Raw genomic sequence first — 288358 nt, 5'->3', positions numbered from 1 at the left:
CTCGGTACACCACTTTGACAAGTGGACTAAACCAGGTGAATGTAGCCAGTGTCTTCACACTCCGGTGCGGTAAGGACACGCTTGTCCGAGCATGTGAAGTTAGCTCCAACGGACTGGGTGGATGAGATCTAATGGCCAAGAAATAATGTCTGTTTCTCACTAATGCAACCTCCATAGTTGAATCTTATTAGTTCTTATCAAGATGAGGACAGTCCACTTGCGTGATCAGAACTAGGTTGGAGGCAGGTTAGATTGATTTTAGGAATTGGCCTTGCAACTGAGGGTCAACGATGAAGAGTGCTCAGTCAGAATTTGCTTTGATTTTACCACATAATTGATTAGTGAAAGGACTATGTTCTTACATTATTCATCTATTTAGTAATTTAACATAATTTGTCTTTGCTCCCTCCTAAAATTCTGCTGTATTTTCACAGAATAGCTGAAATTACGAAGAAACTAAATCTGAATCAGAGTCAGGATTATTATCATTGACAGTTGGCGTGAAGCTTGTTGTTTTGCGGCAACAGTACAAGTCCACAAGAAAAATGAAGAGCATTCCTTCTCACACTGTTTTTTTGGTGTAGGTTTATCTTTTCAATTTTACTAGGAAATACCTGGAGTTTACCTGTCAATGGGGTAGTGGAGGTATAATTTGTCCATCAGTGCTGATCACCCCATCCTTGACCAAGCTGTTCCACCGTGAACACGATCTGTTATGAGTCAACATGATGCTTTCAGATCAGGTCATGGATAGCACATACCTTGTCCGCACTGCTGAGGTGTGTTTCTGCTGAGCCGCAGTGAACCATCTGATTGGCCTATCAGAGTTCTCTTTGGGAACCAGTTGACTTGATCAGCATTTCTGATCTGGCTATTGTTCACGATTGCACTTAATAAAAAATAATGTAAATCTCGAAGTGAGTCATGCCTGGGTCAGCCAGGCAAATTGACTTTGCAGCAGGAAATTTCGATTAGGTTAACTTAGTCAACCCACAATTAGGATGTTTATAACCTATTGAGTGAATCAACCGGTTGTTGCAGAATACCCAAAAGACTTCATCTGTTCATACCATGAATCTAATTAAGCAGAGCTTCCCAAAATGTTTGCTCACACCACAATACAGAGATGTTTTTTTTCACTCTTGATAGCACTGAATACTTTATAACTGTGGCCCACTCCTGCCTTTATCACGCACTGAGAGAGTGGCATAGTTTGCCCATCCTCTCCACCTTAACACTTCTGCCTTACAAAATAACAATTTGGGAACAAAGAGAGAGGACAAATAATTCGAAAGATCTACATCTAATCAAGCTGACTGAAAAGTATATAAAGGCCATGCATTCGGAGGACACACCACAATCAAAAGCACACTGATGATATTTCCTCATATGGTGATGAAACTTTTGCAAGTACATTTCAATGATCAGAGAACGACTCAACCCAACCAGAGGGAACAAACGTTTAATGATTAGTGCTGTAAAATATTTCCCCACAGTCTCTGTAGCAAATCATAAATGCATACAACTTGTTAAAGGCATTCACTGTTTCATTATTAGTCAAAATTATCTGACACAGAGTATTAGACCAGTAATTTGGTTCTGAGAGTAGTATAAATGTTTTTTTTTGAAGAATTAAAACCCTAGGTAGATGGTATGGTAACAGTTTTGATAGTCAGCTTATGGATTAATATCATCAGGACAGTGGTGGTTAGCAGTAGTTATCCAACAGGTATTCGTGAGTGAAAGGACTGACTAAGTTTTCGTTCCATCCATACATGTATAGCAGGTACCTCCTAGAGAATAGAATCAATGAACCACCTTTCGGGCTTTGGGTTAGCTGATCTAAATTTGCTGAAGACACCACTGTCGTTGACCAAATCAAAGTTGATGATGTATCAGCATATAAGGGGGATATTAAAAATCTAGCTGAGTGGTGTCACAACAACAATCTCTCACACAATGTCAGCAAGACCAAGGAGATGATTATTGCCTTCAGGAGGTGGAACCCAGAGGTCTATGTGCCAGAGGAGGAGAGGATCAGCAACTTTAAATTCCTTGACGTTAGCATTTCAGAGGATCTGTTCTGTGTCCAGAATATAAGTGCCAATACAAAGTAAGCATGACACGCCGCAATTTTCTTAGAAGTTTGCGATGATTTGGTGTGTAATTTAAAACTTTGACAAACTTCTATAAATGAGTGGTGGAGAGTATATGGACTGGTTGCATCACAGCCTGGTATGGGAAACACCAATGCACTTGTATGGAAAAGCCTACAAAAAGTAGTGGATACAGCCCAGTCCATCACGGGGAAAGCCCTCCTCGCCTTTGAGCACATTCACAAAAAGCGTTGTTGCAGGAAAGAAGCCTCCATCATCAGGGACCCCAACCATCCAGAGCGTTTTGTCTCCTATGGAAACGAGTACAGTTAGTGTTTTAGTCTGAGATCCTTCAGCAGTCGAAGCCCAAAACGTCAACTGTACTCTTTTCCGTAGATGCTGCCTGGCCTGCTGAGTTCCTCCAGCATTGTGTGTGTGTGTCTGTGTGTGTGTGTTGCTTGGATCTCCAGCATCTGCTGATTTGCTCTAGTTCATGCTCTCTTCTCACTGCTGCCATCAGGAAGAAAGTACAAGAGAGTCAGGACCCACACCACCAGGCTTACGAATAGTTATTACCCCTCAACCATCAAGCTCTTGAACCAGAGAGGATTACTTCACTCACCCCATCACAGACTGTTCCCACAACCTATGGGCACATTTTGAAGGACTCTTCATCTCATGTTCTCAATATTTATTGTTTATTTATTTATTGATATATTTTTATTTTTTTCTCAGCTGTTCTTGTTCCATAGTCTTTCAATTTCCCCCTTTAACTCATCATATTACTGGTGTTTTTTCATGTATTGATTATGTGTTTGGAATGGCTATATCTATTAATTAAGTTGTTCTTGCTTGTTTATTTTGTAATATTACATCTGGATAGTTATTATGGATTGGTTGTAACATAATTTGTGGTACTCGGACTCTAAAACCGGATCAGGCTTATATTTATAGTAAGTGTGGTGTCTTTTATGAGTCTGCATTTTAAGGCAAGATTTTGGTGACTGATGTTTGTCTGTAGAAGATGTCAGATTGAGTTAAACAGCTACAGGATCCTGTAATGAGTTAGATTGTTTCTGGTTTCTCTTTGCATTTCTGTATGTATCACCTTGAATTTGTTGGTTTTATATCATGATAACTTTTTGTATTACCTGGTCCTGCACTGTCACAAGGAACCCATCTGTTTCTGGGAAAATGTCTTCAACTTTGAGCTAGGCATTCGAAGCTTCCTTCTCAACATCTAGTCTGGTCAGATCGTGGTGATGTCTTCCATGGAGGGGCATGCTCTTCCATTGGTTAATCGTTTCTTCTATAGTGATAATATCTTCATTTTTCTGGGTTGTGCCTAATCTTGACTCCATTCATTGTGATTTTGCGCAAAAATAGACAAATGAACTAAGAATGCAAGAACGTTGTACATCTATGCTACTGTAATGCTATCTTTTGGATTCCCATATCTGTCTTGCTCGCAGTCTTTCTCGACTGATTAATTCTGGGCACTCAATCTAAGATGTGATTGTCCTGGTAATCTTTCTCCTCTTGTTTTGTGATCTAAAGGTTAAGAATGTCTGACTCTAGATCATCAACTCTGAGCTGAAGTTTTTTGAGCCTCAGGTACTTTCTACAGATGTGTTTGCCAGTGCTTTCAAAGCACTCACACATATTTCAGCTGCAACACATCACAGTTCCTGTTTTGTTGTTGTTCAGTCGAGCCCGACTTGACATGACCTCGTAGACCATAGGGTCCTTGTGGCAAGATACGGAAGTTGATTGCCAGGCCTCTCTGCCCAGGTTGGGACCTGGCTGGGTTTGAACTCAGGACCATTTGCCCAGAAGTCCAGTGCTGATGCCACTACACCACCAGCCAGCCCCCTGTCCTGCTACATCTGTTTTAAAGCATTTATTTCATTTAATAAATGTGTTTGATTCAAAGCTCAAAGTAAATTTATTCTCAAAGTACATATATGTCACCCTGAGATTCATCTTCTTGAAGGCATACTCAGTAAATCCATAAGAGAATCAATGAAAGACCGCACCAAGCTGGGTGTTCAACCAGCATGCAAAAGACAAGGAACTGTGCAAATACAAAAACAAAAAAACTCCAAATAAATAAATAAGCAAGCAAGCAAGCAATAAATATAGAGAACATGAGATGAAGAGTCCTTGAAAGTGCGTCCATTGGTTGTGGTAATATTTCAATGATGGACAAATGAAGTTGAGTGAAGTTATCCCCTTTGGTTCAAGAGCCTAGTGGTTAAGGGGTAGTAACTGTTTCTGAACCTGGTGGTGTGAGTTCTGAGGCTCCTGTATGTAATTCCTGATGGCAGCAATGAGAAGAGAGCGTTCCTGGGTGGTGGGGAGTCCCTGATGTTGGATGCTGCTTTCCTGTGACTGCGTTTCATGTGGATGTGCTCAAACGTGGGCAACCAGTGATGGACTGGGCCATATCCTCTACTTTTTGTAGGACTTTAGTCTCCAAGTACCCTGAAACCCCATCCTTAATAATAGACTCCGACACATTCCCAAGCACTGGTATTAAGCTAACTGGCCTATAATTTCCTTTCTTTTGCCTTCCTCCCTTCTTAAAGAGTGGAGTGATATTTGAAATCTTCCAGTCCTTCAAGACTATGCCAGAATCAAGCCATTCTTAAAAATCATGACCATTACATCCATTATCTCTTCAGCAACTTCTCTCAGGACCTTGGGATGTAGTCCATCTGGCCCAGGTGACTTATCCACCTGGTAGGTCAAAGTCAGAATGGTTTCTGGAAAGGGAAATCTTGCCTGACAAATCTCTTAGAGTTCTTCAAGGAAGTAACAAGGAAGTGGGACATAGGAGAGGCAGTGGATGTCATTTACTTGGACTTTTAGAAGACATTTGATAAGGTGCTACACATGAGGCTGCTTCACAAGATTCAATCCAATGGCATTACAAGAAAGATACTGGCATGGATAGAGGAATGGCTGACAGGCAGAAAGCAATGAGTGGGGATAAAAAGGGGCCTTTTCTGGTTGGCTGCCAGTGACTAGTGGTGTTCCTCAGGGGTCAGTATTAGGACCGCTACTTTTCACATTGTTTGTCAATGATCTGGATAATGGAATTGATGGCCTGGTGGCAAAGTTTGCAGATAGTACAAGGATAGGTGGAGGGGTAGGTAGTGCTGAGGAAGTAATGCGATTGCAGCAGGACTTAGACAAATTGGAAGAATGGGCAAAAAAGTGGTAGATGGAATACAGTGTTGGGAAATGTATGATAATGCATTTTGGTAAAAAGGACAAAAGTATAGACTATTATCTAAATAAAGAGAAGGTTCAAACATCAGAGGTGCAGAGGGACTTAGGAGTCCTTGTGCAAGACTCCCAGGAGGTTAATTTACAGGTTGAGTCTGTGGTAAAGAAGGCAAATGCAATGTTGGCATTTATTTTAAGGAGAATAGAATATAAAAGCAAGGCGATATTGTTGAGCCTTTATAAGACACTAGTCAGGCCACACTTGCAGTATTGTCAGCAGTTTTGGGCCCCATATCTCAAAGAAGGTGTGTTGTCACTGGAGAGAGTCCAGAGGAGATTCACGATGATGATTCAAGGAATGAGGGTGTTAACATATGCAGACATCCCACCCTGCAAAAACCACCACCATTTCAGAGAGGTTGCACCCCTGCCACCCGCAACCCCATATTCCCCCACCCTCGTCGACCTCCGAGGGTGTATGTAATACTTTGTTTAGTGATTTTGTCTAATCTGTAAACCAAGTTGGGTATATGCAGAAAATGTGGCATTAAAATATGTACTTATATTATATTATCATGTTTATTCTATTACAACTTTAAGCAAGTCTACAGGGAATTTGGCCTCATCACGTAGGACATCAATAGCGTAGTTCCTTAGCAGCCAGCCAGCTAGTTTAAATAACGTTAGCTATGCTAATGAACGAATGACACCTGTTAAACTCACCTCAAATTTGCTGGTGAACGCAGCAGGCCAGGCAGCATCTCTAGGAAGAGGTACAGTTGATGTTTCGGGCCGAGACCCTTCGTCAGGTCTAACTGAAAGAAGAGCTAGTAAGAGATTTGAAAGTGGGAGGGGGAGGGGGAGATCCAAAATGATAGGAGAAGACAGGAGGGGGAGGGATGGAGCCAAGAGCTGGACAGGTGATTGGCAAAAGGGATACGAGGGGATCATGGAACAGGAGGCCTAGGGAGAAAGAAAAGGGGGAGGGGGAAGCCCAGAGGATGGGCAAGGGGTATAGTGAGAGGGACAGAGGGAGAAAAAGGAGAGAGAGAAAAAGAAAGTGTGTATATATATAAATAAATAAATAACAGATGGGGTATGAGGGGGAGGTGGGGCATTAACGGAAGTTTGAGAAGTCAATATTCATGCCATCAGGTTGGAGGCTACCCAGATGGAATATGAGGTGTTGTTCCTCCAACCCCCTTGTACCGCATTTGTTATTTATTTATTTATATACACACTTTCTTTTTCTCTCTCTCCTTTTTCTCCCTCTGTCCCTCTCACTATACCCCCTGCCCATCCTCTGGGCTTCCCCCCCTCCCCCTTTTCTTTCTCCCTAGGCCTCCTGTCCCATGATCCTCTCATATCCCTTTTGCCAATCACCTGTCCAGCTCTTGGCTCCATCCCTCCCTCTCCTGTCTTCTCCTATCATTTTGGATCTCCCCCTCCCCCTCCCACTTTCAAATCTCTTACTAGCTCTTCTTTCAGTTAGACCTGACAAAGGGTCTCGGCCTGAAACGTCGACTGTACCTCTTCCTAGAGATGCTGCCTGGCCTGCCGTGTTCACCAGCAACTTTGATGTGTGTTGCTTGAAATTCCAGCATCTGCAGATCTCCTCGTGTTTGCGTTTTTAAACTCACCTCAACATGTCTTTTACATTTTAACCCACCATGGGCAATAGAAAAGTCACTGTTGCAAACAGTGCAGCGAGCAACACTGTCATTATTTTTGAGGTCGACTGTGAAGCCCGCCCACAGAGAAAACTGATAGGTCTACTTAGCAAGGGTCCCCAACATTTTTTGCACCGCGGTCTGGTTTAATATTGATGATATTCTTGTGGACCGGCCGACCGGGGGCGGGGCTGTTAATCACAACCGGAATATTGGTGATAAGTCAACTATAAGTCAATAGCATTATAATATTTTAAGTAACATTTGGATATTAAACACACAGCACATATCTTCCCTGTATGAACATATAAAATCATCGCAACACACCAATATCGCTGAATCAGTGGGAGTCCTGGGCTTGTTTCCCTGCAACAACATGGTGCCATCGAGGGGTGATGGGAGACAGCGATACTTGAAGGGGGTTCCTTATGTCCAGTCTATTCCGCAATTTAGTTTTCGTTGCATTCATTGCAGAAAACTCCGCTTTGCAGCGATATGATGTTGGAAATGGAAGCAACGTTTTCAGTGCTTTCGTGGCTATCTCAGGATATTCAGCCTTGACTTTGATCCAGAATGCCGGCAGAGATGTTATGTCAGACATACTTTTCAGCCCGTCGTCATTTACAAGCTCGAGGAGTTGATCTCCTTCCCCTGTTGACATGGATGACATGTGTGTAATGACCTTGCGTGCATTCAAAATCAACAGTAGACGTGACAGGGAATGAGGAAAGGTGCAGCTGACTCATATCGTTTCATATCGCCAAATCATATCGTTTCCTCGCGGCCCGGTGGTTGGGGACCACTCTTAGCACGAAGAGAGACCAATCAGGCTGCTCGCTCTCCCTCTCAAAAAAATCTATTTCTGGGATATTTTATATAATTTCCGGACATCAGGAAGCCACTATCGATATGCAGGAGACTCCCGGAACTTCCGGGAGAGGTGGGATGTCTGCATATGAGGAGTGTTTGGCAGCTTTGGGCCTGTACTCACTGGAATTTAGAAGAATTCATGGGGATCTCAATGAAACCTAACAGATGTTGAAAGGAATAGATAGGGTGGATGTGGAGAGGATGTTTCCTCTGGTGGAGGTATCCAGAACTAAAGGGCACAGTCTCAAAATTGAGGGGCAACTTTTTAGAACAGTGGTAAGGAGAAAGTTTTTAGCCGGAGAGTAGTGAGTCTGTGGAATGCTCTATCACAGACTGCGGTGGAGGCCGAGTCCACGCGTACATTTAAGGCAGAAGTTGATCGTTTCCTGATCGGTCAGGGCATCAAAGCATGTGGTGAGAAGACAGATATATGGGGTTGAGTGGGATCCAGGATCAGCCATGATGGAATGGTGGAGAGGACTGGATAAGCTGAATGGCCTAATTCTGCTCCTGTGTCTCATGGAGAGATACAGACATTGTGTAGGTGGGAGGGATTAGTGTTTGGGTGTTTTTGATTTTCTTTTCAGCTGGTTCAGCACAATATTGTGGCAGGAGGGCCTGTACTGTTCTATGTTCTGTTTTCTATGAATGTGGAACATTTTTAATTGTTGGCATGTCATACGTTTACGAAAGCAGAAATAAATGAGAATTACCCTTCCATCACATTGTTGAGTCAAAGACGGCCTGTATTGTTGCATTCCATCACCGTGGAGCGTTCAATGAATGTAGTGCTGTATATTTGCCTGCAGAGTGCACTCTCAGTTCACTTGCCAACTGCTGTATGAGAGGTCGGTGTTAGCTAACCCCTTGTTACTGCCAGAAGGTAACCTGTCATTTTGCAGGTGTATTCCATCCACTTGCTGTTTAACCCCTCGAGCACAGGACTGGTTCAGATGTGCAGCACAGTGAGTTGTACTAATGGTTTTATTTACCTGGGGGAGCCAGGGCTGTAACTCGAAACTCCCTCAAATCCATTTGAGTCACCAAGTTCCCAATTGCAAGGCTCCAGCCATTTCAGAAAGAACATAGCAGGAATGTAAAAAGGTTTTGGATTGCTACTTCATACCATGTTTATGACTGCAGAAACAGAAATAGTGATTGCTGTCTGCATTATTTTGCAATTACAACTTTAATTGACTGATCTTTCCCATCACAACATCCAACTGCCTCCTAAAAATTATTTGGCTTTTACCTCTAACTTTCCTGGAAGTTCATTAAGAGTTATTAATTAATCTTTGTGTAAAGAACTAAAGTTAATTGTAAATTTAATTTCAGCATTTTGTGCCCATGCCAACTTGTCCTTCTCTCATTTTGTCTTTGAACTTGGGGTCCTGGCTTACACTACCATATGAGTCAGGGTCACTTTAAAGTTCCCTAACTCTCCTGATTTAAATCTAAGGACTTGCCTTTATGCACACCCAGAAATATAAATGAGTCTTAGAACTCCTTTTGTTCTGAGCTTGAATGTGCCTGAGGATCTACATACTCACATAGAAGTCCTAAAGACATACAGTGTGGAGTCAGGCCCTTTGGCCCATCTTGTCCATACTGACCAAGATGCCTTTCCAGGTTATGCCCATTCTCCTGCATTTAGCCCATATCCCTCTAATCCAGGAGTTCCCAGCTGGTTAATGGCAAGGCTCCATGGCATAAAGAAGGTTGGGAACCCCTGCTCTAAACCTTACTGATTGACGGACCTGTCCAAGTGCCTTTTAAATGTGCTTCAACCATTTCCTCTTGCAGTAAATCCCATATTCTTCACACTCTCTGTATAAGATGTTGTCCTTCGGGTAACTATTAAGTCTCTCCATCTCTAGCTCCTGATTCCTCACAGGACCCACTGGATTCATTCTTGTCTGAGATAAGAAACCTATGGATTCATAAACACATTAATAAAAAAATTCTCACCTTGAATTTCCTGTCAATGTGAGAGAGAAGTCCATCAATAATCCATGGGGTTACAGCTCTATGGCGTGATGATGTTTCCCATTCGGTGCAGAATGTCATGGTCCTGACTGAATAGCTGCAGGCGTCCAAGTTTTAGCACTCCAGTTCCCCAACGTGTTGTTAGCTACCGCTGTCCCTTTAAGACTCAGACTGCCAATTATTGCCTGCCACTGGAAGAACTGTACTTAAAGGCCTTGTGCTGAGCACTCAGTGCTCAATCATAGGAGTTCCATTTCTAGTACTACTGCTTGTGATTGTGCTTTTGGATCTTGTTTGTGTCATTTTAAGTATACGACGGCTTGGCCTCCACAGCCATCTTGTGGCAATGAATTCCACAGAATCAGCACCTTCTGGCTCAAGCTGAGCCCGAGTGTATTCTGGACCTTACTCTACACTTGGGCTCACCACCATCCATGGCGCTTTCATCACACAGAAGGGTTTCAGCATGCCATAGGTACTATTTTGAGCAAGCGTACATCAAAGAATCATATCCTTTCTAGAGGCACGGCCTGTGGCCAGAGAAATCACTGCCCTCCCAAACTGGAGCAAAGGATATCCATAGTTTCAGTCAATTCAGGTTCTGTAAATGTCTCACTTCCACCCCCTTTCAGTTTCTAGATGCTCTGTTGACTTCAGCTACCACATCCCCCTTCACCCTGCTTCATGTCCACGACTGGAGGTGCTGATGGCTAATTCCTCAAGGATACATGTCATTGGCACTGGTTTATTGTTATCACATGCACTGAGATGCAATGAAAAAGTTAGTTTTGCGTGCCATCAAGAGAGATCATTTCAAAACGTAAGTGCAAGGGAAAAGTAATAGCCAATTGCAGCTACGGAGATGGAGCAGTGCAGGCAAACATTAATTTGCGAGGGGCACGATAAGGTGGTCTGTGGGATCAAGAGTTCATCTTTAACGTGTAAGAGGTTGATTCAAGAGTCTTGAAACAGCAGGGTAGAAGCTGTGTCAGACATAGGACAAAGGAACAGAATTAGGCTGTTCAGCACATCAGGCCTTCTCTGCCTTTCCATCAAAGCTGATCTGTTGTCCCTCTTGGCCGCATTCTCCTGCCTTCTATAGATTTCCAAAGATTCACTACCCTCTAGCTAAATAAATCTCTCCTCATTTCTGTTCTAAATGGACAACCCACTATACTGGTCTTAGACTCCACAATGATACAAAACATCCTCTCTACGCAGGCCTTTCAATATTTGATAGGTTTCAATGAGATCGCCCCTCATTCTTCTAAACTCCAGCAAGTATAGGCCCAGAGCATCAAATGCTCTTCATAAATTAACCCTTTCATTCCCTGAATTATTTGTGTGAACTTCCTCTGGACCCTCTCCAATGTCAGCATATCTTTTCTGAGATAAAGGGTCCAGAACTGCTCACGTTACTTGAAGCGCAGTCTGACAAATGCCTTAGCATTACATCCTTGCTCTTACATTCTAGTCCTCTCGAAATGAATGCCAACATTGCATTTGCCTCCTTTACCACGGACTAGTGGTAAAGTTAACCTTTAGGGAATTCTGCACAGGGACTTCCAAGTCCCTTTACACCTCTGATTTTTGAATTTTCACTCCATTTAAAAAATAGTGCATGCCTTTATTTCGTCTATCAAAGTGCCTGACGGTACATGTTCCCAAAATCGACCCTTGCAGAACACTACTAGTCACCAGCAGCCAACCAGGATAGGCACCCATTATTCTCACTCTTTGCATCCTGTCAGTCAGCTAATCTTCTATCCATGCTAGTGTAACACCCTGGGAAAGGTTTCACTACTAAAGTTAAGATTCATAAATATAATTCCTTTAATTATATGCAGTGTGCTGTCTGTTGTTTCCTAACACTAACTTGTAACGGGCTAGCAAATTACCACACAAACCGGGATTTGGGGTTGGAGAGCTGTCGTAATCTCATGGGTTTGGTGGGACTGGAGTGTGTATTCCCTAGATTTACGCAGCCAAGGAAACCAGTGGGGTTTCACTAGGATCTTTCCTGAAATACCATGGACTCTTACCTGTTAAGCAGCTTCATGCATGGCACCTCGTCAAAGGCCTTCTGAAAATCCAAGTGCACAATATCCATGAGTTCTCCTTTGTCTAGCCTGACTGTTATTTCCTCAAAGAATTCCAAAGGATGGTCTGGCAAGATTTCTCCTTCAGGAAGCCAAGGTGACTTTTGCTTACTATGTCATGTCCCTCCAAGTACCCTGAAAACTCATCCTTAATAATAGACTCCAACATCTTCACAACCACTGAATTCAGGCTAACTGGCCTATAATTTCCTTTCTTTTGACTCACTCTCTTTTTAAAGAGTGGAGTGACATTTGCAGTTTTACAGTCCTACGGAACCATTTCAGGATCTATTAATTCTTGAAAGATCATTACTAATGCCTGCACAATCATTTCAGCTACCTCTTTTAGAACCCTGGGGTGTAGTCCAGCTGGTCCAGGTGATATATCTACCTTTCAGCTTTCCAAGCCCCTTCTCCTTAGTAACAACAACTACACTCACTTCTGCCCCCTGACTCTCTTGAATTTCTGTCATACTGCTAGTGTTTTCCACAGTTAATTGTTTTGCTCCCCATTTCTTTGACTCCATTACAATCTCTCCAGTGGTCCAATATCCACTGTTCCTTCTCTTTTACTCATTATATATCTGAGAAAACTTTTGGTATCCTCTTTTATATTCTTAGCTAGCTTATCTTCATATTTCATCTTTTCTCTCCTTATGTCTTTTTTAGTTGCCTTCTGCTGGTTTATAAGAGCTTCCCATTAGTTTTAGTTATATTTTATCCCCTTGCTTTTGCTTTTGTCTTTGACTTCCCTTGTCAGCTACAGTTGCCTCATCCTCCCTTTAGAATACCTACTCATGTTTCAGATGTATCTATCCTGCACCTTCTGAACTGCCCCCAGGAACTCAGCTATTGCTGTTTTAGCATTATCCCTGAGAGTGTCCTCTTCCAATAAACTTTGGCCAGCTCCTCTTTCATACCTCTGTAATTCCCTTTACTGCAATACTAATGCATCTGACTTTATCTTTTCCCTCTCAAACCTTGGGGTGAATTCTATCACATTATGATCACTCCTAAGGGTTCCTTTACCTTAAGCTCCCTAATCAAATCTAGTTAATTACGCATTACCCAATCCAAAATTGTATAATTTAACCACAAGTTGCTCTAAAAAGCCATCTCATAGATATTCTCGAAACTTCCTCTCTTGAGATCCTGCACCTACCTGATTTTCCCAATTTACCCCCATATTGAAATCACTCATGATTATCGTAACATTGTTTTTATTAAATGCCTTTTCTGTCTCCCACTGTAATTTATATCCCACATCCTGGCAACTATTTGGAGGTCTGTGCGTAACTCCCATCAGTTTCTTTTTACCCTTGCAGTTTCTTAACTCTATGCACAAGGACTCTATATCTTCCAGTCCCATGTCCCTACTTTCTAAGGATTTGATTTCATATTTTATCAACAGAATGACCCCATCCCTCTGCCTACTTGCCTGTTCTTTCAATACAAAGAGCATCCTTGGATGTTAAGCTCCCAATTATATTCTTCTTTCAGCCATGACTCAGTGATGTCCACAGCATCATAACTACGAATCTCTATCTATGCTACCAAATTACCTACCTTATACTGTATACTACGTGCATTAAAATATAACACCTTCAGTCCTGTACTCATCACCCTTTTTGATCTTTCCCCCATGTTACACATCAACTCATCCCATTAACTGCAATTTTGCCCTATCATCTGCCTGGCCTTCCTCACAGTCTCTCTACACAATGCATTGCCTTGTATAACAACTGCCCCATCCTCCTGCCAAATTAGTTTAAGCCCTTCCTAACAGCTCTAGCAAACCTGCCCACAAGGATATTCGTCCCCCTTGGGTTCAGATATAACCCAGCCCTTTTGTACAGGTCATACCTTCCCCAGAAGGGATCCCAATGATCCAGAAGTCTGAATCCCTGCCCCCTGCACCAAGACCCTCAACTTGAACCTGTTGGCACATGCTTTTGTATCTTTCACCCAATGTAAGTGGGAAGAAGGGAGAATATAGAGGGGTCTCTGATTGGGCTGGCCTCTTTTCTCAGGCAGTGAGAAGCGTAGACAGAGCCCAAGGAGGGGAGGCTGGTTTTGATGATGTGCTGAGCTGTGTCCATAACTCTAGCTCTCCGTCGTTTCTTGCAGTCTTGGGCAGAGTAAGTGACATACTAAGATGTGATGCATCCGGATGAGTTCTATATTATTTTTAGGTCTCCTCAGGCATGTTGTGTGTTAAGAGTGAGATCACACAGTTCCTGGATATTGGCCCATCAACTTTTTTCCTCTGTAGAAATGTCCCTCGTGAAGCCAGCTGACAAGCTCACTGAGGTTGGGGTGAATGGTGACAGTGAAGATGCTGTGAGTGGTCTCTTCAAACAATGGATCAGTTGTCAGAAGAGTAAATACCATGGCTATTATTCACGTAGTTCAATTTAGCTACCCAGCATGCAGCAAGAAGAGCAGCAGGGCAGCTCAGAGTTTAGCGTGACACTATTATAGTTCAGATCCGCCACTCTCTGTAAGGAGTTTGTCCATTCAGGAGTTTGTGATCATGTATGTTTCCTCTGGGTGCTATGGTTTCCTCCCACATTCCAAACATACATGGATTAGTAGATCAATTGCTCACTTTGTACAAAGTACAAGTAAATTTTATTATCAAAGTACCACGTACAACCCTGAGATTCATTTTCCTGTGGGCTTACTCAGCAAATCTATAACAGGATCAACAAAAGATCAACCAGAGTACAGAAGACAACAAACTATGCAAAAACCAGTACAAACAAATAGAAGTAAATAAAGAGAACAAATAACAAGATAAAGAGTCCTTGAAGTGAGATCATTGGTTGTGGGAACATCTCAATGGATGGGCAAGAGAGTGTAACAATCTCATTTTGTTCAAGAGCCCGGTGGTTGAGGGGTAGTAACGGTTCTTGAACCTGGTGGTGTGAGTCCCGAGGCTCCTGTATCTTCTTCCTGATGGCAGCAGTGAGAAAAGAGCATGGCCTGGGTGGTGGGGATTTCTGATGATAGATGCTTCTTTCCTACTATAGCATTTCTTTTAAATGTGCTCAATGGTTTGGATGACTTTACCCATGATGTACTGGGTTGAATCCACTACCTTTTGTGGGATTTTCCATTCAAAGGCATTGGCGTTTCCAAACCAGGCCATGATGCAGCCAGTCCATACACTCTCTACTACACACCTACAGGAGTTTGTCAAAGTTTTTGACAAACATAACTGTAATTGGGTGACGCTGGCCTGTTACTATGCTGTATCTCTAAGTAAAATTTAAAGAAAAGGGCCCAAAGATGTAAGATTAAGCAATGGATGAGTCAAATAAATGTAAAAATAGATCAACAGGAAAACTCTGGCCTCTAAGTCAATAGAAAGTGAAGTTCCAGAGTCTAATCCCGTCCAGACTTAATAACAGAGTATAGATCCATCTGAGATATTAGATTAGATTAGATTCAACTTTATTATCATTGTGCCAAGTACAGTTACGAAGCCAATGAAATGCATTTAACATCTGACCAGAAATGCAAAGAATAGTGTTATTTACAAAATAACTGCGAATAAAAAAGTGCTACAGCACACAAATATAAAAATACTGAGACAGTACAATATGGGTGCAATACTGCTTAGCGCTGTGATGAGAGGTTCAGCAGTGTCACAGCCTCAGGGAAGAAGCTCTTCCTGTGCCTGCTGGTGCGGGAGTGGAGGTTCCTGTAGCACCTACCGGATGGGAGGAGAGTAAAAAGTCCATGGTTAGGGTGAGACGCATTCCTGATAATGCTTTTCGCCCTGACTAGGCAGAGTTTATGGTAGATGTTCTCAATGGTGGGCAATTGAGTAGATCTTAAACCTGTTCCCATCTCTGCAAGACATCAAGGCATTTTGAAAGGGGAATTTCGTAGTTCTCCCCCAGAGTTTTGGCTGATATTTATGCAGCAAACAAGCATCACCAAAGCAAATTATCCTGTGGTTTCTTTCTCTATGTTTGAAAAAATGTGTTGAAACAACAATAATGACATTTCAAGAGCAACTCATTTTTAAGAATGAAGGTCAGTATTGATCCAGAGGATATTTTGGGTATGGCAAAGGCGCTCGTAGCCATGCCAATCTTGCAAAATTGTCACCTCAGTTCATTGTGAAAGCTGTCCCACATTCACACGGTGAGTGCATGGAATGGGCTGCCAGCAACAGTGGTGGAGGCGGAAATAATAGGGTCTTTTAAGAGACTTTTAGATAGGTACATGGAGCTTAGTAAAATAGAGGGTTATAGGTAAACCTAGTAATTTCTAAGGTAGGGACATGTTCAGCACATATCTGTGGGCCGAAGAGCCTGTATTGTGCTGTAGGTTTTCTATGTTTCTATGTTCTCTTCTAGTATACAGTCTGGTCTACTCACAGGATCATACCTTACAAACCACAGCCAGGTCCCTGCATCACATGTGTGTCAGTCACGGCAAGACAGGATAGACTGGGGCAGTTGTAGTCGAGCAGGGTCTTTGAAGTGAGACTGCCTGAGGCACCTTGGCTTTCTACAGATGAGATACACAAGGACGACTGTGACAGTGTGAACTCAAACCAGAAGAGTGAGGCCTCTGTAGTGAGACTTTTCCAGAATGATCTTCCTAAAACATGTCACCTCTTTACACAATAGAGGTGCCAAAGACAGACGAGGTAACAAAAGAATGTGAAACACACCCAACAACGAAGGCTCTAGTGTCTTTACTAACTTCAAAATATCATCAGTTTTCTGCTCAGAGTTTCAATTGACTTTTAACACCTCTATTTTGAATGGTGATTGCAAGCAAGGAATTCAAACATATTCACTTTACAGTAATGAATACCTGTAACTGATAAGCCAATTCTGTATAAAAGTAGCAGTTTTCTATTTAGAGTTCAGAATGGTGTGGGTGACGGGGGGCCATGCTGGTCTCCTTATGCACAAGTAAAATAAAAAGAATCCTTGAGTCGTAGGAGTGTATGTTCTGGGCCCAGTTATTTTATTGTTGGTGACAACAGTTATCCTCGATACAAATCCTTGATACACTCTGCCCACCAGCAAGATGGCAGTATGGTGACATACAGACAGCAGTGAGCAGACCTGGGAATCCACACCATTAGGTTCAGGTCCCATGAAGACTCATGACTTCAGGTTACACATGATGAAGGAAACCTCCTCACCATCATCACCCAGCTGATGCATCAGGGCATCTCCATATTGACCAGCATTGGGAGTGCTGAAGACAGCAAGACAACAGAAAGTACTCGATGTAAAACACAACCACGTCTAAAACAAACATTAACCAATCTGGCCAAGTTCTGTGGGGAAAATTGCCAAACTGGGTCTGCAGCAGCACAGGAGATAAACTAATAAACTATAATTATGCCTTAGGACAGATGGGTGTTGTATATTTAATATTCCAGTAATATTTGAGTAATCTCATAAATATGTCAGTGGTGAGGCATTCTTTGTTCGTTTAAATAATTCATTACGGGTTATATGTATAAATACGTGAATTGCATATGTCATCACGCTACCACATGATACGTGCATAGCTCATTTAAAGTAAACACAAAGTTAGACCTGCATCTTCGGACTCCCCTGTCTTCCTTTGAATTAGTTCAATGTTTTGAAATTACAAAACATAACATTGGAGATGGGGTATTTTTAAAACTAACTGGAGATGTCTGTTAACCTGCTGAAGTGCAATGAGATGTTCAATCTAAATTAAACACAGCCCAGCACGTGCAGAGGTGGTTGAGTTTTTTTAAAAATGGCAGCGCAGCATTTGTTCTTCGGAAGGAAAGACACGATAGAGTATTTTTTTAAAGTCAGAAATGGAACAATTCACAGGTTCATAAAGAGTGTGTACCAGGTAATAATAACACTGGACAACAGAGATTTTGCTTCCTGAATACTTTTGGGTGTATCTTATGGATTTTGGGGCTGCTGATTATGAAAATCACCATGAAATTTCCCTATTACGCACCGCCTTTTTTAAAAAAAAATCACCTATATTCGTTATTTCAATTAACAATTCAAGTCAGAATAACTGATGCTAAGATGAAGGAAGGCATTTTGGTTGATCTACAAATCAAACAGGTCATCAATGACAGGCAATTTGAAGAACTTCAAGTGGGACCATAAAAATCGCATGGAAGTTATTCAAGGATGTTGTTGAAAATTCTTTTGGCAACGTTACGAACCCACAGGTTTCATTTACTGTGGACTGTCACTTTGAGGCGGGACTATGATGTTGTTCACTGACTGACTTGCAGCTTGTTTAACTTTAAAACAAGGACACGGAAAGTCACAGTCGGAAGACGGTTGAGAGAGAGAGACTGGGGAAGCCAGTAGCTTCAGCTGGTCGCAGCTGAGGCTTGGAACTCTCTTACACCCACAAGGGTGGGTTAAACATCGTTACATGGAGCACAACGAATGTGTGTCTGTCACTTCGTATAATCCAAAGGAGTGGGTTTTGTTTGGGATATCCTGTGGAGACCACTTATGTGTTAACCCTTGCCTGGGTATGTTGTGTGGTAACCCCTTGAAGATGATAACCCTGTGACAGATCACTTTCGGTGATAACTCGTATGTGGATTTGGAACGATACGACGGACAAGATCTTCGGCGACGATACTTTGGTTTACCTGTGAAATTCGACATTTTCTCTACATTTCACCCCGGATTACAAATATCTCTCTCCTATCACTTATTCTGTGGATGACTGAACTTTCCCTACTTTATCATCTCAAGACTTTAAGCTTTATTTCCCCAAGCTTAACTTAGTTTGGGAGCTATATATTACACACATATATACACATAACATTGTTAACATTTATTTATCTTGGTTAAGTTACGATATTATAACTAGATACTAATAAAGATAGTAGTTTTAACATTAAAACCCAACTCTGTGAAATTTCTTGCTGCTGGTTTACTTCTAAAACATTACAGTTCATAACAGGGAACTACAGAGCACCAATCTACATGCATCTGGTTGACAACATGCTTCAAGCATACAAACTATGAAGTGGAATGTCACTAAAGATTCATTTTCTGCATTCCCATTTAGACTTCTTCCCTGCAAATTTTGGCGCTGTCAGTGACGAGCATGGTGGAAGGTTTCACCAGGTCATTACAGTCATGGGGAAACAGTATTAGGGCAACTAGAATCCATCAATGCTGGCTGATTATTTTATGGATACTTAAGTGAGAAGCCTCAGACACTAAGTACAAATAAAAAGATCAACAAAAGATATTTAGTTTAGTTGAACTATTGCGAAACATCAACACCATTGTGCAATATAATCAAAAAAGTTAATTTCTTGTTTCTCTAAATTCTTATGTGATACAAGTAGTCTGAAATTATATTTGTGTTCAACTTCAAGTGGTCCATCAAAAACAAGAAACATTTCTGAGGAACCAACACTTTGAAAACATTTGCTACCAGTGTAATCATAATAAAAGAGCAGAAACAGTGGGCTATGTCAGAAATTTTGATGCTTTTGATTACACGTATCACTGAATTGAAATGATTGTCTGAGCCTGGTTAGACAGAAACCAGCCTGGCCAAGGAAATTGTGTTACTGTTGTGACAGGGTCTCACATACACCAGACCATTGCAGGTTTAAAGGCAAAACTTGCAGAAAAGGCAACAAAGTAGGACACATACAAAGAGCATATCAGGCAGATGAAAATAAATGGACTGCACAGAGAAGGGACAAATATAAAAAAAAGTCAAGTATGATTTCAAAAGAAGCACTAATCTGCAAACTGTTGATGAAAAAATCTGATAATGATGAGAGTGTAGGACTATGTAGCCTTGAGACTTTCAGTGTGAAAATTAAACAGAAGTGAACGCCAAATTAATTAAAGTGGAATTAGACACTGGATCATCTGTTTCAGTCACTCCACAAAATGAGTTTGAGAGGCATTTCAAAGATACTGGACTGAAGCCTGCAGATTTTCAACTAAGAAATTATACTGGAGAAAAATTAACACCAGTGGGAATGACATTCATAACAGTGAAATACAACAACCAACAAGCCACATTGAGCTTGTATGGGGTAAAAACAGAAGGACCAGCATTGTGGGAGCGTAACTGGCTGAGGCAACCACAACTTGATCGGAGATCCATCCACCAAGAAGCCATATAAAAGGGAATTAAGAAAGATACTGGATGATGCCAAACATGTTCAAAGATGGCACTGGAAAACTCAAACATATCAGGGGTAAAATAGTGTGAAATGAAAATTCCACATCCAAAGATGCAAAGCCAGTCCAGTTCCTTATGCCATCCATGATGAAGTTGCCGGTGAGCTGGATCGCATGGAGGCTGAGGGAATTCTTTCCCAGGTTATGTGGAGCCCATCGGCAACACCAGTGATTCCAGTAGCCAAGAAGAAAGGGTCTGTCAGGATCTGTGGTGATCTTAACATCACCATCAACCTGGTACTGAAAGTAGATCTATACCCTCTGCCCAGATAGAAGAAATCTCTCCTAGAGGAAAACACTTCAGCGAAGTGGACTTAGCTTGCAGATGGAAATGGAGGAAGAGCCCAGAGTGTTCCTCACCGTAAACACTCAGAAAGGGCTTTATCACTATAATAGGCTTATTTTTGGAGTAGCATCTGCACCTGCTCTCTGACAGAGAGCTATGGACCAGGTGTGGTAAGGCCTCCCAGGCGCTCAGTGTTACCCGGATGACATCAGAGTTACCAGCGAGGACGACAAGGAAGATCTCCAAAACCTCAAGACAGTGTTAAAAAGATTAGAAGCTCAGAGCACGATGTGACAAGTGTGAATTCTTTAAACTAAGCATCATTCACTGTGATCACACAGCATTGATGCACAAGAATTTCCACAAGTGTGCTGAGGAAATACATGTAGCGGTGGGTATCCCAAGGCTAAAGGACGTGTCATAATTGTGGTCCTTTTTAGGATTTGTCAATTACTATAACAGGTTCCTGCCAAACCTGGCTACTGTGCTCCACCCTTGAACTCGTTGCTGCAGACAGTGAGGGAATAACAATGGAGAAAGCAGTGTGAGGTGGCTTTCAAAAAGGTAAAGGAAATGGTGATGTCAGACATTGTACTCACGCTTTGTAATCCACACTACCTAGTAATGTTTGCCTGAGATGCCTCACCTTATGGCATAGGAGCAGTCATGTCCCATGTTATGAATGAAAGAAATGAAAGCCCCATAGCCTTGGCATCACATTCCCTTACCACTGCAGAGAATTATGCACAGATTGACAGAGAGGCCTCGAGTCTGCTTTGAGGTGTAAAACATTACAACTAGTACTCGTATGGGACCGAGTTCACCTTCATTACTGATCATTAACCACTGGTGTCCGTTTTCAATCCACGGAAGGGTGTTCCACGACAGCAGCAGCACGAATGCAGAGATGAGCTCTGTTTATTGGAGGTCACAATTACAAGATTGAGTTCAAGAGGACAACTAATCATGGAAATGCTGATGGGTTCCATTTACCGCTGGAAAAGGAAATACTTGAACAATTTACTAAATTTAGGTAAAAAAGGCACTTCTCGTGGCTTATTCTGCCCAACACAAATCGAAAGTCTCCCTATTACTTCGGAGGTGATCCAAAGGAAAACCAGAAAAGACCCCACACTGTCTCAGGTCTACATGGCCATTATAAAATGGCTGGAACGTGCAACAGAAATTCCAGTTTCTCCATTTTTACCAGCAATGAGATGAACTTGCCCTTGATGGAGGTTGCCCTATGTGGGGATTGAGAGTTGTTGTACCACCCAAGCTGAGAGCTGTTATAGGGATCTACCCCTTAGTAATAATGATTAGTGGGGCATTGAGGGAATCTGCATTTACCAACAAGTAACCTTTACTGTCTCATCTAAAAGCACTTGGGTTCGCGAACTAACTACCTGTGTGCACACCCACTAGAATTCCCTGATCCTCCATGGACAGTCAATGAAGAGAAAAGGTATTACCTGGGAAAAGAGTCTGCGCTAGCCAGGTGTTCCTCATGGTCCCAATCTCCGGATGTCTGTGGGATTTCCCTTATCCATGATGGTTGTTCTCTGGTTGCTGAAGAGTGATCGCTGTTATTTATTTGGAGCTCCTGACTCTTATAGTGTTCCTCATCAGTTGAACTGATGGATCCCTTTGACTCAAAGTCACCTGACCTACCTGGATCACCTTCTTACTGGCTCTAGTCCAGGGCTACAGCCAACATTGTCTTGTGGTCTCTGCCCTCAACATTGTGCCTTTGTTCCTTTCAACTCTGACTGTTTCAGACCAGTTAACCTAGGTTACCCAGACACTTTACAGACTGCTTCTCCTGCAAACCTGCCATCTTACATAATAAATTGCTACTCATTTGACAATGGTGTCAGGTTTAGCAGGTCATTATCTGAAGCTCCTTGTGTCCACATCCAATTGCTCTGATTGGATTACCCCAGAGCAAGAATCAGTTCAGAATTCACAAAATGGGGGGAAACAAGGACAATTGGTTTGTCTGCTTCCCCTGTCCTTGAGTCATCTGAATCCACAGTAGTTCTTTCTTGCCAACAGAGCTAGAGTGTTGGAGGAGCTGCATGCTGTACATATAGGCATGGTTAAAATGAAAGCATTTGCCCAAACTTTGTCTGGTGGCCTGGAATAGATCAGCAGATCAAGCAGCTTGCAATGCACTGTACGAAATGCCATCATGTCCAGAAGATGCCAAGAGCAGTGCCTCTCCATCCTACGGAATGTCTGCATTGCCCTGGCAGAGGATTCCTGTGGATTTTGCCGGGCTTTTCATGCACACAAATTTCTTGGTAGTAGTGGATGCAACTGCAAAGTGGCCAGAAGTGTTCCCAATAGCTCCACCAGAGCCTCGCACACTGTTGATGTATCGAGAAGTTCCTTTGCAAGGACCAGTGTTCCACAACATCTAGTTTGTGACAATGGACCACAACTGCCCGATGCCGGCCCCCTAGGCCTGAGTCGACGTAGTAGTAGCCCATAGTTGGCAGAACAGTTTGTCATTCCTAAAAATGAATGGAATAAGACCTATTACATCTGCACTGTACCATCCAGCTACAAATGGCTTGGGGGAAAGCTTTGTCCAGAGTCTAAAGGGCGGAGGAGGAGAAGATGGTGCACGACGGCAGTGTGCGTGGCCCCTCCAGTGATGAATATCTGTTATCTGTCAAGTAGGGGACCGTGCACAATTCTGATTTGATGGAGATGGACGTAAGAGTACGGAGGAACATCTGGAAAACTTCTGAAATGCCTGCTTCGCTGCCGCTGCTACTGTGTGGTAACCGGAATCTCCTGAGCAGAAGGCCCCGAAATCCTCAGCTTTGCTTGTTTCAGCGGCCAGGGCGAGGTCGAAAGCGCTTGGCAGAGGATGGTGCTCGGGAGGCTGTATCGGAGGGGCTGGTCGGAAGCTCGAAGTTTTCAGACGGATGGACTTAGTGTCGGTTGTGGTCGGCTGCTTCCAAGGCATCGGCAAGTTGATGGTGCCTGGAGGTTTATGGCAGGGAGTTTCTCCCTTTTGCTGCCTGCTGTCAGGGACTTGGGAGTCGATCGACTCGGTGACTTTTGAGACTATTTTTACCATGCCCATGGCTTGGTCTTCATCAAATTATGGTATTGCTTTGCACTGCTGTAAATATATGTTATAATTATGTGGTTCTGTCAGTGTTAGTCTTTGGTTTGTCCTGTTTTCTGTGATATCACTCCGGAGAAACATGGTATCATTCCTTAATGCATGTATGCATTTCTAAATGACAATAAAAGAGGACTGAGTGTTCTCATAATCTAAAGCTATCAGCAAAAGACACTACACTAGCACTGAACCAGAAGCTGACCGATTTCCTCCTTGAATATTGTAATGCGGCACAGTCCACAACCAGCAACTCACAGCTATGCTGTTACTGGGCTGTCCCTTGTGCTCACACTTGAATCTCCTCAAACCTAGTCTCAGAATGAGTATGCAAGAGAAACAGATAAGAGAAATTGAAGGCTCCTCAAACAAGGAGGTTTGATGTTTCATTCCTGGACAAGCAGTCCTGATGAGGGACTACAGAGGTGATCAAAAGTGAGTACTCGGAAAGATTAAGGACAGAAGTGGACCACTCTCCCACACAGTGGAGATTGCGTCTGATATAATCTGAAGACATCACATCGACCAGCTGAGGAGAGCAGAGTCAATTGTTAGAGAAGAAAGTTGACTACCACTATCAGAACCACTTCCTTCAGTCTCAGAGTCAACTTCTACAATCATTACAGAGGAGGCCCCAGAACCCGAGATTGTTTCACGGCCACAAGTCTCGCCTGCCAAACAGAGTGTCCCCCTCGTCAGGAAGGATGTTATCCCGCAAGAGTAAGAAATCCCCCACAGGTGTAAATATCACCAACAACTTGTCCTTGTTCAGTCAAGTGGAGGCTATAGACGAAGAAGCACACCAACACCTCCGCTTCATCAGAAGGCTAAAGAACGTGGGCATGTGGTCATATATGCACCATTGAAAAATTTTATCTAGATGCATCACAGGTGTGGTAACGACTCTGCCCAAGACCACCAGAAATTGCAGAGTTGTGAACACAGTCCCATCCATCATGCAAACCATCCTCCCCTCCGTTCCCTCCACCCAAACTTCCTGCTTACTTGGGAGTGCAGCCAACATAATCAAAGACCCCAGTCTTCACCGCTTCTTCCATAGGGCAGAAGATACAAAAGTCTGAGTGCAAAACCCACCAGGCTCAAGGAGCAGCTTCTATCCTGCTGTTGTTGAACTTCTAAGTAGACCTCTCATACTTTAAGAGATGAATTCTTGGTCTCCCAATCTAACTTGTTGTGGCCCTGCACTTTATTTGTTTCTCTCTGCTGCACTTTCTCTGTAACTGTAACACGACATTCTACATTCTTATTTCTTTATTGCACCCTCAGTGTAATTATGTATGGTGTAATGTGTTGCAGTGGCACATAAAGCAAAAAAAGGAAACCATGCATCTCTGTACATGCGACAACAATAAACCAATACCAATAAGAACACAAGTTTCAGGTAGAGCATTGTGCATCATTCACCAAGTTGATGCCTGCCTTGATATTCAGGTCTAGAAACATCTCACAGATTAGAGAGTCCTCCTGTTCAGGACAAGCCCTATCAAGGACCCTTGCATCCTTTTACAGACCTTCATGGCAAATGCACGGTCCACAAAGTGTTGGACAATCATCTCATCCTCCTCGCATCTATCCCGAGGACAGTGTGCCTTGGGAGTGAGATGTTGACAGTGCAGGAAAGGCAGTTCCGACCATGGGAGAGAAGAATTTCCTCCTCACCTCCGCTTAATAAGTTCACAACACTGGTTAATCAAGCTCACCTACATCTTTTGTCGATTTTCCCCAGCATTTCATCCTGCCTGAGTACCCCCAAAAGCAGTCATTTACACAACTCAGAAGAATAATTCACGGAGTAATTGAGAGTCATTTGCAAAGACAGGCTGGAGCCAACCACGTCAGATGTGATGGGTGGTAATAGGAGTGGCAGATATAGTTCTCTTTCATGCAAGTTCATCTCCTTTGCATCATTTCCATTCTAAAGAGAAGAGAGAATAGTACAACACAGTATGGGCCACTTGGCCCATGGAGTTGTGCCAACCTAAATAAATAATACTCCTTGATCAACCTAACACTTCCCTCCATGGTTCTTACACCCATATGCCAGCTTATGAGTCTTTTAGATGTCCATACTGTATCAGCCTCTGCCACCACCCTGGGCAGTATATTCCAGGCACCTACCACTCCCTGGGTAAAAGGTCTGTCTCAGACATCTCTACACTTTCCTCTGCTCATCATAAGTGGATGCCTTCTCATATTGGCCACTGCCACCAAAGGAAAGGAGGTTCTGGCTGTCCATCTTCTCTATCTGCAATGTCAACTGTTTGGAACCCATGTGCCCTACCTTCTGGGCCATTTTGTCACGTAGGTCCTTTTCAAAGGCCTGGAATACCGTATCCATTGCGTGCCTTCGTCGTTTTTATAGTAACCTCCTCAAAGTACTCAGTCAGGTTTGTGAGGTGGAAGTCCAATGCACTCTCCTAATCACTTCCTGTCTTTCCAAGTGATTGTAAATCCTCCCCCTAAGAATAACTTCTATTAGTTTCCCTACTGCCCACTAGCCTGTTGTTTACTGGATTATTCCAACAGCCTTTCGTGAGTATGGGAACATTAGCAACCCTCCAATCTGTGACTATGGCAAAAGGTGATGCAAAAATCTCTGTCAGGGCCATGGCAATCTCCTTCCTTGCTTCCATGAATATGTATCCTGAATTTTTTTTGGATATTCTAAGGAAATGAAAAACAATCAATTAAAACACACACATTTTCCTTAATTTTCCTTTGTCGACATTGTAAACAAGTACAAAAGAAATCGGAAAAGGAGTTGGCCCATAAGTTAAATCTCTGGACCTGCTAATTCTCATGTCATGTTAAAAACGTCATCAATAGAAAGCTTAATGCCACTTAAGGTTATATGACAGAGGTATTTAAAATTATAAGGGGGATAGAGTTGACGTGGATAAACTTTTTCCATTGAGAGTGGGGGAGATTCAAACAAGAGGATATGAGTTGAGAGTTAAAGGGCAAAAGTTTAGGGGTAACATGAGGGGGAACTTCTTTGCTCAGGGAGTGGTGGCTGTGTGGAACAAGCTTCCAGCAGAAGTGGCTGAGACAGACTCGATGTTGTCATTTAAAGCTAAGTTGGACAGCTATATGGACAGAGAAGTAATGGAGGGTTATGGGTTGAGTGCAGGTCGGTGGGCTAGGTGAGAGTAAGAGTACGGCACGGACTAGAAGGGCCGAGATGGCCTGTTTCCGTGCTGTAATTGTTATATGGTTATATGGTTAACTGGATAAGGTATTATAGACATCATTGTAAACAGTGTGAGATTTGCTTTACTGTTTAGAGACAGTAGGAATTCTACAATTTTTTTCAAATTATGTTTTGTCAGTTAACACGATCCAAGATGAATATTATTTGGGAATTATCACCTTGTATGAGCACAGATTTATCTTTTCCAGCAGGCCTTTCTTGAACGTCTCCCGTAATGTTGCTGCCCTTCAGCAAGTGCAGAAAAATTTACTTGCTCTAAACATGCAAAGTAGTGAAAAACTCTTACAAAGATCATTAATAATATCCTTCATGCAACCTTTGACATAAATGGCCATCACTTCTTCTCTGCCTCACCACCATCATCCACCAGTGCAAAAATCATACATGTTCAATGACAATTTTATTCATCCAGTACTGGCTAGAGAAGGGGTTCCAACCTGAGATCTTGCTTAATGGTATTGGACCATGGGGGAAAAAAAATGGTTTTGGGAACCTCTGGACTGGAGGATTACTAGCAATGGCTTCTTTCTTACTTTCAATCCAAGCCTTGCTGTTGTTGGTAAAAAAAAATGAGAAGTTTTAGCTTAAATATGAGAAATACCGCAGATGCTGGAAATCCAAAGTAACACACACAAAATTGCTGGAGGAACTCAACAGGTCAGGCAGCATCTATGGAGGGAAATAAACAGTTGACATTTCGGGCCGAGACCCTTCTGCAGGACAGTCCTGAAATAGGGTTTCAGTTTGAAATGTCTACTGTTTATTTATTTCCATAGATGACTAGCCGAGTTCCTTCAGAATTTTGTGTATGTTGCTTGAGATGTTTTAGCAATTGCAAAAGTCTTCAGTGGGAAGAGAGTGAGCACTTTAAGTTCTTTTGTTCCACAAAAGATGTAAATAAGGAATTTTTGAAGCCTTGATTCTCAGAAACATTTTGAGCAAGCATTACAAAATGAAGTTTATGCTTCAATTGCAAATCAACAGAACATTGTGCTCACTCAGAAGACAGCGTATGCTTCTGCCAGTCCATCTTTCCCCATTAAACCCGTGTTTCCTCTGTAAAAGCTGTCTTTGCTAATTAAGGCCCTGCTCCTATAATTTATCTGTCACTGTCAATCCTGTGTACTTGGTAAATCAGTGTTCTTTATGTAGTCTTTTATGTTCTAGTCCAAAATACTCTGCACATATTGAAGGACAATGGAGATTTGATGTTGCTGTGTAAAATAATAACATTTTCATCAATTTTGCTTTATTCTTATATTGTTCTGTCTTAAAGCATTTCACGTAACTAATTTGATTTGGATTTGCAGAGTTTTTGCAAAGGTGATCATCAGGTTATGGCGGGTGAGTCTGATCAATTGGGGTTAGTTAATAAATTAACAGGTTACACTCCAAGTTCTGGCTAATGAAATGGGTGCAGCTGGATACCTGATGGTTGACTTGGACATGATTGGCTGAGGGGCCTGTATCTGTGCTCTATGATGCTCATTATCATGATCGTTATGTGCCGTGTCGTTTGACGTGGGTGATCATGGTCTTCTACCTCCTTCTCCCATGGCTTCACATGATCCTGATCGGGGGGGCTAAGCAGGTGCTACTCCTTGCCCAAGAGTGACCTACAGGCTAACGGAGGGATGGAGCACTTTACACCTACTTTGGTAGAGACGTATCTCCACCCTGCCACACAATCTATGATGCTGACAAAATATTCCAAGGAGAATGGAGAGGAGAGAAGATCAAAGGGATAATAAAGTTGAACATAAAGTGGATAATGCAGTTGCTGATACTCCAAGTGATCCTGCAGATCTCCCATGGGGGAGCTGTTTTCCACAGTTTACATTGCAATAAAATGGAGGTTAAGAAAGTAATTTCCCCTGTTGTAACGTGCATCAACCTGAGCTGGAACATACATCACTAGATGTGAATGACTCTGTGACAACTTGTGCTGATGGGAAGAATTATATTTTTTTCTGTTGAAACCAGAGGAGTGTCTGTGCCCGACTTTTCTTTTTTTAAGCTGCAGATGCTAGAAATCTGAGATTAAAAAAAAGCAGGCGGCATCTGTGGAAATTCAAATAATTAATGGTTCAGACTGAAGACCCTTCACCAGAACTAAGAAGGAGAGAGGGATACACAAGAGACATCGCTTATGTCAGGACTGTTCAAGGACATCTTCACCCTCACAATACTGCAACAGAACTGGGTCAAAAGAGCATTAATTGTACCAGTATCAGAGAAGAGCAGGATGAACTACCTCAATGACTATCGCCTGGTAGCACTCACTTCGACTGTGATGAAGTGCTTTGAGAGGTTAGTCATGGCTAGAATTAACTCCTGCTTGAGCAAGAACCTGGCTCCACTACAATTTCCCTACCACTACTACAAGTCTACAGCAGATGCAATCTCACTGGCTCTCCATTCAGCCTTGGAACACCTGGACAACAGCAACACCTACGGCAGGCTGCTGTTTATTGAGCGCAGCTCAACGCTCAACACCATCATCCCCTCAGCACTAATCAACAAGCTTCTGGTGCCTCCTTTTTTGCAACTGGGATCCTTGACTTTGTCATCAGGAGACAGCAGTCAGTATAGATTGGAAATAACTTCTCCTTCACAATGACAATCAACATCAACATTGGCACACCTCAAGGATGCATGCTTAGCCCACTGCTCTACTGTCTCTACATTGATGGCGCATCTTTGGCAGAATCTCAGGTGATGATGTGGAGGTGTACAGGAGTGAGACAGATCAGCTGGTTGAGGGGTGTTGCAACAGCAACCTTGCACTCAAAGTCAGTGTTGAGACAGACTAATACTGAGCCACGTGGAAGATGTACCTGGAAAATATAATAGTCTCTATTCACACAGCAAACCTTCAGGAGAGGGCGTACAGGTGTATCCAAGAGAATCTCTCTCTCCTAGCACAATATTTTACATTCCTTCAGGACAGATAACAATAAACAATTAACAACAGATTTAACCTCTACATTCACTTACTTAACTTCAACATTTTGAATATACTCAGGTAAATTTACAGTTACTTCCTTACAATGATAGCTCATCTCAACTAGCAGAACCCCTTTGATATTCGGTATGGGTGCCTGTTCCAAAAGCCTCTGGGTACTAACTCCAGACACTCAAGATATACCCCTTTTGTTACAGTGTTGAAGGATCAGAATCAGAATCAGGTTTATTATCACCGGCAGGTGTCATGAAATTTGTTAACTTAGCAACACAGTTCAATGCAATACATAATATAGAAGGGAAAAAGTAATAATAAAGAAATAAGTAAATCAATTACAGTATACATATATTGAATAGATTAAAAATCATGTAAAAATAGAAATAATATATTGAAAAAGTGAGGTAGTGTTCACGGGATCAATGTCCATTTAGGAATCGGATGACAGAGGGGAAGAAGCTGTTCCTGAATCACTGAGTGTGTGCCTTCAGGCTTCTGTACCTCCTACCTGATGGTAACAGTGAGAAAAGGGCATGCCCTGGGTGCTGGAAGTCCTTAATAATGGACGCTGCCTTTCTTGAAGATGTCCTGGGTACTTTGTAGACTAATACCCAAGATGGAGCGGACTAAATTCACAACGCTCTGCAGTTTCTTCCGGTCCTGTGCAGTAGCCGCCCCCCCCCCCACCCCCCATACCAGACAGTGATGCAGCCTGTCAGAATGCTCTCCATGGTACATCTATAGAAGTTTTTGAGTGTATTTGTTGACATACCAAATCTCTTCAAACTCCTAATTAAGTATAGTCGCTGTCTTGCCTTCTTTATAAGTGCATCGATATGTTAGGATGGCTTCATGAATATTGACCAAACGTGAAGGTTAAGTGATAGATTTCTGAATGGTCCATGAAACTGTGAACACTACCTCACTATTTTGCTTTCTTTTTGCACTATTTATATTTTATATACTTCTTATTGTAACATATAGTAATCTTTTAATGTACTGCCCCCATGAAACAACAATTTTCAGAATCAGAATCAGGTTTGTTAACACTGGCACATGTGAAATTTGTTGTTTTGTGGCAGCAGTGCATTGCATTACATAATAATAAAGGAAAGGTACGTCACATCTGGTGTTTCTCCGGTTAGTGGACGATTTCCCTCCACGCCTCTCTGACGTAGTGGGGAACCGCGTGCGAGGAAAGTTACAGCAGTGGTTTGCCATTGCCTTCTGCCTGGTGAGTTTCCAAAGGGATCACCAGCTTGTAACCCAGCACGGATGGAAAGCGTGCAGGGGAGCCGGCTGGATTCGAACTCAGGACCTTTTGTCCCAAAGTCCGACACTGATGCCACTACACCACCAGCCGGTTCATAACAATAAACATTTTAAATTACAATAAGAGGTATATTTATATTAAAAAGTTAAATTAGATGAAGTAGTTCAAAACGAGAAAAGGAAGTGGAAAGGAAGTGTTCAAGGGTTCAATGTCCATTTAGAAACCTGATGGCAGAGGGGAAGAAGCTATTCCTGAATCGTTGAGTATGTGCCTTCAGGCTCTGTATCCCCCACCCCCCCACCACCCTGATGGTAGTACTGAGAAGAGTGATGGGGGGGGGTCCTCAATGATGGATGCCCCCTTTTGAGACATCGCTGCCTGAAGACGTTGTGGATGCTGGGGAGGCTTGTGGTGGAGCTGACTGTGTTCACAACTTTCTGCAACTTATTTCAGTCCTGTGCAGTGGCCCCCACGTATGAGACACTGATGAAGCTGGTTAGAAGGCTCTCCGCGGTACATCTGTAGAGATCTCATGACGTACTGTGTGTCGGTGATAATTAAACTGATCCCGACACGGCAGGCACAAAAAGCTGGAGGGACTTGGCGGGTCAGGCAGCATCTATGTAGGGAAGTAAACAGCTGACGTTCCGGGTCCAGACCTCTTATCAAGACTGAAATATAGAAGGTCCATTTCCCTCCATAGAATGATCAAATGTGTTCCCCCAGCTTTCTGTGAGAAAAGGAGAAAACAAATTAGTTTGGGTATTGGAGAAGATGGGGAGGGCGATAAGAGGAGCAAATGAAATGTCTACAATATGGTATAGGTATTAAAATAGGCTGGTTAAGCTTTTTTGAACTGGGTCATGTCCATATCTTTTCTCTTTCCAGGGATCAGATTTGAATCAGGTTTAACAGAAAAAGCTGTGAATTACAGTGAGTGTATATATATAATAGTTAAGTTAAAATAAATTAAATTAGTATTAAAAAAAGAAGTAAGTCAAGTAGTGTGGTACCGTTCGTGGGTTCAATGTCCATTCAGAAATCGGATGGCAGAGGGGAAGAAGCATTGAGTGCATGCCTTCAGGTTTCTGTATCTCCTTCCTGAGGAGATGCCTCCTGACCCGCTGATATAACGTTTTCCATCTGATTTCAGATATCTATCCCTAATTACATGCCCAGCGCATGTGCTGCCTGACCATCGCCTTAGGTTATTTGTAGCCAGAAGTAAATGCTGAAGTTCTAAGTTCTTAATGCTGGGAAAGAGGTCACCATTTAATTGTGTGCTCCTCCCACCTTCGCCCCCTGCACAGAGAGATCGTCCTGATGCCATTTGGGATATTAAACCAGCCATGTTTCAAAAAGATGAAAATTTACTTTCCTGAGAAATGAAGTGGTACATGGCCTTTATATTGATAATTCATGTCTGCATTTTTCCTGAATCTTAGGCCATTCAACAATCAGAGATTATATTTTAATTTGTATTTAGGGTGTTGGCCTTAATGGCAAGGGCATATTTATTGCTTGAGAACTTGGGGTGCAGGAAATAAGTATGTGAGCATGACTGCTTCGAACCCAACTGTTTTATAATGGTAGAACTATTCCCTTTAGGTAGAATAAAACCATACTTCCATTATGAGGTTAAAGTTCAGTTTAAATTATACTAGGAAAATAATTAGTTTACTGTATAAATATATGATTGAAATTGGGCTATTCGGCCCTTCATGCCTGTTCTATAATTTTTTGGATCGTGGCTGACTTGTATCTCAACGTCATTCACTTTGCTTCAGTAATCTCAATATATTTACTTAACATAATTCACTTTTCTGAAATAGTCAGCTGACATCTTCAACAGCTTTGTGTGTGGAGATAATTACAGATTTAGAATCATGGAAGAGGTATTATAGCATGGAGGCAGAGCATTCATCCAACTGAATGTCTGTCTACACAGCCAAGAGCTTACCTCCAGAACTTGTCCACTAACTTTTCTTTTCAACCCAGCAGGTTGGGCAGCATCTATGAATGGTCGGTGCGTTGGGCTGAGACCCTTCATCAGAACTTTCGAAAACAGAGTTCTGATGAAGGGCCTTGGGCCAACATCCCGACCATTTATTCCCTAGCATAGATGCTGCCTGACCTGCCAAGTTCCTCCAGCATTTCATGTTTGTTACTCGGGATTTCCGGCATCCACAGAATCTCATGTTTTCTTTTCAACTTTCATTTTTATTTATGGTTGAATTCAAGATCATGGCTATTCATAATGTGAAAAGGTCATTATTCATGTCCCTGTTGATCATGTCCTCTGATCCATCTGCAGGTTCTAAAGACTCATTAGTTTGTTCCTGCATGGAAACATATCAGTTCTGCTACCCTTCATGTGAAGTGATGCCCTCTAAACCACAGAAGAAAACAAATAATAATATGAATAATAAACTGTTGTTGCCAATCCAAGCTGACTGGGGTTTGCAAGTGAGGATATTGAAGATCTGGTTGTACAGGGAATTCAAGTTCAAGTTTAATTGTCGTTTAACATTACATGAATATACTTGTATACAGTCCAACAAAACAGCATTACACCAGGACCAAGGTGCAAAACACAATACCAACAGTCATACACAGCACAAAGTACACATAGCACATTTCAGACAGCAGTAAACATACAGTCATACAAATATATTGAACTCCAAAACCTAAACACAAAAACACGTTAAAGTTCCTTCTGTAACAACGTCATCATAAGGGAAACCCCAGCTCAATGTTGGTGATCGTGAATTATGTACGTTTCTCCCAGTTACATTACCCCAAACAGCACCCCCTCCAAACCAGCATTGTGAGCCTGTCTGGAGCTCAGATGAGTCACTCTGCTTGGGTCCTGTCTCCCATGGGTGGAGGAACCGCAGGTGCCTCTGACTCGTCCACAGCTGTGTTGACACGCTCATGGTCATGTTGTGATGTCGGAGGCATGGTAGTGGAATACTCCAAATCTTGATGGGCTGGTTTAAGGTGATTTTCTGAAATGCGTTCAGGTTTACCCCCTTATCTATGATAAAAGTCTTTTCTCCCCGTTCTAAAACATGGAACAGGCCATCATAAGGGGGCCTAAGGGGATGTTGGTGTGCGTAATGGCAGACAGAAACAGAGGAGGAGGAATGTGGGTCAACAGGAACCCAAGAGTGCTCTGCACCATGATGGGAGGTAGGAATAGGTGAAAAAGGATTGAATTTACTGAGGAGGGCGGAACACTATTGAGAGGCTGACAGGGCGGTCGTGGCATCAGGAATGAAACCACCTGGCACTCGTAATGGCTGCCCGTATACCAACTCGGCCGCGGATGACTGTAGGTCTGCTTTTGGAGCCGCAGCAGGACCCATGAGAGACAATGGGTCATGCCAACACTCATTAGTCAGGGAAGCCCTCAGAGCAGCCTTTAAGGAACGATGAAACCGCTCGCATAATTGGACTGCGGGAGATACGCTGTGGTGTGATGTAGCCTAATGTCTAGATTCTGAGCCACAGCAGCCCAGAGATCTGATATGAAATGGGGACCACAGTCAGGGGAAATATCAGATGGGGTGCCAAACCAAGCATCCTAGGTGCTGATGAACACCCAAGCCACGTCTGCAGCCGTTGTTGATGGTAGAACGACAACCTCTGGCCACCTGGCAGTATGGTCCACCATGGTAAGGAGGTGCGTGAAATTGCGGGGGAGGGGGGGAAGGACCAACAAGGCCCACATTGACATGGTCAGACCGTCGCTCAGGGACCTGAAAAGGCACCAATGGTGCCTGAACGTGACGGTTAACTTTTGTCCGCTGGCACTCCACAGAGTTTGCAGTCCAATCGCGCACGTCTTTCTGAGGCTGTGCCAAAGAAACTTCAGCGCAACCAATTTCTGTGAGGCCTTCAGGCCTGATGCCAAAGGCAAGGTATGGAGTCAAAAGCAGTCGGTCTCCAGTTTGCAGGGACAATGGGGCGAGGGAGACTGGTTGGGATATCACACAGCAGAGAAACCCCAGCTTCCCCAAACTTAATGTTAGCCAACTGTAGGCCTATGACTGCTGTTCAGTAAACCTGGGCCCCTGGGTCAGTAGCTTGGTCAGTTGCCATGCCGGCATATGTGTATGGCCTCAATAGTTGGACATGAGAGACAATCAGCCACGGCATTATTTTTCCCCTTGACATGTTGGACATCCATTGTAAACTTGAATATGTAGGCCAGGTGGAGTTGCTACTACACAGACCAAGAGTCTGATATTTTGGCCATCGCGAGCCCAAGTGGTTTGTGGTCAATAAATGCTGTGAAATGGCGACCCTGTAGAAGAAAATGAAGATGGCGGATAGAGACCGAGAAGCTCACGGTGTACTCCCTTTCCGGGGAATGGAGCTGCCAATGGAAGAAGGCGAGCTGCTGCTACACGCCTCCAACTAACTGTTTGTGCACAGCACCCACAGCACAGTCTGAAACATGAGTAGTACTGGCTATGGGTGCACTGGGGAATGGATGCATCAGTAGGGTCGTGTTAGAAAGAGCTTGTTTGGTATCATCAAATGGCCTGGTCATGTCCGCTGACCAGTCAAGCATTTGATTAGGCATATTGCCTTTAAGTGCACTATACGGGGGGAACACAAGTTCAGCAGCTTGCGGATTGAAGCGGTAATAGAAACTTACCATACAGTGCCTATAAAAAGTATTCACCCTTCCCCCCCGCCAGAAGTTTCATTGTTTTGCAACATTGATTAACAGTGATTTAATTTGTCCTTTTTGACACTGATCAACAGAAAAAGACTGTCAAAGTGAAAACACATCTCTACAAAGTGATCTAAATTAATTACAAATATAAAACACAAAAGAATTGATTGCATAAGCATTAAGCCCCCTTTAAAATGACACACCAAATTTTCACTGGTGCAGCCAATTGGTTTTAGAAGCCACATAATTAGTTAAATGGAGATCACCTGTGTGCTGTTAAAGTGTTTCAATAGATTGTAGTAAAAATACACCTGTATCTGGGAGGTCCAACTGCCGGTGAGTCAGTATCCCAGCAAAAACTACACCGTGAAGACAAAAGAACACCCCAAGCAACTCTGCAAAAAGGTTATTGAAAAGCACAAGTCAGGAGATGGATGCAAGAAAATTTCCAAGTCACTGAATATCCCTTGGAGTACAGTTAAGTCAAATATCAAGAAATTGAAAGAATATGACACTGTTGTAAATCTGCCTAAAGCAGGCCATCCTCAAAAACTGAGTGACTGTGCAAGAAGGGGCAAGTGAGGGAGGCCACCAGGAGACCTATGACAACTCTAAAGGAGCTACAAGCTTCAGTGGCTGAGATGGGAGAGACTACACAAACAACAACTGTTGCCTGGGTGCTTCACCAGTTGCAGCTTTAAGGGAGAGAGGCAAAGAGAAAGCCACTGTTGAAAAAAAAATCACATGAAATCTCAGCTAGAGTTTGCCAGAAGGCATGTGGGAGATTTTGAAGTCAGCTGGAAGAAGGTTCTATGGTCTGGTGAAACTAAAATTGAGCTTTTTGGCCATCAGACCAAAGTCTATGTTTGGTGTAAGCTAAACTCAGCACTTCATCAAAAACATACCATCCCTACCATGAGGCATAGTGGTGGCTGCATCATGCTGTGGGGATACTTCACTGCAGCAGGCCCTGGAAGGCTTGTGAAGGTGGAGGGTAAAATGAATGCAGCAAAATACAGGGAAATCCTGGAGGAAAACCTGATGCAGTCTGCAAGAGAACTGCGATTTGGGAGAAGATTTGTTTTCCAGTAATATATTGACCCCAAGCATAAAGCCAAACTACACAGGAACGGCTTAAAGACAACAAAGTTAATGTCCTGGAGTAGCTAGGTCAGAGTTCAGAGCTCAGTCCAATGGAGAATATGAGGCTGGACTTGAAAAGGTCTGTTCTCTCATGATCCCCTTGCAATCTAACAGAGCTTGTGCAGTTTTGTAAGGAAGAATGGGAAAGAATCACAGTGTGCAGATATGCAAAGCTGATAGAGACCTATCCACGCAGACTCAAGGCTGTCATTGCTGCCAAAGGTGCATCTACTAAATACTGACTTGAAGGGGGTGAATACTTAGGCAATCAATTATTTTGTGTTTTATATTTGTAATTAATTTAGATCACTTTGTAGAGATCTGTTTTCACTTTGACACGAAAGAGTCTTTTTCTATTGATCAGTTTCAAGAAAAAAAAATTAAATCCACTGTGATTCAATGTTCTAAAGCAATAAAACATGAAAACTTCTGGGGGGGCGCGGTGAATACCTTTTATAGGCACTGTACCTAAAAACTCCTGTAGTCTTTTTTCGTAGTAAGGGATGGTGGGAAATCCATAATAGTGACTACTTTTGATGGGAGGGGCTTTGCACCTTCTGCGGGGGTGTGATGGCTGAGAAGATCAATGGTTGACAACCCAAACTGGCATTTTGCAGGGTTAATAATCAACCTGTGTTGACTTAAGTGCTCGAAGTGTGCAGAGATGAGTTTGTGTTCAGATTTGGATACAGCGGCGACAAGTATGCCATCTAGGTAAACTAAAAGAAAATCTAAATCTTTTAATACAGAAATCATCAGCCATTGGAAAGTCTGTGCTGCACATTTTTCAGTCCAAATGGCATGTGCAGAAACTGAAAAAGGCCAAATGGCATTATCACAGCTGTTTGGGGAATGTCCTTCAGGCACACAGGCACCTGATGTAGCCCTTAACTACGTTTGTAGATTGACTTTGGAAAAAATTAAATTTCCTGACTAACATGCCGAAAAGTCTTGGATGTGTGGGACCGAGTAACAATGGGGGGTGGTGGCCTCATTAAGGCATCTGTAATCATCACATAGGCGGCAACCACCATTGGACTTGGGGACCATATGGAGAGGCAAAGCCCAGGGGCTATTTGAGTGCCATACAATGCCAAGTCTTTCCATGTTGGCATACCTAGCCTTCGCAGTTGCCAGCTTTTTTGGATCTAGTCTACGCGCATGGGCCAGTGAGCCAGCTATGGGAATGTGGTGCTTGACCCCATATTTTGCGACTGTAGTTGAGAATGTGGACTTGGCGAGGTTTGGGAATCCACCCAGCGGTCGAGTAAACTCCCATGCGGTGGTGCATGTGCTTGACAGAGTCGTTGTGGGCAACTTACTGGGAGAGCAGGGTAATGACCCAAAGTCCTTGACATCTAAAAGCCAGAATTCTGAAGATCAACTAACAGTCCTTGGGCACACAGGAAATCTGTACTGAGCGGAGGTCTAGCTACTTTAGCCAGGACCGAGCCCCATGTGTAATGTCACTCACTGAAGCAGAGCGTCACCCATCACATCCCATAAGTCTGGATCCCTCTCATCAATAGACGATGCTGGCAGCACACGCTCACGTGAGCATCCGTGTCACACAGGAAGCGTCGCCCTGAAAGGGTGTCTGTAGTGAACAGAGGACGACCCTGGCAGCTGGAACCTACAGAGTTCACAGACCTCCAATGTTCTGATGTGCTAGCACTGTTGAAGCTGCAAGGCAGTCGGCACTTTCTAGCATTTGTGCCAAAGTGCACTTAGTAAAAGCACAGGCCTGGCATCGGCTGTTTCATGGCCGTGGGTGTCCTTATGCTGAGGGCCTTGCTGACCGGGCTAGTTGAGGTAGAGAAAGGAGGAGGAATGATGCATCGCTGTCCGGCTTAATGTAGGCTATCAACCATCTTAGCAAGCTCCCTATAGTCCATCATGTGTGCATTAGCGAGGGCTATGTGAACTTGATGAGGTATTTGCTGTATGAAGAGTTCTTTAAAAATAAAACAAGTATGGTGATTTCCCAGGAGAGACAGCATGTGGTCCATTCGCTCCAAAGGTTTAGCATCGCCGAGGCCGGGCAAGGAGAGCAACTGTTTGGCACGCTCGGACTCCGACAGCCCAAACATCTATAAAAGTTGAGTTTTCAGGAATTTGTATTTATCATGTTTAGGTGGGTGTTTAAGCAGACTCACCACTCTTGCCACCGTGGAATTGCTGAGCGACATTACCACGTAGTAGAATTTGGTGTTGGTGCTGGAGATTTCTCGCAGTGCAAATTGAGCCTCAGCTTGTACAAACCAAGCGACGGTAACTTGCTGATAGGTTAGACCTGTGGTACTTGAAGTTCGTGATATCCAGCAGTGTCTTGTGATCATAAAAATGAGACTTAAAAAAGACAGCATCACCTTTGGTTGCCTCATAGAGGCTACTGTGTCTGGGTGTGCCGCCATCTTACTGGAAAATGGGAGGTATCGTGGCCTAGGTCTTGGAGTTTATTTATTAGTTTTGAGGGGATGACAGTGTTGAATGCTGAGCTGTAGTCAACAAAGAGCATCCTGATATATGCATCTTCACTGTCCTGTCGTTCCAGGGTTGAGCGAAGAGCTAATGAAATGGCCTCTGCTGCTGATCTGCTGTGACGGTAGGCAAACTGGAGTGGATCCAAGTCACTTCTCAGACAGGAATGGAAATGTTTCATGACCAACCTCTCAAAGCACCTCATCACACTGGACGATAGTCTTTGAGGTAGGTTACCACATACTTCTTGGCCACCGGTATGATTGAAGCCTGCTCGGGTGCAGGTGGGTGCCTCAGACTGCTGACGTGAGAGATTAAAGATGTCGGTAAATACTCCAGCCAGTTGATTAGCATAGGTCTTCAGCACTCAGCCAGGTGCACTATCTGGGCCAGATGCTTTCCATCTGTTCACCCTGCTGAAGGATGTGCTCATGTTGGGCTCAGACCACAAATAAGGCCAGGGATTGTTATTAAAGTATTTCCCTAATGATCATCAAATTTCAAGCAAAGAGCTTGGGAGGAAAAGTGGAGCAGTTGACCTATCACATCTGAAGTCTCAGTCAGGTGGCTGTGAAGCAGAAAAGGGAAATCATGCCCTGGTCTCTGGGAACCTGGGAGGTAACTGTATCCTCTACCATTGGGTGGTGTTGATCAAAAGTTGTCAAATTATTTTAGTTTCTGCTTAAAATCAAAAATACCACAGGCACTTGCACATCGAGATTGTAGAAAAGGTCTAAAAGTAAACATCATTTTTAAAAAAATTTCTGTTTGCCAGTTAGATATAGCTTCTCAATTTGTAGATCTTCATGGTTCAAAGTTTCAAAGGTTAATTTATTATTGAAGTATTCAACACTGAAATTCTTCAATTCTCTGGGTAGCCATGAAACCAAGAAAGAAAAGAAAGGCAACACGATCATCGACCCCCAAATCCCCCCTCCTGCACAAAAATTGCACAAAATGGTCAGGCATATCAACCCTCAAATCCGTCCTCCCAGACAAAAAAAACGAACAAAAATGGAACAACTGCATGGACCCCCAAGTCCCCCTCCCTGCACAAACAAAACACAAGAAGATTGGGTGAAAAAAACACAGAATATAAAAACTATAGGACTGAAAAATAGGGTCTATGTTCCAATGTCCACATCCAAAATACAGAAAAAAGGCTGGGCAACACTTTCTGGGCACTGTGGCAGTCTCCCCCCTCTCCGGTTACAGAGCAACTGATCACGGGCTGTCTCGTTCATTAGGTAGGAAGCTGGCTTGGCCTGAGCTGTGAGCACAGGACAAAGCACTGATACAATGAACTGAAGGAGAGAAGTCGTTCCCTCCTTCACCGGTTGCTGCCTTGTCCCCCTTCTTTCCCCCCATGGCTACAAACTTGTACTGGGGCCCAACATGTCAAATTGGTTCCACGATGAAATTTGCTCCGCAAATCAAAAAGTTTTTTTTTAATTAAAAGTTTGGGAAGCTTTTAATTATTTAATGAGTGTCATTTATAGAAAGTCAGAGGTTGGGGTTTTTATTCAATAATTCATCTCGTTTCCAAATTCTTCACATCACAGACTAACAGTAAGTCTTCAATTAGAGGAGTGAATTAGTTACTGGCATGAATAGGTAAAATCATCAATATGCACAGAATATGCTTAATGCCTGTAAAAATATTCAAAAGCAATTATGCCTAGTAATTTAACCTTCAAATCTTGCAAAGTGCTGGAGTTTGTAATATTTTCAATCAGTTTATTTATTATTTGAAATCACAGCAAAATACACAAGTGGAGTTTGAACGAATGTAAATGTTAAACTTAATAAAGGACCTACCTATCTATTTGCTTGCTGTGCTCAGGGATGCAGTTCCACATACTATCAAGTACAGTAAACACCATCCGTGGAAACAAAAGGGACATTTCCAATCATTAACACATTCAGGCTATGAAGCACAATAATTTCATGAAAAAGTTTTAATGTTTAACATTTTTAGGTCATTAGTGACTATCCAAATTTAATGAAGTGCAGTCTTCAATTATAAGATTTCCCTTCAAATGTATCAGGTTTTCAGTTGCTCCTGATAATGTGTTGTCAAATTTGAAAACAATTAAATTGGTTTAATTTTAATCTAAAACATATCAGCTCCATAGAGCTCGTCTTTTAGACACTGCAATGTGCGAGTCCACTTCAGCCTTTGCAGAAAATGTGGCAAGGGGCCCCTGGCAGCCAGCTCTCCAGGATATGCCTTGGAGGCTCCAGGAATTGAAGATAGACTCTTTGATATCACTACAAGCAGCCCTGCAGAAAATTAACAGGAGCTGAAAAAAATTGTGGTGTTTAAATAGGTTTTAGGAACACTTATGTTGGTCGTAAAGCTGTTGGAGAGCAAAAAGAAGCTGTTTGCCAAGCAGACCACTAGTGGTGACAGGATGTTCTCTCTAGGAATATTCTAACAGAACTTCTTCACTCAGAGGGTGGTGAGAGCGCGGAACGCATTGCCAGCACTGGTGGTGGATGCGGATGCGATTTCGATGTCAACATTTAAGGGAAATTTGGATGGATAGGAGGGGTATAGATGGCTATAGTCTGGATGCAGGTCAATGGGACTTGGCAGATTAATGCTTCAGCATAGACTAGGTGAGCCATAGGACCAGCTCCTGTGCTGTAGTGTTCTATGACTAAAAAATCAGGGAAATTCAGTGACCAATATTGAATCTCAATCTACATAAGTGTTAACATAAATCAGGTTATATATCTAATTGTTACTTTTTGGACCTTGCTCTGTGCAAATTGGTTGCTGCATTCCCTATATTATAACTCATTCCTTTCTGACAAGACCATAAAACACAGGAGCACAAATGGGATATTTGTTCCATTGAGTCTGATCCACCAATCCATCATGGCTGATTTATTATCCCTTTCGACCCCCTTTTCCTGCTTTCTCTCCATAACTTTTGATGCCCTTACTAATTACTAACTTATTAACCTCTGTTTTTTGAATACAAGATCATCAGGCATAGAAGCCTAAGTAGGCCATTTGGCCCATCGATTACGTTGTTGTTCTTTATGGCTTCACTTTCAGTCTATGAAGTTAATGCTTCTTTTCTTCTCCTGTCACTGTAATGGAGCAAACTAGATCTGCACCAATCCCTGGGAGGTATTTTCTAGTGATGGGGGTTCAGTGACAAATTCTAAAAGGTGAAGTGATGTTTTGGCGTGAATTGGTTCCAAAAGGCTGTTCACATGGTTAAGTTGCTGCTGACCGGTGATAAGGTGCAAAAGATGATTTGACATTTACCATTTGCAGTTGGAGTGGGAGATTGATGGTTGCTGATGTTCTTGATCAGGGTGCATTGGATTTGGGAGCATTTACATTTTTCCGGCCATTAGGGAAGAAATCCATTAATGGAGAAAACAAAAACCATGCGTGGAGAGGGAGGGTTGAATATTGACGTGGGTGTATCAAATAGATCACACTGTAGCACTTCTGAATTCCATTTCAAGTTAATGGCACTTGGTTCAGCACTTTCAGATGAGAAACAGATGTGATTAAGCTTAGGTATCCAAAAGCTGCTACATACATTGTATAATAAAAGGAGTCAAGGTGCTGTTTGTCTCATGACCCAAACAGGACAAAATGAACCTCTATTCACTTCCTCTGGTTTTAAGGCGATTTCAAAGATACCTTTCTTTTTAACCCTCTCTATGCTTCCTCTCCCACTCTCAGTTTGGGGGCCTGGGTTGACATTGAGTGGCTGGATTCACCCTCCTGAATCCATACAGTGTTAATTTCATGATGATTCGATTTGATTGGTTAGGATGATCTATTTCATCTTAAGCATTTTTAAGCATTTAAGGCTAATTTGCGTACACTCCAGTTCTGTGAATTCCAATGTGGGAATGTAAGACCAGAGTCAAGGATGGGCAGGACAGATGTGCTGGAATGAGTGAGTGAGTGTATGGGTAGTCGAATTTCCGCCTGTTCTTGCTGAACAATTTAAACAGCGGGCCAGATGGACTGAAAAGGCAAGATGTCAGGACCCTGTATTCCCACTCTTTGCCTTCCTGCCAATCAGCCACTGTTTTATACATGCTACAAGCTTCCTTGTAATACTGTGGGCTCATAGCATGCTAAGCAGCCTCATGTGTGGCACCTTGACAGAGGCCTTCTGAAAATCCAAGAACACAACATCAACCGATCCTCCTTTGTCCATCCTGTTTGTTGCTTCTTCAAGGAAGTCCAAAAGATTTGTCAGGCAAGACTTTCCCTTGAGGAAACCATGCTTATGGCCTATTTTATCATGTGCCTCCAAGTACCCTGAGACCTCTTCCTTAATAATTGACTCCAACATCTTCCCAACCACTGAGGTCAGACTGGTAGTTTCCTTTCTCCTGCCTCTCTCACTTCTTGTGGAGTGACAAATGTAGCTTTCCAGTCTTCTGGAACCATTCCAGAATCTAGTAAGTATTGAAAGATCATTACTAATGCCTCCACGATCTCTTCAGCCACCTCTTTCAGAACTCTGGAGTGTACATCATCTGATCCAGGTGACTTACCTACCTTCAGAACTTTAAGTTTCCCAAGAACCTTCTCTCTAGTTATGGTAACCTCACACACTTCATGCCCCCGACACCTGAGACTTCCACCATACTGTTAGTGTCTTCTGCAGTGAAGACCGTTGCAAAATAATTATTCAGTTTGTCTGCCATTTCCTTGCCCCTCATTACTCTCCAGCATCATTTTCAAGCAGTCTGTTATCCACTCTCACCTCTCTTTAACACTTTGTGTCTGAAGAAACATTTGATATCCTCTTTAATATTATTGGCTACATTCTTAATGACTTTTTTGGTTACTTTCTGTTAGTTTTTACAATCTTCCCAATCCTCTAACTTCCCACTAATCTTTGCTCTATTATATGCCCTCTCTTTGTCTTTTATCTTGGCTTTGACTTCTCGTTAGCCATATTTGTGTCATCTTTCCTTTAGAATACTTCTTCCTCTTTGAGATGTACATCTACTGTGCCTTCCGAATTGCCTCCAGAAATTCCAGCCATTGCTGCTCTGCCATCATCCCTGCCGGTGTTCTTTTCCAATCAATTATGGCCAGCTCCTCTCTCATGCCTATGTAATTCCCTTTACCCCACTGTAATAGGGTGAATTTGATCATGTTATGATCACTTGCTCCTAAGTGTTCTTTTATCTTAAGCTCCCTAATCAATTCAGGTTCATTGCACAACACCCAATCCAAAATAGCTGATCCTCTAATGAGCTCAACCACGAGCTGCTCTAAAGAGCCATCTCATAGGCACACTAGAAACTTCCCCTCCTAGAATCCAGCACCAACCTACCGGCATATTGAAGTCCCCTATGACTATTGTAAATTTGCCCTTTTGACATACATTTTCTATCTCCTGTTGTAACTTGTAGGCCCCATCCTTATTACTGTTTGGGGTCTGTATACAACTCCCAGCAGGGTCTGTTTACCCTTGCAGTTCCTTAGCTCTATCCACAATAATTCAACACCTTCTGACCCTATGACATCTCTTTTTAATGATTTGATTTAAGTTTTTACCAAAAGAGCAATGCCGCCCCCTTTGCCTTCCTGCTTATCCTTTCGATACAATGTGTATCCTTGGACATTAATCTCTCAGCTTCAATTCAGCCATGATTCCGCAATGCTTACAATGACATACCTGCCAATCTGCAATTGTGCTACAAGTTCATCTACCATATTCTATATACTGAGAGCATTCAGATACAACACCTTCAGTCCCGTAATCACCCTTTTTGATTTTGTCACACTATGCTCAACCTTTTGATTCCTAATTTTGTCTGAGGTCTTACCAACATCGGCCTCCACAACCCGTCCACTAACTGTCCTGGCACTCTGGTTCCCATCACCCCACAACTCTAGTTTAAAACTCACTGTGCAGCATTAACAAATCTTCCTGCTTGGATTTTAGTGCCCCTACAGTTCAAGTGCAAACTGTCCCTTCTGTACAGGACCTACCTTCCCTGGAAGAGAGCCCTATGACCCAAAAATCTTGTGATCTCCTTCCTACACCAACTCCTTAGCCACGTATTAAACTGTATCATCTTCCTACTTCTGGCCTCAGTTGCACATGGCCAGGGTAGCAATCCTGAGGTCACAACCCTGGAGATCCTGCCCTTTAACTTAGCATCTGACTCCCTGAACTCCCTATGAGACTCTCATCACTCATCCCAGCCATGTCATTGGTACCTATGTGGACCACGACTTCTGACTGTTCACCCTCCCAGGACTCGATCCGAGACATCCTGGACCCTGGCACCCGGGTGGCAACATACCATCTAGTAATCTCATTCTCACCCACAGAACCTCCCGTCCGTTCCCCTAATGAATCCCTTATCACCACAGTGTGTCTCTCTTCCCTCTTCCCTTCTGAGTCACAGAGGCAGAGTCAGTGCCAGAGACCCAACCACTGTGACTTTCCTCTGTTTGGTCATTCTCCCCCCCCCCCAACAGTATCCAAAGTAATATACCTGTTGTTGAGGGGGGTGGCTATAGGAACACTCTGCACTGGCTCTTTAACCCCTTTCTCCTTCTTGTCACCCAGTTTCCTGTGTCCTGCACCTTGAGTGTAGCTACCTCTCTATATGTCCTGTCTATCACCCTGTCGGCCTCTTGAATGAATTGGCATTCATCTAGTTCCAGCTCCAACTCCTTAATGCGGTTTGTTAGAAGCTGCAGCGGGATGTACTTTTCGCAGTTGTGGTCTGGGACACTGCCTTTCCACATCCCCCAAGAGAAACATTGCACTACCCTGCCTGTCATCTCTACCTAGCTGAACAGATATGAAGAGGAGAAGGAAAAAGAGTTTAAAGGGAGACGGATATTTCTTCAGCGGTTTGATCGGTGCATGAATACGCAAGCGCATGAACATCAGCCGGTGAGAACAGCGAGAAGGGTTTAAAAGGAGACTGTTATTTCATCAGCGGTTTGATCCTGGGGCACGACTGTGCAAGCGCATGGACGTCAGCCAGAGAGAACAGCGAGAAGAGTTTAAAAGGAGACAGCTTTATAGAGTGGGCAATGAGGAGCGGATGACAGAGTAGGAAGGCTTTGGCTCAACGGGGCTTCAGTGATAACAGGTCGAGGCAAGGTAGGTTACTTGTGTGGATTACAGACAGGAAGTATGTGTGTGAGGATGGTGTTCTGTGCTCTGTGTCAGATGTGGGAAGTCCGGGAGACTCCCAGCCTCCCAGATGGCCACATCTGCGCTGGGTGCATCGAGCTGCAGCTCCTTAGGGACTGCGGTAGGGAACTGGAGATGCAGCTTGATGACCTTCGTCTGGTCAGGGAGAGTGAGGAGGTGATAGAGAGGAGCTAGAGGCAGGTAGTCACTCCGGGGCCTGGGGAGACAGATAAGTGGGTAACAGTCAGGAGAGAGAAGGGCAAGAAGCAGATGCTAGAGAGTACCCCAGTGGCTGTCCCCCTTAACAATAAGTACTCCTGTTTGAGTACTGTTGGGGGAGACAGCCTACCTGGGGAAGCAACAGTGGCTGCGTCTCTGGCACAGAGTCTGGCCCTGTGGCTCAGAAGGGTAGGGAAAGGAAGAGTATGGCAGCAATGATAGAGGACTCTATAGTTAGGGGGTCAGATAGTCGATTCTGTGGACGCAGGAAAGAAGCACGGATGGTAGTTTGCCTCCCAGGTGCCAGGGTCTGGGATGTTTCTGATTGCATCCATGATATCCTGAAGAGGGAAGGAGAACAGCCAGAGGTTGTGGTACATATTGGTACCAACTACATAGGTAGGAAAAGGGATGAGGTCCTGAAAGCAGACTACAGGGAATTAGGAAGGAAGTTGAGAAGCAGGACCACAAAGGTAGTCATCTCGGGATTACTGCCTGTGCCACGTGACAGTGAGTATAGGAATAGAGTGAGGTGGAGGATAAATGTGTGGCTGAGGGATTGGAGCAGGGGGCAGGGATTCAGATTTCTGAATCAGTGGGACCTCTTTTGGGGGAAGGTGGGACCTGTACAAAAAGGACGAGTTGCACTTGAATCCCAGGGAGACCAATATCCTGGTGGGGAGATTTGCCCTATTGGGGAGACTTTAAATTAGGATTGCTGGGGGGTGGGAACTGAACTGAAGTGACGGAGGAAGAGGTGGTTGGCTCACAAATAGAGACAGCTTGGAGACGATGCGAAAGGGAGGATAGGCAGGTGATAGAGAAGGGACGCGCTCAGACCAATGGTTTGAGATGTGTCTATTTTAATGCAAGGAGTATTGTGAACAAAGCGGATGAGCTTAGAGCGTGGATCAGTACTTGGAGATGTGATGTCATGGCCATTACAGAGACTTGAATGGCTCAGGGACAGGAATAGCTACTTCGAGTGCCAGGCTTTAGATGTTTCAGAAAGGACAGGGACGGAGGCAAAAGAGGTGAGGGCATGGCACTGTTGATCAGAGATGGTGTCACGGCTGCAGAAAAGGAGGAAGACATGAAGGGATTGTCTACGGGGTCTGTGTGGGTGGAGGTTAGGAACAGGAAGGGGTCAATAACTCTACTGGGTGTTTTTTATAGACCATCCAATAGTAACAGGGACATCAAGGAGCAGATAGGGAGACAGATTCTGGAAAGATGTAATAATAACAGGGTTGTCATGGTGGGAGATTTTAATATGCCAATTATCGTTTGGCATCTCCCTAGAGCAAGGGGTTTAGATGGGATGGAGTTTGTTAGGTGTGTTCAAGAAGGTTTCTTAACAAGATATGTAGATAAGCCTACAAGGGGAGTGGCTGTACTTGATCTGGTATTGGGAAATGAACCTGGTCAGGTGTCAGATCTCTCAGTGGGAGAGCATTTTGGAGATAGTGATCACAATTCTATCTCCTTTACCATTGCATTGAAGAGGATAGGAACAGAGAAGTTAGGAAAGCATTTAATTGGTGTGAGGGGAAATATGAGGCTATCAGGCAGGAACTTGGAAGCATAAATTGGGAATAGATGTTCTCAGGGAAAAGTATGGAAGAAATGTGGCAAATGTTCAGGGGATACATATTTGCATGGAGTTCTGCATAGGAATGTTCCAATGAGACAGGGAAAGGATGGTAGGGTACAGGAATCGTGGTGTACAGAGGCTGTTGTAAACCTAATCAAGAAGAAAAGAAGAGCTTACGAAAGATTTTTAAAAAACTAGGTAATGATAGAGATCTAGAAGATTATAAGGCAAGCAGGAAGGAGCTTAAGAAAGAAATTAGGAGAGCCAGAAGGGGCCATGAGAAGGCCTTGGTGGACAGGATTCAGGAAAACCCCAAGGCATTCTACAAGTATGTGAAGAGCAAGAGGATAAGATGTGAGAGAATAGGACCAATCAAGTGTGACAGTGGAAAAGTGTGTATGGAACTGGTGGAGATAGCAGAGGTACTTAATGAATATTTTGCTTCAGTATTCACTACGATAAAGGATCTTGGTGATTGTAGGGATGACTCACAGTGGACTAAAAAGCTAGAGCATGTAGATATTAAGAAAAAGGATGTGCTGGAGCTTTTGGAAAGCATCAAGTTGGATAAGTCACCAGAACTGGACGAGATGTACCCCAGGCTACTGTCGGAGGCGAGGGAGGAGATTGCTGAGCCTCTGGCAATGATCTTTGCATCTTCAATGGGGATGGGAGAGGTTTCAGAGGATTGGAGGGTTGCAGAAGTTGTTCCATTATTCAAGAAAGGGAGTAGAGATAGCCCAGGAAATTATAGACCAGTGAGTCTTACTTCAGTGATTGGTAAGTTGATGGAGAAGATCCTGAGAGGCAGGAATTATGAACATTTGGAGAGGCATAATATGATTAGGAATAGTCAGCATGGCTTTGTCAAGGGTAGGTCATGCCTTATGAACCTGATTGAATTTTTTGTGTATGTGACTGAACACATTGATGAAGGTAGAGCAGTAGATGTAGTGTATATGGATTTCAGCAAGCCATTTGATAAGATACCCCATGCAAGGCTTATTGAGGAAGTAAGGGGGCATGGGATCCAAGGGGACATTTCTTTGTGGATCCAGACCTGGCTTGCCCACAGAAGGCAAAGAATGGTTGTAGACATCAGTCACCAGTGGTGTGCCTCAGGATCTGTTCTGGGACCCCTGCTCTTCGTGATTTTTATAAGTGACCTGGATGAAGAATTGGAGGGATGAGATGGTAAATTTGCTGATGACACAAATGTTGGGGGTGTTGTGGATAGTGTGGAGGGCTGTCAGAGGTTGCAGTGAGACATTGATAAGATGCAAAACTGGGTTGAGAAGTGGCAGATGGAGTTCAACCCAGATAAGTATGAGGTGGTTCATTGTGTTAGGTCAAATATGATGGCAGAATATACATTTGTAGTATTAATGGTAAGACTCTTGGCAGTCTGGAGGATCAGAGGGATCTTGGGGTCCGAGTCCATAAGACAAAGTTGCTGCGCAGGTTGACTCTGTGGTTAAGAAGGCATATGGAGCATTGGCCTTCATTAATCATGGGATTGTCTTTAGGAGCTGAGAGGTAATGTTGCAGCTATATAGGACCCTGGTCAAACCCCACTTGGAGTACTGTGCTCAGTTCTGGTCGCCTTACTATAGTCATACTTTATTGATCCCGGGGGACATTGGTTTTCGTTACAGTTGCACCATAAATAATTAAATAGTAATAAAACCATAAATAGTTAAATAGTAATATGTAAATTATGCCAGGAAATAAGTCCAGGATCAGCCTATTGGCTCAGGGTGTCTGACCCTCCAAGGGAGGAATTGTAAAGTTAAAACTTTAGGAGGGGAGGGGAGGGAACGTTGACTCAGACCATGAGAGGCCTGCATCGGGCATTTTCATGCCTTACAAGGTGCAGATTGGAAGTCTGTGTGGGGTGCCACTCCTCGTACAGACACTAGAGCAATGTGTTGTTAAGTGCCTTGCTCAAGGACACGAACACGCTGCCACACTATAGGAAGGTTGTGGAAACCATAGAGGATGTTGCCTGGATTGGGGAGCATGCCTTATGAGAATAGGTTGAGCGAACTCGGCCTTTTCTTCTTGGAGTGACGGAGGATGAGAGGTGACCTCACTGAGGTGTATAAGATGATGAGAGGCATTGATCATGTGGATAGAAACCATAGAAACTACAGCACAGAAACAGGCCTTTTGGCCCTTCTTGGCTGTGCCGAACCATTTTCTGCCTAGTCCCACTGACCTACACACGGACCATATCCCTCCATACACCTCCCATCCATGTATCTGTCCAATTTATTCTTAAATGTTAAAAAAACAACCCGCATTTACCACCTCATCTGGCAGCTCGTTCCATACTCCCACCACTCTCTGTGTGAAGAAGCCCCCACTAATGTTCCCTTTAAACTTTTCCCCCCTCACCCTTAACCCATGTCCTCTGGTTTTTTTCTCCCCTTGCCTCAGTGGAAAAAGCCTGTTTGCATTCACTCTATCTATATATCCATCATAATTTTATATACCTCTATCAAATCTCCCCTCATTCTTCTACGCTCCAGGGAATAAAGTCCTAACCTATTCAACCTTTCTCTGTAACTGAGTTTCTCAAGTCCTGGCAACATCCTTGTAAACCTTCTCTGCACTCTTTCAACCTTATTAATATCCTTCCTGTAATTTGGTGACCAAAACTGAACACAATACTCCAGATTCGGCCTCACCAATGCCTTATACAACCTCATCATAACATTCCAGCTCTTATACTCAATACTTTGACTAATAAAGGCTAATGTACCAAAAGCTCTCTTTACGAACCTATCTACCTGTGACGCCACTTTTAGGGAATTTTGTATCTGTATTCCCAGATCCCTCTGTTCCACTGCACTCTTCAGTGCCTTACCATTAACCCTGTATGTCAGAGGCTTTTTCCCAGGGCTGAAATGCGCAACACGAGAGGGCACAGTTTTAAGGTGCTTGGAAGTAGGAACAGAGGAGACGTCAGGGGTAAGATTTTTTATGCAGAGAGTGGTGAGTGCGTGGAATGGGCTGCCGGCGACAGTGGTGGAGGTGGATATGATAGGGTCTTTTAAAAGACTCCTAGACAGGTACATGGAGCTCAGAAAAATAAAGGGCTATGGGTAACCCTAGGTAATTTCTGAGGTAAGGACATGTTCAGCAGAGCTTTATGGGCCAATGGGCCTGTATTGTATGTAGGTTTTCTATGTTTCTTTAAAAAAAACTTGAGCTTTTCTTTCCTTTGCTTTCTCTGAGTGAAGCCTCTCTTCCTAGAAGCCTCAAGATCACCACTCTTAATTTTACGTCCACTCATATGATGGCCTCTGCCCTTGTCCCTGCCTTCCTTCAATTTGCTCTTGCTACTTAATCCCAAGCACTGATTGGCTGCTATTACCTCGGTGGAATAAACACACTCGGATTTAGGGAGCAGATTTTTGGACCCAGGAAGTAAGTGGGTGAGAGAAATCCTCTTGCAGTGATTTTCCTTCTAGTTACTGAAGCATAATCAGAATTCCCTCCTTTCTTGAAGATTGGTCATAGTTATGGCACCTCTGAGCTCTTCTGGCCGGTGCTTCACTTCTCAGATGTTCCTCTTTATATTTTAGTACTTCAGGAGAAGTAATCCCAAGGCCTGTTGTTTTTTCAGTTGGCATGCAACCTTTTCAGGAACTCAGGACCTCTCAGTTTCAGTCATTAGCTGCAGTGCACAGACATTTGTACAGACACTCTGCTCTCTGCTCTGCTGACAAGCTTCCTATCATCCATTGATACCAATGAGGAAATGGGCCCAAAGGCCAACACCTGCAATTCAGAGATCCTTTACCAACCCTCCTCACAGTTGAATACAACCAACAATAAAGTTTCATGATTGGACAATGGAAAAATTAAACCACTCAGCACATGGCTGGATGCCTGTGACTAGTGGTATTCCATGGGGATCCATACTTGCTTGTCTCCTGCTTGGGATTTATATAATGACCTGGATTTAGACATAAATGGGTGGGTTACTAAGTTTGCAAATGACATGAAGATTGGTGGTGTTGTGCACATAGTGAAGAAGACTAGCAAAGGCTACCGTGGGATACAGTTGCAGATAAGACGTGAAAAATGGTAGATGGAGATTAAACCAGGGAAATGTGAAGTGTTGCACCTTGAGAGATCAAATGTAAAGAGAACAGTGCACTGTTAATGGCAAGATCTTTAACAAAGATGATAACAGTTCACAATGGGAGAGGTTTATTTTGGGTGGCACCGGGAATCTCAGGTCTATTCCTCAGGAGTACAAAAGAGCCAAGGAAAAGTGGCAGAAGGGGTGTACTGCTTCCCCCACCAGTCGTATACAGCTATGGTAGAGTCCGCTGGTTCCACATTGGGCTCATCAGCTGCCTCCTGAACCATGGAACTTCTGCAGAACAAAGACATCCTTGTACCCACCTGTCTGCCTAAGAAAACAATGAACGGCTGAAATGCTTCATTAACTGCTGTTTTACTGTGTGAACCTTTGGAAGCTCTCTTGAGAAACATGGATTAATAAGAAGAATGGCATGGCAGCTGGTCTTCAGTCACATGCAATAAATAAACATGGTCATTCCTTCATATTGATCTCCATTTCTAAACGTTAATTCCATTAATGTTAGTAACAGTGAGTACCCCAACCAGACACTGCTGTATTGCACATTTTACACCAAGGACCAAACATTCCTCTGTGTTTTACATAAGTTTACTAGATTGTAGATAGAGAGCAGTTTTTACAAATGGAAATAACTAAAAGTTCTTGAAGTATAGCCTGGAATTCTTGCAAGATAAATCAGTAAGAATATTCTATTGCTTTTCACTCTCTTCTAGAGTGGAAACTTTCCCACTGCTGCAGCTCAACTTGTAAAATAATTTTAATTATGATGTTTCCCAGCAGGAAGAAGATTAAGTCATTCTACCTCTGGAGTTAATCTGTATATCAAATCCATTCTATCACCGAGTAACTGGTGAAAAGTCTACTCTTCTGCAAAACCAATTTCAATATTATATTGAAAATGCATTGCCTTTCATAAAAAAAATCCATGAGATGGCATGAGTGACATTTTATTGTATAGAAAGACATTTTGGCGCCTGGATTGTTCAGCCATACTTTCAATATTTATTTTTATTTAACTGTTAGAGGAAAGTCTTTAAGAGCTTTCATTTCACTGGTACTATTAAAATGCTAACTGTAATCCTCAACTAGTAAGCATGGATCAGAAAGGTGGGAGAAGCCGACAAAGGAGAACAGAATAAGGAAGCTGGAATTTCTGTCCAGTAGAAGAAACCGCAATGGATTTTTGTCACAAAAGCCTTCATGGTTCAACCTTTGTTCGGGCTAAAATTGGAAAACAGTATTTCCACTTCACTGAAGTTCCTCAGAGCAACTGGCCAAATTGCATATCCTAGGAATTTACACGCAGCCCTTGCTTTGCATAGTGATCATGATCATAGTGATATAAACACTTATGAGCACAAAACTTTATTGATATGAAACATGACATAGTTATCTGTTTCTAGGGTGGTAGGAGGGATGCCTTGGATGTAGAGGGTGTAGCTTAGGAAGAACAATTACTCAGACAGATTGCATTTTTCAAATTAAACCTAAAAAAGGAATCCCTTTGTAAATCAACACATCTCAGAAACGATTGCCTGCAGTCAGAATGAGGCTGTACAACAAAGAAGATACCTGACAGACAAATCGTACCATTGGGGAAAAGTACTTCACTGACATTATATTTATTGAAAACTATTTTCATTGTATCTACTGAAATCAACATAAAGACGTTTATAAACAACACGAGTACTGTACAATAATGTGATGCATTGCTTTTTTTTGTGAAGAATTTGGAGAATGTAAACATACTAATTATTTGAGTGAACCTTGTAATAATATCTGCTTGCTGTGTTAGCTGTCTTCAGATTAAAATTGGACTGTAATTACACCACAGAAGGAAGAAAGGTAGCTTAGACCCAATCCAGACCATTTATGTAAACTCAGCCTTCTTGTCAACGTTGATCTCAGGTTGCATGAATGCAAACCACAAAAATCATCTCTATGAACAAAATAGAGACAGTGTCAATTTACAGACGTGATATTCCATATACTGCGACTGTCATTTTTGCTTCATTGTTCAAGACTTTTCCAAGTCCTAAGGTTAAAAAGAAACTTATTTTTGCCTCAGCGGGAATATGACGAATATGAAGTGAATGAGAATAGCTTTCTGGAATGATAAAAGTACATTTTATATTTTAAGAAGAGACACAAGAAAAGGAGCTTTTATTTTAAGCATTTCATTATAAAATCATCCTTCTACCTTTGGTTAGAGCCATCAACAGCAAAGGCAACTTCAAGGGATATAAATCAGACATAAACTTTAACAAATTATGTATTTACTAATTTTAAACAAATTATTGATTGACTGTTGCAGCTTTAAGTGTAGTATCTGTGGTATCAAATTGGACCTTCCCAAGAAATAGGAAAACCCCAAAAGATCATTAGCCGTAATAAAATCTAGCAAAAAATAAAAATAATCAAATCTTGATTATATGTGTGCAAAATGTAATATTCTGCACAGGTTTTCAGTGACGCTTTTAAATCAAACTAACATCTTTTCTCACAAGTCACTACTGGGAATTTAAACAGCAATATTTTTGCACAATCTTGGATGAAGTCTTTATACTAAAAATTGGCCTATGGGTGATAAATTAGACTATACTCTGACATGGCAGGTCTATCAGGCAGGTTATGAAGTGTTTCTTGCAACACCTGCAGTCTCATTACCCCCGTCCTCCAAGTGTAGGAAAAAAACCACAGGCCACCACAGTGGCGCCATTCATGGTTGTGCCCAATCAATACAGCCTTATTTCCTGTCCATTTGCTGAGGTCACAGCAGCAAAACTCATTAATTATTTCTGCCCTTGCTGCTTCTACTATGCTTCTGGCATGACAAGGGAAAGCTGTTTGACCTTTCTGTAAATTTCTGCAATTTTTTTTGCAGAGTGAGTTGAGGATAAGGAAAATGCCACGTTAACTTGCTTCATTACACTGTGATTAAAAGAATATATCTCTATCCATCACAGTGCACAGTTTCAATCAGAACTAACTAATATCACAATTTATTTTTCAAAGAAAAATTAAGTAGCAGGTTCCATTGACATCCTATCTGCATGGGTTTATGACAGTTTGACTTTCCACTGCAGTTCACTATTTAGAATTTGGCTACAGCATAAATTATGTTTTCCAAAGTTGATCTTGCTTCCGAAGTAGGAAAGCATCTTAGGGCTTCCAGCGCTTGGTTTCCATGATAATGGCATAATTCAAAAGATGAACTCACACCTTTTCCAGCCTTGATTATTTGACGTAACTACAGAAAGTAAAAAAAAAACACAAAATATGAGAAAAGTACATACTTCATCTATTGCATATATATATATATATATTCCTTTTTTAACAAGTTTAAGAAAAATAAATGTATTCATTGGTTCAATCAATAGGTTTGAAAGTTCACATTCACAAAGCTAAGCTTTTACAAACAATTGTCAAGATGCATTATTATGAACTTTCAGGGAGGCTGCTGTTAGTAAACTTATTTGGCATGAGATGTGCAGAAAGAATATTCTAGGAAATCTGAAGTTCTCTATTAAGTTTTTACAAAAAAACTTCATTGAAAAATTAAAATTAGATCAAGAAAAAATTCAAAAGACTATTAGTTAAACCTATTAGAAGGAACAGGGCTTACAATAACATTATTTTAAAGAGGTTCTTTGGTTTTGAGAGTAAATTACGTGAGGTAAGTCAATTTTAATACTCTCATCAGTATTTCACATATATCATGGACAAGAAAGAAATAATTCTGAAGGTTAAGTGCGGTCTAGTTTATGGTGATTATTGTAAAGACGGTTCTGACCCTCAACAAAGTATAGACAAATACGTTTTTAATATCACAAAGACTGTCTTGGGTAATAATGTTTGGTTCTGTCTCTACTTTGCCTGTTTTTTGTTATGTTCAGCATTTTCATGTTAACTTCATACACCTCACATAGATGCAGAATCAGTGACAGGAACATAGATGCAGTTTGCATGTCACCTTTGATGCATAATGGATCTATTTGCACTTCTGTATGAGCTAAAGCATTGGTGGGGCGGTGGGAGTTGAAGAAATAGCCTAACTTACAGAAAGCAAAGCCACAATACCAACATAGTGTATCTGTAGTGTCTACTCTGTATTACAAAAAGAAAAGTAAATATAATTGAAACTGTGGTTGGTTGGCATCTGTCTGTCTCGAAGGACAGTGGGTGATGATCATCATCACAAGCCTGGGCAGAAGGTATGGAGATCCTGAGATGCCTAGTCGTCAAGATGCCCCTCTCGGCTTCACCAGTGTAGTCCAAAGGAGAGCTTGTGAAGCAATACGCTTGGCACCAGCTTGGCTGCAGGAGCTGCCAGAAGGACGTTCAATGACGTCCAGCTGCCTTGTTCATATGGATCAGTTCATTACACAGTGCTTTGAGGTTGTGCAGTGCAAAACAATAACATGATGCAGAATAAAGTGCAATGACTACAGAGAAAGTGCAGTGCTGGCAGACAGTACGGTATAAGATCATAAGGAGGTAGATTGTGAGTTCAAGAGTCCATCTTATTGCACACGGGAACCATTCAATAATTTTGTAACAGAGGGGTGGAATTTGTTCTTGAGCCTGGTGCTATGTGCGTAACAGAGACATAGACATACACTATGGAATCGGGACCATGGGTTAACTGGTCTTCACTTTCTGCAGCATCCCCTCTGTAATTCTTAGTTGCCCAGAACACTCCTAGTCTGTCCCCTCCATGTCCAGTACCCAATCCAAACGTCTCTTAAATGTGAATGAATGAATGAATGAAATTTATTTCGGTCAGTACAAACGTAACAAAAAGCATCATTTTCAACGATGATTTCATAGGACAAAATTACAACAAAAAGCATAGATATTCTTTAAAACAGACTGAAAGGGTGTAGGCTGAAGCTACAGCTTGTTACGCCTATCCCTCTTACTTATACAACATATTTGGTGTCAATCATCACATCAAAACAAAAAATTTCATAATCTTTTAACACAAAATCCAATTCCAAGTATCATTTATTTACATTACTCCCATTCATTTTACATCATGTATTTTATATTTGTTCATTAAATTATTTTAAAATAATTTTTTAAACTTGTTAAGTGTGGTGCATGTTTTTAAATTCAAACTACAACTGTTCCATAGGTTCACCCCTCTGACTGAAATACAATAATTTTTTACATTTGTTCTTATTCTTTGTTTTTGAAATATACATGTTCCTCTCAAATCATGTTGACTTTCTCTCATTTTAAACAACCTTTGGATACTTTGTGGTAGCTGTCCATCTTTTACTTTATACATAATTTGTATTATTTTAAAATCTATGAAAGCTCTGAATTTTAAAGTGTTTAGTTGAATAAAATAGTGGATTGGTTGGCTCATAATAACTTGTCTTATTTACAACTCGTATGACTTTCTTTTGCTGCAATTTACCTGCTTCAACCACTTCCCCTGACAACTCATTCCACGTACTCACTACCCTCTGTGTGAAGAAGTCACCTCAGGTCTCTCTTAAATCTCTCCCCTCTTTACTTGTACCTGTGCCCTCCAGTTTTGGACTCCCCAACCCTGGAGACATGACTATGAACATCCGCCTTATTCATAACCCTCATCTGCTTTCAGGCTTTTGTACTTCTGCCCAGTGGGAGGGGTGAGAAGAGAGAAAACATCCAGGGTGGGTGGATTACGTTGGCTGCTTTACTGAGGCAGTGAGAAGCACAGACATAGTCCATGGACGTGAGGCGGGTTTCTGTGATGTGCTGAGCTGTGTCCACCATATTCTGCGGTTTCTTGCAGTCGTGGGCAGAGCAGTTGTCATACCGAGCCATGACACACATATTCAATGCTGCTAGCTCTCTGCCCATGTTTGCAATGCATGCCGCACTGCATGTCCTGCTCTTTTTGAGGTCTTGATGGTTGTGGCATTAACAATCCAAACTTGGCTTGTTGAAGAATGGATTTTCATTTAAAAAAGACAATCAGAAGGAGGTTTGGTGACTGTTGATTTTTGAGTGGATTACTCAAATAGAACTTGAAACACGGGAAAAGGGAGCTACTGAGGTGCTTGGCAAGATGGAAATGTGGCTAGGGATGTAACAAGTAGAACAGCAAGAAAGTAGAAAATGCAGAAGTGGGAAGACAACGATGGACTAGAAAAGTGACCGTGACTGGTGTAGTGTGTCTTTAAACATTACTAAAGAATTCAAAACACAAGAGATTGTGCAGATGCTAGAAATCCAGTGCATCACACACAAAATGCTGGTGGAACTTAGCAGGTCAGACAGCATCCACGGACAGGAATAAAGAGTTGACGTTTTTGGTGGAGGGCCTTCATCAGGACTAAAGATATCAATGAGTAGTTTTGTAGAATACCCTTAGTGAAGATAAAACCTATTTTTTTAGGAAGTGGAGTGAATTGTAAATCTGACCATCCAAACAAATTGTTGTGTACATCTTTGACGAAGTCCCAAAGCAAATTACATCCTTAATGTGCATTCACTGAAGGGAGGGTGTAAGAACTGAATATCAAGCTTCCACAGGCAGTTGCCACTGTGACTCTAGCAAAGGAATTTACAATGTATAAAAACGGGGGTAAAAGGTGCAAGATCAAAATACATATTAATCTCATGCCCAGGCCCAATTACTCTGCATTCACAAGAAATCTATTTTTGGACTCCATCTGTATAATGTCATGCCAATTAAATACAAAACTCCATAAGGTCAGGTCTCGGAGAGCATTTATGAGGAGAAATGTTTTCAAACGTTTTCAGTTACCCATCATAACTCAGGTGCTTAAATCTTGCCCTCAGTGCTTCATCTTGCTCTCTGTTGTACGCAGCAAAATGAACTGGTATTGGTTTATAATGTCACATGTACCATGAATGTGTTACACTGGAAAGTTGAGTTTTGCAAGCCACTCATCATTTCAAAACACAAGTACTTTGAAGTAGTACAGGGGAAAAGTAATAACAGAATGCAGCATACTGTGTTACAGCTACAGCTACAGGGAATGGTGCAGTGCAGATAGACAGTAAGGCGCAAGGGCCTTAGTAAACACAAAATACTCTGCCGACGCTGGGATCAAAGCAACACTCACAACACGCTGGAGGAACTCAAGAGGTCGGGCAGCATCCGTGGAAACGATCAGTCAATATTTCGGGCTGGAACCCTTCATCAGGACTCAACTGATGAAGGGTTCCGGCCCGAAAAGTTGACTGATCGTTTCCACGGATGCTGCCTGACCTGCTGAGTTCCTCCAGCGTGTTGTAAGAACCTTAATAATAAACTGGTAGTAGACCTGGTAGACTGTGAGGTTAAGAAGTCATCTTGACCTTCAAGAGGTCCATTCCAAATTTTCCTAACAGCAGGACAGGAGCTCTCCCTGAGTACAGTGGTGTGCATTTTCAAGCTTCTTACCTTCTGATGATGGAAAGGGAAGAAGAGAAAATGTATAGATGGAAGGGGTCTTTGATTAAATTCGCTGCTTTTCTGAGGCAATGGTAAGTGTAAACAGGTGAACACAGTGCTATACGATATCAATACTGGATACAGTCTTGGAGCACTATATATTTTCATTATGACTTCCTTTGACATGTATGCTATTGCTTTAGCTGTAAAGGTCAACATTCAATTGGATTTATTGATTGCTGATCTTTGTTGGTTGGATATGCTGAACCACAAATCTTAGAAGGCACGTTCAGTCCACTACTCATAGATCTCTTTTAACTTCATCGCTGTTTTAATATTTTTTCATGAGGTTGCCCAACTTTCTCATAGACTTTTAAATTCCTGCTGCCCTAATCCCTATATAGTTACTCAAGCAAATAATGGAACTGCTAATCTGTCTGCCATAGTTTAGCATTGCCTGCAAATTTTATTAATTTACAATAGGTTTCTGAATTCAATTCTATTTACGCTCAATTATTATCGTCAACATTGATCCCTGGTATGCTCAAAGTTCAAAGTAAATTTATTTACCAAAGTATATATGTCACCATATACTATCTGAGATTCATTTTCTTGCAGCGGACATTCACAGTAAATATAAAGAAATACAATAGAAGCAATGAAAAAACACACACAACAAGATGGATTAACAGCCAATGTGCAAACAGGCAGACAGCATCTGCAGAAAGAGTAAAACAGTCCATATATCAGGTCAATGACTTCTCATCAGAACTGGCCCAGTGATTCTCTTTCTAAAGATGCTGTCTGGTTTGGTTGGTATTTCCAACATTGTTTGCTTTATTTTAAAACCAGAGAAGATCTGTTATTAAGAATTTCAGCAAATTTGAAATGTCTCTGCAATTATATACAGATAAAGCAAAAGGAAATATTTTTCAACATTTCAACAAAAGGAAATGTAATTTACAGTCTACAATACTAATCTCTTGCTCTCTTATTCCTTTCTTCTCTCCACCTACTCAAATTATTTAACATTAGCATAACCTTTGCTATAATCATATACTCTGGGGTGCACTACACAGTCACACAAAAAAACTTATAATTAATTATCAATATAGCTGTTGTATTCAATCCCACAATCATTGAAATTGATACCTCTGTCACAACCCTTCATAATTTAAAATATCAAATTGTTCTCGATTTACTGTTGGAAACAATGACAGAGTTTGAACACCATACTATAATAATGGATAAAATAGAGGTTATTCATGTAACCAAAGACCCACTCTCACAAGTAGCTTATGCAATAAGCTTCACCCTTTCATATTTTCACCATTTGTCTCTTCTGTACAATTGTCACTAACACGTGATCTCGAAGTTCAGGGTGACTTAAAACTTCAACACTTCAGTGTACTCCCCACACTTCAACCACTTACTTACAGAGCATTAAATATAATGAACTCCCACCTACACTGTCAAAGTCCAGTTCTGTTCTGACTAAAAAAACATTGTACCAAGAAGCCTTACTATAACTCCTTCCTGAAGGGGGATTGAACAAGCTTGGTTTCTTTCCAAGCTTTCTGCTATGAGGGCTTCTTGAAGATATTTTCGTTTTAAATAATTTAGAGTTTGAAAAACCAGCAAGGACACAGAAAAGTCAATCACATAGAACTAAGTAGGACAAATGATGTCAAAATTACCATGCTAAATGCAATACAAGCAAGAAAAAGTAAATGTAACAGATCTATAACAACAACAGCATTTATAGACTGTCTTTAATGTAAAAGATGTTCAAAGCATTTCACTCATGGAAATGGAATGAAGCAAAAAGATTGATAGTGGGACAAAAGCAGGGCTTTTACAGTCAGGGAACCAAATGATTCTGGGGTTCCAGAGGAAGAAGTGATAGTGAACAGGGAAGAACTAGAAGGATGTGTCAATGAACTTGCTTTGGTGAGCAGGTTACTCCAGTAAGCAAGATTTTGGAGTGAAGGAGGATGAGAGGTGACTCGACAGAGGTATATAACATGATAAGAGGCAAAATCACTAAGCAATTACCATCACTTGCAATCAGAGGAAACAACACACTGGACCACTGTCACACCACCAGCAAGAATGCCTAACGTGCTATTCCACTCCCTCACTTCGGGAAGTCTGATCACTTGGCTGTACTCCTACTCCCTGAGTATAGGCAGAGGCAGAAGACTGCAGCACCAGTAGTGAGGACCAAGAAGGTTTGGACAAGGGAAGCACAGGAGTGCCCACAGGACTGCTTTGAATCAGTGGGCTGGACTGTATTCAGTGATTCATCTTCGAATCTGGATGAGTATGCTGCAATTGTTACCGACTTCATTAAAACCTGTGTGGATGAGTGTGTGCCTACAAAGACTTACTGTACATTCCCAAACCAAAAGTCGTGGATGAACCAGGAGGTATGTCGTCTGCAGAAGGCAAGATCTGTGGCATCCAAGTTTGGTGACCCAGGTCTGTACCAGAAAACCAGGTATGACTTGCAGAGGGCTATTTCAAGGGTGAACAGACAATTTCGAACGAGGTTGGAGGTGACATCGGATGTACGACAACTCTGGCAGGGTTTGCAAGACATTACTTCCTACAAAGCGAAACCCAATAGCATGAATGGCAGTGATGCTTCACTAACAGATGAACAACGCCTTCTATGCACGCTTTGAAAGGGAGAGTATAACTATAGGTGTGAAGATCCCTGTGATCTCTGTCTCAGAGGCTGATGTTAGGCTGTCTTTAAAGAAAATGAACGCTTGCAAGGCGGAAGGTCCCGATGGAGTACCTGGTAAGGCTCTGAAAACCTGTGTCAACTAACTGGCAGGAGTATTCAAGGACATTTTCAACCTCTCACTGCTACGGGCAAAAGTTCCCACTTGCTTCAAAAAGGCAGCAATTATACCAGTGCCTAAGAACAATAATGTGAGCTGCCTTAATGATTATCACTCGGTAGCATTCACATCTACAGGGATGAAATGATTTGAGAGGTTGGTCATGACTAGACTGAACTCCTGCCTCAGCAAGGACCTGGACCCATTGCAACTTGCCTATCACCACCAATAGGTCAATGGCAGATGCAATCTCAATGGCTCCTCATACGGCCTTAGACCACCTGGACAACACAAACACCTATGTCAGGATGCTGTTTATTGACTATAGCTCAGCATTTAATACCATCATTCCCACAATCCTGCTTGAGAAGTTACAGAACCTGGGCCTCTGTAACTCCCTCTGCAATTGGATCGGTGCAGATTAGTGATAACATCTTCTCCTCCTTGATGATCAATACTGGTGCACCTCAGGGGTGTGTGCTTAGCCCACTGCTCTACTCTCTCTTTACCCATGACTATGTGGCTAGGCATAACTCAAATACCATCTATAAAGTTGCTGATGATACAACCATTGTTGGTAGAATCTCAGGTGGTGACAAGAGGGCGTACAGGAGTAAGACATGCCAACTAGTGGAGTGGTGTCGCAGCAGCAATCTTGCACTCAACGTCAGTTAGACGAAAGAGCTGATTGTGGGCTTCAGGAAGGGTAAGACAAAGAAACACACACCAATCCTCATAGAGGGATCAAAAGTGGAGAGAGTGAGCAGTTTCAAGTTCCTGGGTGTCAAGATCTCTGAGGACCTAACGTGGTCCCAACATATCAATACGGTTATAAAGAAGGCAAGACAGCAACTATACTTCATTAGGAGTTTGAAGAGATTTGGTATGTCAACAAATACACTCAAAAACTTGAATAGATGTACCGTGGACAGCACTCTGACAGGCTACATCACTGTCTGGTATGGAGGGGGGAGGGGCTACTGCACAGGACCGAAATAAGCTAAAGAGGGTTGTAAATTTAGTCGGCTCCATCTTGGGTACTAGCTTACAAAGTACCCAGGACATCTTCAAGGAGCGGTGTCTCAAAAAGGCAGTGTCCATTATTAAGGACCTCCAGCACCCATCACTGCTACCATCAGGTAGGAGGTACAGAAGCCTGAAGACACACACTCAGCAATTCAGGAACAGCTTCTTCCCCTCTGCCATCCGATTCCCGAATGGACATTGAGCCCATGAACAGTACCTCACTTTTTAAATATATATTATTTCTGTTTTTTGCATAACTTTTAATATTTTCAATATACGTATACTGTAATTTCTTTCTTTCTTTCTTCTTCTTCTATATTATGTAATGCCTTGAACTGCTGCTGCTAAGTTAACAAATTTCACGACACAGGCCGGTGATAACAAACCTGATTCTGATTCTGATAAGAGTGGACAACCAGTGGCTTTTTCTCACTGCAAGAATAGCCAATATGAAGGGGCATTATTTTAAGGTGGGTGTTATGTGTATGGAATGCACTGTCAGGGTCAGAGACAGATACATTAGAGACATTTAACAGAATCTTAGGCACATGGATGAAAGAAAATTGGAGGGCTATGTTGGAGGGAAGGTTAGATTGATCTTGGAGTAGGTTAAAAGGTCCGGACAACAAGGTGGGTCGAAGGACCTGTAGTGTACTATACTGTTCTGGGACTGACACTGAGGTAATGAGGAAATGGAACACAGCATAAGGAACCATATTTTGGTTAGGTTACAGTTAGTGAAAGGTGGAAGATGGGAGACCAGAGAAGGGAAGTTTGCTCTAGAGTTGACAAAAGCTTGAGTATAGGTGGGCATTGCTAGACAGAAAAAGCCCTCTTTCACAGAGGTGAGAATGCACAGTGAAAGTTCAGTTTGACTTGTTCAAGTTCTTGATTAGTACAGTTTAGACAAACAGTAGTATCCAATCTACTTCTGCTCCTGTAGTGCAAGAATAGATTAGAAAGTCAGTCTGTTATTATCAGTCTGCACTATAGCACCATACACAAACACAAGTGTATTATAGCAGGTGCTTGACCTCTTCAAAAACAAAATAATTTTATTCACAAAATTCACACTGTACTCTGAAGTATATCACCTTTCCTTCAATTCTGAATCAGTATACTGGAACTCCCTACCTAATAGAATTCTTGGAATCCCTTCCCCAAGGGGAATGCATCCGTCTGAAGCAGCTCACTCCCATCTTCCTTCTCAGTGACATAGCACAATGGGAAAACCTTGCTGACTGGAGTCAGCAGATTCAATTAGGATGATCATGTTCCAGCTTCAGACGGTTTCAGACTTCCATCCATATGCTGTTGAATGTGGAATTCTGAAACACTCAGAAGTAACAGATAGCCCGGCATCAACCACTTAGCTCTGTCTGCTGTTGGATTCCACTTGGAGTTCAGCAGCACAACTCAGTCCTGCTGAGATTTCCAGGCATTAACCTGGGGAATCCTTTCCAATGCTATCTGGGGATCCATAACTGACAGATTAGGAAGCAAAGGCAAGTAAACTTTTGTTTTAAGAATGTGTTTTTACTTTTGTTCATTGTTGTAGATTTATTTTCAAAGATTTTTTTTACTTTCTCAATTATTTACTTCAATTTTAATAGTTTTTTAAAAAATCCTGAATGCCAGAGATACTTACAAGTTCACAATCTCTAATAGAAAATAAAGTTCCACCTCAGCATTGTCATCTGTTAAAGCCAATTAGCACAAAGCCAACCTGCCACTAAAGGCCCCATCACCTTCATGAAGGTTGGGAAAGTCAGTGAAGTTAATCCTCCACACACGGTCCAGGTGTGTTTGGGCAGTTAGGAACCTTAGGTGACCACTCCAGGAACTAAACATTGCAATCTGTTGCAATGTTTTTTATTCTTAAAGCTGATGAAAGCCACATTGATGAAAGTATTGTTATTAGTTGAAGACTTTCAACACCATGAATAATAAACAGTAATACAATTTACGTGATATAACGTGAACAATATATTTTGCTAGTCCATACTCATGATACAGCTACTGTCCATTGTTTGTTAGCATTTATTAACAATTTTTAAGCCTCTGTTCTCTACTTCATTTATAATTCAACATTGGATGGCTGGAAGTTTGATCAATGTTAAGCTTTAGTATACACAGAAACATAGAAAACCTACAGCACATATACTTTGTACCCAGGGGAGAAAAAATTGCTTTTTACCTCTCTAATTCTATTTGGTTTATATTTTAGAGATTATTGGCTCCCCTGAGCAAATTATTCTTGTCAGCAAAAGTGATTTTTATTATAAATCTACAAAACTTCCAAGTCCGCACACAAAAAAAATTACTGTCTCTCAAACTGCCTTTACCTTGTTGAAGCTGGAGTGGGGAGGTAATTCCTTTAAAATTCTGTACTCCCAACTTTCATTGAGATATGCATTTTAAAAATGCACCTCTTTAAGGATCAAAAATCTGACAGGAAAAATGGTTCATGGCAAACAAGAGAATTTAAAGGTAATATTAAATCAAAGTAAGTCTTATGATGCAAGCCTCAGGATTCAGAAGACTTCAGAATTCAGAAAATGAGCATCAAGACATGAATAAGGAAAGGTAAAGTTGAGTATGAAAGCAGTCTAGTGAGAAACAAGAACATTAAAAAATCTACCATCAATATGTAAAAGTGTAAAGATTAGCAAGAGTCAGCATTGGTACCTTACAGACTCTTTGGGCAATAAGAAAATGGCAATTGAATTAAACAAATATTTAATATTTCAGAGAATACACAGAAATACTGGAGAACTACTGGTTTAGAGTGAATGAGAAGCTCAAAATAATTAGCATTAGTGCAACCTTTGGTCCTTGAGATACAGGACTGCAATAAAGGTTTACCAGATAGACTCCTGTATTGTAAGGGGTTGTCCTGTAATGAGAAAATAAACAGAGTGGACACATACTTTCTTGAGTTTATGAGAACAAGAGTAAAATTCTTGAAGAGATTTTAGTTTCAAGAATGACTTTTCTTTCTGGGGTGGCTGAGGTGTCTAGAATCAGGGATTAAGAGAAGAAGAAATTTATTCAAGAATAGTATAATGAAGCTTTAGAAATATAAAATTTAACAGCCAGTGGCCACTTTATTAGGTACACTTTACACCTGCTCGTTAATGCAAATATCTAGTCAGCCAATCACAAGGCAACAACTCAATACATAAAAGCATTCAGACATGGTCCAGAGGTTCAGTTATTGTTTAGACTGAACATCAGAATGGAGAAGTAATGTGATCTAAGTGATTTTGACTGTAGAATGATTGTTGGTGCCAGACGGGATGGTTTGAGCATCTCAGAAACTGATCTCCTGGGATTTGCATGCATAACCATTTCTAGAGCAGGGGCTTCCAACCTGGGGCCCACGGACCCTTCAGTTAATGGTAGGGGTCCATGGCATAAAGAACAGTTGGGAGCCCCTCCTCTATAGTTCTGTGCATGAAAATACCTTGTCAATTAGAGAGGTCACAGGAGGATAGCCAGATTGGTTCAAGTTGACAGGAAGGTGACAGTAACTCAAATAACCATGCATCACAGCAGTGATGTGCAGAAGAGCATCTCTAAATGCACAACACGTCGAATCTTGAAGTGGATGGGCTACAGCAGCAGAAGACCATGAACATACACTCAGTGGCCAATTTATTAGGTACAGGTGGTGCCCACTAACGTGGACCCCTGAGTGTATATGCTGTGTTCTAAAAATTTAATAATTTTAATAACAAATTTACATTCAAATCACAATCCCTGTTAATGTAACTTTTAACTCTCTCTACATCACTTGTTACATTCTCGTTTCTTCAGAGAAAGCAGACTGTCTTGTATTGAATTTCAACCACTACAGACTTTCCACTTACAAACATTAACAACTCCTTTTATAGGCTCCTGCCTCCTTTGACAATTGTAGCTTTTCAGTTAACAAACCTCAGGATTGATAAGGTTGTTTTGGTCGTCTATATGACAATTGGCAAAGGCATATCTGAGGAATCCAGCCTGTCTCACATGATGCATAGGCAATCCTTCTAGGCAGCCAGCAAGAATTAGGCATGAGAATCCGTAGGGTAGTCCAAACACCGTAAGTGCCTGGTAATGTGGTCACGCAGATATGCAAGCTCTCAACCTCACGATTACAAGAGATTCCACCACAGATGCTGGAAATCTAGAGTAAGGCACATAAAATGCTGGAGGAACTCAGAAAGTCAGGCAGCATTTATGGAAGGGAATATACACAGTCGACATTTCAGGCTGAGACCCTTCATCACAACAGGGTGAGAGTTTAACAGCAAATAAGAGACAGAAGGACTGGTTTCATAAGAGGTAACTGTCGGCAGCATTCAAAAGGTATAACCCATGTGAATAGCAAACAATTTGGTAATTCTTAGAATACACCGTTAGCAACTCGAGTTAGCATCTTAAATTTTAATGAAGTTTAGGCATCTGAAGTGGGCACAGACACAAGGAAATCTGCAGATGCTGGAAATTCAAGCAGTACACACACACAATGCTGGTGAACGCAGCAGGCCAGGCAGCATCTATAGGAAGAGGTACAGTCAACGTTTCGGGCCGGAACCCTTCGTCAGGACTAACTGAAAGAAGAGATAGAAGTGGGCACAGGCATCTTTCAGACATCTCCTTTGTCCTATTCCTGAAGCCAGTGCCTGTTGCTTTCTTTTTTTGACCACTTTCCTTATCCACACTCTGACTTTTATCTTAAATTTCACTTTTCAGCTTTCCTGATTGAAGACTGAAAATTCAACAGACTTTGGGCAGTCCATTTGGAGCATGACCACTTTGAACATAGAATAGTACAGCACAGTACAGGACCTTTGACCCACAATGTTGTGCCAACCCTCAAACCCTGCCTCCCATATAAGCCCCCATCCAGGTCATTAATAAAAATTACGAAAAGTAGAGGCCCCAGAACAGATCCTTGTGGGACACCACTAGTCACAATCCTCCAATCTGAATGTACTCCCTCCACCACGACCCTCTCCCTTCTGCAGGCAAGCCAATTCTGAATCCACCCGGCCAAACTTCCCTGGATCCCATGCCTTCTCACTTTCTGAATAAGCCTACCATGTGGAACCTTGTCAAATGCCTTACTAAAATCCATGTAGTTCACATCCACTGCACTACCCTCATCTATATGCCTGGTCACCTCCTCAAAGAACTCTATCAGGCTTGTTAGACACGATCTGCCCTTCACAAAGCCATGCTGACTGTCCCTAATCAGACCATGATTCTCTAAATGCCCAGAGATCCTATCTCTAAGAATCGTTTCCAACAGCTTTCCCACCAGAGACATAAGGCTCACTGGTCTATAATTATCCGGACTATCCCATCTACCTTTTTTGAACAAGGGGACAACATTCGCTTCCCTCCAATCCTCAAAGATCAAACTACTTTGAACATAGAACATCAAAGATCAGGTTAGATTTGGAGTTTAGGAGGATGAGGGATGATATTATTGAAACTCAAAAAAATCATAGTGCTCAAGACAGACCAGAAGTCATAGATATTTCCACTAGTGGCAGAATCACATGGTTACAGCTTTAGGGGTGGTCATTTAAAATTCCAGTGTTTAGGACTCCATGCTGAGAGTAGTGAATCTCTGGCATTGTCTACACTAGAAAACTGTGGATGCTAGATCACTGGAAGGATTAAAAAGATATATTTTTGAATGATCAGGAGATTGAGGGCTATGGGCTTTGGTGCAGGAGAAAACAAAGCCAGGTGCGAATCAGCTATGATCATACTGAATGACAGAGCAGACTTGATGTGGCCTACTTCTACTCTCTTTTTCTTACATTCTCATGATTGTCCCCTTTCATCCACATTATGGCTCTTATGTTAAATTCTCATTCTCACACATTTTGAAAATGCTATCACATCCTATTCATTTATCAGATGTCAGAGGTGAGAAGCATGATGCCTTTCCTCCTTAAACCCCATCTCAATCACAATAGTAGGGAAAAAATCCTACAAGAGGTAGTGGATACGGCCCAGTCCGTCATGGGTAATGCCTTCCCAACCATTGAGCACATCTACATGAAACATTGTCACAGAAAAGCAGCATTTATCTTCAGGGACCCCCACCATCCAGGACACACTCTCTTCTCTCTGCTGTCTTCAGGAAGAAGGTATAGAAGCCTCAGGACTCACACCACCAGGTTCAGGAACAGTTACTACCCCTCAACCATCAGACTCTTGAACCAAAAGGGGATAACTTCACTTGCTCCATCATTGAAATATTCCCACAACCAATGGACTCAGTATCAAGGACTCTTCATCTCATGTTCTTGATAACCATTGCTTATTTATTTATTATTATTTCTTCTTCTTTTTGTATTTGCACAGTTTGTCTTCTGCACTCTGGTTGAATGTCCTGGTTGGGCAGTCTTTCATTGATTCTGCTATGGTTATTATTCCATATATCTATCCAGAATGTCCACAAGAAAATGAATCGCAGGGTTGTATCAGGTGACATACATGCATTTTGATAATAAATGTACTTTGAACTGAAACCCTAATTGCCAGTGCAGATTTCAATTGCGCTGTTTTTTCTTCCCCTCCACCTCAACACCATGATTGAAATAATCAGCACAACAAACAAAATGACCACCTTTCCTGTCTGTGTAGTGCAAGAATAAAGAACAAATTCAATCTGCAACTTTATCACTTTGTTTTGCCACCTTTCTTTCCATTGTTCTGCAGCAAATTTTTAACAGAGAGCAAAATGTCAAAGCTAATGCTTTCTTGAGAGAAAGATGAGTTAATAGTGAATTCATCCTATCATTCGTGAGGGAAATTCTTGGCAAGATAGAAGTGGAGAGAGTAGACAGAGCTCTGATTGAACAATGGAATGTGAACTCTTCTTTACTTACAAATTAATCAGAACTAAGACTACAATCAAAATATTAACGTTAAATAAAATGTTAGAACTGCAGGGAAAAATACATAATGCATTTTAAATATAGCATGCAAAAATAAAGACATTTTCAGCACAGCTAATTTTATTTCTCTAACATGTTAATTAATACATTTTAAATAAAATTATATATAAAGAATTGATGGACATACCTTGGCATAATCAGGCTGTTTTCCATTTACTTTGGTCTAAAAAAAGATAAGGAATGATAAATGGTAAGCAAATTGCATGAGTGATTTGGGTACAATTTATTTAATAAACTGATTTTACTTAATTTGATCATTATTGATAAACGCTTCGGTTTAGCAAAGATCCTGCACACTAGGTTTCCAAATTATAAAACTGAGAACAGCCCATTTATTTTGAATGGCTTTCTTTAGGTATTCTGATAGAAAACTTAGACCTAAGTGCTGCGGCGAAGTTTCTAATAATTGATTCATAACCAGATTCACTTTCTACAACTTGCATTCTTGTGTGTCAAGAGCTAATTTCACACAGGCTCTGCTGCCAAAATGGTCATGGGGTCAAGGACATCCAGAAGTAGTACACTGAAAGAAAAAAACAAATATTGCTGATGCTGGAAATCGAAGCAGACCATTTATTTTTGATAAAAACACCTCCAAGTTTTGTTATCAAGTTAATTAATTTCAATAGTTCTATTCTGAATACACTGTGATCATTGACTAAATCAGTCTTTTGACATCCTAAGCCAAAAATAACTGGCTGGAGGAAGTCAATAATCTGTGGAGCATCTGTGGAGGCAAAGCAATGGTCAATATTTCGGGCTGAGAGGCTGCATCGTGACTGAGAGCCAGCAGGGGAGATAGCCAGTGGGTCTGGTGGGTGAAGGGTGGAATCAGATGAGGGGGCAAAGATGGACAGATGAAGATTGGTGGGAGTGGAGGAAGGAGAAGTATTGAGACTGAGGTGGGTTGGTGATTGGTGGAACCACATAAGGAGGGATGATGGGTCGATGGAACCAAACGAGAAGGCTGATGATTCTGAGTAACGGGTGGGATGGAAACTAGAAAATTCAAAGTTGACATTGTTGAACTTCCAATGTTGAAAATTCTTAGGCTACTTGGCTGAAATACAAGGTGCTGTTCCTCTAGTTTGTGATTGGCTTCACCCTGGCAGTGAAGGCGGCCAAGGACAGACAGGTTGTTGTTGTGGGGGGAGGGGGGTGGAGAGAGCTAAAATGACTTATAACTGGAATCTCAAGATGGCCATTATAGACAGAGCAAACTAAGAAAAGTAATCATCTATAGTCTCTCAGTTTTCGTGACTGCACAGCAGGTCACATTGTGAGCAAGGAATGCAGGATATGATATTGGAGGAGCTGCATGTGAATCCTTGCTTCATCTGAATGGGCTCTTTAAGTACCATGATTGTGGTGAGAGTAGAGGCAAGTGTTGTATCTTCGACGGTTGCAGAAGAAGTGTAAGGTGATGGGCAGAACTGGTTGGAAAGAATGAGTGGATCACAGAATCAAAGAAATCAGAAAGCAGGGAGAAGAGAAGGTATGGCTTTTCACCTACCAGACTCACTGTCTATCTTCCCCACAGGCTCTCATCGTCATGATGCAGCATCTCAACCTGAAATATTGACCATTCCTTTGCCTCCACAGATGCTACTTACCTTAATGATTTCCTCCAGCAGGTTACATGGACGCACTGGAGCTGCTTAAGTGGCAGAAGGTGATAAGTGGATGTGACAGCTATCCGAGTGGAAGGTGAAGACCACGGGAACGATCTCTGTCTCATCTGGGGGGAAGGAATGAGAGCAGAGGTACAGGAAATGGAGATAGTATCGCTGTCTAGTCTGGGGGGAGGGAATGAGAGCAAATGGACAGGAAATGGAGATACTGCTTACCTGCTGAGTTCCTTTAGTAGGTTTTTTTGATCTGGATTCCAGACTCTACATATTATATTTCTCCTTTGCATCCTTCTTGCCTGTGGCTCACTGCTGGTAACAGGAGCTTCTTCTGGTTTCTACATTGTGCTGAAGGCTTGCTTTATAAAACCTCCAACCTTCCCTCTTCCTTTAAAACCTTCACCGCACTTTTGGTTGCCTCATCCTAATCATTCCTCCTGGTGGATTACTTGTGAACTGCTTTGCAATGATCATCATCTAAATTTGTTCTATCCAAATATGTCACTGTTTTATTTAAATTTCATTTGGTTCTGAATCTGTTTTGAATAGAATAACAAGAGATTTCCTATATAAAACTAGCAGACCAAAAATCATCAACTTCAATTGAATATAAACACGTAGATTTTGATGTGCAAGATATTCTTTTCTAAATATATATATATATATTTAGTTTCACTGTGTCCCCACTGCTGATGTTTATCACCTTCAATCAAGACTGAGCTGCTGCTGACTACTGTATAGCAGCTGTCAGTGTGCACACTGGTGCGGTCTTCCATTGATTCTATTATGATTATTATTCTATTACAGATTTATTGAGTATGCCTTCAAGAAAATGAATCTCAGGGTTGTATATGGTGACATATATATACTTTGATAATAAATTTACTTCAAACTTTAAAGCAGGTGGTTCCCTTCTGCAAGGTTGAATTGTTTTGCTCAACCTTCTTTTCCCCCAGCCACCAAAAGAGTTGAAACTTTCATCCACTACAATGTAGCTGATGATCATTAAATCCCAAGTTCTTAGCATTTATTTCACTGGGAATGAATTTGAGGCTTCACGATGGTAAACTGCTGAGTGATAATGGTAATATTAAAATGTATGAACTGTCTACAAGGCTGCCTGTGCAATTCACTTCACCACCACCCAGCTGTCATAAATATCTGATATGTTGAAACAAAGTCCTGATCAGTGAAAATATATATTCCAATAGGGGTCCCATATTAAATACATTTAGGAAACCTTAACCCTGCCCCACTCATAGCTCATCAAGAGACAACATCCTAGATTACAATTGCCTGAGTAGAATGGGAAAAAGCACTTTATATTGTTAAAAGAATTGATTTATATTATTCTGTGACCGTTAATACTATTTGAAATGTCTTCTACGTTTAGGCGTTATCATGCCTTGCCTTAAGGGGATGGAAATGCCAAAGAACAAAAGTGAAGCAACACACACAAAATGCTGGAGGAACTTATCAAGTCAGGCAGCATCTACAAAGGGGAATAAACAGTCAATGTTTTTGGCTGTGATGCTTCAACAGGACTGGAAAGGAAGGAGGCAGAAACCAGAATAAGAAGGTGGGGTAAGTACAAGCTGACAGGTGATCGGTGAGATCAGATAAGGGGGAAGCTCACCCGCTCCTTTCTCCACTCACTATTCTGGTTACCCTCTCACCCCTTTTCTTCCTGTCCATCACCTGCTTCCCCTCCTCCTTCCCTTTCTTCCATGGTGCATAGCCTTCTCCTATTAGATTCCTCCTTTTTCAGCCCTTTATCTCTTCCACCTATCACCTTCCAACTTCTTACTTCATGCACCCCCCCCCCCGCCATACCCTCCCACCTTCACTTGGTTAGGCTGCATCTGGAGTAATGCATTCAGTTCTAGTGACCCAAACATTAATAAAGTTGGAGGCAGTGGAGGTAGGTGATGGAAGTAAGCAAGCTGTGTTGAAAAGTATGTGTTGGGTGGTAGTTGATAGGGTTACAAATGGAGATTGCTGGAGGACTTGACATAATCTTCAAGATACAAAGAAGGTACAAGAGGACTACAAAATGGTAAATATAACATGGTTATTACAAAAGGATTGTGAGAACTATCACAGATTAGCAAACTTAATCTTAGAAGTAAGGAAGCAATAATTACAGAAAACCTGAAAGGCACTTCGACAAGTTTGAGGTAATAAAGGATATAGCATCAATTTGTTAAAGATAATTTGGGCTCTGCCACTTAATTCAATTTATTCAAAAGGTACAATGATTTAAAAATTCATTGCTTCACTGGTAAGTAGTTCTGTGACTCAAATTGTGAGATTTCTCATTACATGTTTGGGAGAACTTGGTTCCAGCACAAGGGAACGGTAAAAGATATGTTGTGCAGCCAGTATTGCATGTTGTATGAATACTTCCATACAATAAAAATCCAGCTCAAATTTGTAAAAGAACAGCATGACATTTCAGGATAATTAGTTTGATGATATGTACCTAGAGCACCAGTTTAATTACATGCTCAGAATTGCAACTTAATTCTGTGTATACTTATTAAGTCAATGTGTTACAGCAATTTGTTCAGTGTTGTGTTTTCACTGCATGCTAATAAGCAGCAAGGTAAATGAGAGATATTTTGTTTTAATGAATTCCAAGCTATGGTCTGAGTGCGGACTGATGGTACTAGGCAGATAAATGGTTTGGCATGGACTAGATGGGCCAAAGGGCCTGTTTCTGTGTGTCGTGTTCTATGATTCCATAACTATTACTGTTGTACCATTTTCACGATCCTTTCAGATGTCCGAAATGATTTTGCTCTCAGAAGTATGTTTTACTGCATAGATATCACAGAGAAAACAAAAAAGAATAATCTTGCATTATCAACTCAAATACTGCTTGTCGTACATCAGAGAAAATAGAACACTTATTCACCTTCCATCTTCAGCCTATAATCAAGAGAGGCTTTGGTTTAATGATAAGGTAACACTGTTCTGTACCTCAATGGTAGGTTTAAACCAAATTCATTCCTCTGTTAAGGAGGCTGTGGAAAATCCTCCAGTACCCATTGAATAGGAGTGAAGCAATATTCTCAATGCGATTGGTAACATTTATTCCTTAACGAACACCATCAGAAATCATAGAACATAGAGAAGTCCAGCACAGGAATAGACCCATCGGCCATGATGTTGTGCCAATATCTGACAATTAGATGCCTAATTGAACTAATTCACCATTAATCCTATGCATTTTAAGCTTATGGATGTGCTTCCCATGAGGGACCTTGTGAAGTGCCTTACTAAAATCCACGTAGACAACATCCACAGCTCCACCTTCATCAATCACCTTTGTCACCTGCTCAAATTAGTAAGAGATGACTTGCCCTGCACAAAGCCATGCTGACTGTGACAAATTGGTCTAGGGTTTTCCAAATGTCATAATCCTGTCCCTAAAAATTCTCCAGGAACTTCCCTACCACTGGCCTAACACTCACCAATCTATGATTTCCAGGATTATCCCATTTCCCTTTTGAATAAAGAAACAATAGTAGCTACTCACCAGTCCTTTGCAACCTTGCCTCTGGCTAGAGAGGACATCAAGATATTGGTCAAGGCTGCAGCAATATCATCCCAGGTACACATTAACCTGGGGTCCATTCCATCAGGTCCTGGATCCCATCCACCTTAATGTTCTTTAAGAGACTCAGCACTACCTCCTTTATCTCAAACTGCTTTGACATATTGGCATGCTCAACACTCATCTCCCTATCCTCCATGTCATTCTCCTTGATAAATATTGGTGCAAAGTACTGATTACAACCTTATTCACAATTTCACCTCCAAGCACATATTCCCTCCTTTATCCTTAAATGGTCCTATTTGCTCCCTAGTTATCCTTTTGCTCAACGTATGGAATTACTTGGGATTCTCTTTAATCCTACTCATGGCCCCTCCTGGCTTTCCTAATTTTCTTCTTAAATTTCATTTCAGGCATCTTTATAATCATCAAAGGTTCTGTTTGATTTTAGCTTCCTAAACCTTTCATATAATTCCTTCTACCTCTTGACAAAATTCATCAGCTCTTTCAACATCCAAGGTTCCCTCTCCTTGTCATCCTTACTGGAGCATACCTACCCTGTACTATTGCCATCCTTACTGGAACATATCCATCCTATACTCTGTGCTTACATCCTGCCTGTTGTGCTGCTGGCATTTAGAGCAGCAATGAAGGTCCTTCATCTGTCTGTCCTTGGCCACCCAGGCATAGACAGATTCTTCATTGATGTTTCCGTAACAATCTTGTTCTATCAGTCAGGGTTGTTAGCCCTGAGCTGAACACCCGAACCTGGAGGACCGGTGGACCACTCTTAGTCTGGCATATACTCAAGTCAAGTCACTTTTTATTGTCGTTTCGACCATAACTGCTGTTTCAGTACACAGTAAAAACGAGACAACGTTTTTCAGGACCATGGTGCTACATGAAAAATACAAAAACTACACTGTATTACGTCAAAAAAAACACAAAACTACACTAGACTACAGACCTACTTTGACTCTTTGACCTGCTTGGCATGGGTGACCCTACACATAGTTTCAACTCCAGCCAACATAACTCTCTGGGTCATTGAGACTTTTTTAGTTTATTTTTCCAGTGTTCACTCCCTGGATTGTCTTCATCTGTGGCTGACCCAACACAAGAGAAGCTGATTTGCCTTCATCTGCAGCTGATGCAGTACAGGACATGGAGGTTTGCTTTCATCTGCAACTGACCCAGCATGAGATAAGGAACTGCTCCATGCATGTTCTTGCAGAAACATGGTTCCAGGACAACATCCCATGCACCATCAATCTTCAGGCCCTGCCACTCAGGCATTTGTGCCAGTATTATTTTTGTAACTGTATGTGCTATCGGAACTATATGTGCTGTGTTTTGCACCTTGGTCCCAGAGGAACACTGTTTCATTTAACTGTATACATGTATATGGTTGAATGACAATTGAGGCTGAAATTTAACTAACCATTCCTGAACTTGGTGTTGCGGGACCTAAGGCTTCTGAACCTCCTGCCCAATAGTAGTAGTGAGAAGAGGGCATGGTGGCGGTGTTTATGATGATGGATGCTGCTTTCTTTGTGGCAACGCTCCCTGTAAATGTACTCAATGGTGGAGAGGCTTTGCCTGCGATGGACTGGGCAGAATCCATCACTTTCTGTAGTCTTTTCTATTCCTAGGCATTAGTGTTTCCCTACAGGCCATTATGCAACCAGTTAGGATCCTCTGCATTGTGCATCTATAGAAGTTTGTGAAAGTTTTTGGTGACATGCCAAATCTACACCAACTTCTAAGAAAGTAGAGGTGCTGCCGTGCCTTCTTTGTGGTGACATTTACATGCCAGTCCCAGTCCATATCTTTTGATATGTTAACAGCAAGGAATTTAAAGTGACTTACCCTGTCCCACCTCCATTCCCCTCATGCGGACTGACTCATGGACCTTTCATTTCTTTTTCCTATGGTCAAAAACAAAGCTGTTTGGTTTTGCTGATGTTTAGCAAGAAGTTGATGTTGTGGCACCACTCAACCAGATTTTCCAACTCCCTTCTGTGTGCCAAATTCGTCACCACCTAACGGCATGCTCCTATTTCTTATGGTCACCTTTGACTCAGTCAACACCAGTGGTGTTATCAGCAAACTTAAATACGGCACTGGAGCTGTATTATAGGTATAGAGTGAGTGGAGGAGGAGACTAAGCACTCAGCCCTGTAGTGCACTTGTGCTGGCGATGAGTGTGGAGATGTTGTTGCCAATCTGTACTAAGATTGTTCAATATTTGTGCCACAATTGGTGTTGGCAACAGTCGGGTGTTGATGATAAATCAAGATGCTCACTGCAGCCAACTACAATTGTTGGAATCCACCAATACACTGAAAGCACATTCTGATAATGTTTTACAGACATCAGAGAAAATGAAAAGCCAAATGTTGCATATGTAACAGGGATTATGACCACACATTATTGAAGAAAACTAATGAAAGCCAGTGAACACAAAGGTAACTCAGGGTTCAAGATTTTAACAAAACTGCACACATTTGTGGAAGAAGGTCAACCAGCGACATGCATGAACCACTCTAATCTAATGATTTATAATGTTATCTTCAGGAATCAAGTCTTCTTTTCGCAAAGAGTTGATCACTGCTTGTACAACTAAGAAGATCTGTTGATTGCCCCAAGCACAAAAAACAAAATCTTCTAATCCTGGAGGAAGTGCGCAGGAGATTCTGTGGGCATGATGTGAAGGCGAAGCAAAGCCAATGAATGTTTGAAAATAAGCATTAGTGTACTTTGGTTTGAAGGTTTATTATAAGGAGAATATCTCCAGTGAAGGAAAATGCAGAGCCCAATAATAAAAAGCTTAATCCTGAAAATGCAAAGATGGTTTAATATTATGAATGGTTCTTTCCAGAAGATCTTGTGACAGTGCTCAGATCTAGATGAAATGTTGAAAAACTATGTGAAATAGATGTGGTTCTGAATGGAGGGTAATGTGGAATATCTGTTTTGTAGTTCAAATTCTTTCTTTCTTTTCTAATCTTTTTACTGATTTTCAAATTCATAAGCATAGTAACAGTACTAATACAAAGTGATTGGGATTACATTATCGGTAATTGACATATGCAAGTAAAAACTACAGATAATACAAGTATAGTAGACCTCCCAAACTCTTAATATAATTAACCATGATAAAAAGAAAAATGAAAAAATATCAAGGGAAAAAAAACCCCAAAGTAAAAAAAAACTAAAAAAACACTAAACTAAACTGAACCAAGAACTGATCTAAACAAAACAGAACAAGGCTGCACTAATATATTACATCAAATACAATCATTAATGTCATTAACTCTGCTCCTCTATCCATTTATTCTAGATTAATAAAAAGGATTCGGAAAAGGTCAAGCTACATCATATGAAAGTGTTGAATAAATAGCCTCCAAGTCTCTTCGAATTTAACCAAAGGATCAAAAGTGACACTTCTGATTTTTTCTAAATTTAAACATGATTATAGTTTGGAAAAACCATTGAAATACAGTAGGGGGATTGGTTTCTTTCCAATTCAATAAAATGGATCTTCTAGCCATTAATGTAACAAATGCAATCATCCGACAGGCTGAAGAGGATAAAGAGCTATGTTCCAACATTGGCAAACCAAAAATTGCAGTAATAGGATGAGGTTGTAAATCAATACGCAAAACTGTTGAAATAATATCAAAGATATCTTTCCAAAATTTTTTCAAAAGAGGGCAAGACCAGAACATATGAGTCAAAGAAGCTACCTCAGAATGGCATCTGTCACAAACAGGATTTATATGAGAGTAAACACGGGCTAGTTTACCACCTTAAATCGTATCAGCGTATGTTTAGCACATATAGAGGAAAAGTTAACTAATTGACAAATTTTCTCCCATTTCTCTATAGGTAAGTGAAGTTGAATTTCCCTTTCCCATTCATTCTTAATTTTATCAGATATACCTGGCTGTATTTTCATAATTATATCATGAGTAGTTGCTATTAAACCCTTCTGATAAGGATTTAAAACTAAAATTTTTTCCATGATATCAGTTGGATATGAAGTTGGAAAGGTAGGTAGCGTAGTACTTAAAAAGTTTCTTATTTGTAAATATCTAAAAAAAAATGGGATCTGGGCATCAAATTCAAGTTCATTGTCATCTGACTGTACATATATACAACCAAACGGATCAATATTGTCGCAAAGCGACAATGTTGTACACAGCATGAAGGTACAATTACAATGCTTAAATGGCATTTAGACTGATACATGGCCAGGAAAGGTTTAGAAAGAAAAAGGATAAACACAGACCAGTTTGACCAGCTTGATTGGCATGGATGATATGAGGGCCTGTTTCCATGCCATGTAACTCCATAACTCTGAAAATGTAAACGATAAAGTTGCCTACACCTCCACTAATCACACAGTGCATTTTTATAAACATTAAATCAGGGCTTCTCTATAATCATTATCATCAAATGCCTGTTATGCCGCTGCCCTTTAGGGCAACAATGAAGGTTTTCCATGTCTGTTTTGACCTTGGCCATCTTCTCTATTGTGCCCCAGGTGTGGTTCAGGGTCCTCATTTCGGTCTCTACGGTATGGCGCCAAATTGTCTTTGGTCTCCTGTATTTGCTTTGCCCTTCAGAGGTCCAATAAAGTGCCGTCTTAATGATGGAGTTGGCTTCTCTTCTCATCATGTGTTCAAACCATCTCCAACATTTCCTCATGATGATTGTGGCCATGTCCTCTTGGTGATACTGAAGTAGAAGAGCGTGGTTAGAGATCTTTGTGGGCCAGAAAACATGGAGGATCTTCCAGAGGCTGATGATGTGGAATGACGACAGCTTGGCAAGGCCGATCTCTGTCATGCACCAGCATTCTGACTTTTACAAGAGTGTGGACAGAATACGGCTCTGATACAGCTTCACCTTCGAGTAGACACTGTTGAGCTCCTTTCTATAATACGGAATGTAAGTGGATGCCATTTGGCCTTATGCACCTGTGCCAGATCTTTGAATGAGATATTTTCCCTGTTTGCTCTGTCATTCCTCGCGCCTTCCAATCTTATTTATTTATTAAATAATATTTATTCCATTATTTCTTGCAAGATAGTCCACACCATCATAACCTTAGGCATGAAGTACTTAAGCATGAACCCCATTTACCAAAGAATGAATGTAAATATTTCTTAATTACATTAGATCCTTGACAATATTAAATATTTCTATCATTATTACTCCTAACCTTACCAGTTCTGAAATTAGAGCCAAGTGTCTGTAATGTTTTCTTGTAGCTGAAGCCTCTCACCACGGCCACCATCTCTCATGGGCCATCTTATTATGCCCTTGACTGCCCCCCCCCAACCACTTGCTGAACCAACTCAGCCAGAACTAGGCAAATACTTGATCTGTGGCCTAGCTAATGATGTATACACGTTGAGATCCTCCTTTTGGATTAGATCTTAGAAAGAGTTGGAAATATTCAGCAGATTCATAGAGAAGGAAAACAAAGGTAAATGTTTCAAGTTAATGAAGTGTTAACTTTCCCTTTCTCAAGAAGTGCTGGCTGCGGTGGTGAGCACTTTCAGCAATTTTGTGTATGTTTTGTGGTAACTGGCACTATGCTAACAAACTGGTTTATCCTACAGCAAAGGTTGGTTAACCATTGAGTAGTTTGCAATTTCCCAATTCTGTGAGATTTGTTCCTCACTCCATGCACTCAAAATCAATCCTACATCTAGCTGCCCTAATTAAAAATTTAATGCTCAGGAAGAACTTCCAGTTGTAAAACTTAGTTGAAATATGGACAAACAATAAACAAATGGGTAAACAGATACTTCACAGGAAATATAAATACAAAGGTTAACTGATTAAGCAGTTCTGACATTATACACAATAATTGCATGTTCTTTGCACCTGGTGACTTCAGCACATGAATCTAGGCTGACATTTCAGTGTATGAGTAAAAGAATACTGAAATCTTGGAGATACCATCATTTGGACAAGGTGGTAAATCAGATGAGCATAAAAGTTCTCATGGCATTACTTTGAAGAAAGACAGAGGACTTGGTCTGTTTTTTTCTCTGTCAATATTTACCATTCACTCAACATGACATAAAACTCACCAAACAAGGTATTTACAATCTCAACATTTTCACATCTGCTGGTATCAACTTGCTTACAAAGTTGTCTCAATCTAAACTGGTGAGGTCTTGTATATCAATGAGACTTATGCAGCATAATGACAGCCCAAAACAACCCTGCACACAAAACAGCTTCAAATAAACTGATAGCTGAATACAGAAGCATTCAAATACAATTAAAGATCAGTGATTTAATTCAATCATTAAAAACTTCAAATAAATAAAAAAGTAAGTAAAATAAGTAAAAAGTTAGATAAACATAATTTGCCTTTAACTATCTAAAAGCAGACCCTTCCAGATCACAGCATACTGCCTAATTATATTTCTCTTCATCAGCATCTGGTTCTTTTGATAATTATTTTATAACTCTGTTCACTGGCTATTCACCCAACTAAAATACTCTGCTCATATCTGAATCAGCACAGAATCAAATATTTTCCTTTCTTCTTTTTACTATTCAGTAATTGACTCTATAATTGGATAACATGAATAAAATTCAGGTAGCTTTTTAACTACTATACAATGGCTTACTTTACACTGTGCAAGTTTGAAGTCAACCTTAATAGCTCAGAGCTGAACAGTCCATCACCTTTCACTGTCCAATTCATCTTGTGAAGAATGGCTACTCTGGCTAAGCATCAGTCGCTCATGTTATCGTACAGGTAATGGAAAGAAAAGAACTCAAAAGGGTAAGGTAAACTTAATTGAAAAGAACTGATATCTATATAAAATAATAAGGAAGCTTGATTATTGTAACATTGAATAATCAGTCTTCAACTTGTATTTCAGGAGTTCTGATACAAGATTATTCACTTGAGTAGTTAACACTATTTCTCTCAGATGCTTACTGAGTGCTAACAGCATTTTCTGTTCTATTCTTAACCAGAATATCAAGCATCAACAGGACTTCAAACCCCTGTCTGATACTCCATAGGTTGTAATTGTTCATAATGATGTTCTGTTACAAACCAATGACGTAACCTGTAAATACCCTGCAAAACCTACCTGCTTGAGTTGATTCATCCACGTGTCCCGACCTGAGGTCTCCTGATGTAATATTACGGGAGCAGAGTTCAGGCTAAAAGGCACAGTATCACAGAAGGTTTCCTCAATAAACGGCTGAAGGTCTGAATTAATCTGCAAAATATTATTACTGAAAAATGAATAGCAATAGGAAATAAAGATTACATTTATTAATGAGGAATATAATAAAATGAGCCAAAATTTCAACCTCACGACTAAATTGAGGACTTGGTGAAGCAATTCAGCTTGCCTTATTAATTTGCAAAAATCCGTGAGCAAGTATGGCACAACAAAGAAGCAGGATGAAAAGGAACAAGCACTATAAAAGATTAAAAGGCACTATCATAACAGTGCAAAACACTAAAATGCAGCGATGATTTATTCAAACTAGCAGCCTATCAGAGGGAAGGGGCGCCTTACATCTCCTTGGTAGAAATGCATCTTCGCCCCACCACCCAAATCCATCCTTAACTTATAACCAAAGAATAAACTATGAGAGACCTGCTAAAAGCCCATACAACTATTCTTTGTGCAAGTGAATGCAGTGTCAAATATTGATGAGTCTACATAATGAGATCAGAAATTTTCAGACCCACCTAACTATAGAATCAAACTGATCAACTGTATTGCAGTGCCAGAGCGTTGACTGTATTTTTCTTCATTTTAAATAAGCCCAGAGCCATTCCAGTAGCATAATTTTGATAATTATTTTTAATCACCAAATGTGTCACATTCCTGCAAAATTACTGCCTGCAGCATACGGTTGCAATGACCATTTCTCAACCTTTAGAAGTTAAATCTGTCAGAACACAGAGCCATCTAATAAATCATAAAGAAAATTTAACCTAAATCCCAAATGACAGAGTTTTCATGCATCATACTGCACCTCAGGTACAAACTGGGTCTCTGGCGCTGCAGCTCAGAAGGGAAATGGGGAGAAGAGGACTGCAATAGTGATAGGGATTTCATGGTTAGAAAAGTAGACACAAGATTCTGTGGACATGATAGAGACACCCAAATGGCATGTTGCCTTCCAGGTGCCAGAGTCAGGGACATCTCGGACCTGGACCGCAGCATTCTAAAGATGGAGGGTGAGAAGTCTTGATACATATTTGCACCAATCATATAGGCAGGAAAAGGGAGGAAGTCCTGAAAAGTGAATTTAGGAAACTATGTAGAAAGCTGAAAAGCAGATTATTTCCAGGGTAGTAATCTCTGGATTGCTGCCTGTTCCACATGCCAGTGAGGGTAAGAATAGGATGATCTGACAGATTAATGTGTGGCTGAGAGCAGGGTTTCAGATTTTTGGATCATTGGGATCTCTTCCGGGAAAGGTATGATCTGTACAAAAAGGATGGGTTACATCTGAACTCAAAGGGGAACCAATATCCTTGCAGAAAAGTTTGCTCGAACTGTTGGGCAGAGTTTAAACTAACTTGGCAGGGGGATGGGAAACTGAGTGTGGGGCTGAGGGTGAGGCAGTTGGTATGCCAACAGAAGCAGTGTGCAGTGAGACTGTGAGGATGGACAAGCAGATGATAGGGCAACATTGTAGTCAGTGGGATCAGTTGCAGTGTAACGGGGACAAAGTCAAAAAGGGTGATGAATACAGGACTGAAAGTGTTAGATTTGAATGCATGCAGTTATCAGAATAAGGTAAGATCTTGTTGCACAGTTAGATATTGGCAGATATGATGTTGTGGGCATCATTGAATCGTGGCTGAAAGAAGATCATAGGAGCTTAACATTCAAGGATACATATTATATCACAAGGACAGGCACAGAGCAGAAGGGATGCATAGCTCTGCTGGTAAAAAATGAAATCAAATCCTTAAAAGGAGGTGACATAGTAAGGTGTAGAATCATTGTACATAGAGTTAAGGAAATGCAAGGGTAAAAAGGCCCTAAGTTATATACAGGTTTCTGAACAGCAACCTGGATGTGGGCTACAAATTACAATGGAAGAGAGAAAATGCATGTCAAAAGGGCAACATTACTGTGGGAAAATCAGGTTGGTGCTGATTTTGTATCAGAAATGATAATTAGAATGCCTACGACATGGCTTTTTAGAGCAGCTTGTGGTTGAGCCCGCTAGGGGATCAGCTATTTTGGATTGGGTGTTGTGTAATGAACTGGATTTAATTAGGAAGCGTAAAGTACAGAAACCGTTCAAAGGCAGTGATCATAACGTGATAGAGTTCACCCTGCAGTTTAAGAGAGGGAAGTCAAAATCAGATGTATCAGTATTACAGTTGAATAAAGAGAAATACAGAGGCATGGGGGGGAGCTGGCCAAAGTTGATTGGAAGGGGTCACTAGCAGGAATGATGGCAGAGCAGCAATGGCTGCAGTTTCTTGGAGCAATTCAGAAGGCAACAGAATACATACATCCCAAAGAAGTAGTATTCTAAAGGAAGGACGACACAGCCATGGCTGACAAGGGAAGTCAAAACCACCATAAAAGCAAAAAAGACAAAAAAGAGCAAAGATTAGTAGGAAGCTAGAGGAATGGGAAGCTTTTAAAAACTAACGCAGGACAACTAATAAAAGCGTAAGGAGGGAAAGGATGAAATATGAAGGTAAGCGAGCCAAAAATATCAAAGATATCAGTTTTTTGCAGATATAAAAAGAGTAAATGAGAGATGAGAGTGGATAGCGGACCACTGGAAAATGGTGCAGGAGAGGTAGTAATTGAGGGACAAGGAAATGGCAGATGAACTATATTTTATGTCAGTCTTCACTGTGCAAGACACTAGCAATTTGCCAGATATTTGAGAGTGTCAGGGGGCAGAAGTGATGCAGTTGCTGTTAATAGGGAGAAGGTCTTAAGGTAGACAAGTCACCTGGACCAGATGGACTATACCCCATGGTTCTGAAAGAGGTAGCTGAAGAGATTGTGGAGGCATTAGTAATAGTCTTTTAAGAATCACTAAATTCTGGCGTGGTTACAGAGGACTGGAAAATTACAAATGTCGCTCCACTCTTCAAGAAAGGAGGGAGGCAGAAGAAAGGAAATTACAGGTCAGTTAGCCTGACCTCAGTAGTTTGGAAGATATTGAAGGAGCACATGGAATACCATGTGGGAAGTGCATGGTCATGCACTTTGGTAGCAAGAACAAAAGTGTACAATATTTTCTAAACGGACAGAAAATTCTAAGATCTGATGTGCAAAGAGGCCTCATGCAGGATTTCCTAAAAGGTTAACTTGCAGGTTGAGGCAGTGGTGGGTGGGAAAGGCAAAGGCAATGATATCATTTAATTCAAGGGGACTAGAATATAAAAACAAGGATGCAATTCTGAGTCGTTATAAGGCACTGGTGAAGCCTTAATTGGAGTATTGAGAGTAGATTTTGGGCCCTTTATCAAAGAAAGGACTTGCTGACATTGGACAGGGTGCACAGCAGGTTCACAAAAATGATTCCAGGATTGAAAGACTTATCTTACGAGGTGTGCTTGATGGCTCTGGGCCTGTACTTGCTAGAATTTAGAAGAATGAGGGGGAATCTGATTGAACACTTTATTTATTGAGATACAGTGCCCTTCTGGCCCTTCGAACTGTGCCACCCAACAATATCCTGATTTAATCCTGGCCTACCCACAGGATAATTTACAATGACCAATTAAGCAACAAACCGGTATGTCTTTGGACTGTGGGAAGAAACCAGAGCACCCAAAGGAAACCCTCACAGTCAAAGTCAAAGTACATTTATTATCAAAGTATGTATACTTTATACAACCTTGAGATTCATCTTCTTACAGGTAGCTACAAAGCAAAGAAACCCAATAGAACCCATTAAAAAAAAAGACCATGAAACATTCAACGTGCAGAGAAAAAAGAAGAAAAAACATACAAACAGTAAAAGTAAGCAAGGAGCATTCAGAACTGTGAAGTGGGTTCACACGGTGATACCTGCAGGCCACAGCCACAGTTCAGGAAGAACGTACAGACTCCTGACAGGCAGCTGTAGGAATTGAACCCAGGTTGCCTGAACTCTGAAGTGTTGTGCTAACCACTACGCTACCATGCTGCCCAAAATAAGGAGGAATTCCTTTAGCCAGAGGGTGATGGATCTATGAAATTTGTTGCCACAGGTGGCTGTGGCCATTAGGTGTATTTAAGGCAGGAGCTGACAAGATTCTTGATAAGTCAGGGCACGAAGAGTTACGCAGAAATGGCAGCAGGTTGGGGCTGAGGGGGAATCTGATCAGCCTTGATAAAATGGTGGTGCAGATCTGCTGGGCCAAATGGCCTAATTCTGCTCCTGTGTATTAAGGTCTTATGGACTACCTCCTTGAGTCAATCTCACAACAAGACAACATCACTCCTGAATATGCTAGTCTACCTCCATCTGAAAAAGACATGCCCATGTACAGCAAAACAATAATGACTTTGGTTTCCCTAACCTCTGCTGATATTTTGGAACACACACCTGGTGTCTCCTAATTTAAAATTTCTAACTGTTTGCTGGCTTTGGAGCATTTTAAAATAAATTCAGGTGCCTCAAAAAAAAAGGATGCTGAAATGTCCATCTTTCTTATCTAATAGTCTCCAACATTTACTTTTGTGAGAACTTCGGTTACAAGATGAGTACCATGGCTTTCTGAAAGGCAGCAGGTTCAATAATGCACTCAAACAGTCTGGTAAATTATCTGTTACTTCCTGCTGCTGCAGGTGATTAAAATCCAGGATCACAGCTTTCACTACTAATAAATGATTATATTAAGGAATGCTCACTGATAGCCTAGAAAAGTTCTACAATCCTTAAAGGAATGATATGAAAAAATGTGCAAAACAATCTAATGCATTGAAATTCTAAATCCACTTAATTTGAAATATTTGTAATTTCATTGTTTTTCAACAAAGTTGCACCTCATTTACTTGCTTGCTTAAGAAACGGAGTAACATTTTTTAATGATCGAAGAATGACACTGAATACACAGGCAAGAGAGGCTGGAAATCAAAGCAACACACATAAAATGCTGGAGGAACTCAGCAGACCAGGCAATATCTGTGGAAAAGAGTATACAGTTGATGTTTCGGACTGAGATTCTTCATCGGGACTGGAAATAAAGATGAGAAGTCAGAGTAAAAAGGTGGGGAAGGGGAGGAAGAAGTACAAGGTAGTAGGTGATAGGTAAAACCGGGAGAGGGGGAAGGAGTGAAGTAGATAGCTGAGAAGTTGCTTGGTGATAGAGATACAGGGCTGGAGAAGGGGGAATCTGATAGGAGAGGGTAGAAGACCATGGAAGAAAGGGAAGGGGAGGAGCACGTGAGAGAGGTGACGGGCAGGTAAGTAGATGAGAGTGGCATGGTATTGTAGTGATTATCGCAACACTTCACCGTAACAGAGACCTGGGTTCAATTCCCGCTGATGCCTGTAAAGTATTTGTACGTTTTCTCTCCATGGCCACGTAAGTTTCCTCCGGGTGCTCCACATTTCTCTCGTGCTCAAAAGGCATACTGGTTGGTAGATTAATTGGTCATTGTAAATTGTCTCAGGGTTAGGCTAGGATTAAATTGAGGGAGTTCTGGGCAGCATGGCTGAAAGAGCCAGAATGGCCTATTCCGCATAGTATGTCAATAATAATACTAAGGTGGGAGAGGGAATTATACCAGAGTGGAATTTTGGGCAAAGTCTTTCCAATTTCTCAAACTTGCATTCAGTGTCTTTAGGTAGATGAGAAATCAGTAAGGGAAGCAAAGAGGAAGAACAATTTTTAAAAACTATTGTTCTGGATGGGAACACCACCTTAAAATGGCTAAGACAAAGGCCAGTGACATTGTTAAAAATAAATATTCTTTCTTAACAACAAAAACCATGAATGAACTATCACTAGTTGATTTGTTCCATTTCTTTCAAGCCAATTATCTCTAGCTAACAAGCAACAAAAAATAAGATATATTTTCAGAGAGATTAATAAGATAAACCTTTTGCTCAACGTTCCGTTAATAAAGCCATTCAATTATTAGTAGTAAGGCATAATGAGTTCTTAAAGAAAATAACCAATGTTTCCCTGAACAGCCATTCTATTGTTTACTCATTGCTGATCCTCCTTAATACCTCTAGTAAAAGCAAACATTCTAATGTTAGACCATCACTGGTTATCCAATTAAAAATTTTAATGAATCAGCTTGTGTGGTTCCTGACATCACCAATATTAATTTGAAAGTTCTCCAATGGTTTGCAGTCAGCTCAGCATTAAGAAATATACAGTTAATTAAATGTTGCATGGTTAGGACTCAAATTAATTTTGCTGACAATCAAGATGATCTTTCTTCTAAATGTAACAAAACAAGGAAATTGCATTTGTGTGGCCAGTTGTTAATTAATTACGTTAACAGTATTAGACTTGGTTTAACTGCTTGCTTCTTACCCCAATTATCTAAATCAATGGTCAACAGAAAGTTTTAAAAATAGAGCTTTTCTACTAAAGCATTACAAACAATAACACTATTTTCTGTGCTATTCCTATCTAATGATAGGAATTGTGTTTAATCACAAGTACCATTTAGAAAGTCTGTCTGGAAAAAGTGTTGCTGGAGTCAGTGCACATCTTTTCAGCTGCTACTCAGCATTAACAGCAAACTGTTCTTAAACTCTGTGCAACTTGCCTGAAAACCTTTGAGGGAGACACAAATAGAATTCCCGTTTATATAAACATTGGAATAAGTTGTATCAATAACGGGAGAAACACAAGTTCATATGGTGCTATGGCCCAGAGCGTGCACATATATGCTGTGCAGATTTATGACAGTAAATACACAGATCACAAAAGAAGTTATGTAATTATGGGAATGGTTTGTTCATCAATACAGTTAATGAAAAGAGTGGACATTTCTCATTCTTTAACCTGATTTCTAGTTTACCTTGAAACATTTGGCAAGTAGAAAGACTGCAAAATAAATAAAAGCGAAGCTATTACAACATGAGTTGTTGTATAAGAATATAATAGATGTGCTGAAATAAATTACATTGAAAATAATGGGATGAAATGAATTGTTAATCTGACATCACAAGGCAAACAGAAAAGCAAAGAGGGTATTGGAAATCAACCGTTTTTTTGTATTAATTAAGGAAGTTTAGCCAGTATTTGTCGATACAGATAAAATTAATGAAAAAATTCAGGTAATAGGAGAGATTGCCTGAAGACTCATCATTTGGCACAGCTCCCTCAAAAGCTGCTTATAAGTAAGAGACTGACACTGAAAAGCAAATGCCAAAGTCAGCTATCTTAAATTACAGCAAAATTATCCTGCAGTTGCGACAGAGCAACAGAATAACAAATAAACTGAACTAACCTTTATCATTAAGCTCTTCAGTTACAATACACAAGACCAAAATGGCAATATGGCAAAATATCGGTGGCAAGCCCCAAATTTTGAACACAATCTGCTTCATGCAGTTTTACTCATTATTTTAGATTAGTTTTATTAGCTTTGATTCCTGGTTTCTCTGCAATGAGACTCAAAGTTAATTCACCATATCATCTGTCAAGAACTCTTACTTCTTTGGAGACTAAATTCTGCCTAGCCAGAATCAAATTTCTCAAAAACAGGATAGGAAAAATACAGGAAGGGAGTAGGAAATACAGGACTGTTGCAATCCTACTCCTGATTGGGTCAACCTGGGACCAATATCAGTGCAAACATCAGAAAAATCTACTAGTTCAGACACTTTCCATGTTACAACAGATACTGTACAACACTTCAAAAACACTGCATGAACACAAACTGCATTGAAGGGGGTACGAAAAGCAATATAAAAATACCTAGTCATTTTAAGTTAAACTAAATATTTATGATGATTGCACAAACAATAATAACCCCACAAAAGTAATTGTATTCAAAATAAAATTAACTGGTTATTTTGTTTTTTTTAATCTGAGAGTTAGATCTCCAATAATAGGAGGTTATTTTTTGTACAGAAGGAGAGGAATAGTGAATTAAAATGACCACGTGCTTCTTCATTCTCAGGGGCAAGGAAGGGTGGAGTGGTGTGTGGGAAAAGGAATGTTAAAAACAATTAACTGTCATAGATACACAGAGAGAGATTTTATCTACTTCTGCTTTTACTGTCAACCTTGCACTTTAACTAATCTTTTGAATACAATTCCCTCTCCAAGTACTATTGGCTGCCTAGCTTTCTATTGGGAGAGTTGAACATTTGTGGAAATTTAAACAGCAGCGGCAATGCATTTATAGATCAGACTTAAGACATTATTAAAATAAATCAGATCTACACTTAAAACAATTAGACATCCAGACCTTCAACTATGATACACATTTGAGACTGTTGTAGCCGTGAATTTCCTATATTTGTGAATAGAATTGACTAATTCAGTTACTTTACACAGTAAAAAGCTGCTTACCTTGTGGGCTAAAGACATGTGCTTGCCATACTGAAATGCCATCTCTTGAATTTCAGTGTCATGCTTTGCGAGCTGCATTGCTCCTTGACAACACTTTGCCAGCAAAGCTCCATGGGATAGAAAAACTTGTTTTTCCCAGTTAGTTATCGGTATGTCTTCAGTTAGGATCTCCTAAGAGGGAATACATCAATCATCACTTTCAGAATGCTGAACATGATCCTACAATTACAGCTGTATATTCTGGAGCAAAATTTGCATTTAGTGGCCTGGGCCTAGCATTAGTGACATGATATTAAAGCTAACTATTACAAGTTAAAGTGCAAGCACATAAATCCTCCATGTGAAGGATTATATTCAATGATGATTTTCCCAAGCATTGTTTTCAATGTTGACCAATAGTCTAATTTCTGCACTATTTCAATACGAAAGAGAAAGCCTACATACAGATCTACATTCTCTGGTAGCGTCCACATGGTAAAGGCTTCAATTAATGCTGATTGAATTGATTCATATATAGGAAATTATACAACATCTGTAATTGTTGTTCATTTCCACGCCCTGCAGCGCATTGGGCAGCAACCTCGCCATTTCTTTAGCTTTTTTTTGTCTGTTTTTATGAGGCCGAGTTGCTAACTTGACGCTCAACGCAGCACAGATGGAAAGCGTGCAAGGAGCCAGCCGGATTTAAACCCCGAACCACTTGCCTTGAAGTCTGATGCGGATGCCACTTCACTACTGGCCAGCTTAATTACTACTCCTTTACTACTCTTCTCAGTGGATAGGTATTGAAGGACTTAAAAAATCTTACAAGTTGTTGCGGCAGCAATTAACTGCTACTCACTGGAAGACCTTTCAGAGAGAGCTTGCAGCACATCACCATATAATAGAACAAGTGGCCTGGAATGAACAATAGATCCAAACCCCAGCATCAGTTTGAAAAGTTTTTAGCAGTGGGACCACATTAGGGTTCATTTGCAATCTAAGTAATCACCTTCTCAGCCTAACAAGGTAAGGAAATTCCTTTCAGATGGGCCAGTTACTTTCATCTAAGAAATTAGCATAAGTATGATTGCCAGCGATTCACTTGCAAATGGACAGATCAATTTTCATAAAAGCATTGATGAAAGCAAGTTCAACCTTTACTTCTATGCAGAATCAAAATAACGATGGGGCAGTCAGTATGCAAGTAGATGCGGTGTGTACTGAGACCGAGGAAGGACCGGCAGGTGATGAGGCAAAAGAGCAGTCAGTTGGATGAGTTGGTGCAACATGGAGACAAAATCAAAAAAGGTGATGAACACAGGACTGAAGGTGTTATTTTGAATGCACACGGTATACAGAGTAAAGCAGATGACCTTGCAGTACAGTCTTAGATTGGCAGGTATGAAGTTGTGGGCATCACTGAGTTGTGGCTGAAAGATCATAGTTGGGAGCTGAACGTTCAATGATACAGGCAGAGGGGGTGAGGGGTCTCTGTTGGTAAAAAATGAATTCATATCCTTAGAAAGAGATGACATAGGATCGGAAGATGTAGAATCCTTGTGAGTAGAGTTAAGAAACTGCAGGGGTAAAAAGACTCTGATGGGAGTTATATAAGGGCCTCTGAATAGTAGCCAGGATGTGGGAAATATATTACAATGGGGAACAGAAAAGTCATGGAAGAAGGACATTGCTACAATAGTCATGGAAGATTTCAATATGCAGGTAGACTGGGAAAATCACATTGGTACTGAATCACAAGAGAAAGAATTTGCAGATCTTCTTTAAGATAGCTTGTGTTTGAGCCCTCGAGAGGAAAAGTAATTCTGGATTGGGTGTATGAAATGAACTGGATTTGATTAGGGAGCTAAAGATAAAGGAGGCTTTAAGAAGCAGCAATCATATCATGATAGAATTTACACTGCAGTTTGAGAAGGAGAAGATAAAATGAACTGGCCCAAGTTGATTGGAAGGGGACACGAGCAGGGATGATGGCAGATTAGCAATGGCTGAAGTTTCTGAGGGTAATTTGGAAGGCGCAGGATAGATGCATCACAAAGATGAAGACGTATTCTAAAGTGAGGATGAGGCAACTATGACTGACAAGGAAATCGAAGATAGCATAAAAGGAAAAGAGAGGGCATATAATATAGCAAATATTATTGGGAAGCTTTTAAAAACCAACAGAAGGTAACTAAAAAGCCATAGAGAGAAAAGATGTAATATGAAAGTAAGCTAGCCAATAATCTACAAGAGGATACCAAAATGATTTTAAGATATATAAAGATTAAAAGATAAAGTGGATATTGGACTGCTGGAAAATGATGCAGGAGAGGTAGTAATGAAGTACAAATAAATGGCAGTTGAACAATAAGTATTTTGTGTCAGTCTTCACTGTGGAAGACATTAGCAGAATGCCAGAAATTTGAGTGTGTTTGGGGGCAGAAGTGAATACAGTTGCTATTAAGGAGAAGGTGCTTAGGAAACTAAAATGTTCTGAAGGCATTACAGATAGGTCACCTGGACCAGATGGATTTCACCCCAGGGTTCTGATAGAGGTAGCTGAAGAGATTGCAGAGTCATTAGTAATGGTCTTTGAAGAATCACTAGATTCTGGAATTGTTCTGGAGGACTGTAAAATTTAAATGGCACTTCAGTCTTTAGGAAGGCAGGGAGACAGGAGAAAGGAAATTATAGGCTAGTTATCCTAACTTCAATGGTTGGGAAGTTGTTGGAGTCCGTTATTAAGGATGAAGTTTCAGGTTACTTGGAGGCACCTGATAAAATTGGCCGAAGTCAGCATGGTTTCCTTAAGGGAAAATCTAGCCAGACACATCTATTGAGATTCTTTGAGGAAATAATAGGCAGGATAGATAAAGGAGAGTCAGTGGATGTTGTGTACTTGAATTTTCAGAACGCCTTTGACGTGAGCACATGAGGCTGCTTAACAAGAGAAGAGCCCTTGGTATTGCAGGAAAGATACCATCATGGACGGAAGATTGGCTGATTGACAGGAAGTAAAGAGTAGGAATACAATGGCCTTTTCTGGTTGGCTTACAGTGACTAGTGGTGTTCCGTAAGGGTCGGTATAGGGACTTGATCTTTTTGCATTATATGCCAATGATTTGGATGATAGAATTGATAGCTTGTGGCCAGATTTGTAGATGATATGAATAGTGGTAGAGGGGCAAGGCACTGCTGAGAAAGCAGGCAGTCAACAGAAGGACTTGGATAGATTGGAAGAATGGACAAAGAAGTGGCAGATGTACTATAGTGCAGGAAACTGCATGGCCAGGCACTTTGGTAGCCCAAATAAAGCCATAAACTATTTTCCAATCAGGGAGAAAATTCAAAACTCAGAGGTGCAAAAGGACTTTGGAGTCATTGTGTAGGATTCCCGAAAGGTTAACTTGCAGGTTGTGTTCGATGGTAAAGAAGGCAAATGCAATGTTAGCATTCCTTTTGAGTGGGCTAGAATATAAATGAAAGATGTAATAAGACATTGGTCAAACCACACTTGGAGTATTGTGAGCAGTTTTGGGTCCCTTATCTAAGAAAAGATGCACTGGCATCAGAGAGGATCCAGAGGACGTTCATGAGAATGATTCCAGGAGTACAAGGGTTCATCTATGCAGAGTATTCGATAACTCTACTCCGGTACTTGCTAGAGTTTAGAAGAATGGGTGGGGGAGGGGGTTAGGGGTAATCTCATTGAAACCTATAGAATATTAACAGGCCTATATAGAGTTGATGTGGAGAGGATGTCTCCTACAGTGGGAGAGTCGAGGACCAGAGGGCACAGCCTCAGAATAGACGGACATCCATTTAGAACTGAGATAGGAGGAATTTCTATATGAGAGCTTGGTGATTCTGTGGAATTTGTTTCCACAGATGGCTGCGGATGCCAAGTTATTGAGTATATTTAAAGCGGAGGTTGATAGGTTCTTGATCCGTCAGGATGTCAAAGGTTACGAGGAGGCGGCAGGAGAATGGGGGTTGAGAAGGGTAATAAAATAGCCAGGATGGAATGGTGGAGCAGAATCATTGAACTAATTCTGCAAACATTCAGGTGGTTAGGTAGTAGCTATGTAGCATTAAATCTGGCTAACACTTTCTACTGGAAATTCAGCAAAGTCTTTTGGGAAGATTTGAACAGCAAGTACAGCACTGAACGTCTTTCAAATCAGATGGATGCAAGACCATGAATTATGCAGGTTCACTCAGTGTCTTGAAGAACAAATGAACAAATGATGGGCTGTTTGCTCACAAAGATTTAAATGTCATATTTAGTTTTAATTGTTGTGTTCAATAGTTCATCACAGGTAAAGCCTGCCCCACCATTGAGCACATCAACATGAAACACTGTCGCAGGCAAGCAGCATCCATCATCAGGGATCCCACCACCTGGATAATGCTCTCTTTTCGCTGCTGCCATCAGGAAGAAAGCACAGGAGCCTCAGGTCTCACACCACTAGGTTCGGGTACAGTTATTACCCCTCAACCACCTTGAACCAAAGGGTTCAACTTTACTTGTCCAGTCTTTGAAATGTTCCCACAACCTATGGACTTACTTTCAAGGACTCTTCATCTCATGTTCTTGATATTTTTTGCTTATTTATTATTACTTCTTTCTTTTTGTATTTACAGTTTGTCTTTTACACACTGAACGCCTAAGTTGGTGTAGTCTTTCATTGATTCTATTATGGGTTTATTGAGTATGGCCACAAGAAAATGACTCTCAGGGTTGTATGTGGTGACATATATGTACTTTGATAATAAAGTCACTTTGAACTTTGATAATTTGCCAAGATCTGTGGGAAGGTGAGTACAACTTCAACTCTATCAACACCTTTTTTTCCAAGGACTTGTCAAGCCATTATATTATACTTATCTTGGTAACCAATATTTTTTGCATGACACTCCCTTTTCCACTGTAGTTCATTGCTCCAATGTAGGCATAAGACGAGGATTGATTAAGAGGGAGGCCAAAGATCCTGGAAGAAATTAATATACAAGCCAAAGACCCCAGGCACAGCTAAGATAAAGGCTAGAGACTGGGTGTGGTGGGGCAACAAAGTAATCTATTGGTGAAGATTCCTGATGTTGCAGCCTAATTGATTGAATTACCTCACAGCTTGTATCAAAGGGTAAAATCAACCCCTAAGTTGTTTACTCAAACATGAGGAAATCTGCAGATGCTGGAAATTCAAACAACACACACAAAATGCTGGTGGAGCGTAGCAGGCTAGGCAGCATCTATAGGAAGAGGTACAGTCGACGTTTCGGGCCAAGACCCTTCGTCGACTGTACCTCTTCCTATAGATGCTGCCTGGCCTGCTGCGTTCCACCAGCATTTTGTGTGTGTTCCCTAAATTGTTTAACCTCTTAAGCCTATCATGTGAGTCTGTGCTTTTTCTAAGGTCTGAGGCATTAACCTGAATGAAGGACTCTGAAGATTGACCAAAGCTTTGCAACTATTTTTTTCACCTTTGACGCACACGCTCCTTGATATATTAGTCCATTAGTATTGTTCTCACTTTTAAAATACAGTACAAAATATTTTGCAGACAAAGGGATTGGAGGTGCTGGAATCTGGAGTGAAACGCTGAAGAAAGAACTCAGTGGTTAAGGCAGCATCTATTGAGCCAAAGGAATAATAAGTGATTCAGGTTGAGACCCTGTATCAGGACAGGCAGCGCGGACTATAGATAGCCAATGTATAGATGTGAAACAGAGATGTTAGGCAGAGCATAGGTAGAAGCAGGATGCAGGCAGATGGAGTTAGGCTGGGGAGGGAATGGGGGAAGGTTGAGACAGAGGCTGGTAGGTGAGGCGAAACCAGATGGTGGGCAGATAGATCTTGGTAGGGGACGGGATAGGAAAGTTAAACCAAGAGAGAAGAAATCCAAGTGGATAGGTATGTCAACAATGGGCAGGTGAAACCATGTGGGAATTGACCAGTGCAAAAGTCCAGAGAAACACAAAGGCATAGGCAATATTTAATTTGATTATGCATATACAATATTTTGCTTTCTCTGTGGCTAGACTTCTCAGTTTTGATTAGTTTATGGGTTAATAACAACCAAATTAAAAATTACAAACCTCTACACCCAAGGCTGCAAGATCAGCTTTCCGATGAACTTGTATACATTGTAATATAACTACATCAGCCTGATTCTATCTTTTATTTTTGTTTTTCCATACATTATAATTTATTGGAGTCATCCATAAATTATAAACTAAATTCTCAATTGGCACAATGATGTGAAATACAAGTCAAGGAATATACACTGCATAAGCAAGTTATTTATTTCCATCACCCCTACTCTGATTTGAAAACAGACCAAATTAATAAGATAAAAACATTCTCTGGCAATTGGCTGCATGAATTCTGACATCCCATAAATCTGGGTCATTTGATCCTAAGTATGTAGCTGGGCTATGGCATAACTGAATTTAATTGGAAAATTACTTATCCTACTTACAGACATTATAAAGATGGGAAGTATGGAGAAATTTTCACACTAGTGCTCAAAAGCCGGGAGATTTTGGTGTAATTTTGGGGCAACACAGCACAGATACTCAAATAGATCTAGAAAACCTTGATTGTGATATTCAAGGTGAAAGATGCAGTGGGAAAACAAGGATTTCTGTTGATACTATTCATTGCAAATGTATCCTTCTTGTTTGTATACTCGGGATGCACATTTTTTCCAAATATTTCTTCTCTCTTCCCCTACTCATCCAACAGACCATGTGGTTAAACACAGAAATGTAGGAATTATGAGAACGATCTCGTTAGATTCCTGTCACCCTGGCAGCGCTTAGTACAGCAAAAGTGGGAATGATTAGTTGAAGCTCAACAACTACATCTAGGAGAAAGGGGAGAACATCAGCATGAGAAGATGCTGCATGCCCATCTTTGTCCTTCAGTGTTGTTAATAATTGCTCCAAGGTCAGGCATAGTAGATGAGAGCAAATGTACCATTCCTAAGGCCACTGTCAGATCAACACTTCCAGCTGTATCAGTATGTTATTATCTTTTCTCATACCAGCCATCCTAAAAATGCAACTTTTCCCCACAAATTAATATACCTGCACTGACCTAAAAATGATAATGATCTTTCCAGCTTACATTGCACTGACTCTCCTCACCATATTTTGTCCCAACAAGCATAACAGGGGTGATATTCCAAAAAGAACCTTCTTAAATGTTATACCCCTAAATATACTTCCACCATTTACATTGATTTTACTCTGATCACATAGTAATATCTTATTGCTAGGTCTATCAAAATGATGGACAGTTCTAATTAAAGGTCATAAACCTGTACCATCAGCTCCAGTTTTCCCTCTTCAGAGATGGTGCCTGTTCTGCTGATTATTTTGAGCATTCCCTTCTATTTCAGCAAGTTTTCTCTCTTTTGTCTTCACTCATCCCTTTCTATTTGCATTGCTTCCAGATCTATCAACTGCAATCAACAAACCTTCAACACCTTCCCTAAACAGGCATCTCTTTGCCATTTCTCCCTACCTCAGACATTCCTATTATTCTGAAATAAAAACAGAAATGTTGGCCAGGCAACATCTATAGAAAGAGAAACAGAGTTAAGGTTTTAGGTTTCTTTATCAAAATATTATATAAAGATCGTGGACCTGAAATTTAACTCTCTGCTTCCACAGATGCTGCCTGACCTGTTGAATGTTTCCAGTATTTCTAGCTTAGTTTTCAGATTTCCAGCATAATTTTCTGATTTTCATTCCTATTGTTCTCTCCACTTCTCCACTATCTTTACAATTTAAAAATATGCTTGTTCTGATGAAAGGTCATTGACTGGAAAATTAACTGTTTCTATCTCTACAAACATTGCCTAATCTGCTGAGTATTTCCAACAATTTATTTTATTTTAGATTTCCAGTATCAGTAGTCCTTTGCTTTTTAATTAATATATTTTCTGTCTTTTACTCTTTGTTCACATAACATGTGAACATTTAGTTTGAATATTCTACCCATACACAGCATTCCTCAAATAGTTCATGGCTTTGCAAAAGAAATACTAAAAATATTACCTCATCAATTCCAGAGTTTTCGTAATATACACCTTGAACTAAGTCTCCGATTGCACTTGATACAAGCTCCACAACCTGCAGAAAGAAATAAGGATACCATTCAGGATTAGAAAGACTGTCTCTTTCACCCACTGAAATTCTATATAGAGTCATTTATTTGTACATGACAGCAAAATCCACTGGACTAACACCACTTATACCAGCAATCATTTCTTACACTGTTTCCATTCAAAAAGAGTGGTAGTTAAGTTTCCTAAGCCACATTGTTTGAAAGATTAACAATTGCTATTTCAATGAAAATTTGATAATAGCACTTTAGACAGACTGAAATTATTAGTTAAAATTGCTGAGTGATATGATCAATTTTATTCCTTCCTTAATTTCATCAGTGTACAACTGAAACTGGGGTGTAGAAGCGTGCGTACTGATTGAATTAATACCACATATCTTAAGAAAATATTGTCGGTTGAATAATCATGAAAAAATGACTTCAACTATCTTTGTCAATATAGATTTTAAGCAGTTTAATTTGGGTCATTTCAATCCTGAATCAATTAGAATTTTGAACTAATTGTGTTTATATTTACATATTTCGCCGTTTGACTCACCTAGTGGATTTTCATCGGGAAAGCAATTTGGTGTGAGCACTCATGTGACAGTATATGAAAAAAACTTTAGCTCATTTGTCCTCTTACATATAAAAAAGTTCCTGTATTTCTGCAAATAATGCCACACGTCCTCTACCAGAAACATTGCCTATCCAGTAATAAAATGTATCATGCACTGCAAGTGTTATAATTGAAAGCAGAAATATTAATTATGCAACAAATTCACATCAACCAACACCATTCTTAGCAATTCTGCACTGTTATATTATATTTTTTTTTAAAAAACTCTCTTTCTCTCTTGAATCCAGAAGGTTTAAGTTTGGAGTCCAGAGTAAACATGGTTCTTAATCAGTCATGTTGCCCTTTGAGTAACTAGATCCTTGAGGAAATATTGTAGCAATATGAGCTGCTGCAGTAACCCAAGGACAATGCTCCTACAGTGTTACCAGATGTGTTGTGTTATTTAACATGGGAATAGAGAAAATGAAGGTTTTTTTGGAAAGTATCAGATAAGCTCCATTCCCAAATCCGAACAGATTGAGTATCGCCAACAGGTCTATGAAGAAATGTAACCAAACTCCTCGTAAAGGATTGTGTTACAGTTCATACAAGCTACATCCCAAGATTCTTCTGATGGCTGAGACACATAATACAAATCAATCACTCACAAAAATGTTATGGTTTGTGAAACGGTCTGTGCCTAGAGACTGGCAGATCAACAGCCACTGGTAATACGAAGAGGAATTCATGAAGACACCAAGTCCTGTTCTAAATGTCAAACTGATAGCATGAACTCCTAACAATACACTGAGCTGTGGATAACTAGCTATTTTCTGCCTTCACCGTAACTTTAGACACCATACAATGCAAGCTGAGACTTTGTCCTCTTTCAGCACTGATCCTGACCAGCATTAGAGGAGCCAACTTTTTTTTAAAGCAAAGAACAAGGGAATGAAATTAAACAAAATCAAGATGACAAAAGTAAAATTCTAGATTTTATCAGTTAGTTTGTAATTGCCAGAATTTGCTCAGTGACATAACAAATATAGGATATATGGCATAATTAAGAACTCACTTAACAATACTTTCCAAATACAGGGAGGAATAAAGCATACATACCACTTCTACCAACTGCTTAAAACCCTAACGGTATATTATTGTCAGTGCAAGGCTCTGTTTAAAGCATTTATTATTAATATTATTACAGGAAATATTACAAAATTTTGAACAAAACTTGACTGAAACCCGATAAAATATGAAGACACTGTGTTATATTTCAAAGTTTGCAGCCCAAAAGTTAGTACTGGCAATACTTCCCCAGCACTGAATGGAATAGTTTAGGATTACTAGCATTGACTTATTTTGAAAGAACGATTGCAGGTGTCAGCACTTACATGACTAATCCTGAGAGAGTTTCCTTTGCACTTAACAGAGCACACATTTTTCACAACTTCATATTATCAATGCATAAATGACAGTCTATGAATTAATGTCACAACAAAGGAAAGGATCAAAGAACTCAAAATTATTCAATAACAAAAATGGTTACATAATAGTATTACTCATTTTCTATTTAATTGGCTTCAATTTCGGCTCCTAGAACACTGCCGATATTCTACCAACCATTAGATACCAGGTAAAATTAGAGTGAGTCGACACAACCTACGTTTCTTGGTCATTTTGATGTTATTGCAGTCAATAAAGGAAAGGGAAGCAACCAGACTAATTCACAGTTCGCAGAGACAGTCTAAAGACATAATTTAATTCAGTGAGCCTGCATATTCAACAATGTACGTGGAGCTGGAAATATGACATTTGGTCTCCTCAGGAAAATTGTGGACAGAGATCATGAATTGTTAGATCCATGAACAATGTGTTACCCCACCAGCCACTACTTGCCAATCTGAAGACAAAAACATTCCTATGAATTGTTTTCTGTCTGGTAATCAATTCTCCACCCATGTTAGTCAGCTATCCACGTCTTCGCTGCTCTTCCTTTCACATACGATTTCTCGTTGAGCAACTTCCTGTATTGAACTTTGGCAAAAGCTGTCTAACATACCACATCCATTTGTTCCACGTTTCATATTCTACTAGTTATACCTTCAATGATGTCAAATATGAGTCGAACACAACGTGAATCCATGCAAATTCTTCTCAGTCACATTACTCTTTATAAGGTGTTCTGTTGTTACATCTTTCATATTAGATTTCAGCAGTTCCCTTACCAATGATGTTAGGCTAACAGGTCAGTAGACACCCCTTTTCCCGTTCTCTCCTCAAAATTGCTAACTTCCTATCTACAGGACTAATTCCGGAATCTGAAAAATCCTGGAAATTACAACCAATGCATCCAGTATCTCTAACATTACCTACTTCGAAACTCAGAGATGGAAATCATCCAGACTTGGGATTTGTCTGCTTTCCTAGCACTATTTTTTTGAATAATTGTTAGTTCTTCAATTCCTCATTATCATGAGACCTTTGATTTTCTAATATATCCAACTGGCTTTGCAGATTTTCATCTTTGAAGACAGGCACAAAGTAATTAATTCCTGTCATTTCCTCCTTTTCGTTTTTCTGTCTATGAGGGGGTGATATTTATCCTGTCTTTTTTTTCTTTCATGCAATAATAAAAGCTCTAATTTAGATTTCTCATCACCCCTCTGCTTATTTTCCATCTCTCCTTTCCCTAGTGAAGTAATTCCCATATTCTTCCCAACAGGAACACACTTTTCACGCCATATTTAAAATGCTGGAAATGGACAACAAGCAAGACAATTATGTAGAGAGAGAGAAAAACAAATTTAAAAATTCAGGTTGACAATTTCTTCAGAACAGGGAAAACTTACAGAGGAGAGGAGGAGATAGGGTGGAGACCAAAAGATGTCAAATAGCCCAGCTAGGTTTTGACTAGAGGATACTGAAGATTTGTTAATACCACCGATCTGTCTGGAGAATATATAAATAGTGAGAGAACCAAGGAGAGAAGAAAATCCTGCTGGAATTGTGATGCAGAATATAATACTTGATGGAAATCAGCAATAACATAGAATGCTGGAAAGACACAGCAAATCAGGCCACAACTGTGAAGAGAGAAAGTTAAGTTACTTCAGACTGGCCAGAATGTGACAAGCAAAGAAAAACTGCAGATGCTGAAAAGGTGAAACAGAAAATGTTGAAAACACACCACAGGTATCTCATCACAAACAAGGGAAAATCTGCAAAAGCTAGAAACTCAAACAACACAGACAAAATGCTGGAGGAACACTGCAGGTCAGGCGGTATCTGTGGAAACGAATACAGTCGACATTTTGGTCGAGATCCTTCAGCAGGACTCTTTTCCATAGATGCTGCCTGGCCTGCTGAGTTTCTCCAGCATTTTGTGTGTGTTGACAGGTATCTCACTGCAAGTGGCAAGTGTGATCATTGCCACACAATTTCTGATATCCAGCATCTGCATTTTTTTTCACTCCTTACTTCTCATGTTCCACTTGCACCCCTGACCCCTGCCCCCACAGTCCAAGGCAAGAGAGCATATTTCTCACTCATTCCTGGTCCTCTGTTCCCTTGATAGCTGCTTTAATTTTTGCCTCCAGCTTGCACCACCCAATAGTAGTGCAGGTCTTTTGGTTGCCCCAGTGCTCTTCCCTGGAAACTGCCAAAAATTCAAATTCAGTCTCACCTTTCATTGCATCTCAAAACTTGAAAGGCCTTCCTATTAAATCCCTTTTCAATGCTTGTTTCCTATTTCCCTTTGGAAAGTTAGTTGGAACACACATTATCACTTCTCAATAAAACATTCTTCAGCATAAACATTTAGAAATTAGAGAATGGGGGGGGGGGAGATCTTTCTAAATACTGTGTAAACCAAAGAGATGAAAAAACCAAGATAATTAACCTGAAAAGATTTATTTAGAATTTAATCAGTCAGGAAGAGTCAAGATAAAATTGAAAAAGATGGCATTTTAAGTGGTGTTAAACAATTTCTGCACAGATTAATTAAATTACAGGATATGAGCAATCATGGAAATTCTGAGGTATAGAGTTAATTATAATAGACAAGCTTGTAAATAATTTTGATCTAATTTCAGCAAATGCCCTGGCCCATTTGCCACCAAAGAGTCTTGCATATTTCTGGTGGAGAGCATTAAGACTGCTTGCATCACAGCCTGGTATGGAACCTCCAGTACACTGGATCACAAGGGGCTACCGAGGTTTGTAGAACACCAGTTCTATCACAGACACAATCCTCCCCGCCATCAAGATAATCCTCAAGAGTCAGTGCCTCAAGAAGGCAACATCCATCATTAATGATCCTCACCATCTGGGACATGTCCTCTTCACATTTCTACCATCAGAGAAGAGGTACCAGAGCCTGAAAACCCACATTCAACTGTTTAGGAACAGCTTTTTCCCCTTAGCCATCAGATTTCTAGGAGGTCCATTTGATATCCCCCTTTTACACTATTTATTTTTGTACTTATAGCAACTTTTTTTTGTGTATTACACAGCATTGCTGTTGCAAACTAACAAATTTCATGACATACTGTATGTCAGTGATAATAAACCTAATTCTGATTTGGACACAGTCCCTCATGAAAAAGCTCAAAAACAATAAGGCATAGTCTTAGAACATGACAGCCCAAGAGAGAACACGATGAAGGGCAATGTGCCAAAAGCTTTCTTTATGACCCTATCCACCTGTGACGTCACAGTCAAGGAATTATGGATCTGTATTTCCAGGTCCTTCTGTTCAACCACACTCCTCAGCGCCCTACAGCTCACTGTGTAAGACCTACACTGTACCGTCCTCCCAAAGTGTCACACCTCACACTTGTCTGCATTAAATTGTATCTGCTATTTTCAGCCCATTTGCCCAGCCACTTGGATCCCGCTGCAAGATTGATAGTCTTCCTCGCTGTCCACTACACCAGCAGTCCTGGCGCCATCTCCTAATTTGCTGATCCAGTTTAACAGATTGTTGATATAGATGACAAACAACAATGTACCCAGCACCAATCACTGCAGCCCACCAACAAGTCACAGACCTCCAGTTGGAGCAGCAACCAACAACTACAACTCTCTAGCTTCCCCTGTGAAGCCAATGTCCTCATCTTGAACACCAAGCGACTGAATATTCTTGACCAACCTCCCATGTGGGACCTTTTCAAAGACCTTGCTAAAGTCCATGCAGACAGCATCCACTGCCTTCATCAACTTTCCTGGTAACTGATTTGAAAAATTCTAGTTAGACATGACCTACTACGCACAAAACCATGCTGACTATCCCTTATCGGTCCCTGTCTATCCGAATACTTATATATCCAGGTCCCTTAGAACACCTTCCAATAATTTTCCTACTACTGATGTCAGGCTCACAGGCCTATAATTTCCTGGCTTATTCTTAGAGCCTTTCTTAAATAACGGAACAACATTAGCTATCCTCCAATACTCCAGCACATCACTAAGGGTGTTTCTGCACTAGCCTCCCATAGGGTCTCAGGGGACACCTTGTCAGGATCTGGGGATTTATCTCAATTTACCTCAAGATAGCTAACATCTCCTCCTCTGTAATATGTATAGTGTCTATGACCCTTCTGTTGCTTTGCCTCACATCTGTAGACTGTCCGTTTCTTGAGTACATACAGATGTAAACAAAATCCATTTCTCTCCCATCTCTTTTGGCTCCATGCATAGATTATCACTCTAATCTTCCACAGGACCAACGTTGCTGTTTGCTACCCTTTTGTTCTCAATATATCTGTAGAAACCATTATGACTCTCTTTCACCCTGTCTGCTCAAGCAACCTCATGCCTTCTTTTAGCCCTCCTGATTTCCTTATGTATTCACTTGCATTTCTTATACTCAAGTACCCATTTGTTCCTATCTCTCTACACCTGCTATACACCCCTTCCTTTTTCTTAACCAGGGTCTTAATAGCTCTCAAAAATCAAGGTGGAGGAGCAGAGGGATCTGGGAGGACATGTCCACAGATCCCTGAAAGTTGCCTCACAGGTAGATAGGGTTGTTAAGAAAGCTTATGGGGTGTTAGCTTTCATAAGTCGAGGGACAGAGTTTAAGAGTTGCGGGGTAATGATGCAGCTCTATAAAGCTCTAGTTAGGCCACACTTGGAGTACTGTGTCCAGTTCTGGTTGCCTCACTATAGGATAGTGAAGAACGCATTCAGCATGTTTGCTTTCATAGGTTGAGATCGAGTACAACAATTGCTATAACATGATGCAACTGTACAATATATTGGTCAACTGTATAATACATTGTACAGTTCTGATCACTATACAGGAAAGATGTGGTAGCATTAAAATGAGTGCAGAAGAGATTCATCAGGATGTTGCCTGGAATGGAGGGCTGTAGTTAGAAAGAGAGAAGGATAGGATGGGTTGTTTTCACTAGAACGTTGGAAATTGAAGGATGACCTTGCACAAGTTTATGAGTGGTATTCATAGGCTCGATAGTTAGAACCATTTTCCTGAGGGAGGGAAATAAGAAAAGTGGAGGACATAGATTAAGATAAGAAGGGAGAAATTTAGGAAAATCTGAGGGGCAGGTTTTTACACATCAGGATAGTGGTTTCATGGTATAGGCTTCCAGAGGAAATTGTGACAGCAGATACATTACAGCACATGAAAGGCATTTGGACAGGAAAGAAGGAGAGAGACATGGGTTTAGTGTGAACAAATGGGATGAGTGGAGATAGGCAATGTGGTTTGCATGGACGACTTGGATTGAAGGGCCTATTTCAGTGCTGCACAACCTTAAGACTCCATTAAAAGAAAATATAAAGTGAGCAGGGAAGATATGAAGATGCTTTGACTAGTGGGAGAATCATGAATGAGGGGTTACATTTGCAAGATTAGGGACTGGTTACTTAAACCTGAGGTACATTGGAACAACTTGCAGAGGGTAGCCAGTCTCTGGAATTCTCTTTCCCATATGGCTGTAGAAAATATATCAAAGGAGACATTTAAAGGGGATTTAGATAGATTGATTGATAATTAAGAGGTATGGGAATTGGAGATGAGACCTGGGGCAGATCTGCCTTGACTATTGTGAATGGCAGGACATAATTCAGCCCAAATGTCCTATTCTGGCTCCTATATTCTGATGCTTTTGTCTTCCTTCACACCACAGCTGAAAATATTTCCAGTTATTTGAGTTCCCCAAAATTATCTGTGTCCTCTATAACACTGCCCTTGATTTGAAAGAAGTGCAGCACAGATTCATGAAAAATTGTACCACATACACCATGCCAATGAATAAAGAAAATAATATTGTGACAGGCTTGCATCATACAGCGGGGTGCTCTCTTCAGTTACCTGATGAGGTAACCGTAGCCTTTGGCCAGGGGTAGATGTCGTCAGGTGGTTCCCAACCTTCATGGTGTTTCAACCCTTAACCACTACACTCTCCAGTTGGCGGGTCAGCAGTGGTGGCCTAGTCACGGCCCATCTGCTCCTGACTTCCAGCTCAACTCCTCTCACCTGCTCCATATCCAGCAAGAGGATCTTTCTGCTTCCTACCCCATCCTGCGAGCTGCTTGGTTCTTGCTCTTTTCATCAAGGCCCAGCTCAGACTCAACCTCCATGCTGACCTTGCCGGGAACCCTCTACAGCCAATCTCTAAGGGGACTAGCCACGACTGCCATCCTTTGTTCCTGCACACCTGGGCTAAGGCCTGGTACTTCATTGCCTTCCTCTCCTAAGCCTCCTCACATCCTTCCTCCCATGGTACTGTGAGCTCCACCAGGATGATTTCCTTGTCCTTGGTAGACCACAGTATGATGCCTGGTCAAAGTGTGGTTTTCACCACCTCCGGGAACTGCAGTTTCCTCATCTCCCATGACTTAACAGTTTGCATCAGATTGGATTTAGGCCTCTTTGATAGGACTAGCATGGCCTTCTCTTTGATGAAAATAACTGCCCTGTTTGCCCCTCTGCCAGCTGGTCTCTTTTTACACCTCTCCTGCTCCAGTGTGGCAGCAACGGACAGCGGGGCCTTCACAGAGCGCCACCTATACTTTCCTTGTGTTAAAGCTGTTTTACATCCTGACCACAAAGTTGGCAGCTAGGGTATTCTCTCAGCCCCCATGCGTGCAGCTGGGATGGTGTAGGGAGAGCATCATACATGGACCGTAAGAAGTAAGAAATGTGGAAGGGCTCCAGTCTCTAAAGCTCTGCCCAAGTAATCCTGTGCTTGGGAAGATCCCATTTCGTCCAGGCGTCCTAGGACCCCAACTCCACCGTCTTTGATAACTGTCTTTCATCCTCGTGGTTCCATGCCACACCTATACCTTGCACTTGCCCTTGCCCTCCCCTATCATGGGAAGTACGCAGAGTCAAGGCCTCGCCATCCCTGCTGATGACGTTTCTCAATTACATGGAGCTCACTGTCTGGTCTATGACTCCTGCTTGGTTTATTAGCTTGTCATCGGAGCCCCTCAGTGGACTGCCAACTATCTCCACTGCTCTGATAGACTTCTCGTGGAGTCTGCAGGGCAACCAACAATCTTCTGGAGAATTCAGTAGGTCAAGCAGCATCTTTGGGGAGGAAAATAATTATCACCGTTTCAGTCCTGACCCAGGTTTTCAAGCCAAAACTGCAGAGAGATCTCATTGTTGAATGAGTATTATGTTCAAAAGACTGAAGGGCATGAATAATAGTGACCATGGACTGTTAGTGGGCCTGCGGCAGTCTTCAGCAGCTGTCAAACTCATTCTACGAGTGCTGAGGCAGCTCCTGCACTGCACTCAAACACTCTGAACTGCTGAAGACCAAACTCCCAGGTGAGAGGCTGCACCAAGGGCCAAGTAGAAACAAAAAGTGCTATCCAGCACCATGGTGCTTATAACTTCAATGGAATAAAAGATCTCCCCATAAACCATGACCACATGGCAAAAGCAACAGCAGTCAGAGGGACTTAGATCCAAAGCTCCAGCTTTGTTAGGTGTCATTTCAGATCACTTAACTCAGGGAAGGGTTTTGTTATTTAGTGTTACAATTTTCCACTTTTCAGGAATTCATTCCTTTGTTATCTATGATAAATACAGACTGGATGAGCAAGGGGAGAGGTCAATCAAAATCTCCCTTCAAAAACAACCAACAGCAAAAATGATCTTGGAATTCGCATTTAATTTCATCTTTTATGAGCAAATTGCACATTTTTACTTTGATTGCAATGTGAATTTTAATTTACAGAGATATTTTCTCCACACCATTCAAAGTTAGTATCTTTTACTGTTTAACAATATTTTTAAGTTATCCATTTTGTAATAACCTTCATATTTAGAGTTGCAGTAGTTACTGCTGGAGACCTGGTAAAGTTGAAAATTTTATGTGAATTAAGAGGTTTGCTGGCTGTGTTATTGATAAAAGCAAGGAAATGACAGCTCTAATGTCTTTTATTACATTAAAGCCCTTCTGTTTGGACTAATGTTAAAGTATAGGAGAATATTTGCATGGTGTAAAAGCTGCTTCAGCTTCTAGAATGCGTTGTTGCTTGGGGTACACCAGCAGATGCATCTGTATGTTTCTAAAAGGATGACAGGAAGTCATTAACAGCATTTGGTGAAAATAATACAAGGTTAGTGTTCTTACTCTGACATATGAGCACCTCTATTATAATTCAATTTCCTGCCTCTGTAACAATAAGGCACAATTCAATTTAAAAAAAATAAAGCCAGTGTTGATACTTTGACACAGTAAAGCACTTACATATATTTTGATGAAATAAAATATAGTAAAAGTGAAACTTTGCTGTATTAGTGGTATAAGATTCTGTTAAAATAATTTGTAGTCAACTAAATTAATTTTTTATGTTGCAGAATGCAATAGTTCAACCAGAGAAAATGATAGAATCCATCTATTTTCACATTCATCTTCAGGAATTCGGAAACATAATTACTGTACTACATATTCCATATACTAAAAGCTGAAAGTTCAGTGACAAAAGGAACAAGTACTAGTCAGTACTTCATAGGGCAAAGGCAAAGGAAAAGGACTATTTCTTGACTGGAGCTGATCTATAACAGGATTTCCAATTATGTATTAAATTTACACTCAGTTTAGACAACATAACGTTGGATTTGGGGACAAGCACCATTATAGAATTGGTTCACTTTCAAAATAACAGAGGAAATGCAGCACATTCTCACAGAGATCCGCCAATGATGCTGCATCGTTCCTCTAAAACTGCCTCTGTGAAACTAACTAGTACCTTATTTCTCAGCACATCAGAAAAGCATGATTGACAGTTGAGTCTTAAATGATTCTCCTTTCATATCAGAAGCAAAATATTAATTGTTCTCCTGAGAGTTGTGGCAAAAAATTTTCGGCAAGGAAAAGAGGAGATACTGAAGAACAGAGTAGGAAAATATGCCTTTATTTCTTGCACATCCACACTCCAACTTCAGGCTGTCAATCCTGATTAGACTAGCAGTGGGTAACTACATAAAAGTTAAGCATTCAAAATCATCCTGCAAAGAAAAGTTAGTGCTGTTAATTGTTAAATTCACCATTTGATCCGATCAAAATGTTATAACCACGAGGTGAACATCAGCATAATTAATCTCGAACAGGGGGTCCCAACCTTTTTATGCCCTGGACAAATACCATTAAGCAGGTACCCAGATTGCGAACCGCTGATCTAGAACATATAAACCCTACAATCAACTCCAACCCTCTCTCCCCCCCTCCCCTCGCCGGACTCTACCACTCACATACATACCAAGGGCAACTAACGGGGGTAGTTCACACTGGCCAACTTACTTATCAATCTAGATGTCCTTGAATGTTAGAAAGCCTACACCATCATAAAGAGAACAGGCCAACTATAGACATACAACCCCCAAGGTCAGAATTGAACCCAATCCACTGGATACAAGAAGCAGCAGCTCTACCAACAGCACTACTGTGCCAGTCTACATTATGTCCACAAAAAAAGGTGACTATAATTCAAAAGTGATTCACTGGTTTTGTTTTTTTCTACAACATCCTCAACAGAATTTAGTAAGTCTGCAAATTTAGTAGCAAACTAGTTTCTACTTCTCTTAAAATTTCTTATTGAGAATGTTAAGAGAACTTCTCAATGCATCTACCAGCAACCTGAATCTTTCCTCTTAAAATAAAACTAATTATTCCAAACATTCAAGATAATAGGCACCTTACAATCAACTTCACGGTTTGCCTGGTAACTTAGTGATAAATTGTCAACAAATCGTGTTCATCTTTGCCCTTTGGCAGCACTTGTATGTGATCACGGATGACATTTCCACTCAGGTTTCTTGGATTTTATGAGTAATAAGGTCAATGTGGGAACTGCAGACTTTTCCACAGATGGGGCTGATGTGAAGGATGTAAAGTGGATGACCCCTTCTGCTTCTTATGTAGGGCTTCCAGATGTTCCCAATGTGTGACCTCAATACTATTCTGAATGCTTTTTCCCTCTCCCACTTTGAGGGGTCATGGGCCGCAGATTACCTAGAGCTGGTGGGATACTGCATTCCTACAAGGAGGCTTTGAGCTCTTTCTGGATTTTCTTTCTTTGTCCACCTGTCTTCCTATGACAAATAGAACATCTGTTTAGGGAGTCTGGTTTCAGGCATGTGAATAATGTGGCTTTCACTACCAGGGTTTCAACATTGGGGATGCTTGCTTAGGAAAAAGACTGGCATTCGTTTGTTCAGCCTTCTGATGAATTCCAAAAACACTGCAGGCACAGCATAGATGCTATTTTCACAGTACCTTGAGATACCTGTTGGAGGTGGTTCTAGTCTCAGAAGCACACAAGGGGGCGTGGATCATTGCTAGCTGACAGATCAGCAGTTTTGTAACAAGTCTGAGGATCTGATCTTCAAATAACCTTTTCCTCAATTAGCCAAAAACTGTGCTGGTGATGAACCCAATTATTAATGTCTGCTTTTGCCATAAGGAATGAACTGAGCTGAGTGAGGTCAATGGTTTTCCAGGGTCACTCTGTGAGCCTTGATTACTGGAGGGCAGTGAAATGCAAACAAGGGTAGATCTGTAGAGGACAAATGCTGGACGTCTTTCAGATGTTAAGCTCAAGGCCCATCTTTTCATAACCTATAGTACATGTAGGATGATAAAAGCTGAAGAAGAGCTGCAGAGCATTGTATGGAGAAGCATTTCACATTTAGAAAATATTTTGTCAAACATGCTGTAAATTCAGCTGATTCATTAAAGTGAAATAAAATGTGGTCAAGCTATTCCAGAAACAAGAGCCTTAAAAAAGTAATAACCGATCAGCATAAGTGTCAGAGAATTAACAAAACTACTGCATCAACTTATATAAACTCAATGTAATCACAAGCAACAATTCTTAAATCTTCAATATCAAAAGAATTCAATAATAAATTGTCAAAGAAACGCAGGCACTCATCTACAGTTAAAATATAAAGTAAAATTTGTCCCTCTCAAATGGGTTATTAAAGTATGTAATGGCTTCACCATATTCTTTTGAGGCAACAACCTGAATGGGAGCAATGCAAGAGCTACAGAAAATAGCACAATTACACGAGTTAGTGGTTGAAGGAGTTTGCATCTCCAAAGTACAATTGACCAAAAAGCACCTAAGAAAAAATGCAATTTTTATACCTTTCTGAAGCATATAATGTAAGCACATAGAAAGTAATCTTTCTCGGCTCTACTTGTGGAATATTTTGAAGCAGTTTTCCTTTAATTCTCCAAATCCCAAAATGTGATTACAACTTCATAATCACCATTATCCCTTGCAAAACTGAATGAAGTTGCTAAAAATTGTACACATTATCTCCAGAAATAATAGCTGAATTGGTGGCTGTAATTCAAGCTTTGGATTTTGTAGACATGAACTGCTTAGGTTTCACTTTTGCACTTTAAGACATTTGAACAGCATGATTGAGTTACGGTAACGTGAAACCTTTCTGTGATTCACAGGGTGCTGTCCTATCCAATAATGACATCAGCAAGGGCTGCAATATCCTTCTATGATTCAGGTAATTCCACCAGCATGACTTCGTTTGTGCCACACAGCACTTTCAGCTCAGATTTAAAAAATATATAACTACATATTTTAAAAAATTGGGCAATTAAAATAAAAAGTGTCAAGTCATTCTGAGAGTTCAAATGACCTTTAACTTCTGTTTATGCAAATTCCTTTATTGGTTACTGCCTTTCTACTCACTTGCAAATAGAATGGGGTTCAGAGGGATAATATGTCAACTATGATGGAATGGCAAAGTAGACACGACGGGCTGAATGGCCTCATAGGTTGCTCCAAATACTAGCTGTACCTGATGCGTTCACAGCAAACTGTCACTGTTCAGAACCGCAGGAAAATCTCATATCTCCACACAGACACGCTGAGTATTTGAGTGGCTGAATCTGTAACTACACTCCATTGTGGACTTCACATGAAGAGCAATGGTAGAACCTAATTTTACAGGGATTCATCAGCGATACACAGGACAAATCACCTCACATGCCTTGAGAAGCCTGAAGTCCCTCTCCACCGGTCTCAAGGACAATACTACCCCCTTCAACCATTCAGTTCTTAAACTAGCCAGTACAAACCTAATCACTACAGTTCTGCAACACAGTGACTACTTTGATCACTTTGCACCAAATATGACTTTTTTCTGTCTGTTCCTTCTTGTAAAAGATGTGTGTATGTTTTTCTTGTTAATAGCGCTGATATGATGCAATGTACTTGTGCATACACTCGATACTGACTTTGATTTCAATGAGATCTGGCCTGATAAGGAGGGAAAATGGAAGGCAAGGTTTTGGTCAATTATTTGTATCAGTTTATTCTACTTAACAGTACTTTGTATTTTAAGTCCTTTTTTAATCAAAAAAGAAAACCTTGTTTCAAGTTATTCACTTCAACTTAGTTGTTCTTAAGTGTTTCAAGAATATTGCAACCCATAACCACCTTCACAGAAGACTGACCTCCGACCCTAGTCTGTCAAAACCTATCAAGAACATTAAAGGTTTGGCCTCTGCATACAGAGGATGTGGCCTAGCCAGTTCACTGGTCATGGAGGCAAAGGACCACTAAGACCACCCTCTACATCCAGATCAGGTTAATGTACTTATGCAGGCACTATGGATAACAATTCTCCACACTGGGTTCAGTCCAGCATACCATGGTCCATTTTTATTTATAATACATGTTGAACTTGTTACGAGAATACACATAAAGTTAAGATGTTTGCTGGCCTGGGCTAGCATCAGTGGCATCAGCAGTTGGTCTGCCACCTGCCCTCAGGGGAAGGAGAGATAAGGAACAATGGAGCAGCGTCTGGAGATGTGTAATGAAGGGATGTGGGAGAGAGAGCTGTCTGGAGCGGCTCCCCCCCTTTGAACCCTGAACTGTTTGAAGTGATGGACAGGCGATACCCCAGCAGGGGGATAAAAAGGGACAGGTTCGCTAAGACAGACACACACGCCACCCGAGGTAACGAGACCCTGGAAGTGGTGCGCCTCTCACGAGTGGGTGAGAAGTGCCAGACAACGGCAAGGGTGGAAAGGTACGATCAGCGGGAACCCGGTGTGTGTCCGCCCTTGCCTGGGTGCCGGGTTCACTGCAGAGGATCGACCACATCTGGAGGAGGGGTCACAGTCGGTGACCTCAGGTGACATCACCAAGGACCCGCCCAAATGCTGTTGGTGAGCCATCCCGCTGGTCTGTGAGTGAAGCCGTTCTGAATGATCAGTTGTTCCTATTCTATGTCTCTCTTCCCCCACGTTGTCCACCGCCATGGCAACGATTACTGCGAACTGAACTACTAACTGGACTGAACTTTGAGTCATTTTGAAATTGGTCATTTACCCCTAGACAACGATAGAGCTTGATTGATGCTGTTATCTTAATGCTGTGCACATGTGTGTTTATCATCACTGAACTGTTGCATTTATTATCCTTTCGATTACTGTGTTGCTTGTTTCTTTAATAAAACTTTCTTAGTTCTAGTACTCCAGACTCCAACTGAGTGATCCATTTCTGCTGGTTTGGCAACCCAGTTACGGGGTACGTAACAAACTCAAGAACAAATGATGTAAAAGTCACAGAGTCATAGACTCTATGGGTGTGAGTAATACCATCCCCTGTATCCAATCCCCTGTATTCAATAAGATTAGAGCAAACATTCAGTGCACCTTTGACTCTCACAACATACTGTGTACATACATCTATTGATGCATCTGGACACATCTTCAGTGATGTTCCCGGAATCATCGGGTGTTTCGGGTCTTTCAACATCATACAACTTCCTCCAGGTGACCCAGCCGGGGCTGATCAGACCCCAGCTTGTGTCCAGATGGCTAGCTACTTATGACTCCATGGCTCCCCTCTTTTGAGCCACAGCCATCTTGAGGCCCTCTCTGCCGCATCGGTGGTACTGCAGATGGCTCTCCTCTTCCTCTCTCCCTCGATGCCCAAAATGCTGAAGGCTCTATCTAAAGAATGGGCTACGAATCCCCTACAACCAAACTCCACTGGGAGACACCTCGCTCTCCATCCAGCCTGCTGACATTTGCTGACCAGTCCTGCATACTTGGAGAGCTTCCTTTCAAAGGCCTCTTCCAAGCTATCTTCCCATGGGACTGTCAGCTCCAGCGGCACCACTTGCTCAGTAGACTCAGACACTAGGACAATGTCTGGTCGCAGGGTGGTGGCTGCGATATGGTTGGGGAACTTCAGCTGCCCTTCGAGGTCCACCAACAGCTGCCAGTCCCTTGCAGAGGTCAGAATGCCTGCAGATGTTCTTTTGGCAGGTATTGGCTGCTCCCCAGCTCTGACAAAGGCAATGGTCTGCTTGGAGGGTTGGGACCGCTTCGCCCACTCAACCACAAAAATCTTTTGACATTTATGTTATAAACAAGAAGGGCTGCTGAATAGTAAGGGTGCCATACAACTGGGCAACATTGATACCTAACCCACATCATTTGCATGATTGACAAAATGCTCTCACCAGCTTGGCGGACCACTCATTAAAATGTTGAGATTGAAATACAAGGACCTGGAATATTACTGACCATTTGACAAGACTTCAGTCTGAAAATGTTTGCACTTTGGTTGTTAAATGGTATGCAGTTATTGTGGTAAAAATGCAGAATGACAAGGTGCATGTGGAGTAAATCCCCAAACAATTTATCTCAAATAGTAAAATGTTGGTTAAAATCAAGCAGCAAAGACTCACACCATGTGTCACATCTCTTACTTTACAGTAATTACTTATCTTAATGAACTCTAACACTGATAGGAATAGCGGAGGAGTTTGCCACAAGGAGGAGGGAATAAAATTTCTGGCAAAGGCTTTAATATGTGGTCTCACAATTATCATTGGAGCTTCTCAATATCCCAACCTTGACATCCTTTGCTGCAAGCTGCTTCTCGACATCATTGTACACGACACCTGTTTCCATCTATGTTCAATTGTCACCTTGCTCAATGCCGCCAATATTTCTGTGTTGCCCAAACATCCAAAGCTCTAAGTACATTTTATTAACAAACTATGTATACATTATACAACCTTGAGATTTGTCTTTTAACAGGTATCCACAAAACAAAGAAACCCAAAAACAAACCCCATATAGTTGAAAAAAGACTATTTAACACTCAACGTGTAGAAAATTAAAAAACACATCATGTCCATAAGAAAATAAAATAAAATAACCTATTAAAAAGACCAAACACCCAATGCTCAATGAAAAAAAATCCTGCAAACAATAACTGCAAGCAATTAGTGTTCCTGAACTGAAGTCCGCAAGAGGGGCTCATAGTTCAGTCAGTAAACACTGTGGAGCAGCGATCTTAATCAGGCCTTACCTCACTTCGGGCCCCGACACCCTGCCCCTTCCAACATCCTGACCATTTCAATGTGGTCTGGCTCCATCCAAACATCGGGTTCTGCCACTTCAAGCAGCGACCGAAGCGAGGTATCTCACTTGGGACCTCAACACCCTGACCTTTTCAATCTGGCCCAGTGCTTAACCTTCCGTCCGAACCACAGGTTCTGCCACTTGGATACGCCAGACTTCGTCACTCTGATTTAGCTTATAAATCTCCATCCACACATCATGTTCAGATGCGTCTGGCACCCGAACCCTGCAGCTTCAGTTCGGTCTGTGCCCGGTTTTACATGTTCTTCCACGTTCTCGGCGACAGGCCCGCTGCCTCGGATCTGCCACGTCGAATTGCTTCCAAGTCCAAAGGGAAGTTACTTGCAATGATCATTTGTCAGAAAACGTGAAGTTAACAAAGTATTTGGTTGCTGTCCTTGTTTCGTAAGCCATCAGCCAAAAGTCACAGAGGTTCACCACCACCATCTTAACCTGAAACATCCTGTCCAAGATAATCCCCAATTTCTAGAAGTTAACTCTTCAGATAGTTGGAGTATTATTAACCATATACTTGATTCCTTCTATCCCCTCCTGACTATTTTCACAAGGTCGTCCAGACCATTCAATCTCTACACCGGATTCAACTCTACTCTGATTTTATTCATACGGTTCCTCTTACAGACTGTTAATCAAGATCTCTGTTGATCTTTTACCTCAGTGTTATTTTCCTCTACCAGTTGCCCATGGCTTTAATGCCTCAACATACAGGAATTTACTGATCCCTATTTTGAATGAACTCCATGACCAAGCTTCTATGGGCTCCAGGATAGAGAATTCCTAAGATTTATCACCGCTGCTGAAACAGTTATTGGATTTTTATTTAAGATTTCAGGTATTTGCATTAATATAATTTTCTAATATTTCCTCACCTTAGACAAGAATGTTCCACTACTTACTCTGACATTGGCTCTAGACTCACTTAACTAATTTCATAAATTTCATTGAAATAAACCTTTCAATGAAAAACAGATTCATACAAAAAAATCTAAAATATGGGTAATATTTTACTCAAACATGGGGTGTCACTGTAGTGTATTAGGTAGCATCACATACAAAATGCCAGAGGAACTCAGCAGGCCAGGCAGCATCTAGGAAAAGAGTACAGCTGATGTTTCGGGCCAAAACCCTTCGGCAGAACTGGAGAAAAAAACTGAGGAGAAGATTTAAAAGGTGGGGGAGGGAAGAGAGAAACACCAGGTGATAGGTGAAAACTGGAGGGGCAGGGATGAAGTAAAGAGCTGGGAAGTTGATTGGTGAAAGAGATAGAAGGCCATGGAAGAAAGAAAAAAGGAGGGGGTGGGGAAGCACCTAAGGGAGTTTGAGAAATCGATGTCCATGCCATCAGGTTAAAGGCTACCCAGACGGAATATAAGGTGTTGTTCCTCCAGCCTAACTGTGGCCTCATCACGACAGTGGAGGAGGCCATGGACGGACGGGAATGGGAATTAGGTAGCATAAACCTTTTACAATGCCAGTGATCACAGTTTGATTCCTGCCACTGTCTGCAAGGAATTCGTACATTCTCTCCATGACCGTGTATGTTTCCTCCAGGTGATCTGGTTTTCTCCACATTCCAAAGATGTATGGCTATGCTTAGTGAATTGGGGACATGCTAGATGGGCACAAGAAACATGGCTACACCTGCAGGCTGCTCCAGCACAATCCTCAGATTGTGTTGGTGGTCGATGTAAAACGGTGCATTTCACTGTATGTTTTGATGTACATGTGGCAAATAAAGTTAATCTCTCTCTCTCTCTTTATATCTAAGAATACAAACATACAATGAAGCAACAGCTGTACATTTCTCCAAACCTAACATCCAAATAGCTGAACTAATCTCATCTTGTCCTGAAAATTACTGGACAAAGTGAAGTTAACAAATAAAATTGAGAAAAGATGTGAAGGATTCTTTTCCATTACCCAGATATTTAGGGTAGCACAATGGGATCTAGTTCATGCAAATGTCTCCGCATAAATGCTCTGAATTTTCCAGCAGATCTGGAGTCGTTATGTTGAATTAGCTGACAGTAAGTTGCAGTTTCTTTAACTAGTGCTACCATGATGTCATTCCACCTTATGAGAATGAATCTTAAAGTGATAAAGATTATTGCTTCCTTCAGTTAGTCCTGACGAAGGGTCTCGGCCTGAAACGTCGACTGCGCCTCTTCCTATAGATGCTGCTTGGCCTGCTGCGTTCACCAGCAACTTTGATGTATGTTGCTTGAATTTCCAGCATCTGCAGAATTCCTGTTGTTTAAGATTATTGAAAACTAGGAATATATTAAAAAATATGCATAGCAAATTTCATAGTAAGCATCCAGTAAACCGAACAGGGACTGGCATGGGAAAGTTGTAGGACAGTTGGCTTTGATTCTGAATTACAAGACAAACCTTTAAGTTTCACTACAAATCTTGAATAATATTTCAAAACATGCAGCTGTTCTTTCTCTAAAACTAAAAATAGAAATACAAATGCAAAAGGCCATAAAATTTGACACATTAATGTCTCTCTGCAACAGATGCCACCTGACCAACTGATTGATTCCAGTAATTTAATGGTTTCATTTCAGATTTTCTGCACCTGAAACATCTTCTCTGGAACCAATTTGATTCACTTCCCGCCAAATAGCTGGTATAAGTGCTAGATTTGGAAGCCAAGTTACGTCATTGACTGGTTGAAAGAGATGAGTATAATGAATATATCACTTTTCCTAAAAAAGAATTGTACATTTCTGTAAACAATCTGTAATGCATATCATCACAAGTCATAGTCTGTAACTTTCCATTGGACTTGGAGGTAATTTGATGTGGCAGAACTGAGGTAAAGCGAGAGAGCTTGTCGTTGACAGCGAAGAAGACCCCAAGCTTCAATTGATTTAAGCATGGTGCCGAAGGCTGAACTGAAGCTACAAGGCCCAGGCACCATAGTGTACCGATTTGACTAAAGCTGATGCTTGGATGGACAGGGCTGAATCGAAAAGATCGGCTACAGGCCGAATTGAGGCAATGGACCCCGATGCTGGGACATTGATTTAGGTGCCGGACCAGATTGAAAAGGTCAGGGAGTCGGGGCCTGAGGCGAGGGATAGGCCAGTACAGCTTGCTGCTACACGACTCTGTTGTGTGCTGAACCAAGGGATTCTCTTTGTGGACTTAAGTTCAGACCGCTCTTTGCTTGCCGTTACAGTGTGCTTGATGTGTTTTTTCTCTCTGCACATTGGGTGTCAGATGGTCTTTTTTGTAAAATGGGTTCTTTTGGGTTCTTTGTTTTATGGCTGCCTGTTAGCTGATGAATCTTAAGATTGTATAATGTATACATACTTTGATAATAAATGTACTTTGAACTTTAATGCAGGTTTATTAAAGATTCAGACTGCACTCATCCACCACTTCCCTAAACTGTTCTAGTGGTAAAACATTCTGACCAGAAAGAAGAACATCTGTCAGTCTGGGTGCCACGTTGGCATCACGGTTAGCATGCAACAATTACAGCTCAGAGTGTTCCGGAGTTCAGAGATCAATTCCAATGCCACCTGTGAGGAGTTTGTACGTTCTCCCTGTGACCAGTTGGTTTCCTCTGGGTGTTCCAGCTTCCTCACACAGTCCAAAGATGTGCTGGTTAGCAGGTGAATTGGTCATTGTAAATGGTCCTGTGGTTACGCTTGTGTTAAATAGGTGGTTCGCTGGGCGGTGTGGCTCATTGGGCTGGAAGGGCCTAATCTGAACTGTATCTCTCAATAAAATAAAGCCTTTATTGCAGTTCCCACCTAACACTTAATGTCACTGTTGTTTTAGTTTTCTTTTTACAGACTGGAAGCTGAGGATTCAGTCTGTGGGGTGAGACACTACCTCCTACTGGTTAAAGTATACACTTCCATTTTATTAAGTTATTGATGGAAGAGGTTAAATAATGAAAGAAAAATGATGCTCTCCCAAAGTAACGTGGAAAATCAGATTTGAGAGTAGTCAGTGAGAAATGGCTGGAATCTAGATAATAAGCCAACCCAAAATATAGCCAGCGAAGTTTGGGAAATTTCACTGTGATCTCGTTTGGATGGCACTTTCAACAGGCATGTTAACATGTATGTATATCTTTAATATTATTTATGATTGTAAGAGGACACAGGGATGGAGAAGGTGGAGTGTCGATGCCCAACTATATCCCATCATGTCTGTACACCTCTGATTACACAGGGTTATGAATACAGCACAGAACAGGGCCTTCGGCCCAGGATGTGGCCTCTTAACTTGCTCTAAGATCAATCTAACCCTTCACATCAACATAGCTCTCCATTTTTTTTTTATCATTCATGTGCCTATCGAAGAGCTTCTTAAATGCCCCTAATGTATCTACTTCTACCACAACCTAGACAGGACATTCTAAGCACCCATCACTGTCTAAGTGTAAAAAAAACTTACTTCTGATATTCCTCCAATCATTTTAAAATATGCTACCTCTTATTAGCTATTTCCACTCTAAGACAAGGCTTCTGGCTATCCACTCGATCTATGCCTCTTATCTTAACATTTCTATCAAGCTCCCTCTCGTCCTGCTTTGCTCCAGAGAGAAAATCCCTAGCTTACTCAACGTATCCTCTTAAGATCCATGCAGACAACATCTTGATCTTTTCTAAACCTTCGAGGAGAGAGAGGGTAAAAGAGGGGGTGGAATTGCACTACTGATCAGGGACAATATCACAGCTGCGTTCAGAGAAGACACAATGGAAGGGTCAGACACTAAGTCCATTTGGCCGAAACTCAGGAACAGGAATAGCGCAATCACCCTGATGATATTGTACTACAGACATCCTAATAGCCACCGGCACATTGAAGAACAGATATGTAATCCAATTAAGGAAATGTGTAAAAATAATAGGGTTGCTGTCACGGGGGATTTCAACTTCCCTAATACAAACTGGGATCTTCTTAGTGCAAGGGGTTTAGATGGATCTGAATTTGTTAAGTGTATCCTGGAAGGCTTCTTGAATCAATATGTGGCTGGTACAACAATAGGAAGGGCCATACTGGGCCTGCTGTTGGGTAATGAGCCTGGCCAGATGAATGACCTTTCAGTGAGTGAGCAGTTAGAGAACAGTGACCACATCTCCTTATCTTTCAGGATAGCTATAGAGAAGGACAGGGATGGTCCTTGTGGGAGAGTTTTAAATTGGAATAGCGCAAATTACCAGGCTATTAGGCAGGAACTAAGAAGTGCTAACTGGGAACACCTTTTCTCTGGCAAGTCCACATCAGACATATGAATGATGTTTAAAAATCAATTGCACAGAGCATATGAAAGGTATGAAGAACAGGGATGGAAAAATAAGAGAACATTGGATGTCTGGAGAGGTGATGAATTTAGTCAAGAAGAAAAAGGAGAAGTATGTAAAGCTTCAAATGAAGCACATGAGGAGTACAAAGTAAAGCAGGGAATTAGGAAAGCCAGGAGGAGCCATGAAAAGGGAGGATTAAGGTAAATTCCAACACATTCTATACATACATCAGGAGTAAAAGGATAACTAGGGAGAGGGTGAGACCACTCAAGGATAAAGGGGGGAACATTTGCCTCGATGCAGAGAATGTGAGTGAGGTACTGAATGAAAACTTTGCTTCAGTATTTACCATGAAAAGGATGTGGAGGATCAGGAGATCAGTGCTGAGCGTATAAATACATTAGATTGCTTAGAGGTCAAGGAGGAGGAAGTGTTAGGCCTCTTAACGAGTATCAAAGTGGATAAGTCCCCAGGGCCTGATGGGATTTACCCCAGGTTATTGAAGGGGGAAAGAGATGAGATTGCTGGGGCCTTGACCAGTACTTCTGTGTCCTCTCAAGGCACAGGCGAGGTCCCAGAGGACTGGCAAGTGACTAATGTTCTACCTCTATTTAGGAAGGGAACAAGGGAAAATCCAGGGAACATATACCCTCGAGTCTCACGTCAGTTGTAGGGAAATTGCTGGAGAAAGTTCTTAGGGATAGGATATATGAGCATTTAGAAACCCATGGTCACAGCTTCCTGTTGGCGGTGGATGGAATAACAGCATTTTACAGCTGCTCCTAGTTTACTTTACTTTTCCTACTTTCCAACCTGATCTGACACTATGACTATGAGAACTGCTAAAGGTAAAAAAGAAGAAGATTCTCCTGCATCTTTGGATTCTATTATTGAATTGATGCAAAAGCACAGAAAGGAAGCATCCGAGGAATTGCAGCGATTCAGAAAAGAATCCTCTGAGGAATTTCAGTGATTCAGAAAGGAATCCTCCGAAGAGTTTCAACGACTTGGCTCTGAAATTAAGCAATTAAGCACAAAACTGGATTCTATTCAAGGAACCCTAACTGAGCATGATAAATTAATAAAAGAGAATGAAGAAATCTTTTTGATTCTGGATGAGAAAATGGATGACCTGCAAAAGCGTTATGAAAAATAATCCAAGGTTAACGATGGACTAAGACAGAAGATTATTGATTTAGAAAACAGAAGTAGAAGGAATAATGTACGAATTCTTGGTCTTGAAGAGTTAACTGAAGGCGATCGTCCTACGGAATTTTTTGCAAACCTTCTGGTTCAGCTATTTCCTGATATTTTAAAATCGACACCAATGCTCGACCGAGCGCATAGAATACTTGGGAACAGAATATTTACAAGCAAACCTCCTTCAGCTCTAATCACTTTTCATGAGTTTCAAACAAAGGACCGTATAATTCGTGAATCTCGTTGGAAAGGTATGATTGACTTTAATGGAAAAAAGATTAGAATCGTTGAAGATTTCTCAGCAGATATTATGAGGGAACGTGCTAAGTTCAAAAACGTCATGTCAGAGCTCTACAAAAAGATTTTCTCTACGGTCCCCGGCGAAGCTCAGAATTACACTGCAGGATGGATCGCACAAATGGTTCCGTTCCCGTCTCCAGGCTCAGGAATATTTAGAGTCAGTAAAGTGACTGCTTATTATTTGCTACATGACTAACTGTTTATTTTACCTTTGCTAAACTTCGTACTTAACTCTTTCCTTTTGAACTTTTTAAGGATTTATTTTGAGAATAAGACTTTAATGTGCTATTACTTTGTCTGTTAAGTTTAAAAGCATCATGTTAGAGCTGTTTAACAAAAACTTACATGAATGTGTATTTTACCTCTGGTGGATCTTGTAGTCAATTTTCTTTCAGAACCTCTTAAGGTTTTACTCTGAGATTAAGATTTTAATGAGCCAATATTCTGTGTGTCCATATTATTTTATATTATACTTACTTTTCTAGAGTTTATTTCTTGATACCAGAATTAACTGTCTCTTTATTATCTGTTGTTTTGACTAGGTTGGAATATTCTAACCTTCTAATTTATCTGGACATAAGCCAGCAGGATTTTTGGGGGGTTGTTGTCATTAGTCATAGGCGTCAACTTTCTTTGGTTGACTTTCTCTCTTTGGGAAGGGGGAGTGTGTTTGGGTTTTTTTTCCTGGAAGCTGTTTGGCACTTTTAGCCAATCCTGTTGTTTGGTTTTCTTATCTCATAGGTCATTGTTTTGTTTTATTAATCTTCTTAAGGATTACCCTTTTAATTTCTTTTTTAAAATAACAATAAAATGGATTATAATATTAAATTACTTAGTCTTAACGTGAAAGGATTAAATCATCCTTTGAAACAAAATAAGATTTTTGCCCATATTAAAAAATTTAAGGTCCCAATTATTTTCTTACAAGAAACACACGTATGTAATTCTGATAATTCACGCCTTTTTAGCCGATGGAGAGGATTGCACTCTCACTCAAGTTTTCAGCCCAAAGCTAGAGATGTCTCAATTTTTATAGAAAATACAGCTCCTTTTGTTCAACACAAAGTTGTTTCTGATACTAATGGATGATTTGTTATAGTATCAGGCAAATTAGAGAATAAATTGTTGGTTTTTGCCAATGTTTAAGCCCCAAATATAGATGATCCAGGATTCTCTGAGCGATTTTTTTTGTTTTTGCCTGATCTGAGTGTGTATTCATTGGTGATGGCAGGAGACTTTAATTGCTGGTTAGACCTAGTTTTAGATCAGTCCTCTTCAAAACCGGCGAGACTTAATAAATCAGCTTCATTTATCCATTCATTTTTAACGAAATGTGGTACTGTTGATATATGTCGTTTCTTATATCCAACAGATAGAGAATACTCATTTTTCTCTCATGTTCATCATACGTAATCCAGAATTGACTTTTTTTTTTACTGATAACCAAATGATTCCATTAGTTCAATCTTGTGAAAATAAAGAGATTGCAATCTCTGACCATGCTCCTGTGCTTTTATCCACAAATTTTCCTGGTTTTCTTCAGACAAATAGATGCTGGCATTTTAATTTAACTCTGTTATCTGACAAGGATTTCTTAAAATTCTTGGAGAGACAAATCACTTTTTTTTGAAGAGACTATAGTGGATGAGACTTCTAGCTTTGTCATATGGGATGCCTTTAAAGCATATATTAGAAGACAAATCATTTCTTATACTGCAAGTGTTAAGAAAAAAGCTAATAAAGAGAGAATTAATTTAGCCAATCAGCTGAAACAACTAGATGAAGAATATGCTTTGACCTCAGATCCTGTTGTATATAAAAGACGGGCTGAAATTAAAGCTAAATATGATTTTTTTATTAACATACCCTGTTGAAACTCAACTCCTAAAGGATAAAAGTCAATTTTATATCCACAGAGATAAAACAGGTAAATTATTGGCTAACCAAATTAAAACTTCTAGTGCTAAACGACAGATTAAATAAATTTATAAAGCTAACGGTACTAGGACAACTGATCATTTAGAAATAAATGATACTTTTAGAGAATATTATTCTAAACTTTATAGCTCTGATCTTCTTAAAGATAATACTGTAATGGATAATTTTTTAGACCAAATAGATATCCCTACGCTTTCTGTTGATGACCGAAAATAGTTGGATCAATGTATTTCTCACGAAGGAATAGCTGAGGCTGTACGTTCATTGCATTCAGGGAAAGCTCCAGGTCCTGATGGATTTTCTGGAGAATTTTATAAGGCTTTTTCTTCTTTGTTCATACCCCATTTATATTCAGGTTTTTCAGATTCTTTTAAGTCAGGTAGGTTACTGCAATCTTTTTACGAAGCTTCTAATTCGCTTATCCTTAAAAAGAGTAAGAATCCAACTGAATATTCTTCATATAGACCAACTTCTTTACTTAATGTTGATGCTAAAATTTTATCTAAAGTTCTGGCCCATAGGATGGAAAATATCTTACCATCTATCATTTCTGCGGATCAGACTGGTTTTATTGAAAATCGATATTCTCATTTTAATATTCATCGATCATTAAATGTTATTTATTTTCCTTCTAAGGAGATATCGGAGTGTGTGATATCCTTAGATGCTGAGAAGGCTTTTGATCGGGTTGAATGGCATTATTTATATAAAATTTTTTTTTAATTTAATTTTGGGTCCAACTTTATTCAATAGATTAAACTACTGTATTTATCCCCTTTTGCTCAGGTTCTTACTAATTTTCAGAATTCTAAACCATTTAAACTTCAATGTGGAACCAGACAAGGTCGCCCTTTGAGTTCTTTGCTCTTTGACCTGGCTTTAGAACCTTTGGCTATTGCTTTTCGAGAATCTAACGATATCACTGGTATTTTACAGAAGGGTACTATCCACAAAGTTTCATTTTATGCGGATGATTTATTGCTTTACATTTCTAATGTCGAAACTTCATTACCTTCTGTGCTTTCTTTACTATCTTGGTTTAGTCAATTTTCTGGATATAAACTGAACCTACACAAGAGTGAACTTTTTCCTTTGAATAATTTGCCATTATCTGATAGTAACCATCCTTTTAAAATTGTAAGAAACCAATTCACTTATTTGGGTGTAACAATTACTAAGAATTATAAATACTTATTTAAAGAAAACTTTCTTGCTTTATTAAATTACAGTATATAAAAACATTATCAAATTGGTCACCCTTTTCATTATCATTGATTGGCCGAATTAATTCTATTAAAATGAATGTTTTACCTAAATTTATATACCTCTTTCAGGCATTATCCGTTTTTATTCCTAAATCCTTTTTAGACTCTCTGGACTCTATTTTATCCTCCTACATATGGGAAAATAAACGTCCTCGACTGAATAAAGTCCATCTCCAGAAAGTTAAAAAGAATGGAGGTTTAGCTTTACCAAATTTTAGGTTTTATTACTGGGCAGCTAATACAAGGAATTTTACATTTTGGTTATACTATATTAACCACGAGGACTGTCCCAGGTGGGTTTCTTTAGAAGCTAACTTGGTTAATAAATTTTCTATTATCTCCCTATTGGGATCTTCACTTCCTTTATCCTTAAGTAAGATAACGGAAAATGTGGTAGTCAAACATACTTTAAGGATTTGGATACAATTTAGAAAACACTTTGTTTTATTGAGATTCTCCCTTTCTAGTCCCATTTTCAAAAATTTTTTTTAAGCCTTCTATGACTGATGTAGTCTTTAAGCAATGGGAAAGATTGGGCATTACATGCTTCTGGGATCTGTTTGTGGGAGGAAGTCTTTCTTCGCTTGAACAATTGTCAACTAAATATAGTTTACCAAAAATCCATTTTTTTCGGTACTTACAAATTAGAGATTGTCTGTGATCTCAATTATATACATTTCCCAATAGACCTGATAAGAACATATAAGATGAAATTCTTAATATGAAACCATTCTATAATGGTTCAATATCCAATACTTATGATATGTTGTTAGGAATGAGAAATGATTCTTTAGACAAGATTAAAAATCTTTGGGAACAAGATTTACAGACCTCAATTTCTGAAGAAACTTGGAATGAGATTTTAAATTATTTTCATAGTCTTTGACTTCTTGTTAAAGTACAGAATTTGGTTAATAGTATATTTTATTATCTGATAAGTTTCTTTTTTCTTTTTTTTTTCCCAAACAGCTTCGACTTTGGTAGTGGGTGTAGATTTTTTTTAAATAAAATTGTTTGTATTCTAATATACAAATTAATCTAATCCATATGAATATAGAGTAAGGAGTTCTTTAATGTGATTCAATATACTGTATCTGGTATTATTATCTCTTGAACTCTGTATTCTTCTAAAAAGAAAAAAAAATTAAAAAATAGAAAAAAGAAAGAAAGAAAGAAACCCATGGCCTAATTAGGGAGAGCCAGTATGGCTTTCTGCATGGCAGGGCATGAGTTTTTTGACAAGGTGAAGAGAAAGATTGATAAGGATAGGGCAGTGGATTTTAGTAAGGGGGTTGAAAGTCCCTTGTGGGAGGCTCATCAAGAATTCAGAACTGGCTTATGCATGGAAGACAAAAGGTAGTGGTCGAAGGGACCTATCCCAGCTGGAGATCTATAATTAGTGGAGTTCCACAGGCATCTGTGCTGGGATCTCTGCTGTTTATGATGCATATAGATGACCTGGATGAAAATGTAGATGGGTGGGTTAGTAAATTTGAGGATGATATCAAGATTGGTGGAGCTATGGACAGTGTAGAAGACTGGCAAAGAATACAGCACGGTACAGCCCAGTTACAGATATGGCCTGAGAAATGACAGATGGAGTTTAATCCAGATCAATGTGAGGTATTGCACTTTAATAGGGCAAATGCAAGGAGACAATACACTGTTAAGAACAAGATCCTTAATAATGCTGCTGAGCAGAGAGATCCTGGGATCTACGTTCATAGCTCCTTGAAAGTGGCTACACAGGTTGATAGGATGATTAAGAAGGCTTATAGAATGCTTGCTTTTATTAGTTGAGATGTTAAGTTCAGAAGTCAGGAGGTTATGTTGCAACTTTATAAAACTCTTGTTTGGCCACATCTGGGGTATGGTGTACAGTTCTTTTCGCCCCACTGTAGGAAGGAAGTTAAGGCTTTGGAGAGGATGCAGAAGAGGTTTACCAGGATGCTGCCTGGTTTAGAGGGCATATACCATCACGAGAGGTTGGATAAACTTGGGAGAGGTACAGATAGAGTGGACACAGTGTATCTGTTTCTTAGGGTTGAACTGTCCGATACCAGAGAGCATGTATTAAAGCTAAGAGGGGGTAAGTTCAAAGAGGAGTAAGTTTTTTTCACTCTGAGGGTCGTGGATGCCTGGAATGCACTGCCTGGTATGGTGGTATAAGCAAATAGATTAAAGACTTTTAAGTGACATTTGGATAGGTACATGGATATAAGTAAGATAGATGCATATGGACATGGGGTAGGTAGGAGGGATTAGTGATTGGATGTTTTTGATTTGCTTTTTAGTTGGTAAGGCACAACATTGTGGGCCGAATAGCCTGTTCCTGTACTGTACTTTTCTATGTTCTAAATCTCCTCTGCACCTTCTCTAAAGTTTCCCATGCCAAGAATCTTTCAGTCCATACATACCAGAAGCCAATTGCAAAACGTACAACCAGATGTGCTTGCTCTGTTTGTTAATGCAAGAAGAGAATGTAAATTCATATGTATTAGATTTTATTACACACTAATAAAAGAAAATAATATTAAAAATGAATCCAAATTCAGCACAGGCTTCCCAAATGACAATACAGTACTGCAAATGGAATTGAATATTTCAACATACTGGTTTCATTTTCTAACTTGGGTAATAATATGATGCAAGATCGCACCTTTTCAAATGCAGTAACTCTACAAGCAATTGCTTGACCCCTGCATTTCGAGGTGCGTAAAATAAATTGAAGCAGATCTTCAGCTCAACGAGGAGAAAAAAAGTCATCAAATGGCAAATCTGCGGTTGCTTTCGTGTACTAATTCCTGAAGAGAGAAAAACTATTTGGCTTTTCACATTTAGCATTTTGGCATTTAGTGCATTCTGGTGATCCACCAGAGTGGTACAAGAGATGGAATTATATATACGATTTAGCTTTCATAAATATTTGCATACTTTCCACAATAAATGAGTAAGATTGTCCCAAGGAGGGGCAGAGGAAGGTAAAGGCTGGAAGGTCATTCTGACACTTTTAACACACTCTGTAAATGCCAACCTCACAAAATCCTAATTATGTTCTACCACAAGAAGGTATTAGTAAATGATTTAAAAAGATATACACACCCATATTTTACACACTTTTTGTTCCCAAATCTCTTATTTTGAAATGCAGTGACACTTATCAAGGAAAATGCAGAAAAATAAATTATACACACCAAGTTCCAACTACTGTCTGACTGCAGGTCTGAGGGTAGTGGAGTGCCACAGAAATTGGTGCTGGGTCTGTTGTCGTTTATCATCTATGTCAGCAACCTGTTTTAAGATGGCACTAGCAAATGTGTGTGACAGCTTGCTGGTAGTTCAAACGACAAGAAGTTTGACTAACAGCACCTTTTCTGAAGTAAATTGTAGTAAATTATTGAGCAAATTCGAGGGATAAACCATGCTGGTACGTTGCAGAATCGACACAGATGGAGAGAGCAATTTGGAGAGAAGTTGAAGCAGAGGAGTTCCGATGCCAGATAACTGGCCCAGGTGCGAGGTTAGATTGCTCTGGCTGTCAAACCAATTTGGAGAAATAGAGAGCAGCTTTGGGCTGGGCAGTGAAATCTGGGTCTGGAGCAAGTCACTGGGCACCATGTTCTAGGTGGTCCATAGCCTTTCGCTGCAGTGGTGCCACAGGTCCTAGTGCGAGATATGATATGCTGTTTGCACAATTTAAACGATATACTGGAAAGACAGGACAATGGGATCAGAGGTGAGATCTAATTTCGCTTGCTCTCCGCAGTGGTCACTCCTCTCTCCATGGCGCTGAGGCTACGAAGACTGCTCTGTCTGCTGTGCTCTCTGCCCGCTAATATGACGACTGATACTAAGGCTTGGGCCAAATCCAGGGTTCGGATCTAAGGATTCATTTTGGTTTGGAATGCCGTTGTTCATTTCTATTGTTTGCATAGTTTGTGTTCGCCACCCACCCCCCCCCTTCTGTGTGGCGCGTGGCCAAGTGATTAGGGCGTTGGGCTCACATTCTGAAGGTCGTGGGTTCGAGTCTCTGCCAAGGCAGCGCGTTGTGTCTTTCAGCGAGGCACTTAACCACACACTGCTCCAGTCCACCCAGCTGAAAATGGGTACTGGCTAATGCTGGGGGTTAACCTCGCGATAGACTGGCATCCTATCCGGGGAAGAGTCTCGTACTCTCAGTTGCTTCACGCCACAGAAACCGGCATAAGCACCAGCCTGATGGGCCACAAAGGCTCGGGACAGACTTTGACTTTTGACCACTCCCACCCCCCCCTCCCCCCCGCACATTGGTTGTTGGTCTTTTTTTTAACTAGTGCTCTTTCGGGTTTCTTGCTTTGTGGTTACCTGTAAGCAAACAAATCTCAAGGTTGTATAATTTATACATTCTTTGATGATAATTGTACTTTGAAACTTTGATAATGTGGAAAACTGGATCAGTAAACTTATGGATGATACCAAGATCAGGAGTGTAGTGGATAACAAGGAAGTCTATCAAAGCTTGCAGCGGGATCTGGACCCGATGGGAAAAATGGGCTGAAAAATAGCTGATGGAATTTGATACAGATAAATGTGAGGTATACACTTTGGGAGGACAAACCAAGGTAGGGCTTGCGAGCAATAGGGCACTGAGTCATGTCGCACAGCACAGGGATCTTGAATACAGACCCACAATTCCTTGAAGGTGGAGTCACAGGTAGATAGGGTCGTAAATAAGGCTTTTGGCACATAAATCAATGTATTGAGGACAGGAATTGGGATATTATGTTGAAATTCTTTAAGTCGTTGGTGGGGCTGAATTTGGAGTAAAAGGAAAGGTACGTCATATCAGGAGTTTCTCTGGTTAGCAGACGATTTCCCTCCACGCCTCTCTGACGTAGTGGGGAACCGCATACGAGGCAAGTTACAGCAGTGGCTTGCCATCGCCTTCTGCTGGGTGAGTTTCCAAAGAGATCACCAGCTCGTAGCCCAGCACGGATGGAAAGCGTGCAGGGGAGCCAGCTGGATTCAAACTCAGAACCTTTTGTCCCGAAGTCCGATGCTGATGCCACTACACCACCAGCTGGGTCGAATTTGGAGTATTGTGGGCAATTCTGGTCACCTGCTAAATGGACATTAAACCCATAAACACTACCTCACTACTTTTTAAAATTTTGTATTGCATTGTACTGATGCCACAAAGTTAACAAATTTCATGGCATATGCTGGTGATATTAAACCTGATCCTGACTTTCTGATTCCGGAAAGACGTCAACAAGATTGTAAGAGTACAGAGAAAATTTACAAGGATGTTGCCGGAATTGAGGACCTGAGGTATAGGGAAAGGTCGAATAGGTTAGGATTTATTCCCTGGAGCATCAGGGAATGAGGAGAGATTTGATATGTTTTCAAAATTATGAGGGGTATAGTTAAGGTAGATGTGAGGAGGCTTTTTCCACTGAGGTTGGGTGAGATTAGAACTGGAAGTCATGGGTTAACATAGAACATAGAATAGCACAGCACAGTACAGGCCCTTCGGCCCACAATGTTGTGCCGACCCTCAAACCCTGCCTCCCATATAAGTCCCCACCTTAGATTCCTCCATATACCTGTCTAGTAGTCTCTTAAACTTCACTAGTGTATCTGCCTCCACCACTGACTCAGGCAGTGCATTCCACGCACCAACCACTCTCTGAGTAAAAAACCTTCCTCTAATATCCCCCTTGAACTTCCCACCCCTTACCTTAAAGCCATGTCCTCTTGTATTGAGCAGTGGTGCCCTGGGGAAGAGGCGCTGGCTAGCCACTCTATCTATTCCTCTTATTATCTTGTACACCTCTATCATGTCTCCTCTCATCCTCCTTCTCTCCAAAGAGTAAAGCCCTAGCTCCCTTAATCTCTGATCATAATGCATACTTTCTAAACCAGGCAGCATCCTGGTAAATCTCCTCTGTACCCTTTCCAATGCTTCCACATCCTTCCTATAGTGAGGTGACCAGAACTGGACACAGTACTCCAAGTGTGGCCTAACCAGAGTTTTATAGAGCTGCATCATTACATCGCGACTCTTAAACTCTATCCCTCGACTTATGAAAGCTAACACCCCATAAGCTTTCTTAACTACCCTATCCACCTGTGAGGCAATTTTCAGTGATCTGTGGACATGTACCCCGAGATCCCTCTGCTCCTCCACACTACCAAGTATCCTGCCATTTACTTTGTACTCTGCCTTGGAGTTTGTCCTTCCAAAGTGTACCACATCACACCTCTCCGGGTTGAACTCCATCTGCCACTTCTCAGCCCACTTCTGCATCCTATCGATGTCTCTCTGCGATCTTTGACAATCCTCTACACTATCTACAACACCACCAACCTTTGTGTCATCTGCAAACTTGCCAACCCACCCTTCTACCCCCACATCCAGGTCGTTAATAAAAATCACAAAAAGTAGAGGTCCCAGAACAGTTAAGGGTGAAAGGTGAAATTTTTAAGGGGAACACGAGGGGGAATTTCTTCACTCAGAGGGTGGCGAGAGTGGGAAACGAGTTGCCAGTGTTAGTGGTTGATGTGTGTTTGAATTAAACACTTTAGACAAATTTGGATAGGTACATGGATGGGAGGAGTATGGAGGGCTATTGTCTGTGCGTAGGGACCAGGCATGAAAATAGTTCACCACTAACTCATCGGTATGGGTCAAAGTGCCTGGTTTAGTGCTGTTGCTTTCTGTGACTCTAATTCCCAGTTTATATGGTGTTTATGAGGACACTTGCAGAAGATAATGATTCTTTACAAATCAGTCTGTGGGATATTTTGCACTAACCAGAGTTTTAGGACACAATAGTGATTTCAACAATTTCAGATAGCTCACCTTGTTGTTTGTATCTGTTACATTTCTCTTCAATCCCTTAATTTCAAAAACCTAATGGTGAAGTGTTGCCCATAATAACTACCACAGGAGTTCACTTCAGCTATCCTGATGATAGTCTACATCCCACCTCAGATGGATGTGAAGTCTGCAATCATTCTGTGGTAAGCAGCTTTCAAACAGGATGCCAAGGACCTCTTCTTCATTGCTGGTTACGTTAACCCAGACAACTTCAAAGTGTGTTACCAAAATTCTACCAACATATCTCTTGTCCTATTAGGGGCCAAACACCTAATTGACCATTGTGATACAACCATCAAAGATGCTATCCCCTATCCACACTTTGGTAAATCAGACCACTAAACTGTGCTTCTTCTCCTACACAGAAACAAACTGAAATGGTAAGATCCACAATGAGATGACTATGTGTATGAGAACAATCTGGGTGTTCCCACACCAAAAAAACGTGGATGAACTGGGAGATCTACTCCCTTTGCAGCATTCAAATCAGGTGACCCTGACCTACACAAGAAATTGAGATACGACTTCCATAAAGCCACCAGGATGCAAGGAGACAGTAACAGTCCAAAGTCATGTCCCAGACCAGCTATCGGTTGTGGCAGGGCTTACATGCTGCAACAGGCAACAAATCGAAGTTGCATAACATAAATGACACAGCACATCCCTTTCCAATCAGCTTAATGCATTCTACATGTTCTGAATTGAAGGGGACTGGGATTTTACCTTCTACTCCCACAGCTTCACAACGCATCTGAACCCATAGTCAGCATTGAAGACACAGTCTTCTGCAGAGCGAACCATGGAAATAATCTGGATTTGATGGTGTCCCTGATTGTGTCCTTAGATCCAATGCAAATCAACTGGCAGGGTATTTGCAGACAGTTAAACTTTTCACACTTCAAACTGACGTTCATAATTGCTTTAAGATTACTATCATCATGGTAGCTAAGCTACTATTGCCCTGTGGCTCTGACATCCACCATCATAGAACATAGAACAATGTTGTGCCGACCCTCAAACCCTGCCTCTCATATAACCCCCCATCTTAAATTCCCCCATATACCTGTCTAGTAGTCTCTTAAACTTCACTAGTGTATCTGCCTCCACCACTGACACAGGCAGTACATTCCACACACCAACCACTCTGAGTAAAAAAACCTTCCTGAGTAAAAAAAAAATCATGAAGTGCTTTGAGACACTGATCACTCTTTAGATTCTGCACTAGTTCCTGAGGATTGGAGGGTGGCTAATGTAACCCTGCTTTTTAAAAAAGGAGAGAGAAACCGGGGAATTATAGACCAGTTAGCCTAACATCAGTGGTGGGGAAAATGCTAGAGTCAGTTATCAAAGATGTGATAACAGCACATTTGGAAAGCGGTGAAATCATCGGACTTGTGAAAGAAAAATCATGTCTGACGAACCCCATAGAATTTTCTGAGGATGTAACTAGTAGAGTGGATAGGGGAGAACCAGTGGATGTGGTATATTTGGATTTTCAAAAGGCTTTTGACAAGGTCCCACACAGGAGATTAGTGTGCAAACTTAAAGCACACGGTATTGGGGTTATGGTATTGATGTGGATAGAGAATTGGTTGGCAGACAGGAAGCAAAGAGTGGGAATAAACGGGACCTTTTCAGAATGGCAGGCAGTGATGAGTGGGGTACCGCAAGGCTCAGTGCTGGGACCCCAGTTGTTTACAATATATATTAATGAATTTGACGAGGAAATTAAATGCAGCATCTCCAAGTTTGCAGATGACACGAAGCTGGGCGGCAGTGTTAGCTGTGAGGAGGATGCTAACAGGATGCAGGGTGACTTGCATTGGTTGGGTGAGTGGGCAAATTCATGGCAGATGCAATTTAATGTGGATAAATGTGAGATTATCCACTTTGGTGGCAAAAACAAGAAAACAGATTATTATCTGAATGGTGGCCGATTAGGAAAAGGGAAGCTGCAAAGAGACCTGGGTGTCATTATACATCAGTCATTGAAAGTGGGCATGCAGGTACAGCAGGCGGTGAAAAAGGCGAATGGTATGCTGGCATTCATAGCAACAGGATTCGAGTACAGGAGCAGGGAGGTTCTACTGCAGTTGTACAAGGCCTTGGTGAGACCACACCTGGAGTACTGTGTGTAGTTTTGGTCCCCTAATCTGAGGAAAGACATTCTTGCCATAGGGGGAGTACAAAGAAGGTTCACCAGATTGATTCCTGGGATGGCAGGACTTTCATATGATGAAAGACTGGATCGACTAGACTTCTACTCGCTGGAATTTAGAAGATTGAGGGGGGATCTTACTGAAACGTATAAAATTCTAAAGGGATTAGACAGGCTAGATGCAGGAAGATTGTTCCCAATGTTGGGGAAGTCCAGAACGAGGGGTCACAGTTTAAGGATAAAGGGGAAGCCTTTTAGGACCGAGATGAGGAAAAACTTCTTCACGCAGAGAGTGGTGAATCTGTGGAATTCTCTGCCACAGTAAACAGTTGAGGCCAGTTCATTGGCTATATTTAAGAGGGAGTTAGATATGGCCCTTGTGGCTAAAGGGATCAGGGGGTATGGAAAGAAGGCAGGTACAGGGTTCTGAGTTGGATGATCAGCCATGATCATACTGAATGGCGGTGCAGGCTCGAGGGCCGAATGGCCTACTCCTGCACCTATTTTCTATGTTTCTATGTTTCTACAACACACATTAACTCCAGCCTCCCAGACAACCTCAATGCACCACAATTCCCTTACTGCTGAAACAGATCTATGGCAGACACTATTTCCCTAGTCACAGTTTCATTTTTGGAACACCTGGACATCAACATTAGACTATTTTTTATCGAGTACAGATTGACTTTTAATGATATAATTGCAAGTAAACTCATCACCTAAGACCTGGGAGCCAACACTTTCCTATGCAACTGAATCCTCGACTTTCTCACTGCAATCAACCACAATTATTCTCAACACTGGTGCTCCACAAAGTTGCACCTTACTCTGCTCCTTGTATATTCATGACTGCTGGTCAGATTCTGCTCTAATTCAATCTACAAGTTTGAAGATGATACAACTGTAGTGGGCTGTATCTCAAGTAATGATGAGTTGGAGCATAGGAAGGTGATATGGAGCTCAGAAAGAGTGTTATGGCAACATTTCCTTCAATGCCATCAAAGCAAAAGAGCTGGGTATGGACTCCAGGAAGGGAGGGAGGTTGCGGGGGTGGTGGGGGGGAGAGGAGAGCACATTCTCCTGTCTGTATCAATGGTGCGAAGACTAATAAGGTTAAGAGCATTAAGTTTTTAGAGGTGAATATCAGCCATAGCTGTCCTGGCCCAAACTCTGCTTCCTCAGTAGGATAAGGAAATTTGTTAACACCCTGCCAACCCTTACCAAATCTTACGTGATGTACTATAGAAAGCATCCTATCTGGATGCATCGCAGCTGGAACAGATTATGGATTTCTTTCCCATTGCATCCTCCAAATCTGCAATTTCATTGTAACATTAAAGATGATTGTCAATGCCTTGAAATTCTTCATAGTTCTGAACTTGCTGAAGTAGTGAAATCAATCCGTTTTCATCCCAGCTGCTTCTGACTTCTCCAAGCCTGTATGATTGAAACCGCAGTGAGCAAAATAATTCTAAATTACCTTCCTCATCCTAGTCTTCCAGATAGAGTCTCTACACACTGCACCTACCTGTATACTAACTGCCCCATCCTCTGACCTCTTTCAAAAATCATTGGACTCTGGCATGGTGCCAAAGGACTGGAAAATTGCACATGTCACTCCACCCTTTAAGAAAGGAGGAAGGGAGCAAAAAGGAAATTATAGACCAGTTAGCCTGACCTCAGTGGTTGGGAAGATGTTAGAATCAATTGTCACCTACAGTCTTTTACTGGCTTTCCTCCATTATGTCTTGTTTAAGTTTAGAGAAAATAAGAAGTCCGACATTTGATACATCCTTTAAAGTTGAGCGAATATGGCGACCTTTTATCCAATATTATCATTTAATTTGATTTATTACTCTTTCAATTTTTTTCTTGAAGTCTTAGATTTGATCAGAAAGTCTTTCTTTCTTCTTTTGGTCGTATCCTCAAAATGGACTGCCCAGTCCCTTTTTTTTTGTTTTATTATAGTGTACTGGGTTTTTTTTCCCCTTTCTTTTAATTCAAAACCCAATGTGTTTTCCTTTCCCTTCATAAACTGGTAAGAGGAGAGTTGTTATTTTCATCTTTTTATTATTATATATTTTATACTAGTTTAACAATGTCTATGATTTTGACAACATTTGTCTAAATCTTGGTCTATACTATTACTGATATATATATTTGAACAAATTCTCCTCTTGACTGTATTTACGCTTTTTTAAAAAATCAATAAAAAGATTAATAAAGAAAGAAGAATCAACTGTTAAGGATGAGGTGATGGTGTACTTGGTGACACAGGACAAGATAGGACAAAGTCAGCATGGTTTCCTTATGGAAATCTCCTGCCTGACAAACCTGTTGGAATTCTTTGAGGAGATTACAAGTAGGATAGATAAAGGGGATGCAGTGGATGTTGTATATTTGGACTTTCAGAAGCCTTTGACTTTCAGAAGATGCTACACATGAGGCAGCTTACAAAGTTAGGAGCTCATGGTATTACAGGAAAGTTACTGGCATGGTTAGAGCACTGGCTGATTGATAGGAGGCAGTGAGTGGGTATAAAAGGATCCTTTTCTGGTTGGCTGCCAGTGACTAGTGGTGTTCCACAGGGGTTGGTGTGGGGACCACTTCGTTTTATGCTGTATATAAATGATTTAGACGATGAAATAGATGGCTCTGGTACCAAGTTTGCAGATGATATGAAGATTGGTGGAAGGGCAGGTAGTGTTGAGGAAACAGGTAGGATGGAGAAGGTCTTGGACAGATTAGGAGAATGGGCAAGAAAGTGGCAAATGAAATACAATGTTGGAAAATGCATGGTCATGCACTTTGATAGTAGAAATAAATGTGCAGACTATTTTCTAAACGGGGAGAAAATCCACAAATCTGAGATGTAAAGGGACTTGGAAGTCCTTCTGCAGAGGGGAGGGGAGGAGAAGATGGCGGCACAACGCAGCGCGCACGGCCGCTCTGAAATGATATCATATTTGTTAAGTAGAGACCGTGCACAATCCTGATTTGATAGAGACAGACGTGAGAAGCATGGAGGAACACCTGGAGAAACTTCTCAAATGCCCGCTTCGTTGCCGCTGCTACTGTGCGATCGATAATCTCCAGAGGGAAAGGCCCCAAATCCTCGACTTTGCCTATTGCTGGGGCCGGGGTTGAAGCTCTCGGCAGAGATGGTGCTCGGTGTCGGAGGCTCAAATTTTTCGGACGGACTCAAGAGTCGGCTGTGGTCGGGTGCTTCCAGAGTGCTGCATCGGCAAGTTTGCGGCGCTGGAGGTTCATGGCAGGGAGAGTTTTTCTTCCTTCTACCGTCTGCATGAGATGATGGGACTTTCGAGAGACTTTGTGACTTTTGTTTTTACCGTGCCCATGGTCTGTTCTTTATCAAATTACGGTATTGCTTTACACTGTTGTAACTATATGTTATAATTACGTGGTTTTTGTCAGTTTTTCAGACTTGATTTGTCTTGTGTTTTTGTGATATCATTCTGAAGGAACATTGTATCATTTCTTAATGCATGCATTACTAAATGACAATAAAAGAGGACTGCGTGTCCTCATAATCTAATCTAATCAAATCTAAAGGTTAACTTGCAGGTTGAGTTGGTGGTGAGGAAGGCAAATGCAATGTTAGCATTCATTTTAAGAGGTCTAGAATACAAGAGCAGGGATGTGATGCTGAGGCTTTATAAGGCACTGGTGAGGCCTCACCTCGAGTACTGTGAACAGTTCTAGGATCCTCATCTACAACAAGATGGGCTGACATTGGAGAGGGTCCAGAGGAGGTTCACAAGAATCATTCCGGGAATGAAAGGCTTATCATACGAGGAACATTTGATAGCTCTGGGTCTGTATTCAATGGAATTTAGAAGGATGACGGGGGATCACATTGAAACCTTTCAAATGTTGAAAGGTCTAGACTGAGCAGACGTGGAAAGGATGTTTCTCATGGCGGGGGAGTCTAGAACGAGAGGGCACAGCCTCAAGATAGAGGGATGTCCATTTAAAATAGAGATGCAGAGAAATTTCTTTAGCCAGAGGGTGGTGAATTTGTGGAATTTATTACCACAGGCAGCTGTGGGGGCCAGGTCATTGTGTGTATTTAAGGCAGATCTTGATAGGTTCTTGATTGGACATTGCATCAAAGGTTACAGGGAGAAGCCCGGGGAGTGGAGCTGAGGAGGGGGATAAAAAGGATCAGCCATGATTAAATGGTGAAGCAGAGTCAATGGGCTAAATGGCCTAATTCTGCTCCCATATATTATGGTCTTATTATCACTCAGTGATTCAGGAACAGCTTCTTCCCCTCTGCCACGCTATTCCTAAATGAACATCAAACCCATGAACTACTTTTTTTAAAATTTCTGTTTTTTGCACTACTTATCTTAATTTAACTATTTAATATACATATATATTTACTGTAATTGTTTTTTCTATATTTATCATGTATTGCATTGTACTGCTGCTGCAAAGTTAACAAGTTTCACGAGATACAGTATGTCAGCAATATTAAACCTGATTCTGCTTCTGAAGGAAATTCAATTTAAATTACACATCTTTCTCTAACTATACACACACGTTCCTTTACCCCAGGTTTTGTGGTGACCTCAAAATCATGTGACAACTCACTAGCAGCAACATCTTTTCAAATGTTTTCACAATAGATCACTTGCTTTCAACAAGAGGATGGAGTTTAGGGATAAGGGCCAATGGATGAAAATTATAAGGATGAAAATTTTTTAAATGAGATCTCTTTTTACTGCACATTGTTTTATTAACATAAACCAAACTATGTCTGTCCCAGTTACTAAATGACAATATTTCAGTGATATTAATAGACTTCTATTAATCAAAACAAAACTACAATTTACTTTAGTTCCAAATGCTTTCTAAAAATGTATCAATTGTAATGAATGATAATCAATGTAGATCAACTACCAGGTAAAGTGAACTTTGATATTCAATACTTCACAGTTATCTTTCATTCATTCAATAAAAAGTTATGTCTACTTATGAAAACAAGTTACAGTGGATTTCGATTAATTGGGCCATCCACTAATGAGGACAGCTGCTTACTTGAGACAACTCATAAACAACAAAAACTAATCGAGAAAATAGCTAGAATTCCTTTCATTTATTTGGAACACTATGCCACTTAAATGGGACAGGAGACTGTTGCTGAACAGTTTCTAACTAGCGTCAGTTACGTATATGTCGTGTGGTCGTTAGGTACTACACAGTGATTGAAGCCAACAGTTTATAAATACCGTTACTTGCGTGTGATTGTGTTCAAAAAGCAGTGATTTTGCCACTGATAGTTGGTGAATAATAGCCAGTGAGACAATTCAGAACTGTTTTGTTCACTGCCATTTCAAGCATTCAGGCTTTGAGATGCCAGAAACAGCTAGAAGTGAAAATGAAGTGATTTCAATACTTCAGCAAGTTAGGAACTACACAGAATCTGAAGGCATTGACAATCATCTTGAATGTCACAATAAAAATGAAGATTTGGAGGATGCAATCATCAAAAGCATTGTACGAAGGCAATCTATTATCTACAGTAGGTGTCTGCACTGATTTTGTTCATTTACACTCAATCAAAAGAATATGGCAGCGTATATTGGATTAATTCCTCCATAGATAACTATAAACTAATAGAGTTTTATAGTACTGCAGTAATTTTAGTAGTATTTCATTTAAATATGTAATTTTTTACTCAGTTAAACAGTAGTTGGTCTTTTTTATCCTTTTTTAACTATCTCCATGAAACTTCGGCTAATTGAGACAGCCACTTAATTTGGCCAAAGTGTACTGGTCCTGATGTGTTCCAATTAAGTGGATTCCACTGTATTTCTATTTCTTAGATTGTAGAAAAAAGTCAGTTTTTATGATCCGGTGGCAAGTTTTCCTTCAAGGTTGTAAAATCCATTTTCTTCATATATACCCCACTACTGAACTGAACAAAATTTACCAGCAAACACAAGTTCAATTCGTGAACAGCCTAATTTATATATACTTTTAAATTTCATTTATCTAGATGTAGTGCAGAACAGGCCTTTCTGGCCCAGCGAGCCATGCTGCCCAGCAATCCACCTATTTTAACTTAGTCTAATCACAGGACCACGTACATTGACCAGCTAACCTACTAACCAGTATGTCTTTTTAATATGGGAGGAAACTGGAGCACCCGGAGGAGGCCCATGTGTTGATGGGAAGGATGTACAAACTCCTTGCAGACAGCATGGGAATTGAATACCAAACTCCGGCGCCCCCTAGCCGCAATAACTCTAACCACTGTGCTATTGTGGCGCTACTGGTTACCTCCACACAGTATGCAAACAGAAGGAAGATTTTTGTATTAAACAGGACACAAACATAAACATTTATTGGACAAAAACTGTCCATGAAGCAAAACAGAAAAATTGTTTTGAAAAAACTACTTTCTGGATGACTTGTCTACTCAATTAGCTGCTAAGACATGCAGTTATGTTTGGAGCATACACTTAACAAAATGAGCCATACTCATTTTTACAAATTTTGCTGACAAACCCAAATTTTAAAATATTGAAATGCACATTTCGAGATGGTGTGAGGTTTTGATAGCTTGCTGTCTACTGTTTCCATTGGCAACAGGACGAGTAAGTAGAGGCCTAAAATAAATGGTCAAAAGTATCAAAGTGGAATGAGAATCTTTTTAAAAAAACATACTGGGAGTTAGTTAAAACCTGGAATGTGTTCTCTGAAAGGGTGGTGAAAACTGATTCAATAATAACTTTCGAAAGGAAACAGGATATATTCTTACAAAAGGGAAAAAATGCAGGGCAATGAGAAACGAAGAGTGGAATGAGACTGACTGATGGCTCTTTCAGCAAGCTGGCAAGGTTTGACTCACCTCCTTCTGTAATTTATTGTGCCATACATTAAAAAACATGGTAATTAATACCTCACCTCAATGTGGAGAAATAAAATCATCCCTAACTTTGTGAAAAGCTAGAATGCCAATTGAAACACAGATAGTCTTTCAGTATGTAAATAATATGTTAATTTGAAAGAATGTAAATGAGACCTTTTGTAGTGTGAAATTGAGAACATGTTTTAATTATTGCAGTATGGTTAAATTAGTAAATCAATTGCCTGTGCTTTAGGGGATATGATTCCAAGCGAAGACAGTAATTCTCTATTGTGCTTCAAAAGACACGCTGATTGTGTCTCTGCGCTTGAAAATGAAGAGGAAGAATTTGAGAAAGATATACAATCTGGGAAGAAAAACTCACCCAAAACTAAGGTGAATCTAATGTTTTTATGAGAGTTAACTCCCAAGGGGAGATACATTCCACACTCAAGTTAGCAAGGAATGTCATCAGCAATTTGAGAAGCTTAATACGACCACTAGTTTGGTGCAGCATTCAAAGTGAAATAATCAGTCATAACTTTCGTGAGGCTCATCACCTTACGCCAAGCAATGAAATCATATTTATTTTAAAGAAAAAAAGGTTACAATAAAGAAATGTTGAAGTTTTAGCTTTTTCTAATGATTGATAGATACAATGTGAACAATATTGAGCAAGCTGCTTGTTTCCACCTGCCCTGAAGTGGTAATAGACAAATAAGAGGACAGTCAGTTAATGGTCATATTAATTGCTCAAATGTTGCAAGGAAATATCCACAGATCCAGAGGAGGCGCTATTCAAGGCTTACACCAGCTTGCTGAAAAACTTATCAATTAGCCTCATACCTCCTTTTCTCCAGAGAACAGAGTATTTCAAAATTACCAGTGAGTCTAGTCCTGCCTCGATCTATCCCTTTCATAATGTTATGTTTTCACAAGATCCTCTCAGTCTTCTAAGCTCCAGTGAGAAGTCTTAAGCGACTCAACCTCTTTTCACAAGCTAACCCCCCCATCTTAAGAACTAACCTTGTGAACCCCCTCTGCACCACCTCAAAGCCAGTATGTCTTTCCTCTAGTAAGGAGACAAGAAAAGCAGGTAGTACTCCAGGTGCTGCCTTACCAGTACCCTGTCCAGTTGCAGCATCACCACCTGGCTCCTGTTCAATCCCTCTAGCAGTGAAGGCCAACATTCCATTTGCCCTCTTGATAAAGTGTCACACCTGCAGAGCAACCTTTTGAATTTATGCACATGCACTCTCAAGTATCTCTACACAACAGCTTTTGCACTCTTTTTCAATTTAAATAATTATCCTGTCAACTCACAACCTTTCAAGGACTTCTCAAGTTCTCAATATTTTTAAAAAAATTGTTATTTCTTTTTGTATTTACACAATGTGTTGTTTTTTGAACATTGGTTGTTTGTCTCAACTGTTGGAAGCAGTTTTTCACTAATTCTATTGTGTTTCTTGGCGTTACTGTGGATGTCTACAAGAAAATGAATCTTGGAGTTGTTTATGGTGACCTACTGTATATGTACTTTGATTATAAATTTACTTTAAAACTGAATTTTTGAATAGTCTTATCCAACATTTCCTTCTGAAGTAGATAACCTCACATTGATCAACATGGTTCTCCATCTGCCAGATCTTTGACAACTCAATTAACCTAACTGTATCTCTTTGAAGACTCTCCACATCCTCTACACAATTTGCTTTTCCACTTAATTTTTGTGTCATCTGCAAAGTTAGGTAGACTACAGTTGGCCCACTCTTCCAAATCTTTAATGTATATTGTTTACCGTTGCAGGCCCAGCACTGACCCCTGCAGCATTTCACTCACCACTGATTTCCAACTACAGGAACACCCATCTATCCCAACCCTCTGTCTTCTATTGGTTAACAAATCTTTATTCATGCTAATGCATTATTTCCAAATCCCTGCAACCCACAAAGCTCAAAGTAACTTTATTATCAAAGTATGTATATTTCACCATATACAATTCTGTGATTCATTTTCTTGCGAGCATGAACAATAAATCTAAGAAAGACAGTAGAGTCAATGAAAGACTGCACCCAATAGGACGGACAACCAATGCGGATAAAACAAACTGTGCAAACACAAAAGACAAAACATAATAATAATAAATAAGCAATAAATATCAAAAACATGAGATGAAGAATCCCTGAAAGTGAGTCCATAGGTTAGGTAACAGTTCAGTGATGGGGCAAGTGAAGTTAACTCCTCTGGCTCAAAAGCCTGGTAGTTGAGGGATAATAACTGTTCCTGAACCTTGTGGTATGGGATCCCCTGGGCGGTGGGGTCCTCGATGGTGACTTCCTGTGACAGTGCTCCATGTAGATATGCTCAGTGGTGGGGCTTTACCCATGATGGACTGGGCTGTATGCACTACTTACCATAGGACTTTCCATTCAAGGGCATTGGTGTTTCCACACCAGGCCATGATGCAGCCAGTCAATATATTCTCCACCACACATCTACGGAAGTTGATCTAAATTTTAGATATCATGCTGAATCTTCATGTATTTCGAACAAAGTAGAGACACTGCTGTGCTTTCTTATTAATTGCACTTATGTGTTGGGCCCAGGACAGGTCCTCTGAAATGATCACATTGAGGAACTTAAAGTTGCTGACCCTCTCCACCTCTGACCTCCTGAGGACTGGCTCATGGACCTCTGGTTTCCTCCTCCCAAATCCAATAATTAGCTCCTTGGTCTTGCTGGCATTGAGTAAGAGGTTGCTGTTATGGTGCCATTCAGCCAGATGTTCAGTCTCCCATCTATATGCTGATTCGTCACCACCTTCAATTCAGCCAGTGACAGTACTGTCGTCAGCACACTTGAATATGGTATTGGAGCTGTGCTTAGCCTCACAGTCATAAATGAAAAGCGATAGAGCAAGGAGCTAAGCACGCAAACACGAGGAATTCTGCAGATGCTGGAAATTCAAGCCACACACATCAAAGTTGCTGGTGAACACAGCAGGTCAGGCAGCATCTCTAGGAAGAGGTACAGTCGACGTTTCGGGCCGAGACCCTTCGTCAGGACTAACTGAAGGAAGAGCTAGTAAGAGATTTGAAAGTGGGAGGGGGAGGGGGAGGGGGAGATCCGAAATGATAGGAGAAGACAGGAGGGGGAGGGATGGAGCCAAGAGCTGGACAGGTGATTGGCAAAAGGGATATGAGAAGATCATGGGACAGGAGGCCCAGGGAGAAAGAAAAGGGGGAGGGGGGGAAAACCCAGAGGATGGGCAAGGGGTATAGTCAGAGGGACAGAGGGAGAAAAAGGAGAGGGAGAAAAAGGAGAGGGAGAAAAAGAATGTGTGCATATAAATAAGTAACGGATGGGGTACGAGGGGGAGGTGGGGCATTAGCGAAGTTTGAGAAGTCAATGTTCATGCCATCGGGTTGGAGGCTACCCAGACGGAATATAAGGTGTTGTCCCAGTGTCCCATCTCCCAGTGGTCACACATTTTAATTCCACATCCCATTCCCATTCTGATACGTCTACCCACGGCCTCCTCTACTGTAAAGATGAAGCTACACTCAGGTTGGAGGAACAACACCTTACATTCCGTCTGGGTAGCTTCCAACCTGATGGCATGAACATTGACTTCTCTAACTTCCGCTAATGCCCCACCTCCCCCTCGTACCCCATCTGTTATTTAATATTTCAAATAACTTATTGTGCTTCACTTTATTAAATGCTTTTGTGTAGTCGATAAAACAAACAAACCTTTTTGCACTTGAATAGCTCGTTCTGATAGTATCCTTAACATCAATATCGCGTTTCTTGTACCTTTGTCTTTCACAAAACCACATTGTTCTTTACCTATTTCAGCTTGTATCTTACTTTTAGCTCTTGTCACCAAAATTCTTAATAGTATCTTGATATGACTCATTAAACTTATGGTCCTATGTAATTCACATTCTTTTGCTCCAGGTTTCTTAGGAAGAGTGGTAAATGCTGATTTTTTTCATCTCTTCTGGTATTATTCCAGTCTCATAAATGTCATTGATTAAATCAGTTAAGTTTTTCAATTCCATAATCTTCAAGGGCGATAATTTGTTCTGTTACTAATTCATCAGGAACTGCTGCCTTTCCTTTCTTCATCTTATTTATTGCATTACAAACTTCAGATGTCTCACTACTTCTGCCTTAATGATAGCTTCAAACATTTTCCCCAACTGCAGACATTAAGCTAACTCACCAAGAGTTACCCGCCTTTTGCCTATATCCTTAAATAAACAATGGTATGATATTCACTGATTTCCAATCCGCCGGACCAGCCGAGAGTCCAGAAAATTCTGGTAAATTATCACAAATCTGTCCACTATAACTTTTAGGCTTTATATTGGAATTTTATAACTGTAATTTAGTTGCCATATCGATAGCAGCGGACTCCTGAGATCATTGTTGGGCCTTCAGTTATTCAAATGAATACTAATAACAGATAAAAATGCAGTGTGCAATTTATTCAAGATGACAGATGATGCAAAGCTCAGTAGAAAGGTAAGCTGTGAAGCTGTAATACAAACTAGCTATAAAGAGATAAGGTAAGGAAATGGGTTGATTACTTCGAGGAAAAAAAGAATAAACTTTTTTTTAAATTGCTGAAAACTAGGAAATTTTGAGGTATCTTTGTGCATTGTTCCTAACACATAGAAGGAAACATGCTTGCACAGCAAATGATTATTAAAAGGGTCATAGTAATGTGTCCAGTGTTGGTTTCACTATCTCAAGGAAGATATAATTGCCTTGGAACCAGCAGAAACCAAAATTAGACACATTGGTCCAACCCTTTTACTAACTGTTTGCTGTACAAGCATGTTTTCCTTCTATGTGCTAAAAACAAATGCACAAAGATCCCTCAAATTCCCTAGTCTTCAGCGTGGATTCACCAGGTAAATTCATGGGATGGTTAAATTGTCCAAAGTATACAAATCATATAAGACTAACCTATCTTTCACTGACATTATCTAGAATGTACAGCAAATTCAGAAGCATACAGCAGTTTGAGGGGGATTGCAAAATAGATGCTGAGTAGCTAGTTCCTTTGAATGCGAAATCTATAATTGAAGGACAAGTCAAAGGATTGACTGTTCTGGGCAGAAATAGGGGATTTTTCTTTGCCAAGAGAACTACAAATCTTCAAAATTTATTTATCACTGTAAGTGTACTGAGATTCAATGAAAAGCTTTTGTAAGTCATCCGGACAGATCATTCCATGCATATTTACACAAAGAAAACAAGAACAGAATGCAGAATATAGTGTTACAGAGAAAGTGCAGTTCAGATACACAAAGTGTAAAGGCTGATTTATACTTCTGCGTTAACTAGACGCCGTAACCTACGCAAGTGACTTACGTGCGTTGTGAGCATTTATACTTGTGTGTTGGTGTGTCTGCGTTGCTCTGCAATTCGCGCACGTCACGCAGGCGCACTCACCTGCTCGCACAAGGCTTCATGGTCATGGTAGCCCTGGGGTAAACAAGACGCGAGCGTCTTTTTTCATGCGAAATGTGTCCTCCATAATTTTGGAGGTCTATAAAGCTTTATGGAAAGCATTGCAGCCAGAGTTCCTTCCCTGCCCTTCAGTCGCCCAATGGGAACCTATTGCAGCGTAGGAGGAAATGTGATGCTACCAAGTGGACCAATCACAGCTGTTGCGTTCTGCGTTGCCTCGATGCGCAGTTACATTTTGGGAGAGGTGCGCGTCGCAGCAACGCAAGCTCTCGCGTCGAGTTCCGCGTCGGCTTTACGTAGGGTTTGTGGCGACGCAGAACTTACGGCGACGTGTTGATGCGGAAGTATAAATCAGCCTTAAGAGCCGTGACTAGGTAGATTAGGTGATCAACAGTTCAACTTTTTGTATATGAGGATCTGTTCAAGAGTTTGGTAACAGCAGAATAGAAGTTATCTCTGAGCAGGTGATACATGTTCTTAGGATTTTGTCTCTTCTGCTTGATGAAAGTGAGAGGGTGTTATGTTTTGTTACTCCAAAATATAAAACTAATTGAAAGAAAAACACGGAGCCTGGAGATCCACGTCATAGTTTCAACTTACTTCCAGAGAGGCACGCATTTACGACGAGGTGGCATAATGACATATGCTATTTACATGTAACCCATAACAAAATAGTTAAACAAAGATTGTTTAATCAAACAATACATTTACAATACTACCCAAATATTACTGATATATTAAATACATAACAGGGGAAGAAGAGAGAATGACCGGGATGGGAAGAGTCTTTGATTATGTTGGCTGCTTTCCTAAGGCAGTGGGAGCTGTAAACAGAGTCCAAGGAGGGAAGATAAGAAGATTAGTTTTATTTGAAACACGTACATTGAAATATACAGTGAAATGCATCATTTGCATCAAAGACCACACAGTTCGAGGAGTTGCCTGCTGGGGGCAGCCCCTAAGTATCACAATGCTTCAGGCACCAACATAGCATATCCACAACTAACTAATCCCAACCTGTACATCTTTGGAACATGGGAGTAAACCAGAGCATGTGGAGGAAACCCACCCAGTCCCAGGGGCAGCATCTTACAGACACAGTGCATTTGAACCTAAGTCGCAGGGACAGTAGCACTGTTGCACTAACCGTACGCTACCGTGCTATACTGTGGGGCTAGTTTTCTTAGCTGACTGGGTGTGTTTACAGCTCTGCAATATCTTGCTCTCTTGGGTAGAGCAATTACCAGAGGATGCCTCATGGTGCATTTGTAAACACTGGTGAGTGCTAGAGGAACATGCTGAACTTCCTTCACCTTCTGAGGAAGTAGAGGTGCTGGTATGTCTTCTTGGCCGACGTGCCCTGGCTGGAACAAATTGTTAGTGCATTTAAAACTAGGAACTTGAAGCTATCAGCCATTTTCACTTCAACATCACTGATACAGATGATGGCGTGTAGCTTGCTTCCTTAAGTCAATGACTAACTCTTTTGTTTTGCTGACATTGAGGCCGAGAATGTTGGAAACTTAAGTAATATTGGATTTGGTGGGAAAGTGGACTTGGCACGCTGTGTTTCTGGAAATACAGCGTGTAAATGAATCAATCTCATTTGTAGAATGACTCTACAACTAAGTAATCTAAATATTGACAAGTCAGAAAATATCTCCACCCCCGTGGAATGAAACTGCAGTTTTAACAAAAATTATGCCTTTCCAATAGCTTGGTATTTTTTTGTAAGACCTGTACTGATGTTCAAACAGGCTTGACTGTCACCTAAAAATCCCAAAACATGAATCAAAATTAAATTTCCAGCCTTATGACTACGTTGGAATAACAGAAATGACAGATTCTTGCTGAGATCAACAGCAAAGAATAGCTATCAAAGACTACAATCAGATGACAAAATATTACTAACTACGCTCTAGCTGCAATAGATAATTTAAAAAATATATCCATAGCACATTACAAGAATTTGCACAAAGGCTTTTGAACCCAGACTAAAACTACAAAAGCTTTCAAGTTTCACTTATCTGATTAATTCATGCTGTCTTCTGCGTAGTTGCAAAACATGCAGTGCATATTGTGAGCAGTTGATGAAGAACCTTTCAAAAAATTTAAACACGCTAAAATGCTTTAGAATTACACTTTGATGGCCCATCTGTTTACTTTATCACTGTGCATTTAAATGTGGGTATGTGCCTTTAAAATACAAAGAATTACAGAATTAAATAGACTATTCAGCTTTTCAAACATCTACAAGGTAGCTAAAACCAAGGCTCAGATCTTCATCTTCATTATACTCCTTCAGGAAAATTTGGAAATATCATCTGCAATACCCAAAAGCAATTGAGCATAGCTCCAGATTATAAAATGTTTGCCATTCATTCCATTAAAATGCTAAATTATAATTCAAATACATATTAAGACCTGAAGACTATAAGACACAGGAGCAGAATTAGGTCATTCAGCCCATGGAGGTTGTTCTGCCATTCCAGCATGCCTGATTAATTATCCCTCTCAACCCCACTAACTTGCCTTCTCCTCATATTCTTTGACCCCCTGATTAAACAAGAACCTATCAACCTCCTTTTAAATATACCCAATGACTTGGCCCCCATAGCTGTTTGTGGAAATTAATTCCAAAGATTCACTGTCCTCTGGCTAAAGAAATTCATCCTCATCTTTGTTCTAAATGGACATCTGATCCTCGATTCAGCCACTATAGGAAATATCCTCTCCACATCCACTCTATCTAGCCCTTTCAATATTCGATCGGTTTCAATGAGACCACCCCCCACCCATTCTTTAAAGCTCCATTGCGTACAGGCCCAGAGCCATCAAACGCTCCTCTATTTTAAAACTTTCATTCCCAGAATCATTCTCATCAACCTCCTCTGGACCCTCCCCAACTCCAGCACATCTTTTCTGAGAAAAGGGGCCTAAAACTGCTCACAATACTCCATGTGCAGTCTGCCAAATTCCTAATAAAGTCTCAGCATCACATCTTTGTACTTAAATTCTAGCGTTCTCAAAATTAGATTAGATTAGATCAGATTAGATTCAACTTTATTGTCATTGTGCTGAGTGCAAATACAAAGCCAATGAAATGCAGTTAGCATCTAACCAGAAATGCAAAGAATAGTGTTATTTATAAAATAACTGCGAATAAAAAGTAAGTGCTACAGCACACAAATATAAAAGTACTGAGACAGTCCAATATGGGTGCAATACTGCTTAGTGCTGTGATGTGGGGTTCAGCAGTGTCACAGCCTCAGGGAAGAAGCCCTTCCTGTGCCTGCTGGTGTGGGAGCGGCAGCTCCTGTAGCGCCTACCAGATGGGAGGAGAGTAAAAAGTCCATGGTTAGGGTGAGATGCATCCTTGATAATGCTTTTTGCCCTGCTCAGGCAGCGTTTATGGTAGATGTTCTCAATGGTGGGCAATCGGGTGCCGGTAATCCACTAGGCAGTTTTCACCACAGGCTGGAGTGCTTTGCGGTCCGATACGGGACAATTGTCATATCACACTTGCATGTGCCTTCCTTGTAACCAGCTTAACCTGCAAGTTAACCTTTAGGGAAGACTTCCAAGTCCCTTTGCACTTCTGATTTTTGAATCTTCTCCCCATTTAGAAAATAGTCTACGCTTCTATTCCTTCTACCAAAGTGCATGACCATGCGCTTCTCTATACAGTATTCCATCTGTCACTTCTTTGCCCATTCTCCCAATCTGGAGTCCTTCTGAAGAATACCTGCTTCCTCAGCACTACCTGCACCTCCACCTATCTTTGTATCCTCTGCAAACTTGGCTGCGTAGCCATCAACTTCCATCATCAAAATTGTTGGCATATAACTTTCCAATATTGACCCCTGCAGAACACCAGAACAGGTTTCCTTTATTCCAACTCTTTGCCTCCTTCCTGTCAGCCAATCTCCTATCCTTGCTGGTATTTTTTCTGTAATACCACAGGCTCTTGTTAGGAAGTCTCAAGTACAGCATCCACTGACTCTCCTTTGTCTATGCTGCCTGTTATTTCCTCAAATAATTCCAACTAATGTATCAGGCAAGATTTCCCCTAAAGGAATGCATGCTGACTTTAGCCTACTTTATCACCTTAATCCTTAATAATGGATTCCAACATCTTCCCAACCACTGAAATCAGGCTAAGTGGCCAATAATTGCTTTTTTCTGCCTCCCTCCCTTCTTAAAAAGTGGAGTGACATTTGCAATTTTCCAGTCCTAGAATCTATTGATTCTTGAAAGACCATTGCTTATGTTTGCACAATCTCTTCAGCGTCCTTTTAGAACCCTGGGGAGTTGTCCATCTGGTCCAAGCAACTCATCTACCTTCAGACCTTTCAGCTTCCCAAGCACCTTCTCCTTAGCAATAGCAACAACATTCACTTCTGCCCAACACTCTCAAATTTCAGGGATACTGCTAGTGTCTTCTACAGTGAAGACTGAAGCAAGACACTTAAATTCATCCACCATTTCTTTGTCCCCTATTGCTACCTCTATAGCGTCATTTTCCAGTGATCCAAAATCAACTCTCCCCACTTTTTTATTCTTTATTTATCTGAAAAAGAAACTTCACGCATCTTCTTTTATATTATTAGCTAGCTTACCTTCATATTTAATCTTTTCTCTGCTTATCACTTTTTTCATCGTCTTCTGTTGGTTTTTAAAAGGTTCCCAATCCTCTAAATTACCACTAATTTTTGTGATATTTTCTGCCCTCTCTTTTTCTCTTATGCTGCTTTTGACTTCCCTTGTCAGCCATTCTTCACCTTTGGGATGCATCTATCCTGCACCTTGCGAACTGCCCTCAGAAAATCCACCCATTGCTGCTCTGCCATCATCCCTGGTAGGGTCCCCTTCCAAATAATTTTGGCCAGCTCCTCTCTCATGCGTCTATAATTCACTTTACTTGACTGTGACACAGATACATCTGACTTTAACTTCTCCCTCTCAGACTGAAGGGTGAATTCTATTATATTATCATCATTGGCAGCCAAAAGTTCCTTTACCTTAAACCCACTCATCAAATCTGGAATTATACAACACCTTTCCCCAAGTGGACTCAACCACAAGTTGTTCCAAAGAGCCATCTCATAAGCATTCCATAAATTCCCTCTCTTGGAATCCAGCACCAATATGATTTTCCCAATCTACCTGTATATTGAAATCTTCCATGACTATCAAAATATTTACCTTTTTACATGCCTTTTCTATCTCGCATAGTGATTCGTATCCCACATCCTGGCTACTGTTCAGAGGCTTGTATATAACTTCCATCAGTGTATTTTTTACCCTTGCAGTTTCTTAACTCTACTCACAAGGATTCTACATCTTCCGATCCTATGTCACCTCTTTCTAAGGATATGAATTCATTTTTTACCAATAAAGCCAGCCCCCACCCCGCTAACTGCCTGTCCTTTCAATACACTGTGTATCCTTGGAAGATAAACACCCAACGATGATCTTCTTTCAGCCACGACTTGGTGATACCCACAACATCATACCCACCAATCTCTAACTGCACTACAAGATCATCTACCTTATTCCATGTATTGCATGTATTCAAATATAACACCTTCAATCCTGTATTCATCACCTTTTTGATTTTGCCTCCATATTATAATTCAACTCATCACACTTTCTGCAACTTTCCCTTATTATCTGCCACTGAAGACAATTGCTAAATGGCCTATAATTTTCTGTCTCTGTCCTCCCTCCCTCCATTAAGATTGGAGTGATATTTACAATCTTTCCGTCCTCCAGAACCATTCCAGAATCTGGTGATTCTTGAAATACCATTAGTAATGCCTCAACAATCTCTTCAACTATCTCTTTCAGAAGCCTGGGATGAAAATACTACAAGCATTACAGTTCTCCTGTGAAAAGCAAATGCAGCACCAAATAGAAATGTGACACTCAAAGTGGCAAACAGCTCACCAAGGCACGGATATTGTCAATTTAAAGTGTTAATGCATCATTTAACAAAACTATTTCTCTATTGTATGAAAAACATTTTTCAGGATCAAATGGTAATTCTAAAACAATGAAACATAGTGGCCATTTTAATTATAAAATATTATGCAAGTCTTTCAATGACCTGAAGACCCAACTGGCTAAGTGGATTTTTGAGATTGTGGCACTATTTGCATAAAAAATGTGCCCTTCTTCATGAGTGTTAATCTGTGCCATTGCCTTATTAATGCTTACAGTCACAAAAGGTTAGGTTCATCGAACAGTTGTACTTACAAATTCATAGTATTAAAACATAACAAAGTGACCAACTGTGAAATAAAGACACAAGATCACAAAATGTAAACAAACCTTACAAACATACCAAAATATTTCCTCTTAATATTCCCATGCAATCTACAGGGAAAAATGCCTGAGGAAGAATAAACAACTGAGCAATAGCAAAGTTATACTTGGCAATAGCAAAAGAGGTTTTCATTTCATTAGAACATTTGTAATAAAGAAATTCCTCAATATCTCATTTAATTGTTGCCCTCAGCGCATACAGAGATGGAGGTATTGTGCAGATGGATAGGAGTAAACCACATCCATTATTGGTCATAATCACCAGGACCTCTTGAAATTGATTACACTATTCCACACCATCATTTGATATAGTAATTTGCAAATTATCTGGTGACATGTCTAATTGCAGGTGACTTTCTTTACCAGTTCTTCCACAACTGGAGACGTGGTTCAAACCTGTCTCTCTCCAGAACACTGATGATTTAAGATAATAGATAAACTAACAGAAATTTATCCAAATGATCAAGATGCCTAACAAATTGAAATGAAAGTGAAAACAGGTGGAGACTCCAAAGATGAATAACTTATAAACAATTTAAACCTCCAGTAATAATGGATTTTCACATTTTTAATAGCTCATTTTTAATCTCTATGAAGTTCTAACCATGTTTCATATATCCTTAAATTAGTTCCTATCCACAAATTCACCTTGAAATTATATTATCATTCAATGCTGCCCTGAAGTTCACTACTCTGTATATACACATCTTTGCTGACTACCCCCATTGTTCCATGATGCAATTAACCACATATAAATTCAGGATGGTGCACAGTGATGATTCAAGTGGTTCTTTCACAGACCAGACTTTATATTCTCAAATTACTCCCAACCTTCTAATTCTGATTTCTGCCCACCAGTATTTGAGTTATTTACCTGGCTCAGTGCCAGTCATAATCAATTAAGTCACCATTCTCCAAGCAGAACTCACTCTTGCGCCTTCATCACTTGAGAATATCTAGAATTACCTGGGCTGCATGCCTCCGTGCTCCCTCAAGAATACGTTCAGTAGGATTAAGAGAGAACCAACATCTTTGTCTTTATTGAGCATTAGTTTGCTCAGGTTATTCTGAAGAGCCTTTTAATTAAATCTGACGAAATAGGTGCCAAGCTGCACAAGGACCCACCCTGAAGTGATAGTACAAGGGCTACCCTGGGTAAAGTGAGAGCCACCTTAGATGGCAGCAATAAAACTTCACTTCTTGACATTAATACAATTATTCCCTTCCATTTAAGATGAATTTGAATACAATAACTGTAACATCTAATTTTTTAAAGTTTGCAGCCAAAATACTTAAAACTCCATGCTGTTATGAATAAAGGGATATGCAAAGTTAAATCAGTGTTTTCTCCAAAATGTTTCATTTAATGTACTCTTTCTTCAGAAGACCTTTTAATTTCTAAACTCACAACATATTTTTCCATGAGGTTTGGAAATGAGCTTCTCTACCCTGGCCTGATTCAACACATTTATTATATAATGCCGTATGTAATAGAACATCCCTATAAACGTCACAAACACTCAAGCAAAATTATGACTTTTGGAGGGATTACCAGGAGGTGATTTTAAGAGCAGACACAAGCAAAAATGGCAGTAGTGCCATAGCTCCCAAGGAGACATTGGATTGAGTTGAGGGAGAGTGTTTAAAGGAAGTGAGTGGGGGGCAGTCGATGCATTTTGCATACCACAGTTCCCGAGGAGATGTTGAATTGTGCAAAATTAGGCATTTGGCAAGTCCAATAAAAAGAAGTTGGTTTAAGTGGAGCAGCCATACTGTGAGTGGACCAGTGTTAAGAGTGTGATTTGTGGCTTCGGTGAGGAGAGGCATAGGTCACAGGTAGATTTTGTATTCGGTATTTATTCTTTCTTTCTTTCACTCTTATTGTACATTTAGAGCAATGGGGATGCCAGACAGGATAGTTGAATGCTCCTCTTGCGGAATGTGGGAAGGTAAGGAGACCTCCGGTGTCCCTGATGATTACATCTGCAAGGTGCATCCAGCTAGAGCTTCTAATAGTCCTTGTTAAGGAGATGGAGCTGGAACTGGATGAACTCTATATCATTCAGGAGTCTGATGGGTTGAGAAGCAGGACATGCAGGGTTGTAGTTACACCCAAGGTGCAGGACGCAGGGAACCGTGTGACTGTCAGGAGGGGGAAGGGGGAATAAGCAGCCATTGCAGAGTAACACTGTGGCTATTTCCCTCAACAACAGGCACACCGCTGTGGATACTGTTGTGGGGGGTGGGGGGGAGGGGGGACCTAGCAAAGGAAAGCCACAGCAGGACTCTGGCACTAAGTCTGGCCCTGTGGTCAGAAAGGAAGGGGGTGGGGGGGGGGGGGAGAGAGAAGAAGTGAGTTGTACTCACAGGGGATTCATTGATTAGGGGAACAGAAAGGTGGTTCTCTGGATGGGAAGAAGATTCCTGGATGGCATGTGGCCTCCTGGGTGCCAGGCTCAGGAACATATTGGATCAAGTCCACAGCATTCTTAAGGGGGAGGATGAGCAGTGAGAGTCATGGTCTACGTCAGTACCAATGACATGGGTAGGTGGGGATGACGAAGTTCTGCAAAATAAGTTTAGGGAGCTGGGCACTAAGTTAAAGGAAAGGACCTCCAGGAAGATCATTCAGTTTAACACATGGCTAAGGAGATGGTGCAGGAGTGAGGGCTTCAGATTTTTGGATCATTGGACACTCTTCCCAGGAAGGTGGGATCTGTACTGAAAGGGCAGTTTGCACCTGAACTGAAGAGGAACTAAAATCGTAGAGGGAAGGTTTGCTGGTGCTGCACGGCGGGGTGGGTGGGGGGTGAAGATTTGCAGGAGGATGAGAACCAGAGTGCCAGAACAGATAGTGGAGTGGTTGTGGAGAGAGATGTTGTTAAGCCTGCATCCAAAGTCAGGAATCAAAAGGTCAAGCATGGTGGGACTAATGTTCTGAGCAGCAAATATTTCAATACAAGGAGTAATGTAGGAAAGGCAGTTAAGTTTAGGGCATGGCTTTGCACGTGGAATTATAACATTGTAGCTAGTAGTGAGACCTGATTTCAGGAGGAACATGAGTGGCAGTTCAATGTTCTGGGGTTCTGTCATTTTAGACGCAACAGAACGAGAGGGATTAAAGGAGGAGGGGCAGCCTTACTGGTCAGGGAAAATGTCATGGGAGTGCTCCAGCAGGAGAGACTGGAGAACTCAACTAGGGAGGCGATATGGGTGGCACTGAGAAATAAGAAAGGTATGACCACGTAAACGGGGCTATATTATAGAACACCCAAAGGTCTGCATGATTCAGAGGAGCAAATTTGTAGAGAAATCACGGGCTGTTGCACAAAATATAAGGCTGTGATACATGTTTTTAAACTTTCCACATATTGACAGGGACTCCCATGTTGTAAAAGGACTGGGTGAGAAGGAGTTTGCCAAAAATGTGTTCAGGAAAGTTTCCTTAATCAGTACATAGTGGTCCCAACTAGAATGAGTGCAATACTAGATTTTCTATTGGAGAATGATAGAGGGTAGGTGACAGCAAATTTGTGCCAGGGAACATTTTGCATCTAATGATAATAATGCCACTAGTTTCAAGGTAATTATAGAAAAGGATAGGTCTGGTCTAACCTAGAGAAAGGCCAATTTTGATGGCATCAAAAATGAGAAGCCTAAGAGCTTCCACAGATATATTACGAGCAAAAGGACAGCAAGAGACAAAATTGGTTCTCTGGAAGATCAGAGCAGTAATCTATGCATGAAACCGAAAGAGATGGGAGAGATCTTAAATGGATTTTTTGCATCTGTAGTTACTTGGAAGATGAACATAGAGACTCTTGAGGTGAGGCATTGCAGCAGTGAGGTCATGGACCCTATACAGATTACAGAAGCGGAGGTGTTTGTTGTCTTCAGGCAAATTGGGGAGGATAAATCCCCAAGGACCTTACAAGGTGTTCCCTCAGACCCGGTGGGAGGCAAGTGCAGAAATTGCAGGGGCCCTAGCAGAGATAGTTAAAACATCCCTAACCACAGGTAAGATACTGGAGGATTAATCAGAGGATAGCTAATGTTGTTCCATTGAGCAAGAAAGGCTCACAAAATAAGCCAGGAAATTATAGACCGGTGAGCCTGACATCACTAGTCATAAAGTTTCTGGAAGTATTTTAAGAGAATGCACATTTAAGTATTTGGATAGACATGGACTGATTAGGGATAGTTAGCGTGGCTCTGTGCGTGGTCGGCCATCTCTAACCAATATAGTTTTTCAAGGAAGTTACCAGGAAAGTTGATGAAGCCAAGGCAGTGAATGTTGTCTACATGGACTAGAACACGACATTTGACAAGGTCCCGCATGGGAGGTTGGTCAAGAAGGTTCAGTCACTTGGTGTTAAAGTTGAAGTAGTAAACTGGATTAGACATTGGCTTCATGGGAGAAGCTAGAGAGTGATAGTAGATGGTTGCCTCTTTGACCGGAGGCCTGTGACCTGTGGTATGCCACAGGGATTGGTGCTGGGTCCTTTGTTGTTTGTCCATTATATCAATGATCTGGATGATAATGTGGTCAACTGGATCTGCAAATTTGTGAATGACGCTAAGATTGGGGGTGTAGTGGACAGCGAGGAAAACTTAAAGTTTGCAGTGGTATTTGGTCTGGCTGGTAAAACAGGCTGAAAAATGGCAGACTGAATTTAATACAGAAAAGTGTGAGGTGTTGCACTTTGGGAGAACCATCCAGGGTCAGACTTGCATGATGAGCTGTCGGGCACCAAGGAGTGTGGTAGAACAGAGGGATCTGGGAATGCAGATCCATAATTCCCTGAAAGTGGCGTCATAGTTAGATAGGGTTGTAAAGAAAGCTTTTGGCACACTAGCCTTCATAAATCAATGTATGAGTAGAGAAGGTGGGATATTATATTGAAGTTGTTTAAGACGTTGGTGAGGACTAATTTGCAGTATTGTGTGCAGTTTTGGTCACCTACTGTACCTGCAGGAAAGAGGTAAATAAGATTGAAAGAGTACAGAGAAAATTTATATGGATGTTGCCGGGACTTGAGGATCTGAGTTACAGGGAAGTTTGATTAGGTTAGAACTTTAATCCTAAAGGGAGACTGGTAGAGATATACAAAATTATGAGAGGTATACAAAATTATGAGGGATGTAGACAGGGTAAATACAAGCAGGCTTTTTCCACTGAGGTTAGGTGAGACTACAACTAGAGGTCATGGGTTAAGGGTGAACAGTAAAATGTTTAAGGGGAAGTTTTTACTTAGGGGGTGGTGAGAATATGGAACGAGTTTCCCACACAACTGGTGGATGTGGGTTTGATTTCAACATTTAAGAGATGTTTGGATAGTCACATAGATGGGAAGGGTATGGAGGGCTATGGTCCAGGTGAAGGTCGATGGTACCAGGCATATTAATGGTTTGGCACGAACTAGATGGGCCGAAGTACCTGTTTCTGTGCTGTGGTGTTCTATGACTCTAGGGTGAGTAAGTTGTAGGAGCAGTGTTCAGTGGTCTGAAAACATCAAAGAATCCCACCAATGCAGATGGAGAATTCAATTAAAAGCAATTAAAGAGACTAGTACCAGTAAAGTAAATAAAAAAGCTGGTATATTTGTGAGTTATAATACACACCAGTAGTTGCATATCTAACCTATCATTCTAAAGCAATAAGTTCCTCAGCTCTCTGCAAATACTTTTGACACAGCAATTAACCAAAGCTTCATAATTAAAGATCAAAGATTTTTTCTCGCTTTCATTGCAACAAGCATGACAAATAACACCCCCCCCCCCAATACCTTTGTATTTTGCAGTTGAGCTAGACCTGCAGAAGCATTGGCCAAAAGGAAGTCTCCACTCAGCACAGCCATCTTGTTGCCAAACTGCATATCCTTTAATGATCCATGTGATGACATCAGCTCCATCGTATTTACTATCCCGCGATGCACGAGAAAAGCTGTATGGATCAGTTCTGTAATTTCTGCCAGATTTCGCTGACTGAAAATGAATATTATGAAATTAATTATTTCCAGGCTTTCAAAACAAACAACCCCTTGACTTTATCCCAACACAAAATTAAAGAAACATCATTGCACATCAACACTCATAAAATTCTGGAGGAACAGGTGGCATCTATGGAAAAGAGCAGACAGTCGACATTTTGGGTCAAGACTCTTCTTCAGGACTGAGAGGTTGTGGGAGGGGGGAGAGATGCCTGAATTAAAAGGTCAAGGGGGGAGAGCAAAGAGGCTAGCTGGAAGGTGACAGGTGAAGCCAGGTGGGTGGAAAAGGCCAAGTGCTGGAGAGGAAAGAAACTGATAGGAGGGAAGAGTGGACAATAGGAGAAAGGGAAGGAGGAGGAGACCCAGGGGGAAGTAATATACAGGTGAGAAGAAGTAAAAGGTCAGAGTAGGGAAAAGGTTGGGCGGGGGGGGGGGGCGGGAAGGTGCGGATTTTGATCACCGGAAGTTGAAATCGATATTGAAGCCATCAGGTTGGAGACTAACTCAGATGGAATACAAGGTGCTGCTCCTCCACCTTGAGGGTGGTCTCATCTTGGCATTAGAGGAGGCCATGGACCGACACGTCAGAACGGGAATCGGAATCGGAATTAAGATGTGAGGCCACCGGGAAATCCCGCTCGTGGCAGGTGGTGTGGATGTGCTCGATCAAGCAGTCCCCCAATTTACGATGGGTCTCACCAATGTAACGGAGGCCACATTGCAAGCACCAGATATTGAACATCAAAATAGCTCAGAAATAAGCAATCGTTAGACTCTAGTTGATTAAAATGGTTAAACATAACTATCTGCTGCATAGCTTCTGTCTCACTGCTGCAGGGGGCTTGAACATGTTATAGAAATATTCTGCATAAATTAGAACAAAAAGAAAATGATCTTCTGTGTGCAGTTAAGCAACTATCTCCATTTATCTCAAATTATATCAAAAGAAATTTACTTCAATATCGACCACTTTTAGCAATTAGAATTCATGGCCTTAAAGGAGCAATAACAGTTCACATGACAACAGAAAAACTGCTTTTATGAAATTGCATCTCTTCTGATCTGTTCTGATTTCACCAAAATAAATCTAATTTTTAAATTGTTTAATAAAAATTAATTTTTCATTAGAATGTAAGCTATTGCCACAGATATCATTTAGTGCCATGGTCTAGGCCCCAGAGCATATCAGGGTGAATGGACTTCATACTTGGGACGGAGATATAAGCGCAAGGCTGAATTGGAAAGGACTACTACGAGCCAAAGTGTGGCAGTGAGGTCCTGTCCCCAGAGCACATCGAGGCGATTGAACCCGATGTTTGAAAGGCAATTTTGGCCCTGGGCCAGATTAAAAAGGTCACAGTGTTGGGGCCCAGGGCGAAGGACATGCTGGTTCAGTTTGTTGCTCCATGATTCGGCTCTACACTGAACTATGGGACTCGCTTTGCGGACTTCAGCTCAGAACGCTATTTGTTTGCTTGTGATTATTGTTTGCATGGTGTGTTTGCTTTTCTCTGCACATTGGGTGTTCAACGGTCTTTTTTATCAGTTCTTTTTTAAGGGCATGACGTGTTTTTATTTTCTGCACATTGGGTGATGGTTTTCTTTTTCTTAGATGGGTTCCTTTGTTTTGTGGCTGCCTGCTAGGAGAGGAATCTCATGGTTGTATACAGTATACATACTTTGATAATAAATGCACTTTCAACTTCGAACTTTGATAGAAAGTGGATAGAGGAAAGTAGTTAGAAGAATGCAAGTATTAAGAATGAAAGACTACAAAAGCAATGTTTTTAATAATACAAAACAGCATAACATTAGCAACAATTTACAGGTAATAGTAAATAGAAGACAAAATAATAAAATTTTAAATATAACCATTCAAGTGAAAAGCTCAAGAACAGATTCTTGTGCTTAAAATGCTTTATTAAAAATGCTTTTCTGACAATCCTTTAATTGACTTTTTTGTTTAAACTGGCCAGCACTGATGTTGATGGAATGCATTTTCTGGCTAGAGCTAGGGTTAGGATCGACAATCCTGCTCTGACTGACCAGTAATGTTGCTGGAAAAACATAAAAGTTCTTCAATAAAAAGGGTCTATCATATTTAACAGGTTTTTTTCAAATTATGGACTTCTATTGAAGTAGGATACAAAATTAAATGATTGGAAGACAAGCAGAAAAATAATACTTCATTTATCTTTTTATACTACTGACAAACATGAAAATTGTCAGTATTAAAATTGCTTAGGTCACATGCACTTTCTGCCCATGTTAATATTACATATTCCTATGTCAACATTCGTAATGGAAGCTGTCAAGGTTGTCAAACAGTGTTAAGAAGAGAATATAAAACTTACTAACATGATGGGGACTGAAATACATTCATACCATGCTGATCAAAATGTGCTATTTCTGAGCCTGTTTCGGGTGAGGGCAGGCTTGAATTTGGTGTGTGTGCTCCTCCCAAAAAACAATAATTAAAGGAAATAGAATGCTTAATTAAACAAAGCATTTCATATCTGTTACAACTCTAAATATTGTTCTGTGCATTGGAGTTTCCTTACCAAGAAAATTAATAAAAACTATACTTGCCTTTAAAAATGATAGATTTTAGAATAATATTCAGACTATAAAAATATACTGTATAATAATTCTTCTAATTTTCTGCTAAATATGATATATTTATTTATTTAGAGATCTAGCAAGATAACAGCCTCTTCCAGCCCGATGAACCCATGCCACCAATCATACCCATGTGTCCTGTAAATGGGGGAGGAAACCACAGCACTCAGAGAAAACCCATGCAATCACAGGGAGTGGTGGGAATTGAAGCCAGGTCACACTGGCATTCTACTTTATATGTTATTGTCGCCAAACAATTGACACTGGAGCGTACAATCATCACAGCGATATCTGATTCTGCACTTCACGCTCCCTGGAGTACAAATCCATAGTAAATATTAAAAATTTGAATTATAAATCATAAATAGAAAATAGAAAAGGGAAAGTAAGGTAGTGCAAAAAAAACCGAGAGGCAAGTCCGAATATTTGGAGGGTACGGCTCAGATCTGGGTCAGTATCCCTTCAGCAGTCTTATCACAGTTGGAAAGAAGCTGTTCCCAAATCTGGCCGTACGAGTCTTCAAGCTCCTGAACCTTCTCCCAGAGGGAAGAGGGACGAAAAGTGTGCTGGCTGGCTGGGTCGTGTCCTTGATTATCCTGGCAGCACTGCTCCGACGGCGTGCAGTGTCAAGTGAGTCCAAGGACGGAAGATTGGTTTGTGTGATGTGCTGCGCCGTGTTCACGATCTTCTGCAGCTTCTTCCAGTCTTGGACAGAACAACTTCCATACCAGGTTGTGATGCACCCTAGAAGAATGATTTCTACAGTGCATCTATAAAAATTAGTGAGCGTTTTAGGGGACAGGCCAAACTTCTTTAGCTTTCTCAGGAAGTAAAGCATTATAAAGCATTATGCTAGCTACTGTGCTACTGTGCCACCCTTTGTCAATCATAGTTCTCAAGAAGTCTGTCAAACATTCTTAAGTGTTTAACAGGCTAGACAGGTACAGGTTCCAGGTTATTGTCATAGGCATGAATGCCATTAAATATAGCTTTTCTGCAACTGCGGCACAGTTCATTACAAACAGCACAATGCTTTGCAGCACAGGCGACTCCAGTTCAAATCCTGTCGCAGCCTGTAAGGAGTCTGTACGTTCTTCCCATGGGTTTCCCCTGGGTGCTCCAGTTTCCTCACACAGTCCAAAGACATAATGGCTGGCAGATTTAATTGTTTTTTGTAAATTGTCCCATGATTAGGCGAGGATTAAATCGGGGGATTGCTGGGGACATGGCTCAAAGGGCCCTTTCTGTGCTATCTCAATAAAATAAAAATAAAAATAAAAATGGCAAACATAAATTAACATACATAAGATGCAAATTACATGATGAAATAAACAGAATGACATTAGTACACACTCAGAGAAAGAGAAAGGAAGTAGAGTCGAGGGTAGGCTATGGTCTTTCAGGCCTGTACAAGAACCTGACTACAGAGGTAAAAAAGCTACTGTTGAGCCTTAATACCATACCTCCTGCATTGAAAAGAGGGCATGGCCAGTTCAGTGGGGTTAATGACAGATCTTGCCACTCTGTGATGTTGCCGTTTGTTGGTGTCCTCAGTGGTGGGGAGAATTGTACCCATGGTGGAACTTGCTGGGTCCGTGACTCTTGCGGACCCCAGGGGTTCCCAACCTGGAGTCCATGGACCACTTGGTTCGTAGTAGGGGGCCATGGCATAAAAAAGGTTGGGAACCCCTGCTCCAGAGCCTCTTCCCTTCCTGTGCACTGGAGTTTCCATTCCAGATACAACCCTTAGAATGCTTGTCAATGTAAATTTTTTGAAGTCTGTCCATCTTTGATGACATGCCAAATCTCTTTAAAATTCTAAGCAAGTAGAGATGCTGATGGGCCTTCTTCATGGTTGTAATTATGTGCTGGGACAAGGATAAACCCTAAGACATTGACACCCAGGAACTTGAAGCTGCTCACCCTTTCTACTGCTGACCTTTCAATGATCACTGCTGTCTGTTCACCTAACTTCTCCTTCCTGAAGTCCACAGCCACCTGATTTGGAAAAGAATAGAGGGATGTAGGTCCAATACATAGAAATGGGATCACTGTAGAAGAGTAATATTACCATTAAACTAATATTGCATTGAACTGAGATCTAAATGGCAACTAATGTTAAAGAAATCTTCTCTCAACATGCAAGAAGATGCAGAAGATAGAATCTGGAATTAAACAAAGCAAGCTGCCGGACGAATTTAGTAGGTCAGGCAGCTTCTGTGGAGCCAAAGGGTTAGTTGCATTTTAGACTGAATCCTTGCATCAGGACCAAGAGTGTAAAGGGAAATTAGCTAGTATAAAGAGATGAGGGAGAAACTGGGGTGGGAGGGAATGGAGAGGGAGGGAGGGATGGGGAGACAGGAGTCAGCAATTGTCAGGTGAAACAACGAAAGGAGAGGCAGGGGACAGAAGAGTGGAAACAAAGACAAGGCTGGATGGTAAGTGGAGACAACAATGAGTAGCTGATTATGGAATCTGATATAAAAAAAGGAAGGTGATGAGTGGAACTAGACAAGATTGGGATGATGAGCAAAAGGCAACAGAGTGGGGAGAGGAGAAGATAGGGAACTGAATGCTGAGTGGGTAGAAATTGTGGGTGATTGACAGATGTAATAAGATGGGGGAGAACCAGGAAGGAGGGTATGTGTGCGTGGTGGGGAGGGGGGAGGGGGGAGGAGTTCTAGGTGGATCAGGAGGAGAGAGAAAATGACAGAGGGGGAGCAGGTTACCTGAAAGTGGAGAATTCAAGATTTATACTGTTGCGCTATAGAATACTCAGGTGGAATAGGATATGCCATTCCTTTAGTTTGCATTTGGTCTCACTCTTGTAGTGGAGGAGTTCATGGACAAACAGGTCAGTGTGGGAATTGGAGGCAAAGTTGAAATAGCCAGAGACAGAGGCAGAGCACAAGTGCTCAACTAAACAGCTGTCCAGTCTGTGCATGGTCTCGCTCATATAGAGAAGGCCACATGGAGAGCACCAACTGCAATAGACTAAGTTAGAGGAAGTGTATCTCTTCCTGTTTAGATCCCTGGATGGTGGTGAGGGACGAGGTTGGGCGGGGAGTGTTGCACCCCCTGCACTTGTAGGGGAAAGTGCCTGGAGACAGTGATGCACAAAACAGGTAGCCTTGGGATAGTGGTCTGTGTAGAAAGCTGGAAAGGATGAGAAGATGATGTGCGGTAGGATGAGTTGCAGTTGGTGGAATAATGAAGATTGATGTGCTGAACATAGAGGTTGGAAGGGTGAAAGGTGAGCATGGAGGGAATTCGACCCCTGTTCTGTCAGGAGAGAGCAGAAAAGAACGTGTAGATGAAGGGTCCAACAATCAGAGCAGCGGGAAAGGCATTTCCTGAAAAGGAGAGACTAGATATTCTGGAATGGGAAGTTTTATCTCAAGGACAGATATGGCAGAGATGAAAAACCTGATTGAAAGGGACGGTTGATTGAGAAACACAGTGAGAGGAGGTGTGGTCTCTAGCAGTTGTCAGTGAACAATTTGTCTCTTAAAATGGGCAGAGAGAGATCCAGAAAATGGGGGAGATACCAGAAGTAGTCTAAGTAAAATTGAGGGTGGGGATAGTCAGCCGAAAACTTGATAAGATTGACCGTTTCAACAAGAAAGCAGGAGTATGCACCAATGTAGCGAAGAATTAGGGAGTGGTGCCTGAGAAGGTCCGGAACAAGGACTGCTCCAGATAGCCAGCAAGAATATTAAAGAAAAGAATTGTGTAGCTCAGGCCCATGGGCTATACATTAATTTGTAGGCAGTGAGAAGAATCAAACAAGAAGTAATCCAGAGTGAAAACAAGCCTGACCAGTTGGAAGAGACTGTTCGTAGAGAGGAACTGGATGGATATATAACTCTAGAATGAAAGAGAGAGCCCCCAAGGCCTTCCTGATGGGAATGGAATTGAGCATCCACAGGTAAGACAAGGTCATGAGGGCCAGGAAATTGAGAACTATTTGAATAGTAGAGAACATGCAGGTGTCACAGATGTAGATGGTAAGAGATGGTAAGGACCGAATGGGGGGGGGAGGGGAACAAGAAATGTTAAAGCATGAGAAAGTAAGTTCAGTGAGGCAAGAGCAAGCAGAAGTGATGAGCCTATTGGGTGGTCCTGTTTATGGATCTTTTGTAGATTGAAATAAGCAATAAGGGTTAGGAAACTATCAAATCGGAGGTTGTGAAGGGATCTCTCAATGAGATCTATGATGATTCGTGAGACAGTGGCTGGCTATTTGGTGATGAGGTTTTTCGTCCAAGGGTACATATGAGGATGTGTTCGTGCACTGCAATCTAAATTCTGCAAAGTTGAGGTCGTAAGGAGAATGTGCAACCTTTACAGGATTCAATGTTGAACTCAGGTCCCTGGCACAATACGAGATCTATTAGTGTATCGCCGACTATGTTACGTTGAATTACTTACTATGTATGAGACAGGAGGCCATCAAGTCACTGAATTTCTTGTTTTTACTGTGATTGCCCACAAGAAAATAAATCTCAGAGTTGTATATGGTGACACCTAGTTATACATAGGCGCCTAGGACTATTACAGAATGTCTCTCTGGTGCTTCCTGCTCCCTTCCTTCCCCTTTTCCCCAACAGTGTTTCCCCTCTCTCTGTCCCCTTCCCACTCTATATCTCATATCAGGGTCAGGTTTATCTTTACTCATGTCATGAAATCCGTATTTTTTTGTGTGGCAGCGGTACAGTGTAATATATAAAATTACTACAGCATGTGTTAAGGTATTGTATGTACTCTGATTATAAATTTACTTTGAACTTTGAGTTAATGTTAGCTCTGAGCAGAAGAATCCTATCAATCCCATTCTTATTTGCTTCTGTAACCTATTGTTTCTCTCATCACCATCAATGCCACTTAGTTTCTCAGCCACCCACCTAACCTAGAAGTGACCTGCTGTAGCCAATTAACCAGCAGCTGCGATGTGGGAGGAATGAGGAGCTTCTGGGAGAAATCCACACCATCGTCAGAAGAGCATGCGCGCTCCGTTTTTGATGGTGAAACATTTGACTGAATACTTGGGCTATGTGTGTAAAATTTTGATAACTCCAAGCAACTACTCAGATAGGAGAATACTCATAATTAGCTATATTTGGCAAGCCATTTCATATTCATAATGATTATCCAGCATTTCACATTCAGACATATGGGAAAGGGCAATTGAGTTAATGCAGTCAGAAAGAGAGCACTTCCAAAGTAAATAAAGGTTTTATACAAAAAGCCTGCTTGAAATGCATGACGTTACTGGTGAATAAGGACTGGAAGAAATCTGTCAGTTCCCGTTAAGACCATGATTAAAACTCTCTGGAGGGCATTTTAGAAAATTAACAAATTGCTTACAACAACTTGAAATTGCAGTGCTACATCGCGTCTATATAACATTTTAAGAGGTGAATTGTGCTTGAAGCTGGTAATATTTAGGCTCTGAAAGGCATTGCACACCATTGCCAAGAATAACATGCTTCACTTCCACCGTCTATTCTGAGTAATTAGCAACAGGGTGCATTAAAACAAGTTCTATATAGTTGGGGAAATCGGCTGCAGAATTCAGTATTTGTTTTAAGCATGATAGCACTTTGGCAAGGTTCACTTCATTTCAAAAACGGAGGTCTTGAAATTAAACTAATTAGATTATATATACAGATCTCTCATCTCAGACAACTCAACAGATTTTCAAAAGGGGTTGAGCAAGGGATTGAAAAAAATGCCCGATGTTTAATTTCGTGCCTTATAAATAAAATATGTAACAAAATATCTGTTATTTTCCTTTCCCATAGCTCTATTTAAAATATGAAAATGAAAAATATTGAGTATTATTCGGTAAAAGTCATCATTTTACCACTGAAAAGACAATAGCTAATATTCAACCTTAACCTGAAGTGCCCACTTCATTCCCATAACCACAAACTGAAAAACCCCTTCATCCCCATAATCCTGAACTGATGCCCACTTCATCTCCATAACCCTGATTACCTTGGATGCCACCTCAGCCAAAGAAGGATCCTCAAGTCTTCAGTAATAAAAAAAATCACACCGCCAAGAGTGAAGAAATTCTTCCTCATTTCTAGCCTTATGTGTCTGACTCCTATGGCTCCAAGTTCTTTCCAAGTCTTTTCCATTCCTCATTCTGGTTACCTTTTCACCCCTTCTCCTTCCCTTTCTTCCATGGTCCACTGTACTCTCCTTTGACATTCCTTCTTCTTCAGCACTTGACCTCTAACACCTATCTCCTCCAAGTTTCTAACTTCATTTCCCCCACCCATCCACTTTCCCCCACAACTGGTCTCAGCGTTCATCTGTCAGCATGCACTCCTTCACCTTCCCCTACATTCTTATTCTGGCTTCTACCCACTTCTTTTGCAGTCCCGATGTTTTGGGCCAAGACCCTACATCCCTACATTCACTGTTTAGTCGACCCCCATATACAGTATGTTGCCTGACCTTCTCAGTTCCTCCAGCATTTTACATGTGTTACTTAACATTACCAGCATCTGCAGTATCTCTTGTATTTATGCCTGGGCTAATCATGTTTGCTTTCCTCAGTACACTGTTATCATTTACTCAATAATCTAACCCAGCCTTTTACCATAAAGAAATATACAAATGAAATTCAATTGAAGGTGTTCTCACCTCCCCACTCCAATGGCACAAAAATAGATCATATGCAAAATCTAGCAAACCAACATTTAATTTTTAAAACTCTTGAAGTAATACAACAACTTCCTTTTCCTTCAATGTAGTCACAAGGGTTCCTAAAATGGAAAAGTTTCATAGGCAAGTTTTCAAACTCCCATAAATAATAATTGAAAGCACTGCATGTTGCCAGCCAACACTGAAAATCATTTATTAAGTTAGGTTTAGTTAATTATCTTCAAATACAGAAAAAATAGTTAATCCTCACATTTCCATTAAATAGAAATTATGTTCGATCCACTTTCTCTTTCATTCAGAAGCATTTTGATCACTTACCCTGAGGCAGGCACCAATGATACAATCACACAGGATCCATTACTGCTAGTCACAACATTAAATGACCAGAAGGACTCAGGTTGTAATTCAGTTCTGACAAGTGAATGAACCATTTTATCTTGAGATGCCATCATTGTGGTCAATCTTCAGTAAAGGTATCCTAATTAGGATTTTACAATTAGCTATCTTATAAAGAAAAACTTCTTCAAATTGTCAGATAATTCCCTCTTCACCATATACTTCATTTCAACACAGTGCTTAATACTATAAACCAATCATGTATACAACAGCAGGGCCTGCTTCAACAGGTCCGGGATATGGGATTATGGACTCAGTTTTGGTTTGGAGTGCTGTTGTTTGCATGATTAGTGTTTTTTTTTTCTCTTTCTCTGCACATTGGATGTCGGTCTTTCTCTTCTTTAAGTTGGGTTCTTTCAGGTTTCTTGCTTTTCGGCTGTCTGTTAGCAGATGAATCTCAAGGTTGTATAATTTATACATACTTTGGTAATAAATTTTCTTTGAACTTTGAACAACTTTCATTTTGCACGTATAACCAAAGATACTTCAACACACAGTGGTAGAAATTTCTACCTCTTTTACCCAAACAGAACTTGATCATTTTTCAGTTTCTAGTTTTAAATGCAAGAATGATAGATATTATTTAACTTTGGGAAAGAGTTATGGGAGAAGGGTACAAGTGAATGTAATTATGCCATAAATCAATTATGATCTCGCTGAACGGGAAAACAACTTCAAGAACTTTCTTTGAAAAAGAGTACAGTCAACATTTTGGTCTGAGACCCTTCGGACTGAGTCCTGCTTAAGCGTCGCTGCCCAAAACATCGGCTGTACTCTTTCCCATAGATGCTGCCTGACATGCTGAGTTCCTCCAGCTTTTTGTGTGTGTGTTGCTTAGATTTCCAGCATCTGCAGATTTTATCTTGTCTGTGTCAAGAGCTTTCTGTTAAATTTAAAATGTCAATAGAAATAATTGACTTGAAATGAATAAGAATAGAATCCAAACATACACAGCCAATAAAAACATGCACTTTCAAAATTTCAAACGTGAAAGCTGGTCGTATAGAAATATATAACATCAAACATTCTAATAAAGCAACCAAACTGCAGATGCCAGAAATCTGAAACAAATATTGAAAATGATGGCATCCCTCAGCAGATCAGACATCATCTGTGACAAGAGCAACAAGATTCAGTATTTCAGAAATGGATAAGTGAATGCTGCAGAAAGAAGTAACAGTGAAGAGAACCATGAATGTCTCCGTAGCCCAAAGCTAATGAAGTAACCATTACTTGAAAACAAATCAACAGTTGTAGGAACAAGGGAAGAGCAGAAATTGATGAAAAAGAGACAGCCACATCTGTGGAGAAATAAAAAAACCAATGTGGCTACCTGAAATCATTAAGTTAGGCAATACTGAACCCAAGAGCAACAACAAGGAAGAACTGCCAGACGGAAGATGGAGTTCCATTCTGTGAATTTATGTTTTGGCATTGTTGCACTAAAATATTGCACCAAAGACAAAGGTCAGAGTGGGAGCGGAATGGAGAACTGAAATGACAGGTGACTGGAAATTCAAAGTTGTCCATTCAGAATGAAAAGGGTGTTGTCCAAAGTGCTCATCCAATCTGCATTTGCTCCCTCCAGTGTAGATGAGACTACATTCTCAGCACAGAATGGATCACACAAAATTATAAAGATAATGTGAGGTAGTACGCTGTTCTCCTTTATTGTTGCTAACAACCTTCTATTTCCTTGCAACCTTCGAGATTTGGACCATTATCTATGCCAGTTCTCTGAAATCCCACTCCATGACCTACCTTCACCAATTTTCTTTCAGAGATCCATCAACTCTCCAACAATGCCAGGGATAACTTACAGTAGGCAATTAACCTGCCAAACACCTTTGGTGTGCAGAAGGAAATGGAGAGTTTACCATTGTAATTGCAGGAAGAACTGCAAACAGACTGAATCTATAATCTATAAACTACATGACTGAATCAGACGTTAGGATTCAATCAACCTGAAAGGCCAAACCTGACTTAATAAGGTATCTCAAGCTTTGAAATGTAACAAAAATATTATAGCAGCATATTACAAACTGAACAAAGTACAATGAAACCCCAATTTTACACGCCCCAATTTAATGTGAATTCAGATATAACGCGATGAGTCATTGGACTTCATGTCCATCCATGTCTATGTCAATCCACACTCCCCCTTCTCCAGCCTTGTATCCCTTTTGCCAATCAACTTCCCAGCTCTTGGCTTCATCCCTCCCCCTCCTGTCTTCTCCTATCATTTCGGGACTCTCCCTCTCCTCCCACTTTCAAATCTCTTACTATCTCTTTTTCCGTTAGTCCTGACGAAGGGTCTCGACCAGATGCTGCCTGGCCTGCTGCGTTCCACCAGCATTTTGTGAGAGTCATTGGACCTTTCTTTTGCTCAAACAATCACATTATAACGGGGTTTCACTGTACTTCCAAAACAAACAGGTGATACAAGACTTCTAACACGTCTAACAGTTGTGGTTAATGAAATAAAACCAATCCAGAATCACTTATTCAACACTGTTGGTAAACTCACATAACATACAAAAGACAAAACTGAACTTTTGCAGTCAGCTTCTATCAAAGGTACTGAGTGGATTTTCCAACTTATCCTTGCATGTGATCACAAAAATCATTGATGCCAACCTTAAATCAACTGAATGAAAGAGAAATCAAGAAATGCTCTGAATACTAAAAAAGCTACAGGACCAGACAAGAACCCAGTCTGAGTACTGAAGATATGCTCAAGCCAAAAGTTGGGCTTGACGTCGTTTGCATTTATAATAGGACATCGAAAACTACCCCACACTGAGGCCCTTCTACTCACAATGTTGTGCCAACCTTTTAAGATACTCTAAGATCAATCTAATACTTCTCTCCTACATAGCCCTTCATTTTTATCATCCACATGCCAATCAAACAGTTTCTTAAATGTCTCTAATCTATCTGCCTCTGTCACATCTGGCAGGGTGTTCTATATACCTACCACTTTCTGTGTAAAAATCTTATCTCTGACATTCCTCTATACCTTCCACCAATCACTTTAAAATAATGCCCCACGTTTTAACTATTTCCACCTTGGGAAAAAGTCTCTGGTTATTTACTCGATCTATGTCTCTTGTCATCTTGTGGACCTCTATCCAGATGCCTCTAATCCTTCTGTCCTCCTTCACTCCAAAGAGAAAAGCCCTAGCTCACTCAACCTATCCTCCTAAGATATGCTCTCCAATCCAGCAGCACCCTGGTACATCTCCTGGTCACCTTCTCTAAAGCTTCCACATCCTTCTATAATGAGGCAACCAGAATTGACACAATATTCCAAGTGTGGTCGAATCAGAATTTTATAGAGCCACAGCATTAACTCATGGCTCTTGAACACAATCCTCCAACTAATACAGGCCAATACATCATATGCCTTCTTCACAATCCTATCAACTAGTTCAGTAACTTTGAGGGATCTATGAACATGCACCCCAAGATCCCATTGTTCCTCCACATTGTTAAGAATCCTGTCCTTCAGCTTGCAATTTGCCTTCAAATTCGACCGTCCAAAGTGAATCACTTCACATTTTTTTCAGGTTGAACTCCATCTGCCAGTTCTCAGCACAGCTCTGCATCCTGTCAATGTCTTGCTGTAACCTACGACAATGTTCCACACTATCCACAACACCACCAACCTTCACGTCATCTACAAACTTACTAACCTATCCTTGCACTTCCTCATTCAAGTCATTTATAAAAAAGTCACAAAGAGCAGGGGTCCAAGAACAGCTCCTTGCAGAACACCACTGGTCACCAATCTCCAGGCAGAATATGCTCCATCTACAGCCAGATTCTACTTTCTACGGGCAAGCCAATTCTGAAGTCACATAGCCAAGGTTCCCTGGATCCCATGCTTACTGACTTTCTGAATGAGCAAACTATGGGGAACCTTGTCAAACACCTTACTAAATTCCATATACACATCAACTGCTCTCCTTTATCATTGTGTTTTAGTATATCCTCAAAGAATTCAATCAGGCTCGTGAGGCCTGACATGCTCCTCACAGAGCCATACTGACTCTCCCTAATCAGACTATGTTTCTCCAAACGCTCTAAAATCCTGTCACTAAGAATCTTCTTCAATAATTTGCCTACCACTGAAGCAAGACTCAGAGGTCTATAATTCCCAGAGTTATCCCTACTAGCTTTCTTGAACAAACAAATAACACCTTCCAATCATCTGGTACTACTCCTATGGCATGATGATGCAAAGATGATTGCCAAAGGAGCAGAAATCTCTTCCCTTGCTTCCCGTAGTAAACTGAGGTATATTCCATCCAGCCTTGGTGACTTAGCTATCCTTACGTTTATCAAAAGTTCCAACACTTCCTCTTTCTTAACATCAACATGTTCCAGCATATCAGCCTGTTTTACACTGTCCTCACAAACGTCAAGGTCCCTCTTACTGGTGAGTACTGAAACAAAGTACTCACTGAGAATTTCGTTACATCCTCCAACTCCAGGCACATTTCCTCTTCTTTCCCTCATCGGTCATATCCGCAGTCTAGTAAACCTCCTGTTTTTCATGTAATGTTTCATCTTGGCTTTTCCTTAATCCTACCTGTCAAGGCCTTGTCATATTCTGTTCTAGCTCTCCTAAGTCTATTCTTCAGCGATTTCCTGGCAATCTTATAACTCTCTGGAGCCATGTCTGCCCTTGCTTCTAAAACCTTAAGCAAGCTTCCTTCCTTCTCTTGTCAACCATGGTTCCTACACCCTACCATGTTTTACCTGCTTCAAGAACTTGATGCAAGCACTCCTTAAACCACATCATATCTCCATGCGGCATTTCCCCATTCCCAGTTATGCTCCCAACAGCACCATAATTCCCCGTCCACCAATGGATTACTTTCCATATGCATCTATCCCTGTCGAAGGCTATATGGTAAAGGTCAGGGAATTGTGGTCACTGTCTCTGAAATGCCCACCCGCTGAGAGATATAACACCTGACCAGGTTCACTGTCAAGCACTAGACCCAATATGGCCTCTCCTCTACTCAGCCTATCCACATATTGTGTCAGGAATCCATCCTGGACACACCTAACAAATTCCACCCATATATTCTTTTGCACTAAGGAGGTGCCAATCAGTATTAGGGAAGTTGAAGTCACCCATGACAACAATCCCTGGTATTTTTGTACCTTTCCAAAATCTACCTCCTGATCTGTTCCCTTCGTATCTTAATTACTACTGGGGAGGGGGATGGTCTACAGAATGCTCCCAATAAAGTAAATGTCCCCATCCTGTTTCTGATTTCCACACAAAATGATGCAGTAGACAATCCCTCTACAACATTTTCCTTTCTGCAGCTGTGATATTATCCCTGATTAGCAATGCCACCACCCAACCTCTTTTACCTCCCTCCATGTCCCTTTTGAAACATCTAAACCATGGAACATCCAGCAACCATTCCTGCCCTTGTGACAGCCAAGTCTCTGTAATGGCCACAACATTATAATTCCATGTTTTGACCCATGATCTAAATTTATCACCCTTGCTACAGATACTTCTTGCACTAAAATAGACTCACTTCAACTCATCCCAGTCACAACAATTTTGCTCTAGCAACTGCCTATCCTTCCTCATGGACTCTCTACCTGCTGCATCTACCTGCATACCAACTGCCCCATCCTCTGATCTCGCTCTCCAGTTCCTGCAGCCCTGCCAAATGGGCTTAAACCCTCCCCAACAGTTCTAGCAATCTGCCCACAAGGTACTGGATCCCTCAAGTTCAGGTGTAACAGGCCCTTTTTTGTACAGGTCATAAATTTACTACCCTTGAGGTCTGGATTTTCAACTCCCTCTTCAGAATTTTCTTTCCTATGCCGTTGGTACCAATATGTACCACAACTTCTGGGCGCTTGCTCTTTAGAATGCTGTGGCCACAACCTGAGACATCCCTGACCCTGGCACCTGGGAAGCAACATACCATCTGGGTGTCTCTTTTATGTCCGCAGGATCGCTTGTATGCTCCTCTATCTATGGAATCTCCTAACACCACTGCACTCCTCTTTTCCCCCCTACTCTTCTGAGCCACAGAGAGAGACTCCATGCCAGAGATCCAGTCACTGTAGCTTTTCCCTGCCAGGCCATCCCCACAACAGTATCCAAAATGATATCCCTGTTATTGAGGGGAATGGCCTCCAGGATACACTGAGCTCTTTTGCCTATTTCCATTCCCTCCCCGACAGTCAACCAGCTACCTGCCTCCTACAACTTAGGGGTGACCATCTTCCTGTAGCTCTTACCTATCATTTCTTCATTCTCTTGTGTTAGCCATTCACCTAACTGCAACTCCATTTCCATAGGACAATCTGCAAGGAGCTGCGTCTCGATGCACTTCACACAACTGTCGTTATAAGGGTGACCCAGGATCTATTCTCACTACTCTAGCTAGGTAAAAACAAAGAAGCAAACTTGTCAGATACTTAGATTAGCCTCCGTCTCTTCTCGACTGAGCCTCTCGAGCCAAAGCCTCAAGCTCCCCACTCACACAATGGCTGCTCTGCTTAAACTTTGCTTCTTAGAGGCCTTTACCAAGTGCCTAATGAACCACAACATCTCAAGCCCACTGAAAAGATCCGACAGTTCATGTTTTAAACCTCATGCTGCTCACTCACCTCCAAACAAGCAACTGCTCGCTTGTGATATAATGCTGTAGGTTACTATATGTCATATTGGCTGTCAGCTGAATGAAAATTAATTGCCACCAAATAACTGTGATCGTATCTTATCAGGTGATACCAGATGAGGTATTGGCCTCAATACCTCATTGTGCAATTGCAGCTTGAATTTTCTCACTTGCAGACCTCAGTTCAGATTGGCAACAACATGCCCACAATCACTATCAGCACAAGTTCACCACAGGGGTGTGCGCTTAGACCCCCTGCTGTATTTGCTTTACACCTATGACTGTGTGGCTTAGCACAGCTCTAACACCACGTTCAAGTTCGCTGATGACACCACTGTCCTTGACTGAATCAAAGGTGGTGACGAACCAGCAAATAGGAGAGAGATTGAAAATCTGGCTGAGAGGTGCCACAATAACAACTCAATATCAACAAGACCAAGGAGATGATTATAGACTTCAGGAGGAGGAAACCAGAGCTCCATGAATCAGTCCTCATCAGGGGATCACAGGTGGAGAGGGTCAGCAAATTTAAATTCATAGGAGTAACTACTTCAGAGGACCAGTTCTGGGCCCAGCACCTAAGTGCCATCGCAAAGAAAGCACGACCGCACCTCAACTTCCTTAGGAGTCTGCTGAGATTCGGCACGACACCTGAAACTTTGACAAACTTCTTTAGTTGTGTAGTGGAGAGTATATTGACTGGCTGCATCATGGTCTGGTACGGAAACACCAATGCCTTTGAACAGAATATCCCACAAAAGGTAGTGGATTAAGTTGAGTACATCACAGGTAAAGTACTCCCAACCACTGAGCACATCTGCACGAGCTGCTGTTGTAGAAAAGTAGCATCCATCATCAGAGATCATCACCACCCAGGCCATGCTCTTTTTTCACTGTTGCCATCAGGTAGAAGGGTCAAGCACCTCAGGGTTCACACCACCAGGTTCAAGAACAGTTACTACCCCTCAACCATCAGGCTCCTGAACAAAACAGGATAACTACAGTCACACTGAGATGTTCCCACAACCAATGATCTCACTTTAAGGTCCATTTATCTCATGTTCTTGCTATTTATTGCTATTTATTTACATTTGCATATGCACAGTTTGTTGTCTTCTGCACTCTGGTTGATCCTGTTCTATTCTATTCAAATTTATTCTATAGATTTGTTGAGTATGCCAACAGGAAATCGAATCTCAGGGTTGAATGTAGTGACATATCTGTACTTCAATAATAAATTTAACTTGAACTTTGAACCATGTAGGATATCCTGATATTAAATAACAACTGTAATAAAATACTATTGTGCATTGTGACTAATAGACTGGCAACTACTACATATCCAGTGTTTCTCAATTGAGCATCGTAAAACAGTTTCTTTTAAGTGTTAAAAGAGTTCATAAGGATATCACAAAACTTTATTGCATTAATCACATAAAATTAAATTAGTACCTAAAAATAAAATACAAGAGAAGAACTAGAATACAGGTTTGCAGATAATGCCATAGTTCTAACTTGAAAGTTGCCAAGGCCAAAATAGACCTGTGGGCTGGCAATGCAGCAATTGCAGTGAACTGTAATGTATTAAGATTTTATATCTGCAAATAAGATTATGTGCACAAATAAACAATAATTTTCTAAATACACAATATTTACACTTCTACAGTCGATCTCCATATATTTAGAATTTCCAAACAGCTTAATTTAACATTAAAACACATTAAATAATTATGTACTAAAAGCAAAACGACAGGTAATAATTAATTACCTTTGCAACACAATTCACAAATAAAAAATGGCTTTCTTCTTTTGGTTCAAAGTCTAATTCTATTTATATGCATTTTTCCCTCTTTATAAATCTGATATAAGTTCAATTGCTGCCTGCTACACTTGTTCACTCGCTGTGCTAATATCTCTTTATGTAGGTCTCTTCTATTTTTGACCCGTTCTCAATTCACACTTATCATATACTTTGTTCCTCTTGCAAATCATTTCCCTCTCTCTGCCAACTATTTTCTACCATTACTGCCTGAGCTATCATGGAATGGGACAGTTCAATAAAGCACAGGCCCAATTTGACTTGGTAATTTTGCGGCATTTCAATCTCCCCTTACACCTAATTCATCTGAGCTTTCCAGTCAAACCTATTACTTTCACCCTCCTTTACTTACAAAGAATCCCTTCATTATGATAAACTTATGGTGTAAAAAAAAATCCTAGTTAAGATATAGTACCTTTTTTAAAAAAAATAAATATGCAGCTTAGAACTCAGCCGAGCAAACCCAAACCACACCAGATTTTGGCGGAAGTCAGCTGAATTTATTTGCCTTTACATTGGGATTGGTCTATCATTGTTACTGTACCAAGATGCAGTGAAAATCTTCTGTTTGCGTGGCACCCAGACAGGGTATTCCAGACATTAGTATACTGAGGAAGCAAAAAAGGAAACAAAATGTCGAATGCAGTGTTACCATTACAGAGAAAGTGCAGTGTAGAGAGGTAAATAAGGTGCACAAGGCACGATGAGGTACATTTGGAGATCAAGTTTATCTTTGAGAGGATGAGAGATCCATTCAAGAGTCTAAAAACAGCGGGATACAGCTGTTCTTGACTGACAACACGATCATTTGAGTGCCTCTGGAATAAAGTTGAGGCTAGAATATCACACGTTTTTTCCATTCATATTCACCATTGTTGACGACAGTTAAAAGAAGTTAATGGTGCTAACAGCAGTGAGAAAGGTTAAAGAAAAACTACTCATTAAGGAATTGAAAATCCAAACTTGCATCCGGATTAATTTTTTACCAAAGCATAGAGAATAGTGTTCCTTTACATAGTGGTATAAAGTAGGCTCAGCGGTATCATTCAGTATAGTTCCACTCTGTTTATTTTGGGAGACGTTAAAAGGAGGAAACAATATCTTGACCGACAAATTAGTATTTTCAAAATTACTCCAGACTGTCAACTTTGAAGACCATCCAACTGGCCTCTCACACAAGATCACCTATAGCCTTTAGGAGACTCTGTAGAAGAGAATGAGAGTCCCAGATGGTATACTGCCTCCCAGATGCCAGGGTCAGAGACATCTTTGATCGAGTCTGCAGCACTCTTTAAGGGGAAGGTAATCAGCCCGAAGTTCAGGTACACATCAGCACCAATGACGTAGGCAGGAAGGGTGAAAGCCCTGCAAAGTAAGCTCAGGGAGTTTAGTGTTGCATTAAAAGACAGGATGGTGATCTCAAGATTGCTACCTGTGCCACATACTCATGAGGCTAGAAATAGGAAAATAGCGCAGGTTAACACCTGGCTAAGGAAATGATGCAAGAGGGAGGGCTTCAAACTTTTCTCATCCAGGGCATGTGGGACCTGTACAAATGGGACAGCTTGTATCTGAACTGGAGAGGGATCAATACCCTTGTAGGAAGGTTTTCGAGTGCTTCTCTGGGGGGTTTAAGGTAGAATTCCCTGGTGGATGGAACCAGAACGAAAGGGCAGCAGTGGAGTGGCTGTGAGGAAAGTAGATGCTGAGCTAACAAGCAAAAACAAAACCAAAGCTGGTGCTCCCCATGTAGCCTCCTCTACATTGGTGAGACCCGTCGTAAATTGGAAGACTGCTTCATTGAGGCCTTTGCCCCCTCTGCCAAAAGTAGAATTTCCTAGTAGCCAAACATTTTAATTCTGATTCCCATTTCAACACGTCGGCCCACGGCCTCCTCTTGGGCCATGATGAGGCCACCCTCAGGGTGGAAGAACAACACCTTACATTCCCTCTGGGTAGCTTCCAACCTGATAGCATGAATATTGATTTCTCCTTCCAGTTAAAAAAAATTCCCTCTCCCTCCCCCTCCCCTCTTCCTCTATTCCACTCTGGCTTTTTAACTCTTCTCACCTGCCTGTCACTTCCCCCTGGGTCCCCTCTTCTTTCCCTTTCCCCTATGTCCACTCTCCTCTCCTATCAGATTCCTTCTTCTCCAGTCTTTTACCTTCCCCCCACCTGGCTTCACCTGTCACCTTCTACCTGGCCTCCCTCCCCTCCTCTCACTTTTTTATTCTGGCATCTTCTCCTTTTCTTTTCAGTCCTGAGGAAGGAACTTGGCCTGAAATGTCAACTATTTATTTATTTCCATAGATGCTGCCTGACCTGCAGAGTTCCTCCAGCATTTTGTGTTGATTTGGATTTCCAGCATCTGCAGACTTTCTCATGTTTAAAGACAGAAATTAACTGGTTGATGAGCATAGTGCAGCGGTCCCCAACCACCGGGCCGCGGACCAGTACCGGGCCGCAAGGAAACGATATCATTTGGCGATATGAGTCAGCTGCACCTCTCCTCATTCCCTGTCACGCCCACTGTTGAGCCTGAACACATGCGAGGTCATTAACAGCACGTCATCCATGTCAGCGCGGGAAGAAGATCAACTCCTCGAGCTTGCAAATGACGGCGGGCTGAAAAGTATGTTTGACATAACATCTCTGCCGGCATTCTGGATCAAAGTCAAGGCTAAATATCCTGAGATAGCCACGAAAGAACTGAAAACGTTGCTTCCATTTCCAACATATCTCTATAACGAATGCCATGAAAACTAAATAGACTGGACATAAAGAACCCCCTTCGAGTATCGCTGTCTCCCATCACCCCTCGATGGGACCGTCTTGTTGCAGGGAAACAAGTCCAGGGCTCCCACTGATTCAGCGATACTGGTGTGTTGCAATGATTTTATATGTTCATACGGGGAAAATATGTGCTGTGTGTTTAATATCCAAACGTTACTTAAAATGTTATGATGCTATTGACTGATAAGTGAGTATAACCATATAACAATTACAGCACAGAAACAGGCGATCTCGGCCCTTCTAGTCCGTGCCGAAAGCTACTCTCACCTAGTCCCACCGACCTGCACTCAGCCCATACCCCTCCATTCCTTTCCTGTCCATATACCTATCCAAGTTTTCTTTAAATAATATCGAACCTGCCTCTAGCACTTCTACTGGAAGTTCTTTCAACACTTACTTCAAGCTCCCCGTCCTCCCCTGATGATTGACTTATCACTATATTCATGCGAGGAAAATATGCGCTGTGTGTTTAATATTAAATTCGTTAGATAAACCCTTTTAGAAACGAAATTGAGTGTATTAGCACCTTATTACCAATATTCCGGTCATGATGAACACCCCCCCCCCACCCCCCGCCGAACAGAATCGGCAAAAAAGCTTTGCAGAGAATAATATCAGCAGGTACATGCATGCGCAGGTCATGCATGTGCACTGGTGCCCACGCAAGGCTTCATGGTCATTGTAGTCTTTTTTTGACTGCTACTCTTGTCCGTTGGCAAGCCTACCCACCCCCCCACCCCCGGGTTGGCCGGTCCGCAAGAATATTGTCAATATTAAACCGGTCCGCAGCGCAACAAAGGTTGGGGACCCCTGGTATAGTGGGACTAATGTTCTGAGATGCATCTATTTCAATGTAAGGAATATTGCAAGGACGACAAGTGAAATTAAATGGGATACAAGGTGTTGCTCTTCCAACCTGAGTTTGGACTCATCATGGAAGTAGGGGAGGCCATGGACAGAAAGTCAAATTGAGATGATTTGCCACCAGGAGATCCTGCCTTTTAAGACATGCAGAGTGAACGTGCTCAACAAAGCAGTCTCTAGTCTGTGTTGGGTCTAGAGAAAACCGCAATGGAGCACCAGGTACAATAGATGACCCCAACAAACTCATAGATGAAATGTCGCCTCACGTGGAAGGATTGCTTGGGGTCCTGAATGGCAGTGAGGGAGGAAGGGAAGAGGTAGGTATAGCAATTGCTATGCTAGCAGGAGTAAGTGCCAGGAGGAAGATCAGAGGGAAGGTACTGTATGAGTGGACAAGGGAGTCACGTATAGAAAGATCCCTATGGAAAATGGAGGAGGGAGAGATAATGATGTGCCTAGTGGTAGAATTGTAATGGACAGTGAGGAAGGCTATTAAAACTGACCTTGACAACCTAAGAAAATGGTTGAAAAATATGTAGTTCGAATTTAATGCAGACAAGTCTGAGGTGTTGCACTTTGTCAGGACAAACCAGGGTAAAATTTATGCAGTGAATGGTAGGGCTCCTGAGATGTGTGGTAGAACAAAGGAATCTGGGAATACAGATCCATAATTCCTTGAAAGTAGCATCAGAGCATTTGGCACATTGGTCACCTTAAATCTGAGTACAGAGTACAGGAGTTGGGGTGTGTTATCTTGAAGTTATATATATGTTGGTGAGGTCTAATCTGGTCACCAACCTACAGGAAAGATATCAATAAGCTTGAAAGAGTGCCAAGAAAAATTACAAATATGTTGCTGGGACTGGTGGACCCAAGTTATAGGGTAGGATTGAAAAGGTTAGGACTTCATTCCTAACCGGATTGCAGGAGAATGAGGTGAGGTCTAACAGAGGTAAGGAAATGTATGAGGGGTACAGCATGCATACAGGCTTTTTTCCCCTCAGGTTGGGTGATACTCTGGAGAATCTATGGGGAAATGGTTTCACTCAGAGGGTAGAGTGAGCATGGAATGAGCTGGTAGACGTGGGTTTATTTGTAATATTTAAGAGAATCTTGGACAAGTAATGAATGGGAGGGGTTTGGAGGGATATTGTCTGGGTGCAGTAGATGGGACCAGGCAGAAGACCATGTCAGCATGGACTAGATCAGCCACAGGGCCTGTTTCTGTGCTGTATTTCTCTATCAATCTAAAACAAAAAAATTGTGTAGAACACAAGTGGAGCTTAACCAGTAAAAGCTGGAAATACTCACAGAACATCCATGGAAAAAGAGTTTGCTTTTCAGATCAATGACCACTTCGGCTCCTTAATTTTATATTCCGGCATCTGCACTTGTTTTGATTTTCAATGGCATCTAGTTCTAATCCTTTATTTGTTATCTGCCTGTTCAGATTTCTATTAAATACATCCATACTGTTTGCCTCAACTTATATTGATTGAGAGTTCCACATCCTAATCACACTCATTGTATTTACTACTACATCTCTAAGACCTCACCCAGATGGCTGGTGATGAAGGACAAAGAGAAATTATGGTCCTTAATGAAAAATAAAAATAGCTTCCTCCTTCTACCAAGCAGATCTCTGATTAGTGGCAACTGATTGCAGCAAAGAAAAGCATACCTGGGGTAAATTCCACTAACTAGGTCTCCTTCTAGTCGGGAGTCTGCTTTTTCACTTGGTCCAGCTGCTTTTGACATCAACAAGACAACCAGACCTCGCAGCTGTAGACTGTTCCTGTTGTCATACACAAACCCCCTATTGAATCAAAAAAGATATGAAAACATGTTATTGGATTACAAATAGAGAGTCCACATATATATTTCAACTGCCAACAATTATATTGTAGTATAGCACTTCTATTAGTACTGAACTACCAAACCAATTCCCTCCAGAAATATTTTGCAAATTGTTTAAATGTGTTTCTTTTATATTCTTAATGCACTTTCTTTTTTTTTTACCTGAATCACTAGGTTATATTTGTTCTATGTATAAAAAGTAATATTTCTATTTAATATTTGACAAAATGTTACTGAATTATTTCAGCAGAATAAATAACATTTTCTGCGACTTGTTTTATAATAATCTGAATGGTCAAGTCATCGAATATATCCATGTATATCTGAGAAAGGTAAAACAGCTGTAAAGCAAGACATTGAGAGAGAAATCCTGTAAGGGCCTATATCAACATTCTTGCAAGGAAGTGAGGTATTGCACACCAAGAGCTGAATTTTCATCAAAATGCATACTCAAGCAGATAATCATTTGTTTCCTTAAATTTGAGATCTTTCATTGTTATTAAAATTAACCATAAAAATTTTAGGGAATTCAGGGACTTTGGCAACTAAAGGTAGTTGTCAAAAGTTGTCTTATTGAAATCAGCAAGCTCAAAAATTGATAATTCAGGAATACAAGTCTCTTGGAGGCCAATAGATAAGATCACAGAGAATGAGAGGGGCTCCTAGAAAGGAATAGGGCAAGAGTAGGAATGTTAATATCAAGGCTTTACATATTAATAACTCAATATACCAACAATTGTTGCTTGGGCAGGAATACATCTGCAACAAACCCAGGAATAAAAATATACACAAGAAAAAGATATATGAAATATGTATCATGATGGGTTATTCTTCTTGTATATTAACAGGTTCAAAAATGGAATCTCACTAAACTACTTACCAAAATGATTTTGTTTGCCACCTGCAAAAAAAAACCTTTAAAGACATACTTTAATGTTGTATATTCACTCTCTGCTTGATAGGATTCCTTCATTCATCGGTATTTTGATAAAGCCAACAGAAACCTCTGGGTTAATCAACAATGCTTCAGTGAACATATTTCAACCTTATTCTCTCAAAAAAGCAGTTCAATAAATGAGTCATTATTTGATTTCATCTTACTGTGAGGCAGTGCAGCATCTCCTGTCGTACTTATCTCAGAGTCAGAATTATCACCAACTTATCTCCAAACAGATTCATACCAAATTAAGGAAACGAGTAAGAGTCAATCCTGAACCCTTCTTCCTGCTCACAGAAATTTCAATACTCTGCCATAGCCTCTGAATTTTGAATTGAAAATTACCAAGTTAATTTGAAAGAGTAAAGATGACTGAAACGTATCATTTATTATTTTCCTATTGAGCAACTGACTGGGGGTATTTCATTTTGTATTGAGATGCTGTGCTCATCCACCAATTTATCACTAAAATGTTTTCTGTTCTTTTTTTTAACTGTTTCACAGGATGTGAAGATTTAAGATCAGCACAAGTTGTTCATCTCAATTTGCTGAACTGCAGAGGGAGTTAAAAATCAACCACATCCACAGGAAATACACAAAATGCTGGAGGAACTCAGCAGGCCAGACAGTGTCTATGGAAAAAAGTACAGTCGACATTTTGTGCCAAAACCCTTCGGCAGGACTGGAGGAAAAAAGGTGGAGGAGAGTCTGTTACAACAGGAGCCATTGGTCTTATGCAATTGCACGTAGCAATGTGAATTTCATTTCCATGGTAAACATAGTACCTTTGTATATTAACCACAGATTTTGGCCAGCTTTACAGTGATAAACATGACAAATAGCCAGGTGAGAAGATTACAATCCAAATAACAGATTAAGTCAAAAATGTAATATTTTAATAAAAGTACCTCATTTCAATAACTAGATACCAGGATAGAGACATAGGATTCTCCTGATCAGAGAAATTTCTTCCTCTCCATCCACCACCCACACAAATGCTGTTCGACCCTCCAAGTTCCCCCAGCACATTGGTTGATTTCCCAGGTCAGTAATGCACAAGGTTGAACTGATCGACAGACTGAACCACTTCCAAGTGCCACTTGCAGAAACCATTTTGCTGAAATATATAAATAGGTACTCATGCTTCCAGTTTTATTTGAAAGCACAAACAGCACAGCTCTTTCTTTGGCTCCTAACTATCTTCCCATTCACAATTTCACTAGTGTTCTTACCATCTTTGTCCACACCCATCATCATCTGCTTTAAAACTGAAAATCTTGTGAAGACTCAGCAGGGGAAACAGCATTTGTGGAGAGCGAAAACCTCATCAACTTGAAACGTTAACACAATTTTCCTTCACAGATCCTGCTTGACTTTTGTTACTTTTTGAGAACTTTCTATCTTATTTCATATTTCCAGATCAGAAATGTGTTACTTTCCAAAATTCTCTATGTACTCCTGAAAAGAATTTCAATCATAGAGAACAAAGAGGATGGTTCAGCCCCTTGCACCTAGTCCACTGGAGCTGGTTGATCTTTGATCACACTGCCATTTGTCTGCATTAACCAGGTATCCTTGGAGACAACTTTGAATATCAAGAGAACCAATGTCTACCATAAATGTACTAGGCAACTAAAGCTACACAGTGACACTGGGTAGAAAATTCCAAAGACTAACTACCCTCTAGGCAAAAGCATTATCCTCTTTACTTTAGTCCTGAATGGCCAAATCCTGAATCGGAGACTATAACTGTTTTCTTTACACACAACCAGGGGGATCATCTCCCTATCAAGCCTCACGAGAACTTTATACATTTCAACAAGACGGTGTATCTCTCTTCTAATTGAAAGAGAGAATAGGCCGAGTATGCTTTAGTCTTTCCTCAATCATCACTGTATTCCAGAAATTAAGGGAGTGAATGTAAATAGTAGTTCTTTCCTTTAAACCTTAGATTTAATTTAACTGGTTGAATTTAAACTCCCCCGGCTATTACGGCGAGATTCAATCTCATGGCCCTTAACCGAAACTTAACCACTACCATATGTACCACAGTATACTACAAGTCTCGAGCCTCCCACTGATTGGTGAGTAGCAAAAGTGTTTGCTTGACTTGTCCAATAAAAGTCAACATTCATTGGGATACTGCAGCAGAAGTAACACTCCTAGCAATCTGGGAATATTCATAAAAGAGTTAAGTATTGCCTGCCACCCGTCTCTTCTCTTATACAGCAAACTTTTCCCACAAGTTAAGAAAGAAAACAAATATTCTCCCTTTATTCTACCAGGGAATCCCTTTGTTCATGTACATATGTATCTTGTAACTTGTCAAAACATTTTTTAAATGTTGTAATTGTACCTGCCTCTACCACATCCTTGAGCAGCTCATTTCAGAATACCACCAACCATCCATGTGAAACATATACACCTCAGATCTCCTGTAAGTTTCTCTATCTTTTCATCTTGCCTTTGCTGTTGAATTCTATACTCCTCTACTTTTGGAAAAGGATTCTAACTTTTAACCCCATCTATTCCCCTCTTAATTTTATAAACCCCTAACAAGTCATCCCTCAGACTCCTCCAGTCTAGTGAGAATAAATCAGCCTATCCAATCTCTCCTGATGATTACAGCCTACATCCCAGGCAACATTCTGCATCCTTGCTATTGCTACAAAATCCTCCCTCTAGTGCGGTAACCAGAACTGTATGTAACTCTCTATGCAAAGTCTAACCAATGTTTTGTACAGCTAGAATGTGACATTGCAACTTTTAAATTCAATACCATGTTCTCCAAAGGCAAGCACACCGAATGCTTTTTTGCAATAACCCATTCACCACTCGATGGAAGAAATGGACTTAAAACCCAACATCACTCTGTACAACAGTCTCTTAAGGTCACTGCCATTTACGCTGTATTTCTTAACATTATTCAACTTCCCAAAGTGCTTTGCATCATACTTGCCTCGACAAAATCCAATTTGCACACCACAATGCCCAACTCTCCTGCTAATCTACCTCCAGCTGTATCCTTGGACACACTTCTTCATTGTTAATGACTTCACTAGATTTCTGCAGAAGGGGTAGGACTCTTTTACTAGACCTGTCCCAGCACTTTAAAAGAGCTCTTTGGAACTGTAATTAGTACTAACAAAATACTTACCTGTAGTGCACTACAGTGTAATGTGGTGTCAGTTCTATGCCCACGAGTATTAAAGTCCAAAGTCCAATTCATTGTCATTGCATAAGTAGCATCACAGACATGACCAGTCACTATAACCAAATGTTACTCAGAGACAGATATATGCTTACTAGTTCTCAACCCCTGTATTACACAGTAGCAGACCAGTGCCCAGAAGTCCCTAAAGAGCTTCCCTTGAAGAATGGTCACTAGTACAGTACTGGGAATCCAACAGACTGATATTAAAGAATCTGTGGCACTGTATTAAAAGAAAGCAGGATTTTTTTTATCCATTCACGGTCAGTGCTCATCTCTCAACAAAATATCACTAGACCGATTCTTTCACTGCTGTTTGTGGGAGCTTGCTTTGGAGAAATTTACTTTCACTTTCCATTTTGACAGCATCTACATTGCAAAATCTTAGGTATGTTTAGAATTCATCCATTTGTCTTAGAATTCAGGTCGATACTGTCCCAGCAGGCCAATGTTTCTCTTTCCACCACGAGCATCTTCTGTTGGTTAATGATGAAATTAGGCCACAAAATCCTTCACCATCTCTAGAGGAAAAGGAATTGTTGCATGTTGGGTCAAAGCCCTGCTTTAGAACCCAATCACTCAATTACATAAATACAGGAATTGTGGAAGCATTTAATCATGAAAGTTACAAATTTTGTTAGGATCTGAATGCCGAAGAAATGACAATATATCATAAATGCAGCATAAAAAAGTCTCCCAAATTATTTTACAATTGCTATAAAGGGAACAGAACACCAGCTTTGGTATCTGAGAGCACCACGGTAGCGTAGAGGTTAAAGCAATGCAATTATAGCTCGGGGCATTCTGGAGTTCCATTCCGGCGCCGTTCTGTAAGGAGTCGCTGTACTCCTCCCTGTGGAATATGTGTGTTTTCTCTGGGTTCTCCAAACCTCCCACAGACCAAAGACATACTGGGTAGGTTAATTGGTCATTGTAGAAAGAAGCCAGAAGATCATCTTTGGAATACACAGTGATAAATTGTGAACAACACTGAGGAAGATGTTTATGACAAACATGAAACTCTTCATTAAAGATACCAAAGAGCAGAGGTGATTAGAACAGATGATTTTAAGAGGAAGCTAAACATGTATACGTTGATGGCGACTATAGCAGAAGAGGAGAAGGAAGTTAAACATCAGCACATCATTTTTGCATGTGTCAACATACTGGATTTAATGCCTGCCTCTGCACCAATAACATTGCAAAATGGGAGGCATTATGAAAAGTAACCTTAGTCCAGCAAATGGCTTCCTCCTCAGAACCAGGTGATCAATTCAGCAACTGAAATGCAGAATTATCATTTTTCAGGATCTGGGAGTTGTTACACATCACTCATTATCCACAGTATTCAGTGCTCTCAGTCACTTCTTAAGCTGTGAAGTGAATCAAAATGCTTAAGACTAGTCATATAATATAATATCACATATTTCACCATCAATAACGTTGTCTACATCCTGCTTCACAGGGAAATTGGCAAATTTTGCACAAGGGGGTGCAGAGACTTGAACAATAAGTTCAGAACCAATGAAGTGCCATGTTTTCATATCAAGCAAAGACAAAATGCCCTTTCCATAAACCACTTGTGTTTGCTTATCATCAACAAATTATAGAATCATATGGAACAGAAATAAGTTCTTTCAGGCTACCTTGTCCATGATGCCTATCCTTATCAACCCATTTTGTCTGCATCCTCAAAGCCTTTCCTATCTCAGTACACATCAGGAAAAAGGAGCAAGCATTTGTCAGGTATAGGCAGCAGGGATCAAGCAAATCCTCAAGTAAAAAGATTGAAGGAAACTAGGAGGCCAAAAAGGAGAACAGGAAATATCCTTGGCAAATAAGTAAAGGAGAATCCACATATTCCACATGAATATTGAGAGCAAAAGCATAGCTCGAGGATGCATAGGCCCCCTTTAGAATCAGTGTGATCATCTACAAGTGCAATCAGAGGATATTTTATGAACAATATGAACAAATGGAAATCTTATTAACAATTCTCATAAGAGAAGGTCATGCATGCTAGGAAATATTTGAAAGACAACAGTGATGCACTGAAACATTGCCAACTACAAAAGAGGAGACACTGGTGGTATTGAGGCACATCAAGGTGAACAAACCCCTGGGGTATGACCAAGATTATCCAACAATGTTGTGAGAAACAAGGGAAGAAATCGGAGAGGACTAAGCAACGATTTTTGTATCTTCCTTTGCTACTGGTGAGATACGAGAAGATTGGAGGATGGCCAACGTTATGTTTTTATTTAAGAAAGGCTACAAAAACAAGCCAAAGAACTACAGACCAGTGACTCTAACACCAGGGGTGGAAACTTTACTGGAGGGGAGTCTGAGAAAAAGGATCGATTTGCACTTGGAAGGCAATGATAGTGAAGGTGGTTTTGTGCGTGGGAAATAGCATCTCATGAATTTGATTGGAAATTTTTTTTTTGAAGAGATGACCACATGGACAGATGAGCACAGAGCAGTGAATTTTATCTACTTGGACCTTAGCATGGCCTTTGAGAAGGTCCAGCACGTTAAGTCTGTAAAAGACATTGGTGAGACAATACCTGGGTATTTTGTGTAGTTCTGGTCATGCTACACTTGCTAAATCTGGAACTGTTTTCCCTGGATCATAGGAGATTGAGTGCTGACCTTATAGGGGCAAAGGTAAAATGGATTGTTACAGTCTTTTCCCCACAGTAGGTGAGCCTTAAACTTGGGAGCAAGAGATTAAGATGAAAGGAAAGAGATTTAAATGGAGTTGAGTGTTGGCCCACAAGAAAATTAATCTCAGAGTTGTATATGGTGATATATATGTACTGTGATAACAAATTTACTTTGAACTTTGAAAACCCTGGATTTGTGAGACATAACCTCCCTTCACAAAACCATATTAATTAATCTTGGTTCTGTTCTGTAGTCATCCACATAGAATATGATTTAGGAGAAGTTCAGAGGAAAACAAAACCAGAGTTCAAGTTCAAGTTTAATTGTCATTCAACCAAATGTGAATATCCATGAATATAGCCAAACGAAACAGCGTCACTCCAGAGCCAAGATACAAAACACAGTACCAACAATCACACACAGCACATATAGCATATTTAAGATAGCAAGCCCATACAAAATATCAGTAAAATATAGTCAAAAATCAAAATCCCTGAGTCCATTAATGTTGCAGCAGCCGACAGTGGAACACAATACACAGCTTGTCTTCTGTTGAGCAAACACTGGAGAGCAGCACCGACTCCAGTATGGACACTGAGCCACACTGCCTCCAGCACTCCAGTGAAGCACACAACTCCACGCCTTTCTCTGGCTGGCTGCAAACAGGCAACACGGTGGTTTGAGGCCAAGAACTCCACGCAGTTTCTCCACCCTTGCCATTCACCAATAAACCAGTGAATCGCACTTGCAGCGTACCACATTACTAATGTCCAACAGGGTCCTGTGATCACAACAGAAGCGACCAAGGCCATCACTCACTATTAGACTGCATACTAGCATGGTACACTGACTCCAATTCTCTGGCGCAGGCAGCAGCACAATCTATACAAATCCAGCTCCTTCAGGTTCTACACCACCAAGCAACTCTCTGATGGGGTAATTTGCAATACTTTAAGTTCTTAATATCTATTGAGGTCTTGCAATCATAAAAAATACATTAAAAAGTAACAGTACACATTTGGTTAGCAGACAGAAGCCTCTGCATGAGTGTGCTGCCATCTTACCAGAGTAAGATTATACAGTGGCATGCAAAAGCTTGGGCACCCTGGTCAAAATTTCTGTTACTGTGAATAGTTAAGTGAGTTGAAGATGAACTGATCTCCAAAACTCAAAGTTAAAGATGAAACATTCTTTTCAACATTTTAAGCAAGATTAGTATATTATTTTTGTTTTGTACAATTTTAGGGTGAAAAAAGGAAAGGAGCACCATGCAAAAGTTTGGGCACTCCAAGAGATTTGAGCTCTCAGATAACTTTTACCAAGGTCTCAGACCTTAATTAGCTTGTTAGGGCTATGGCTTGTTCACAGTCATCATTAAGAAAGGCCAGGTGATGCAAATTTCAAAGCTTTATAAATACCCTGACTCCTCAAACCTTGTCCCAACAATCAGCAGCCATGGGCTCCTCTAAGCATCTGTGTAGCACTCTGAAAATTAAAACAAATAATGCCCATAAAGCAGGAGAAGGCTATAAGAAGATAGCAAAGTGTTTTTAGGTAGCTGTTTCCTCAGTTCATAATGTAATTAAGAAACGGCAGTTAACAGGAACAGTGGAGATCAAGCAACACACATAAAAGTTGCTGGTGAACGCAGCAGGCCAGGCAGCATCTCTAGGAAGAGGTGCAGTCGACGTTTCAGGCCGAGACCCTTCGTCAGGACTAACTGAAGGAAGAGTGAGTAAGGGATTTGAAAGTTGGAGGGGGAGGGGGAGATCGAAAATGATAGGAGAAGACAGAAGGGGGAGGGATGGAGCCGAGAGCTGGACAGGTGATAGGCAAAAGGGATACGAGAGGATCATGGGACAGGAGGTCCGGGAAGAAAGACAAGGGGGGGAGGGGACCCAGAGGATGGGCAAGGGGTATATTCAGAGGGACAGAGGGAGAAAAAGGAGAGTGAGAGAAAGAATGTGTGTATACAAATAAGTAACAGATGGGGTACGAGGGGGAGGTGGGGCCAGCGGAAGTTAGAGAAGTCGATGTTCATGCCATCAGGTTGGAGGCTACCCAGACGGAATATAAGGTGTTGTTCCTCCAACCTGAGTGTGGCTTCATCTTTACAGTAGAGGAGGCCGTGGATAGACATGTCAGAATGGGAATGGGATGTGGAATTAAAATGTGTGGCCACTGGGAGATCCTGCTTTCTCTGGCGGACAGAGCGTAGATGTTCAGCAAAGCGGTCTCCCAGTCTGCGTCGGGTCTCGCCAATATATAAAAGGCCACATTGGGAGCACCGGACGCAGTATATCACCCCAGCCGACTCACAGGTGAAGTGTTGCCTCACCTGGAAGGACTGTTTGGGGCCCTGAATGGTGGTAAGGGAGGAAGTGTAAGGGCATGTGTAGCACTTGTTCCGCTTACACGAATAAGTGCCAGGAGGGAGATCAGTGGGGAGGGATGGGGGGGACGAATGGACAAGGGAGTTGCGTAGGGAGCGATCCCTGCGGAATGCAGAGGGGGGGGGAGGGAAAGATGTACTTAGTGGTGGGATCCCGTTGGAGGTGGCGGAAGTTACGGAGAATAATATGTTGGACCCGGAGGCTGGTGGGGTGGTAGGTGAGGACCAGGGGAACCCTATTCCTAGTAGGGTGGTGGGAGGATGGAGTGAGAGCAGATGTACGTGAAATGGGGGAGATGCGTTTAAGAGCAGAGTTGATAGTGGAGGAAGGGAAGCTCCTTTCTTTAAAAAAGGAAGACATCTCCCTCGTCCTAGAATGAAAAGCCTCATCCTGAGAGCAGATGCGGCGGAGACGGAGGAATTGCGAGAAGGGGATGGCGTTTTTGCAAGAGACAGGGTGAGAAGAGGAATAGTCCCGATAGCTGTGAGAGTCAGTGGGCTTATAGTAGACATCAGTGGATAAGCTGTCTCCAGAGACAGAGACAGAAAGATCAAGAAAGGGGAGGGAGGTGTCGGAAATGGACCAGGTAAACTTGAGGGCAGGGTGAAAGTTGGAAGCAAAGTTAATAAAGTCAACGAGCTCTGCATGCGTGCAGGAAGCAGCACCAATGCAGTCGTCGACGTAGCGAAGGAAAAGTGGCGGACAGATACCAGAACAGGCACGGAACATAGATTGTTCCACAAAGCCAACAAAAAGGCAGGCATAGCTAGGACCCATACGGGTGCCCATAGCTACACCTTTAGTTTGGAGGAAATGGGAGGAGCCAAAGGAGAAATTATTAAGAGTAAGGACTAATTCTGCTAGACGGAGCAGAGTGGTGGTAGAGGGAAACTGATTAGGTCTGGAATCCAAAAAGCGTAGAACTTTGAGACCTTCCTGATGGGGGATGGAAGTATATAGGGGATCAAGCTGAGGTCTGAAAAACCAAAAAAATTTCCAAGGGAACTGCTTATAGGATTGCTAGAAAGGCAAATCAAATCCCCCATTTGACTGCAAAAGACCTTCAGGAAGATTTAGCAGACTCTGGAGTGGTGGTGCACTGTTCTACTGTGCAGCGACACATGCACAAATATGACCTTCACAGAAGAGTCATCAGAAGAAAATCTTTCCCTGCGTCCTCACCACAAAATTCAGCATCAGTGATTTGCAAAGGAACATCTAAACAAGGCTGATGCATTTTGGAAACAAGTCCTGTGGACTGATGAAGTTAAAATAGAACTTTTTGGCCGCAATGAGCAAAGGTATGTTTGGAGAAAAAAGGGTGCAGAATTTCATGAAAAGAACACCTCTCCAACTGAGCAATCGATCATGCTTTGGGCTTGTGTTGCAGCCAGTAGCACGGGGAACATTTCATTGGTAGAGGGAAGAATGAATTCAATTAAATACCAGCAAATTCTGGAAGCAAACATCACACTGTCTGTAAAAAAAAAAGCTGAAGATGGCTTCTAGATAATGATCCTAAACACACCTCAAAATCCACAATGGACTATTCAAGAGGTGCAAGCTGAAGGTTTTGCCATGGCCCTCACAGTCCCCTGACCTAAACACCATCAAAAATTTGTGGATAGACCTCAGAAGAGCAGTGCATGCAAGACAGCCCAAGAATCTCACAGAACTAGAAGTCTTTTGCAAGGAAGAATGGGTGAAAATCTCTCAAACAAGATTTGAAAGACTTAGCTGGCTACAAAAAGTGCTTACAAGCTGTGAGACTTTCCAAAGGGGGTGTTACTAAGTACTAACCATGCAGGGTGCCCAAATTTTTGCTTCGCGCCCTTTTCCTTTTTTGTTATTTTGAAACTGTAAAAGATGGAAATAAGAAGTAATCTTGCTTAAAATATTAAAGAAATGTGTCATCTTTAACTTTATGTCTTTTGGAAATCAGGACATCTTTTACTCGCTTAGCTATTCACAGTAACAGAAATTTTGATCAAGGGTGCTCAAACTTTTGCATGCCACTGTTTATGTATGGGCCTAAATATCAACCATTAAGGGATTCTCAGTAATGCCACCACCAACCCAACTGACAGAACCGAGTAGTTATTAGCTGCAATAGGTATTGTAACCAAATGGAGTAAGGTACATAGCTCAGTCTCAGAAACTCATTGTTACACATCTGTTAACCTACAAGAGCAATGACAGCAATTCTACCTTAACCTGTCTTGGCCAAAGCTTTAGAATTACACCTTCATAGCTATTTTTCTTTTTAAGGAACTCCTTAAAACCTACAAGGCTGCTTTCATATCTCTGCACTGGAGATTTATGTCAAATCTGGTTGGACAACTCTCCTGTTGCTTACAGTAGTGAAGGGAGTTCAACATGTTAAAGATTAAAAGATTAAAGATGACTTGTATTTGTCATGTGTACATCAAAATAAACAGTGAAATAAGTTGTTTTTCATCAAAGACCAACACAGACCGAAGATGTGCAGCCCGCAAGTGTCGTCATTTTACCAGTGCCAGCATAGTGTGGCCACAACATAATAAACCCTAACCTGTACGTTTTTAGAATGTGGGAGGAAACCAGAGCACCTGGAGGAAATCCACACGGTCACAGGGAGAATTTACAAACTCCTCACAAACGCTGGAGGGAAATGTACCTGGATTGCTGGTGCTGTAAAGTGATACATTAACTGCTACACTACTATGCCTCCTCAGACAACAGTGGGACATTACAACTGGCATTGCCTTGTATTTGGACAACAACAATGGGTAAAAGTGGAAAAAATGTGCTAAACCCAATAGCAACTTCTTATATCTTACTTATCACAGTTTTTTTTTTGCCCGACAAGTTCTATTTAACAAAATGTCTATCATTATTTCTTTTGTCAGCATAAATAAGATTTTGGTGTCTTAAGAAGCATGAAGTGGCCTGTTGACTGATGCCAGAGATTTGGCAGCAATTAGCTGGATGTAATACTCTGGTGGGTATGGAGAATGACAATCGAAGTGCAATTTCAACAGACTATTTGAGTTTCTTAGTGAATCCTTTGGGATATATCAAAAACTTACAAATCAACTCAACTCCTACTTCATCACTCAATGCTACATAATATTCCGAAGGGATATGTCATAAGCCCTTTTCTTTTAAACTAGATTCTTTGACAATCCACAGTTCATGAGCAAGTGGATGGAAAAATTACTTCTTGTGCAGTGGATTCACTTCCTGAATAACGTGCCAAGCTTCAGAAAGGAGCGTCACATTCACCAACTCTTTACAATTTGCACTTTTACACCTGAAGCCAAACACTGTAAGCAGCATTAAGCAGCAGATTTTAATTTAAAAGTTTTTCATACTTGCCCTTCTGGCAGCAAACTCCCCTCAAAGGACCAATGTTTTTTGTTTTTTTTTTGTACACACAATATTTTAAAATGAAAGGTTCATTTCCCTCTAATATAATTTTTAATGAGAAGTAGAACTTGCTTATGATCAAACTTCTTTTGATCATATTTGCTTTTCCCTCTCAAGGGAAATCTATCCAGGTTAAAGCCCACATGGAAATAGGCATTAATGTTGATAACAGAACTATATTTTCAAGATACTTTTTAATATCATGACTCAAAAGTTACACATGAACATTTTTTGAAGCATTTTGCTCTAATATCGCCATTGAAAAATCTTTTTGTTTCAGTAGCATCACACACTAAAAGAAATTCAGTGCTACCCTCTGTAGCAGAATTAGGCTACACAGAAACACTCAGAAATTTCATACTTCACTTTCTGTAAAGTAGATTTCTTGTGGAAAGGGAATGGGCTCGACCACTAACTTGCAATTATTTGAAGATAAATTGAAGACTGGCTCGACAAAAAAAGACAATGTTATCACTTCTGGTAATGATGAGAAGGCAGTAAAAGTTCTTTGTCTTTTGAACAAACAAAAACTACAAAATTTAGGTACTAATTTTTGTGACGAATACTGATGAACAATATTAAATATTAAAATTTTATTTCCAACTAGTTAGCCTATTTCGATAGGGGCAGAAGACAAAAGAGAAAGAAGAAAGAAAAAGAAGGAAAAATAAAAATAAGGCCAGTTTTGACAATATAGTTGATGATTGACAATATAGTTGATGAAAGATCAGTTTAGGTAATTGATTCTACCTAATGTCTTCTGCTCAACTCTCACTGTAGGAATGAGTAAAGATGCTTCACAATGGCAAATTACAAGCAGGAGTGGAGAAACTCTTTTAAACACTGAGCCAACTGATATTTTTTAAAAATCAATTTACCAATTAGACTGTTCTCTCTAAGCTGCGCGGGTGCACCAAAACACAGTAACTGAAACATTCCTGTGCACACAGCCTTCATTGACGCACCACTAGAATTTTCTTTTATATAGAAGGAAAGCATTGCCTCAAAAATATCACAGCTATATTGTGATTCAAAATGTGTAGTTTCTGAGAAAGTTAAGACTGATTCAATTAAGACATTTATTAATAGTTAAGTACATGTTTAAAAATGAAGAATTTAATCAACTGTCAAAGCTTGTTGACATCATTGGAACATTTCAAGCTTCTAATGCTGACTGTGAATGTGGATTCAGTCTCATGAATGTAATCAAGTGTAAATCCAGAAGCAGACTAGAAGTGGAACATTTAGATGATCTAATGAGGATTAAGATGCATCTTTCATCTGGATGCAAAATTAATCTGGACGTGTTTATAGACAATGGATTTGTACAGATGAGAAAAAGTTTACGAAATGTGAATGATTTTCTTTGTTGTACTGTATTTCATCATACCCTTCCTTTAATAAATAAAATCAGATGTGATTTTTCAATTTTCATTTTAAATATTTACAGTATGCATGTTACAAAGAAAGTATCACACAGTTTTCAAGCTGTGTAAAAAAAATCCCTGTTTACAGCAATGGTTGATTTGTACAGCTGTAAAAAAAATAGAAGGAACATTGACCAGAAGTCATCAGTAAATTATCAGACCTGCTCATTAATAGTGCTGAGGTCATCCGTTTTTTGGAATAAATACACAATATTATAGTACAATTCTTGCTGAAGCATCGAAGACTGAGGAACAACTTGATTTAAGTATATAAAATTATGAGAGGAAATGTCATGGTAGATACAGTCTTTCTCCCAGGCTGGAAATGCCAAATACTAGAGGGCATAGATTTATGGTGCGAGCAGAAAAGTTGAAAGATTTGTGAGGCAAGTTTTTATTTACACGGAGAATACATATCTGGAACATGATGTCAGGGTGGAAGATGCAAACACAATAGCACGCAAATACATGAAAAAGCAGAGTTTGAAGGGATATAGACCACATACAGGAAGAGATGAATTTAAATTGGCATTGTTGTTGGCATAGGCATCGCAGATGAAGGACCTGTTCCTGTACTACACTGTTCCATGTAACATATAATAAAAGTATGATGAGAAAAGAGCGTATTGACTAGTGAAGAATACCAAAGTCCTTCCAAATTGTGTAAAGGATGCATTAAAATGTGGAACTGTTGATATAATGAAGCACCATATATAATAAATGTTGGTAGAAAAAAATAGGGATATCAGACTGGCCCTCTGTGCAGTAATTCAGTATAATTTTCTCCAGTGGGATCCCACCACCAAGCACATCTTTCCCTCCCCCTCCCCCATTTTCTGCTTTCCGCAGGGATCATTATCTACCCGATTCCCTTGTCCATTTATACCTTCCCACCGATCTCCCTCCTGGCACTTATTCCTTACAAGCGGAAGAAGCGCTTCACCTGCCCTGCCACCACCTCCCTCACTACCTTTCAGGGCGCTAAACAGTCCTTCCAGGTGAGGCAAGATCTCACCTGTGAGTCTGTTGGAGTCATATACTGTGTCTGGTGCTCCCGCCATGGCCTCCTGAATATCGGTGAGACCTGACGTAGACTGGGAGACCACTTCACCAAGCATCTACACTCCATCTGCCAGAAAAAGCAGGATCTCCCAATGGCCATCCATTTTAATTCCATTTCCTATTCCCATTCAGATATGTCTATCCATTGCCTCCTCCACTGTTGTGATGGGGCCACACTTAGGTTTGAGGAACAGCATCTTATGTACAGTCTGGGTAGCCTCCAACCTGATGGCATGAACATCAATTTCTCAAACTTCCAGTAATGCCCCCACTTCACCAATCCCCACCCCCTTTTCCCTCTCTCACCTTATCTTTCCCGCCCATCACCTCCCTCTTGTGCTCCTACCCCCTTTTCTCTCTTCCATGGCCTTCTGTCCTCTTATATCAGGCTCACCATCTCCAGCCCTGTATCTCTTTCACCAACTTCCCAGCTCTTTACTTCACCCCTCCCGCTTCAGGTTTTACCTGTCACCTGGTGTTTCTCTCTCCCCTCCCCCGCCCCCAACCTTTCAAATCTACTCCTCAGCTGTTTCTCTCCAGTCTTGCCGAAAGGTTTCGGCCCAAAACACCAAGTGTACTCTTTTCCATAGATGCTGCCTGGCCTGCTGAGTTCCTCCAGCATTTTGTGTGTGTTGCTTAATTTTGACATCACTTTCTTTTTCAGTTTTTTTGAACTTCAATCAAGAGTCAGATGTCCACCTCTGTGACATGAGAGTGCCTTCTTATTGCCGTCCTCTCCCCATGACTGCTCTTCAGCACTTAAGGTCGATTATGCACAATACGATCTTTCTATCAATTTAAGTAGTTTTTTTAGTCACCTCCATAATATCAGATTGATCATTCAACATCAAATCTTTATGTATGCTCCGACCTGAAAACTTAGGAAGACTGATAACCTTTGAGCAAACTTTGTCACCATAGTCCTCTGCTAGCCACTCTTCTACATTGAACCACACCATTCAGTAGTGCACTATCACGACATAAGCTTCAGATCTCATATCATATTTACCAACATCCACTTCCACAGCTTAGTTTCTCACCCACTGAAACCTGTACCCAAACATGATGGCGTAATGCTTAATGTCAGGGTACTCTGCCCAGCAAAGGAGCTAAATAGGAAAAGGGAGCAAAACAATGAAAAAAGCATGTAATTGACAAAGTAGGTGTTCTTAGAAGCCATGGATCAGATCAAAGGTCTCCAGTGCTATCACATTCCATTTATGAATGACGGTGGACAATTAAATAACGAGCAGGAGGAGGTGGGTCCAAGTATATCCTCATGTTCTCATTAACATGAGAGAACTTTAAAATGATTTAAGCATTTGCAACCATATTCAGCTACAAATACCAAACAGGTGATCTAGCTTATCTTCTTCTTTAGATCCTTCCTTGACAGAATCCAATCCGCAGCTAATTCAATTCAATGCAGAGCGGAGGCAGCAGGAGAAGATGGCGCGACGCAGCGCGCGTAGCCTCTCCAGTGAAATGATATCGTATTGTTAAATAAGGGCCGTGCACAATTCTGATTTGATGGAGACAGCTGTGAGAGCACGGAGGAACATCTGGAGTAACTTCTGAAATGCCCGGTTCGCTGCAGCTGCTACTGTGCGATCGAGAATCTCCAGAGGGAAGGCCCAAAAATCATCGGCTTTGTCGGGGCTGGGGTTGAAGCGTTCGACGGAGATGGTGCTTGGTGCTCACTGTCGGAGGACTGGTCGGAGCTCGAAGTTTTCGGTCAACTCAGAGTCGGACTGTGATCAGGTATGGCAGGGAGAGTTTTCTTCCCGTCTGCATGAGATGTAGGACTTTCGAGGGACCTTGAAGTTTTTACCGTGGTAAATGGCCTGTTCTTCATCAAGTTACGGTATTGCTTGCACTGTTGTAACTATATGTTATAATTATGTGGCTTTTGTCAGTTTTTCAGTCTTGGTCTGTCCTGTGTTTCTGTGATATCACACCGGAGGAATATTGTATCACTTCTTAATGCATGCATTACTAAATGGCAATAAAAGAGGACTGCGTGTCTTCATAATCTAAAAAAAAATTCACTTCAATGGGGTAGATACCTAGAAACTTCTGAAATGCCTGTTTCGCTGCCGCCGCTACTGTGTGATCCGAAATCTCTGGAGGGGAATGCCCCGAATCCTCAGCTTTGCCTGTTGCTTGGCGGCCGGGGTCGGGGTCGAAGCACCCAGCAGAGATGGTGCTCAGTGCTTGGTGTTGGAGGGCTGGTCAGAGGCTCGAAGTTTTCGGATGGACTCAGAGTCGGACTGTGGTCGTGTGCTTCCAGGATGCTGCATCGGCAAGTTTGTGGCGCTGGAAGCTCATGGCAGGGAGAGTTTTTCTTCCTTCTACCATCTACGTAAGATGATGGGGCTATCGGGACTTTGAGACTTTCTTTTACCGTGCCCATGGTCTGCTCTTATCAAATTACGGTATTGCTTTGCACTGTTGTAACTACATTTTATAATTATGTGGTTTTTGTCGGTTTTAGTCTTGGTCTGTCTTGTGTTTCTATGATATCATACTGGAGGAACATTGTATCATTTTTTAAAAATTCTAAATGACAATAGAGGAGGACCGAGTGTCCTCATAATCTAATCTAAAAAAAACTCATTACAGCAGATCCTACAGGACCAGACATCATCCAGAAATCTGTGCTCCAAAGCCAGCTGCACCTGTAGTCAAGCTGCTTCAGTAGACGACAATCTGAAAACTGGCCATATAGGACAAAAAAAATCACTTGGCTAATTCCTGTCCAACCTCCTTGCAATCATCAGCAAATTCATGGAAACTGTAGACGACACTGCCATCAAGCTACACTTGGTCACCAATACTTTAAAACTGATATCAGGTTTCACCCAAAACTACTCGGCTCCAGATCTCATCAAGATCTTGGTCCAATGACTACAGAGATGAATTATAGATGCCATGAGATTACAACTAACTTCAAGGCAGATCAAATGATGGATACCCTGAGGCCTCAAGGCCTTTATCATCCAAAAGATACAGCAGCATGATAGAAAATTCTTCACTTACCTGGTTGACTACAGAAAAAAGAACTCTCAAGAATCCCAACATCATTCAGAACAAAGCAGCTCACTTGTCAGGCACTCCATCACCTTTTCAAACATTCATTCCCTTCACTGCCAGCATCAAATGGATGCAGTTTTGAAACATGTACAAAATCGACTCTTACCTCGTGCAGGCTACTCCAAAATCTTCACCTTCTACCAGCTGGGAGGGTAAGGACCGTAGTTACATGCTAACATCACCATCTGTAGATTCCCCTCCATGCAGCATACCATCTAGACTTGAGACATTGTTACAAGATCTAAATTCTGCACCTCCCTGCCCAACATCACTGTGGGAAAACCTTAACCAGAAGAAGCTCAGTAGTTCATGGCAGCGGTTCACCATCAACCTGTCAACAGAAATTAGTGATGGCACCACAGACACCAAAAATGCATTCATGATCGACTTACTACTTTTTGACCGTTCATTTACCCAGGAACACAACAAAGGCAAAACTTTATTGCTGATACCATATTCAATTGGCTCAGCATCATATAACACATCCCTTCACAATTCCTGGTCATATCTATAGGTATCTCCAAAACCTGTCCACCAGTCTCTATAACCTCCTCTACTGTTTGCTCCTTGACTCTGTCATGCATGATCTTATCTGTCTTTTTATACACAGATTGAGGCAGAGCTTGCAGTTCTCTTTCTCATACACTTTCCAACTCCCTCATCAATTCATTCCCCTTTTCCATTCGCCTTTACAAATCTCGATCTATCTTTCTTACCAAATTTTAAGACATCTTTTCCAGCTCTTAAAACCAGATGAGAAATAACTTCAGATGTTTCTTTAGCAAAAGATGTTATGACAATGAAATTAGAATCAGAGTCTTAGAGCAATATGGCACAGAAACAGTCCCTTTGGGCCATTTAGTCCATGTCAAACTATTAATCAGCCCCCTAGTTCCATCGATCTACACCGGACCATAGCCCTTCATACCCTTCCCGTCTAGGTACCTATCTAAATTTCTTTTAAATGTTGAATTCGAACCTGCATTTACCATTTTTGCTGGCAGCTTGTAGTTCTAGTCTGAACTCAATGGAAGAAGCCTGCTAATTCTGTACAGCTCTACAAAATTTCCCCTCATTCTCCTACACTCCAAGGAATAAAGTCCTAACGTATTCAATCTTTTCCAATAACTCAGGTCCTCAAGTTCTGGCAACATCCTTGTAAATTTTCTCTGGACTCTTTCAATCTCATTGATATCCTTCCCATAGTTAGGTGACCAGAACTGCACACAATACTCCAATTTATGCCTCACCAACATCTTATACAACTCCAAGATAATATTCCAACTCCTGGACTCAGTACTCTGAGTTATGAAGCCTAAGTATCAAACACTCTCTTTACCATCCGATCTATCTGTGACACCACCTTCAAGAATTATGGATCGGTATTCCCAGATCCCTTTGTTTTACTGTACATCTCAGTGCCCAACCACTTTCCTATCCTGGTTTATCCTTCAAAAGTGCAACACCTTACACTTGTCTGCATTCAATTTCATCTGCCATTATTCAACCCGTTTTTCCAGCTGTTCCAGATTCCACTGCATCCTTTGATAGCCTTCCTCACTGTCCACTATGCCCCCAATCTTAGTGTCACCCACAAATTTTCTGATCCAGTTTACCACGTTATCCTCTGGTTTGCTGACAAACAACAACGGACACAACATTGATCCCTGTGGCACACCACTAATTACAGGCATCCAGTCAGATAGGCAACCATCTACTACCACTCTTTGACTTCTCCTGTGAACCTAACGTCAAATTCAATTTACTACCTCATCCTGAACACTAAGTGATTGAACCTTCTTGACCAACCACTCATGCAGGACCTCATCAAAAATGGTTAGTTTCATTAACTATTAATTCGTTTTATTGACTATTACTTTGCCTTTAAAATGATTTAAAGGAAAAATATAATCTGAACCTAAAAAGCATTGCAACTTCATGGACTAGCTGATACAGTCTTTTGTCATAGCCAAATTCCAGTTACAACTAAGATGAAATTATTCTCACTTTTCAGACAGAAGTTTGTGGTTTCTAGATTCTAGACACATTCCAAAGGCTCAAGTACAAAAATCTAGGCCAACAGTGCAGTACTGAGGGAAAGCCATACTCAAAGAAATGAGAGGCTAAACCAATGTAAAACCTGCTCTTTCAGGCAAGAGGTCTCACGGAATGATTTTGATCAAGAACAGGGGTCCTGTGCAATGTTCATCCTTGATTTAATATCAAAGATTCAAGATTCAAAGCACATTTATTATCAAAAAAAAGTATAAATTATACACCTTGAAATTTATCTGCTTATAGCCAACTACAAAGCAAAAAAACTCAAATAACCCAATTGAAACAAAAACAAGAACATTGCACAGAGGAAGAGAGAGAGAGAGAAAAAAAACACACATGGTGCAAACAATAGAAGCAAGCCAACAGTATCCCAAACCAGACTGAGTCCAGAGCAGCTGGAGTAGGCCCAAGCCAAGCCTCAGTCCCCAGTGCAGCACAAACGCATAGCAACCGGATCAGTTCACATCCTTGGTGCCATGGAGAAAGGAATGAAAATTCACTGGAAAACGAGCAAAATCAGCCCGATCCTTGCCTCTATACCCGACATTCAGGCTTCCAGTCTATCTGTACCGGCATTTAAATTGTCCAAGCACCAAGTGGTGCCATGTTCTAGGACCCGGATCCAGTCACCCTGATACACCTGAGCTGGCCCACCTGAAGCAGTTCTCAATCTCACTAAATCGGTTTGGTGCTTGGAGCATTCTAACCTCATACCTGGGTTAGATGGGCAGGCATCGAAACTCTTTTGCATCGACTCCCCTCCAAATCGCTCACTCCATCTCCGGCAGCAACATGAACTCCGTCTCCTACTGCTGCTCAAACATGTTGCACCTCACAATGCCTCAGCACGGCTTATCCCCCGAACCAGCCTCGCCTCCACCTGTCTCCTCACTGTCTGCGGCGGTAGTTCACCATAATTTGCTTCATGAAAGATGTTATAAGTAGTGCTTTTAGTCGAATCTTTTGCCTTATGATTTACCAGTAAGCTGTCGCACGTCTTCAGTAGTGCCGCCTTAAACCGGAAGATGTTAGCTGGTCATAATCCCAATAGACGGTTGCTTGTTGGGATTAGTTGCACTCAAATTGGTTGCATAGTTCTTCAATACAACCACGATTGCACTTCGAAAGATGCCGTAACAACCACTGACCATCCAGAGAACCTGAAAATCAATATATAAATGGAAGTCTCTTTCTCTCTTCAGATCGTGCCAGTTTCAGCCAAGTTTTGCCAGTAGCTGTTTCAGTCAAACTGCTCAAATGTTATTTTTTTTACTTTAAAATTTTGTCAGAAAAACAAAGCGAGAACTCGTTGGATAAGAAGAAGACAATACAAACATATTAAATGGTGAATTCAGTACGTAGCTATTTCAGACTTTCTAAACCAACACCACTGTATTTCTTTACTCAGCTGTAATACTCATGTAATCTCAACAACCACGAGGGCAAGGACAAAATACCACTATCCTCAAAATACAGCTTGCTTACATTTTTACAACCATGGGTATTATATTTAAGGCTGCATAACTGATTTGAGATACTTGTTCACAGCTCATCATCATATAAATGATTATATTATGTCATACCAGTACGCTTATTTACCAGTGAAACTTCAAATACCATTTGCAATAGAATAAGTGCCAACATTAGATTGTAGTATTGAGAAATGGGAGAATTGGTTCCAGCTTTGTACATTCCTAATTTCCCTCAATCCTGTAATTTTTCAGTGACTCAGCTGTACTTGCTCAATAGCTTTATCCATATTACACAGCAAAAAGGGGACCATCAACTGCTTTGTTTAACCGAAGTTAAACTGGTGTTGCTGGATTCCAAAACAGCCATAGATCTCAGATTCTGACTATGTTCACACATCAAGATGATCTATGCAAGTTAAAAATGGCACAGAACTAAACACAATCCCGCTGCAGGTAGGTTGCATTTGCTAAGGTTAGGTGGCCATTTAAGCTAACAGCTCAGCTTGTGATTTGAATCCCTATGCATATTTTTAAAATAGATGTTTTAAAAAATACATTTTAATTGCATCTGTTGTTAAGATGTTAAAACTGAGGCCAAAACCATGTGGTGAAATCAGCACGGAATCAGAAACACAATAAAGTTCTACTTGCTCATTATCTACACTTGCTTAAATCCCATAATCCTTCATTCACCCATACAGCATTCAGATGAATATTTCCTTCAGTAGAAACACAAGAGACTGCAGATGATGGGCAGTGAACAACACACTGAAAGCTAGAGAAACTCAACAGGTCAGGGAACATCTATGAAGGGAAATAGACAGTCGATTTGACATGAAATGACAATAGTCCATTCCCCTCTGAAGACAGTCCCTGGCATGCTGAGTTCCTTCAGCTTTTTGTGGGTTATCTAACAGTATATACTTTGGACCAATACACCCAGTTCCAGAGGTACAAGAATAATAAGCAATTTGATTTGGTTCTCTCCTTTTCCATTGCTCAAATTCTTTTAAAACATTAACTTAAGGAACTTAATCAATGCAAGTATAAATAAAGATAATTATGACAAGGGTAATGAATATTTTTCCCACCCTCACTTGTCAATTAATAGTAAATAAATAAAATAAACAAATTATAAGAAATTAACTGTGCCATCTTTGCCCACTTGCATGTATATATAGCAGATGCAATGATCCAAATGAAACATAATTGAATTCATGACTGCAGACATTTCTGTCAGTTAAATCTAAAAGGAAATTCGATCATCAGTTTTGCAAACTAAAGTACGTTTCACTCCCATTCATTAAAGAATATCTATTTGCATAAATACTTAAGGCAGCTCGAAAAAAAAAGAGAAAAGGTTGAATGAAGTAATAAGAGAATTTTTTTTCCAGCTCTCACGAAAAACGAACACTAGCTGACTGCAAGGGTGACACTACGATACTAAAACCTGGTCCAGACAACTGAAATTGTTGCCCAAAATGCCTACATGCAACTGTGCACTGAAAACAAAACTCAAATGTTTATTCCCAGTCGCAGTAACCTTGCCTTGAGTGGTAATGTTATCTCAAATCAATCACTTGACCCAAAAAAGCCTCTATGAATTCAACGTGCTTCATAAAAGCAGATGCAGACAAACACATCTCTACAAAATCATTCAGAGTCTTTTCCCCAACCAGAAGCCCTGGATGAACCATGATATCCGCAATCTGCTGAGGGGCCAGTTCAGTGTCATTCAGGTTGGGCAACTAAATTAAATACAAGAGGTCCAGGTATGGTCTCCAAAAAGCCATCTCACATGCGAAGTGGCAATCCCGGACCAAACCTGAATCACTGAAGGATGCTCGACAGCTGCAATTGGATCTTCAATACCTGCAGACCCCAGTGAGTTTGAATTGGCAACAACATCTCCATCAGCACAGGTACACCACAAGGCTATGTGCTTAACCCCCTGCTATATTCGGATACCCTTCTGATTATGAGGCTAATCAAAGCTCCAGTGCTATATTCAAGTTTGTTGACGACACCACTATCGTTGGCAGATACAAAGATGGTGATGAATTAGCATATAGGAGGGAGATTGAGTGGTGCCACAAAAATAACCTTTCCACTCAGTACCAGCAAGATCAAGGAGCTGATTATTGACTTCAGGAAAAGGAAATCACAGGTCCATGAACCAGTCCTCATTGGGGGGAATCAGAGATAGAGAGGGTCAGTAACTTTAAATTCCTCGGTGTTATCATTTCAGAGCATCTATCCTGGGCCCAGCACACAAGTTCCATTACGCCTCTACTTTTTTTTTAGAGGTTTGTGAATATTCAGCACATCATCTAAAACTGTGACCAACTTCTAAAGAGGTGGAGGGTGTACAGTATAGTTGAATCAAGGCCTGGTATGGAAACAACAATGCCTTTGAACAGAAATGCTCACAAAAAGTAGTGAATACAGACAAAACTATCATGGGTAAAGCCCTCCCAACCATTGAGCACATCTTAAAAGGAGCACTGTCACAGGAGAGCCACATCCATCATCAAGAACCTCCGCATTCCTGGCCATTCTCGCTTCTCACTGCTGCCATCAGGAAGGCAGTATGGGAGCTTAAAGACCCACACTGCCAGGCTCAGGAACAATTATTATGCCTCAACCATCAGGTTCTTGAACCACAGATGATAACTTCACTCGCCTCATCACTGAACAGTGCCCACAATCAGTGGACTCACTTTCCAGGACTCGTCATCTTTGGTTCTGATAGTTAATGCTTATTTATTTATTTCTATTATTATTTCTTTTTTTTTGTATTTGCACAGTATGTTGTCTTTTGCACAATGGTGGTTTATCTGTCCTGTTGGGTGTGGTCTTTCATTGACTCTATTGTGTTTCTTGTATTTATTGTAAATGTCCACAAGAAAATAAATGTCAGGGTTGTATATGGTAACATATAAATATATTTTAATAATATATTTACTTAGAAATTGTACTCCATTTTATTAATCAAACTATACTTTCAGTCCTAAAAACTCGATGGGTTATACTTGGCCACTGAACTAATTCAAAGACCATGCCCTCACAGCACATGATTTTCACACTTTCACCAGTCTGCTCACTTCAAGAAAAAGAATATGGCTTGTACTCTTCAGGATTATCAGGACGAAGGCAGTGACCAACAGACAATCAAATATGAGATCTCTCATACCAAGATGCATCCGTTTTCAAAATGCAGTCTGTACTTTCATGTGATTATATCAAGCAAAAACAATAAAGTTACCATGCAAATAGAGTGGATAATTAATCAAGGAAAGGTGAGGCTTTTCTTGGAAACATTAGCAATAGGATTCAGATTATTACACAGCTAGCTTTGACCACAGCTTGCAGAATGTGGGTATTCATGATTTTTTTTCTTTTAAAAAATACATTGTTCGCCTTTCCATTTATTGGTAAAATATATATCTTAAAATTATTTGGAAAATAAATAAATACACAACTTTGGAAAAAAGTGTTCCCATCAGAATTTAAAGAATCCAAAAGCAACGGGAAGAGGTCATTTATGACCATCTTTTGTTTGTCATTGGAGCTTTCCAATGCCAGATGGTGATGTTCCTGGACAATCAATTCAAGCTGATTTTAGCAAATTTGCTTGAAGTTGTTAATTTGCTACAAGCACATCCAAGGAGGAATAAAAAGTGAGAAAGATCAAACTACTCAAGAAAAAGTATACTTTGTTCAGAATTATAAACTGAAGTATATATTAAATAAAGAGTGCATGCATTTCACATTCACAACAATTTTGTAATTTACTTCTCAAGTAATTGTATCTTGAATATACGTATTGCTTACAGTGGCTTTCTCAAGAGTTACTGTTCTTAAAAATTTAGATCCACAACAGACCTGTTGAAAGCACATGGAATGTAACAGTTAAGATGAATTTGTCTTTAATGCCATTATAATATAAATACATGGATTAGTCAGCACCTATACGCCAGAACTCAATTTTCTCTGGTGACTTTGATGGGGAAAGGAATCACAGACATAGCAGCACAACTACTGCGATGGGGAGGGAGTGGAAAAGTTACATTCTAAAGGAAGAGGTCTGCAATGTTTATCTGCAAAACAAAGCTGTGTTAAGTGTACGTGCTTCAAGATACACAGGCTAAAAATGACTAAATTCACCACCATAAAGTCCAAGAGACTGAATTTGATTCTGTAATTCAATTTCTTGGGTAGTGAATTATGAATCCTGCAAAGAAGAATTTTCATCACCAAAACAGCCCTAAAGCAGGACTTGCCTGTACTAGATTGCAACTTTCAGTCAATAAATTTTAAAGACCAAATACTGCTAGCAGCCAGAAAAAAAGCAATTATCAGGAAATGGCTAAGCAAGGAGTCTCCTGCAGTCCTGGAATGGATAGAAATAGTTCAAGAAATTTATGTTATGGAAAGACTGACTTTCTCTCTGAGACATGCCACTAAAAAATTTGAAAGATACTGGGAAAATTGGACATTTTATTTGAGCCTGCAATGACTTCTTCACTGTACATTTATTTGGTTTGAAGAACTTTGTTTTATTTCTCCTTATGAGGGAACCTGCAGAATGGACTTTAGAATTACAGATCTTAAGGTCTCCCGACACTTTGAAGGACAATTATGGACATAAGAGTTTGGTTAACCTCGATACAGCAATGTAACCCATCTTGCAATTCATTTTTTCTATTATAAGATCCGGATTTTACTTCACCTATGATGACCCTGTCTGTCTGTTTGTTCTTATCCTGTTTGTTCTATTATTGGCAAAACAATAAAATCAAGTTGTTAAAAAATTTTAAAGACCATTCCTGATTTTACATTACGTAGCTGCTTTTTGAGGGAACTTTGTTCTTATGGGATTGGAGGTTTACAGTTTAAGACTGATCAAAGAAAAATAAAATTAGTAAGAATTCTTGGGTCTATCTGATACGAAGTATGAATAGCGCTCAGGGTTGCCTATGTGATTAGCTTCATAACACATGCATCGAATAAATAAGAAGATAGGATCTTTAACTATATTCTTCAAAATTATTGTTTACTTTGTCTCCCCTGCAGTACTTTATGAAACCAAAATTAACAACTTTTCAGTAATTCTATACAACAAAATGTTGAGAACTATTAACAGAATTATACACGTTACTTTGTCCCAATTCTGAACAGAGCAGTCAATTTAGGACTGGGAAAAGGCCACTAAGCTATCAGTCTGCAGTGAATCCAATATCAGAGACCATTCTGCTGTTCACACTGATAATTCGCTGAGAGTTTTTAACACACACTGTGTATCAAATAGAAATACAAATATACAACCATACCAAAGTCTCCAAAAGCTACAATGGCATATCCCATATTTTCTGCAAATCTGTAAATGCAGCTGGCCAAATAGAAACCCATTGTGGATCTGTTAAAGAAGTTTGGTTGCAAGGATTAATATTTTCTCCACAATTGTATTAAACACTGTAACTCAGTTTTTTTTTACAACTTGTACCTCAAAAAAAAACACAGATGTCTCATACATTTAATTTAACATATTCTACAGATGTGTACAATTCCCCAACAATTAGTGCAACCAAAACCCTCAGCTTTCTTCTCTGTAATACAAGTTAAATTTTGCTGATGTTAAACAGCAAAACTGGTCATACAATAGTCTGTCCAAAATGCACTGGATTGCTATCTTACATTATTCAAATTCCTGGAATGGGCCTCACATTGAAACCTCCTTAACCAGAGAGAAAGGTTATAAGCATTGGGCCTGGCTGTGTTTTCAGGGTGCCATGACAGACACTACTGAGAACAGTCCCTTCAATTCCTTGGCAAGAAATTGCAGAAATGTTTGGTCACTATTCAGTGCTTCAAAACTGATAAAATGATGCCAAATAACTTGATTAAATATGATTGAAATTGACGACTTAGTTCCCCCTTCCTAAGAGAGGAAATGAAATATATCATGTTCATAAAAATATATCAAAAATATTTGACCAAAAATAAAGGAATACAGAATAAAATGTCTTGAGACTGATTTAAAAAATAACATCCACTTTTCCCAAACGAATCTAGAAAAAGTTCTCCTTTTCAAAAACAACATTAAAGGAAGTCTGCTGACCTTCAAATAGTATTTTGCGTCAACTTTGAAACATGAGATTTTGGAAGTCAATGACTCTAAATTTTAAATGTTATTTGAACCTTTCCAGTATCTTGAAACAGTCTCCCTGGTAATGTGAAACCCCAGTATTCTTCACTTAATCATCTTTCAGGCTGAAATTACCAAACTGACTGGTTTAAACACTGATATATGGCATGCCTTAAACTTGCACATTTAATTGTTTTGCCTTTACACCAACAAGGCAGGTATCTGACAGGACTTCAGAATTTCAGGAAGAGCTGAGGAAAGTAAGAGGAAAGAAGAGTGAGGAAAGTCGCTCACCAGGATAAAATTCAAGTAGCACCCAATGTTCTTTATACGAAGTAATTGAAAACAGAATTTGCTCCAATGAGATAAGTAACTAATCTATCTTTCATAAAAGAATTTCTAAAACAGGGAAAGTTGGAGAAATACAATAGGAAACTCTTCAGACAGAATTTGGAGATCAATGGGCTTTGCACTTGCAAGCTCCCAGTTTAATAAGGATTTGGAGTTCAAAAAAATTAGGAATTCCCCTTATGGTTTCCTCTTCCATGGATAATGAACATTCTTTCCGACTGGATAAGGTCATATTTCAGTAGTTTTCACTAAACATGTATCCTAAAAAGAAAAAAATACCAGTGCAGGTATGCAGCACTGTGCAAAAGTCTTAGATACATATATATGGCTCGGGTGCCCAAGACTTCTGCAGAGCACTATAGTAACTTTATGTATTACACTTAACTACTGCCGCAAAAAAAAGACAAATTTCATGACATGTGTGAGTGGCAGGGAGAGGGAAATCATAGGTGGGAAAAGGTGAAGGGATCGGGAATCACCAGGGAGACATTCTGTAATGATCAATAAACCGATAGTTTGGAATCAAATGACCTTGCCTGGTGTCTCAGGGCTGGGTGTGTCTACACCAACCCCCACCCACTGTTAGAACTCCTTCTCTGCCACCCATCCCACACCCTTACCATTCCCAACATCACTTGCTCCTGCCAGATTTACAAACTCATTCTCTGTCCCATGATAAATACAGTACTGTGCAAAGTTGTATACAGTATATGTGCCCTTTTTTGCATAGAACTGTATGACTGAGTTTAAACAATGTTGCAAAGCTGGTTTCAGACAGAATGTCAAAGACAGTATTTTTCTTGGATACCCCCAGCTGCCTCTCCTGTAACACTGTGTAAACATAGCTTATAAAAGCCACAATGGCATTCTGTTGGGTCATAAAACTAACACCAAAAGATTGCAGTACTTGTACTCCATTTTAACTTTAAAACTACCAGCTGCATAGGTTCTGACTGCGACTTGCAAAACAGACATGAACATCCTCGTTTGCAAATTCTTTCCGAACAATGACACTGGGATCCAGCGTTGTCAAGGGAATGAAATCAAATAGCGATCCCAAACCATGGCCAGAACAGCAGTACTATCTGCAATCTGCTTCAACTTGGACAGATTTAAAAGGCAAAAAAACTTCATTATTCATAACCAGAATAAAGATCACATCAGTCACTTCTGGGCCCATCACTGGCTACTGAAACTATTGGGTCTTCATCCTAAAATGCACAGATAATCTCCCACCTCTCTGCTTGACTACAAATCAAGCAGATCCCTCTAAATCCCTCGCCCATCTCCTTCAGAATTACCCCTGACATTTAGAAGTTCAAAAAATTCTTTGTTATTGAGATTGCGATGATCATTCAGCTACCTGCCTGGTACAAAATATCCCTTAAAATTCATTCCAACTCCCATCTCAAATTTGTGTCTTTCATTACTTAATCTCCTTTCTCCATCATTCTTGTTCTGTGATTATCTTGACATTGTGACTCCGAGCAGTTTATTTCACCACACGACAGATCATCAGCTTCCCATACTGGCCCCCAGCTGGTGATGTTAGCAGCTGCTTCCACATGGCGACCGTTTACCCCACTTTAAATTTACTGTCAGAGTGCGCTAAAAAAAACATTTTCCAGACTGTTCTTGTAAACTACCTACTGATTAACTTCCCTTTCTTTCGAATGTCTTTGAGCAAGGTATTACCATGAAAATCTGTTCAAATCTTCCTCCTAATTACATGTTTCAAGTCCTCTGAGCAGATTTCCATTGCCACCACTTTGGAAATGACCCTTATCAATGTGGCCCTTTGGATTTGACTGTGAACAAATCATCCTCGTACAGCTGGATGGGATCTCTCTTACCAGGTTCAATTCTTGCCAATCCAGTCTGTGCCAGAAAATCACATGAATGAAATCGTTCTATCTATCTTGGCCCCTCATATTTCTCATCCATGTGTGGACCCTCTGTGATATCACCCAAAACTTCCAAATATACTCAACACTACCTATCCTGTTAACTGCATTGTTGACAACTTGTTCGGTGAGCTGTCCAATAGCCGCATCCAGATAACCAGAAACTGATTCCAAATTGATGCCTGCAGTTGTTGTCTTCAGTCCCGAACATAAACCTGACTCATGAGAAAGTGTCTGACGATGAGGAAAACTTTTCATAACCCTGGAGTTGAAATTAACACCAAGGTGAACTTACAACCTTGCCCGCCCCCCCCCATACATCCCACCGTTAATCATCCTTACATGCATCTCCAAAACAAGTTGCTATTCTACCCCTGCACCATCCATGCCTCAGTGACTTTAACATTTAATTGTTCCTTTACGCCTTGTTCATTAATCCCATGGTAAACTATTTAGCCATTATTCTGTTGCCGAGCTCACAGGCACATTCATGTGACTGCTTGAAAAGCTTTCTTCCATTCAGAGCTTACCCTTCCCCATCTCTGTAACTTGTCCCATCTCAATATGTCTTTGAAAGTCCTCCCTCTTGTGAATCTCTGGGATTACATACTTCAGATTTCCATCAGCTGTTGTGCATCACTTTTATAAATTGCTTAAACCATTTATGTACGCACTCGGACAGCAGTGGCACAGGTTAAAAAGCTGCAGTCTCAGAGCTCTCATGATGTTGTGTAGAGCTTGCATGTTCTACCTGCCATCATGTGGGTAATAGGCTAATTGGCCATCATAAAATGCCCCTGGTGTGTGGGCAACCAGCAGTATTTGTGAGGAGCTGGTGAATAAAATGGGATTAGTGTAAATTGGTACTTCATGGTCAGTGAACATTTGGTAAACTGAAAGGCCCACTTCAGAGGCATATGATTCCAGGAACTTGAGCTCTCAAAGCTCTGGAATTTGCTCCTTAATCACCTCTGTTCCCTTAAAATGGTCTACAAAGCCTATAACTCTAACATATTTTTATGCATCAGTCCTAATGATCAGTGGTTCAGTGTTGACAAAGTCTACACATGAACACTTTATGCCAGGTAATGCAAATTATTGGACTAATTCTGCACATCAAAACAGAAATACTGGATTATTGTTCCACATTCTGTTGATAACATTAATTGCAGCTTCTCCTCTGAGATGCCGCAGTCAGGTATGGGTCAGAGTTGCACCTTGCACTTAGCCTGATTGCGGTGGCTCAGGACCAATTGAGCTGGTACACTTACCCCAAGCTTCATCAGGATGGAGTGCATATATTTGTCAAACATCCCCTTGCATTGTAACTGATACGAGCAGTCAAATAACACAATATACAAGCAGCTTTAAATAGCAAAACACAGATTTAATACAAGACAATTAATTTTGATAACATATGCATTTAATAATTCCTATCATTCCTTCTCTGTGCTCATTGCAAAAATACAGTAAACATCTTCCCAAGCCTTAACAAATTACTTAAAGCACTAATAAACCTGTAATGCGTATCTTTAAAATGTCCACATGAACCCTTGGCTCTCACTTGCAGGTGTAAACACTGCCACATAGAATACTAAACTGTCTCATACATATTTTCAACTACGGCGCCACCTGCAAATACTTATCTTACATTTATACTGATTATGAATTGTGCAATTAGTATGTTTTGCAGTAATCATTTCATTCCTGAAATTAACTTCCTTGAAAAAAAATATTTGTTGTTTCAGCTCATCCAGGCTCCATTGTTCCTTTACTACGTCCAGCAAGATGTCTCTCCTCCTCACATATAGAGATCAGACAGTTTATCAAAGCTGTTCTTCTTCTCACATCTCACATAGTTTCCCAGTACACGTCCTTGTCACCAACTTTCAGTGATGGCTTGTTCAACTATGCTGCTTTCCCTCGTTTCACCCCACCATTACCAAGAATTTCTTAAATAGCATAACTTTAAAATCCATTAGTGTTTCCATTTCCACTATTTCCTTTAAAATCTTCCTCAACTCTTTATGAACAATATCATGTTCAATTTTTGCCTGATTACATGTCTTGAACTAGTGAAATCTTTCTGTATTACCATACATTAAATAAAATGCAAGCTACTGTTTTATTACAATTGTTTGCCACTCCTGGAAAAAATCTTTGCACAATAAATTGACTACTTCCAGGCGTTTAATTTGTTGCTAATCATAGCATATTTAAATATTGTGCTCATCATACTTTCTTGTTCACTAACAGTGAATATTGGACATCCCACATAAACTTCAACATTACTTGTTTTCTGTCCAATTAAAAATAACTTATTGAGCAATTCAAGTGTACTTATGGCAGTGGCTTCAGGCTGATTCTCAGTTATTTTATAGTTTATTTGTGGAATTGTGTTACTGTCATCGCTTTCCTTGCGTGCTTCAAAAATGAGTTCAGATCATGAATTATCTTCTGCTTTTAAAAAAAGTGAGTTAAGAAACTACTCTGCTTTCAGTAGCCAATAGGAAAACGCACGGAGAACATAATGCTGATTCATGTGTTCACAATGAATATTCAATAATTCAATTAATTATCCAGAAAGAAAAGGACAGTTAAATGTTTGATCGTCTGCAATAAACTGATCTGCCAATTGATCGAAACGATAATAATAAAGGGAATCCATCTGACTGGGTTTCTTTCCTGCTCTTGTAACCTTAACCACTGCTATCCACAACAACCACCATCCCCCTCCCCACCACTGTAGGGCTTTCCCAGCTTACCAATGTCCAATTTACATACAACCAGAGCTGCAGCATCTCCTGCCATCTGGGAGCACAGTTCACAGCTGCTTTTCCGACTTATAAAACTGTTTGGGTTACAGTTAACTGCAACTGATGTAATCGGGGTCGGAACAAGTAATCATTTACAATTTAGCCACAGTGGAGATGAGATATTACTCAAGTTAATCTAGTTTGCTCCAAGAATTTGGGTTATTTATAAGCAGGAAATAGTGCCTCTTATGATAGTGTGACTATTCCTATCACTGCATTTGCCCATTGAATGTTAATATTGCTAAATCATGGGCATTTCATTTTATTTAGAACCGTGGTCCCCAAGCACATGCAAAGCCACAAGGGCCACGTGGAAACGATATGATTTGGCGATATGAAACGATATGAGTCAGTTGCACCTTTCCTCATTCCCTGTCACACCCACTGTTGACTAATACCCACACCCACCCCCACCCCCCTCCCCCCGTCGGCTGGTCCGCAAGAATATCGTCAATATTAAACAGGTCCACGGTGCAAAAAAGGTTGGGGACCCCTGATTTAGAGACACAGCGCGGAAAAAACCCTTTGGCCCTTCGAGCCGCATCACCGCCAGCAACACCCAAGTTAACCAAGGTCTAATCAAGGGATAATTTACAATGACCAATTAACCTACTAACCGGTACATCTTTGGGCTATGGGAGGAAACCAGAGCACCCTGAGGAAACACACGGATTCCAAGGGAGAACATATAAATTCCTTACAGAGGATGTCGGGATTGAACTCTGATGACCCAAACTGCAAATCGATTATGATTGTAGAGAAATAATTTCCATTAAAGCTCCTCATGTAGGATGCAATACTGTACCATCTACTTTTGGAAATCCTTTGGGTCGGGGCAGATCAATACCATTTACAGGCAGAGCCCAAGAATTTGCAGTATACAGATGCCTTTGATTACACACTTTTATAATTGGTAAAGTTAATTTAGCACATAGCCCAAGTCATAGAGTCACAGTAATGCAGCACAAAAACAGGACCCTCGGCCCATCTCATCCATACCAAACTGTTAGTCTCCCTAATCGCATCGACACACACCTGGTTCACAGACATCCATGCCCTTCCTGTCCATGTATTTATCCAAACTTCTCTTAAATGTTGAAATCAAACCTGCATCCACAACTTCCCTCTGGCAGGTCATTCCACAAGTGCACCACTATCTCAGTGAAGAAATTCACACTCAGGTTCCCCCTTAAGTATTTCACCTTTCACCCTTAACCAATGACTGGTCTCAGTGGAAAAAGCCAGCTGGCATTTTCCATATCTATACCCTTCATAATTTTATATTCCTCTTTCAAATCTCTCCTTATTCTCCTTTGTTCCAGGGAACAAAGTCCTAACCTATTCAATCTTTCCCTACAGCCCAGGTCCTCAAGTCCTGGCAACATCCTTGTAAATTTTCTCTGTAATCTTTCAATCTTACTGACTGACACCTTTCCTGTAGGCAAAGTCATTAAATTACTTCAACAGTAGGTTCAAAGAACACAAATATATTTACCCCACCAAATTCAAGAGATTAAGATTCACATAATAAACAGATTTGCCAACCATGCACAAACTATATCTTATCACCTCAGATAAAATTGCATGGAATTGAAACTAACAAAACTGAAATGCAGCAGCTTCTTAACCAGTAATTTTAAAAGGATTTTTTTTTGTGTTTCCCCAGAAATATTTCAATGCCCCAAGTTTTAAACTAAGTGCAGCACGCTCATCTAAATATTCATTTCAAAGTATTCTGTTTCCTTCAGACAGTAAAATATCATCAGATCAGATAGTTTATTTTGGCAATCGTATCAAACACAAATGGGTCGATAGATTGAATTTCAAGATATAAGGTTATCACACTCTTGGGCCAATATTTAAAGCGGAACTGCATTGCAGTCATGACACAATATAACTTCTTATGTTTCTGTAAGCTTCTGTGAGGAGAAATAAAAGTTTGTCCAAAAGGAAATCTATAAATATTCTTTATCCTCTTAAAAGAGAACAAAGATATTGCATTTGAGGGTATACTCAGCATCATCAACAAAACCTCCTCTATATAAGGATGAGAAAATCTGTAGATGCGGGAAATCCGAGCAACACTCACAAAATGCCAGGGAGAGTAAACAGTTGAAATTTCAGGCCGAGACCCCTCTTCGGGACTGGAAAAGTAGATGAGAAGTTAGAGCAAGAACATTTTTCCTCCTGGCATACTGCAATACCAATTAAACCACACTTTTGAAACTACAGTTGATGTACAGAAGTCAGCTCACACACAGATCATTCCACAAACCATGATGAAAAAGTCAAATATTTCTTTTTATCGAGATGAAGGGTCACAGCTGAAACATCAGCTGTTTAATCCTCTCCATCGATGCTGTCTGACCTGCTGTGTTCCTCCTGCATTTTTGTATGCTTTGCTTTGGATTTCCAGCATTCTACAGAATCTCTTATAACGACAAATTTCATGACATGTGCCAGTGATATTAACCTGATTCTGATGTCAAAAGTGAGTATGGACATCAAGCAGATTAAGTTGGCCTGCACTCTTTTCTGTGGTGAAATGCCATTTCAAATCTGACCATTAATTATCTTGTAAAAATAACTGTGAAATATTGAAATGAAATGTAAATGTAATACTATTGGAACTAGTCCAATATCCCAGCAGGTGTTCAGTGACTTTATGTGAGACAGGAAGGAGGACAGAAGAGAAATACTGACCTGGTAAACAATGAAGGGAAATAGCATCTATGCAAAAAGTTAAGCCCTTCACCTGATATTTCTCCAAGAGGCAATGACCAATTGGTACAAACACAGCTATGTCCAATTTCAATAGCAAACTGGAGGATGCAAATAATGAGCCAGAAATTTCCTGTACCTTTTACGAAAGGTCATCGATGATGATTGTCAATGATGTCAGTAACACTGCCAATGATGTCATCCAAACATCACACATTAACCCATCACCTTCCACAACCACACTCATCCAGCTCCCTAGCAGCAAGCAAACACTTCCAAAATATTCATTCTGTACATCTCGATGCATACGGAGGGTGGAATCTTTCACTGATCTCAATCTTTCTTATTCTAACATTAAGATCAAGAAAACGTCTTTTGTAGAAACTTAATGATAGTAAATAAACAGCTAAATCAGCTAAATTTAGGTAGCCTAGTGTTAGATGAAATAAAGAGCAGTGAACAAACAGTATAAACATTCTATGCAGCCGAACAGTTATCGCATTGCTTCCCCACAAAACAGGTCTTAAATTCATTTGCTCTGCTCTCAACCTACGTTATAAAATCCACAAACAAAACAAGAACTGAGAAGGTTAAAGAAAAATAAAGTGTTTATCCAAGGAATTTTTGAGAGCAAATTATGTTCCTCATCTTTCACCCACAGATGTCAAGGCGGAAGTGCGGCAGTTGAGCCTCAACAGTTGGAGACGATAGCTGCCACTCCAAGCGTTTTACACATGGAAGGATAACTACTGTGCCTATAAAAAGTATTCACCCCCTCCCCCTCCCCCGCAGGTTTTCATGTCTTATTGCTTTACAACATTGAATCACACTGGATTTAATTTGGCTTTTTTGACACTGGTCAACAGAAAAAGTCTCTTTCGTGTCAAAGTGAAAACAGATCTTTACAAAGTAATTTAAATTAATTACAAATATAAAACACAAAATAATTGATTACATAAGTATTCACCCCTTTAATATGATACACCAAATCATCACTGGGGCAGCCAATTGGTTTTCGAAGTTACATAATTAGTTAAATGGAGATCTGTTTTTGGAGACCTGTGTGCAGTCAAGGTGTTTCAATTGATTCTGGTAAAAATACACCTGCATCTGAAAGGTCCGGCTGCTGGTGAGTCAGTATCCTGGCAAAAACTACACCTTGAAGAACACTCCGGGCAACTGCACAAAAGGTTATTGAAAAGCACAAGTCAGGAGATGGATACAAGAGAATTTCCAAGTCAGTGACTATCCCTTGGAGTACAGTTAAGTCAATCATAAAGAAATGGAAAGAATATGGCACAGCTGTAAATCAGCCCAAAGCAGGTTGTTCTCAAAAACTGAGTGACTGTGCAATAAGGGGACTAGTGAGGGAGGTCACCAAGAGACCTATGACAACTCTGAAGGAGTTAAAGCTTTAGCGGCTGAAACAGGAGAGACTACACATACAACTGTTGCATGGGTGCTTCACCAGTTGCAGCTTTATGTGAGAGTGGCAAAAAGAAAGCCACTGTTGAAAAAATTCAATGAAATCTTGGCTACAGTTTGCCAGAAGCCACGTGGAGGCCCTGAAGTCATTTGGAAGAAGGGTCTATTGTCTGATGAAACCAAAATTGAGTTTTTGGCTATCAGACTAAACGCTATGTTTGGTGTAAGCCAAACACCACACATCATCAAAAATACATCATGTCTGTTGCGAACAACAGGAATTCTGCAGATGCTGGAAATTCAAGCAACACACATCAAAGTTGCTGGTGAACACAGCAGGCCAGGCAGCATCTCTAGGAAGAGGTACAGTCGACATTTCAGGCCGAGACCCTTCATTGTGAAGCAAGGTGGTGACTGCATCATGCTGTGGGGATGCTTTACTGCAGGAGGCTCTGGAAGGCTTGTGAAGGGAGAGGGAAAGGTGGGAGGAGAAGATAGCAGCGCGCCGCATATGCGCAGCTCTCCGGTGCAAATGATATCGTATCTGTTAAATAGGGGCCGTGGACAATTCTGATTTGATGGAGAATGGACGTGAAAGCACAGAGGAACATCTGGAGAAATTTTTGAAACGCCCGTTCGCTGCTGTCGTTACTCTGTGGTCGTGAATTTTTCGGAGGGTAGGCCTCAAAATCCCTGGCCTTGTCTGCATTTGGCGACCGAGAAGGAGGTCGAATCGTTCGGACAGAGATGGTGCTCAGTACTCGGTGTCGGAGAGCTGATCAGAGCTCGAATTTTTCGGATGACTCAGAGTCGGATTGTGGTCGGCATGGCAGGGAGAGTTTTTCTTCCTTCTCCCATCTGCGTGAGATGTGGGACATTTGAGAAACTTTGAACTTCACTGTGCTCACGGACTTCTTCATCAAGTTATGGTATTGTTACACTGTTTATAACTATATGTTATAATTATGTGGTCTTGACAGTTTTTTCAGTCTTGGTTTGTCCTGTGTTTTGTGATATCACACTGGAGGAAATAATGTATCATTTCTTAATGCATGCATTACTAAATGACAATAAAAGAGGACTACATGTCTTTGTAATCATAAATGAATGCAGCAAAATACAGGGAAATCTTGGAGGAAATCCTGATGCAGTCTGCAAGGGAACTGCGACTTGGGAGCAAATTTGTTTCCCAGCAAGACAATGACCCCAACCAAGCATAAAGCCAAAGCTACACAGGAAAGGCATAAAAACAGCAAAGTTGATGTCCTGCGTGACCACTTTCAAGTCCAGACCTCAATCCAATTGAGAACTTGTGCTGAACCTGAAAAGGGCTGTTCCCTCATGATCCCTATGCAATTTTACAGAGCTTGAGCAGTTTTGTAAAGAAGAATAGGGGAAAATTGCAGTGTCCAGGTGTGCAAAGCTGATAGAGACCTATCCACACAGACTCAAGACTGTAATTGCTGCCAAAGGTGCATCTACTAAATACTGGCTTAAAGGGGGTGAATACTTATGCACTTATATATTTATATACATATATATTTTGTGTTTTATATTTGCAATTAATTTAGATCACTTTGTAGAGATCTGTTTTCACTTTGACACAAAGGAGTTTTGTTTCCTGTTGATCAGTGTCAAAAAGGAAGGTAAATTAATTCCACTGTGACTGAATGTTGTACAACAATAAAACATGAGAACTTTCAAGCGGGGTGAATACTTTTTATAGGCATTGTACTTCGGTTTTGCACCCAAGCCAACACTTCTCTGCCACACAGGAGTGTTTTTCCACTGGAGGATTGTGACATTCAAATGAGATCAATTACTGTTTTACTGATTTGAAGAGGTCTCTTTAACCAGGTCAATAATTATCCTTCACCCATCATTAAAATAGATTATCTAGTGATTATCACATTGCTACTGTGAGATGCTGCACTTCGCAAACTGGTAATTCTATTTCTGACATGAGAGAGGCACAGTAAATTCATTAAAGAATAAATAGGAAGCTCCTGTAAAAGGTACCATATAAAAACAAGTTGCCACCTTTACTTCAATAAAGCAAGAAATTTTCAGTAACATCTCCAACAAAAAAAAGAAAAAAAATAACGTTAGATTTGTGAATAATGTGTTTGACTAAACAGTGAAGAACCTAAAAAACTGAATTTATTCCAATCCTGCAATGTTTGATCACAAGGTTCTAAGATGGATAAACACTTTGATTGGCTGTTTTAAACATTTAAGAAGCAGCAAAGGTTTTAAACAAGTAAATTAACATGTGCAGCATTCAAACAGCGTGCTCAATATCTCAAACATGAGAAAACCGGCAGATGCTGGAAATCAAAGTAATACAGACAAAATGCTGAAACTTAGCAGGGCAGGCAGCCTATGTGGAAAAGAGTCAACAGTCAACGTTTCAGGTGAGACCTGATGAAGGGTCTCAGCCTAAAGCATCAGCTGTACTCTTTTCCATAGATACTGCCTGGCCTGCTGATTGATGAACTCAGTCAAAGTTACTTCAGTAGTTACACAGTGGGAGAATGGCCTTTGTGTTCAGTTTAACGCGTAATATTTTACAGAAAGGGAGAATTTTAAAATTAGTAACAGAATACAACAGAAACAAAACTATTATTATATTCCCTCATTAACAGATGTAAATTTGTCAAGAGAACCAGGGAAGCTCTGACTTCAGCAGTTCCAATATATATTCATTTAGCCCATCATTCACAAACAATGGTCGACATTTCACACTCAAATTATTTATTCAAATTCAGTGATAAGTTATCAGTAACTACCAACAAACTACCAAGAATGTGCTGGGGGCAGCCCACAAGCGTTGACACACATTCTGTCGCCAAATTTAGCATGCCCACAATGTTTAGCCAAACAACACATGCAGCAGCATCAACAAAATAAGATACTAACAGTAAACAAGCCCCTTCCCACCCTACCACTCACACACAAACACAAACGTGTCCCAAGCCCAGAACAGACCACCTCCCAGCTTCCGGGTTCTTGGAGCTAGAGTCTCTGAAATCGGGCCTCTAATGTCAGACTTCACAGACTTGTGAATATCGACTCCAGGACTCAGCGATCATGGGTTGCCTTTCTGGCCTCGACTCAGGACACACCGATCTCAGTTTGAACTTTCTGCCTCGAATTTCAGACTCACAAAGACCCCTCTGACCACAGTGACCAGGGGGTTCACGGTACTCAAGACTCCTTCAGGTCTGTACCTTCGCACTCACTGACTTTGGTCATCTTCCACTTCCAGACTCATCAAGCTGTGGACTTCAACCATCAGTTTTGCCTTTCAGACTCCACTAACCTCTGGTTCTCAACTCCAAGACTTGTCAACCATGAGTTTGACCTCTGGATCTCGACCACAATACTCGTTGATCACAGGATTGATCTTCAGGCCTCAACTTCTGGACTGGCACGGACCTCCAACCATGGAGACCTGGGTGGTGGGGGGGGGGGTCACCAGCCCTCATGACTCCCACCCGCACAGACCTCTGATCCAACCTGGGGATCGCTGGTATCCTCAGCACCTGCCAACCCGACCTCTGGGATCGCTGACCTTCAACCACAGAGCACTCTGACCTGAAGTCCAAACACCAGCTCCTCCCCACACTCTTCTGTCCCTGACCTCTAAGTGCCCCTCATCCCAGTCCCGAAACCCTATTCTGTCCACTAATTTCCCGTACTATGCCCAAAACTATCCCTACCAACCTACAAAAACAACCACATCTGAGCCGTAGCTCAGCGCCATCTTGACCAGAAACCTCAATGCACCCATTGTCTATATTTTCAAAATATAGGAGAGAATAACGCACAGATGGCAACACAGAGGTACAACCAGTGCAGCTGCTGCCTCCTTGTGCCAGTGACCTCAGCTGCTATCTATATGGAATTTGCTCATTTTCTGTAATGGTGTGTTTTTCTTATGGAAGTCCATTTACCTCGCATATCCTAACAACATGCAGGTTGGTAGATTTCAGTCTGGAATAAGTTAATGAGAATTTTAAAAGTGGGATTATTGTGGAATTAGCATGAATAGTTGACACAAACTCAGTAAGCCATATGGCCTATTTCCAAGTTGTTTCCCTCCATGACACTTTGAATAACCGCTGTTCTTTTGATTAACTCACCTAATGATGGAGAATTGTGACATTATAACTCATTTACCTTATTATCCAGTGGTAAATATTTTCAAATCCAGTTAGCATAAAATTAAGATCTCTGAAACTTCAGACAAAATCATTAAAAATCTTTAAATGTTTCAAATTACATATTCTTTTTGTACCACAGTGATATCCTGCTGATGAATGTGAACAACAGATTAAGTGATCCCTATAACTGTCTGATCAGTCTAACTATGTTAATAAGCAGCATCTTGTTTACAACTCACTGTAGTGAAATGATGCTTAGCAATCTTTTGTGCTTTAAGTAATTGTTAGTCTCACATATCAATGGCACCGCTAAACAATGCAGTTTTCTTCTTCATTGATTTTGAGCAAAATCCTGCATTTTGATCAGAACACAGTGTCCCTGGCAACAATATTCAATCTCAGAATTCTTTAACCGCCCATACAATTATAAGTAATTAATAATGTCAATGTTCATCTATTTAGCTGAGTGTTCATATTAACAACGTGGATATTAAGGCAAATATCTTGCCACTGAAGCAAGCATCAGCATTCAACATCATTAATCAGGATGAGATAGACTGTTGCACCTAACTGGTTGTATAACAAGAACTTAGTTTTTGAAAATATGGGTTACAACAAAAAACAATCTGCAAACAGGATTCTATTCTCCAATTAATTTTACAAGACATCCTCTAATGGTTTACCGGTAAATACATTGGTCAATATAATCATGGATGCAGGGCCGCTGTTAAACTAAGACAACTATGTGATAGATATTCACTGTCCAGGGCCAGGGCCTTTTTGCCAAGCTCAGCTTTCTAACATAGCAGCTGACATTGGTAGAGATCAGAATTGTTTTTCAGGAAGTTAAACTTCCAACCAATATTCTTTGTTCAGGTTCTTGTCATAAACAGCAGCCAGTCAGCAGTTTTTAATGTAAATGGCGATAATCACTCTGAAGTTAAAAGAACAACTTTGCAAACAAACAGCACTGTTTATAGAGTACAGAATGCTGGGCCCACAACAGAAGTCTGACTGCTCAGGAGATGCAGTGTAAGACAATACGGTTGTTTTAATTGGGCCTCTGTCAAACCAGACAACACTGGCCTCAGTTATTTAGTTCAATTAAGTTTGTAGACCAGATTGATACTATCATCAAGCACATCAAATAGCTGATATTTTGTATACTCAGAGGATCACCATTTCACAGCATTAATTTTGGGTGACTGGGACTGCTGTCCCAGAAGCTTCGAGACCATCCGTGTGAAAAGGTATCTGAAAAAATATCATGCATGTGAAGTCACCAAGTGGCAGAAAAACAGTACAAATGTAAGAAAGCAGTCAGGCTTGTTAGAAATAGTCAAGGAACAGCAAGAAGAATGACAGAAAGCTCTTGACTATACCTCTTCCCACCCCGCCACATGCAAAAATGCCATTCCCTATTCCCAGTTCCTCCGTCTCCACCGCATCTGCTCCCAGGATGAGGCTTTCCGTTCCAGGACATCTCAAATGTTCTCTTTCTTTAAGGATCGTGGTTTCCCTTCTACCGTCATCAATGATGCCCTCACCTGCATCTCCTTCATTTCCCGCACTTCCGCCCTCACCCCATCCTCCCGCCACCACAAGAGGGACAGAGTTCCCCTTCTCCTCACCTACCACCCCACCAGCCTCTGGATCCAGCACATTATCCTGCGCAACTTCCGCCACCTTCAACAGGACCCTACCCCTAAGCACATCTTTCCCTCTCCACCCCTCTCCGCTTTCCGCAGGGATAAGTCCCTCCGCGACTCCCTGATCCACACGTCCCTCCCCACGGAACTCCCACCCAGCACTTAGCCCTGTAAGCGTAAGTGCTACACCTGTCCCTACACCTCCTCTCTTGCCACCACTCAGGGCCCCGAACAGTCCTTTCAGGTGAGCAACACTTCACTTGTGAGTCTGTTGGGGTCATCTATTGCATCCGGTGCTCCCGGTGCGGCCTCCTCTACATCGGTGAAACCCGACGCAGATTGGGGGACCACTTCGTCAAGCACCTCCACTCCGTCTGCCACAACAGACAGGATCTCCCAGTAGCCACCCACTTCAACTCCGCTTCCCACGCCCATTCAGATATGTCCATACATGGCCTCCTCTACTGCCATGATGAGGCCAAACTCAGGTTGGAGGAGCAACACCTCATATACAGTCTAGGTAGTCTCCAGCCCCTTGGTATGAACATAGAATTCTCCAACTTCCGGTAATTCCCTCCCCCTCCCTTCCCCTATCTCTATTTCACTCTGCCCCCTCCCCCAGATGCTTATCCCCTCCCTCATGGTTCCGCCTCCTTCTACTACCTATTGTGTTTTCCCCTATTCCTTCTTCACCTTTCCTGCCTATCACCTCCCTGCTTCCCCTCCCCCACCCCTTTATCTTTCCCCTTACTGGTTTTTCACCTGGAACTTACCAGCCTTCTCCTTCCCACCTTCCCCCCACCTTCTTTATAGGGCCTCTGCCCCTTCCCTCTTCAGTCCTGACGAAGGGTTCCGGCCCGAAACATTGGCTGATCGTTTCCATGGATGCTGCACGACCTGCTGAGTTCCTCCAGCATGTTGTGAGTGTGTTGCTTTGACAGAAAGCTAGAATCCATTCCTCTGCCTTCGATTTCTGCAACAAATAACTCATTCGTCTTCAACTCATTGGCATGTCTTTTTAGCCTACAGGAATTGTTTTGGAAATCCTTTGTGCTTTAGAAATGGTTTGTCATTGGAGATCTTTTATAAGATAGAAAACCTCTGAGTTTAAATGTGTTTTAGAATTTTGCCTGGATTTAAACACGTATCACTACAAATAAATTTGCTGATGATACAACCATTGTTGGTAGAGTCTCAGGTGATGACAACAGGGTGTACAGGAGTGAGGTATGCAAACCAGTTGAGTGGTGTCGCCGCAACAACCTGGCACTCAATGTCAGTAAGGAGAAAGAGCTGATTGTGGACTTCAGGATGGGCAAGATGAAAGAACACATACCTATCCTCATCGAGGGATCAGAAGTGGAGAGAGTGAGCAGCTTCAAGTTCCTGGGTGTCAAGATCGCTGAGGATCTAACCTGGTCCCAACATATTGATGCAGTTATTAAGAATGCTAGACACCGGCTATACAGGTTTATTTGGAGATTAAAGAGCTTTGGTATGTCAACAAATACACTCAAAAACTATAGATGTACCATGGAGAGCATTCTGACAGGCTGCATCACTGTCTGGTATGGAAGGGTTACTGCACAGGACCGAAAGAAGCTGCAGAAGGTTGTAAATCTAGTCAGGTCCATCTTGGGTACTAGTCTACAAAGTACCCAGGACATCTTCAAGGAGCGGTGTCTCAGAAAGGCAGCATCAATTATTAAGGACCTCCAGCACCCAGGGCATGCCCCTTTCTCACTGTTACCATTAGGTAGGAGATACAGAAACCTGAAGGCACACACTCAACGATTAAGGAACAGCTTCTTCCCCTCTGCCATCCGATTCCTAAATGGACATTGAACCTTTGGACACTACCTCACTTTTTAAAAAATATATGGTATTTCTGTTTTTGCACAATTTTTAATCTATTCAGTACTGTATACATATACTGTATAAAGTATACTCAGTAAGAGTTACTTAATTATTTATTATTATTTTATGTTTCTTCTACATTAGGTATGGCATTGAACTGCTGCTACTAAGTTAACAAATTTCATGTCACATGCCGATGATAATAAACTTGATTCTGATTCTAAAATTAACTGTTTAAATTACTTTGTTAGACAGAAGTATTTGCTCCTTGGTGGGTGGGGCAGGGTTTGCCTAAATAGTGACTATTGGCAGCTAAATTCACCATAAGCAGAAGTGTGACCTAGCCTTTGAAGAGTAGGTGGCTACAGTATAACCTCCCTTTAGTGAGGGTACCCGTAACTATTGAGAGGGCTTAAGATCTTCATTTGAGTTTAGAATTTCATGGATAGCAAACCTAATACCATCACAGCTAAACAATCCTACTAAAGCTAGCACTAACAACACACATCAAAGTTGCTGGTGAATGCAGCAGGCCAGGCAGCATCTCTAGGAAGAGGTACAGTCGACGTTTCCGGCTGAGACCCTTCCCCAGCACTAATTGAGATGAAAAAGATAAGTAACGTGCTGTGAGCCTCTCAGTGAAAATAATTCCATTTTGTGAGAAGCAGGGAGGTGTGAACAGAGGACGGAAGGAGATTGTCCCTGATATTTGTATACAGCTCTTTAAGGGACACAATATCCATTCAGGCAACCTGCACCGAGTTGGATGGCTGGCTGAAATCTGTGGACAAGTCTGGCCTACGTGGGAAGTTTAAAGCCTGGGTGTATCAGCATGGCATTCTTCCCAGAATCCTGTGGCCCCTCCTCGTCTACGCAGTTCCGATCTCGACAGTCGAAACCTTAGAGAGGAGGGTTAGCAACCACCTCAGGAGATGGCTGGGGCTGCCAAAGAGCCTGAGCAGCATCGCACTCTATGGACACCACAACAAACTGCAACTGCCCTTCAAATCCTTGGAGGAAGAATTCAAGGTAACAAGAGCCAGAGAAGTGCTACAGTATAGGGACTCAAGTGACCCGAAGGTGGCTAGAGCAGGGATCCAAGTAAGGACTGGCAGGAAGTGGAGGGCAGAGGAAGCTGTTCAGGAGGCAGAGGCTGTGTCACAGAAGGCTGGTGGGAGTGGTCACACAAGGCCGAGCTGGTCGAGGATCCTTTCCAACTCCCCAAATGGACACCAGAGGGAAGGAAAGGCGTCGTCTAGTTCAGGAGGAGGTGAGAGCAGTAGTGGAGGAGAGGAGAGCCTGCAAGGCGGTGGGAATGAAGCAACAGGGAGCTTGGACAAGATGGGAGAATGCGGTTGAGAGGAAAGTGACCTGGGCTGATCTTTGGAAAGCCGAACCACACCGCATCCAGTTTCTCATCCAGGCAGTGTACAATGTGCTTCCAAGCCCATCAAACCTGCACACATGGGGCAAGGCAGAGTCATCTGCGTGCCCACTGTGCTCCAAGCGAGGAACCCTGGAGCACATCCTCAGCGGCTGCGCAAGGGCACTTGGTGAGGGACGGTACAGGTGGAGGCATGATCAGGTCCTGAAAACCATCGCTGAAGCCGTCAGTGCAGGAGTCGAGTGGGCAAAGCGGTTCCAACCCTCCAAGCAGACCATTGCCTTTGTCAGAGCTGGGGAGCAGCCAATACCTGCCAAAAGAATATCTGCAGGCATTCTGACCTCTGCAAGGGACTGGCAGCTGTTGGTGGACCTCGAAGGGCAGCTGAAGTTCCCCAACCATATCGCAGCCACCACCCTGCGACCAGACATTGTCCTAGTGTCTGAGTCTACTAAGCAAGGGGTGCTGCTGGAGCTGACAGTCCCATGGGAAGATAGCTTGGAGGAGGCCTTTGAAAGGAAGCTCTCCAAGTACACAGGACTGGTCAGCAGGCTGGATGGAGAGCGAGGTGTCTCCCAGTAGAGGTTGGTTGTAGGGGGTTCATAGCCCGTTCTTTAGTTAGAGCCTTCAGCATTTTGGGCATCGAGGGAGAGAGGAAGAGGAGAGCCATCCGCAGTACCACCGATGCGGCAGAGAGGGCCTCAAGATGGCTGTGGCTCAAAAGAGGGGAGCCATGGAGTCATAAGTAGCTAGCCATCTGGACACAAGCTGGGGTCTGATCAGCCCTGGCTGGGTCACATGGAGCAGGTTGTATGATGTTGAAAGACCCGAAACACCCGATGATTCCAGGAACATCACTGAAGATGTGTCCAGAAGCATCAATTGATGTATGTACACAGCTAACAGCTAGAAGAAAGGATTACTAGAAATCCTTCACACTGAAGAGAAAGATAACAAACATACAATATCCTTCCTCCGGAATTCAAATGATAGCAAAATAAATGTGTGAAACAATAGACAGGATTATTACAGACTTTCACACCTCCACCTTCTCCTGGCAACGAGGGATGAATAACAAATGTTGGTCTTGCCATGATGCACAAAATCAAAAAAATAAGTTAATTAAACCAGATAAGAAGTATTTCTAAGTCAAGCGTAGGAATGAAAATGCTAACATATCAGGGATGGTTGATGTCCCTGGGCCTGTACTTGCTAGAGTTTAGAAGAATTAGAAAAGGTGATTTCATTGAACCATAACAAATATTGAAAGGTGTGGATTGAGTGGATGTGGAAGGATATATCTCATTGCATGTGAGTCTAGGACCACAGCCTCAGACTAGAAGGACAGCCATTTAGAACAAATATGAGGAGGAATTTCTTTAGCCAGAGAGTGATGAATTTGTATAATTCATTGTCACAGATGGCTGTGGAATCCAAGTTATTGAGTATATTTATTGCAGTTCTTGGGTAATCAGGTGTCAATGGTTGTGAGAAGTCAGGAGAACGGGACTGAAGGATAATAATTCGCCATGATAGAATGGCAGAAGAATCTTGATGGGCCAAATGGCTGCAATCTGCTCCTATGTCTTATGGTTTTTTAATGGTTTAAAAAGAAACCATATCCTTCTCATCTAAGACTTTGGCTATGACTCATGCAGTATACTGTGTTTGTATACTGAATACTGTAACTGGTTTTTGTTATTTCTAAAATGAAACACATGCTTTGGGAAAGGTTCAAAGTAAACTGATAACAAGTTCAACAACTCTTAATTTTCACATTAAATCTAGAGTTTTCTTTCACCGTATAAAAATACAGATATTAATATGACAACAGATACAGAATTGTAAAGCAAAAGAGACATTTAAAAAGTTGCAAAGAATTGTAGTAGAAATTGGGAGTTTGTTTACAAACAGTTCAAATTTAAAAATAAATTTATTATCAAAGTACATACATGTCACCATATAAAATACTGAGATTCATTAAAGGAAAACTATAAAACACAAGACCACTGCCAGAAGTCCTGTATGTTTTGCATTCGCACACAAAACTCTGCCGAACAACATCCACTTAACCACACTTCAAATGATCACACAGGACTCGACATGATCCAATTATGCCATAAGAGCATTTCAGGCATTAACACACAACAATCTTAATTCCTGTAATCCTTGGGCAATAATCTTAAATTAGCATTCAGTATTTGTATAATATAACCAAAAACCAAGTCACAAGGCTTATTTTTTTTCTTCAAGAACGCTATTGCAAGTTGATTCTGTTGACATGTATGTGAGTGTACAAGAACCATATAAACACAATAGCATCCACTGTTCACTTGCACAGACCTTTGAATAATGTAATGCTACAGCCACTGCCACAGCACTATCATGACTCCAAGCAAACATATCTCCAAACTCCAAGATCTGGGACTCAACCCTTCCCTTTGCAACAGGATCTTTGACTTCATGATGAAGAGACTGCAATCAGCAAGGATAGGGGGCCACAGCTCGGCATTCCGTATCATCTTCCTCTCAAAACTAATAATTAAGCTTCAAGACTTTGGCCCAGGTGCACCATAAGGCTGTGTGCTTAGCCCCACTCTACTTGCTTTACACTTATGACTGTATGGCTAAGCACAGCTCAAGTTTGCTGATGACTCCACTGTCATAGGCTGAATCAAAGGTGGTGATGGATCAGCATATCGGAGAGAGATTGAAAATCTAGCTGAGTGGTACCACAGCAGCAATCTCTAACTCAGTGTCAGCAAGACCAAACAGCTGATTATTGACTTGAATATCCAAATTGGTGTGGTTTTTCACTGATTGTATTTTGGTTATTATTCTATTTTGCATTTATTAAGTATGCCCACAAGAAAATTAATCTTAGGGTTGCATATGATGACATATATGTGCATTATAAATTTACTTAGAACTCTGAATACCCCACAAGGCTGCATCCTCAGTCCTAGTCCCGACTCTGGATTCATGACTACATGGCCAGATTCTGCTCCAACTCCATCTGCAAGTTTACAGACAATACCCCATCTACAGGAAGTGGGAGGGGTGAGGGCTAGGGGGTGGGGGTTCGGCACACATTCTCCTGTTTACATCAGTATTGCTGAGGTCGAGAGAGTGGAGAGTTTCAAGTTCCTAGAAGAGCACATCACTAATATCTTGTCCTGGTCCCACCATATCGATGCGACAGCAGCAAAGCTCAACAGTGCCTCTACTTCCTCCGAGGCAATAGAAATTTGGCATTTCCCCTTTAATCCACACCACAGTTTTTACAGAAGCCTCCTTCTGAATTCATCACAGCTTGGTAAGGCAACTACTCTGCCTATAACCACCCGAAACTGCAGGGGTCATATGGGAAACCAGCCTTCCCTCAATGGACTCTGTCTATATTTCTGGCTGCTTCGGTAAAGCAGCCAGTATAATTAAAAACCCCACCCACCCAGGATATTCTCTCATCTCTCTTCTTCCATCTGGCAGAAGATATAAAGCCAGAAAGCATATCCCACCAGGCTCAAAGACAGTTTCTATCCTGCTGTTAGAAGAATATTGAACTGTTTCATAACACGACAAAATGGACTTTTGAATTCACAATCTACCTCATTATTCCTCACACCTTATTGTCTAACTGCACAGAATTTTCTCTGTGAATATAACACTAATTTCTGCACTCTGTTATTGTTTTACCTTGTACTATCCCGACGTACTGTTGTAATGAAATGATCTCTCTGAATGGTATGCAAGTTTTTTGCTGTACATTGGCATACAAGACAATAATGAACCAATTTAATTTAATTTACCTAATTAATAGGAAACGCATTAATAAACAAGACCAAATATATTTGTCAAAAAACAAATGACAAGTGTGTCAATGCAGTTTATGAACCAAAGTAGATTAGCCCTTGAACAATACAAGGAAATCTGCAGATGCTGGAAATTCAAGCAACGCACACAAAAAATGCTGGTGAACGCAGCAGGCCAGGCAGCATCTACAGGAAGAGGTACAGTCGACATTTTGGGCCGAGACCCTTCGTCAGGACTAACTGAAAGAAGAGATAGCAGGAGATTTGAAAGTGGGAGGGGGAGGGGGAGATCCAAAATGATAGGAGAAGACAGGAGGGGGAGGGATGGAGCTAAGAGCTGGAAAGTTGATTGGCAAAAGGGATACGAGGCTGGAGAAGGGAGAGGATCAAGGAACGGGAGGCCTAGGGAGAAGGAAAGTGCGGGGGAACCCAGAGGATGGGCAAGGAGTATAGTGAGAGGGACAGAGGGAGAAAAAAGAGAGAAAAAGGGGGGGGGGGATAAATAAATAAATAACAGATGGAGTACGGGAGGGAGGTGGGGCATTAACGGAAGTTAGAGAAGTCAATATTCAAGCCATCAGGTTGGAGACTACCCAGACGGAATATAAGGTGTTGTTCCTCCAATCTGAGTGTGGCTTTTTCTTGACAGTAGAGTAGGCCGTGGATAGACATACCAGAATGGGAATGGGACGTGGATAGACATATCAGAATATATATTGGTGCTCCCGGTGCGGCCTTCTATATATTGGCGAGACCCGACGCAGGCTGGGAGACCGTTTCGCTGAACACCTATGCTCTGTCTGCCAGAGAGAGCAGGATCTCCCAGTGGCTACACATTTTAATTCTACGTCCCATTTCCATTCTGATATGTCTATCCATGGCCTCCTCTACTGTCAAGATGAAGCCACACTCAGCTGGAGGAACAACAGCTTATATGCTGTCTGGGTAGCCTCCAAACTAATGGCATGAACATTGATTCCTCTAACTTCCGTTAATGCCCCAACTCCCCTTCGTACGCCATCCCTTATTTATTTATTTCTCTCTCTCTCTCCCGCCCTCCCCCCCCTTCCCCTCTCTTTTTTCTCCCTCTGTCCCTCTCACTATAACTCCTGGCCCATCCTCTGGGTCCCCCCCACCCTTTCTTTCTCCCTAGGCCTCCCGTCCCATGATCCTTTCCCTCCTCCAGCCTCATATCTCCTGCTTGCCAATCAACTTTCCAGTTCTTAGCTCCATCCCTCCCCCTCCTGTCTTCTCCTATCATTTCAGATCTCCCCCTCCCCCTCCCACTTTCAAAGCTCCTGCTATCTCTTCTTTCAGTTAGTCCTGATGAAGGGTCTCGGCCCGAAGCGTTGCTGTACCTCTTCCTATAGATGCTGCCTGGCCTGCTGCGTTCACCAACATTTTTTGTGTGTGTAACCCTTAAACAAACCTCTTGCATGATGCACTGGCTCAGGAGAACTCACACTTCCCTTTACATCAGTGACACTGCAGTGGAAATGGAAAACAGTTTCAAACTCTAGGAGTACACATCTTGCACTCACGTCAGTCTACAAATGTACAGTAGTTCAAATTTAAGTTTAATTGTCATTCAACCATAGATTACAGCCAAATGAAATAACGTTACTCTGGGGCCAAGATGAACAGCATTGCACCAACAGTCACACACAACACAAGACACATATAGCACAGAAATAATATCAGTAAAATATAGTCACACAGAAAATAAATAGCCCAGGACTCTGAGTGCAGCAGTCTGCAATCAAATACAATACAGCTTGTCTTCTGCTGATTGAACACTGGGAGCAGCACAGACTCCAGCTTGGATGTCATGCCACACCACCTCCGATGGAGTGCACCAACTCTAATGCCTTTCTCCTTGGCGGCTGTAAACAGACGGTACTGCGACTTGAGGCTCAGTCCTTGCTACAAGCGAGGCCACGCGGCTCCCCCACCGCCCACCAATAAATCAGTGAATTGGACCTGCAGCATTCCATACTAACAATGTCCAACAGGGTCTTGTAGTCACAAGAAAGGTGACTCAGACAATCACTCTCAGTTAGACTGCACACAAACAGCAGAGGGCATCCTAACAAGTTGCACCACAGCATGCAATAGAAACTGCACTGAGACAGACATCAAGGCTCTAGAATGGGTAGTCAAAACTGCCCAATGCATCACTGGCCTCAGCCTATCTGCCATCAATGACAAATATTCAGAAAGGTGCCAGAAAAGAGCCAGTAACATCATGAAGGATCGCACAACCCCTGTTCATGGACAATTTACCCCACTCACATCAGGGAGGAGGCTATGTACCATTCATGCTCGGACCACCTGACTCAAAAGCAGTTATTTTCTCCAAGGAGAAAGGCTAATCAACACCTTCACCCACTCCTCCATGCCCCAAACCACCACTACTTTATCATTCCTGTCAGCGACATTACGTACAGACACTCCTGTGCCTAACATAACTTTATGGACATACAATCAATCCATGAGTAAAAGCTAGCTTATGTATTTATATTCATTATGTTTTTTATCGTTTTTTTTATCTTATTGAAGGTTTTTTTTTGCTCCATTAGATCCAGAGTAACAATTATTTTGTTCTTCTTCACACTTGTGTAGAGGAAATTACATGAAACAATCTTGACTCTACACAGCAAGGTGCAATGGAAACTGGGTCTACCTACCAGCGTTAAAAAAAATTATGAAAATGCACTTGAGATTTTTTCCCCACATGTACAGGAATTTACTCCATTGCACCACCCACTGCCATGAACTCTGAGACACTGGGGAAATTTATAAACCATCTCAGGAGACATCAGGCGCCATGTTGGTTTGATACTCACCCCAAGTGAAATCGGTGCAGTTGTAGAATAAAGCACAAAATTCACATTCTATTTGATCCCATGGGTTACCTGCTAATTATCAAATCACATGGAAGCAATTGACAAAAGGACTGCCTTGTAAGGCAGGATTTTAGCTGGATGATTTGCTGCAAATCTGAGCGCTGAAAGAATAATTGCTTCAGGCTTCTCATGACTTTTGAGCTAACTACCTAAATTTATTCTGTACACCCAAACACATGCAACTTTTTTTTAAAAAAGCACAGTCACGACAAAAATTACATTCTATTCTGCTTCCTTGGATGGGGATGTATTAAAGTACAACAACTATAGTTCTTTTTGTATCTGAATCAGTTAACTTCCAATGTTGTTCTTGATTTCTTCCTGGGCAGTTCTTTAGAATAAAGGGCGACTTTCTTCCCCATAATTTCTCTGGGTCTGAGGTGGAGAAAGGGTGAGGTGAGAATAGAGGGGAGGGCTGGGAGGTATGGGGAGGGAATGGTGGAAGGAGAAGAAAGTGAGGGAAGGCCAGGATAGAAGGAGGAAGACAGAAGGAAAGCTCGGAGATAAGGAAGCTAACTGAGGGAAGGAGGTGGGGAAAGAGGGCTATTCTAAAAAAAATGTATTGCACAGAAACTCCGACAGTGATTAGGACCTGCAGCACCATAATAGATTATGATGCAAGTGAACTACGGTGTGTTACTCCAAGGACCAGCTGAAGGCCAAGTGAGAAATAACAAAAAGAGTTTAAAGAATTGTAAAATACTAACAATACATTCTGGAAATAATTGTTTAGATTCAACATAATTGCTATACACCCAGTGCCCACTTTTTAGGTACCTCCTATACCTAATTAAGTGAGCACTGAGGCTCGTGGTCCTCTGCCGCCGTAGCTCATCCCCTTCAAGGATTGAGGCATTGGACATTCAGAGACGTTCTTCTACACACCACTATTGTTAACATGTAATTATCTGAGTTACTGTCATCTTCCTGCCAACCTGAGCCAGTCTGGCCATTCTCCCTCTGACCTCTCTCAGTAACGAGGCGTTTTTGCCTACAGAATTGCCTCTCACCAGATTTTTTTTTGTTTCTTGCGCCACTCTCTGGAAACTCTACAGACTGTTCTGTGTGAGAACAAGCAGGTGTTGCACCTTGTAAATGGTTTAGGATAAATCTTTGTTTTGATCTTTTTTTAAATGTCCAATTTAGCCCAAAATCTGTCATTGAGTGTTTATTCCATATAATGAGATGCATCCATCCATACTTGATCTGCCGTGTGCATCTAAGTAAGTGAGTTATTGCTAGCTAGTCTTGCACTGCACCTAAATATTCACTGTAAAGTTACAGTTTATTCACTGTAAAGCCTGACCTTTATTAGCGTGAGATAATCTCCTTTGTTAGCGTGCGATAACGAATTAGGCAGAAGCTCAGAATCACCACTGCCAAGAGCAGAACAAATACTCAACTTGCACAAAAGCTTCTGGCAACTTAGAAATTGGATCCAAAATTGGTGGAGGAAGGGAAACAATCCTCCCATTTTAAAACTAAACATGACTAATGGGTTCCAAGGCAAAAAAGACACTTTTGAATGAATGATGCAACATGAAGTCCAAGAAGGAAGGTGTTTTCAAGTAATGAACCACTCTGGACAGTCTGCTGGACCATAATTGATACCTGTCCAATAACAAACTACTATATCAATTCATTTCAATCACTATACATAGTATAGCAATGGAAAGCCAGAAAAAAACATAATACACATACAGCTAAATGCACATCAATGAAGCATTATATCCTCCAACTGAACAACAGGAGCAAGTATAAAGACATGATTTGCCTTCAGATCCTTCACTACTGTCACTCATTCTGATTTAAAAGATACAGATTGTGTGTTCTAACTCTTTCTCCATTTCACACCTCCCTCCTTCATAACATTCTTTTTCCAGGTCCAGATCTTTCTTTTAATATCCCACTTAGCCACAGGCAAATCTATTGCAATTATTTTTCTCAATTTGTCCATTGAGACAATACTGGTGCAATAGGAATCTTCACTATGCTCAAGATATGGAAAAGCAGAGTGTCATTTTAAATCGGTTTGGATCTATTTTCATGCCTACTGCTACAGTTGTACAGTAAAATGCCAGAACTGTCATGATACTGACACACCATTATATTCATCATAAAGAAATACACACAAGATTTTTCAAGTAGCAATCAGCAACAAATTATTATAAATTTTCTTCTATAGTATTACAGTCCATATTTCAAACACATCCTTTCACTGAAGAAGGCAATAATGCATGATAGTTGTTCCCAGTGAAATTAGGAATCACCTCTAAATTGCTGCAATGATTGATAATCTATGTCTTAAAACAAATTAATTTTTATGACCAAAGCCAGTAAGTTTATTAATTCAAATCTTTGCATGTAACTGGAAGCCAAAATTAAATATAACTAATCAAATAATGTCTTCATCCTGCTCTCCAATATTTCTTTTGCCTTGAACAATGTTAGAGAAGGGAGTGGTAGACCTATAAAACAGGACTGGATTAGCACCGAGAGGTTCTCACCAACACACTGTAAAACTTGATTAAATCTGGTAATTTGCATACTGCATCAGAAAGGGTAGGCATCATTTAGTAGATGAAGAAACCCTAGCCACACTTATCCAACTTGTGACTTCAGCCCAAAAATACTTACTGACTATAACTAGCCATTCTAAGAGATCACTGAATATAATTTTGGCAGTGTGCCCTGGAAGAACCAACTAATCTTTAAAAAAAATCATTCAGTTTGAAAATAATATAACCCACCAATAATTGTAGAGCTTTGAAAATGAAACCCACAGCACATATTTAAGATATAAGCAAGCAGCTTCCCACAGCAGAACAAATCTGAAATAAAAGAAGGAAAAAAAGGTGGTATGAACTGCCACTTCAATTTCAACATCTAAAAAATTTCTGATTTTCAGCTTTGATTAATACATTTTCTGTTTTGCTTCAGAATTGTAAATGACAGCTTTCAAAAACAGAAATCCCTATTTAGTCAGTATCTTACTATTTTATTTAGATGTCAAGCTTCTGAATTAGTTTCAATAGACAGGATGGTACAATTTTCACTGCAAGAACAGAAGGGGCAGGATGTTGGTTGCATATACATAACTAACAGTGTAATGCATGCACTGGAACAACAAATAAAGCTTAAATTAATACTTTAAATGTTTAATTTTCAGCAGGGAAATATAGGGGTAAGTAAAAGAGGAAATGCTCACACAAAAAAAGTTGGTAGGGTGGATATTGTGCATAATTTTATTTGACAGTGGCAATCCATATCATCAGAGAAACAACCACTAAGAATCTTGGGCTTCATTAGAAGCATGTAGGTACTGTGTTGCATGAATAGTTTTTATAAACCTTTAATCATCACGCTTGCTCGAGACCTTTGTAAAAATTGCCTATGCAGTTCCAGTGATCTATCGAGTGTGTACTTAGTCCACTGCTCTACGCTGTCTACACTGTGTGGTCAGGTACAGCTCAAATACTATCTAAAAATTCGCCAGTAACACAACTGTTGTTGGCAGAATCTCAGATGTTGATGAGAAAGCATACAGGAGTGAGACAGATCAGCTGACTGAGTGGTGTTGCAACAATAACCATGCAGTCAACATCAGTAAGACCAAGGAGTTGGTTGCAGACTTTGGGAAGGGGAAGTCAAGAGTACACACACAAGTCTTCTCTGAGGGATCAGCAGTGGAAAGGGTGAGCAGTTTCAAGTTCCTGGGTGTCAACATCTCTGAAGATTTATCCTGGGCCTAACATACTCATGCAATTACTAAGAAGGTATGTTCGTGACTATATTTCATTGGGAGTTTGAGGAGATTTGGTATGTCACCAAAGACTCTGGCAAATTTCTGCAGATGTAACTTGGAGAGCTTTCTAACTGGTTACATCACCACCTGGTATGGAGGGGCCACTGCATAAGATTGGAAAGAGCTGCAGAGGGTTGCAAACTCACCCAGTTTTATCATGGGTACTAGTCCCCACCATCAAAGACATCTTCGAAAAGCACTACCTAAAAAAGGAGGCATCCACCATAAAGGAACCCATCATCCAGGGCATGCCCTCTTTTCATTCCATCAGGAAGAAGATGAAGGAGCGAAAGACACACACACAACATTTAAGGAATAGCTTCTTCTTCTTCACCATCAAATTTCATGAATGGACAATGAACATCACCTCACTATTTTTGCTCTCTTTTTTTTCTCTACTTATATATTTTTTAATATAATGTATATATTTCTTATTGTAATTTATATTTTATATACATTACACTGTTCTACTGCCACAAGACAATAAATCTCCTAACATCTCGGTGTTATTAAACCTGATGCTGTTTCTGAAAATTTAATAAGTTTGGATCTTTTGCTTCTATGATGTGCAAATTGGATACTGTATTTCAACAGTAAAATCACAAAGATATATTTTGTTGGGATACTTTCAGTCACACTGATACCACATAATTTAAGCTTTTTTTCTGCTTTCACTGCACATTTATCTAACATACTTCATTGGATTCCTTCATGTGGAAAAGCTACCAGCACCCACATACAAATCTATCCACAAAACGGTGGGATACAAGCTGTTGTTAATTTGGGTGGCATGTGCTTTCAGGAAATGTGTATTTTATGATTGCAAGACTATACTGGACTCCAAGAACTTTGGGTACACAGATCTACTGCATCAGTAAGCTGCTTGTTGATCAGAGTAGCCAGCCGATGTATTGGAGGAGGAGCCAGAGTGGATTCAGAGGAGCTACCTACTACTCAAAGGCATCAAAATTTATGAGCAAAAACAGTGCGCAGAGTAACCACTGGTTATCGTCTTGGATGGTTCTCTTGCAATAGCAAGACCTTGTTGGACACTGATAATGTAAGATGACTCAGGCCTGCTTCCCTTGTTTTGGTGGAGGAACATGCAGCATGGGAGCTGAGTAGCCTCGGTTGTAGTGAGGACTAGGTCTCAAGCTGCAGGCTTGCCTGCTGCTGCAGCCCAGATGAGGAGACGCTGGAGGTGGTGCGCATTGGCATCTGTGCTCAGTTGGGGGCTGGCCTCTCCCATCAGTGCCCCCCTCCAGCGTTCGATCGGTGGAATAACAGGTTGGATCGCATGCATCTGCACACTTACAGGTGACTGTGCCATCAATTTGCAAGACATATTGATCAGGGTTATAGACAATATGTGGTTTTTGCATGAGTATGTTTTTTTTTGCTTGCTTTTTTTGAATGTACCTTGTACATTTTGCACCTTGGCCTTAGGGAAACACTGTTTCGTTTGGCTATATCCATGTATTGCTGAATGATAATTAAACTTGATTTGATTTTGCATCACCTGCCCAACAAGGGAGGGGAGAAGAGAAAATGACCACTGATGGTGGGGGCCTTTGATTATGTCAGGATGATTAGGTTTGTGAGGAAAGAAAGAATGAAAAAGGATAAATCATTCCTTAACAAAAGTCTAACTCCAGTGAACTCAACTGCTGACTATACAGGAGAAAAAAAGAACTACATAAACGGATTTCAATGTACCTTTATAAATGTTGAGGTACATGGAATACTGCAGAAACAGGGCAAGGACAAAGTTGTCAGTATGACCAAGAAGCTTACAATAACTTGAAAAGCATAGGCAATGCAGATCAGCAAGGACAGCCTTCCAGGTTTAATTGTTAAACAGTGAAAAGGTGGCTGAAATACAGAGTTAAAAGATGACTTGCATCTTTGGCGACTTTCATAACTTCATGGTATCAAAATGCCTGAGAATCAATTAACGTCCTTTAAAGAGTTATAATTGCTGTTACATTTAACAAAATGCAACATACCAGAATCCTACATCCTACAAACAGCAATGTGATCACTTCCAGGCATGTTGATCTGGTGATATTGTTGAAAGATAAATATTGATATGGGAGCAGTCACCTATTCTTCCTTAAAGTAGTCCAAAAGGGTTACTGAGTACATAGCCTTGGCCAAATGTTTCTTCCAAAAGCAACAGTGCAACACTCCCTCGTGTGTGCAGTGAATTCAGATCTCTGGAATGGGTCTTGAACCCACTACCTTAAGACTTGGGCATGTTACAACCAAGCTGCATTTCAGAATCAGAATTGTTATCACTGCCTTATATAATGTGAAATTTCTTGTTTTACAGCAGCAGTACAGTGTGAAGACATAAAATTACCACAAACTACAAAATAAATTAAATATATAGTGCAAAAGGAAAACAGAACAATGAAGTTGCATTGGCAAGAAATCACTAAAATCTTCACAAAAAGTCTTCAGGTGACAAAAATAGTGATACACTTCAATGCGGAGGTGCAAGGTAAAGACAAGTTTGTGGTTCGCTGAAATCAGGTAGGGGGTGAAGGGGGCTTTTGGCACATTGGCCTTCATCAGTCAAGGTACTGAGTACGGAAGTTGGGACGTCATGTTGCAGTTGTACAGGAAGTTAGTGAGGCTGGATTTGGAATACTGTGCTCCATTTTGATCATGCTACTGTTGAAAAGACGCCATTAAGCTGGAAAAATGGCAGAGGAGATTAATGAGCACATTGCCAAGTCTTGTGATTGAGTTATGGTGAGAGGTTGAGTATCTTGGGACTTGTTTCTTTCTTTGGATAGTAGGAGAATGATAGATGATCTTGGAAAGATGAATAAAATCATGAGGGTCATAGAGTCAATGCACGGAGGATTTCTCCCCAGAGTTGGAAAATCAAGAACTAGAAGGTATAGGTTCAAGATGAGAGAGAAGAGATTTAACAGGGGCCTGGGGTAAATTTTTGACAGGTGGTGGCCATATATGGAAGGAGTTGCCAGAGAGAGTGGTTGAGGCAGGTACATTAACAACATTTAAAAGGTATGTGGACAGGTATGTAGATAGGAAAGGTTCAGAAGCATTTGAGACAGACCATTTGGGCTGAAGGGCCTTTTCTGTGCTATGCTGTGCAACTCTATGATGGATGATGACGGGGAGATGGAAATAAGCATTCTCAGAATAAATCATACAATTGGACATCACTTCAATATACAATAGTTTCTGAAATTGCAGAATGACTAAATACTCTAAATTGCACAGCAGGGAACTCATTAGAATGCTATTTCGAAAAGTAACATTTCAACGTTTGCAGAATTGAAACCTCTGAAAGAAAAGCAGTCTTCTAAATAATCAAAGTTAGAGGAAATCTCCACATAGCCATCAACTACTTAAATTAGATGAATTGTTTTGGACTGGATTCCCAAAGAGTAAAATGCAAAGTAACGTACAGAAATATATGTTCCATAAAAGTCAGTTCTGATTCTCTTCACACCCTCAGCCTGGATTGCCTTAAGTTGAATAAGTGCAACTCCTAACCTTTGGCAGCATCGTAGAGGCTTTTTTTTGTCAGTTTAGAGTGTTGTTTGTTAAGGAACTATACCTAAATTTGAACAACTTTAAAAATAAGTTGTTGCAATAGAAACAAAAAAATCCATGATTGAATATGATAAATAATCTACTGAAATATTACTGACAAATATCTCAGCTAATTCTTTCAAAATTATAATCTTGAAATGTATTTGCAATGATTTTCTATCAGGAATCTCTTGAATGGAATTTCTAACATTAACAGTTCTAACTATCTGCATCTGTTCAGTCACATTACAGGCTGTACAGCAAGAGGTGAATGGGGTGTCAGGGAGGGGTAACACCTCTGGTGGGGGAACATGTCCTGTCCTTTTCAAGGCGTTTTGTCCACCTTTGGTCCCCACCTGACACTCAACTTTCACCTATGGCTCCCTGTAGCTGTTTGCATGCGACAGCGGCCACACCCCAGGCAACGGCTTCGACAAGCCAGCTAAACCAGGTGAGGGTAGCCGACGGTCTCAAACCCTCGGTGAGATAAGGGAGTTGTCTATCCCAGCATGTGAAGACGGACTCCGGCGAATTGAGCGGATGAGACCAAAGGTCCAATGGTCAAGAAGGTGGTCTCTGCAAGCGTAGTGGAATGTGTAGAGCAGGACAAGACACAGAAGACGTCCTGGTCATCCACTGCGCCTAGTCCTATCTCCAGTCGTCTCGACTCTGTCTTGCCACTGGATTCAGATGGGAATTGGGAAGAGAGAGTGAGGCTGACACTGCACAACTCTCCTCACTTAATCCAAACCACACACTAGTCTCGACACCATAATAATGGTGTCTAGGTCCTCATCGACGTCGACGATGGACAAACACAGCAAGAAAATACAGTGAAACTAAACAAAACATCAGAATAAAACTTATAAACTGCAAACAATCCAAACACTCCATCACTGGAAGACCACAGTCTGTGCTGATCAGAAATAACATTTCCATCTCGCTGATGTCAACACTGGTGCACCTCAAGGATGTGTGCATTGCCCGTTGCTCTACTCTCTCTACACCCATGACTGTGTGGCTAGGCACTGCCCAAATGCCTTCTATAAATTTGCTGACACAACTATTGTTGGCAGAATTTCAGATGGTGAGGAAAAGGCATGCATGAGCGAGATAGCTCAACTGGTTCAGGTATCGAAGGAACAACCTTGCAGTCAGCATCAGTCAGACCAAAGAACTGATTGTGGACTTCAGAAAGAATAAGATGAGGGAAAACACCACTGTCCCCATTGAGGGATCAGAAGTGGAAAGGGCGAGCAATTTCAAGTTCCTGGGTGTCAACGTCTCTGAGGAGCTATCCTGAGCACAACATATCAATGCAGTTAGACAGAAGGCACAACAGCAGCTATATTTCATTAGGAGTTGAAGGAAACTTAGAATGTCACCAAAGACATTTGCAAATTTCTACGTATGTACCATGGAGAATATGTTAACTGGCTGCGTCACTGTCTAGTATGGAGAGGCCACTGCAAAGGATTGAAATAAGCTGAAGAAAGATGTAAACTCAATCAGCTCCATTAGGAGCACTAGCCTACCTGGCAAATAGGACATTTTCAAGGAACTATGCCTCAAGAAGGCAGCACCCATCGTTAAGGATCCCCATCACCCAGGACATGCCCTTTTCTCATTGCCACCATCAGAGAAGAGGTACAGAAGCCTGGAGGAACACACTTAATGATTCAGGAATAGCTTCTTCCCTCTGTCATCAGATTTTTGAATGGAATTGAACCCATGAACACAACCTCTCAGCATTTTTTTCTCTTTTTGCACTGCTTATTTAATTCAGTTTTTTTTCAGTTTATATTGTGTATTGCAATGTATTAATGCTGCAAAACAACAAATTTCACAACATATGCTAGTGATATTAAACCCGATTCTGAACTCTGCTTTTTTCTTCACTGACGCTAGATGACTTCATTTTAGATCTCCAGAGTCTGTAGAATCTTATGTTAACGCCCAGAAGATTTACCAAGAAACAATTATTTATAAAATTGATTATTGCAAGTGTGGCAAGTCATGGAGAACTATTGATTTTCAGTAAAAATGTTCTCAGTGCAATTTTCACATTTGGAGTTTGGAGGCAAACGTAAGCTGAAACCTAAAGTGATACAAGGTATTTAGGAAAGTGAGAAGTGAGAACAGTGTTGATTATGAAGATGTCCTAGAGCAATGAGACAGTCTGCTTAGAATTTGGACTGTGTCACTACGTCAAGTTATGGGTGTCACACTTTAGTACTTTCAGTACACTTGTGTCAGGCAAAGATGGTTGACATTTGAGAGCTGGAAATAAGAAATCTCAGAATAAACAGATCTGCATGTGCTAAAGAGAGTGAGGAATATACTTATCAAAAAGATTCAAGATATGAGGGATTGTAATTATGTGGATAGATTAGATGAGCTTGCACTGTAGTTTTGTCTTTGTAGAGTATTGCTACAAAACAATGTATGAACATACATATAGTATATTACATAAGTTTCTAACAGAAAGAGATCAGTTCTGAAGCAAGTTCATTAGTTCAGGTTTTCTCTCTCCACAGATGCTACCAGACCTGCTGAGCATTTTCAGCATTCTTTGCTATTCAGATTATCAGCACTTGCCTTGTTGCCAATTTCACAGTTCCAAAATTATTTGCTTTCCTTGTGTGTCTATTAATCTCCTTTTTAGAACTTCTCCAAAAAAATCAGTCAGAGTTAATAAGCCTTCACCACCTCTCTTAAGACACCATGACGTATGTGTCATCTAGACAATGTCGGTTTCTGCCCTGTCAGATATTTTCTCTATTCTCTTCAACCACCCCACTATTCTGCAACTTTAAAATCTTCCAAAACACGAGATTGTGCAGATGCTGGAAATCCAGAGTAAGACATACAAAATGCTGGAGGAACTCAGCAGGTCAAGCAACATCCCTGGAGAGAAATAAAGAGCCAATGTTTCAAGCCGAGACCCTTCAGCACTGCTATAAAGCTCTATATAGCTGCTGCATTCCTCCAGCATTCTGTATGTGCAACTTAAAGTTCTCCCAGTTTTGAAGACAGGTCTTCAGCCTGAAACATTAACTCGTACTTCTCTTTACAGCATTCACTGCTTTAATTTCAGATTTCATAATTTTTACTTTCCGATTACTATCTTCCAAATATTTGTAGCTCATCTATAGCACATCAGCACTGCATAGTCCTCTAACTCACCCAGTCATTTTCCCCAAAACATTCAATTATTTTAACCACCTAGTGCAGATTTCACTTTTGCTCTAAACTGGCACTGCAGCACTGTTGAGCACCACCCAATTTGAATCTGAAGTATCTGAGGTGGCAAAGCTATGATCTCAAATAAACTGACAACACCACTAGATTTTTAAATAGCTGGACCATTACACAACGAGCAATGCTTAACTATTCTTGCTCCCACGCAACAGAGTATTCACAAAATAAGGCTAATGTTAAAACATTTGTGTTTAATTGAGTATTTCATTTGAAACGTAACAAGGGCAAGAACCACTCAAGGGAATGAAAACTGTGTCACAAGCCATACAACAAATTACTTAGAATTACAGTGCATGGCTGTTGTTCGCAATACCCTGCACTGCAAATGTATGAAGTTTGCTGGATAAACACATTGAAGCCCCTCAGAAAATAGCACACAGTCCTCATTGTGTTTGATAATTAAGGCTGCTAGGTTAACAAAAGACTGACTAGTAAGAATTTTGCACTGCAATTATTTTGGTCTGACAGCAGCAGGTCCTTTTTGCAGGCTTTGCTTTCTAACTATACACTTGAAGAGACTCTTGGCAAAGGGATCATTTATGACGCAGTCACCTCTCAGAAAAAAAAAACACTTTGTCCAATTACATTGGACAATATCAAAAACTATTCCATGTTTAAAAAGCTTAAATAATGCAAGAAGTGCTCTTTCAAAAGTAGTTACCTATTAGTTGATATGTGTATAGGAATCTTTTTGGGCACTATTTGCAAAATGTAAGAACATACAAGAATACTTCAACAGGAACAGGCTCTTTGGCCCACAATGTTGTGCTGAACTAACTAAATTAGTAATCAAATACCCAAATGCACATTCATGTCCCTCAAAGTGTCATGAATGCCTCTATCATATTTGCCTCCACACCACTGCAAAGCTTTGTGAATGCCTCTATCGTATTTGCCTCCACCACTACCCCAGACAGCACATTCCAAACGCCCATCACTCTTGCACCATACATCACCTTCAAACTTAAACCCTCTCACCTCAAATGCATGCCTTCTGTTAATAGACGTTTCAACCTTGGGAAAAAGATATTGGTTGTCATTACCTTATAAGCCTCTATCAGATCTCCCCCTCAGACTCCAGAGAGAATAACCCAGGTTTGTCCATCTTCCCCTAATAGCATATGCCCTCTGATCCAAGCAGGGTCTTGAGGTAAGCCTCTTCTGCACCTGCCCCAAAGCCTCGACACCTTTTCTATAATGGGTCAACCAGAACTGAATGCAGTATTCCAGATGCAGCTGAACTACAGTTTGATGAAGCTGCAACATCCTGACTCCCAAACTCAATTACTCAACTAATAAGTGAGCTCCACTTACAGGGAGCTATGAACTTGGACCGCAAGACCCTTCTACTCAACACTGTTGAGGGTCTGGCCAATAAGAGTGTACTGCCTCTTTACATTTGATCTCCCAAGGTGCAACAGTTCACATTTGGCCAGGTTAAACTCCATTTTCCATTTCTCCATCCATATCTGCAACTGATCTATATCCTACTGTATCTATTGTCAGTCTACTGTGCTCTCCAGTATTCATATCTGCAAAGTTACCAATTCATCCATCTTTATTTTAGTCCAGATATACACATTCAGTGGCCACTTTATTAGACACTTTCTGTACCTAATAAAGAGGCCACTGAGTTTATGTTCAAGTTCTTCTGCTTCTGAAGTTAATCCACTTCAAGCTTCAAAACACTATGCAGTCAGAGATGTCGTTCTGCACATCACTGCTGTAACACATGGTTATTTGAGTTTTTGTCGCCTTCCTATCGGCTTGAACCAGTCTGGCCATTCTCCTCTGACCTCCTCATTAACAAGGCACTTTCATCCACAGAACTGCCACTCACTGGATGCCTCTTTTTGTTTTTTTTTGCACCATTCTCTGTAAATTCTAGAGATTGTAGTGTACGAAAATCCCCAGGAGATCAGCAGTTTCCAAGGTACTCAAACTACTTCTGTCCGGCACTAAAAATCATTCCGCAGTCGAAGTCATTCAGATCACATACTGGAGCTATAAAAAGTAAACACCCCTTGGAACTTTTCATGTTTTATTGTTTTACAACATTGAATCACAATGGATTTAATTTGGCTTTTCTTGACACTGATCAACAGAAAAAGACTTTCGTGTCAAAGTGAAAACAGCTATCTACAAAGTGATCTAAATTAATTACAAACATAAAACACAAAATAATTAATTGCATAAGTACTCACTCCCTTTAATATGACACACCAAATCATCACTGGTACATCTAACTGGTTACAGAAATCACATAATTAATAAAAGGTGTCTGAGCTATATACAAAACTCTGTGTAGTCAAGGTGTTTCAATTGATTGTGTTAAAACTATACCTATATCTGGAAGGTCCAACTGCTGGTGAGTCAGTATTCTGGCAAAAACTACACCATGAAGACAAAAGAACACTCTGAGCAACTCCACAAAAAGGTTATTGAAAAGCACAAGTCAGGGGATGGACACAAGAAAATTTCCAAGTCACTGAATATCCCTTGGGTTACAGTTACAATCTGTCCTCAGCTACAACCCAGACTCTTTTGAGTTAGTGGTAGAGAGAAGGTTACTAAACAAACTGTTATCCATCATGGACAATCAGGCATATCCTCTCCACGACCTATTGAATAAGCAGCGGAGCACCCTTTCAAACAGGCTCATTCAGCTTCGCTGTCACAAGGATTGTTACAGAAAAACTTTCCTACCAAACGCAATAATCATATACAACAGTGCATCTCTGTGCAACAGGAGAACACACATCATAGTACAACAGTCTCTGTTTTATTAGATCGGTTTTCACTTTAACACAGAAGTGTCTTTATCAGTTGATCAATGTCAAAAAAAGCCAAATTAAATCCACTGTGATTCAATATTTCCTCATTTTGATGTTTGGTCCCATCCTTGCCCTAGTTATCCCCTTGCTGTATCTATAAAATGCCTTAGGATTCTCTGTAATCCTGCTTGATAAGAACTTTTCAGAACCCCTCCTGGCTTTCCTTAGTCCCTCTATGAGTTCCTTGATGGCTTCTTTATAATCCTCAAGGGCTCCATTTGACCTTAGCTTCCTAAATCTTACATATACTTCCTTTTTACTCTGAAGTAAATTCACCAATTCTCTTGAGATCTAACGTTCCCTGACCTTGCCATCCTTGTACTTGCTTCATACTCAAACATATCCATCCTCTACTCTGTGCAGCCAGTCTTTAAATACCCTCCATATGTCAGGTATGGACTTGCCCCAAAACAGCTGTACCCAATTAACCAAACAGTACCCAAACAGCGGCTCCCTCCATCACCGTCCATACTTATTCTCATCTGTTGCTGCAGTATCTTAAAACATCAGGAGTTGAGATCATTGTTTCCCAGCTGAAAGTCAGTCACCTAGCCAAGCTCATTACCCAACACCAGATCTAGTATGGCCCCTCTTCTTGTTGGGTGTTATACATATTGATTTAAGAAATCCAAACTACTAAGACAAAATTTCCTCCAGAAAACAGCAATAAACATTGCAGGATATAATCAAGACTCAGCAATGTATTGAAAGCTGTATTTCCAATATAGGAAAAACAAGTACAGCAAAGTAAAGATATTTACCACTACCTTGCTGAGGACAGGCGGCAACTCTCAGACACCTCCTCATACCTACCCCTTGAAGAGAACCTCATTCTGGACCATCAGAAAACTCTCTATCACCATCACTGATCTCATCAACTCGAGAACACAAATCCACTGCCAGCAAACTCATAGTTCCCTTATCCTGCACTGCTCACTTCTACCTTCAACCCAAGATCCACAAACTTGACTTCTGGGTAGGCCTATAGTCTCTGGCTGCCCCAGCCTCCCTCTCACCTCCGCCCCCCCCCCCCCCGAACATACCTCGATTCCATTCTTTTCCCCTCGGTTCAGTGAATTCCCACATTTCTCATACCCTCAATCTCCTCAGTAACTTTCAATTCCCTGGCCCTGACCGCCTCATTTTCACTACGGACATTCAGTTTCAAGTCACTTTAACCCCAAAAAGGCCTCAAAGCTCTCCGCTTCTTTCTTGACAAAAGAACCAACCAATTCCCTCCCCTCCACTGAATGGCAGAACTGATCATCACTCCCAACAATTTTTCCTTCATCCCTTCCCACATGCTCCAGACTTGAAGGGTAGCTACAGGCACCCACATGGGCCTCAGCTATGCATCTTCATCAGGTACATGGAACAGTCTATGTTTGAATCCTTCCATGGTAGCACACACCAAATCTTCCTCTGCTACACTGATGACTGCATTGGTGCTGCTTCTTCAATTTGATTAACTTTGCCTCTAATTTCCACCCTGCCCTTAAGTTTACTTGGTCCATCTCAGACATCTCCCTCTCCTTTCTTGATCTCTCTGTCTCCCTCTTTGGAGACAAATTGTCAATCAACATCTTTTATAAACCTACCAATTCCCACAGTTATCTTGACTATTCTGCTTCCCACCCTATTTCCTGTAAAAATGCTGTTCCTTTTACTCAGTTCCTTTGGCTTAGCCACATCTGTTCCCAGGATGCGATGTTTCATTCCAATATATCAGAAATGTCCTCCTTCTTCAAAGAACGGGGTTTCCCTCTCTCCACTACTGATGCTGCCCTGAACCCCATCTCTTCCATCTCCCGAACATCCATGCTCACCCTATCTTCCCGCTGCCTTAACAGCGACAGAATTACTCTTGACCTTACCTACCACCCCAACAGCCTCCGCATCCAACACATCATCCTCCACAACTTCCACCATCTCCAAAGGGATCCTAGCATTTAACATCTTTACCTCCACCCCCCTTTCCGCAGGCATCACTCCCTCCCCAATTCCCTTGCTCATTTGTCCCTTCCCACTAATCTCCCTCCCAACACGAAGCACTGCAAGTGGCCTAACTGCTACATCTGCCCCTTCACTTCCTCCCTCACTTCCATTCAAGACCCCATTCAGTCATTCTAGATGAGGCAACATTTTACCTGTGAATTGTAAATTAGGGACCATTTCATGGAGCACCTCCATTCCTTCTACAAAAAGCAGAAATTCCCAGTGGCCAAATATTTTAATTCCAATCCCCATTCCGACATGTCAGTCCATGGCCTCCCCTTGAGCCAAGATAAGGTCACCCTCAGGGTGGAGAAGCAACACTTTTTATTCCATCTGGGTAGCCGCCAACCTGATGGCATGTAGATCGATTTCTCCTTCTGGTAAAGAAAATCCCTCCCCCTCCTCTCTTCCTCTATTCCTCACTCTGACCTCTTACCTCTTCTCCCCTGCCGATCACTCGCCCCTTGGTCCCATCCTCCTTCCCTTTCACTCTCCTCTTCTATCAGATACCTTCATCTCCAGCCCTTTACCTTTCCCATCTGGCTTCAGCTATCATCTTCCAGTGAGCCTCCTTCCTCTTCCACCCACCTTTGTATTCTGGCATCTTCTCCCTTCCTTCTCAGTTCTGAAGAAGATTCTTGGCCCATAACGTCAACTGTTTATACATTTCCATAGACATTGCCTGAGCTGCGGCAGCATTTTGCATGTGTTGCTTTGAATTTCCAGCATCTGTAGACCTTCTTGTGTTAAAGATATTTAGTTTACAGTTTAGGTCAATCTCATCCATCAAACCACATATCAAATGCAAGTTGCATTTGTCTCGTCACAGCTCTATGTATTTACATTGAAAAGTTGAGAAGTCCTTCTGAAGACATTAGGAAAAAAGCCAATTTTCTCATTTCACTCAGAATTTGCACAAAGTTCACTATTCTCAATGATCAGTGGTAAAATTTATGGGAAATAAAATTACATTTTGTTAGTTTAGAAATCCCAAGAAAACAGCTGTTTTTATTTAATATTAATGCACACAATACAGAAAAAGTGTTGTATTTGCATGAATACAAGATTGTTCGTTAGGTAAATTTAAATGCATTCACTGTTGTAACATTACAAAGAGAACACACATAATTGATTTCGACAAGTCCTCACAAAGACCTAATTTAAAGGCATACAGAATTAAGAAAAAGTAATGAGAAACCACTACAAATGCACAAGATTTGAATGCGCACATCATGAAGGTTTCTATTTGATGATTTTGAGCACCACAATGTGAGAGGCATCGAAGGTTTAGTGAGATGGAGGAACTGAGGGAAATACATGTTAGTAGGGAAGTGGTGTTAGGTAAATTGAAGGGATTAAAGGCAGATAAATCCTCAGGGCCAGATGGTCTGCATCCCAGAGTGCTCAAGGAAGTAGCCCAAGAAATAGTGGATGCATTAGTGATAATTTTTCAAAACTCTTTAGATTTTGGATTAGTTCCTGAGGATTGGAGGGTGGCTAATGTAACCCCACTTTTTAAAAAAGGAGGGAGAGAGAAATCGGGGAATTATAGAATGGTTAGCCTGACATCGGTGGTGGGGAAAATGCTAGAGTCAGTTATCAAAGATGTGATAACAGCACATTTGGAAAGCGGTGAAATCATCAGACAAAGTCAGCATGGATTTGTGAAAGGAAAATCATGTCTGACGAATCTTATAGAATTTTTTGAGGATGTAACTAGTAGAGTGGATAGGGGAGAACCAGTGGATGTGGTATATTTGGATTTTCAAAAGGCTTTTGACAAGGTCCCACACAGGAGATTAGTGTGCAAACTTAAAGCACATGATATTGGGGGTATGGTATTGATGTAGATAGAGAATTGGTTGGCAGACAGGAAGCAAAGAGTGGGAATAAATGGGACCTTTTCAGAATGGCAGGCAGTGACTAGTGGGGTACAGCAAGGCTCAGTGCCAGGACCCCAGTTGTTTACAATATATATTAATGACTTAGACGAGGGAACTAAATGCAGCATCTCCAAGTTTGCGGATGACACGAAGCTGGGCGGCAATGTTAGCTGTGAGGAGGATGCTAAGAGGATGCAGGGTGACTTGGATGGGTTAGGTGAGTGGGCAAATTCATGGCAGATGTAATTTAATGTGGATAAATGTGAGGTTATCCACTTCGGTGGCAAGAACAGGAAAACAGACTATTATTTGAATGGTGGCCAATTAGGGAAAGGGGAGGTGCAGTGAGACCTGGGTGTCATTATACACCAGTCATTGAAAGTGGGCATGCAGGTACAGCAGGTGGTGAAAAAGGCGAATGGTATGCTGGCATTCATAGCAAGAGGATTCAAGTACAGGAGCAGGGAGGTTCTACTGCAATTGTACAAGGCCTTGGTGAGACCACACCTGGAGTATTGTGTGCAGTTTTGGTCCCTTAATCTGAGGAAAGACATTCTTGCCACAGAGGGAGTACAAAGAAGGTTCACCAGATTGATTCCTGGTATGGCAGGACTTTCATACAAAGAAAGACGGAATCGACTAGGCTTATACTCACTGGAATTTAGAAGATTGAGGGGGGGATCTTATTGAAACGTATAAAATTCTAAAGTGATTGGTCAGGCTAGATGCAGGAAGATTGTTCCCGATGTTGGGGAAGTCCAGAACGAGGGGTCACAGTTTAAGTATAAAGGGGAAGCCTTTTAGGTCCGAGATGAGGAAAAACTTCTTCACACAGAGAGTGGTGAATCTGTGGAATTCTCTGCCACAGGAAACGGTTGAGGCCAGTTCATTGGCTATATTTAAGAGGGAGTTAGATATGGCCCTTGTGGCTAAAGGGATCGGGGGTATGGAGAGAAGGCAGGTACAGGGTTCTGAGTTGGATGATCAGCCATGATCATACTGAATGGCGGTGCAGGCTCGAAGGGCCGAATGGCCTACTCCTGCACCTATTTTCTATGTTTCTAAGGAAAAGGGGAAAGCAGAGAATGACTTATGTTGTAAACTCACAACTGAAACAACAGTGTGCTGTGTGTGATTGCACTTGCAGATAACATCATGGCCTGAAATCAAGGAAAAAGAATTCACAGCTGGAACAGATAGTTCACATTTAAAAAATGATTAAATAACAACATGATTATATCTTGTTTTGATGTCCGTTCAGTATTAGCCAAACACTACGAAGAACTTGTTCTGTCCTTCTTCAAAACGATTCCATCAGATCTTATGTCCACTACGGAGCACAGTTTACTGTCTCATCCAAGCAAATGACAGCACCTCAAACAGTGCAGAACTTTCTCAAAATTGCACTCATGCATCAGCCACCACTTATTGTGCACCTGTCTTTATGCAAAATACGTATAAACCTCTGAGACTAGGGTACCATCAGCTGAGGCTAACTACTGATGACCTGTACAGGGTTAAAACTTCTAACAAAAACATATCAAAAACTAATTAGATACATGCTAACACTTACAAAGGTATAGGGAAAGGCTGGAGGAGTGGAACTCACTAGATAGTTCATTCGCAGATTTGTCAGAATTACAATGGATCAAATGACTTCTGTGCTCAATTATTCTACAAGATCATCAATATAAAAAATACCATCAAATATCATCAGTCCTCGCCTTCCATCACTGGCAAGTGGTTGGTTCACAAGCAAGCTGCCATAAAGTACTATAGGAAGAGGCAATACGTGCATAAATGTTGGATTTCAATATGCATGTAGATTGAAAAAAATCAGGTTAATGCTCAATGCCAAGAGAAGGAATATGTACCAATGAATATTTGGAGCAACTTGTGGTTGAGCCAATGAGGGTAAAGACAATTCTGGATTAGGCTTTGTGTAATGAACCAGATTTAAGTAGGGAGCTTGCGTAAAGGAAGCCCAAGGAGACAGTATATTCTATCACATTATGAACACTCTGGCCTTTGAGTGGGATAAGATAAAGTCAGATATATCAGTATTTCTTTGCAGTAAAGGGAACTGCAATGCATGAGAGGAGCTGATCAAAGTTCATTTGAAGGAGACACTAGCAGGGATGACGGCAGAACAGCAATGGCTGGAGTGTTTTGCGAGCAATTCGAAAGATGCAAGATAGATACATCCCAAAGAAGAACTAGTATTCTAAAGAGAGGATGAGGTATCCAATACTGATAAGGGAAGTCAAAATACATAGTGGGAAGCTAGAGGATTGGGAAGCTTTTAAAAGGCAACAGAAAGCAACTAATGAAACCATAAGCAAAGAAAAGATGAAATACTAAGGTAAGTTAGACAATAATATAAGAGGAAACCAGAAGATTTTTCAGATATATAAAGAGTAAAAGAAAAGCGAAGGCAGATATCAAACCACTGGAAAATGACACAAGACAGGATATTCAGTCTTCACTGAGGAAGACACCAGCAGTATTTCAGAAATTTGAGTGTCAGCCAGGAGTGTAGTTGCTATTACTAAGGAGATGACGTTTGGAAAGCTAAAAGGTCTGAAGGTAGATAAGTCACCTGGACCAGATGGACTACACCCTGGGGTTCTAAAAGAGGCAGCTGGAAGAGATTGTGCAGGGATTAGTAACGATTGTTCAAGAATCACAAGAGGAATGGAAAATTGCAAATGTCACTCTGCTCTTTAAGAAGGGAGGGAGGCAGAAGAAAGGAAATTATAAGTCAGTTAGCCTGCCTTCAGTGGTTGGGAAGATGTTGGGTGTCCATTATGAAGGATGAAACACATGATAAAATAGGCCAAAGTCAGCATGGTTTCCTTATGGGGAAATCTTCCCTGAAAAATCTGTTGGAATGCTTTGAAGAAATAACAAGCAGGATAGACAAAAGAGAGATAGTGGACGTTGTTTACTTGGATTTTCAGAAGGCCTTGGACAATGTGCCTCACATGAAGCTACTGAAAATAAGAGCCCATGGTATTACAGGAAAGTTACTAGCACGGATAGAAGATTGTCTGACAGGCAAAGATTAAAGGTGGTATTTTCTGGTTGGCTGCCAGTGACTGGTGGTTTTCTGCAGGAATAAATTCCATTAACCAATCCGTCAGTGTTATATTGTACAATCAGGGGAGTTCAGAACAGCTGGTTAAAAAAATAAAATTGGCAATGTAACTGATTGAACTGTAATTGATGTGACCGCTTCTTTTCACGCTAAACGTCAATGATCTGGATGACAGAATGGATGGCATTGTGTCTACATTTGTGGATGATACGAAGATATGTGGAAGAGCTGGTAATGTTGAGGAAGCAGGGAATCTTCAGAAGGAGTTCAACAGATTAGGAGAATGGACAGAGAAGTGGCAGATGGATTAAGTGTAAGGAAGTGTATAGTCGTGCACTTTAGTAGAAGGAATAAATGCGTAGACTATTTTCTAAATGAGGAGAAAATTCAGAAATCAGAAGTGCAAAGGGACTTTGGAGTCCTTGCAGAGGATTCCCTAAAGGTTAACTAGCAGGTAAACTCAGTGATAAGGAAGGCAAATGCAAAGTTAGCATTCATTTCAAAAGGACTAAAATATGAAAGCAAGGATGTAATACTGAGGCTTTATAAGGCATTAATCAGACTATACCTTGAGTATTGTGATCAATTTTGGGACCCATATCTAAGAAAGGATGTGCTGTTATTGGAGAGGGTCCAGAAGAGGTACACAAGAATGATCCCAGGAATGAAAGAGTTAATGTATGGGGAGTATTTTATGGCTCTTGGGCCTGTACTCACTGGAATTTAGAATATGGGGGGGGGGCGGGATCTCATTGAAGTGGATAGGAGGAAGAATGAAGGTTCCACAAATTTTAACTGTTTCACCAAGTTTAATATCAGTGTTTATGATCCAAGAACAAAAGATGGCAAAGGAATGGTATTAATTTTCAATGACTCGCACAATGTTCTCCTGTAAATAGATTTCTGTGCTTTTGTAGGATACGGCAAAGATCTGATTACTCAAGCTGATAAAAGCAAAGGAGCTAAACACAACAGAACATTCTAAACACTGGAAAAGGCAAGGTTTTTCTGTGCATTAGACCACGATTATGTCCAAACTATTTCCCGTCCACAGGTATTACCTGATGTAGTCTTTATCACCACTCTCATCTTTAACTGCCCCATTCTTTATAGTACTGAAGTATTTTGCGGTGAACATTTCATGTTTGACACAGTAGACGACGTTTCACTCTATCACATAGAATTCATCATATAGGCAGATCATTCACTAAACTTACCCTTTGCTTGAATATGAAGGGATAGAGAGATGGGATGACACATAGGAGGATGACATTAAGTATCAATTGGCATCAAGATCGGTTTAACATAATGGGCTGAATGGCCTTACTCTGCTGCACTGTTCTACGTTCTCTCCCAGGAGCCAAGATGAAGCAGAGTGAACTTAATCTCTTGGCCTTCTAAGTATGCAAGCTATACGAAATGACTACAGGGTACACTAATCTCCATATCATTTTATTACATCTTTTGTTTCACCAGAGATAATACTACAAACTAATTTCTTAATCTCCTAAAGATCATTCAAGTTCCTTCTCGGATTTTTCCTCAACCTCTTGAGACAAGGTTTCCTAAAACAAGATAAAAGGTATTTCCAGCAGACCCTTTTACTTAATCTGCCACTGCTGTGTCCTACATCTCTCAGAATTAACATATTTCTTTTCTCTCTAACCATTGACACAGAAAGCAATTATTACCCAGAATACCCTGATCTCGAGCCTATCACAGACATTCTGCCTCTTTAAAATCTCTTTGATGTCAACTGTAAGTCAAACCCAACCCAGCAAAGTCTGATGAGTCAATTCTTAAAATTTTCTGGTTACTGTGTTATAACTCAATCACATTACTAGTTTTTTGAAAGCAAATCTGTAATTGATTTGAAAATTCAGTTATTAAAAATGTTGAAAATGGAAGCATGCTCATGAGCAACGAGAAAGCCCACAAAGTAATACATTCCTGGGAGCCTCCTTTTTCTCATATATATACCATGACAGAATAACCTAAATCTTGATGCCAGCTTCAATATGGACAATATTCAAATATGTCACACCATCACCTCTACCAGAACCACTCTGTTGCTCCAGACTTGACAAAGCTTTTCATAGGTTTCTTTACATGTTCCAACAACATACCTTCCGGATTGTCAAAGTTGTGTAGTTCCACCTCTTTAATATTGTGACTTCTGCTCCAACAGCACATCCACTGCTGAAACCCTCCAAAACAGACAACACCAGACTCAACTATTTCAAAGCTCTCCAAATTGGTCTTCCATTCTCCACCCTCCATAAAATGCTCTTATCCTATTCATTCCCATTCATTCTTTTCTTATTGACACATACACTCAGTGTATTAGGTACCTCCTGTACCTAATAAACTGGCCACTCAGTGTATCTATCTCAGAAACAAGAAGTACCAGTACAGATCTCTGCAGAACAGCATTAGGCACAGTCCTCCATCCAGAGTAAGACCCATCAACCACTGCACACACACCACAGTTGTAACACGTGGTTATGAGTTACAATCACTTTCCTGTCAGTTTGAACCATTCTCCTCTGAGCTCTCTTGTTAACAAGGTATTTTCGGCCACAGAACTGCCACTCTCTGGAATTATTTTTGTTTTTGCAAAATTCTCCTATAAACTCCAGAGACTGTTGTGCATGCAAATCCCAGAAGGTCAGCAGTTCCTGAAGGGAGCATAGTGGTTAGCACAACAATTTACAGGAGAGCCGGGTTCAATCCCCGAACCTGCTTGTCAGCAGTTTGTACATTCTCCCCATGACTACATGGGTTTCCTCCAGGTACTCCAGTTTGCTCCCACAGTCCAAAGACGTACCAGTTAATTGGTCATTGGAACTCATCCCATGATTAGGTTCGGGTTAAATCGGGGGTTGCTGGGCAGCATGGTTCGAAGGGCTGGAAGGGCCCATTCTGCACTGTATCTCAATAAATAAATAAAATACTCAAACCACCAAAAATACTCTGGCACGAAAAATCATTCCACGGTCAAAGTCACTTAGATCACATTTCTTCCCCATTCTGATGTTTGATCTGAACAGCTGAACATCTTGACTACATCTGCATGCTTCCACATGATTGACTGATTAGATATTTACATTAACAAGCAGGTGTACCTAAGAAAGTGGCCGCCAAATGTATTCAGTATCCTGGTTTAGTTTTAAAATTTCATTCTTATGCATTAAACAGCAGCCTATACTTGACCTTCTCTACTTCTGAATCCTTCTACGTACATATCACAAAGCTCTTCTCTAATTTTCAATTCCTGTAAATATGGCTTCTCATGCAAGCCACCTCAGACCCAGTAAACTAAAACAAACACTTCCAATCATCTGCCACCCTCGTTTTTAAGATCCTCCTGATTCTCCACCAAATGATCACTCATATTTTCTCCTTCATTGTGATGAAAGGCAAAGACATTTTTTTCCTCTGTTAAAAACACTGAGAGTTCAGTTTATTGTTGATACAGTCATACTTGATCATTACAAGGTTTAAGGTGAACAGTGGGACCAAGAGAGACTAATCAAAATACATTCTGCATGGGAAGTTAGTAGCAGCTGGGAGGAACCAAGATTTAGTTACAAGTTACTATAAAAGAGTTGAAAAGTTACAAAGGTAAAAGGAGGCTAATATAAAGGCTTCAAAAAAAATGATAAAGAGTGTCTTTAGGAAATTACAGGTTAATCAGATCAAAACCTTACAGGAAAGAAATCTACAAACAATAATTAAAGCCAGGCAGCACAGAAACCCTTTAGCCTGCAATGTGTATACTGGCCATCAACTACCGGTCTATACTAATCACATTTACCAATGTTTGTTTAAATGTTGCAACAATACTAGCCTTGACCAATCTCTTGGGAAATGGGTTCAAGTCACAACCACACTCTGGGTAAGAAAAAATAATCTCTCTCAGATATCCTCTCAACCTCTTACTCTACATTAAATTTATGCCCTCTGGACAGATGCATGGAGAATGGTTTATTACATTCTACCCTATCTAACCCTGCAATGATTACTTCCAACTGGAAATCAGTTGCCAGAAGACTTTAGATACTGAGAAACTGGGGTTAATAAATTTCTGTTGGATCATAGTATCAACAAATAATTATGGATAAAATGTGCATGACCAGATTGACATTGTACTTGGCTAAATAGCTGAACAACTTTGATTCCTATAATTCACACCAGAGTGTGATATTATGACAGAATAGGTGAATGAGCTAAAGCTAAGTACACTTAACTCACACCCAAAAGTGTATCGACCTCCTGATTAACAGTCAAAGTAATTTACTTCAGCTGGGCACTCTTACCAGTTTCAGTGACCTGTGTTCAATTCTGTCACTGCCTGTACTGTACATAGCTTGTACGTTCTCGTTGTGGCCACACGTGTCTCCTCTGGGTGCTCCAGTTTTCCTGTACATTCCGAAGACGTACAGGTTAGTAGATTAATTGGTCACAAGGGTGTAATTGAGCAGCACAGGTTCACTTGACCAGAAGGGCCTGTTTTCTGTGTGTGTTATCTCTAAATAAAATAATGCTGAAAATACATTTTGTTAAATATGGAAGAAACACGAGGGGTGATTGATAAGTCTGTGGCCTAAGGTAGAGGGAGTCAGTTTTAGAAAACCTAGCATATTTATTTTTCAACATAGTCCCCTCCTACATGTACACACTTAGTCCAGCAGTCGTAGGGCATACGGATCCCTTTGTAGAAGTGGTCCACAGCTGGGGTGATTGATAAATCCGTGGCCTAAGGTAGCAGGAGATGAGTTATTAACTTCAAACTTTCTGCGTTATCACTCAGAGTTAAACTGCACTTGCACGTAACAAGAGCGTCTTGGACCTCCAGGTGATCCACAGCAGGGGTGATTGATAAGTTTGTGGCCCAAGGTAGAAGGAGATGAGTTATACAGCTCTCGTTACATACGCGTTCAGTTCAACTCTGAGTGAAAATGCTCCACGACCGCTGGACTAGGTGTGTAAATGTGGGAACAATAAATGTGCTAGGTTTTCTAAAATTGACTCCTTCTACCTTAGGCCACAAACTTATCAATCACCCCTCGTAGTTTCCATATTCCTGGCTGGCAGAGTGGAGGTAGGTCTCTACCAAAGGAGGTGGAAGGCACTTCTTCCCTCCGCTAGCCTGCAGGTCACCCTTGGGCAAGGTGTAGCACCTGCTCAGCCCCCCAGTCAGGGTCATGTAAAGCCATGGGAGCAGGTGGTGGACGGTCATATGAGCAGCTGGTGCATATCACAAGTCCTAGTTATACGACCACTGACGCTAGGCAGACAATCTCTGAAGACGATTGATAATGGCTGGGGTTACCCGTCTCGTAAAGACACTGCCCAGAAGAAGGAAATGGCAAACCACTTCTGTACAAAAAATAGCCAAGAACAATGACAGTCATGGCAAGACCATGATCACCCAAATCATACGACAGAGCACATAATGATGACGACGATGAGTTTCCATAAAAAATTCAATCACGAACAAGGGAAAATTTGTAGATGCTGGAAATTCAAGCAACACACACAAAATTCTAGAGAAACTCAGCAGACCAGGCAGCATTGATGGAAAAGAGTACAATCGATGTTTCGAGCTAAGGTGTCTCGGCCCGAAATATCAACTAAACCTTAACAGGGCTAAACCTCATCATACAGAGAAAACTATGAAATGGGGAAACAACCAAAAAGCAGGGATGCAAAAACACACAAAGACTTCTCTTCAGACATAGATTCACAGAATCACAGAACAATACAGCACAGGTACAGGCTATAGAGCTCAATGAGGCCATACCAACTATGGTGCCCACCCAGTTAGTTGCTATTTCTTGAGCTTGGTCCATTTCCCTCTCAGCTCTGACACTCTATGTACCTATCCAAGTACTTCTTAAATGACACCACTATACCTGCCTCAACTAGTTTCTATGGTAGCTTGTTCCATATATTCATCACCCTCCACGTGATTAAGTTGCTCGTCCAGTCCCTTTTGCATTTTTCCCTTCTCCCCTTATTTCGATGCCTCCTAGTTTTGGTTTCTCCTACACTGGGAGAGTTATGGTCCATGCCTCTCATAATTCTAAACATTTCCATCAATCATTCCTCATTCTCTAACATTCTACGGAATATACAGTTCTATGCACAAGTCTTAGACACATATATGTAGCGAGGGTGCCTAAGACTTTTGCACAGTACTGGAGTAATTTTATGTACTGCACTGTACTGCTGCCATAAATACAAAACAAAATTCATGGCATATGTGAGTGATGATAAACCTGATTCTGATATGGGTGTCTATTGTGGACTGAGAGTGGGAACAGAGGAGGAAGAGGGGAATCATGTTTGGGAAAAGGGGAAGGGAGAGGGATCAATTGACAAGTTGTTTAGAATCAAATGATCTTGCTTGGTATCTCAGGGCAAGGTGTGTCTACACCAACGCAACACCATCCCCCACCCGACAGTGCTCCTCTACCACATGTCACACAACCCTCCCACAGCACTCCACCCTTGCCATTCCCAACATCCTATGCTCCTACCAGATTTACAAACTCACTTTCAACTTCACGTTGACAAATACAGTACTATGCAAAAGCACTCTAGCTCTACATATGTGTCTAAGATTTCTGCACAGTACTGTAGACCTAGTCTGGCCAACCTTTCTCTGTAACTTTGGCTCTCTAGTCCTAGCAACATCCACATAAATCTTGACTGTGCTCTTTCCAGTTTGACCACATGTTGCCTTTAACAGGGTGACCAAAACTGTGCACAAAACTCCAAGTAAGACCTCACCAATGACTTATACAACTGTCACAAAATATACAACCCCTATAGTCAATGTCCTTAAGGTCAGCGTATAAAAGTCTTCTTCACCACATTGACGCTACTTTCAACAAACTATGCCGTTGTCCTCCAAGGTCACTCTGTTCCACTGCACTCCCTAGTGCCTACTATTTATAGTACAAGTCCTCTGGTGGTTTGACTTTCCTAAATGTGTCATTTCACATTTACCTGCATTGAAGTGCAGTTGCCATTCCTTGGCTTACTTCCTTAACTCAGACCCCCTTATAATCTACAATATTCTTCTTCACCATCAATAACATCTCCTAATTTCACATCATCCACAAACTCACTGATCAAGCCTTGTTCATTCACATTGAAATCATTTATATAAATAACAAATAACAAGGATCAAATCCCTGTGGAACACCACTAGTAAGCCACCTCCAGGCAGAATATGTTCCATCTATTACCACCCTCTGTCTGTGGACAAGCCAATTCTGAATTCTCACAGCCAAGTTTCCCTGGATCCCATGCCTCCTGACTAAGCCTACTACGGGAAACATTATCTAATGCCTTACTAAAATCCACATACATCACATCCACTGCTCTACCTTCACATCCTCAAAGAAGTCAAATCAGGTTTGTGAGGCATGACCTGCCCCTTAAAAAGCCATGCTGGCTATCCCTCATCAAACTATGCTTCTCCAAATGCTCTTAAATCTTGTCTCTAAGATTCTTCTTCAATTATTTGCCTACCACTGAAGTAAGATTTACAGGTCTATAATTCTAGCATTATCCATATTCCCTTTTGTGAACACGGGAATAATATTAGCCACCCTCCAATCATCTGGGACTTCTCCTTTGGCTACTGAGGACTCAAAGATCATCAAAGGTGCAGCAAACTCCTCCTTCGCTTCCCATAGTAACCTTGGATACACCCCATTTGGCCCCAGAACTTATCTTTCCTCTAGCTTAACATTGATGTGTTACAGCACATCAGCCTGCTTACGCTGTCTTCACAAACATCAAGGTATTCACTGGTGAATACTGAAGTGAAGTACTCGTTAAGGACCTTCCCACGTCCTCCAACTCCAAGCATATGTTTTCTCTTCTATCTCTCATCTCTCTACCCTCATCCTCTTGTTTTTCACATGTGTGTACAACGCCTTGGGGTTTTCCTTAATCCTACTCCCCAAGGCCTTCTCATGCCCGCTTCTAGCCTTCCTAAATCCATTCTTCAGATCTTTCCTGGTAACCCTGCAACTCTTTAGAACCCTGTCTAATACTGGCTTCCTAAATCTTGAGTAAACTTCTTTCTTCCTCCTGATTAGATGCTCCACTTCTCATCACCATGGTTCCTTTTCACTACCATCATTTCCCTCCCTCAGTGGGACAAGCCCATCCAGAACCTCATGCGAATACTCCCTAAGCAATGTCCCTGAGTACATCTATTCCCAATTTATGCCCCCCAGTTCCTGCCCAATAGTATCATAATTCCTCCTCCCCCAATTAAAAACTTTTCCATACTGTCTGTTCCTATCCCTCTCCAAGGCTATGGTAAAGGTCAGGGAGTTGTGGTCACTGTCTCCGAAATGCTCACCCATAGAGAGATCGAACACTAGACCTGGTGCATTGCAAAGCACCAGATCCAGTACAGTTTCACCTCTACATACTGTGGCAGGACTCCTTCCTGGACACATCTAACACATTCCACCCCATCTAAAGTTTTTTTGCAATAAGGAGGTGTTAAATCAGTGTCAGTAAAGTGGAAATTACCCATGACGACATCCCTGTTGTTTTTACACATTTCCAAAATCTGTCTCCCGATCTGCTCCTCAGTGCCTCTGTTACTATTGGTGGTGGTGGGGGGGAGGGGGTCTTTAGAATACCCCCAATAGACAGATTGCTTCATTTCTGTTTCTGAATTGTACCAACACTTACTCAGCAGACAAACCCTCCGAGACGTCCCCTACTTTCTGCAGCTGTGATACAATCTCTGATTAACGACGCCACTACCCCACCTCTTTTACCTCCCTCCCTGTTTCTTTGGGAACATCTAAATCCCAGAACATCAGGCAGCCATTTCTGCCCGTGTGATAACAAGTCTTCTTAATGGCCACAACATCACTGCTCCATGTACTGACCCATGCTCTAAGTTCGTCATCCTTGTTCTTGATACTTCTTTCATTAAAAAAGACACACTTCAAACATTCCAACTGACAGCAATCTTGCCCTTTCAACTGCTGATCCTTCCTCACAATCTCCCTATACGCTGCATCTACCTATATATCATTGGTACATCCTCTGACCTATCACTCTGTTCCCATCATCCTGCCAAACTAATTTAAACCATCCCCAAAAGTTCTACCAAATCTGCCCACAAGGATATTGGTCCCTCTCAAGTTCAGATGTAGCCCTTCTTTTTTGTATACAACAGGTCATACATTCTCCTGAAGGGATCCCAAAGGCCCACAATATGAAACCCTGTCCACTGCACCTATTCCTCAGCCACGCATTCATCTACTAGATCATGCTATTCTTATCCTCACTGGCACACAACACAGGCAGCAATCGAGATCATTACCTTTGAAGTACTGCATTTCAGCTTCTTCCCTAGCACCCTATATTCTCTATTCATGACCTCATCCCTTTTCCTACCCATGTCCTTGGTACCAATATCTACAACGACTTCTGGTTGCTCACCCTCTTCCTTTAGAACGCTGTGAAACCAATCTGAGACATCCCTGACCTGGGCAGCTGGGAGTCTGAAAGTCTGTTCCACCTCCACTGATTCCCCTGCCTGCTCCCCTAACTACTGAATCCCTTATCACCACTGCACTCCTCCCCAATTCCCATCTAAGCCACATTTTAACAACAACAGAACAACAGAATAAAGCAGGTAAACATTTTTAAATTATCATTTTTGTAGACTGATTTGCTGAATAACAAAATTGGAAATAGTCACCAGACTTCAGCAAACAACTGCATTATTTGTTTGAAACAAGTGCCACACCTGCCCCTACACCACCTCCCTCACTACTGTTCAGGGCCCGAAACAGTCCTTCCAGCTGAGGCGACACTTCACCTGTGAGTCTGTCTGTGTCATCTACTGTATCCTGTGCTCCTGGTGTAGCCTCTTGTTTATCGATGAGACCCGGCGTAGATTGGGAGACCACTTCAATGAGCACCTCAGCTCCATCCACCAGAAAAAGCGGATCTTCCAGTGGCTACTCATTTTAATTCCACTTCCCATTCCAACATGTCAATCCACGGCCTCCTCTACTGTCGTGATGAGCCCACACTCAGACTGGAGGAGCAACACCTTGTATTTCATCTGGGTAGCCTCCTACCTGATGGCATGAACACAGATTTCTCAAACTTCTGGTAATAGCCCATTCCCCCCCCTTCACCATACCCCATCCCCTTTTCCCTCTCTCACCCTATCTCCTTACCTGCTCATCGCCTCCCTCTGGTGCTCCTTCCTGATTCTCATTTTTCCATGGCCTTCTGCCCTCTCCTATTAGATTGCCCTTTCTCCAGCCCTGTACCTCTTTCACCAGTCAACGTCCCAACTCTTTATTTCACTCCTCCCCCCTCTCAGTTTCACCTATCTCCTTGTCTTTCTCCCTCCCCTCCCCCCACCTTCAAACTCCGACTCATCTTTTTCTCCAGTCCTGCTGAAGGGTCTCGGCCTAAAACGTCAACTGTACTCTTTTCTATAGATGCTGCCTGGCCTGCTGAGTTCCTCCAGCAAATTGAGTGTTGCTTGCATTATTTAGTGATTACCAAATTTGAATCTGCACATTCTTAATATTTTCCACAATGGCACCTTGGATAAATTATGCAACTTCTGTAGAATAGCATGTTGAATATTTGCAACACTTTTTTTTTTTAAGTACTGCCACATGGTGCCTCCTTTTTAGATGCTATGTAAAGGCAGCATTAAATCTTGAGTGTTGCCAAATTCTTTATCTTGTTGAGAATTCCATGCAATCTAATCTACACATAGACAAATCAAATACATTATAAATATTTCTGATAAGCCTGAAACATGAACTGTTTTGCTTTTCAAAGATGCTCCCTAATCTGCTGAATATCTTCCAGCACTGTTTCCACCAGAACAAGTACTCTCAAGATTGTGCTTCAGTTAAGTACCCATGATGTTCACAATGCTGAAGCTAACAGGATAATGCAAAAATTGTTTTCATGAAACCAAAACGTGCAAAGTGAGAGTCCTACAGCCTGTTGTGTTCCGATCTATGCAGCACGAGCCATGGCCTTCAATGTATTCAACTAGATGTTTTAAGAGTACTTGACACCACCAATCCTGCGAGGTTGTGTTCTAGGTTTTAAACACCATCTGGGTGAAAAAAAATATTCTCATAACTACACAATAAATGTGTTGGAAAGTAACCTTTCCAAAAGAATGCCATGGATTCCAAATCAAAATAGTTCCCACCCATACAGTGGAAGAGGATATCTAGAATTACAGAGGAGACAAACTCTGATGATAAGTATAATTGTGTTTAAAGTGAAGAGTAAATGATTATGGCTCTTAAGTAAAATGTGGTCTTCTTTGGTTAATGTGTTAAATCCATCGAAGTGTACATGGAGCTCTCAATCTTATCTTAGTTTTGCAAACAGCATTTGAGATCCAGCGAAGAGTCCCAGACTGGAAAGGTTAATTATTTTTCTTCTGTGTAAAGTATAAAATCATGGCATTTCAGTAAAATAAAATATTCTGTTTGGATAATGTGTTAAATTGACAGGGGTAATATAAAATAGAGTTCTCAACTGTATTTGAGATTTTCAAACTACATTTAAGTATCGAAGAAGGGTTCCAGACCTGAAAAGTCAATTTTTATGTCAACAGATGCTGTCTGGCCAGTATTTCCAGCATTTTTTGATTTTATTTCAAATTTCCAGGATCTGCAGTTTTTTTTAAATTTTCATCTAATCAAGAAAATTATAGAGTTCATTTTAGAGTATATTATAAAGTTCAATTTGTAGTATTTAGATTCCTGATTAGAACAATCTTTTCATTTCAAACAGACTCAAATGCTGAATTCATGATTATCAGGCTGAAGGCATTACTGACAATGTCAGTGTTTGTTATGCATCACTAACTGGTTACAAGTAAGTGGTAATAGACTCTCTTCTTGAACTACTTCAGACCTCAGGCTCAGAAAACTGGCACCTCGAAACTGGACTAAAAAAGAATGTTAAGAAAGCAAAATGGAAAGTACTAAATGGGCAAACAATGAAAGATTGTTTTCAGTATTTCAAAAAATGAAAACCAGGTTACATTTAATCAACATTATTGCTACCAGTACAAAGAAAACTAATTATAAAATGCTTTATCCAACAGTTCAAAACAAAAAACTGAAAGACTTCACCACAAGCCCCTACTGAACATAATTGTTCAAAATATTTGATTCTATTAAAATGAATGTAAAGAGCAATAGGACAGAAAATATGATAAAGTTTAAATAAATGCATTATAAGAAAGTCAACATTAGGATAATCATGATAAGCTAAACGATTCATTCCATTTATTCCTGCATCTGCGGGTCTGAGATTTCATTTTGGAAAATGAAATTTTTTTCTGAAGTAAAATTATTAAAAGGCTTTAAGGAAATGCTTTGACATTCTGTAGAAGAATAATACAGGCTTAGCAATGCCTTGCTGTTTATATGATAACTTAATGTTGGCACAGTTTGGAATGAGGCAGTCTCAAATCACACTGCCAAAACAAATGCTAAGTTTTAGCATTAAATTGACTTTATCGACAAAATGGTTCATATTCCAAAAATAAATGGAAACAGAATATGAAAAACACACTTACTGCACACCCTCCATGAGATACATGTTCAAGCAGAAATCCCCAAACTGACCACTAACTGCTCGGTAAATGCATCCTGTTGCATATTCAAAAATTGGCATATTTTCAATGCTCCATATAAATAAAGCTTCTTACATTCCAATAATTGAAATGAGAAAAATTGTAATAAGACAGTCCAGACTTCAACCATTTTTTTTGCAAGATATTTATGCTGCAGATCAGTGACTTTCTGCACCCAAGCTGTTTAACTGAAGTAGGACTACTACTAGTAGGACTAGATTTTTTTGTTAAACTTAAACCTGCATCTTGTTAGGTGAGTAATAACTTCAGAGCACAGAGTTTCTGCTGTTTTGCCCTCAACCATGATCTTTTCATACTAGCAGCTGACCGCCCAATATCTACTCACTGTTCAAACGGTACTGTTGGACAATACTAGCAAACCCACAATTGGTACAGATTTTACAGCACCACCTAGGAAAGTGTCAGTGTTACTCAGAGAACTTTACTATCAGAAAGGAGCATTATATACAGCATTACCAGAATGAGACAGATCTAGAGGGCAAAAGCATTACACCCACAGGATGTTCCAGTAAGTTTTATGATGATGTTTATATTCCTTGCTGTCTTCCTGCCAATAATTTCAAGGTGGTGGTGGTAAATGTGTAGACTTGCGGAGCAAAAATCATACACAAAAGGCATACATGGAACCCTGCAGTCAATTTTCATCAAACTTGTGATGATCATGAACATCTCAATTCTGTAGGTTAGCAATGTTCTACTATTGAGAACAGTGACACATGAACTGAAGCAGGCCTTTTAGCATGTGAGTCTGTTTCACAATTCAATGAGTTCAGGGCCATCTACACCCTTAATCCATAAACCTGCCCTGTCATTATTAATCAACATCAATCAGAGGACTTAAGTTTATAGCCGACCAGGATAAAGTACTGTTTGCAGGAAGAGTTCAAACTTTTACCATTGTTTGCATACAGATGTGCTTAACTTCACATTTGAAGTTAGAATCTAATTTTTAAACTACATCCAACAATCTTGCTCTTGAAGCAAAAGAAACACTGTTGCACTCTTCGCTATTTTACAATCTCATGGTAATCACATGCACATTCTCTCCAGAATTTTAAGATCCAGTTTATATTATCAAATCTATGTTTTACTCCATCCACCAAGGGTTCCCAGCCTGGGGTCCACAGACCGCTTGCTTAATGGTATTGGTCCAAGGAAAAAAAAAGTTGGGAACTTCTACACAGCTAATCTATTCTATTTAAGGTATGATGTACAGCCTTTCTATGCACTTTTAGACATTTTCATAGTGTGCGTTTGGTGACTGCTATGACTTACTACTCCTTGCTATGTGATTCTTGAAATTAAGAGTCTCCAGATTTGGAAGGCATACATTTTTTCAGTGGGAACATATTGTTCTGAACCCTCACTAATTCCTTTAAAATCTCACACTGGAGAAGTCATCACTTCAGGAGAAAATAAATCAGAGGGCAGCAGAGATGAAGCCAGCATATCAATTTACTTATTTTACACCAGTGCAGCCAACATTTTCAAAGGCAAGCTTAACTCATTCATACTCGATAAAATTCTCGCCCTTCCCTCTCTATGAATAGTTGATAATCTCATGGGCTGCTCCTTTCATGAAGTCAGCTGGTCTTGGGACAGCGAGCAGCCAAGGATATTTGTTATTTTTGCTTCGGTGTATTTAAAATAAAAATTACCTCAATGCTAGCCTCCAACCCAACCTGTAATCCTCAGCATCAATTCTACATCACCCACTCCCAGGTAGGGAACTTCAACCTCAATCTTAACTGTATTTTACAGGAACACTATTGACAAGCTGCGTCTCCATCTAGTTTGGGAGCAGCAGAGCATCAGACTGGAAGTCTCTACAAAGGACTGTGAGAACAGCTGAAAGGTTCATAGGGATCTCCCTACCATTCATCGGGGACATTAATCAGGCAAGCTGCATACACAGTGCCCTAAGTATTATCAAGGATCCCACCCATCCATCCAGCATCCTCTTTGACTTTCTGCCATTAGGCAGAAGACTCTGATGCATAAAGACAAGCACAGTCAAGATGGGAAACAGTTTCTTTCCTCGGACCATTAGGCTTTTGAACTCCCTGCCGCATCTCATTCAAAATGTCACCAGTTAATTTGATCAGTACCCAACAATATTTTATTTAATTTTTTTCTTATTTTCCTAAATTATTGTGGGTTATGTGTACTACTGTGCTTCACTCCCTGGTCTAGAAGAGAAACGTTGTCTCATTTGACAGTATACATGTAGTTAAATGACAATAAACTTGACTTGAGATGACTTTTCACCCCTGTATAATTTGTTAGCACAAATGGAAATAAGGGCATACATTACCATGTACAGACCAATTATCAGATGCATATGCAGTTGGCAGAAATACAAATGCTGCTTGTGAGACATTGATCTTCAGCATTCCTCTTAGCTGGACTGGTCAGCTTACATTTTAACTCCCTGCCTTATGCTCTCTTGTCAATTTAGTTGATACTTGTACATGTAAATAGCCATTAAGATTTGCAGTGGTTTTCTGGCCATGTAAAAGATCAGCAAAAATACATCATTCAGTAATATATCATTAAGGCAAATGACTTTGACACCATTTAAAGGACTCCCACCCCTGGTATTTGGCTGCATCTTTTACCTGGCTGTAGATATTAAAGGATGCTTCGTCCCAACCAATTTTCTGACATGAAGAGCAATGTTGCTTAACTCATCACTGAGCAGACAACGAAGACTCATAAAGGAAGTTGGGTATCCAACGATCTTCTCTGCCTCAGACACCACTTTAGTCCACGATGAAGGGGATGTGGTTGAGTACAGGGCACGACTGTGGTTGCAAGCACCAGTCAGAGCAGTTCCACACTTCAGGATTCTTAGTATCAGTGACATGGTTGAGTGTGAAGATCTAGGAGATACTTAACTTTACTGCTAGGAAACCATATACTCCAGGGTCTATGCTAAAGACAGCGAAGGAATAAAGGATGAAGAAAATCATCAGTGGATCCTGCCAAGAAAAGAGATACTTAATTAATTTAGTTTGCCATGCTTCTTTTTATTCCATCAGTCATTCAACTGGGAGTAAATATGTAAGAAGTAAAAGACTTAAAAAAAATAATGTAACACACACAAAATGCTGGCAGAAATCAACAGGTCAGGCAGCATCTATGGACATGAATGAACAATCGACGTTTCGGGCCAAGACTCTTCTTCAGAACTGCAACAGATAATGTAAGGTTTTGTTCCATTAATTACACCCATAGGCACTCTGAATGTCAGAGTACCATCATATTTGCCTGACAATGCCATTTGCCATTCAACTCAACTCAACCCTCAGTGCCTGTGCATTGAAACAGGGAAATCAGAAACAAGCTGAAGTTCAGGCATTATACAGTGGGACCATATGTACCTCAAGGCTGGACCTTCATATCAAGTGACCTGAGTAAATAAAGCAACTTCATTCACTTGAACAAGATCGCTGATCTCAAGTCAAACATGCTAATTGATTTACTGATTTTTCTGGGGGAAAAAATCCATTCACCTAACTCATCCAAAGCAACTAGTTGGCATCCTTTTGTATTAATCCTCTTACCCAGCACTCGGATTCAAGTGCTTATCTCAACATTTCTGAAGTGTTATCAGTGACTCAGCTTCAACCACTCTCTCGGGCAATGTAGTCCAGACACTTGCCATGCTGGGTGAAGGTGACATCCCCTCTAAATCTTACCTCCTTACTCTAAACCTATGTCACCTAGTTTTTTTCTACGTGTGATATGGGGAGAGGTTTTCTCAGTCTACCCTAATTATATTCCTCATAATTTTATATACCCCAATTGAGTCCCATATCTTAATCTTGTCCGCTCCAGGGAAAATAGATCTATCCAGTCAACACACACAAAATTCTGGAGGAACTCAGCAGGCCAGGCAGCATCTATAGAAAAAAGAACAATTGACGTTTCGGGCCAATACCCTTCAGCAGGACTGGAAAAGGAACTTGCCCGAAATGTCGACTGTTCCTCCAGCATTTTATGTGTGTTGCTTCTATTCTCAGCATCTACAAATTTTCCCCTTATCTATCCGGTCTCTCTTTTCAACCAAATCTACACCCTGGTAAATATTTCCATAATTCCATAATACCATAATATTTCCAATAAATTCATTTTACTTTTCAATTCTTTTTCAAATATCATAGGAAAATAGAAAACCTGCAGCATAATACAGGCCCTTCAGCCCACAGAGTTGTGCCAAACATGTCCCTACCTTAGAAATTACTAGGCTTACTTATAGCCTCTATTTTACTAAACTCCATGTACCTATCTAAAAATCTCCCAAAAGGCCCTATCATATCCGCCTCCACCACCGTTGCCAGCAGCCCATTCCACACACTCACCACTCTCTGAGTAAAAAACTTACCCCTGACATCTCCTCTGTACCTACTCCCCAGCACCTTAAACCTGTGTCCTCTTGTGGCAACCATTTCAGCCCTGGGAAAAGGCCTCTGACTATCCACACGATCAATGCCTCCCATCATCTTATACACCTCTATCAGGTCACCTCACATCCTCCGTCACTCCAAGGAGAAAAGGCCAAGTTCACTCAACCTACTCTCATAAGGCATGCTCCCCAATCCAGGCAACGTCCTTGTAAATCTCCCTTGCACCCTTTCTGTGGCTTCCATATCTTTCCTGTAGTGAGTGGACCAGAAATGAGCACAGTACTCCAAGTGTGCTCTGACCAGGGTCCTATATAGCTGCACATTACCTCTCAGTTCCTAAATTCAGTTCCACGATTGATGAAGGCCAATACACCGTACTTCTTAACCACAGTTTCAACCTGCGCAGCTGTTTTGAGTGTCCTATGGACTCGGACCCCAAGATCCTTCTGATCCTCCTCACTGCCAAGAGTCTTACCAAGTGTGCTGTAGCACTTTTTTTATTCGCAGTTATTTTGTAAATAACACTATTCTTTGCATTTCTGGTCAGATGCTAAATGCATTTCATTGGCTTTGTATCTGTACACGGCACAATGACAATAAAGTTGAATCTAATCTAATCTAATTGTGTGGGCACGTGGCCAAGTGGTTAAGGCATTGGACTAGCTACCTGAAGGTCGTGAGTTTGAGCCCCAGCCGGGGCGACGAGGCAACTTAACCACACTGTGCTCTGCGATGACACTGGTGCCAAGCTGTATGAGTCCTAATGCCCTTCCCTTGGACAACATCGGTGTCATGGAGAGGGGAGACTTGCAGCATGGGCAACTGCTGGTCTTCCATACAACCTTGCCCAGGCCTGCGCCCTGGAGAGTGAAGACTTTCCAGGTGCAGATCCATGGTCTCGCAAGACTAACGGATGCCTTTAATCTAATCTAATTAATACCATATTCTGCCATCATATTTGACCTACCAAAATGAACCACTTCACAATTATCTGGGTTGAAATCCATCTGCCACTTCTCAGCCCAGTTTTACATCCTATCAATGTCCCGCTGTAACCTCTGACAACCCTCCATACTATCCACAACACCTCCAACCTTTGTGCAAACTTACAAACCCATCCCTCCACTTCCTCATCCAGGTCATTTATAAAAATCACGAAGACTAAGGGTCCCAGAACAGATCCCTGAGGCACTCCACTGGTGACCGACCTCCATGCAGAATATGACCTGTCTACAACCACTCTTTGCCTTCTGTGGGGAAGCCAGTTCTGGATCCACAAAGCAATGTCCCCTTGGATCCCATGCCCCCTTACTTTCTCAATAAGCCTTACATGGGATACCTTATCAAATGCCTTGCTGAAATCCATATATACTACATCTACTGCTCTTCCTTCATCAATGTGTTTAGTCACATCCTCAAAAAATTCAATCAGGCTCGTAAGGCATGACCTGCCCTTGACAAAGCCATGCTGACTACTCCTAACCATATTATACCTCTTCAAATGTTCATAAATCCTGCCTCTCAAGATCTTCTCCATCAACTTACCAACCACTGAGGTAAGACTCACTGGTCTATAATTTCCTGGGCTATCTCTACTCCCTTTCTTGAATAAAGGAACAACATCCGCAACCCTCCAATCCTCCGGAACCTCTCCCATCCCATTGATGTTGCAAAGATCATCGCCAGAGGCTCAGCAATCACCTCCCTCGCCTCCCACAGTAGCCTGGGGTACATCTCATCCCGTCCCGATGACTTATTCAACTTGATGCTTTCCAAAAGCTCCAGCACATCCTCTTTCTTAATATCTACATGCTCAAGCTTTTCAGTCCGCTGCAAGTCATCACTACAATCACCAAAATCCTTTTCCATAGTGAATTCTGAAGTAAAGTATTCATTAAGTACATCTGTTATTTCCTCCGGTTCCATACACACTTTCCCACTGTCACACTTGATAGGTCCTGTTCTTTCATGTCCTATCCTCTTGCTTTTCACATACTTGTAGAATGTCTTGGGGTTTTCCTTAATCCTGCTCACCAAGGCCTTCTCATGGCCCCTTCTGGCTCTCCTGATTTCCTTCTTAAGTTCCTTCCTGTTAGCCATATAATCTTTTACAAACGTTTGTAGATCTCTAACACTACCTAGTTCTCTGAACCTTTTATAAGCTTTTCTTTTCTTCTTGACTAGACTTTTTTTTACAGCCTTTGTACACCACAGTTCCTGTACCCTACCATAACTTCCCTGCCTCATTGGAACGTACCTATGCAGAACTCCACACAAATATCCCCTGAATATTTGCCACATTTCTTCCATACTTTTCCCTGAGAACATCTGTTTCCAATTTAAGCCTCCAATTTCCTGCCTGATAGCCTCATAATTCCCCTTACTCCAATTAAATGCTTTTCTAACTTGTCTGTTCCTATCTCTCTCCAGTGCTATTTTAAAGGAGATAGAATTATGATCACTATCTCCAAAATGCTCTCCCACTGAGAGATCTGACACCTGACCAGGTTCATTTCCCAATACCAAATCAAGTACGCCCTCTCCTCTTGTAGGCTTATCTACATATTGTGTCAAGAAACCTTCCTGAACACACCTAACAAACTCCACCCCATCTAAAACCCTTGCTCTAGGAAGATGCCAATCAATATTTGGGAAATTAAAATCTCCCACCATGACAACTCTGTTATTATTACACCTTTCCAGGATCTGTTTCCCTATCTGCTCCTTGATATCCCTGTTACTATTTGGCACCCTATAAAAAACACTCAGTAAAGTTATTGACCCCTTCCTGTTCCTAACCTCCACCCACACAGACTTCATAGACAATCCCTCCATGACGTCCACCTTTTCTGCCTCTTTCCCTGTCTTTTCTGAAACATCTAAAACCCGGCACTTGAAGTAACCATTCCTGTTCCTGAGCCATCCAAGTCTCTGTAATGGCCACCACATCATAGCTCCAAGTACTGATCCATGCTCTAAGCTCATCCGCTTTCTTCACAACAATCCTTGCGTTAAAATAGACACATCTCAAACCGTCAGTCTGAATGCGTCCCTTCTCTATCACCTGCCTATCCTCCCTCTTGCACTGTCTACAAGCTTTCTCTATTTGTGAGCCAACCTCCTCTTCCCCAGTCTCTTCAGTTCGGTTCCCACACCCCAACAATTCTAGTTTAAACGCTCCCCAGTAGCCTTAGCAAACCTCCCCACCAGGATATTGGTCCCCGTGGGATTCAAGTGTAACCTGTCCTTTTTGAACAGGTCACACCTGCCCCAAAAGAGGTCCCAATGATCCAGGAATCTGAATCCCTGCCCCCTGCTCCAATCCCTCAGCCACGCATTTATACTCCACCTCATTCTATTCCTATTCTCACTGTCGCGTGGCACAGGCAGTAATCCTGAGATTACTATCTTTGCGGTCCTCCTTCTCAACTTCCTTCCTAACTCCCCGTCGTCTTTTTTCAGATCCTCTTCCCTTTTCCTACCTATGTCATTGGTACCAATATGTACCACACCTCTGGCTGTTCTCCCTCCCACTGCAGGATATCTTGGACGCCATCTGAAACCTGGAACCTGGGAGGCAAACTACCATCCGAGTTTCTTTCCCGTGTCCACAGAATTGCCTGTCTGACCCCCTAACTATAGAGTCCCCTATCACTGCTGCCATCCTCTTCCTTTCCCTACACTTCTGAACCACAGGGTCAGACTCTGTGCCAAATGTCATTTAACCTACCTTCTTAATTATTATAAATACATTTTAAAACTGTACACAGGTCTTTGACAGCACTGAGCTATCAAAAGGCATTTGGGATCCTCTGGGGCAAGCCCTCAAAGCTTTGTCATAACCCGCAGCTTTCTCCACTTCAAAGGAAATCCTTCAGATACGGAGGATCAATCTTCTCTTCATTCGCCTCCCATCAATCCATTCATGTATTAGCACTGCTTGCTGATTCAGTATCCCAAACAGTTGGAGTTCCCTTCCCTGGATTTAAGTTCTCCCACTTATTGCAGTCTGAAAGCCTCTCCTCCAGCCACCTTGTCACTCAACAAGTCTTCAGTCAACCATCTCACCGTCTCACAATTCCTCAAGATCAGCAGCCTTATTATCTGACACATTTCCGAAGCACCTTAGCAAAACTACAAGAAAAGCAGTATGCAAATGCAACCTTTTGATCTACAGCATAATTTTATCATTAGCCTTCCAGAGAATAAACCCAAGGAAAGCATCTGGCCCCTTGCATATTCTGGCACCTTCCTCCTTCCTTTCCAGTCCTTATGAAGGATCTTGACTTGAAATGTCAATTTTTTTTCCATTTCCTGCTGAGTTCCTCCAGCAGTTTGTATGTGTTGCCTCTTAAGTGTTGCACCTGTACCCACCTCCACAGTTCATCTGGCAGCTCATTCCAGGTACACACTGCCCTATATGTAAAGGAGTTACTGCTCACATCTCTCTTAAATCTCTGCCCTCTTATCTTATATCTGTGCCCTCTAATTTTGGACTTTCTTACCCTGGAGAACAGATGACCGTCCACCATAGCCCTCATGATTTTATAAATACCCTACATTCATGGGAATAAAGATCCTGCATGGCTAACCTCTCCCAATGTCTTTTCTATGACAAGGTGACCAAAACTGTAGAGCAGGGGTCGGCAACCTTTTTGCCTCTGTGAGCTGGATCGCATATTAATGAGCGGACGGTGGGCCAGATAAATGCCATAAAAAACTTGAAATATGGGAATTATCCATTTTAAATACATCTAATTATGTTTTGCCTCAAATTTATGAATAACTCATGCTAGAAAATCATTTGTGCTTAAGGTTGCCTACCCCTGCTGTAGAGAATACTCCAGCCTTACTAAAAACATAAACTGCATCACAGACCCCCACCATCTGGGCCATGCTCTCCTCTCACTGCTGCTATCAGGCAGGAGCAACAGAAACCTTAGGTCCCACACCACCAGGTTCAAGAACAATTATGTACCTTTAACCAGATAGATATCTTCACTCAGCTCAACTCAGAAAATAAATCTCAGGGCAGTATATGCTGACATATACGTACAGGTTTCCCCCACCATCCGAAGGTAGAGTGTTCCTATGAAACGGTTCGTAAGCCGGAATGTCGTAAAGTGAAGAAGCAATTACCACTTATTTATATGGGAAAAATTTGTGAGCGTTCACAGACCCAAAAATAACCTACCAAATCATGCCAAATAACACATAAAACCTAAAATAACAGTAACATATAGTAAAAGCATGAATGATATGATAAATACACAGCCTATGTAAAGTAGAAATACTTTTCCACAATCATTGCCGCACTGTTCTCTGCAGCGAAAATCTCGCGCAAGCGCTCTCGACAGAAACACGGCGCAAGGGCCGTCGGCAGAAAATCTCACGCAAGCGCTGTTGGCAGAGACACTCTCTCCGGTAACGTTTAAGCTATGAAGCTGCCAAATCATACCAAATAACACGTAAAAATATACAGCCGATATAAAGTAGAAATAATGTATGTACAGTGTAGTATCTCTTACGGGAATCAGGAAGACAGCGAGCACACTGCTGATGGTGTGTTAGGCTCAGTTGTCGGAGGTTGGGTGGTGCAGCGGCCCCCACCCTCCGGGCAGTGAACCTCTACCCATCCACGAAGCATGCAGGGGTACAGCGGTGGCCGGGAGGCACACAGCACATCTTTAAGAAAGAAGCCGAAACAAACAAGCTAATTAATTAGGTGCCACCCAGCAGGTAAATGTCGGCCCAGATCAGAGGCAATTGCCGATTGCGTTGCCTCTGATCTGGGTCGACAATTACGTGCCGGGCGGCACCTAATTAATTAGCTTGTTTATTTTGGCTTTTTTCTTAAAGATGCGCTGTGTGCCTCCCGACTCCTGCAGCATTCTCCGCGAATCGGTATCTGTCTGTGGTCCGTTCGCTACTGCAATCGGTTTTGATTGTTATCCTTTCCTCTTCCAATTGCATCAGCTCTTCATCTATCAGTTCTTGGTTATGGGATGCCAAAACCTCTTCAACATCATCTTCGTCAACTTCCACAAGGCAAACTCACTTTGTCCTTACTTCGTTCACCACGATCAAAACGCTTAATTATGTCTAGTTTTACGTTAAGTGTAACACCCTTACAAGCTCTTTCAGGCTTTTCGGACACCTTAGAACTCATCTTGCTAACGGCTGCTCACAGGCATGTGCTTAAGCAATGTCGGTGAGAATGCCGTTCCGAATCCGGGGAGAGCAGCTGCCTTTTATCGCGCGTTGATTTTTTTCGTTAACAGTGAAAACACCTTCTGTTAGTGAAATCAGGTACTAATGTAGGTCTTTCATAACAGTGAGGTCTCGTAAAGCGAACGCTCGAAAAGCGGGGGGCATCTGTACTTTGAAAATAAGTTTATTTTGAACTTTGAATTATAACATTGATACCCCTAAACTAGATGCCCTGACTAATGAAGACCAACTTACTGAATGCTTTCCTCACCACCCTGTGTACTTGTGTGGCTGCTTTCAGCCAACTGTCCACTTCTACTCCCAGCTCCCTCTGTTACACAACAATCATCAGTGCCCTGAAATGCACTCTAAAAGTCCTACACTGCATTGACTGTCCAAAATGCATCATTTCATACTTATCTAAGTTGAATTCCATGAGTAAGCCGAGACCCTCAATCTTTCCATGAACACTGTCTCACCCACTGAAGGAGTGCTGCATTCTATATTTATTTTAAACCATAAGCACTTTTGAGCATCGAGTGATCAAAGTTCAAGCTAACTTTATTATCAAAGGACATATACATCACCATTTCCAACCCTGAGATTCCTTTATTTACAGGCATACACAGTAAACCCAAGAAGCACAATAGAATCGATGACATACCACACACAACAGAAAGGACAACGATTGTGCAAAAAAACCCTCTGCAAATGCAAAAAGAAAGAACAAAAATAATAATAATACTAGTAAATAAATAAGCAATGAATATCAATAACATAAGATGAAGAGTCGTTGAAAGTGAGTCCAGTTTAGTTGGAAACAACAGGAATTCTGCAGATGCTGGAAATTCAAGCAACACACATCAAAGTTGCTGGTAAACGCAGCAAGCCAGGCAGCATCTCTAGGAAGAGGTACAGTCAACGTTTCAGGCCGAGACCCTTACGAACGTCGACTGTACCTCTTCCTAGAGATGCTGCCTGGCCTGCTGCGTTCACCAGCAACTTTGATGTGTGTTGCCAGTTTAGTTGGAACAATTCAGTGATGGGCAAATGAAGTTGAGTCAAGTTTTCCTTTCTGGTGATAACTTCAACTTCCTGAAAGGCAGGCTGGCATTCCTACCTCTGCTTGAACCTGGATCAATGAGCAGCAAGTCAAAACTGCTCCTTAATGCCCAACACCGAGATCAGCCAGGATAACTGACTGAATGCTGGGATCTCCCAACAGGACTAGTTTCACTGTCAGTCATCTCCCGACCAGGACAGATCCGCTTCGCCACCTTTCACCTCCCGACCCAGCGGTGCCCACTTCGCCATTTAGCACCACCCCACCAAGCAGGACCGACTTAGCTATCCGTCACCTCCTGACCCAGCAGGACCCGTTTGGCCGCCTATCACTTCCGTACCCAGCATGACTGACTTCGCTGTCTATCACCTCCTGACCCAGTGGGAACCATTTGGCTGCCTGTCACCTACCAACCCGGAGGGAATCATTTCACCATCTGTCAGCCCTCCTCAACGGGATCCATTCTATCGTCTGTCACCTCTCTACCCAGCGGGACCCGTTTCACCGTCTGTCACCTCTCTACCCGGCGGGTCCCGTTTCACCATGTGTCACCTCTCTCCCCGGCGGGTCCCGTTTCACCGTCTGTCACCTCTCTACCCGGGTGATCCCGTTTCACCGTTTGTCACTTCCCTACCCAGCAGGTCCCGTTTCACCGTCTGTCACCTCTCAACCTGGCGGGACCCGTTTCACCGTGTGTCACTTCTCTACCTGGCGGGACCCGTTTCACCATGTGTCACTTCTCTACCTGGCGGGACCCGTTTCACCGTCTGTCACCTCTCTACCCAGGTGATCCCGTTTCACTGTCTGTCACCTCTCTACCCAGGTGATCCCGTTTCACCGTCTGTCACCTCTCTACCCGGCGGGTCCCGTTTCACCATCTGTCACCTCTCTACCCGGGTGATCCCGTTTCACCGTGTGTCACCTCTCTACCCGGGTGATCCCATTTCACTGTCTGTTGCCTCTCTACCGGGGTGATCCCGTTTCACTGTCTGTCACCTCTCTACCCGGGTGATCCCGTTTCACTGTCTGTCACCTCTCTACCCAGGTGATCCCGTTTCACCGTGTGTCACCTCTCTACCCGGGTGATCCCATTTCACTGTCTGTTGCCTCTCTACCGGGGTGATCCCGTTTCACCGTCTGTCACCTCTATACCCGGGTGATCCTGTTTCACTGTCTGTCACCTCTCTACCCGGCGGGACCTGTTTCGCCGTCTTTCACCTCTCTACCCAGCGGGTCCCGTTTCACCGTCTGTCACCTCTCTACCCGGGTGATCCCGTTTCACCGTCTGTCACTTCTCTACCCGGGTGATCCCGTTTCACCGTCTGTCACCTCTCTATCCGGGTGATCCCATTTCAGCGTCTGTCACCTCGCCACCCGGGTGATCCCGTTTCACCGTCTGTCACCTCTCTACCTGGCGGGTCCCGTTTCACCGTCTGTCACCTCTCTCTCCTTCGGGTCCCGTTTCACCGTCTGTCACCTCTCTACCCGGCGGGTCCCGTTTCACCGTCTGACACCTCTCTCCCCTTCGGGTCCCGTTTCACCGTCTGTCACCTCTCTACCCGGCGGGTCCCGTTTCACCGTCTGACACCTCTCTCCCCTTCGGGTCCCGTTTCACCGTCTGTCACCTCCCTACCCGACAAAGAGTTTGCAGATGCTGGAATTTGGAGCAGCACACAAGACGCTGGAGGAACTCACCGGACCAAGCAGCCGCGACGGAGGAAACTGAGCAAGTGAACGGGCTCGACCCAAAACGTCGACTGCCCATTTCCCTCCGTAGATGCTGCCTGACCCGGTGAGTTCCTCCAGCGCCCGGCGTGTTGTTCCTTCTATCAACAGGGTCCAGTGCACCGTGGATTAACCCCACACTCCACCTCCTCCCGGGTGAGCCTGCCCCCTCTCCCTCTTTCCCCGTCTCTAACTCTTGAGTGTCCATCACTAGCTGTACTCACCAAGTCGTGCGCGCCGCCATTGCACGAAATCCAAAATACGACCCGTCGCTGCGCCAAGATATGAACGACAATGCCGTAAAGTGCACGGCTGGAGACGGAGGACAGCAGTGCGCGTGTGTTCGGCTCTCAAGCCTCAACTCAACAGATTCTGCACTGCCAGACACGAGAAAATGCGCAGGCGCTGGAAACCCAAAGCAACGCGCGCAATGTGCCGGGCTGTGCGCTTGCTGGAGACCCCGAGCAATACGCATACACCAAATACGGGAGGAACTCGGCAAGTCAGGCAGCACCTGTGCAGGCGAGTAAACAGTCGACTTTTCGAGCCGAGACCCCTCTTCAGGGCTGGAACGACAGGGTGCGGAGGCCTGTAAAAGACAAAGCAGTCCCCACATCTCCGTCAGCTCTCGCTGAGGCTGCACCTGATAAGGTCAATGACCGTCGCCGACCTGCAGGTGAAGAGTCGCGTCACCTGGAAGGATTGTTGGAGGCCTAGGATGGTGGAAGGGGAGGAGGTGCATGAGCAGGTGTAGCACTCGTCAAGCTTGCAGGGTGAAGTGGGGAGGGACAAGTACACGGGGAAGTTCCGTCAAGACTGGTCCCTCGGTAAAGCGGGGAGCAAAGTTAGGTAAAGACACAGGATGCCGTTCGAGGTGGCGTAAGTTACAGGAAATGTGCAATACAGAGACTCGTGTGGTGGTAGGAAATGAACAAAGGAACTCTATCACTGTTATGATGGCGGGGAATGGGTGAGGGCAGTGTTGATTTTAGTGGAAGGGAACACGCGTTCTTTAGGAAAAAAGAGGACATCTCAAATGTTCTGGAATGGAAAGCCTCAGACAGAGAAACTGAGAGAAGGGAATAACATTTTTACAAGTGACAGGGTGGGAAGAGGTATAGTTAAGGTAACTGTGAGAGTCAGTGGGTTTGGAAAAGATGTCAGTGAATAGACTGTCTCTGGAGATGAAAAAGGGAAGAGAAGTGGACCAAGTAAATTTGAGGGCAAGGTGGAAATTGGATTAAAAGTTGATGAGCCCAGCATGGTTACAGGAAGCAGCACCAATGCCATAGTCAATGTAGCGGAGGAAATGTTGGGAGCATTCACAGTGTAGGCTTGGAACATGGATCAGCTGGGATCGACCATGCATGCAGTTATCTGGAACAAAGCAATGAAAATGCTGGAGCAACTCATCGGGTCAGGCAACATCTGAGGACGGAAATGGACAGCTGACGATTTGGTCAAGTCCCTTCAAATAGATTTGACTCCATTTATCTAAAATATTTTATTTGGATTTTATATTAATTCCCACATCCGGAAAAGGTCGAAATCAAATCAAAATTAACATCTGTAATAAAATAAATAGAAAAAATAAAGAGGTATAGTTAAAGTAACTGAGAGTTAATAGGTTTGTAAAAAGTATCAGTAACTAGTCTGTCTCCAGAGATGGAAAGAGAGAGAGATCGAAGAAGAAGGGGGACTGTAAATTTGCCTGCAACTTGCTATTGCCACAATGGGTCTACAGCGGATGCAATCTCACTGGCTGTTCCCTCAGCCTTGGCCCTCCTGGACAACAGCAATACCCACATCAGCCTGCTGTTTATTGATGACAGCTCACCGTTCAACACTATCATACCCACAATGCTAATTGACAAGCTCCTATACCTGGGCCTCTGTACCTCACCCTGCAACTGGATTCTTGACTTCCTCGCAGGGAGACCACAGTGAATGCAGATCGGAAATAGTATCTTCTCGCTGACAATCACAACTGGTGCACCTCAAGGATGTGTGCTTAGCCCAACGCTCTGGTCTCTTTACATCCACAGCCATCAAATGTCATCGATAAATGTGCTGACGACAACTCTTTTGGGGGGAATTTCAAGTGGTGATAAGGTGGCATACAGGAGCGAGATAGATCAGCTGCTTGAGTGGAGTTTGCACAGCAGCCTTGCACTCAGTGTCAGGATGATCAAAGAATTGATTGTGTACTTCAGGAAGGTTAAGTTGAGGAAGCACAAACCAGTCCTTATCAAGGGATCAGCAGTGGAAAGGGCAAGTAATTCCAAGTTCCTGGTTGTCAACGTCTCTGAAGATCCACCCTGAGCCCAGCATATTGATGTAATTACAAAGAAGGCACGACAGCGGCTATATTTCATCAGGAGTTTGAGGAGACTTGCTATGACACAAAATACTTGCCAATTTCTACAAAAGGTACATCTATCATTGAGGACCACCATCACTCAGCTCATGCCCTCTTCTCATTGCTACCAACAAAGGAGAAGGTACAGGAGCCTGAAGACACACACTCAACACTTTATGAACACTTTTGCTGTCTGATTTCTGAATAGACATTGAACCCATGTACACTACCTCAATATTTTTTCCTCTCTTTTCAGACTACTTATTTAATTTTAGAAATATATTTCTTCTTGTAATTTATAGGGTTTATTATTGTTACTTTTTTATTAGTATGTATTGTAATGTACTGCTGCCAAAGCAACAAATTTCATGACATATGCCAGTGATATTAAACCTGCTGCAGATTCGCAATAAATGATAATGCGGTGCCCAAACCTCAGTGGGGTCATTATCGGGGCCACCTTCTCTGCTGCTGTTGCTGTTCTCAGCGAGACATGATCTTCCCCTGCAGTTTAATACAGCAATACTGAGGACTACAGACTTTGTCAAACAATTTCTTCACAATTGCAAATTTTTTTAAAAATTGGATGTAACTAAATTGATTAATGAAAACATTGTTTATCAATGCTATTCCCCAAAAAAAAACACGTTCTGGTATTGTAGACTCGAGACACTACAGATGCTGGAAGCCTTGAGCAGGACACAAAGTGCTGGAGGAACTCAGCAAGTAAGACCACATCTGTGCAGGGGAATAAACAGTCAACATTTAGGTCCAAGACCCTTCATCAGGACAATACCCTCTGATAATGATTAAAACTATTATAAAAACTGCACAGAAGTCGATAATCAATCAGTGGGGTTGATTCTGCATCTCCACATACGCTGCCTGATCTGCTGAATAATTATACATTTCAGAAAAGCTATTATATCTGTTTCAACTCTTGGAAAAGCCATCAAATTATGTCATGGATTCTAAATCAGTTTGCTATGTTTTTTAAAAATATCATGTTGCCTTTATTTCTTTGCCAATCAGATGTCAAGGTTGCTAAAAGAGTTCAGAGGGGAAGGGAAAAATTAGGGGCAAATTGAAAGCATGAGAAAAGACTTCCAGCAAACATGAAAGGGAATCCAAAGGCATTCTGTAGACAAGTGATCAGAGAAATAATTGTAAGAACAGAGGTGTGACTAATCTCACAACAAAAAGGAATTTTAATCAGGGAGGTAATGACTATGGATGAGGTTTCAGATGAGAATTTTACCAAGTGTTCACCAAAGGAGAAAATGCTACTGAGAGCCAGATTAAAAAAAACTTAGAAGACAAATAGTATCAAAGTTAGTTCCACTGCCTCACCACACCAGACACCTGCGTTCAGTTCCTGATTTCAGATGCTGTCTGTGAATTTGGCATGTTCTCATTGTGTCTGTGTGGACTTCTCCTGGGTTCTCTTCCTTTGTCCCACACCCCAAGGACATGAGGGTCAGTAGGATAAATGGCCACTGTAAACTGCCCATGTGTGTCGATGAGTTGTGAAATCGGTAGGAGTGGTTGAGTTGATGAGACTGTGGGGAGAAAATAAAATGGGACTAATGTAGGATTTGTGTAAATTGGCAGTTGATGGTCATCAAGAAGTTGCTGGGTGAAAGGGCCTGTTTCCAATGCTGTATCTGTCTCAGACTCTACAACTCGGAAATCGAGAAACTGCAGATGCTGGAGACCGTCAGTAGGTCAGGCAACCTCTGTGGAAGGATAAACAGTTAGTGTAACACACACAAAATGCTAGAGGAACTCAGCAGGTCAGGCAGCATCTATAGAAAGGAATAAACAGCCTACATTTCAGGCCTGATGAAAGGTCTCAGCCCAAATCATAGACTGTTTATTCCTTACCCTAAATGCTGACTTCCTTCAACAGTTTTACGTGTTACTCTGAATTTCCAGGGTCTGCAGATCCTGGTGTAAACAATAAATGTTTTCAGTTCTGTGACCTTCCATCAGAACTGAGAAAAAAGTCAATTTTCAGGAGGGGGAAAGATGGGGAGGGCAGTGCTGCTGCTTCTCTGCAACCATTCCTTTTTTTCAGTACCTTGACTGGTACTTCCATCCTAACCTCTGTTCCAAAGTATTGTTTTTATTCCAAATTATTGTTGTATTCTCTGTAGCCAATGCCCTTATGATCATTCTTTTGGAGCTAGAGCCTGATTTCCACTAATTGTCAATCATAAT

The 288358-nt window shown here is 41.2% G+C and overlaps 1 protein-coding gene across 2 annotated transcripts; it reads right to left on the bottom strand.

Moving 5' to 3' along the window:
- Positions 1-53414: 53414 nt before the first annotated feature.
- pdss2 (prenyl (decaprenyl) diphosphate synthase, subunit 2) lies at positions 53415-286608 on the bottom strand. 2 transcript variants are annotated; one of them, XR_010017040.1, is made up of 10 exons: positions 284004-286608; positions 272991-273353; positions 184173-184307; positions 160454-160652; positions 99451-99525; positions 91402-91572; positions 83015-83146; positions 77751-77809; positions 70822-70857; positions 55603-55702 (listed from the first exon to the last, which is right to left on the bottom strand). XR_010017040.1 is itself a non-coding variant. In XM_063040818.1 (9 exons), exons 2-9 carry the CDS (start codon positions 273236-273238, stop codon positions 55547-55549), a joined length of 1152 nt encoding a protein of 383 aa, XP_062896888.1. In that variant the 5' UTR covers positions 273239-273353; positions 284004-286604; the 3' UTR covers positions 53415-55546. The 2 variants fall into 2 exon arrangements, 1 of the variants encoding a protein (XP_062896888.1); XM_063040818.1 differs by lacking the exon at positions 77751-77809 and having other exon boundaries at positions 53415-55702; positions 284004-286604.
- Positions 286609-288358: the final 1750 nt, after the last annotated feature.

The sequence above is a fragment of the Mobula hypostoma genome, chromosome 2, assembly GCF_963921235.1.
Source record: "Mobula hypostoma chromosome 2, sMobHyp1.1, whole genome shotgun sequence".
Taxonomy (NCBI): Eukaryota; Metazoa; Chordata; class Chondrichthyes; order Myliobatiformes; family Myliobatidae; genus Mobula; species Mobula hypostoma.
This window is presented reverse-complemented; position numbering and strand designations above follow the sequence as displayed.

What these genes read in the sequence shown, in the direction of transcription:
- pdss2 (XM_063040818.1), bottom strand. Translation starts at nt 273,238, where the DNA reads ATGTCACTGATACTAAGAATCCTGAAGTGTGGAACTGCTCTGACTGGT. An exon ending in CCTTTAATATCTACAGCCAG is followed by an intron (nt 184,308 to 272,990) that starts GTAAAAGATGCA and finishes TTGATTCAATAG; the next exon opens with GGGGTTTGTGTATGACAACA. An exon ending in AAAACTCTGGAATTGATGAG is followed by an intron (nt 91,573 to 99,450) that starts GTAATATTTTTA and finishes ATTCCCTCTTAG; the next exon opens with GAGATCCTAACTGAAGACAT.